The sequence below is a fragment of the Elephas maximus genome, chromosome 12, assembly GCF_024166365.1.
Source record: "Elephas maximus indicus isolate mEleMax1 chromosome 12, mEleMax1 primary haplotype, whole genome shotgun sequence".
Classification (NCBI taxonomy): domain Eukaryota; kingdom Metazoa; phylum Chordata; class Mammalia; order Proboscidea; family Elephantidae; genus Elephas; species Elephas maximus.
In genome coordinates, this window is record NC_064830.1 from 64,339,243 (window position 1) to 64,627,600 (window position 288,358).

Consider the following 288,358-nt stretch of genomic DNA (forward strand, 5'->3'; position numbering starts at 1 on the left):
TCTCAGGGAGCTTATAGTCTACCCACGGAAACAGATGCTAGAGAAATACTTGTGTGAACAATTTATTACGATTGTGATAGATGCTGTGGAGGAAAAGCGTTACTTGCTATGGTTGTTGTTGTTGTGTGCCGTCAAGTCCGCTCCAATTTTTAGCTATCCTATAAAAAAAAAAAAAAAAAAATTTTCTTTTTTTTTTTTTTTTAATATGACAGAGTAGAACTATCCCAGAGGGTTCCTAAATCAGGGGGACCTGAGAGGGTGTCAGTAAAAGCTTCATGCATATACATAGATGTTAGCAGTCAAAAGGCAAGGGTTGGGCTACTGAGACTGAGCTTTATCTTAGAAGCAGGAGAAACAAAATTCCCTTATATATCAATAAGCATTATATCCCCATGTTGGCACACAAATTGACACAAATAATATCTGAAGATATATTCACAGTACCCACTGACAGTGGTAGAAACCGTCATCGTTGACCTAGTCTATCAGGGATCGCTTGGCCCATTTCTCCAAACAGCGATTGTTTGTTGAAAGAAAGAGTGATTGTTGAATTAATCAGCACTGCTTAGTTTCTCAGTGACCTCCAGCAGCTCATTTCCTTGTGTGAAGCACATAGGAGGTTGATAGGCAAGTTTGCATCTCAGCCCAGCCCACACCTGAATGCAAGAGAGCAGAAGAACATGCCTCCTGCTTGTACATTTCTAAAGAGCAGAATGGGGATAACCCAGCCCATTCATCCTGTCTCATCAATTTTAGCTATCCTATGAGTAGGAATCGACTGGATGGCAATGGATAAAGGAGCCCTGGTGGTGTAATAGTTAAACATTTAGCTAACAACTGAAAGGTTGGCAGTTCGAACCTACCCAACGACTTAACTGAAGAAAGACCTGGTGATCTGCTCCAGTAAAGATTACAGCCTGTGGGGAAGTTCTACTCTGTCAAATTGGGTCGCTGAGTCAAAAATTGACTTGATGGCCCCTAACAACAGTGATGACAAGTTTGCAGCCAATTGTCGACAAGTCAATTCCAACTCATGGCAACCCCATGTGTATCAGAGTATAACTTTGCTCGATAGGGGCAGTGGTGGTTCAGTGGTAGGATTCTTGCCTTCTGTGAAGGAGACCGGAAACCCTGGTGGCGTAGTGGTTAAGTGCTACAGCTGCTAACTAAAGGGTCGGCAGTTTGAATCTGCCAGGCACTCCTTGGAAACTCTCTGGGGCAGTTCTGTTCTGTCCTATAGGGTTGCTATGAGTCAGAATCGACTCAACAGCACTGGTTTTTTTTTTTTTTTTTTTTCTGGAGGAGACCTGGGTTCGATTCCTAGCCATTGCGTCTCATGTGCAGCCACCACCCATCTGTCAGTGGAGGCTTGTGTGTTGCTATGATGCTGAACAGGTTCAGCGAAGACTAAGACAGACTAGGAAGAAAGGCACAGCAATCTATTTCTGAAAATCAGCCAGTGAAAGCCCTATGGATCACAACAGTCCAACTCCCAACTGATGATAGGTTAGCCCAGGACTGTGCAGTGTTTTGTTGTATTGTGCACGGGGTCATTATGAGTTGGAGGGTCAGCTCGAAAGTAACTAACAGCAACAAGACGTTAGGGGCCATACAGGAGGGAGGAGCTGGAAGTGCTCTGTGGGAGGTTGTATCTTAAAGAGTTGTTCTGTGTGGTTTGAGATCTTTACTCTTCACTCTGAGCACTGCTGGAGGGGAAATGGCCTTGAGATGAAATGTGGGGTCAGACTATCTAGGTTCAAATACTTGATAGTTTAGGAGATTTGTAAACTCGGCCAAGTTATTTAACTCCTTCTTGCCCTACTGGCCCTTTTGTAAATGATATCAGCAATAACACACAGCTGTTGAAAGACTGAATGGGATTTGTCTGTGCGAAACACTTAGTACAGTGCCTAGAGTAAGTATATGGCAGGTCTTGTCCTCATGTCAGGAGTCCCTGGATGGTGCCAATGGTTAACAAATTGGCTGCTAACTGAGAGGTACCTCAGAAGAAAAGCCTGGAGGTGTAGTTTCAAAAAAAAAAAAAATCTGTTGAAAACCCTATATAGCGCAGTTCTACTGTGACATCCACAGGGTCACCATGAGTTGGGGTCAACTCAGCAGCAGCTGGTTAATATCAAGGGAGACCTCTGCCCTGCTGTAGCCCTGCATATACCCTGTGAGAGAGTAAACAAGGAAGAACTGATTTCAATTGCATGGTACGTTCCTGGATGGAAAGATGGGCAGAGTAAGTTTTCTTATATTTGGAAGTCAAGCACTTGAAAAGGGATGCTTAATCTCGAGATTTGATTTCCTGATTTTATCAGAATTTTTTAGCAGCCTTCTTCATGGAGAAGAATAACAGTTAGCACGGGCAGCTTATATTATGCCATGGGTTGTTGGTGTTTTTCAAATTGATATCTGAAGTAACCCCTGTCTCTCTGAGGCTGAACCAAACACATCCTTATTTTGACTTTAATTTGAGTCAGGTTTGGAGCAGCCAAAATAAAGCACGAAAGTGCCCTTCAGAATGCAAAGCAGGTAAAACCTTTTGTCATGCCTTACCTTGTCAGCGCTCCACTATGGGATACAGTTTGCTGATAAGGATGCTGACATATTTCCTCTTTGAAGGTTTATCAGATAAAAGTCTTACAAAGCCATATTTGCCATTCATGCTGTGTTTCGAACTGTGGGACATGGGGAAAAAAAAAAAACTTATAGATATGAAAATTGTGATGAAATCATATTCTTTGGAACCTTTTAATGAGTGTAAACTATGATATTGGTAAAACCAATTAAAATTGATGAGGATGTATTAAAGGCTCAAACTGTTCAAAATGCCTTAAAAGAACTACTTAGGGAAAAGCTTACTTTTTGGCTTATGTCATTAATGGACAGTGAACTACTATGTGTAGTTTACAAGGCTAATGCTGGTGTTCCTAGTACTCTAACTCCAGGTTGCCGAAGGTACTGATATAGTCCTACTGAGAACGCAGCTTCATCTCTAAAGAGCAAACCTGGTGTTAACAATGAGAACTAAGCAGAAAATCGTGGCATTTCCTATGAGAATAAGTGTGATGTAAGTTCTGGGCTACTTGTCAAGTGTAGTCTTGGGTATCTCCACAATTTCTACTCTTTGTTTTCCAATGCTTCATAAAATAAAACGAATAATAGAATTTCCAACTCAAAGAATTCAGAGGTCCATAGAGATAAGACAGGAAGGAAACAATATTTCCTCACCTAGAGGTCCTGTTGGCTGCAAGAGATGGCTTTGAGGGGGCAATGGTGGATTTGAACTAAACTGCTTGAGATTTCCCATGGTGAGTTCGTGAGTTCTCCTCATTAACCAAAAGATGAGAAAAGACTGACTTCACCGTTAATTACATTGGGCTGCTCACATATCCTTTTCAAAGTCCTTAAATTCCTGAAACATAATCCAGGATGTCCTAAATTTGTGAAAAGAACCATGCAATTGATTTTGAAATACGTTTATTTGTGGTATGTGGACAAACCGAATTGTAGAATTCATATAAAACATACTGTAATCTAGAATATAATCCACAACTTCTCCATAAATACTTATTCTGATTTAATCATCTCACAGAATGTTCGTTTAACTAATGCCATACTTGTATTTCAAATATGATATCTATATATTAGTAAGTGTCTCTACCTATCTGAAGAAGAATTTAGCATCAGGACTGGAGGAAGACTCAATAACAACCTGCATTACACACAAGACAGCCTTGCTTGCTGAAAGTGAAGATGACTTGAGGCATTTACTGATGAAAGTCAAAGACTACAGTCTTCAATATGAATTACACCTGAACATAAAGAAAATGAAAATCCTTACAACTGGACCAATAAACAACATTATGATAAATGGTGAAGAAATTGAAGTTATCAGAGATAATCAATGCCTATGGAAGTAGCAGGCAAGAAATCAGATGACATACTGCACTGGGAAAATCTGTTGCAAGAAACCTTTTTTTAAGTGTTAAAAAGCAAAGATGTCACTTTGAGGACTAAGGTGCACCTGACTCAAGCCATGGTCTTTTCAGTTGCCTCATATGCATGTAAAAGCTGGACAATGAAAAAGGAAGAGGAAAGAAAATTGACACATTTGAATTGTGATATTGGCAAAGATTATTTAATAAAGGAACAAATCCATCTTGGAGGAAGTACAGTAAGAATATTCCTTAGAAGCCAGGATGGCAAGACTTCATCTTGCTTACTTTGAACATGTCATCAGGAAAGATCAATTGCTAGAAAAGGACATCATGTTTGGTAAAGTAGAGGGTTAGCGAAAAGGAGGGAAACCCTCAAGGAAATGGATTGACACAGTGGCTGCAACAGTGGGCTCAAACATAGGAATGATTATGAGGATGCCCCAGGACTGGGCAGTGTTTCATTCTGTTGTACAGTGGGTCTTTTAAAACCCCTTCTTTATTGATAATCACTACCGTATTGGGCACCATGAAAAGCATTTTCTGCATATGGCTAAAGTGCTCAGCTGCTAACCAAAAGGTTGGCAGTTCGAACCCACCAGATGCTCCATGGGAGAAAGATGTGGCAGTCTGCTTCCATAAAGATTACAGCCTTGGGAACTTTATGGAGCAGTTCTACTCTGTTCTATAGGATCGCTATGACCTGGAATCTGCTTGTTGGCTGTGGGTTTTTTTTTGTTTGTTTGTTTGGTTGGTTTAACAACCCTATGAGTCTTGCCATGATGCTGAACAGGTCTCAGTGCAGCTTCCAGACTAAGACAGGTGAGGAAGAAAGGCCTGATCTATTTCTGAAAACCTATGGATCACGATGGTTCAATTCCCAACCAGTCTTGGGGAAGGCACATGACTGGTTCAGTTTCATTCAGTTGTGCTAGGGGTTGCCATGAGTCAGGGGCCAGCTCCGTGGCAGATAAAAAGCAATGACAACAGCCCTAGGAGGTAATTAGTATTAATTTTATTTTATCATGAGTTCAACCAAAGTGCTAGGAAATAGAAGCATGGGGACTTGAACCAGGGCGTGGAGGATGTTGAAGCTATGATTTTTATCAATGTTGGTTGGTTGGTATCTGATCTGTTATGGGTTGAATTTTGACCCCCAAAAATGTGTGTCAACTTGTGTAGGCCATGATTCCTTGTATTGTGTGGTCGTCCACCATTTTGTGATCGATGTGATAATTCTATGTGTTATAAATTCTAACCTCTATCTCGGAAACCCTGGTGGTGTAGTGGTTAAGAGCCACAGTTGCTAACCAAAAAGGTTGGCAGTTCAAATCTACCAGGCACTCCCTGGAAACTGTATGAGGCAGTTCTGCTCTGTCCTATAGGGTTGCTATGAGTTGGAATTGACTCAAGGGCAATGGATTTGGTTTTTAGAAACCTAGTGGCAGAGTGGTTCAGAGCTATGGCTATTAACCAAAAGATCAGCAATTTAAATCCACCAGACATTCCTTGGAAACTCTATGGGACAGTCCTACTCTGTCCTATACGGTCCCTATGAGTCGGAGTTAAGATGTTAATAAGGCAGGATTATAGAGGCTCTTGTGTTAACGAGGCAGGACTCAGTCTACAGGATTAGCTTGTATCATGAGTCAATCTCTTTTGAGATATAAAAGAGAGAATCAAGTGGAGAAGAGTGGGATCTCATGCCCCCAAGAATGAAGAACCAGAAGGGGATCACTTCCTTTGGACCCAAGGTCCCTGCACTGAGAAACTTCTAGACCAGGGAAGATTGATGACAAGGACCTTCCCCTAGAGCCAAGAGAGAAATAAATATTTCCCCTGGACCTGCCACCCTGAATTCAGACTTCTAGCCTTCTAGATTGTGAGAGAATAAATTTCTGTTTGTTAATGCCATCTACTTGTGGTATTTCTGTTATAGCAGTACTAGATGACTAAGACATGGTCCTTATAAGGAAATGTATGAAATGAAGTATACGTTTTGGTGGGCATTTGGCTGGCATGTAGCAACCAGAGCCAACTTGTGATACGTCTTCTTATCCTTCCCCCTTTTCCTGTTGCCTTTCAACAGAAACTTTTTCAGTGTGATTTTTATGACATATAAAAGAAAGGTGGAACAGAGTCACCATCTGCTGTCCGGGGAGGCAGAGTTAGCTTATATGAAAATACAAGCAATCTCTACAATATAATATTTTCCGTGTGCACATATACTAAATATATAACCATTTCAACATATGTATCCATACACATACATTTAAATTGTATTATTTTATATGAGTGCTGTTGAGTTCAGAAATGAGAGGAATGAGAAGGATGTTAGAATTTCTTGTAGCCAAAAAAATGTTGGGTGCTTTATACCCATGACCTCATTTTATTTCACGATATAGACCTGTGAGATAGGTATCATTTTTTTGATTGCACAGTGACACACTGACATACACGGTGTCACCATGAGTCAGCATTGACATGATGGCAACTTTTTTTTTTTTAATTGTTGTTTAATGACCAATTTGTTCATTAAAATGGAACTTTAGTTTGAAAGTTTTGAAAAGACCCCCTCCACACACCCGGTATGAGGGAACAAACAAAAAAAAACCAAACCTGTTGCTGTTGAGTCAATTCCAACGCATAGCAACCCTATAGGACAGAGTAGAACTGCCCCGTAGAGTTTCCAAGCAGTGCCCGGTGGATTCGAACTGCCAACCTTTTGGCTACCAGTCACAGCATTTAACCACTATGCCATGAAGGTTTCCAATGAGAGAACTAGGAGAAGCTTTTATTATTAAGTGGAGAGAGTAAAAATAATAATAACCCATTTATCATCTCCTTGCTTTGGGTCACCATGCCATTTGTTGATTTTAGAAATGATTCCTACACTGTTAAAAAAGAACATACTATGTGTTTAGTGGGGCATTCATCATATTGAAACAGCTCAAACTTTTCAATCCCATCTGTTACCTCAGGAAGCTGCTCGTTGGTGCAACGCTGCCTTGCCTGCCTATCTAGTATTTGCAGACAATATCGGTACGGTACAAAGTAATTTGTTTTTATATAATTTCCTTCATGCTTGCGAACACAACATACATCACAGGGAGAGTCGGTCACGTGCTAAAGAGAAAAAGGGATGATGTAACTCAGGAAAGTGGTTCATTTGCTTTGGGGTATGGGAAACAATTATTTCAGTAGGCCAGGATTTCTGCAGGAAATGGGGTGAGTGGGGTCGCTAGTGCTGGCAGGCTGCCTTCTCGGGGCCCTGTTTTGCCTAAGTAACTTTTTCTTTCTAAAGGATTTCTTACTGAGCCGTAAGCTAGATTTGCCTCCTATAAACCTGGGAGCGATATTTCCATTTCAGCCCACTTCCCTGAAAGATCATCCGTGCTAGCATTGAACAACAATGGGAAATATTGCTGCTTTTATCACAGGCTCTTAAAAAAATTTTTTTTTTCTTCATGTGAAATGCACTCTGAATTTCAGCCAAGTTTGAAAACCTCATCTTCAAACAAACACTTTCTTAGCTCTATGAAAGTTTTTCTTTATTTGTTCATTTGTTTGCTTATTAGAGGGGGTTAGCTCCCCCCAAGCCTCGGCACAGTCCCAAACCATGTGTCTCTATAAGCTGGTGGTACATCTTCAGTGTTTAGAAAACGCCTGGCACCTAGAAGGCACACATTAATGAATGATGGAAGAACGACAGTAAGAGTTTTGGAGGTTGCCAGTACTTTGGAGGCCAAAGTGCTCTTCAAGATTCATGCCCCCAACACCATGAGGTGTTCATGGGTTAGTGTACACTCAGGTGTTCCCTTGCCCTGTCAACTGAGAGGGTCTAGAAACAATGACACCCCAGCAACAAGCACACGTAGTGCCCGGAACGTGATTTCTCATACCATTGTCCAATAGCTCCTTGGAGAAATGGCAGATTCTAGAACTGGGGCAGGAAATATACTGTATGAGCCTGGAGCATCTTGTATATCTTGTAGTGCCAGAAAGTAAAGAAGTATTCAAAATAAAACAAAAACAAACAAGCAAAAACAATGTGGGTATGCCAAAAGGACGCAGAAGCCAATGGAAAAATAAATAAAATATTATTGGATTATAACACAGAGTATAAAATAAATATCCCTGAGCCTGTAGTGATATACATAATTGAATAAATGGATGGATGGGTGGGTGAGTGGGTGGATGGGTGGATGGATGGATGAGTACGAGAGAAGAGACAAATCCTCTGAGCAGAATTTCAAATAATCTATGTAGATGCTCTGCTCTCAAGTGGGTGGAGCATAAGTCCCCACTCCTTAAGTGTGGGCTACACATAGTAACTTCCTTCCAGAGAATACAGTATGGAAAGGAAGGGGAGTGACTTTACAGTGGAGAAAAGTGACAAACACAACCTCAGCCAGGAGATCAAGGTCAAAGTCAACAGTGATAACTCACATAGACAACTTGTACCTTGATGTTTCACCTCTGTGGTCTTCCTTTCCAAAACACCTACCCCCAGTCTAATCATGAGAAAAACATCTGACAATCCCAATAATGGGGCATCCAACAAAATACCTGCCCAGTACGTCATCGAAAACAAGGGAAATCTGTGAAACTGTAACAGCCAAGAGGAGCCCAAGAAGACGTGATGACTAAATATAATGTGGTCTCCTGGATAAGATCCTGGGTCAGAAAAAGGATATTTGGGAAAATCTAGTAGAATCATTCCAAGGGTAGGCTTCAGTTAATAATGATGTATCAGCATTGGCTCATTAATTATGGCAAAGGTCCCATCCTAGTGTAAGCTGTTCATAATAGGAGAAATTGAATGCCGGGTATATGGGAACTCTCTGTATTATCATCTCAATTTTTCTGTAAATCTAAAAACTTAAAAAAAAAAAAGTCTATTAAAAGAAAATGAAAGCCACAGGCCATCACTCTGCCTGCAGCTCAGAGATGGAGTTTTCCTTCCTGGTGCCCTGAGCCAAGACTAAAACTGTGACTCTGCCTTTCTGCACCTGGGGACCTTGACCTGGAGTGGTGTTCAGAGACCAGCAGAGGTGTCCGCTCCCTCCCCAGTCCCTCTCCTTCAGCCCTGCTTGTGGATTTTATTTTAGTTTGCTTCAAACAGGACTCAGCTGCTGCCACAGGCAGATATCTGGCTGTCCGACATGCTATTGTTCAACACACCGGGGAAAAAATGAGCCTTCTTGCCGGAGTCTGGGTCCTTGAGCAAATAAACAGAGAAGAAAAATGGTGCATGTGGGGATGGGGGCTGAGGGAGAGACTGGGGAGCCCGCTGGCTGTAGAAATCTGTGGTTAGCTCAGAAACCCCAGTCATCTCTGCTCTCAGTTTAGCACTCTCCCCGGCTCCTCTGAGCCTCTCTCTAATCCGTAGGATAAGGAGAGCCCTGGTTGACCCTGGGCTTTTCCATTTCCAGGGTTTAGGAATCGGAAAGAGCTGTTTGTTATTGTTGTTAGCTGTCATTTGAGTCAGCCCTGACTCGTGGTGACCCCATGCACAATGGAATGAAAAGCTGCCTGGTTCTGTATCATCCCTGTGATTGGTTGTGGTTCAGACCTTTGTAATCCACAGGGTTTTCCTTGGCTGAATTTTGGAAGTAGATTAGGCCTTTCTTCCTAGTCTGTCTTAGCCTGTTCAGCATCCTAGCGCTACGCAAGCCTTCACTGACTGGCGGCTGCGTACGAGGTGCGTTTGCCAGGTAGGGCCTAGCTTTTACACCGGTATTAGTTGGCCTGTGCAGTCTCTCTCTCGCTTCCTGCTCTCTGAGTTCCATACTAGGCACTGTGAACACACGTGAACTGAAATTGATGCAGAAGTCCTAAATCCCTTGGAAATCCCAATGCGGATTTGCTAGCAATCTGAGGTTTCATCTTCAGAAACATCTCAGGTCCATTGCGTACGGAGGTGAAGAGCGGGGCTCTGCAGCTGCCTGGGCACACACTCCGTAACTTCGGGTGAGTCGTTCAGCCGCTATGAGCCTTAGCTTACTGATCTTCTGAACGGGGACCAACTGGGACCTGCTTCATTAGGCTGTGTGAAGGTTAAATTCATCAACACATGAAAAGTTCTTTTAACAGTGGCTGGTGTCTAGTAAGGAGCCCTGGCAGCACAGTGGTTAAATGCTCAGCTGCTAACTGAAAAGTCAGTAGCTGGAGCCCACCAGCCACTCCACGGGAGAAAGATGTGGCATTCAGCTTCCATAAAGATGAACAAACTCTATTGCCATCGAGTAGACTCTAACTCATAGTGCCCTGGTGGTGAAGTAGTTAAGAGCTTGGCTGCTAACCAAAAAGTCTACAGTGTGAACCCACCAGCCACTCCTAGGAAACCCTGTGGGGCAGTTCTACTCTGTCCTATAGTGTGCTGTGAATAGGAATTCATAAAGATTACAACCTTGGAAACCCTATGGGGCAGTTCTACACTGTCCTGTAGGGTCACTCCGAGTTGGAATTGACTCGATAGCAGAGGGTTTGGGTTTTTAAGAGCTCAGCTGCAGCTAAAACGTCAGCAGTTTGAATCCACCAGCTGCTCCTTGGGAACCCTATGGGGCAGTTCTATTCTGTCCTATAGGGTTGCTGTGAGTTGGAATTGACTCAACAGCAATAGTTTTTCTCTTTTTTTTGAGTCAGAATCGACTTGAGGACACCTAATAAGAGCAACAAATTTTGTTTGAATTAATAGTTCAGTCAGAAATCCCACAGGTAAAGATCAAGTTGAGAAACCTCAATGTTTTCAATTATTAATAATTTGAAGAGATTCCATTTATTGAGCAATTAATATGTGCTCCACTCAGTGCTAAGTGCCTATGTGCGTTTGTATAATCCCCCAACAGTAGGAGGTAGATACTATTATTCTTTTCACTAAGCCTAACAACGGGGAGGTTAAGTGACATTCCAAGCTTGCAAGAAGTAAAAAGCGAAGTAAGTTCAGGGCTTACAGACACCAGAGCTATTCTCTTGGTTTTTATGCTCTAGTGCATCTCCTTGCTCACTAACCAAGACAAGGGTAGTGAAAAGTATCTCTTTATCTTTTTGTTTTTATGGGGAAAAGGGAAGGAGGGAGAAAGCACTGTTTGTACCTGTAGGAAAAAGATTCAATGCCACAGGAGCATACGGAGTTTGAAATGTACTCGGCTATCAAGGTGGAGGAGTCCCTGGGTGGTGCAAATAGTTTAAAAAACAAACAAACAAATGAAAAACTTGGCTTCTAACCCAAAGTTTGGAGGTTCAAGTCCACCCAGAGATGCTTCAGAAGAAAGGCCTAGTGATCTACTTCCCAAAAATCGACCATTGAAGATGCTTCGGATCACAGGTCTACTCTGACACACATGGAGTCATCCACCATGAGCCGGGATCGACCTGATGGCAGCTGGTACTGGTAACAGTACTGAAGTCCTGAAGTCTGTTTTCCTCCTTGTCTGTCCCTCATCTTTGCCAGTTTCCATGGAAGACGAGTGGTTTGGTTTGAGTCTTCTCCCAGCCTGCGTCCTAAAGAATCTGCCATGAAAGGTAGATGTTCAACTTGTGGCTAAGAAGCATCTTCTGCCCGCTCATGGCTTGATTGGACAATGAAGATGAATATTTTCATCCACTTGATAGGAGGGTTTCCAGCGACTTGTTTTATGTATTTTTAGAATTAGAGTATACTGTCAGAATCAAAGAAGGCATATGATTTTTAAAATCTCTCATCATCCACATGCTCTCATTAACTATTGCTTTGCCACTGGCGTATGGATGAAATGAAAATTACTTTGACAGGAATGGATGATTTTATCACATCGTTGTTGCCTTTATATTCCTTTTTTCTTTATTGCGCTTTAGGTGAAAGTTTGCAGCTGAAGTTAATTTCTCATTTAAAAATTTATATACATATTGTCTTGTGATATTAGTTGTAATCCCTACAATGTGACAGCACACTCTCCCTTTCCACCCTGGTTCCCTGTGTCCATTCGACCAGCTCCTGTCCCTTCCTACCTTCTCATCTTGCTTTTGAACAGGAGCTGCCCATTTGGTCTCGTATATGTAAGCTTTTTATTCCTTTTGATGGCTGCTTCTGCAATTGTTGTCATTGTTGGGTGCCTTTGATTTGATGCTGACTCACAGTGACCACATGTGACAGAGTAGAAGTGCCCCATAAGGTTTTCTAAGCTGTAATTTTTACTGGAGCAGACTGCCAGGTCTTTGTCCCACAGAGCCACTGAATGGGTTTGAACCACCAACCTTTTGGTTAGCAGCTGAGCCCTTAACTGTTGTGCCACCAGGTCTGCTTGCCTCTGCGATTAAGCCAGTCTATAAATGCTTCAGTCTCCTGCTCTCCTCCAGCCCAAATGGACCAAGGAAATGGACATAACAAGTCTTTTGGATTTTGACAACCTACTACGTGTGCCACATGGCATCAAGTCAAGCGAACAAAAGGTTCGTGGATGTTTACAAAATGAGCTGGAAACCATTTAACAGTATTCATGTAAATTACAAAGTTTCTTCCAGTGCTTAAAATTAACGTTGGGATATTAGATCATTAAATTAATAGAATGTGATCCGTGTCCTCCAAGATTTCAAAACCACCATTCTTTTAATTGTTAATTAGAGAATGTGGTGATTACAGGACACGAGGAACACTGTTCCTTATTTTCAGCATGCTCTATGTGATTATGTGAATTAACTCTGAGCCACATTCAGTGTAGTTTATTTCTGTGACTTTGTGAACTATTTCCAGTCTTCATTTGTTTCTTGTTTTTAATTAAAAAATACAACATATAGTTTTCAGCCTGTACTGTGTAATGAAAATAAGAGGGGGGCGGACTTTCTTATGCTTTTACATCATTGTGTAATATTTTTTATATAATTTCTTCCACTATGTACCTGCCTTAAAGACTTGCCAACAGGAGGTCATGATGTGCTAAAATTTTATTGACCATATATTTACACCTGCACTACTGGGGGCAAAAGTTCTCATCAAGTTTATCGAGATTATTCGAACATTCCGAAACAGATTATCCACATTTTATTTGAAAGAGGGGGAAAAAAAAAAGACAATCCCAACTGAAAGTTGGGAAGTTGGGTGCATTTTCAGCTTACATCCTGTTTTTTCTTTCTTTTTTTTTAATAGTTGGAATTCAGCAATTTTGAAACTCTTATTCTTCTGCTTTATAGAAATGTCAATGTTACTCAGTTTTATCCACTATTGATATGAGGTTGTAACATCCCTGTGAAGGGTGGATCACCTACTACTTGACAAAGCCTTTGTAATATAGATTACACAGTTTCAGGAGTACTTGAAATAATACTCCTGGGCAGAGATGCGTTTGCCCATCACGTTGTCAGTTGCCAAAATGTATAGACTGAGGAGAAGACTTTGAGGGTGCTGAAAAAAGATGCTGCAAGTCGTTCTTAAAATCTGGCTCATGGCAAATACCTGGAGATTTTATAGAAATGCCAATTCATGGACCCCCACGCCAGACCACTTGAATCAGAATCTCTAGAGATGGGACACGGGTATCATTATATTTTTAAAATTCCCCTGGTATTTCTTGCGCACCATAAGAATTGAGAACCGTAAGAATTGGGTTAGAGGAGCCCTAACAAAGGAAAAGAAATAAAAGGGTTAAGAGACTCATTTCTTTCTTTCTTTCATACATACATACATCTCTCCATCTACCTCTCCATCTATCCAGTCATCCACCTATCCATCCATCCATTGAACTATCCATCCACTCATCCACCCACCCACCCACCCACCCACCCACCCACCCATCCATCCATCCATCCATCCATCCATCCATCCATCCATCCATCCATCCATCCATCCATCCATCCATCCATCCATCCATCCATCCATCCATCCATCCATCCATCCATCCACCCACCCATCCACTTAACAAATGCTTATTAAGAACTTTCTATGTGCCTATCCCCAAGAAAGGTGATCCAAGAGAATGTGGAAATTATCAAACAATATCATTAATATCACGCACAAGTAAAATTTTGCTGAAGATCATTCAAAAGTGGCTGCAGCAGTATTTCAACAGGGAACTGCCAGAAATTCAGGGCAGATTCAAAAGAGGATGTGGACCCAGGAATATCATTGCTAGTGTCAGATGGATCCAGGCTGAAAGCAGAGAATACCAGAAAGATGTTTTCCTGTGTATTATTGACTGTGCAAAGGCATTCAACTGTGTGGATCATAACAAATTATGGATAACACTGCGAAGAATGGGAATTCCAGAACACTTAATTGTGCTCATGAGGAACCTGTACATAGATCAAGAGGCAGTTTTTTGGACAGAACAAGGAGATTTTAAGGAGATACCACGTGGTTTAAAGTCAGGAAAGGTGTGCATCAAGGTTGTATCCTTTCACCATACCTATTTAATCTGTATGCTGGGAAGCCTGAGAAGCTGGACTTTATGAAGAAGAACAGGTCATCAGGATTGGAGGAAGATTCATTAATAACCTGCATTATGCAGATGACACAACCTTGCTTGATGAAAGTGAGGAAGACTTGAAGTACTTACTGATGAAGATCAAAGACCACAGCCTTCAGTATGGATTGCACCTCAACATAAAGAAAACAGAAATCCTCACAACTGGACCAATAAGCAACATCATGATTAACAGGGAAAATATTGAGGTTATCGAGGATTTCATTTTACTTGAATCCACAATCAGCACCCATGGAGGTAGCGGTCAAGAAATGAAAAGATGCATTGCACTGGGCAAATCTGCTGCAAAGCACCTCTTTAAAGTGTTGAAAAGCAAAGATGTCACCTTGAGGACTAAGGTGTGCCTAACCGAAGCCACGGTGTTTTCAATCACATCATATGCATGCGAGAGCTGGACAATGAATAAAGAAGACTGAAGAATTGACAGTTTGAACTGTGGTGTTGGCAAAGAATATTGAATATACCATGGACTGCCAAAAGGAAAAACAAATCTGTCCTGGAAGAAGTACAACAGAATACTCCTTAGAAACAAGGATGGTGAGACTGCATCTTACATACTTTGGACATGTAGTCAGGAAGCATCAGTCCCTGGAGAAGGACATCATGCTTGGTAAAGTAGAGGGTCAGCGAAAAAGAGGAAGACCCTCAATGAGATGGATTGACGCAGTGGCTGCAACAATGGGCTCGAGCATAACAATGACCGTGAGCATGGCGCAGGGCTGGTCAGTATTTTGTTCTATGGTACATAGGGTCGCTATGGGTTGGAACTGACTCAATGGAACCTAACAACAAAAACAACTTGTGCCAGACACTGTTTTCTGCATTAGGATACAGCCAAGGATAAAACAGGCATAGCCCTACCCTCAAGGAGCTTACATTCAGGCAGGCTGAATCAAACCCTACTTGACTGGTTAGAAATCAAGTCATGAGTAGTCAGTACAAAACCCACTACCTTTCACCACAAATACACACACACAAAAAACATTTTCATGGTGCTAGTATCCTGGACCACAAAAAGAAAACTCTGATAAAAACAATTATATAAAAAAAAAATACATAATACATTCATAACACTTCTGCTTGAAATTCTCCTATTCCTAAGGTCCCCTTTCTTTTACCTAATTTGTCAAGATGAAACTTGGAACAAAAGGAAGACTCTAAGAGATGCCATGTTTAACTCTGCCTCACAAATGCTTCAGGAATTTCCGTAGAACTGAATGTACATAAAGAATACATAATTAGGGGTTCCTAGAGTTAGGCAAGGTGCTAAATTTGTCCAGTACGAGGCCACCTGCTCATATGTTATCCGTTGGCACCAGCCCATGCATTTGTGTGCCACGACATATGAAATTAAATTTACCTGATGCTCTCTGACAGCAGCTTACTGTTACAACGTGCAAATTAGATTAGGTTAAAGTAAAGGGCAGAGTAAATGGATGGCTTCATGGATTGATACTAGAATACTGATGGCTTTAACCAGAAGGTGACTGGTTCTGGTCCAGCCTGGGTCATTGGTAATCACAAGTCCCTATTATTAATGTCTGTGCAGTGGCCTGCGGGGAAATGCATGGTCTATTTTTTATTGGATTTTTACCTTGCAACCAAACATCACATCGGTGGACTTCATTGACCTTTACTCGGGATCCTGAGGAAGGAAGGTCAAGGTGTACATAGGTGATGGAGATGAAATAAGCGAGTTGTTCCTTCACTGATGTTTGGTTCCCATTCTGAATTGTGATGTGTGAATAAGAGGACAAGGTTATGCCCCTTCCCATTCGGAACAGCCTCCCTTGGGCTAAGGGTGACACAATCATTTGTATTTCTCAAGGCATGCACACACAGTTATTTTCCCAATATTAGACAACCTAACAGATACTTCAAAATCTACCAAAGCGATCATTGTAACTTAAAGGAATCTAAAAATGGCCTCTGCCTTGTTAAATAGCTCAATTGACTTCAAAAGCATTTTGTTTTTCTTCTATTGAAGGTATGGACATTCACAACCTCATCCTATTTTTGAAGTTTTTTTTTTCCATAATGTGATACTCAGCTGGATAATATACTTTAATGGAGTATCTATAGTACGACTCAATGACCTCTTATCCCAAGCTAGGTTTTAATGACAAACAAAATGTCAAGGGGAAAATAAATCCACATGTTTAAACATAATAGGCTCAAGAGCCTAAATCTTTCACTGGAAAATCGGCCAATGACGTATAGAATGAAACAGAAATAACTATCCAAGGGATTGAAGAGTGGTCTAGAGATTTTCCAGAATGGAATCAATGGGTTTATGTATTTGTTTAAATAATCTTGTCCTTTTGGAATTGCCTGAGTTTTACATTACTGCTATTTTAAATAGAGGTGAGGTTGATTCTGGCAAGAATTAGTGTTACATTTTCAAAGGAGAGAGAGAGAAAAAAAAAAGTTCAGAGACTAAATACTATTTTTAAAGTCTCTGAAGATTAAATAGAAAAACATTTTGGGGCTTAGCTAAAAGGCTAAAAGGAGAAAAAAAAATCACGTAAAAAATCAATTGCTCTGTTCACTGGCATGCAGTGACAGAAATAATAATTATGTCCATGTAAAATCAGACCCCTTTGTTACTTTTTAATGAAGTCTGTCTGATTCTGTGATATTTTTGGCCTAGGAAATGAAAGAGATGTTTTATTAAATGAAACTAGGTCTACACAGGTAAAGTGTCTGAATTTAAGTGTGACTATCTTATATCATACAATAAAAAGCTCATATGAAACATAAGAAGAAATAAGAACATAGCTCAAATAAACTTATTTCTCCAAGAGGCCCTGTCTGTGCTGTCAATGGGGTAGCCTCCCTTATTTTGCATTTGAGCAATGGCAGGAAGCCATTGGAAAAGAAAGAAAGGTTTTGCCTACCCCTTCTTGGATCCTTATGCCACAGCGTCTGTTCCCTGCCGTAGTGAGAAGTCCAACCGTCCTCTGTAAGCCAAGAAAAATAGGGCCTTTTTCAAATTATGCGCTGCTGAGATGCTGGCAGAATTCAAAAGTGTTTTGCCCAAACTTAAACAGTATAAAGCCCTTTACCTGTTTAAAGCTGGTTATTTGACTTGCTGAGGTGAAAAGTTTTCTTATATTCTTTTTGGCTTTCCTTTTTCCCTCCCACCAAATCTTCCTTCCCTCCCTCTTTTTCTGCTTTGTTCCCTCCCTTCCTCCCTGAATTCTACTCTCCCTCTTCCTTCTTTTCAAAATTAAGACACTTGGTGAAACCTCAGCACTGCTATTTATAACACCCAAATTCCAAGAGGGGTATAATTCCAAGGAAGCTTCTTTTTTTAAGCAGACCTCATCTGGTCCCTGGGTATATCATGTTTTTCCCCTAGTGCATATGTGTGCAAGTATATATGGGCAAGTGTGCACACACCCTCTTATATGGTCACATGGAGGCTGTGGTTCAGTGGTAGAGTTCTCACCTTCCATGAGGAAGACCCAAGTTCAATTCTCAGCCAGGGCACCTCATGTGCAGCCACCACTCACCTGTCAGTGGAGGCTCGTGTGTTGCTAAGATGCTGAACAGGTTTCAGCAGAGCTTCCAGACTAAGATGGGCCAGGAAGAAAGGCCTGGCCATCTACTTCTGAAAATCAGGCAGTGAAAATTCTGTGGATCACAACAGTCTAATCTACAATAGATCATGGGGATGGCATAGGACCAGGCAGCATTTTGTTATATTGTGTATGGGGCCACCATAAGTCAGGTGCTGACTCCGTGACAGAAGCTAACAATGACAATAATGGTAAAAAAAAAAAAAAAAGCGTCCTGTTATTTAGTTTAAACAGATGACATGAAATGCCCAATTTCCATTGTGATGTGTTTGGTTTAACAATTGTTAGGGGTACATTCTCAGGTGTAGTTCTTCACCCTGAATTCACTCAACCCCACGGATATCAAAGGAGATCTGAGAAATTCACTGTGGGCTGAAAAGGTAGACCTTTTGTTTCTCTCTGCCTTGTGCATTGACTTAGGGAGAGAGCAGGTACAACGGGAATGGCTGAGTGTAGGAATCCTTGTGTTGGCTGGTGTAGAGCGCAGTGCAGTCCCTCTATAGATATCACTCAGTTCAGAGTTGCCCCCCTCCTGTCCACAACTGTGACAAGAAATACAAATATGGTGTGTTACCTTGTGAGTGAGGAAGGATTTCTCCCTAGATTGTAGTGACTCTCAGGGAGAAATCTTGGCAAAGGCACGATCATCAAAATTGATGAACCTAAAATGGGATTCACCTTTCTCAAAAAAAAAAAAAAAAAAGAGCTCTCTTCTTAACAGTCTGGGAGTAATATCAGAATAGGAGCTATAAGTCTGTCTGGTTTTAGGACCCTCTGTTCTTAAAATAGACAGATAAATGGATAGATAGAATGGATGGATGGATGGACGGATGATGGATGGGTGGGTGGGTGGGTACCCATATGCACACACATTTACATTTCTTAAGTGGGTACATCGTATGCTCTTCAGATGTCTTTCTGTGGGAAGCGGGGCATGGGGATGGTGGCATGTGCTATATTCTCTTGTAATAAGGTCAGAGAATGATACTAACTCATGACCAAATCCTTCCAGGCTTATTTTGAGACAGCATTGTGCAGTGGAAAGAGCACAGGTTTTTGATTCACCCAAAGCAGGTTTAAATTCTGTAACCACCTTTTTTTTTTTCAGCTTGACTGACCTTGGGGAAGATAGGTAATCTCAGTTTCTATATCTATAAAATGGAAGACTACTTTGTAACTGGCTAGATTGTTGAGGAAATTAAAACCCACGTACATAAAAACACCTAGAATGTAAAATGTATAAAGCCTGGAATGTAGTAGACACGTTGATAAAGAGGACTGGAGATACTAATTCCATTGCTACTAATTGCCTTCCTTGTTCTCACTCTCTTCTGTAGGTCATGGTTGTGGTGGTAATGATGATCTTCTTCACTTTCTTCTTCTTCTTATCACTGTGACTATTATTATTATTTTCCAGAATACTTAAAAAAAAAAATGGGAATCACATCCTAACTCCATTGGCTCCTTACCCAACTATCTTCCAGTTTCTGGCTGCCAGTGGTGGCCATTCTATGTGTTTGTGTGTGTGTGTGTGTATCTTCCAGAATTCTTCTTGCCTTCTCTCCCCATTTTGACTGATGTTCTAAACTCATCATTGGTTTTGGGCATTAAACTCTAAAGGGATTTTATTGTATATACTCTACATTGTATTTTGATGACTTATAATTATGAATGGTTTAATAAAAATTCCACGACATTGCGCAAATAATACAAATGTTACGTTACGCATCCTTTCCCCATGATGAGATATGAGACAAATCTGAGCAACCCCACGTTTAGTTGGAACTTAAAGATGCAATGATGGACTTCTTATCTAGGATACAATGCCAAGTAACCTGTATCTTCTCTGTATTACCCTTCAGGAAGGTGGGTATGGCAAAGACCATCAATGCTTATGGTGGAGCTCTAGTAATAAAAGCTTACCATGTGCCGGATTCTGCTTAAGCAGAGAGTGCCATTTAATCTTCACAGCATACAAAAGGAATAGGTGGTACTTGTATCCTCACTTTGCAGATGAGACAGCTGAGTCACAGGAACTTGAAATGACTTCTCCAAGGTTGCAGAACTATCATGAAGTAGAGACAATATTGGAGATGGGTTTCTTTTGACCCCACAGTCCATGCTCAGGCACTATTCTGTCCCACAGGGATATAGAGTGGCCTTTGCATCTCATCAGTGCATGCCACTTAGCACCTTCCTTACTGTGTGAACACCGTCAACAGTAGTCGCCCTGTACAGGCCTTCCACAAAAATATACATGAGGATAGATGTAGCGCTTTGTGAAGCAGCTCTCGTCTTTTGCATGCTGCCCATCAGTGCTTCACTGTCGTCTTCTACATTCTACATTGGCAGCTGGTGGCTCCTGGCTGAGCTTTGGCAGTGGAAGCTGAAGTTATCTCAATCCAGGTGATAAACCCAGGGAAGAATGAATGAAGTGTGGACCCTGATGTTGGCAGCTGGAACCCAGACTTGTGTTGTGTTGAATTATCAGCAGGTCCTTATGTCACTGTTGGTTTAGCTATTCTTGGATTTTCGTATGCATTTGAAATTAAGTAGTAACAAGGGTAAGAGAGAGGGACCTAGGGTGTTTTGCTCTCATATGATGGAAACCAGTGTTTGTGTGCTATCTGTTCTACCTTTTGAACAGGTAGGATGATTGCAGTAATAAAAAAAAAAGGATATGATGCCAAGAACAGAAAGCAAAGGCATTTTAAGAGTCAGACTGTATTGCAACCACAAAACCATATTTATCTTCCCCTTGCTACTTTTTTGTTGTTATTGTTATTTGCCCTCCAGTCGGTTCCAACTCATGGTGACCCCACGTGCACAGAGTAGAACTGATCTATAGGGTTTTTAAGGCTGTGACCTTTCAGAAGCAGATTGTCAGGCCCGTCTCCTCAGGTGCCTCTGGGTAGGTTAGAACTGCCAAGCTTATAGTTAACAATTGAGCGCCTGTTTGCGTTACTCAGCGACTCCCCTAGCTACTGTTGTTGTGTGCGGTCCAGTTGATTACAACTCATAGTGACCCTACAGCGACCCTGTAGAACAGAGTAGAACTTCACCATAGGGTTTCCAAAGCTGTAATCTTTACTGAAGCATACTGCCACATCTCTCTCCCACAGGGCCGGTGGGTTCGAACCAGTGACCTTTCTGTTGGCAGCCTAGCACTTCAACGCCTGCTTTGAAGCATAAGCCCTATTGCTCCAACTTAACTTTTTACCTGCGGAATGGCATAGGAAAATCCAGGGTCATTGTGGCAGGCAAAAATAGCACAGAGTCAGACTTATTTTGTGCTATTCTTTTTTTGAGACATAACTGGCATCTCTCCTTCACTTGTCCTGGCCCTCTCTACCTCATGCAGCTGTTTTGGGGTCATTTCCATTCATTTTGTACCCTTTCTCTTTTTCTCCTAGTAAACTTAACATTCACATGCATTCCTTGGCTCCAAGGTTTAATCTTCAAGGTGATTACACTTCCTAGGCTTGTGTTGTATATCCAGAATGATAAATATTGAAAAAGCCGCATGCTGACTGGATCTGCTGAATGAATGGATCAGAATGGTGCTGGAGCCACCGTTGGGTGCCCAGCCTGTGAGAAGCCAGGTGGATCTGCATGTTGTACAGGCAAAATCAGAGACCAGAGGTTCTATCCCGGCATATTCAATCACTGCCACATACCCCAAAATGCTGCAGCATAGATTGGGCTATTCTGTCCTGTGATTACTTTTAAGAAGCTAATTCTTCATTTGTGCCTTCTCAGCTGTCTGGATATATATTTCTGTGTCTACATCTCCTTTAGATTCATTGTACCTTCTTTTTTAGAAAAAATAATTTATTTAATTTTTTGGTGTTTGAGAATATGCACAGCAAAACATATACCAATTTAACAATTTCTACATGTATAATTCCGTGACACTAATTACATTCTTCAGATTGTGCCACCATTCCTACCCTCGTTTTCCAAACTGTTCCTCCAGCATTAACATGAACTCAGCGCTCCCTAAGTTTCTTCTCTAACTTTTTGAGTTGCTGTTGCCAATTTGATCCTGTACACATAGTTCTTTAAAAGAGTACAATGCTCAAGGCAGACATTCTTTACTAATTAAGCTAAAGTAATAGCCTCCAGGAAAAACTGCCTCCTTTGCCAGGATACCAGAATAATTGGAACGTACCTGGCTACTATTACTGAACATGTTGATCAAAGGGTCTACAGAAGAATCCTGATCAAAAGGGGGAAATGTGGAACAGAATTTCAGATTCTTATGGAATCCAGAATTTCTGGAGCCGTAGAGTCTGGATGTACCCCAAAACTATTGCCCTGAGGTAATATTTAAACCTTAAGCCAAAAATATCCGCTGAAGTCTTCATTGTACTTTCTTTATCTCTTCCACCCTAATATTTTCTCACCTAAGTTTCCATTCATGTCTCTATTCTTTAGCTTTTAAATTCCTGGAAAAGAACATGTTTATCTGTTTTACCATTTTGGGGTTGTTGTATGCAATAGGTTAATTCATTATTTATTCAACAACTATAAATTTATTAGTTAGTCATATGTGCCAGACCAAGGTTATTAATAAAAACTACATCAATGGATAAGACAGGAAAAGCCCTTGTCCTCCTTTGTAATATTTTTAGTAACATGGTTTGTTTTTTAAAAAAAAAATTATAAACCTAAACTGTCAGCAAAATAAGAAGATAAAAATAACCTGTGGTAAAGTCATATTCAGGTGGAATACTATACAGCAGTGAAAAACGAAGTAGAAAATGACTCAAATTTTTAATGTTGAAAAACCAACAAGTGGCAAAAGAGCATGTTACCACTGATTGAAAATTAAAAACATGTAAAATAATGCAGAATATATTTCTTAAAGGCTATCTATACATCTCTGCCTCTTTATTGCTATCTTATATCTGCATATCTTGTTGTAGGGTATGAGATAGATATAACTGAAAAGAGTACTCTGAGTTTTCTGTTGGGCCTGTACTCTATTGTTTAGATTTTTTTTTATGAAACTAGGTGGTGGGAAAATCCTTTTGTGTTCACGGGTACCTCTAACGACCAAGTACTTTTTCTGCCTCTGAAGGTTTATTAACAGGTGTTAAACCACTTTAGTACACTCTGGCGTTGGGGCAGAGACTTGCGTATTTGATGGATGGAAATGGGGAACCCAAGGTCAAGAAGGGGGGAGTGTTGACACATCGAGGGGTTGACAACCAGTGTCATGAAACAATTTATGTATTAATTGTTTCATGAGAAACTAATTTGCTTTGTAAACTTTCACCTAAAGTACACACATACACACAAAGACAAGGAAGTTGGTCGACGCATTTGAGTGTTGAGACTCTATAGAAGTGAGCAGATGCATCCTGGAGGAATGCTTTTGTGAAGCTTTCATGTCTTTGGCTTCTGTACAGCAAGATATTTACTATTTCCTTTGTGTTATTGGGAAGGTGTGGTTACTGGCATTTGGAAATATTCAAGTAAATGAGTTATTTTCATAGTCAAAACATTGTAAGCCTGTGTTCGTGATATACTTCCAGTTCAATGATGCCAATAAGTGCCATTTGCATTTTTCACGGCCTTTTGACCTTCCAATCAGCAGAATAAGGCTGAAAGTGTATTTCCTATTTCATGTGTGTTGTTGGGAAGGTGAGGTTTCTGGGTTTCATTGATATTCAAGTGAGTAAAATATTTTATGGCTCAAAGCAGTGTAAGTGTGAGTTCATGATGCACTTCCTGCTCTGTGGTGCCAATAGATGCTGGAAAGTGAAGGAGATTCTGAGAAGGAGTCCACTGGGACACATGTGGTCCTACATAATATTTTTTTAAAATCCATCATACATAACAAAAAGTTACGAATTCTCAATGATTCAGCATGCATTCCATTAATGGAAAAAAACATGACATCACCAAAAAATTGCAAACATAAAATAGCTGGGTAACAAAAGGGTTATATCTTATTAAACCAGGTGGTAAGAAACAGGTGTTCTATTATACTTTGTACAGCTTATATGTCTTAAATATTTCCTGTTAATTTTTTTTATTGTACTTTAGATGAAGGTTTACAGAACAAACTAGTTTCTTATTCCTATTAATTTTTTACAAATAAAAATTGATAAACTCACTCCAAAATTGACTCAATTTTAAGGAATTCATCAGTTATTTCTCAAGTTTACTCTATGGAACTTGTTGGATAAAATGCTGGAAAGGATGAAAGGATTATTTGAAAAAAGTGAAAAGGGCTCTGGAAAAAAAAGGAAGGGTCATTCTGAGAACCTTAGCCTCAGGCACTTCATCTCTACTCAACAGACCCAAAACCAAACCCACTTATCCTGACTCGTAGTGACCCAATAGGGCTTCTAAGGCTGTTAATCTCCACAGAAGCAGACTGCCACATCTTTCTCCTGCAGAACTGCTGGTGGTTTTGAACCACTGACCTTTTGGTAGCAGTCAATCGCTTTAGCCACTGCACCACGAGGACCCCTACTAATCAAGAGTAGCTATTAATTAACTCTGTGCGTTTGGGGAAGAATAGTTAACTCATGCACAAGTTCTATTTCACATGAGTTACTCTCTTGAGTCCTAAAGATGTTGGCAAAGAATGAATCCTTTGATAACTTTGAGGGCTTGTAGGAAAACTCTGTGTCTTCTTACTACCATGTTCCTTCTTCTCTCTTCCTTTCATCTGGAACAGCCACACCATCTTGTTTTGTCTTTTATGAGCTTGACATTGTCTAAGAGTATTTTTCTTTTCTTTTTTGTATTGTACTTTAGATGAAGGTTTACAGGACAAACTAGTTTCTCATTAAACAGTTAGTACACACATTGTTCTATGACATCGGTTAACAACCCCACGACATGTCAACATTCTCCCTTCTCAACTTTGGGTTCCCTACTACCAGCTTTCCTGTCCCCTCCTGCCTTCTCATCCTTGCCCCTGGGATCGTGTCCTGGGCTGGTTTTGTTCTATGGGCCTGTCCAATCTTCGGTTGAAGTGACTTCATTACTGAGCTGAAAGGGTGTCTGGGGGCCATACTTTCAGGGTTTCTCCAGTGTATTTAAGAGTATTATTGTTGCTGGGTCCCATTGAGTCAAGTGGAACTCATAGAGACCCCATGTGACAGAGTAGAACTGCCCTATAGGGTTTTCTTGACTGTAATCTTTCCAGGAACAGACCACGAGGTCTTTCTCCTGCAGAGCCACTTGGTGAGTTCAAACTACCAACCTTTCAGTTAGCAGCGAAACTCTCCAAAAGGACAGTGTGGTCAGATTTAGGCAATATATACACATACGTGTATATGTGTGCACACGTATATACATTTACAGCTATATCTATCTCCTAAAAGCTATGGGTTTGTATGATACTTCAAATTCTACTCTACCACCAAAGGGTTTATTCTGTCCTTTCCCCTTTCCATATTTGCAGCTCCCTTCTCTAACAGTGAGAAACTTGGCTCCCCCTTTCTTTTTTTTTTTTAGCTTATTTGCTCAATACTAGAATAGACAGAAAGTAGTTTCGGAAGTGTTAACCCATTTTGTTTCTTGGGTGTTATTGAGTTGATTCGACTTACAGCAACCCCATGTGACAGAATAGAACTGCCCCATAGAGTTTTCTAGGCTGTAATCTTTTTTATCCTTTCTTTGGGTTCCCCATTACCAGCTTTCCCTTCCACTCCTGCCTCCTAGTCCTTGCCCCTGGGCTGGTGTGTCCATTTAGTCTTGTTTTGTTTTATGGGCCTGTCTAATCTTTGGCTGAAGGGTGAACCTCAGGAGTGACTTCAGTACTGAGTTAAAAGGGTGTCAGGGGGCCATACTCTCAGGGTTTCTCCAGTCTCTGTCAGGCCAGTGAATCTGGTCTTTTTTTGTGAGTTAGAATTTTGTTCTACATTTTTTTCCAGCTCTATCAGGGACCCTCTATTGTGATCCCTGTCAGAGCAGTCAGCGGTGGTAGCTGGGCACCATCTAGTTGTGTTGGACTTAGTCTGGTAGAGCCTGTGGTACTTGTGGTCCATTAGTCCTTTGGACTAAACTTTCCCTTGTGTCTTTGGTTTTCTTCATTCCCCCTTGTTCCAGACAGGATGGGACATATTAGACGGTCACTCACAAGCTTTTAAGACCCCAGACACTACTCACCAAAGTAGGATGTAGAACATTTTCTTTCTGAACTAAGTCATGACGATTGAGCTGGATGTCCCCCAAGACCATGGTCCTCATCCCTCAGCCTGGTAATTCCATCCCTCAGGGAATTTGGATGTATCTATGAAACTTCCATTACTTTGCCTTGGTCAAGTTGTGCTGACTTCCCCAGTATTGTGTAGTGCCTTACCCTTCACCAAAGTTACCACTTATCTATTGTCTAGTTAGTGGTTTTCCCTCCCTACACCTCCCCTTCCTAGTAACCATCAAAGATTGTTTCTTTCCGTGTGGAAACCTTTTCATGAGTTTTTATAATAGTCGTCTCATACAGTATTTGTCCTTTTGTGAATGACGTATTTCACTGAGCATAATGCCCTACAGATTCATCCATGTAGTGAGATATTTTGCAGATTCATCGTTGTTCTTTATTGTTGCATAGTATTCCATTGTGTGTATCTACCAGAAGTAGACTGCCAGTTCTTTCTCCCGTGGAGCCACTGGGTGGGTTCGAACTGCCAGCCTTTCAGTTAGCAGCTGAGTGCTTAACTGTCTCACCATCAGTGCTTCTTATGTATGTTAACCTGTACTCTGTGAAAAATAAAACTACCAACTAAAGTGCGTTGTTTGCTTACAGTTCTTTTATTTTCAGTATGAATGTAGGCAGTCAGTATGTTGTGTTGTGAAATTTTGTGTATTGGTTTTATCTCCTTCAGTGTTGTTCATTTGGGATACAGTTAGGTTCATTTGTTTCTGTTTATCTTCCATTTTAGGGTTTTTTGTCCCCTCCATCTTTGTTATTTTATTTAACTTTGCTTTCTGTATATGCAGCACTGGCGACACAGTGGTTAAGGGCTCAGCTGCTAACCAAAAAGTCGGCAGTTCGAATCCACCAGCTGCTGCTTGGAAACCCTTTGGGGCAGTTCTACCATGACCTGTACAGTCGCTATGAGTTGGAATCGACTCCACGGCAATGGGCTTTTGGTTTGTGTACATGATAAGCATTTATCATTGTTCTAAAAGCCAAAGCTATTCAAAAGGCACATTCACAGAAGTGTCACTCATCTGTCCCCAGTGCTCTGCCACACTCCCACCCACCTACTCTATGCAATGATTTTTTTTTTTTTTTGTATTTTAGATGAAGGTTTACAGAACAAACTAGTTTCTCATCAGCTAGTGCACATTGTTCTGTGACACTGATTAACAACCCCACGACATGTCATCACTCTCCCTTCTCAACCCTGGGTTCCCCGTTACCAGCTTTCCTGTTCCCTCCTGCCTTCCAGTCCCAGCCCCAGGGCTGGTGCGCCCCTTTAGTCTTGTTTTGTTCCATGGGCCTCTTCAATCTTTGGCTAAAGTGTGAACCTCAGGAGTGCCCTCATTACTGAGCTGAAACTGTATCTGGGAGCCATACTCTCAGGGTTTCTCCAGTCTCTGTCAGGTCAGCAAGTTTTTCTTTTTGAGTTAGAATTTTGTTCTACATTTTCTCCAGCTCTGTCCAGGACCCTTTATTGTGATCTCTGTCAGAGCAGCCACTGGTGGGAGCCAGGTACTATCTGGTTTTGCTGGACTCAGTCTGGTGGAGGCTGTGGTACTTGTGGTCCATTAGTCCTTTGAACCAAGCTTTCCCTTGTATCTTTAGTTTTCTTCATTCTTCTTCGCTCCCGAAGGGGTGAGATCAGTGGGGTATCCTAGATGGCCAGTCACATGCTTTTAAGACCCCAGATGCTACTCATTAAAGTAGAATGTAGAACATATTGTTTATAAACTATATGATGCCAATTGAGCTAGATGTTCCCTGAGACCATGGTCCCCACTAGCCCTCAGCCCAACAATTCAGACGCTCAGGGAATTTGGATCTGTCTATGGAGCTTTCATGACCTTGCCTTGTACAGGCTGTGCTGGCTTCCCCAGTGTTGTGTACTGTCTTACCCTTTACCAGAGTTACCACTTATCTATTAACACTTAATAGACAATAGATAAGTGCAGTGATTTTTGTTACTTTCTGGTTTATCCTTCCCACCTTCTTCTTTTTTTTCCTCTAAAATAGTACCTATGCATGTTTTCCTATTTCCATGTCTCTTACACAAATGGTAATATACTGTAAATATTCTTATGTCCTTTTTTTTTTTTTCTTTACTGTGCACGGCAGTGGGTTTGGTTTTTTGGTTTGTGCACATGTAGTAGTGAGCAGGGAGAAAACCACCCACTCAGTTTGTCCTCTTAAGTTTGCAGAGATACTACCAGCACACTGCCCTGAAAGATTCCATCCAAAACCTGCGTGAAAGGCTCACTCAGGGCAGATATGACAGCGTTTCCTTGTAGGACTAAGCATTCCTTTTAGCTGGATCAGAATCAGAGCTCTCCAATGCCTTTTCATTTTTATCATGGAGTTAAATCCTGGAAATTAGTCCATATCAGTTCGTAGAGATTTCCCTCATTCATTTTTACAGCTGCATAATACTCTATTGTTTGAAGAACCATAATTCCTTGAACCAATGTGATAGGGAGGCACATTTAGGTTGCTACCAATACTTTGCAATGAATCACCTTGTGCATTTTTTTTTTTTGCCTCTTGTTGAAGGGGAATCTTAAAATAAATTCCTACAATTGGGATTGCTGGATCAAAAGGTAAATGTGAATATTGTTGCTTTTGCTATTTCCAGGTTCCTTTCTAGAATGACTGAATTCCACCAGCAATATATGAGACCCACCCAACCCATTGCCATCGAGGCAATTCCAACTCATAGCGACCCTATAGGACAGAGTAGAACTGCCCCATAGAGTTTCCAAGGAGCACCTGGTGGATTCGAACTGCTGACCTTTTGGGTAGCAGCCGTAACCTTAACTACACACCACCAGAGTTTCTGTAATATATGAGAGTGCTTCTTTATCCACAACCTCCTAGTGTCTAGGTTATTTATTTATTTAGCCTGTCTGATACCATTTATTATCACTAGGTGTCTTTTATCAGTCTTAAAGCTTTGGTGTCCTTGAGGAGAGAGATTTGTTTGTTTGGTCACTTTTGCATTCCAATTGCTTTGGACAATGCCTGGTCCAGAATAAATGCTCCATAAAATTTGATAGGATGGTTGGATGGAAGGATGGTTATGTAGAAGGATAGCTGGGGGGAAAATGATTGGGTGGAAAGACAATGGTTGTGTGGGAGAAATTTAGGGTGTGAAGGCAGTTGGGTGGGAGGACAGTTGGATGAAAGGGCGGTTGGATGGAAGGGCATATGGGTGGGAGGATTGTTAAGTGTGAGGATGGTTGGGTGAGAGCATGGTTGGATGGAGGGAAGGTTGGATGAAAGGATGGTTGGATGGAACGGTATTTGGGTGGGAGGATGTTTAGGTGGGAACACGATTGGGTGGAAGGATGATTGGCTAGAAGGATGGTTGGTGGAGAGTACTGTTGGGTGGGAGGACTGCTGGGTGGAAGGACTGTTGGATGGGAGAAGTTCTACATATCTTATTTTTAAATATATGTCTTTCTTTTTTCTTCTGTGCTCATAGAGACCAGATACTATTTAAGGCATGACTTTAATTCCCTTTGGTCTTGTAGATAGTGGGTTTCATTTAATATCTGTTTATTGCCTCAGTATGACTCTTAGGGCCCTGACTGACTTATTCACCTTTGAAATCTTCATATCCACCTCATATCCACGACAGTGCTTGGCACGTAGGAACTACTTAATATTCAATTTATTAATTAGTCAGATAATGCCCCCAACTCAAAAAAAGAAAAAACTTCCCTAGTGGTTTTTCAAGAACTGAAGCTGCTTTACCAGTTTTTTCAACACTAAGTATAGGCTTGATTCATTCCACCTGGATAGACATTTGCAGTGAGATAACTTAAGTAGCAATCTACGGTTTATTTGACTAGTCTTTCAAGAATGGATGGGCATTGTTTAGTCTTGTAATTATTCACTGGCTTGTGTACTCAAGCCACGGTGTTTTCAGTTGCCTCGTGTGCATCCAAAAGCTGGACAATGAATAAGGAAGACAGAAGAATTGATGCCTTTGAATTATGGTGTTGGAGAAGAATATTGAATATACCACGGACTGCCAGAAGAACAAACAAATCTGTCTTCGAAGTACAGACAGAATACTCCTTAGAAGCAAGGATGGTAAGACTTTGTCTCACATACTTTGGACATGTTATCAGGAGGGACCAGTCCCTGGAGAAGGACTTGGTAAAGTAGAAGGTCAGAGAAAAAGAAGAAGACCCCCAACCAGATGGATTGACACAGTGGCTGCAGCAGTAGGCTGAAGCATAACAATGATTGTGAGGATGGTGCAGGACCAAGCAGTGTTTCGTCCTGTTGTACATAGGGTTGCTATGGGTCGGAACTGACTCGACAGCATCTAACAACGACGACGACATGTACTCAAGGAGCAAAATGTTGCTTTGGAAACAATGTCTAACGCCATAGGATTTGTGACCATCTCATGATCAGGCAATTGACTTGCCTGAAAGGAATTCTCTTTAAGAATTGACAGAAGCCATGCGTTGCCAGTGGTCAATGCTCTGAAATGCCTGTTTTTTCCATCTCTTTGACTTTTTCACGCTAATGAACTGAGTTGCAAATACTTTTCACTCTCATTTCGGGAAGGGAATGATACTCAGTATTTTAGGACTTATTTATTTTTTTCTTTACTGGAGATACTGTAGTCTCTGATATCTTTAGAGAAATTTTTCAAAATTGAACCTTAGGAGAAAAGACAAGATTCCTTTTAATGTGTATAGTAATATGTATAAGAACAAGTAGAGAAATTGCCCCAACTGAAAAGATATTTTTCCCAGGTAGTTTATATCCTGGCCAGATATTCTTGTGCAAAGCAACCAAGCAACATCTTCCCACTCAGATAGAAGAAACAAATCATTGTTATTGCACATGGGTTAGTATTGAGTAATCGTACATAGGTAGGGTGGGGTGAAGGCAGTCTGAATTATAAAATACCTTCCTTTGAAGTCAAATCAATTTTTATTCTTAATCTGTGAGCATGAGATGGGAACAGATAACCTCTGAGTGAATAAAGATTTCTTAGGCTGTCAAGATTTATCTTATCAGGCTGAAGAGGAGGGATTCCTGTTAGCAACTGGCAGATTTAAAAATCCATTTGCTGGAGGAAGTGTGAAAACAACTTGCAGAACAAAGACTTTGAGCTATTGCTGTATTGGGCTCTCATTTGCTTCTTTTTTACATCCCTACTTGAGAGTTTGCCAGGCCCAACTTTAAAACAGAGGACAGTGGTGGTTCAGTGGTAGAATTTTGGCCTTCCATGTGGGAGACCTAGGTTCAATTCCTGGGCAGTGCACCTCAAGCACAGCCACCACCTGTCTGTGGAGGCTTGTGTGTTGCTGTGATGCCGAACAGGTTTCGGCAGAGCTTCCAGACTAAGACGGACTGGGAAGAAAGGCCAGGTGATTTACTTACAAAAATGAGCCAATGAAAACCCTGCGACCGCAACAGTTTGATCTACGACCGATTGCAGGGATAGTGGAAGACCAAGCAGTATTTCATTCCCTGGTGCCTGGGGTCACCATGAGTTGGGGGCCAATTCGACAGCAGTTACCAACAACAACTTTAACACATTTCCAGGCCAGTGGGTGTGTTAATACATGGAGTATCAGAAATCATTCCTTCAGGAAAGGAGATGTTTTGTAGTGTAACATATTGAGGTTCAGTTGCTAAAACTTCAAAGGAAGTAGGCTATTTTCTATGAACTTCACAGGTGGCCTTCTTGGGACATTGTCCATGTCCATCTCTGAAGTCTTTTACTGGCTTCATTTTACCACTGTGCGAAAATTCACCTTCCCGGTGTCAGTTTCCCCTTTAACAGGTCTGTAAAATAAAGTAATAAACACGCTGAGCTTTGGGTGCACCTTGAGGGTATTTTTTTCCCACAATATAGCCAAAGGAAGAGAATGGATTGTATTTCTCTGACATCTTTGGACAGATTATCTTTTCTAGGCATGGAGAAGATGCCAAAGCCTTTGCAGTTTCTCTTTTGGCTCCTTTGAAAATGCTCTAGGAAAGACCACTTCCTGTTTTCTGCCCAGACTCCTGTGATATGTAGAATCGCACCATTGCTGGACAGCCCCTTGGAAACTGGCCCGCCAGCCTCCTCCTTGTCCAGATGGGAACCCCGAGGCTCAAGTCACAGAGGACCGTTGATTAACCCAAGGTCACTCAGCTCTGGTTTGTGGCAAAGGCAGAACTAATACCCAGAAGTTTCCAGAATCTCAGCACAAAGCATATGCAGAATGAACAGACTTCCTCTACATGTTCTCCTGTCCATTCCCCAAATAAAACACTGAGAACATGACCCCTTACTGGCCAGGGTCCAGTAGGAGATTATCATACAGATACCTTGCTCTGGATTAGGGATTGGAGCCCTGGTGCCATAATGGCTAAGAGCTAAGCTGCTAACCAAAAAGCTGGCAGTTTGAATCCACCAGCCCCTCCTTGCAAACCCTATGGCGCAGTTCTCCTCTGTCCTGTAGGGTCACTATGAGTTGGAATCGACTTGACTACAACAGATTTGTCTTGCTTTGTTTAGTTTTTGTATTAGAGATCAGCTGATGTGGCTGTGCTGAGACCTTTGAGGTTAGATTATTCTTCTTGCTACCCTGCCTCTCTGAACTCTGAACCAACGAACCAACGAACCAACGAACCAACGAACCAACCAACCAACCAACCAACCAACCAACCAACCAACCAACCAACCAACCAACCAACCAACCAACCAACCAACCAACCAACCAACCAACCAACCAACCAACCAACCAACCAACCAACCAACCAACCGTCATTGAGTTGATTCCAACTCATGGTGACCCCATGTGTGCAGAGTAAAACTGTGCTACGTAGGGTTTTCAAGGTTGTGACCTTTCAGAAGCAGATTGCCAGGTCTTTCTTTCGAGGTGCCTCTGGATGTGTTTGAACCACCTGCCTTTCAGTTAGTAGTTGAGCGCTAAACCATTTGTGACATCCAGGGACTCCCACCTCCTCCTTTATTTAATTCGACTTTCTCTTTCTATTTGAGCTCTTCTTCTACTTCTATAGGGATCCGTTTGTCGACTTCTCTGACCAAACAGACCGCTCCCATATAAGTTCTCTTTTCTTCGTGATAGCACTTATCCCAATGGCAATTTTACATTGATTTCTTTGAATTATTTCTCTTGCCTACTAGATTCTAAGCTCCATGAGATTAGAGACCTTGTTGTTTAAGTTTGGAGTCCCTGGTTGGTACAGTTAACATGCTTCGCTGCTAAATGAAAAGTTGGAGGTTCATGTCCACCTAAAGGCACCTCAGAAGAAAGGCCTGGTGATTAGAGTTGATTCGATGGCAACTTAGTGGTTAGACAAATATGTGATGAATGAATGAATGCATGCATGAATGATAGTACGTGGCCTCTGGAAAGTCTTAGCGAAGGAGAATGGGATAGTCACACCTGAGTAAAATCTAGTGCAACACACACTTCCCTGGAGTTTGGGAAGGGTCGAGGCCTGTGTTGACAGAAATCGAAAAATCCTCTTAGAAGTGCTTCACTTCGTCTTCAAAGGCTACTCAAGATTGCTTTGCACTCCTTCTCCCCTCTGCAGAGTGTTTTTAATATGTCTATTTAAATGCAGATTTTGACTTTCTGTCTGTAATCATATAAAATGTTTGGCACTAAAATTTTAATCAGGAATGTAATTTTATATAGGGGCAGTAATGGAGTGTAGGCCCCTTGTAATAGTATGAAGCATCCCAGTGCAGGAAAGCCTCAGGCCCCTGCTTCCAGTTGAGGAGGAAAACCCCTACCTGGCTCGGAGGGGTGCCTTATAGACATCTTTCCCGCTTCCAGGCAGTCCTGTGTATTGCAACCCATCCTGGTGCTCAGCTGTCCTTTGAAAACTGAAGAAGGCAATCAGGTGCTCTTCTCCTGCATCCTCTGGTCTCTCTTTTATCCCTGGTAGACTGTGAGTGTTTAGAGGGAGGGGCTCCACCCTGCCTCCAGCCTAAGAGGATGGCTCATTTATCAAGATCAGGCTGGAGGCTGAGCCACCCGAGCTTCTATTGTTTGGGACGATGGCTGCCAGCAGCAGATGTTTGTCATCCTCTCAGCTCCCTGCAGTCTTTGAGCTCCATCTGCCACAAGCTCAGGCACAGCTGCCAGAACTTCCCCCTCTGCCCTCACCCTTTCACCTCTGGTGGAGGCTGGGGCTCCACGCATCTGGGCCTGTTGAGGAGAGTTCTACCCAGCCCCGGCAACTCTGGTGCAGTGACCTTTCATACAACCCCCTGGGCGTCTTTCTGCATCTGCATGTTAGCATGTTTAAAGTGGCTCCAATCAAGGTTGTTGAGAAAGGTTAGAATTATAGCCCATCACTTTGGCCTTGGTGGCCCAGCTTGTCAGGACAAGGACATTAGACTATACGTAGCTATCTTCCAGTTGGGCCCTCTTCTGGTGTGTGGGTATAACCATATTCTCCTATTGCTAACCAAGCTATTCATTGCCTCAGCGCCTTTGCAATGGCGGTTCCCTAGTCCTGGAATGTTTTTCCCTAAGCTCCTTGGTGGGCTGGCTCCTCATCCTTCAGAGACCAGCATCAGTACTTCCTTCCCAGAGAGGCTATTTTTGCTCTCTGTGTTTAAAGTATATGAGCCCACATCATGATCATGGTCACATGCTAAGCACCCTCTTTATTCCCTTCATTGCAGTTATCCAATCTGTAGTGATCTTATTTATATAATCACTTCAGTCACTCTTTAGGAGGATTGCTCTTCCTAGAGTATGTAAAATGTATTTGCGGGTGGGAAGGGTGGTAGTCAGGAATGGAAGTAAGGGACTGGAATCTGCAGCATTAATTTGTTAAGAGATGATGAGCCCCAGAAAAGGACAGTAGCAATGGAGAGGGAAATAATTAGGTATATCTAAGATCTTGAGGCCCTGTTGGTGCAGTGGTTTAAGAGCTGACTGAAAGGTCTGCAGTTCAAATCCACCAGCCTCTCCTTGGAAACCCTATGGGGCAGTTCTGCTCTGTCCTGTAGGGTCACTAGGAGTAGGAAACGACTTGAGGGCAATAGCTTTTTTTTTTTTTTTTTTTTTAAAGAGCCAAGCCCTGGTGGTGCAGTGGTTAAGAGTTCGGCTGCTGACCAAAAAAGGTCAGCAGTTCAAATCCACCAGCTGGTCTTGGAAGCCCTATGAGGCAGTTCTACTCTGTCCTATAGGGTCACTGTGAGCCAGAATCAACTCAACTGAAATTTTTTTTAAGAGCTTTTAAAAGGAGTCCTGGTGGCACAATGGTTAAGTGCTTAGCCACTAACTGAAAGTTTGTTAGTTCAAAGGTCTAGCCACTCCATGGGAGAAAAGACCTGGCAATCTGCTCCTGTAAAGATTATAGCCTAGAAAACCCTATGAGGCAGTTCTACTCTGTCCTATAGGGTCACGATGAGTCAGAATTGACTTGACAGCTTACAACAACAGGAACTTTTACGGAAATAGCTGGGAAGAACTGGTGATTGTGCATTGGGACTAAGAAAGAGAGAAGATGATTCCCAGGTTTCTAATTTAGTATTTGAGTGGATGGTGGTGACTTTTACTGAGAATAAAGAATAGGTTTGAGAAGAAAGATACTGCATTTGTTTGGAAATGTTGAGCTTTTGGGTCCTGTAGGAAACCCAGCTGAGATTTGGACATAGGACTCTGATTGAGGGTTCATCAGATGGTTGATGGTGCTTGAAACCATGGGAATGGAAGGCACTTTCCTGGAGAATGGCAGAATGAGAAGATAAGGGGACCAAGAATTAGGGTGGCCCTGTATCCCATTGGACTGGAACATTCCTGCCTTATGTCTGTTGTTCTGCATAATTACTGTTAGCACCCCCCCCCTTACTGTGTCTCTGTTTGAACAGTAAATTAAGTGATCATCCTACCCAGGATGGAAGGCTGGGGAAATTCACAGTTTACAGGAGGGCAGAGGAAGAGCCCACTGAAAGACTGGTAGTGGGTGGAGGGCTGGGAGAAAACCAGGAGAGGGTGGTATAGTGGATGCCAAAGAAAGATCATTTCCAGGAAGAGAAGCATCAACCATGCCAAGTGATTAAAGATATGAAGTCACATAAGGACTGGGAAATGCCCTGAAATAAATTCCTTGTGTTGAATTTAACTACCATAAAAGTATTGATGATACTGCAGTGATGAGGGTGGGCAGATTGCAGATGGTGGTAGATTTGAGGAGTTGATGAAAGGTGAGAAGAAAGTAGGCACAGTTTTACTAAGCTTTGTTATGAAAGAGAGGAGTGATTCTAGAAGAGTAAACATGTGGGCATGAGCTCAAGAGAGGGCTTATGGGGTGGGAGATAGCTGAGTATATCTGAATACTGGAAAGGGCCCAGCAGGGTCTATGGTAAGAAGTTCAGGAGAGGCCATTTCTATTTGATGGATCAAGGTTCCCTCAAAAGCTTTGATCTCCTCTGTAATAGAAGGAAAACAAAAGTTTGGGTATAAGTAAGCTCCTAGGTGTTATGGCAGGGATTTGGAGGGAGTTCCTGCCTGTTGGCATTCATTCTGTCTTCTGAAGTAGGAGACAGCTGAGAGGTGGGGGAGGTTGAAGATTTGAGGAAAGTAGACAAGGCTTTAAATAACCATTATGGAATCTGGGAGAAGGAATTGGTTCACTCAGAAAACATATACTGAGTGTCTTCTGTTCTTCAAGTCCTGGGAATCAAGGAGTGAATAAAATAGTCAAATAATTAGTCCATTCTCCTTGGGAAAGGGATGACAAACATGGCGGAAGCTACACTAACCTCAGGGAAGGCTGTAGACCCTTTTGGCTCCTGTTGGAAACTTACATTGATGCTGGTCTGTATAGTATGTGATTTTCTTTATTAGAATTTAGTAGTTTGGGTCTAACCCATTAACCCATTGCAGTCGAGTCACTTCCTACTCATAGTGACCCTATAGGATAGAGTAGGACTGCCCCATAGAGTTTCCAAGGAGTTCCTGGTGGATTCAAACTCTCGATCTTTTCGTTAGCGGCTGTAGCACTTAACCACTACGCCACCAGGGCTTCCAGCTTGGGTCTAGACACAGAGAAATGGACAGCTTGATCCATAGAGATGGAGATACAGAAGGGCAGGTGACTCCATGCACAAGGGAACTAAATGCCAATGATACAGAAGATACAGGTTTGTGGGAATAGTAGTGAGCTCTAGCTCAGCATCTGGGCTCCACCTATTGGATATCGAACACTTGCTTGCATCATGGAGCCTAATTCTTGCCCCAACTGCATAGCACACAACAACAGCAACAATAGCATTCACTGTTGGGATTGCTCGGTTTGCTTTAGCCATTCCCTTGGGGCTATGCAGTCTGTTTGCTTGGTCAAGCAGTGGGCACTGGTATCCTCAGAGCTGCCACATCTGTACTGCTGGGATAGGCCTGCATCATGTTCCTATGATCCCAGCAAGTAGACTCCATCACAACACGAGGCCCAACTTTGGTTAGCTCCTGCTGTGGCTGCTTGCAAGACACAGGTTATTGGCACCCCGCTGCACTGCAAAGTCTACTAGGGAAGAGCCTGTGGCTGCCTTGTCTATTGCTATGTCCTAGAGTGGGGTCTGCAAACTTTCTCTATAAAGGGTCAGATAGTAAATAGTTTAAGCTTTGTGGGCTATATAGCCTCTGTTGCAAATATTCAACTCTGATGTTGTAGCATGAAAACAGCAGTGGATAAGATATAAACAAATGGGTGTGGCTATGTTCCCATAAAGCTTTACTTAGGGACCCTGAAATTTTAATTTCATATCAGTTTCATGTGTCAGAAAATATTCTTTTTTCGGTTTTTATTCCAACCAATTAAAAAATGCAATGATCATTCTTAACTTGTGGGTCATACTAAAACCGACAGTAGACCAGCTAGCTGACTGGGGGCCATAGTTTTCTGACTCTTGTTCTACAGCACAGCACAGCACAGTGTCTGCAACATAGTACACACCTGTTTGATATTGTGGAGGAAAGGGAGTAAGGTGCATAGGTAGCTTTGCAGCTTCTTTCTCCTGCAGAGTGGCAAAGGAGCAGCATCGAGGAATAGTAAAATTAATCAAAGTTTTAGTTTTGGAAAATCTTGGCCCTCCTCCTTATGAATGATGTGACCTTGATCCCATCACTCCAGTGCTATTGGTCTCAACTATCTCAACTGTGTAATGGGCAGAAGTCTAGCTTCGTTAAAGGATGTGAAAACTCCTTCCACTCTTAAACCCACTTATAAGCGTAAGATGTTACCTGAAGCAGGAGAAGGGTCGCAATGAATCTAGAAAGGCCTAACCTCCTCGGAAGATAGAGTTTGAGCAATGGCCAGGTTGGGGCTCAGCTGCAGAGGCAGCAAATTCCCAAGAGTAAACAGGAGGCTTGGACATCTGGTGCCCAAGAAGTATGTTAAGGCTGCCCAGGAACTTGCTGACTCCTGCTGGGCTGGTTTTTATGCTTTCTCCAAAAGAAGCATGCAATATGAGTTTCACTTCCCACAGTTCTGGTTTATATTCCAAGGTCTAGCTTTATTGTTTTTAAAGCAAGGGTTTTATGGTGGCACGGATGAAGTAGACCTGAAACCTTAGTGATGTCACAGCTGTAGTTAAGCCGAAGCCGGATCTCTTAAACTTGGTGTCATTTTCCTTTCCTCTTTGTCAGACTCCCTTTGCCAGTTGCCATGTGGTCTCAGGGACACAGAAACACACCATGTGTCTTTTCTTTCTGTCACAAGGCTGTCTGTGCCATGAGACGGACTTCTTTTCCATCTTGTTTCCTTTATATGGTTAGGACAGGAAGAACTCACTGAAGGTCCCATGTCCTTTCTAGAAAAACTTCATGGCAGGCACAATGGGTTAAGTGGTTACAGCCAAAGGGTTCACACCTGGTGTCAAAGTACAAACAATTACTATGGGGAGGGAAAACCTGGTTTTCTTTTATTTTTTTGTTTAAGCAGAATGGGTCCTCTACTGCGTGGGAGCCTTGAGGGGAAGAACAATTTCTCCTTCTCTGCAGTCCTCTCGCTGCTGCCATCCCTCTCCACCCTGAGATGTGTCTCTGTCACTGCTATTTATTCCTCTTGATTGCTTTTGCTTCTCTTCTTCTAAGATGTTGCTAAATTTGCTTGTAAAGTTTTGTTTATTCATCGGCGCTCAGTTGAAAGGTGCTGGATCATTAATCTAACTATTCAAGGTTAACCATGCTTTATGCTGAAATTGCCTTTTATGGAACAGATTTCAAGGTTTTGCAAGAGTTGAGTGCTACCTCATTTTTGACATTTCAGCAATGAATCCTGTTTGAAATGTGATTTGAATCCAATCATCATCTTATTTGTGGAGGGAGATAAAAATAATATACAAATATTGCAGCAGAATTGCATAGTCCCCAACCCCCCGCCACCTTACGCATTCCAATTCAGCTAGGTTTCACCAGGGTGGCACCGAGCTATGTCATTCCCGCTTGAATTCTGTCTTCCATTTTTCTCTGTGTAGGTATTTCCCTCCCAGAAAGCTAAAACATGTATCCTTTATATCTACCATAAGCTGTACAGGTTTCTCAAGAGAATATGTTGAAGAAACATAGCTTACGCAATTACTTCTGTGCCTTACTGTAGAATCACAGGACACGAAGGATTTAAGAGGTCATCTTATTCATCTAGCTATACAATCACAGAGTTATGTCTTTGAAGGCACAAATGAAGAATCTAATCTTCCAGGACTCTGCATCATAATCTTTGTAAATGTATGAATAAGTTTATAAGCACCTCCATACCGTAGTTCTTGGAGGTGGTGTTTTAATTCAAGGCTACGGCAGCGAGGTTTGATATTTTTCATGAGCTGATGTAGGCTATAGCTCCTACATGTCACCAGGTGGCTCTTGTTCGATCCCAGTCCCAAGATGCTTGCTTTCTAACTGCAGAGCACCCTACCTTCAGAACTAGGCTTGGCACCAGCTTCTGTTAATAAACGCAGACCCTGAGACTGTGCCATTTAGGTATAATTTATGGCCATACCTGAGTTTGTCTCACTGGCTTTGGGCATCATCCCTCCCTGTTTGCCATCTACAGATTCTCTCCCTCTTCCATTATAAACTCCAGTTCTTCCAAAGGGTCTTAAACTCGCTTTCAGTCCAAAGCGTTTAATGGATTGATAATGCTAAGCTTCATCAAGGGTATTACCATGGGAAGGTGCTAATGGCATGGGCTCGGCCAAGGCAGTAAAACTGATTGGGCTTGGTTCTCCAGGTCTACATAATGGAGATTAGAATAGGCGATATTTCGTAGTGGTTGAGAACATGAGTCAACGTGGGCTCAAACTTGCCTCTGCTACTTGACTATGTGTGATCATTACATTATTTAACCTCTTTTTGCCTCAGTTACCCCATCTTTAAATGGGGTTGATAATAATAAACCTACCTCATTACACCATTGTGAAAACTCTGTGAGGTAATGCATGCAAGTACTTTGTACAGGGGCTAGAACATCACAAGTTCTCAACTAGTTATCATCAAGCTAAAGAAATGATACCCTGATTGTAAAATTAATGCTCTAGTGACCAGGTGGCTGAAATATTAATTCTGGGGAGAGAATGTCCATGAGATCTTGTACACGATGGCCTCCCACAAATATCCACGGGAATTCCATCCAGGAACACGTTTCTAAATGTCACTTAGCTGACCTGTTATCATGATTATATAATCATAGGTCAAATGTTGCAGATTAATTTGGACAGAATATTTTGGCTGGGAAAACCAAAAACCATAGAGGTAATTTCTACACTCTTTCTTTAAGCACTGAGATTATTTCTTACTGTCAGGTCTTACCCACTTCTTACTGTATATTGGCATGAGTGAGTTCATGTCTTCCATTCATTCAACTAAAAATCACCGAACATCTACTTAGTGCCAAAGATGAGGACACATCAAACATAATTCCTGTGCTTACAGAGCTTATGCTCTAGGAAGGATAGAAAAGCTAAAGCAATGCATAAGTGGAGATGAAATTAACGCAATCACAAGTTACAAAACGTGTGTGAAGGAAACTAAGGCCTCAGAAAAGGAGAAATAAACTCTTCCACTATCTCTAGTTTCTAAAACTATGTGACACATAACAAAACCAAACAAAACCAAACCTGTTGCTGTTGAATCAGCTTCAACTCATGGCAAAACCCTAAGTTTTGTCAAAAACTTTCCCCTGAGACAGATTAGTCCAAAGGACTAATAGACCACAACTACCACAGCCTCCACCAGACTGAGCCTAATACAACTAGATGATACCCGGCTACCACCACCAACTGCTCTGATAGGGATGACAATAGAGGGTCTCGGACAGAGCTGGAGAAAAATGTAGAACAAAATTCAAACTCACAAGACCAGACTTAACTGGTCTGACAGAAACTGGAGAGACCCCAAGAGTATGGCCCCCAGACACCATTTTAACTCAGTATTGAAGTCACTCCTGAGGTTTACCCTTCAGCCAAAGACTAGACAGGCCCAATAAACAAACATATATGAGAGTAAATGGGCACACCAGCCCAGGGGGAAGGACAAAAAGGCAGGAGGGGACAGGAAATCTGGACAAAGGGAAATGGGGAACCCAAGGTCGAGAAGGAGAGAGTGTTGACATGTTGCGGGGTTGGCAACCAATGTTACAAAGCAATATGTGTATTAATTGTTTAATGAGAAACTAATTTGCTCTGTAAAGCTTCAACTAAAGCATACACATACACACACACAAACTTCCCCCTAAGGTTTTCTTGGCTGTAATCTTTACAGAAGGAAATTGCCATGCCTTTTCTTCCACAGCACTGCTGAATGGGTTTGAAGTGCCAACATTTAGATTAGCAGTCAAGCACAAACCATTTATGCCACTCAGGGACCTTCAGACACATAGTAGGTACTCGCTGAATGCTTGTTGAATAAACACTTGAGGGAAGGGGATAGTTTAGTTAGAGAACCACGTAAAAACTTTTCTGAGGACGTGATATTTGAATGAAGAACTAAAGAGCTATTCATAAGGAGACAGAGGGGCTAGATTGGGGTCAGAGGAAGGCTGATGATGGGGAGAGGACAGAGAACGGGCAAGTTTGTGGCTTATTTGGGGAACTGCAGATTAAAAAATTTGTGTTATTGAAGAGGGGTGTTAGGGTGATAGTAGACTGTCCAAAGATGAGGCTCAAATAGCATACCCAAAACCAAAGCTATTGCTGTCATATAGGGGCCAGGTAATGCAGGACTTAGATTTTTTTTCTTTAATTGTATTTTAGATGAAGGTTTACAGAACAAACTAACTTCTCATTAAACAATTAGTACACATATTGTTTTGTAACATTTGTTACCAACCCCAGGACAAGGACTTAGTTTTGAAGAGGAATTGGCCTTTATTTGAAGTGCAAATGGAAGTGGTTGGAGGCTTGGTAAAGTCCAAGCTCATTGGTGGCCACCCAATGTTTGTGTCTTTTAGGGTCAGTGGTCCTGAAGGATTAGCACTTGGTCTTGACATGAAAGGAGTCTTGTAAGTTCAACCATTGGCCATCAGTTACAGACTTTGTCACATTGTTTACCTCCTGTAATGAACCTTATCTCTGATTTTCAGTGGGGGCAGGAAAGCTAAGATGCACATCTTCCTTGTGCCGTTTTGGAACCCCCTCAGTGCACCATGTGGCCTCTTTTCCTCATTGGGAAATTGCTGTCATTGTGCAACTTGACTTCTGTTTATACACTTTGGATTAGTACATGGAAGTCTTGCTTGCACAGGAGGATCTGTTCTAGATCTAAGGGGTCTTAGTTAGGAATGAATTTTAAAGAGAGAGGTCTAAAAACTAAAGCCAAGATATTTGAGATGATAAATCTGCTTACATGCTCATAAAACAGCCACCAACTCAAGGTTATGTGAAACAAAGAAAATATCAGGCATTGTTCAGCTGTTTAGGCTGCCTGATTATTGCATTTTTTATTTTACTACACTTGGAGTTATGCTGGTTGTTAGGATGTGTCATGAGCAACTATCATTTCCGCAGCCCAGAATCCATCTCCCTTTCTTCCTATAAGAGCAACCAGTTTTCCTCCAGGGATTACTCCCTCCCTAATGTCAGTCTTTGTGAGCTCTGGTAGACCTATGTGTAACTCAGTCTAGAGGGAGGGAACATGTGATTTACAATTGGCCAATCAAAGAAGTGTATACCCCAGCTACAGTGATTGGTTGAAAGTTGAGCATGTCTCCCTATTATAACCAATGACATGAAGTCTGTGGGATATTTTGATATACTTGGACTTGGGAGGATGTAGGTCTAAATCTGCTGGCAGTCATCTTGGCACTATGAGGATCCTAAGAATGAAATCCACATTTATGGAGAGTATATGGAACAGCAGCAGAACTAAGAGACAGAGGAGAATCAGGGTCCCATGACATCTTTAAAAAGTCTCTGATTCCAGCCAGGCCTAAACTTCTCTACTCCTTGAAGTATTCAGCTATCTGAGCCAGTAAGTGTTCTTTTTTTTTTTTTTTTTTGTCCTTTTTAATGAAAATACGCACAGCAAAACATCACCGAATCAAGATTTCTACATGCACAATTCAGTGACATTCAAGTTGTGGCACCTTCCTTGATATCGTTTTCCAAATTATCTCACCAATATTAACATAAATTCAGTGCCCTGTAAGCATCTTCTCTAAACTACTGAGTTGCTGTTGTCAATTTAATCCCAAATAGATAATTCTTTAAAAGATCTCAACACTCAAGGCATGCATTCTTTCCTAATTAAGCTAAACTATTGTTTGGTTTAAAAAACAAACAAACACACACAAAAAAAACTATTGTTTTGGTTTAAAGATGACTCCAGGGGATTCAGTTTAAGGTTTTATGGTTTAAAGATTTCCTCTGGGCAATAGCTTTGGGTAGGGGTCTTCCAGACTTAATGGCTCCAGAGAGTCTGGATTCTATGAGAACTTAAATTCTGTTTAACAACCCCCCTCCCTCCCCCCCCCCGCCTCGATTGGGATTATGCTATAGAATCTTTGATCAAAATGATCAGTACTGGTAGCCAGGCACCATCTAATTCTTCTGGTCTCATGGCAAAGGGGGCAGTTGTTCATGGAGGCAATTAGCCACACATTCCACTTCCTCCTCTGATTCCTGACTCTCCTTCTTCCTCTGTTGCTCCAGGCGGATAATGACCAACTGTTGTACCTTGAATGGCCACTCATAAGCTTTTAAGACCCCAGGCACTACACAACAAACTAGAATCTTTCTTTCTCTTACGCCACCTTGGTTTTGCAACTAAGACAGGGAAAAAGACAGGGAGCAGAGGGCCCCCCAAATCTGCAAACAATGTAACAAGAAATGGGTCAGGGTGCAGAAACAAAGCCATCCCCCAGAACAATGGGGCAGAGTATCAGAAAATAGCCTGCAAACTTCTTTAAAGTTGTCTTTCAGAAGGAGCTGGAGAAAACCAGCCCCAGGGACATGTGCAGAACATCCACCTGTGACTGCTGTATGACCTCCACCAGGGGCAGTGAGGGGCTGCAGCAGCAGCCAGGGAATTGAACCCAGGGAGGGAGAGACTGTGCAGGCGCGACACCCCATAATAAGTCCTGCTACGAATCCCAGAGGCCTCTAGGACAGGAGCCGGTTTAGAAAACTGCTGCTCAGCTCCTTAGTTAACATAACATATCCCTGGCTGTGCCTATGAATAATCATGAATCTTTTCCCACCCAAGAACTTTTAAAATCCCAGGTCTGTCTTTTGTCCTGTGAGAGGAGGGGAAGCGTTGCTCTAGGCCCTCCTCGTCTCTGCTTGCAAGCCCCTTCAATAAAGCTTTGCTCCTGTGGAAAACTACATGCCTTACCTGCTCATTCTTGACCAGCGAGAGGCAAGAATCTTCTTCTGGTAACACAACCAGAAGAAGTTACGGGGTGCTCAGTAACACTTTCAGATTACAGAGGTCGGGGGAGTCTTAGAAAGTGCACACTGTAGTGACTCCAACGGGTGATTGCCTTTCTGTATCCTCAGAGCCTGTTCCTCTGTGTTTCCGTGGGCAGTGGAAGAGGAAAGGGAAAGGGTGAGGGTGGGGAAGAAGGGGACAGGTGCACCCACACCTCTGCAGAGGCTGTACCTGTGTTGTCGTGACAGGGTGCATAGCACTGTATTGTCACCAGATTCCTTTGCTTGTTGTTGAAAAGACTTCTCAATCATTAAACCACATCACAGTTTTTTTCCTTGATAGTGCTCAAGGAAATGGGATCATCAAGTATATCATCATGAAAGCAGGCACCTGGCTTTTGAAATATTAGATTTCTCCACTTCTTTCCCCTCTGTGGCTCGATTCCCATAACTCTAAAATGAAGGCCCACTTAGTCCAATTACTCTTCTAAGAACCTTCAGTGTTTTGATCTTGGATTCCTCTTGTCTAAGCAAGGCTGCGAGGATGGTGTATTAACAAGCACCTGAAACTGAATGACAAACGTAAACATGAGATGAGTTTTTCTCGGCGCTAATGAATGACAGCTGCCCTGCTCAAAAATTCAGCTCAGGTCCGAGCTGCCAGACGTGTGAGCATGGGCCAGAAGGCTCAGGGACTCTAAGACATGAGGCTGCACCCTGGAGAAATCAGGCTGTGGACTAGGAAGGCTTGTGATAAAAATGGATGCTACCTTCCCCAGCTTTGGGATCCTGGGATTGCACCTCTTCAGGCTGCTTACATGTCCTGCCACCTGAGTCACCGTCACATCATCTCTGGCAGGAGTGCAACAGAGCTGGGGAAACTTCTAACAGTGGATGGCTTGTCACCCTTTTGGAAGGCCAGCCAAAGTGTGTTTGGGCTAAATTGCTTTAGGTCGGGAGCTCCATCTTCTTGTGGCCGTGGAATGACAGATGTGTGGGGGAAACCCCAGCTGAGACCACTGTCTACTGTGTGTTCTCTAAGTGGACACTAATCCATTAATTAGAAGGTTTTCCGTAATCGCTGGCACTCTGTGCTTGCATATGTTAGCGTTTCTATTTATGCACATACATTTGATGTATTTACATACCCACAAGCCCGTATCTCTCCCTTTTGCTTTTAGAGAGGCCATTCTAATTGTTTGCTGGCTTAGAGGTAAACGGTCAAAATCTACCCCAAAATCCTGAACTTGAGTGAAATTATGATAATTGTACTGATCTGGGGGACAGCCCAGGTACATAATACGTTATTTTGAACAAATCGTTTATCAATACATCTATTATTATTGTTTTAATGCGTTGAATGACTCAAATATGCCAGGTACCGTGTTAGTTTCTGGGAAGAAACAGAGAACGTTTCTGCACTCAAGACACTTATAATTTAGTGGAGGGACTGAAATGAACAAATAAGCATATAAGAAGCATATCAGATGGTTAGGGCCAAAACCAAACCAAACCCAGTGCCGTCGAGTTGATTCCAACTCATAGCGACCCTATAGGACAGAGTAGAGCTGCCTCATAGCTTCCAAGGAGTGCCTGGTGGATTCGAACTGCCAGCCCTTTGGTTAGCAGCCATAGCTCTTAACCACTATGCCACCAGGATTTCCAGATGGTTAGGAAGTCTATGCAAAAAGTGAAAATCAGTTGATGTGACAATGAAAGGAATGGGTAGGTGGATGTTTAAGTTTGGGGGCGGTAAAAGATGGCTTTTACAAAGTTGCTATTGTTGTTAGCTGCAGTGGACCCTGACTCACGGAAACCCCATGCAGAAGAGAATGAAATGCTGCCCAGTCCTGCACCATCACCATAATCAGTTGCAGGTCAGATTGTTGTGATCCATAGGGTTTTCATTGGTTGATATTCAGAAGTAGATTGGCAGGCCTTTTTTCCTAGTCTATCTTTGTCTGGAAACCCTTAGCATCATAGCAATATGCAAGCCTCCACTGATACATGGGTGGTGACTATGCATGAGGTTCATCGGCCGGGAATCGAACCTGGATCTCTCGAGTGGAAGGCAAGAATCCTACCACTCAATACCACTGCCCCCAAGAAGGAGGGAGCCATATAAATATCAGAGAAAAGCATTCCAAGAAGAAGGAACAGCTAGTGCAAAGCCTCTAAGGTGGGAACAAGGTTGACATGGTACAGGAACCGAGAAATAGCCAGTGTGGTTGGAGTTTATTGGACAAAGGGGCGAGCAGCACGAGATGAAGGTGGAGAGGTGGGTGGGAGACAGATCATGTGTAGGGCCTGGGGTTTTTCCATCTCAGTGCTGTGACATAAGAGGCTGGGCCATTCTCTTTTGTGGTGCTGTCCTTCACATTGTAGGATGTTTAGCAGCATCCCTGGCTTCTACCCATTATATGCCAGTGCACTCCCTCCCCCAGCTGTGACCTCAAAAATGTTTCCAGACATGGCCAAATGCCCCTCCAGACATGGCAAAATCTCCCCTCGTTGAAAACCACCCAAGCTAGACTCATCAGCCTGTAAGAACCTTGGGTTTTATTCAAGGCTCCATTTAAAGCTGCTGGAAGATTTTAGGTCAGCAGTTTGAATCCACCAGGCACTCCTTGGAAACACAGTGGGGCAGTTCTGCTCTGTCCTATAGGGTCGCTATGAGTCAGAATTGATTCAATGGCAGCAGGTTTGGTTTGGTTTGGAAGATTTCAGGAGGGGAATACCATGGTTGGATTTGTATCTTAAAAGGTTGCTCTGTCTGCTGTCTAGGCATGGATTGTAGGAGGGCAAAAGTGGAAGGGAAAAAGAAGAAAAAGGTCAGAGGCTGTTGCATTCTCCCAGAGAGGGGCCTTGTTGTCCTGATGGAGTGTGATAGCTATGGAAGCAAAGTCCGGTGGGCAGGTCCATAAAGTTGGCAGAGAGGCAAGGAGATGATGAAGGTGAATTCTGAGGTTTTTGAATAACAAATAAGACATGGCTCCCGTTCTCGGAGAGCTCCAACTGAAGAGAGGAAAAACAAACATATGTATTGTGCTCATCAGGATGGGTTCTCATAAATGCACACACAAAGAGTTGGGGGCAGCATCAAGGAAAGCACGAATGATTCTTTCAGGAGGAGTCAGGAAGGTTGCTTGGAGGCTGTAAAAGCTTTTGGAGAATAAGTAGGATTTTTCCAAGTGGACAAGGAGCTCTGTTCCTGGTCTGTAAAAAGAGGAAGCTGCCGGAGGTAATCCTTCTTCAATATTTCATACCGTTGTCAAGGAGCATGATGCCCACAGTGACTCTGTCTGTCCTGTGCCCCAGGGTGAGTGGTCAGCTAGGCAAGCATCTTCCAAATTGTTGCCTTGAAAAACACTGTTTTCAAAATTGGGTTGTCCAGAACAGCATTTTACTGGTTAGCCCTGAGTGTTTAAGATGTTTTACAAGTATTTTAACTTAAAAAAGGAGTCTTATTTTGTCTTTACTGAATTTCAAAGAAGCATAGATACACAGTATTTCTAGAAAATTGTTTTTTGGACCATGTTATTTGTTGTGTAGTCAGCTCCAACTCATGGTGACCCCATGTACAACAGAATAAAAGTTGCCCAGTCCTGCACTATCTTCATGATCATTGGTATGCTTGAGCCCATTCTTGTGACCTCTGAGTATTTTGAGTGACTTCCAACGAAGGAACTCATCTCCTAGCACTATATAAAACAGTATTCTGTTGTGACCCATCTGGTCTGCATTGCCTTATTGTCTTCCTTGTCTCTCTTAACCTGAAAGCTTCATTGAAATCTCTCCACCATGAGTGACCCTATTGGTATTTGAAATGCCAGTGGCATAAAGTACTTAAAATACATCAAATCCTATAATTTAATAATAGTGATATGGTTTTACTAATAAACCAAGAAGTAACAAATCCCAGATCATTCCTTTGAACTTCTGGAACAATTACTGCTCCCAATTGTGTGAAGGAAAAAGTATTTAAAGATAAATGCCTCCATATTCCAAGCTCTCTGAAAGGTTAAAATATATGGTCTTGATGGCATATGGTAATATCTCCTTTGCTGCCAGTGCTGTTGAATCTTCCTCCCAGGACTAATAGACCACCCTAATGGAATACAGATGGGGACTCAGAGTAGACTGTGTCCCATAAATACTTGGGAGCACTCTAGGTGGGGACCTTGAGAACTGGGTGGTATGCTAAATTCCCTCCTTCCTCTGCAGGGATTAAAAAGCATCCCTCAAATTGACAAGAAAATTGGATAATAAATTAATCGTTTACAGTTTGGTAAATATATGCACAATTACAGTTACACGTCACAGGTGTATTTAAACCGTTTGAGCAACCCTCTTCTGGTATGGAAGAAGAATGGACTGAAGTCTTTCCTAATTGCCTGTTTGAAGATGCTCACTAAATCAGACGTGCAACTCCTGTCTTTTGACTTTGAAGGGTATCGGGCAACAGACCAGGGACACAACCAAGTAGGGACAGTGGAGTAAATTGAACACCCTGCCTCACCTATACTTTTCTTTCAAATTTCTCTTTGGGAGGTTTTAACTATGGGTTTATTTTGCAGTCAAATGCAGTTTGCTTTTTGACTAGTGGAGTTGGTATGGATTTTATCCTGCCGTATGTAAATACAGAGCCGTTCCTGGGTGGTACAAATGATTAAGCGCTTGACTGCTAGCTGAAAGGTTGACAGTTTGAATTTGCCCAGAGGCACCTTGGAAGAAAGGCCTGGTGACCTGCTTCCAAAAGGTCACAGCCTTGAAAACTCTATGAAGCAACCTCTACTTTGACACACATGGGATCACCAGGAACTGGAATCAAATTGCGGAGAACTAACAACGACAACAGCATATAGACATATGAAATACGGTATCAGCTCATTTTTCTAAATCAAATTTAATAACTCTGATTATGCAGTCATCAGGATTTTGAGAAATGGAAACAAACTATGATTCTGGGAAGAGAGAAGGTATGGACATGTTCACTTTCCCATGTGCCGTGCAGACATTCAGCAGCCGGGCTAATGAAGTCTTGGAATATGGAGAAGGACCTCTAGTCTGGGAAATTGTGGGCATTTCTGGCATGCTCATTATTCATATCTGCCCAGTCCATTTGGAAAAGGTCAGCTTTGCTAATTCTGTGCCATGCCTGGAGCCAGAGTTCTTTGTTAATGCTTGCACCCTCATCTCCATGTGGGCAAACCCTTGAGAAGTGGGTTCTGCTTGCCCCACAAAAGCCGCCAAAATCTCACTCACTTCTCAGTTCCCTTTCAGTCTTGGGGATCTTTTCTTCTCAGAGTTCTCCGCTTCTACTAACACCCCTCCATTCACTTCTTTCCATCTTCTTTATTTTTATCCCGTAAAGTCTCTGCTTGATGAGTTTGGCCACACCATACTGGCTTCTTTCCTTGAGTTTGGGTTTGGCAAAGGCAATGAGCGCGTGGGTATTTTACCTAATTCACCATATTTCACTAGCAATACAGATATTTTATGGGTAAGTTGTTAGATGTTGTTGAGTTGGTACTCAACACCTGGTGGCCCCATGCACAATGCCTGATCCTGTGCCAACCCCATGATTGGTTGTGGATCGGACCGTTGTAATTCATGGGTTTTTTGTTGACTGATTTTCAGAAGTACACCACCAGGCCTTTTCTCCTAGTTCCTCTTAGCCTGGAAGCTCTGCTGAAACCTGTTCTGTATCATGACAACTGCGTATGAAGCAAACTGGCTGGGAATCGGAGCCGGGTCTCCTACACAGAAGGTGAGAGTTCAACCATTGAACCGCTCTTTAATGTATCAGTTTCACAGGAACTCTGTTGAGATTGAAAGGGAGTTCCCTTTAATAACCAAGTGAGGAAGCAAGCATAATGGGAAAACTGTGATCGCCCTGTGTGAAGTAGGAAGAAAAGAAACAGGAGAAGTAGCCTTTTGTATTTCCAGCCAAACCTTGGAAGAATACTAAGTTTTGGAAGTGGTTTACAAGACTGTACTAAATTGCTGCTCCCTATTCCCGGTATGCACAGCATGCTGAGATGTAGACAAGTGTGACTTTGCATCTCAAGTGCTCCCAACCGGCACCCGCCTTCGGAGTCCTGGTGTCCATCCTGGGGCTTGGAAACAAGGGATTCTGAGTTCAAATCAGTTTCTGATGTTGACTCGTTGTTTGACCTTGAGCGATCTGCTTAATTTCATCGTGTTTGTTCGCTGTTCTGAAAACAAAAGGGAGAGTGCTGATCCAGGCATATTGTGGAGATTAATTAGTTTCTGAAGTGCTGAGACCAACAGATGAAAGGCTTTGAGTGAAAATTGTTTTGTTTTTAAAGGAATAATCAATGCGTATGAATACAAGAGAATTTACTGAACTGAATTATGGACGCTTTGGCCGCTGGTGGGAGTGGGGGAAGAAAATATCGCTCCTTGCAAAGAACCCTAAATTCACCCTGAAAATTGCTGTGAGAGAATTGTTTTTTTGTGATTCCGGGTGGATAAGAAATTATGCAATAGAAAAGAGCAAGACTAATTGAACAATATGTGCGTTCTGAGGTAACTTTTCAGATTAACAACTGTCTTAAAAAATACTCTGTCAGTCCGCTGTGATTGGGTCATTAGCCAAATGCCCATAAACCAAATGGCTCAACCAAGATCCCCCAAAGAGGCTTAATGGCCCATATGTCCTGGGTGAAAAGATCAGGTTAGGATGACACACTATCAGTTCAAGAATCTCTGAACTGTTCATCATGGCAAGATAACCAGCACTGAGGAGTGGGTTGCTACTTAAAACCACTTTCTCTCTTGCTACGTTTGGTCTTTGCTCAGATAAATGTCATTATTACCCTTGCTGTACAGAAAGAGAAAATGAGAAACAGGGAAATTAAATGATCAGTCATTGGCCATTTGGTCACTTCAGTGGTACAGACAATATTCCGACCTAGGGGTTCTGACTCAAACACTTTGATCATTCCACTGTCACAGAAACCTGTACTAAGGATGGGGTGATATCCAGGTGACATATGGAAATGGGTTATTTCTGAAGGATTACAGAAGAACTGGAATAAAGACTGGGTATTATTTGTCCAAGAAGTTAAAATTTTCTGACTATTAAACTAATGCAACTTTATTGTAGAAATGGTGAGACATTTTAACAAAGTAGAACTTCAAAATTCACTGCCAGCTTCATAATTCAAAGGAAACCCTATCAAAGTTACGTTATGTCGCTTTATTTTTTTGTTGTTAGTTGCTGCTGAGTCAGCTCCGACGTATGGCAACCCCACGTACTGACAGAGTGTTGCCCAGTCCTGTGCTGTCTTCACAGTCATGGGCGTGTTGGAGTCCATTGTTGGGGCCATTGTGTGGTGCCTTCCAACCTAGGGGGCTCATCTGCCAGCACTATATAGGATAGTTTTCTGCTGTGATCCATAGGGCTTTCATTGGTTAATTTTCAGAAGTAGGTCACCAAGCCTTTCTTCCTAGACTGTCTTAGTTTGGAAGTTCTGCTAAAATCTCTCCACTATGGGTGACCCTACTGGTATTTGAAATACTGGTGGCATAGCTTCCAGCATCATAGCAACACACAAGCCATCCCAGTAGGACAGACAGACAGATGGGTAGTGTAAAATTATGTTGTATTTCTTCTTACTCTTTTATCTGTGCATTCTTATAATGTAGTTATAATCTTATTACCACGTGGCTGCATACCATTACATCTTGTGGTTATTGCATGATTATCTTGGCCTTTTCCCTATTCTTAAGACATGTAGGTTGCTTACAATTTTTCAGTTTTATAAGTAACTCCATAATGAATATATTTGTGCAGAAAACATATACAACTATATACAAGGTTATTACGTGATATGTGGATTCATAGAGGTGGACGATTATGTCAGGGGAAATAAACAGTTTAACACTCCTTATGTATAATACCAAATAATTTTGCAAAAGAGTGCTAACATTTTTGGGGAGTAAAACATACATACAAAATATTAAAACACAAATAGATTGAATCAAAGGAGAGAAACAATGTATATATACCACACACAGCAAGCACAGAAAAGGCCAGAGTGGCTATGTTAATTAAAAAAAAAAAAAATTCTCAAAGGTAAGGAGTATTACCAGAAATAAAGGGGGAATTTCATAACGAAAAATATAAAATCGTCAGAAGGCTATAACAGTCACACATAGGAATGACTAAAAGCAGAACTTCAAATGCAGAAGAAGCAAAACTGGTAGAACTAAAGGGAATAATAGAAAATCTACTCTACCTTTATAATGAAAACACCTCTTTTTTAGAAATTTGTAGAAAACTTAGACAAAACAAAAGTCGGTAAGGATATAGAGGATTTGTTACTTGACCTACTGACATTTCTAGACTACTGTACCCAGTAAGTCAGAAACAAATGTTTCTCAAATGCACATGGGAATATTTCCCCAAGAATGACCATATCTTGTGCATGAAGCAAGATTTAATACATTTCAAATTTTTAAATATTAGAGTATATTCTCTGACTGCAGTGGGATTAAATCAGCAGTCAATTATAGCACTAGCACTACTACTAATCGTAATATTGAAAAGTCCCAAAGTTTTGGGAATTAAATAACACACTTCTAAATAATTCTTGTATGAAAGAAGTTTTCACAGGGAATATTAGAATATTTTCAATTGAATGATAATTAAAGAAAACAAAATTTATGGATGTTGCTAAAGCAGGACTGAAGGGAAATGTATAACTATAAATGTATTGCTTTAAGTGTTAAAACATGATTTAAAATCAATATTCAAAGGTTTTACTTTAAAGAGCTAGAAAAAAATAAGCAAGTTATGCTCAATATAAGCAGAAATAGTAGAAAGCAAAAATGAGTACGACCCAAAGCCAGTCACGTACAGCGCCCTGTGGTGCTCGACGGAAATCTGCAATATCGGGATGAATTTATGGGTGTTAATTAGATGCATAGAAATCCCAGAACACTTAGTTGTGCTCATGCAGAACCTGTATTTAGACCAAGAGGCAGTTGTTTGAACAGAACAAGGGGATACTGCATTGTTTAAAACCAGGAATGGTGTGCGTCAAGGTTGTACCCTTTCACCATATCTATTCTACCTGTATGCTGAGCAAATAATCCAAGAAGCTGGACTACAGAAAGAAGAATGTGGCATCAGGATAGAGGAAGAGTCATTAACAACCTGCTGTATTCAGATGACACAACCTTGCTTGCTGAAAATGAAGAGGACTTGAGGCACTAACTGATGAAGCTCGAAGACCACAGCCTTCGCTATGGATTACACCTCAACATGAGGAAAACAAAAACCTTCACGACTGGGCCAATAAGCAGCATCATGATAAATGGAGAAAAGATTGAAGTTGTCAAGGATTTCATTATACTTGGATTCACAATCAACAGCATGGAAGCAGCAGTCAGGAAAACATTGGGTGAATCTGATGCAAAAGACCTCTTTAAAGTGTTAAACAAGCAAAGATGTCACCTTGGGGACTAAAGAGCACCTGACCCAAGCCGTGGTATTTTCAATTGCCTCATATGCATGTGAAAGCTGGATAATGAATAAGGAAGACCAAAGAAGAATTGATGCCTTTGAATTATGGTGTCGGAGAAGAACATTGAATGTACTGTGGACTGCCAAAAGAACGAACAAATCTGTCTTGGAAAAAGTACAGCCAGAATGCTCCTTAGAAGCAAGGATAGTGAGACTATGTCTCAGATACTTCGGACACGTTATCAGGAGGGGTCAGTCTCTGGAGAAGGACACCATGCTTGGTAAAGTAGAGGGTCAGCGAAAAAAGAGGAAGAACCTCAATGAGATGGATTGACGGTAGCTGCAACAATGGGCTCGAACATACCAAGGATTGTGAGGATAGCACAGGTCTGGACAGTGTTTCATTCTGTTGTTGTATGTAGGATCACTATGAGTTGGAACCAACTCAAGAGCGCCTAACAACAAAAACAACAATTCAGATGAATAGATATATTTATTTATAGGTCCTAGAAGTAACTCCACCCCAAATGCAATGAGGATACCTAGTTACCAGATGTTGGTTTCTAAATATGATTCACCACAAAAAGGAACTAGGCCTCATTGGAAAAGGATTGATTGCAGACTTAGGGTAGGAAAAGTACCAGATGAACCTGGGACATTTTTTCATGTGTATGTATGTGTGTGCCAGAAGATAAGGAAGTGCTCAAAGAATGATTACCGAAACCAAAACCAAACCTGTTGCTATCGAGTTGATTCCGACTCATAGTGACCATATAGGTCAGAGTAGAACTGCCCCCATAGAGTTTCCAAGGAGGACCCGGTGGCTTTGAACCGCCAGCCTTTTGGTTAGCAGCCATAGTTCTTAACCACTACACTACCAGGGTTTCCCAAAGAATGATTAGGACATATTAAAAGGACATAGACACCAGCTACAAGGGCTTCCCAGTGGCCAAATCTGGGACAATCTGAGTTAAAGTAAAAATGAGAACAACAGATTATAACCCGTTCAATAAAATAAGAATTCATGAATCTACATTGATATAAATAAACTAATAAATAAGAGTGAGGAGGAAATTTCTTATAAGCATTATTACTGATTTCTAGTCATAACTAACACCTTCAGAGCTTTGACAGTGCCTTCACTAATATTGGACTATTAACATTTTTAAATCTGTGCTAAATTGAGGGCCATGGGGTGATCTTTTATTTGGATTTATAAGTCTTTTGGTAATTAGTGGAAGGGAACTTCTAACCATATTGGGTACTGATTATCATTCGGCCATTTCGTGGCCTTCATTTTCTTATCATCTATTTCAAATTATTTTAAAAATAGAAATCACTATTGCTGTTTCTGAAGAGTCCTAGTGGCACAGTGGTTAAGCGCTCGGCTGCTAACCAAAAGGCCGACGGTTTGAGCCCACCAGCCGCTGTAAGGGAGAAAGACGTGGCAGCCTGCTTTCGTAAAGACTACATACAGCCTTGGGAACCCTTGGGGGCAGTTCTGCCCTGCCCTATGGGGTTGCTATGAGTCAGAATCAACTCCACGGCAGCTGATGTATGCTGCTGCTTCCAGAGTGGTTTCCTTGTTCTCAGACAGGGAGGGGCAAGGAACTAATGGCATGATTTTTAAATAAATTTCTCTAGGACAGTGGCCTGTTTGAAAATACGTTATCCCAATTTTAAATTCAATGGTTTCTTTTTTAATTTACAGAAATAATTTTGAAATGGAAAACATTAAACAATGTATTTTAGCTTTTTCAAAGAGGAGATGATCATTCTTTCAACACCTGTTAGGCTTATACGATGCATTTTGTATTTATCTGGTGAATTTGTCAGTTCCAACTCATAGTGACCCTATGTACAACAGAACAAAACGCTGCCCTGGCCTGTGCCATCCTCACAATCATTGCTATGTTTGAGCTCCCTGTTGTAGCCACTGTGTCAGTCCATCTCGTTGAGGGTCTTCCTCTTTTTCGATGACCCTACAAAGCATAACGTCCTTCTGTAGGGACTGGTCCCTCTTGATAACATGTCCAAAGTACACGAAACCAAGTCTCACCGTCCTCGCTTTTAAGGAGCGTTCTGGCTGTACTTCCTCCAAGACAGACTTGTTCATTCTTCTGGCAGTCCATGATGTTTTCCTGATGAGAAAGCAAATCCTTATGGCTGGGCTACACCAGCTAACTCTGTAGATGTGTGCTCTAGCTCCAACCTCTAAGTCTCTGCCTAACGGTGGGGCGGGGAGGAAAGAAGGGCAAGACAGCGAGTGAGAAGGCTACAGAAAAAAATATTTGATTCGGAGTCCTCGCCTGGAGGAAGGCTATGCATTCATTTACTCATTCATTCATTCCTTCATTCCACAACTACTTCTTGAGCTCATGCAGTCTGTCAAGAGTTAAACTGGGCATTTAGACAGCATTCTGACACTCATCCCCACCTGCTGGTCACTGGCACAGAACAAAGTTAGGGAGCTTCCCTTACTGAGGGGCCCCAGGCTGAAAACCGAAATAGCATTCTTTGGCTCCATAGAGGTAGAGAAAATGAAATGAACATGGATATGTAGGTTAGTTCTTTTCCAAACAAGGCAGAAACAAACAGATGTGTTCTCTTTTTTCTTTTATTTCATTGTCTTTAATGCACTTCCACTAGGATTCAGCCCATACCTACTGCAGAGTGGTTGAGGCAATAAATACAGCCGTTTTCTCCAAGGGGTACATAAACGAAAGCAAAGTACTGCTGACTTCATAGTTGTTTTGGTTTGCCCTTGACCTTATACATTTACATTGGTTGTTGTCCTCTACCTCCTCCCTGTACCATCTGCATATATACACACAAACACACATACACACACGTTATTATGGGTAGATCCCAGGCATTTAGAATGGGAGAATACATTTTATTAAAAATTATTTACATATGTATACATATTTTTAATATCTAATATTATTGCTCCTTTTTGGGAGCTTCTGTCTCTCTGCTCAGATTGTAACTAGTTCTGCTTACATATCAATTCTAGAACCTATAGGCCTGTAGGCGGAATATAAGTATAACTCAGGTGTAACTGTGACTGAAGCAGTGAGCTGAAATATAAAAAAGGCTAATCGAGGCTTCAGTAGAGATGGGTTTTGTGTATTAGTACATGGCGTTTTAAAATGTTCAGCCCTTGCTTTCTTTATATTGTCTGTTTATTTAGTTATCTATCTGTCTGTCTGCATGTCTGTGTGTTAGAAGCTCAGGTGATCACAGAGACAGGGGCATTAAAAACCTGAGCACTGGGATCATGAAAACGACTGAGAACATAGTTATTTTAATACATTTCCTGGACTAGCAGCACTGGCATCACCTTGGAGAGTGTTAGAAATATTAATATATGATCACAGGTCCCAAGTCAGCCCCACTGCCTCAGAATCTGCATTCTAACAAGGCCCCCAGGTGATTCATAAGCCCAATTACATTTACTAAGAACTGCCTGGGTTTACCCAAAACCGTCAAAACCAAACATCTTGTTCAGATACTAAAGGACCGAAGTGAACTTAGCCACCTTTATTAATAAGGAGTGTGCTGCTTTTGCTAATCTCCCTCCAATTCCAGCAGAGACATTTCTGATGAGCCCAGTGGATTTCTAACTGTTGTAGCCTCCAGTGAACCCAAGAGAATGTTGAAGGAATGGCGATGGGGATGAAGGGATGGATGTATTCAGTTACGAATATTTTCTCCTAAAATAACTTGGCTCCAAAAGAAGGCCTGTGGATGGAGCCTGCAGGTACATTTTCCCTCCGTAACATTTCATGCCAGAGGGGCTGTGAGTCATTGACTTTCTTCCTTACCTTTTCTATGGTGACCAACCATCTCAGTTTGCTTGGGACTGAAAGGTTTTCAGGGACAGTGGGCTTTTGACAACAGAACCGGATTACCAGGCAAACTGGGTTGATTGGTCATCTTATCCTTGTTTAATATTTCTATCCTGAACTAGATTTCCTCTACCCACTAAAAACCTCACATTGCCACAAAGAAGAGCAAATCCCAGCCAAATCTGACAGCAACTTGAAGCATTTGGGGGAGGGTAGCTGTCAGAGCAGAGCTCCTGGAACACCTAGATCCCAGGTGATCCCTACTGTGGAAGGAGGAAGCTTGGCTGTCCTTAAACCAAAACCAAACCCACTGCCGTCGAGTCGATTCCGACTCATAGTGACCCTATAGGACAGGGTAGAACTGCTCCATAGAGTTTCCAAGCAGCACCTGGCGGATTCGAACTGCTGACCTTTTGGTTAGCAGCCGTAGCACTTAACTACTATGCTACCAGGGTTTCCTGGCTATCCTTACAAATGGTTAAAAGGGCCTCCAAGTAAGGCAGTTCCCAGCTTATGAACAAGATCAGTTCCTAACTGTGTCTTTAAATGGAATTTGTAGCTAAGTAGAAAGAGTTGCATATGGTTTTTATTTAGCCTTACTTCAGTGCAAGAGGAAACCCTGGTGGCCTAGTGGTTAAGAGCTACAGCTGCTAACCAAAAGGTTAGCAGTCGGAATCCACCAGGCACTCCTTGGAAACTCTATGGGGCAGTTCTACTCTGCCCTATAGGGTCGCTATGAGTTGGAATCAACTTGACGGCAATGGGTTTGATTTTTTGGGTTTTAGTGCAAGAAGGAGCCCTGGTAGCTGTAGCGTTTAAGGCACTGAACTGCTAACCAAAAGGTAGGCAGTTCAAAACCACCAGCAGCTCTTCAGGAGAAAGATATGGAAGTCTGCTTTCATAGAGATTTATAGTCTTGGAAACTCTATGGGGTTGCTATGAGTCAGAATCAACTTCGTGACAGCGGGTTCGGTTTTTTGGTTTGGTTAGTGCAAGACGGAGCCCTGGTGGCATAGTGGTTAAAGTGCTAGGCTGCTAACTGAAAGGTCAGCAGTTCAAACCCACCAGCAGCTCTGCAGGAGAAAGGTGTAGTAATCCGCTTCTGTGAAGATTTACAGCCTTGGAAACCCTATGGGGCAGCCCTACTCCATTCTGTAGGGCCCTATGAGTCCGAATCAATTGGACAGCAATGGGTTTTATGGGTTTAGTGCAAGAAAAGGCTTGAAGGCTTTTCGGTGATTTAAAAGCTGCACATGCAGCAAGCGAAGGTGATTGGGGTGAAGAATTTGTTGTGAACAGGGGTTGGTTCAATCATTTTGAAGTGGGGGAAATTTAAAGGGTAAGTACAACCTGTCCGTAAGTCGGACGTTCATAACCCGGGGACTCCCTGTAGTCACCTTCTCCATCTCAAGATAATTCTGTAGAAAGAGTCCTAAAGCCAGACATAAATGAGCTGCTAAATATTTATGGCTGCATAACACAGTGATCAAGAGGCTTGCTGCGAGTCTGATATCGTTCATGCTTTATTATAAAACTTGATGCAAATCTTGCAATCTGCTCTGTAACACAGCGATATTTAATCTTTCCTATAAACAATTTTAAGACTCTTCTGATTTGTCTGTTTCCTGCTCATGCAAAAGCATTTGGCTGGGTTTTCACCATACTGAGAGTGGTTTTTTGTTTTTTTGAGGATGGGACATGAATCCTCTGGAGAATTGGCTTTTAAGAGTAAATTAGTCATGATACATTAGGCTATCCTGCAGTAACAAATTGACTCCCAGATCTCAGTAACTTCATGTGACAAAGCTTTTATATGACCAGGGTGGGTTGCCTCTGCTGCAGATAGTCTCTCAGGGATTCAGGCTGTGGAGATTCCACCATCTTGCAGCTGCATCTCTGGATTATAATGGTCACCATGACTAGGGAAGAAATCATGGAGAATCATGAACCAGCTTCTAAATGTCCTGCTTTGTACATGAAACTCATTGGTTTGAACTACTCATATGGCACCACCTCATACAGGGAGGTACGAGTGCAGTGGTGGTTCAGGGGTAGGATTCTCAAATTCCACACAGGAGACCTGGGTTTGATTCCTAACCAATGTACCTCATGCAGAGCCACCACCCGCCTCTCAGTGGAGGCTTGTGTGTTGCTATGATGCTGAACCGGTTTCAGACGAACTTCCAGGCTAAGATGAAGCAGAAAGAAGCCCCTGGTGATCTACTTCAGAAAACCAGCCAATGAAAGCCCTGTGGATCACAATGGTCCAACCTGCAACCGATTAATTGGGATGGCACAGCACTGGGTCACTATGAGTCAGAGGCCAACTTCATGGCAGCTAGCAACGACAAGAATACAACACAGGGGTACTGGAGCTCTTGTCTTCTGCACCAGAAAGGGAAGGAAAAAACCAATATGAGTAAACAGTAATAATAACTAATACTAGGAACCAAGAGATACCAAAAACCAAATCCGTTTCCTATCAAGTCAATTCCAACTTACAGCAACCCTAAACAGGGAGTTACTTATTTAATAATGATTAATAAAACTCATATAAAATATCAGGGATGCCAGGTGCTCTTATTACAAAATGTAGTGGTTCAAACTACTTTGCAGGCTAAAATTGAAAGAGCGCAAGGGTGATGCTCTACCTATGCCCGGGGATACTCATACCTTGGATGCATACACGCTAAGTGTAGGGACGGGAAAACCCAGAGGAACGAGGGATGCAGGACATATCTGTACAAACATGGTCCTCTCATTTATAGCTGATGTCTTCTACCTGGAGTGGTGGGGCAAGCAGGGCTCAGCAGTGCATACATCTCTCAACTTTTTGCAAGATGGCACCACCTTGTAAAATGTAGTGCCATGGAAGGCCATGCATTTTGCAAGATGGCACTGCCCACTCCCATGATTTTTAGTGTATTGAGATGCTCAGTCCTTTCAGGATTTCTCTGAAGTCCGAGGATTCTCTTGACCAAGACAACACCCATTAATTTTAATGCAGCTTCCTGTCACCTGGGGATCCACGGCCTTTCACTGCAGTTGCTCCCAAATACAATCAAAGCCGTAGCATCTTCAACCTCCACAGAAGACTTCAGCCATATCAGAAGCTACGTATGCAGTGCCACACTCTGTTAAAAGGACGTAAAATTTAGACAAGTACAGAGGTCATTAGTGCTGTGGAGTATTTGCTATTAAAAATGGGAGAAAGTCTAATATTTCCCTGCGGGAGGGAAATGCATAATACCCTTAGGGTTATGTGGTCATTTGGGAGGCAGCTCCTTTTCTTTTCTCCATTTGCTGAACTATTTTTGGAAATTGAGTATTTATTTTCTTCTAAGGCACATTATTGATACTTGGCACCTTCGTGGTAATAGAATTTTGAAGAGCTCACACTGTTCTTATTCTGGAGGCTGAGCGAGCTGTGGATGGGTCTGAAAATGATGCTGTGGATTGACGACTCCAGGACGGAAATAATTCTGAGCATACGTTATTGTGAAGCGTGTTTGAGAGGCCAGGTGGAGTCTGCAAGGTCAGGAGGCACTCGGATCAATTGAAGTTAGAAAAAGAGAATAGAACCATGACTTGAAATTAGTAGTCATGTGTTTATATAATGGCTGATCCACATGGGGCAGTGTGACTGAAGGCAGAACAGAACCTCTGCTTCTCGTCTTTGAAATGGCAAGTGTTATGCCTGCTGGCTGGCTCCCCTGGCAGGGTCGCTGAAGTTCAAATGAGGGAAACTCTTTGAGAGAATTGTGGGAAATGACGAGTGTTCCATAAATGTTATGATAAGATATGAGTGACTGGGAATAATTAAGATCAGTGTGTGAGCATAGTGGTCAGGATTCATCCATTTGCTCAGCAGATATCTATACCTATATACCTACATCTCTTTCTGGGTGTCTGTGTCTATATCTCTATCTCCATGTCTATTCTATATATATATATCTTTATCTATGTCTGTACTTCTGTCTATTTCTACGTATATATTTATATTACTATGTCTATATGGTGGCACATTGGTTAAAATGCTCAGCTGCTAACTGAGAGACCAGTGGTCCAAACTCACCAGTGACTCTGGGGGAGAAAAACCTGGCAATCTGCTACCATAAAGATTACAGTCTAGAAAACCCTATATGGGGTGTTCTGCTGTGTCACACAGGGCTACTATGAGTCAGAATCAACCAGACAGCACACAACAACAAATCTTTATCAGTATATCTGTATTTATCTATATTTTTATATCTATACTTTGTCTATGGCTAGATCTATACATCAGTCTATATCTTAATGTCTCTCTGTGTCTTTGTCTATATCTCTATCTCCATGACTCTATCTGTAACTATATATAATATATATTTATCTATATCTATACCTATCTGTCTCTCCATATATGTTGTTGTTGTTAGGTGCTGTTGAGTTGGTTCCAACTCATGGTGACTCTGTGTACAACAGAAGGAAACACTGCCCAGACCTGTGCATTCCTCACAATCATTTCTATGTTTGAGCCCATTGTTGCAGCCGTTGTGTCAATCCATCTCATTGGGGATCTTCCTCTCTTTCACTGACCCTCTACTTTACAAAGCATGATGTCCTTCTCCAGGGACTGGTCCCTCCTGACAACATGTCCAAATTACATGAGACAAAGTCTTGCCATCCTCATCTATTCCTATATCTATGTCCTGTATCTATATTTATATCTTTGCATATCAATATCTTTGTATCTATACCTTTCCCTTCGTCTGTATCTCTATCAATATCTATACATTGGTCTATATTTAAATGTCTATCTCTCTATAACTTTATCATTATACGTATCTATACCTTTGGGAAAAAGATGTGGCAGTCTGCTTCTGTAAAGATTTACAACCTTGGAAACCCTATGGGGCAGTTCTCCTCTGTCCTTGGGGGTCACTACAGGGTCAGAATCCACTCACCAGCAGTGGGTATGTCTATACTTATACCTGCAGAGTCCCTGAATGGTGCAAATAGTTAACACACTTTGCTGCTAACTGAAAGTTTGGCAGTTTCAGTCCACCCAGAGGCATCTCGGAAGAAAGGCCTGGCGATCTACTTTGAAAGAAATCAGTGACTGAAAACCTTAAGGAACAAAGTTCTTACACACATGGGGTCACTGTGAGTTGAAGTCAGTTTGACAGCAACCAGTATACCTACACACACACACACTTTTTTTGAGAGCGCATTACATTCCATCTTATAAAATGGAGACAGAGTTGTAAAGCAGCCATCACAGTTATTGACCTATGGCTCTCAGGAGGGACCTGCCTTCAACAAAAAATATCTTGAATGAATTGCAATTGTGGTAAAGTGCCATGAACAAACAGTGCAGCGTCAAAATAAGAATCTCATCCCAGCAGAGGCCACCAGGGAACACAAAAGAAATAAAACACCAAGTAACTGATCCTCACGCAGTGTCTGTGGCCTGTGTATGTGGACGCCAGCTTTTGTGAAGAGGCTCCTAAAACAAAAGCACTTCATTCTAGAAGGCGCTGTTGCTGGAGTTTGAGGAAAAGTAAGGTGGGGGGGGGTGCTTTTCACAGAGGTCTGTCTTAAGGAATGAGGGGAGCAAGTGCAGCTACCTGTTGGGCTGTATCTAACTGACTATTTTGTTTAATTCCTGGGCCTAATTGTCTGTAGGAGTCCCTGGGTGGTACAAACATTTAAGCGTTTGAAGCAACCCAGGGGTGCCTCAGAAGAAAGCCTTGGTCATCTGCTTCCACAAGGTCACAGCCTGGAAAACCCTATGGAGCAGTCCTACTCCGCACACATGGGGTCGCCGGAAGTCGGAACTGACTTGACAGCAACTGATTTCATTTTTTTGTTGTTTAATTGTTGTTGTTATCAGGTGCCATCAAGTGGATTTAATTGTTAGTATGTTTCAATAGACTGATCCTTTCATGAAGATAAGTTCTGACCCTTTGATCAGAGGTGCTCTGGGCCTGCCTTTTACCTGACCAGGCCCTTTTCCCTCCCATCACGTTATGGGAGGCAGGCATGCCCACTTCTCAGAGCTTTCGTAAGGGAATGGACACAGTTTTAACGAGCTCATGAGAGTCTGACTTGTACAGAGGCAATGTTCCCCATGGCCATGTTCCCCTTCCCCCCAACACACACTTACAAGCACACCTTTTTATTAGGGCTTTAGCAAGTTCTTATGTTACCTAAATGAGCAAAAGGTGGCCTCTGTATTGGCCCTGGGCTATTTACTTCTCCATAGTAAGCTAAGCCCTTTTAGCTTAAGAAAGCCTCTCAGTGCCAAACTCAAATTTGTATATATCCAATTGTCTTAAATAATAGCCCAATAAGCAGAATTTTAGCCACTTAGAGCATTCCTGCTTTACATATCTGCAAAACTCTGCCCAGCATATGCTAGCTCTAAACCAAAAGCCTGTTGCCATTGAGTCGATTCCAACTTATAGTGACCCTACAGGACAGTGTAGAACTGCCCCATAAGGTTTCCATGGCTGTAATCTTTACAGAAAGGGGCCCTGGTGGCACAGTGGCTTAAGTGCTCCACTACTAACCTAAAGATTGGCAGTTTGAACCCACCAGCTGCTCCGTGGGAGAAAGATGTGGCAGGCTGCTTCCATACAGATTGACAGCCTTAGGAACCCTAAGGGGCAGTTCTACTCTGTCCTATAGGGTCGAATCAACTTTTGGGTTTTTTTAGGTGTTCCATTGTATGGATGGACCACATTCTGTTTATCCATTCTTCTGATGATGGACACTTGGGTTGTTTCCCCCTTTTGGCTGTTGGGGAAAGTGCTGCTATGAACATTGGAGCATTTTTCCAGAGGACAGCAGTTTTAGCTTTCCTTTACTTTTCAAAGGGCTCCCTAGTGGCAGCCTCGACTCCAGTCACAAAACTCTCAGTCATGCTTTTCCCTCTCTCTTCCATCTCTATCGCCATCCTGCCTCCTAATAACTCCCAAAGTGTCCACTGCCCCGTCCGTACCTCCCTGCCCAGGTTTAGGCCACCCTTCTTTCTCGCCCTCCTGTTTGTTTCCCCCCTACAGGTGGGTGCGACAGCTTCCTCACGGCATTCCCAGGTTCTCCACCTCTAAGCCGTTTCTCTACCTAGCAGCCAGACTGTAGTTATTGTTGCGTGCCATCGAATCAATTCTGACTCATAGCTGCACCACGTGACAGAGTAGAACTGCCCCATTAAGGTTTCCAAGGCTGTAATCTTTACAGAAAGGAACACTGTTGGTGCAGTGGTTAAGCGCTTGACTGCTAACTGAAAGGTTGGCAATATGAATCCAACAGCTACTCCATGGGAGAAAGCTGTGTCATTTGGCTTCTGTAAAGATTACAGCCTTGGAAACTCTTCGGAGCAGTTCTACTCTGTCCTATAGGGTCACTACAGGGTCGATATGAATTGGGATCAACCTGATGGCTACAGGTTTGTTTTTCTTTGGTTTAATCTTTATGGGATCAGACTGCCACATATTTCTCCCATGAAGTGACTGGTGGGTTAGCAGCTGAGGGCTTGACTACTGCACCCATCAGGGCTCTTTATGCTAGCCCTAAACCTGAAAAACCAAACCCACTGCAGTCTAGTCCATTCTGGCTCAAAACGACTCTGTAGGGCAGAGTAGAAATACCCCATAAGGTTTCTAAGGAGCAGATGGTGGATTTGAACTGCCAGCCTTTTGGTTAGCAGCTGTAGTCCTTAACCAGTGTACTGCCAGGGCTAATATAAAATCCTGTAATCATAAAGACTCTGAGCTACTGCTGCCATTTGGAGTTCTCTGACCCAGAGTCTCCCCAACTTGCTGCAGAAAGTTATCACCTGGACTCACGCATGTCCCCTTCCCTTTTCCTCTTTTCCGCTGGGAGTTTCCATGCCTTCTTCCCTTTCTGGTGGTTCTCTGTGTTGCTTGTCTCTGAAGGGCCCCTCCCTACAGAGGACTGCCCCGTGCATGCTAGCTGTCAATGCATCAGCCCCAATAAATTGCTCATTGTGCAACACTGCTGTCTCATGATCATATCTTTCTCCTTGATTAGCCTTGAACTCACTACGCCATCCAAAAGGGTGTGGTGTTGAGGAGACTGAATTCATAGGTGATGCCAAAAGGCAGGCGAACTCAGGTGAAAAAGACAGAGCTTTGTGCTTGCAATTCCATTTATTCCTCCTACATGCCTCCCCTCCTGCTGCTATTCTGTATAATCCCATTCTTTGTTTCTTTGTAGCTATTGTCACAATTAATCATTATGTGCAGTTCTGTTATTGTTTCCTTTTGGTATCATTTCTCCCACTCTATCTGTAACGTCCCTGAAGGTAAGGACCAGTTCTGTTTTAATCACTAATGCATACTTACCCTTGGCACATATTTGACACTCCATAAATGTTTGTGGTTTGTATAAATGAATACATTCAAAGGCATTTCCTCATGGATTACTTTAAATATTAATGTTTTGTAACAAATATAACCTTAGCAGACACTTTGAAACTGGAAAACATGAAATTGATCACCTGTTTAAAAGTTAAGATGTGTATTAGTGCTAACTACAACTGTGAGTTCAGCTGTTTACTTTTCAGCATATATGTTACACCTCAGTAAAAAGTGTGGTTTTTTAAATTATTAAACTAAGGCACCTAACTTAAAATATCCTGTGAGACTGTAAGAATGGAAAGAATCTGAATGAACAAAATAACACAGTTCCCAGGCAATTGTTTTAGAGAAGGAAGGAAAAGATCTCAGCTAAAATTCATCCAGCTACACACCTCCATCTTACACCAAAAAGAAATTTACATTCTTTGGAAGGCGAGGGAGAAGGAAAACCCACAAGTGGCCCTTCTCTTCCCTTGTCTGTTTTCCTGTGCCTCTCAGTTTCTGGAGATCTCAGATAATCATTTTGTCCTTGAGAGTCCCGTGGCTGTGCTCTTGGAGAGTTTGGGTTTAAAATCTCAGGATTTAATCCTGTTCAGAAAAACAAGGCATGTGCACCTGTGAAGCATCTAAAACCAGCCACAGCCGGAGGCTGCCCGTTTTACCTGCCTTTGCATTCGGATTCATCCTCTGAGATGGGGGCAAGAATACAGGCTCCACTGGTGGGAAAGGCCTCTGTTGTAGGACTGTCCCACCTTGCTAGGATTCGTTTCAGCAGCATGCAGATGACACCTTTCTTTTTTTCTTTTAGCGTGGAGTTTCAGGCATTGCAAGGCTCTGTGTATGTGTGTGTGTGTGTGTGTACCTGTTGGAGCAAACAAATGTGCTTTTTCAGGTACAAGAAAATAAATAACCCAAAGCAAGCCTTCCCCTTGGGATGTCCTGATGAAATTTCCGCCCAAGGTTTTGTCTATTTGAGCCCCTTATGCAAGGACTAGCATTAAGACCAGTACACGTGCAAGCACGCGGATGCTGCTACCTCAGGGGTTGGCAAGTTAGATCATACGCATCTGTTCAAAAGGAACTTGTATTGACTTGTAGTGCATTTTGTTAGGAAGTGCTATGGGAACCTGTGGAAATGACTGTAGGTGGAAGAGACAGGCTGTTGGAGAGGAAGGAGATTCAGCTGGAGTGATCCGCCATATTCTGTATAAGCCACTTGATCTCTGCGAGCTTCAGGCTTATCATCTTGTAATTGGGGATAAAAAGGGCTATTTTACAGGGCATTTATGGGCTGACTCAGGGCTTAACTTGTATTATTTGGTAGCGATAACACACCCACACTACATCCTGGGATTATTGTGGAGCCTTAAAAAGGAAAAAAAAAAAAAAACACCGTTGGCATTGAGTCAGTTTCAACTCATAGCAACCCTGTAGGTCAGAGTAGAATGCCCCACAGAGTTTCCAAGGCTGTAATCTTTACCGAAGCAAGCTGCCACATATTTCTCCCCTGGAGCTGCTAGTAGGTTCCAACGGCCCACCTTTCAGTTAGCAGCTGAGCACTTAACCACTATGCCACCAGAGCTCCTTGTGGGGACAGTAATACCTGCGATAACCCCAGGGTGTAGTGTGGTATGTTATCACCATCATAATTCCCATGGTGACAGCATAGGAGGTGCTTCTGGTGCCCTGCCATATCCCCTTATTCTCACCATTTGTTGTGGAGTTAGTTGTGCCCCCCAAGATATGTTGAGGTCCTAACTCCAGTACCGGTGACTGTGACTTCTTTGGACATACGGTTTTTCTTTGAAGGTGTTATCGGTTAACTCATACCACAGTAATAGTCGTTAGTTATTGCTGTCATACTCCAAATGACAGAGTAGAACTGCCCTGTAGAGTTTTTTTTTTTTAATTTTATTTATTTTGTTGTTGCTGAGAATATACACAGCAAAACATACGCCAATTTTACAATTTCTGCACCTACAATTCAGTGACGTTGATTATATTCTCCGAGTTGTGCAACCATTCTCACCCTCCTTTTCCAAATTGTTCCTCCCCCATTAACATAAACTCATTGCCCCCAAGGTTCATATCAAATATTTTGAGTTACTGTTGTTAATATGATCCCATATGGGCAGATCTTCAAAGAACATAATGCCCCATAGGGTTTTCTAGGCTGTAATCTTTATGAGAACAGATTGCCAGGTCTTTTTCTTGAGGAGCTGCTTGGTGGGTTTGAACTGCCGACCTTTTGGTTAGCATCTGAGTGCTTAACCATTGCACCACCAGGGTTTCTATATTGGAGTAGGGTGGGTCTTCATCCTAGTCCCTTCTGAGTGGTGTTTTATAAAAGGGGCAGGAAACACAAGGAGAGGGTCACAAACATAGGGAAAACACCATAGCCGTCTACAAGCAAAGGAACTCCAAGAATAATCAGTAAAAAGGAAATAATCAGTAGCCACCAGCAATTAGGAGAGAGGCGTGCTGTTCCTTTCTTGAAGCCCTAGGATGGAATCATCTGGCCAGTGCCTTGATTTGGACTCCAGCCACCAGAACTGTGAAACAATAAATTACTGTCCTTTAAAGCCCCCCACTTGTGGTATTTTGTTATGGCAGCCGTAGGAAACTAAGACACCCCTTCATTGCACCCCAACCTGACTTCCACCCGCTGACCTGTGTTTCTTTGTCCAATGGCTTTGTCTCATCAAGGTTGGCTTTGCTACCCATGTAGCCGGCTGGAAGTACCAGGGGATTCACACCTCCTAGAGACATGCATGGAGTCCCTGGGGGGTGCAAACAGTTAATGTACTCAGTTGCTAATCAAAAAGTTGGAGGTTCAAGTCCACCCAGAGGCACCTCAGAAGAAAGGCCTGACTATTTACCTCCGAAAAACCAGCCATCGAAAACCCTATGGAACGCAGTTCTACTCTGACACACATGTTATCGCTTTGAGTCAGAATCCATTTGAGAGCAACAGTTTTTTTGTTTTGTTTTGTTTTACTGGTTTGTTTTGTTTTGCTTTACTGGTTTCATTTTACTGGTTTGCATACTTACAGGAAGGTAAAGCGATTTCACGCCAATAGTAAATGGGGAGGTGAGGATTTAAACAAAGGGAGTCAGAATCCACAACTTCTATCTCAGCCAACTTTCTCTACTGGTGCCTGTGAGTAATACTGCCTGCTCCAGCAACAAATCAGGGATGCTGCTAGGACAAGGTGAGGCAGCAGGTGATGATAGCCCCCGAGCAGTATATGCCAACTTGGTTATGTTTAAAAGCTGTTACGAACAATGGTACCAACTCTGAAGTCCAGGAAAACTATGTTCTTCTTTTAGGCAACAGAACATGTCTGGAGGTGATTCTGAAGAAGTAACCACCTTGCACGAGTGACTTGATCAAAGTGGCGATGTACACGCTGGTTACTCTGGTTTTGTATGTTTCCAGTGAACACACGCCAGTGTTATTACTTATTTATCCATCTTCTAATGTAATTTTAGGTCTGGTGGCAATTTCTGAATTACTCTATTTAGAGAAAACTTTGAACTTCGTACATATTAAAATGTCCTGTTATCTACATGCAGAGTGCTTTTTCTAAGGCCATAGAAATGACGCAGTTATTACCAGAGCCATTAATTAAATTTCTAAACAGAGAAATAATTGATAGGGATGCTATCTCTGAGTACAAAATGAGAGAGTGAAAACGGCCCCCCACTCTGGCACCCTTGTTAAGTCTGCTGTGTGCCCTTTGCTTTTCTGATTGGGAGTTCTTTACATAAAATAAGCGATTGGTTCTAAGAAGTAAGTCTTGAACATTGACCAGTTTTCAGATGGGGTGATTGAAATCTTTTCTTAATAGACAATCAAACAGTAGCCATGTCGCAATGGTCAAATACTGGGGGATTTCCATATCCTATAAAAGTTAGAAACGGCAGTCTTAATGGGGAGAGAGTAAGTCCCCGAGAAAGAACAGGACATGTGTACTGGAAGCAGCATGGAAAGCTTTCGTAAAATTTTTGTGATAAAGAAGTGCGCTCATGGGTTCTCTCTGGTCAACCTCCTAGTCTTTGCATGTTTCCATGTTTGCCTTCTTTAAAAAAAAGAAAAAATTTTTTTCTTGTTGAGAATATACACAGCAGAACATACACCAATTCAACCATTTCTCCATGTACAGTTCAGTGACACTGATTACATTCTCCAAGTTGTGCAGCGTTCTCAGCCTCCTTCCCCCATTAACATACACTCACTGCCCCTAAGTTCTCTACTGGGCTTCCATTGCCGGGTTGATCCCATATAGGTAGTTGTTAAAAGAGCACATTGTTTAAGGCAGGCATTCTTTACCAATTAGGCAAAACTGTAGTTTGGTTTAAAGAAAACTTCAGGGGATAGTTTCGGTTTAAGGTTTCAAGTTTAAAGATTATCTCAGGGCAAGAGTTTCAGAGGTTCATCCAGCCTCAGTGGTTCCAGAAAGTCTGGATTCCATGAGAATTTGAAATTCTTTTGCTCATTTATCTTTTTAATAGATGTTCTCTAGTTCTGCCTGATTGATGGGGAGCCCTGGTAACCAAAAGGTCAGCAGTTCAAATTCACCACTTGCTCCTTGGAAACCCTACGGGGCAATTCTACTCTGTCCTCTAGGGTCACTACGAGTCGGAATCGACTCCACAGCGATGGATTTGGTTTGGTTGGAATGGGTATGAGAAGCAGTGACTTAGATGCCTCTGATCCATCTAGTGATCTTATTCACTGAGACAAACCAAGGCCAGTGTCATAGCACTGACTCTGACTCACAGCAGCCGCTGTGTGTCCCCAGAGAACTGCACTCCATAGGGTTTTCAATGGCTGATTTTTTGCAAGTAGACAGCCAAGCCTTTCTTCCTAGGTGCCTTTGAAAATTCAGTCACTTTGAAGGAAAAATCATCATTGTCTCAGTTACTTCAACCTTAAAATCATCGAGTAAGATTACAGTGAACCATGTTATTACGAATTTGTTGTGACTCAGGAATTGACTTTGGCTTCCCTGTAGGAGGAAAAAATGCTACGTACAGTAGACAGTGGCAAGCAAAAAGAACATGGGACATTCTTGGTCCAGATATTGGTTTAGAAATGCCAATAGGCATATGAAAAATTCTCTTATTAATTACCCATGAAATTTATCTTAAGAAAGAGTGGTTGGGGAAACAGTTTCTCAGTTGGCTATCATTCCAAACGGCTGTTTCCGAATATCAAAGGCCCATTTGTGATAACACCGTGGAAACTGTCCAAAGAGAATAAACAAATGTCAGCCCTTCCCCCAATAAATCAGGAACTGCAGGAATCAGATATGTAAGCATGTTGGGTCTACATCTCCAGCTCCTGAAGTTCCTGAGTGATGTAAATGGTTAGAGCTCAACTGCTAACTGAAAGATTGGAGGCCTGTTGGAGGCTCGAGCCCACCCAGAAGCGCTTCAGAAGAAAAGCTCAGTGGTTTTTTCTGAAGTAGATTGCCAGGCCTTTCTGAAAGCTCTGGGAAGCCTGTTCGACATCGTAGCAACGTGCAAGCCTCCACTGACAAGTGGCTGGTGGCTGTGTGTGAGGTTCTTTGGCCACAAATCAAACCCGGGTCTCCCACGTGGAAGGCGAGAATTCTACCAATGAAACAATGCTACCTCCTGATACTATTCTTGCCCCCATTTTATAAAAGCACAAAAGAAGACCCAGGTGGCTTATGTGCGTTGCTGAGCTCATTCAGGTGTGGTAGAGCCAGGGCCTGAAACCAGAGGGCCCACTTCCAGAGCTGAAACTCTTAAGAATCACAGAGTATTTGTGAGTGACGTGAGTGAAGAAACACGAAAATAACTGTTTGGTAGTTCATATGGGGGCTCCGAAGTCTCTGAGAAATGAGAAACGTTTTTCAAGATGAGTACCAGGTAAGATGGGCTCACGTTGGGGATGGTGGTTTAATCAGGAACTTGGAAATTTGTTGTCTCCTCGTGCTTGTACCAGATCCCATTGTTAACACCTGCCAGCGTTGTCATCCTAAAGTGTCGCTGCTATTTTAGAGATGAGCCCCAACAGGTGCGCTGAATATCGGGCCATTAGCGAGCGGTAGTTCACTGGCATGAATATTTATCATCTCAAAACGAGACAACAAAACCGTGTCTCTTCAGAACAATGTGCAGCCACGTCCTCAGAACCAAATTGTCTGGGTTTCTCACGTATGCAAGGGAACAGCAGCTCTTCTGTTATTTTCCGTCAGGTGGGTGTCTTTCCTCAGCCTTCTCCACAGAGACATACAGCCCTGGCAAGCGTTTGACCTTATTGAGCTGGTTAGATCACCCACCAGTTTCAGAGCTCAAGCTTCTGGCTATCAGAATATCCATCCTTAGACTGGGCTTGAAACCAGTCCCTGCTCCATGGGGAAGTACCCAAGGTGATGGAGAATCGTGCTTTTTTTCTTTTTTCACTCTTAGTTTCTTTCCTACCTTCCTCTTGGTTTATTCCTTCTTTCCTTCCTTTTTTGCTTCTCTCCTTTTTTTTTTTTTTCCTGAAAGTATACTAAAAATGAGGAGAAAAGGAGAAAATTCAGAAATAGATTTTTTTTTTTTAAGTTGCCATCAAGTCGGTTCCAACTCACGGCGACCCCACATGTGTCAGAGTAGAACTGTACTCCACTGGGTTTTTCAGTGACTGATTTTTCAGGAGTTGATTGCCAGGCTCTTCTTCTGAGGCACCTCTGGGTGGACTCGAGCCTCCAAACTTTTGGTTAGCAGCCCAGTGGATTAACCTTTTTTACCAACCGGGGACTCCCAGAAGTAGATGAGATAGGGATTAACAAAGGTTTCTTGTGAGAGAGTTGTCTTGAACTTGATGTAGCAGGTGCTTTTAAAGGCGAAATGAAGAGGGAACCGTGCTCTCTAGACCCCTGAGTTCCCGCTGCCTTTGAAAGCCTCATTGCTCCTCCGTGCCTTGTTGCCATGGCAGCACCTCCTGCCCAATGATATTGTCGTGACGGAATAACCACAGAGCCCACTTACAAAATGAACAGGTAGCAGTGCTGTTAATAACTGATATAAAAACCAAATGAGTTTCCCAACTTGTAGGTATTGCCACAATTAAGGAAATAATGATGGATTTCCGATAAGTGCCTTTGCCATTTGCCACTGGAGAAACAGTTAAGTGCTTGGCTGCTAACTGCAGGTTTGGCGGTTTGAACTCACCCAGTGACTCCAAGGGAGAAAGACCTGGCAATCTGCTTTTGCAAAGATTACAGCCTAGGAAACCCTATGGGGGTAGTTCTGCTGTCACGTGGGATCGCTGTGAGCCAAAATCATTACCTCCTCCTTGTATTTCCGTCCATTACCCATCTGTGCCTCTACATAGGGGCCATTCGGTAAATATTGAAGGGCCGGAGGGACAAGAGAAGAGCTAAGGAAGAAACGAAGGAAAGCAGCAAATGTTAGTTCAGATACATTTCTACCGCATTTCTGGTGCCAGGTTTCTGAGCCAGGGAACCCCAGGAGAACATGAAGCCAGGGTGGGCCCTGTGCCAATTTCATTTCAGAAAACGTTCAGATTGATGCTCCCATGCGTCCTTGGTAGCAGAGAGCACACCTGTACATCTGGGATAGCTACAGGAATCCCATCACTCTCATCCTTCATAGGCGAGATGACACTTCCCAGCTATGTACTTGATTTTGCACACAGCACACACACGCTCAGCGATGTCTGCCTTGTTGAGCCTTGCAAACTCTTCTTACCTCTGATTATGAGGACAAGCCGTGCAGGCTGTGGGCATGATGTCAAACTGAGTTAATTGAAGTGGAGGTCAGTCTAGCTTGCTTGGACCATCAATCTGCAAAAAGTTTGCTTGTTTAATGCGTAGACAGTCAAAGAAAAATGCAGGTCCTCCTTTCCCATTCAGGGCTGTCAGGTATACGTTAGATACCACTGAGCTGTTCAAAATCTTCATGGATCTCACCGAGCTGTTTCAGGTTGTTTGTGACCATCACTTAATTTCCTTGATTTCCAGGTAATGATGATTTTAATCTTCATTTCACTTTAAGCACGGAGACCTTTCTCTGTCCTTTCCACTGACTCGTATGCCAGGTTTAACTCTGCCCTTGATGAAAAGGAGGAGCCTCTCCCCTTCTCTTCAGCAGTCTAACCAAAGTGTATCTTCAACGAAGTACTATAAATACAGTAATCCCGCATATGTGATAAAAACACATAGTAGCCCAGACTGGAAATATACCAAAGTTTGTAATGGCAGTTGCCTCTGGGTGGTTCAATTGCTGTTGTTAGTTGCCGCCAAGTCAATGTGGATTCATGGCTATCCAATGTGTCAGACAAGAACTACTCTACAGGCTTTTCGAGGCTGTGACTTTTAGGAAGCAGACCACCAGGATGTTCTTCTGAAGCCCCTCTGGGTGGGTCTGAAGTGCCAGCCTTTGGGCTAGTAGTCGAACACTTAACCATTTGCACCACCCAGGAACTCTGGTGGTTAGATTACATGGGAATTTTTTCCCCCGTTTCTTGATACTTTTTTACACTTTCAACATTTTCTGTAATGAGCATGTATTATTTTTGCAATAAGAGTAGGTAAATGAAAGAATTAATGTCTCCAAATCAAGGCTGAACAAAGGAAATGCAGTCTTTTGATGAGATGTTAAGCTGGAAAAATTTTCAGCATTAAAGGGGAACAAAAAACACTCAGGATGAAAGAGTGAGATTGGAAAATTAGCTCACAACTTGAAGGATAGTCCTCATTAAAATAATGCCACCAACAGCCTCAGCTCGTCATAGTACTCATTTTTAGTGGATTGGAGTTTGCTTATAGAAAAGTTCCCACCTTGTGCTGCTAATTATTTCCCCACTATTCACTCACACTATTGACTGCCTTTGAACAAATATTAATGCAGAGAAATGATTCTCAGAGAGAGATGATTGAAGAGCCCAGTACTGGGGGAATGAAGAAGACTTATTGGGCACTCTTCAAGTGCTTGATGCTGGAGATGAAGCTGAGATAGTGCAAGGAGTAAATTGTGTTGTCACTTTAAAAGGCAAGACCTACGTTCAAGGGCACTTACTTTGAGCCTGAAAGCTAGAGGACTGAAGGTGTCTTTTTCCAAAGACCCTTTGTTACAATGTGGTTGTCTTCTGCTCTTCCTTAATGGCTAATTGCGAAGAGATAGAAAACATAATTTATGCTCCAATTTCCAAGTCTATCAAGCGAAGGCTGGGTGACAGCAAGCTTTAAGATCACTGAACACTGGGATAAACGTGTGAAGCCCATAGACAGGTCAATCCAATTTTAGGAATCCCAGGCTACTCCGCAGTGTCAGTTCAGATTTAATACCCTTCTTTTGGGAGGGACATAGGGCAGCCCCAATCTCTGTTCTTTGGTCTGGAGAGCCTCTCTTTGGAAAAAAAGGAGCCTCGAGCCCTTTGTGGACTGTTGATTGGAAAAAAGAAAACCTGGCTAATGGTGTTGAATGAGAAAAATGTATTCCATGAATGCAGCCATGTTGACACATCTGAGGACCGTGGGATTTTTTTTCAAGGAAGTTCTACTTTTAAGGAGGTTATGAATTTTGAATCATAGCTTTGTTGTCAGGGGAATGCTTTCTTAGAAGGAAGGAAATGTTCTTTTTAACAAGATTTTCAGCAAACGTTGACACATTCATTATGGCCATGAACATGGAGGTGGCTCAAATATGTTTTGCATAATATGGAAATAATACTGCATTCTATTACCGCCTGCCTCCCCGTGTAACCCTGAATGCCACCGACTCAGAGGAAAACATGAGTGCTTTAGATAATAAAAAATTGATTGGAGTAAACTTATTTGCACACCAGTCCTAACACAACCAAGTTGGACTCCCTGTCTTATATTAACTGACCTCTTCTACCATCACAGAAGTCCCTGGGTGGCGCAAACTGTTAAGTGCTCCACTACTAGCCAAAAGGTTGGCGGTTGAATCTACACGGAGGTGCCTTGGAAGAAAGGCCTGGTGATCTCCTTCTGAAAGGTAACAGCCCTGAAAACCCAATAGAGCAGTTCTACTCTGCACACATGGGGTTGCCATGAGTCGGAGCTGACAAGATGGCAACTAACAATAGCAAGCCCGCCATCACAAATCCCATCCAGTAGACTGATGCCTCACTCCATGTCCCTGCTGTTTAGGACCTGGATTTCTCCCTGCATCTCTGTTTTCCTCTCCCAGGGTGTTGCCACTAACTCTCCCTCTGTCTCCCCACCCCATCCTCCATTTTCTCTGATGATAGCACAAATATTTGCTGTATATATCTGACCAGCATTCTTTCTTCTGAAGGGTACAAGGGAAACTTTCCAGGAGTCTGATAATCCATCTTGCCATTATCACAATAAGAGATGTGCCCTCTGCCACAGGGGAGAAAGTAAAGACCATAGTGAAAAGACAGGGGGTGATATAGGGAGTCAGACTGGAGGGGGCTGGTATGTCCAGGAACCCCTGGGATGGAATGGAAATCAGCTAAGACAGCACTGTGGGTATAGGAAAGCCAAAGGTCCAGAGAGAAATGAGGAAAGAGGGTCAGGAGCCAAGAGAGAGAATCCACATTTATGTTGTTAGTAACATGAGGAGCCACCAATCTGTCAGTCTGTTGTACTGTGGTGGTTTGGGTGTTGCTGTGATGCTGGAAGCTATGCCACCAACATTTCAAATACCAGCAGAGTCACCCAGGGTGGACAGGTTTCAGCAGAGCTTCAAGACTGACAGACTAGAAAGAAAGGCTTGGCAATCTACTTCCTAAAATTAACAAATAAAAACCCTATGGATCACAACAGAATATGATTCAGTATAGTGCTGGGAAATGAGCCTCTAGGTTGGAAGGCACTCAAAAGACACGGGCAACAATGGACTCGAGCATACCAACGATCGTGAAGATGGTGCAGGAGTGGGCAAAGTTTTATTCTGTTGTGCATGGGGTCACCATGAGTCAGAGTCAACTGGGTGGCAGCTAACAACATCTAGTCAACACAAAGAGAGTCTAGAACACAAGCCTTAAAGACTGGAAAACTAGCTTGTATTTGGGGAAGGGGATCTCTCTAAGGGGGGTAGACATCATGGTAAGAGTTAAGATCTCCTTTACAGTGGTAAAGGAGCCCTGGTGGCACACTGGTTAATTGATCAGCTGCTAAACCAAAGGTTGGCAGTTCATAGCCACCCAGTAGCTCTGCAGAAGAAAGGTCCTGGTGATCTGTTCCCGTAAATATTACAGCCTGGGAAACCCTATGGGGCAGTTCTACTCTGTCATGTGGGGTTGCTATGAGTTGGAATTGACTCAACGGCACCTAACAGCAGCAACAACCACAGCACCTGGTAGGAGTACTTTTTTTTTTTTCCTTAGGGAAAAGCAAAAGGTATTGACGGTGTCGTTGGCAATGAGTTGTTTTTTTTTTTTTTTTTTGTACTTGGGGGAGGGAGTGTCTTTGCATAAAAATTTATCTTCAAGGATGTTCATTGCGGCATTGTTTCGGATGACTAAAAAAAAAAAAAAAAAAGCAACCTAAATGTTCAACAATAGGGTGCAGGTAAGACAAATTACAGGACCCTGGTGGTGCGATGGTTAAACACTGGGTTGCCAACTGAAAGGTTGAGGGTTCAAACCCACCAGCACCTCTTCAGGAGAAAGACCCGGTGATCTGCTCCCGTAAAGATTACAGCTTAGGAAACCCTATGGGGTACTTCTATTCCATTATATAGGGTCACTATGAGTCCTAATCGGCTCGAAGGCACACAACAACAAAATAAGAAGACACATTACACTACTCTTCCTAGGATGAAATAACCTTGTAGGAACTATGATAATGCCTTAGGACAATGTTTAATGAGATGGAGGGAAGTTCATGAGATACTATTAAATGGAGGAAAAAAAAAGTTACATGGTACTTTTTACAATATGATCCAATTTTTGTTTTAAGAAGAGTATCTATGTTTATCTGCCTCTAAGTCAATAAACAAAATAGAATACAGAAAAGAAATGCCCTGTTGTATTAAGTCACATTGCTTGGTATTGAGATCATGGATGGCCCCGATGCATTCCCCTTATGTTACTAAATTCTTCTCTACTTCCCACAATGAGTACATGACTTGCATGATGAGAGTGAGATGACATTATTACTAAACAAAATATTACTTTGTAAGACATGAATCTGAAATCTGAGCAGATAACTGTGCCAACAGATTTCTGTTTATGGTCTTTTTTGGGGGGGGGGTGGCAAATTAGATAAAAACGCATTACCAAATGCATAGGGAGCTTTGGGTGGGGTCAGGGAGTTTACCCATTGAAAGGCCTTGAATGGGGTGGCATTCAGCTCTCATTAAGTGTCAGTGGCTAAGCTGGAAGAGGAATCCTCTAGAATCATCATCTTCTCATTTAAATACTGTTGATCAAATTAGCATCCTCTCCTTCATGGTGCAATTACTTGGAGATCTGGCTGGGGTTTTACATGTATGTTCTTTCCAGGGCCCCTCCTGAGTCCAGTCTGGTAGGCCTAGACGGTGTGGGTGTGTCCAAGGGACAGGTGTGTTGGCAGGTGCCTGGAGCTATCAGGAAAACCTTGTTATGCAACTTCACGCCTCTACGGAAGAAGAACGCATTTTATCTACTGCATGGGAATATTTTCTCTTGTTTTGTTAAGAAGGTCCTGTTTGTTTTAACCCAGTTCGATGCATGTTTGTAGCCATTTTTGTTGGATGGGTTTGCTTGGTCTTGTTTAATCTCCCTAGCACCTATAGGTCCAATTCCAATTTGTCTTTAAAGGTACACTTAATGTTGCTGGAAACGCTGGTGGTGTAGTGGTTAAGAGCTATGGCTGCTAACCAAAGGGTCAGCAGTTCGAATCCGCCAGGCGCTCCTTGGAAACTCTATGTGGGCAGTTCTACTCCGTCCTATAGGGTCGCTATGAGTCGGAATCGACTCGACGGCACTGGGTTTGGTTTTGGTTTAACGTTGCTGGATCTTAACAACTTGTTTGCATTTTTAGTTTGTTTTACTCCTAGCTGTGTGTCTTCTCTCTCACTTCCTCTCCCTTTCTTTCTGTGTGTGTGTGTGTTTATGATAAAGACACACTCAGGAAGGCAGACAGACAGACACTCAAAGAGATCAAGGAGTTGGAGAAATGTGAGAGAGAGAGGTGGCTGATGGGCAGGAGGGAAGGAGGAAGGAAAGGAGAAAGGGGAGGATAGAGGAGAAGGGGAGGAAGAGAAGAAGGAAGGTGGGGATGAGAGAAAGGGAGAGAGAAGAAGAAGGAGAAGGACAGGCAGGAGGAAGAAGAAAGAGAGGAGGATGTGGCTAGGAGTCAGAGAAAGCCAGGGTGGTTCAAAGGAGAGAAGCCCACCACCCCAACACACACACACACACACACACACACACACCACTCACACACATACACATACACACACACGCATACACTCACACACATAAACACACCACTCACATACACACACACACACACCACTCACACATCACTCACACACACACACCACTCACATACACGTGCACACTGCTCTCATGCACACACATACACACACCACTCACATACACGCACCACTCCCCCCCTACACACACACCACTCACATACACACACACCACTCCCACACACACACACACACACACACACACACACACCCTTAGAGACAGGCAGAGACAGAGGAACTCACACACCCATTGAGACCAGGAATCAATTTGGAAGAGCTGTGCTAAAATCCCACATGTCTGATCTTCTCGGAGAGGATAAATAAAGAAAAGTGACCAAGCTCTCCGGTCCCTGTCCCTGTGAAGACCCCTGCCGTGCCTCCCCTGGGTCTGCTGATAACAGGCTGTATCAGTGGTTCTCCACTTCCTAAGCCTTTGGGTGCCTCCTTGCGATCATCCGACCATCGCAGTCCTTCTGTTGACACCCTGACACCAGCTCTCCATCATTGTTTTGGCTTTCCCATTTTTTCTCACTTCAAAATTGAGTTTCTATGATTCCAGTGCAGACGGGGTGAACTCCAGATACTCTAGTTATTATAGATTAGCCCTGCTGATATTGCAAGTTCGGGAAGAGTTGATATGATATGCTGTAGAATGACACGGAAACCCGATAACAATAGGGGAAAGAGACTTTTATATAAATCTTTTTAAGTATAGTATTTCCATATTAAATCTTATAAAGCGAATGTCTGACTGCATTGATGGATGCGCTCTCTGCTGATGGAGTGTACTTCAGCGTTCCTGGCCGGCTTCCTGAGGATCCCAGGTGATAAAACCCAACCAGAGTATTTCTTCATTATCATTCTCTTCTTACATTTACATTATTCTCCTTGTCACTGAGAACTCAGGACTCCAGTCTATAGGAAACGTTTCGCACATAGTTGAAATATGTTCAGCCTTGCTGGGGAGTCGTAGCTCTGAACACAGAGCGCGTCCTCATTTGGAATGTTTCACGCCATTAAAGTAGTGGTGGGGATGTTGATGGGCTCACAGTCAGCCCACTGGTGTAGGAAAGAAAGACTCACACAGAGACATGGAGCTCATTTATTTGCATCAAATGGTCTCCAATTCTCCTTAATGCCTTAATGCAACGAATAAAAATGTTTAGAAGCTTGTGGAGCTGCAGAGGAAAGTAAATTATTTTTCCCAACACTTTTCTTACCAGCGTAATGTAATGATTAAAGAGCCCTGGTGGCACGACGGTTAGGAGCTCAGCTGCTAACTGAAGGGTTGGCAGTTTGAGCCCACCCAGCAGCTCTGCAGAAGAAAGACCCGGCAATCTGCTCTTGTAAAGATTGCAGCCAAGAAAACCTTATGGGGCACTTCTTCTGGGTCACACGGGGTCTCTATGAGTCGAAAATCAATTTGACGGCACCTAACAACAACAACAATATAATGATTAAAGGCACAGACTCAGATGGCCTGAGCTCATACCTCTGTGTGGCTTGAGCAAATTACTTATGATCTCTTTGCCTCAGTATTCTGATCTGTAAAATGGGATTGATACTGGTACTTTATAGGGCTGTATGGATTTCAAGAGTTTTACATACATAAATTTTTTAGAAATGTGCTTGACACATAATTAAAAAAAAATAATTAGCATTCAATAAATGTGTTTTTGTTTTTTGTTAGTATTACTAATACTACTACTATTACCTGGATGCTCATATCCAGAAATCTTCAAGAAGAATAATATTTTCCAAGCAACATGAAAAGAATGTGTGTATGCATACACAGATCCCTGATATAATAATTCCTTTTCTGAATACTCTAAAACCAAGTTGTTGTTTAGTCATTTCTGACTCATTAAGACCCCATGTGTCTCAGAGTAGAAATCCACTCCACAGGGTTTTCGAGGGATGATTTTTAGAAGCAGATCACCAGGCCTTTCTTCTTAGGTCCTTCTGGGTGGACTGGAACCTCCAACCTTTCAGTTAGCGGCAGAGCGTTATTAACCATATGCATTATTCAGGGGCTCCTTGTATACTATCAGCATGTTCTATTATTAAGCAAGTTACCTACTCTCTCTGTGCCTCAATTTTCTCATCTGTTGTTATGAAGATTTTAGGAGTTAATACATGCAAAGTGCTCAATACATACTTTAATAAATTTACTATCATCATCATCATCATCATCACTGTTATTATTACCTGGAATCTCATGTCCTGAAATCAACAATGAGAAGTATATTCATCAAGCTTCTTAAATAAAATGTATTCATGTATATATAAACCAAAACCAAACCCATTGCCATCGAGTGGATTCCAACTCACAGCGACCCTATAGGACAGAGTAGAACTGCCCCGTACGGTTTCCAAGGAGCACCTGGTGAATTTGAACTGCTGACTTTTTGGTTACAACTGTAGCTCTTAACCACTATGCGACCAGGATTTCCTTTGTATATATAGCTCCTTGATAAAATAAATTTTATTCTGTATGATACAGGCACGTTCTGTTTTTAAGTCAGAATAGTAATGCAGAGTCTGAATTAATTCAACCCACAAATTGGGCTACAGTTGCTTTTTTTTTTTTTTTAATCATATACTTTATTTTTTGTTGTTGAAAAATATACACAGGAGAACCCCCACCAATTCAACCATTTCTACATGTACAACTTAGTGACATTGATTATATTCTTCAAGTTGTGCAACCGTTCTCACACATCTTTTCTGAATTGTTCCTCCATCATTAAAGTTACTGTCCCCTGTCGTTGTTAGGTGCTGTCAAGTCGAGTTGGTTCCAGGTAGAATTGCCCCATGGAGTTTCCAAGGAGCGGCTGGTGGTTATGAACTGCCAACCTTTTGGTTAGCAGCTGAGCTCTTAACCACTACGCCACCAGGGCTCCCCCTGGTCACTGTCCCCTAGGTTTCCTATTAACCTTTTGAGCTGCTGTTGTCAATTTGATCCCATATACATAGTTCTTTAAAAGAGCACAATGCTCAAGGCAGACATTCTTTACTAGTTAAGCTAAACTATGGTTTGAAGAAGATTTCAGGGGATATTTTTGGTTTAAGGTTTACAGATTATCTCAGGGCAGCAGTTTTGGGGGTTCATCCAGCCTCAATGGCTTGAGAAGCCTGGATTCCATGAAAATTTGAAAAACAACTGCTTATCTTACCACACATTTATTAGCTTTATCAAAACACTGTGGAGGAGGTAGTGAATACTACTATTAAATGACAGCGTATTTGAAAAGTGATTTGGTTTTGGAACGTACTGCATGAAGACTTGTCTGTGGGGTGTACCTGCTCTGACTGGTTCACCCGGGAAGAGAGGAGCAAGTCTTCCCCTAAATGTTTTCACAGGCATGTTTATGTGATGGGATTAAATAGCTTACTCAGTTATGAGTTATGAAATGTTGTAGCTGCCTCTTTTGTGATTTGTACTGGATTTTAATTATCATCAGGCAAGTTCCAAATGTTTCAGATGTGTCCTGGGGAGAGTCTTGGTGGAAGAGAAGGTCAGGAGGGAGCCACAGAACCTTTGGGTCAGCCTTCCACACCACCCAAGAGTCCATGCTCTGTTTCTACTGATGTGGGGCTCCATGGTGGCCACTTGGGGTTAGCCCCTTCCAGTGGGTAGTAATGGTATCTATTGGGTGGCCCATCCTCATATTTATTCAATACCTGCTTCTTTATAAATTCCTTCTAGAGTCCTTGATATTTTCTCAAGAGCAATACAGACTTTTCTTCACACTTTAATTTGCATGCACGTTGCTGTTGCTGGTTGCTGTCGAATCAGCTCCGACTCACAGCGACCTTATGTGTAACAGGATGAAACCTTGCCCAGTCCTGCATCACCCTCGTGATCGTGGGTGCATTTGAGTTCATTGTTGGGGTTATTGTGTCAATTCATCCCAACGAGGTTTTCTTCATTTTCACTGATCTTCTACTTTACCAAACATGATATATTATTTTCGAGTGATTGGTCTTTCCTGGTGTCACGTTCAAAGTAAGTGATCCAAAGTCTTGCCATCCTCGCTTCTATGAAACATTTTGTTTGTATTTCTTCTAAGACCGGTTGCTTGGTTCTTCTGGTAGTCCACATATATTCAATAATCTTAGCCAACACCACAGTTTGAATGCATGAATTTTTCTTCTGTCTTCCTTAATACGTTTACGTATTTTTTCCATTTATTTGTTCAGTAAGCGTTATTTCTATGCCTACTGCATGCTCGTTATTTTCCTCAGCATTGTTCTGGGTACCGGGAAGTACAAGCAAGAGTGAGACTCAGTCTCAACTCTCTGGGAGCTCATATTCTGTTAGGAGAGAGAGAGAGAGATGATTACAACCTGCTATGATGTACAAATGCCAAAAGTCAGAATTCCCACAAAGAGAAGAGAGCTTAATGCTGTCTGAGGATGAGAGCTTGGGGGTGCTTTATGGAAGAGGTGATGCTTGAGAAGAGCTTTGGAGAAAGAAAAGGAAGCTCTCCACGCAAACCCAAGTGGAGTAGCATGTGGAAGAGAGAAGGAGAAAAAAGACAAGGCAGCCAGAGGAAATGGCATGTGCAAAGGAATAGAGGCTGGAAAGGGCATGCCGGGCTTGGGAGCTACACGTTCCAGGGACCAGAGAAGAGTGAGGCAAAGTGTAAGAGGAAACAAGACAGGCAGGTAGAGAGACAATGACAATAACCACACGCTGTGCTGGGAAGTTTGGACTTCACCTGATAAGGGATAAAAAATCATTAAGAGTTTTCAGACATAGTTCAGTTTTTTTTTTTTTTTTTAATTATTTGAATTTTGGTAAGAATATACACAACAGGTCATACACCCATTCATCAATTTCTACATGTACAGTTCAATAACATTATCATTAAAAAACAAAAACAAAATGAAACATTGCCATTGAGTCAATTCCAACTCACAGCAACCCTATAGTACAGAGTAGAACTGCCCCATAGGGTTTCCAAGGAGTGGCTGGTGGATTCGAACTGCCAACATTTTGGTTAGCAGCCCGATGCTTAACGTCGGTTACATTTTTTACGTTGTATCGCCGTTCTCGCTAACTCTACCCATATTGTTTCACCATCATTGACTTAAACTTACTGCCCCCTACACTCATCACCCCTGCTTTAGACTTACTATTAATCTCATATAGATAATTCTTTAAAAGAGTGCATTGCTCATGTACAGCATTCTCTACTAATTTAGCTAAACAGTTGTTAGTTTAAAGATGACTTCAGGAGATAATTTCGGTTCATGGTTTGAAGTTTTTCTCAGAAAGATAGATTCAGGGGTTCCTCCAGTCACAACAGGTCCAGCAAGCCTGGATTCTGTAAAAATTTAAAATTCTGTTCCACATTTTTCTCTTTTTTATCAGGATTCATCTACTGATTCCTTCATGAAAATGTTCAGTGATGGTAGCTGGGCACCATCTAGTTCTTCTGGTCTCATGGCTCAGGAGAGAGTCGTTCACAGAGGCAGTTAGATCTACAGTCCAGTTCCCTCTCCGATTCCTGCGTCTTCTTCTTTGTCCGTTGTTCCAGGTGAATAGATACCAACAAACAAGGTTCAATTTGCATGTTAGAAAGGTCCCTCTGGCTACAATGTGGAAGATACACTGGATAGATGTAAGTTAAATGGCAGGGAAACCAGTTAGGAGGCTATTGCAATAGTCCAGGTGGGAAAATACAGGTGTTTGAACTAAGCTAGCCTTAATGGTTTTGGAGAGAAGCAGATGGATATGAATAAAGTTAGAAGGGAGAATGAATGGTCCTGTTAATATGAATGTAGTGTGAAGAGTCAGGAATAATACCTGGTTCTAGTGTGAGTGAGCCAGGCTGGTGCTGGATTAACTAAGAAAAGAAATACAGAAAGAAATCTAAGCCTGGGAAGAGAAAGGGAGATGAGTATTATGGTGGCATTTAATGACAGGTCAGCATTTATGTCCTAGGGAGCACGATGTGGGAAGTCTCAAGAGCAAACCACATACGTTAATAAGAATCCTGTGAGCAGACAGGTGTCAGAGAAATCTGCAGGCAGGTATCTGGGATGCTGGTATGTTTAGATGTAAGAATTAAAGGGAGGAAAGTAGTCAGCAGTAGTCAGAGTAATGGGGTTGAGGAATGATATGAGACCTCACTGGTCGTTTTAAGGATTTGGGCAATTAATCTGGGCAGAAGTGTGACATCATCTCATCTATGTAACGCAACGCCTCTTGCCTTTGTTTCGAGAATAAAGAGGAGGTCTATATTATTCTTTAATGAGAAGTTGGGAAGCTTTGCTTCTTTTTTGTCTTTAATATTACACTGTGTTAGATGGGCATCTGATTGGTCTTTAAAAAAAAAATCACTATTTTAGTTATTACTTCCAACCCCTATCAAGTCCCCACCCCCAGACACTATTCTTGTGAGAATTAGATGTGGATCCCTGGGTGAGGTAAAAAATTAAGTGTTCGACTACTAACAAAAAGGTTGGTGGTTCAGACCCACCCAGAGGCACCTTGGAAGAAAGGCCTGGCAATTTGTTTCCAAATGGTCATAGCCATGAAAACCCTATGGAACATAGTTCTACTGTGACACACGTGGGGTTGTCATGAGTCAGAACTGACTCCATGGCTATGGTTTTCGTTTGTTTGTTTTGTTTTCGGTCAGGCCGTGGAGCCAGGAGACTAGTCTATGAGTGAAAGAGACCTGGCTGTTCTCAGAAGTTCCCTTCACTCCTGTCTTAGTTTCTTACTACTGCTGTAACAAATTATCACTAACTAGTGGATCAAAAAAGGAGCCCTTGTGGCACAGTGGTCAAAGTGCTTGGCTGCTAACCGAAAGGTTGGTGGTTCAAACCTGCTGCTCTGGAGGAGAAAGATGTGGCAGTCCACTTCTGTAAAGATCACAACCTTAGAAACCCAATGGGGCAATTCTACTCTGTCACGGGGGGTTGCTGTGAGTCAGTGTCAGCTCGGTGGCAATGAGTTTCATTTTGGTTTAGTATATCAAAACAAAATGAATTTATTGTCTTACAGTTTTGGAGGTCAGAATCCAAAATAAGTCTTACAGGGCTAAAAGCAAGTGTTAGCAGGGCTGTGTTCTTTCTGGAGGCTTCAGGGGAGAATCCATTCGCTTCCTTTCCTTTTCCAGCCTCTATTCCTTGGCTTGTAGACCCATCTTCAGAGTGCTTCACTGCAGCCTCTGCTGTTGCCTTTTTCTCTCTCTGACCCACCCCCATAATCCAGAGTAATATCTGCATCTCCAGGAACTTTGATCACATCTGCTAAGCCCCTTTTGCCATGTAAAGTGACAGATTCACAGGTTTTGGGTGAGAATGTGGACATCTCCGGCAGAACCCTTATTCTACCTGTGTTATTCTACAGCAGCCAAGACTTTCTTACTGGTTTGAGTTCTTGTCTACCTCTCTACTTCCTATGCCTGTCAAGGCTCCTTTCTGCAAATAGACCCACCCCAGAATTTTGTTTTAGGTGCGTTACTCTCTCTTAGCCTTCAGCTGAAAGCCCTCCCATGGAAACTTTACCTTAACACATTTAACTTAATCAGCTGATACATGTAATGCATGTTGCATAGTGCCTGGTACATAGGAAGCAACCACAATAATAGATCTCAGCCTATTCTTACAGTCTAGAAGTGTAATTTTGAATCACGATTCTGTGGCTCTGCTTGCAAGCTAACTCTGGGTCTGAGCCATCTGTAAATTTGATAAACGCAATTCTCATGCCTTTCCATTGTTGATAAAGATGTCCAACCAGGCAGAGGCTCTGACTTGGCTCTCTAATAGCCCACTGCCTGTGTAGGAGTGTTTTACACTTTGTACAGAATGTCCACACACATTGTTACAGTTCATTCTTATCTTCCAACAGTTGGTGACTGGTGATTCTCTATTTGCCTTTTTTTTTTGACTATGTACAAGGACCCCCTGGGTGGTAAAAACTGTTAACACATCCGACTGGTAATCCAAAGGTTGGAAGTTGGAGTCCACCTGGAGACACCTCAGAAGAAAGGCCTGGCAATCTACTTCCAACAAACCACCTGTTGAAAACCCTATGGAGCACAGTCCTACTCTGGCACACATGGGGTCACCATGAGTCGGAATCAACTCAATGGCAGTTGGTTTGGATTTTTCGTAGTGTGTACAAGGCAACCTAGGGGAAGAGATGAACTACAAATATAAGTCCTGTGTCCAGGGAGCTTGGGAAACATGTTGGAAGACGTATACATATACACACAGTGACTCCATGTATGAGCATTCTCAGGGCAAATGGATGGGTCAGCTGTGAGTCTAAGTGCACAGCACATAATCCTCATCTGTTTACAGGTGCCCTAACAACACAATAGACTCAGTCTAGAGCACTCCTAAAGAGCCCTGGTGGCGCAAACTGTTAAGTGCTTGGCTGTTGACTGAAAGGTTGATGGTTCAAACCCACCCAGTGGCTCTGCCAGAGAATGGCCTGGTGATCTACTACTGTAAAGATTATAGCCTAGAACACCCTATGGGGCAGTTTTACCCTGTCTTTTATGGCTGTTACGAGTTGGAATCAGCTTGGCAGCACCACCACCAACAACAACATAGCACTTCTCAAGGAGCCCTGGTGGTGCAACAGTTAAGCACTTGTCTGTCAACCAAAAAGTCGGTAATTTAAACCCACCTAGTTTTTTAGAGGCTGTGCAGAAGAAGCTTGGCGATTTGTTCCCGTAAAGATTGCAGCTTAAGAGACCCTATAGGGCAGTTCTACTCTGTCGTGTGGGGTCGATATAAGTCTATGAGTTGAAATCTACTTGATATTACACAACAACAACACAGCAATCCTCACTCTGTCAGTCTAAGACCTTAAAGAAACAGAAGGGAATCACTTTTTCCTAGTGAACCCATGCTGGCTCCTAAGGATCACCTTTTCTCATTCAGAGTGGTTTCAGGCCATCTTCTACTGATCTGTGTAGAACAGACAAGTGACATCATGCTTACTACTTTGTCGCGAGAGGTATCTACCCACTCCCCACTTCATAGATATTGAGACATTTACCAATTTTTAAGTGTTTTGTTCTCTCTTCTATTGCTTGCGATTGCTTTTAAACCACTACATCTCAACCTGCAATCATAATATCTGCAAGATATTATGGTACATGGGACTTGATTGAACTGGGCTTTGATTATTAATTTTAATCTAACTGGGGGCTAATGGCAACTTGTTCTTAGTAATCAAACAGGAGGTACCTAGTTGCTGTCCAGTTGACTGTGACTCATGGCGACCCAGTGTGTGACAGAGTAGAACTGTGCTCTATGGGGTTTTCAGTGTTTGACTTTTCAGAAGTAGATGACCAGGACTCCCTTCTGAGGTGCCTCTGGGTGGGCTCGTACCTCCAACCTTTTGGTTGCCAGCCCAGGATGTTAACCATTTGCACCACCCAGGGACTCCTAACTAGGACATAGACTTATCTTAAATGTGCTACTATTCATCTGACTCCAGCGTTGCCTGAATTTACGATTTGTTTATGACTCAGGGTATGACCTCTCTTCCTACTATATTTCCACCCTGGATTTCATTTTTTTATTTAATGACTGTTGTTCTCCTCTTTGCTGTTTTGAGATCATCTTCTTGAGGGGCAAAGCCGAAAGCAAATTAGAAATTACTGCTTCCTACCTTCTCTCTTTCCTAGTAAACTCCGTTTTCAGTGCATTGGAGGGAAACCTCTTCTGACACAAGGAGGAGAGTGTGAAAATACAGCAGATGCTTTAAAAATGGAATGAGCGTTTTCCTTCTGGTGAGGAAGATAAATGCAGGTCAGTAAAGTTAAGTAAATGTTATACGTGTTTTAAGAATGGTATTAGCATAGGAATGTAAGAGCAACCCTAATTAAATGTGGCTGTTGGAATGGTAATGCATTATCTCAAATCGCTAGTGAAATTAGTTTCCTTTTTTTTTAGCCTTCTCTCTGTTATTTTATTCCACCAATAGCCATAAACACCTAAATACCTATCTACTGCCCTTCACTGGGACCTTTTCTCAGAAAATAGATATTTAATTCTGTTCATACATGATATAGAATTGCAGTTATTCTGTTTTAAACTATTTTGCTGGTTTCTTACTTTTTTTTTTTTTTAACCTTTCTTAGTTCCACGTGGGGACACTGGTAGAATTCAGTGGTAGAATTCTCACCTTCCATGCTGGAGATGTGAGTTCGATTCCCAGCCAATGCACCTTATAGGCAGCCACCCCACCCCCATCCCGTCTGTCAGTGGAAGCTTATGTGTTGCTATAATGCTGAACAGGTTTCAGTAGAGCTTCCAGACTAAGCTAGACTAGGAAGAAAGGAGTGGCAATATATTTCCAAAATCCAGCCAGTGAAAACCCTGTGGATCACAATGGCCCAAACCTCAATCAGTCACAGGGATTGTGCAGGATGGGGCAGTTTGTAGGTTCATTGTGCGTGGGGTCGCCACGAGTTGGGGGCTGACTCAATCACAGCTAATAACAACAACCACAAGTTCCACTTAATATATGGGTTCAAGTCTAAATGTTATTTTTTCTGGGGAAAAAAAAAACTCACCCCTGCGCCCAGTTCCATCTTAGCTCTTACTTTAATTGTAATCAATTAACCGATTGATTATTTTTCTTATTAATACCCATATTAGACTGTAAGGTGCATGCAGGGAAGCTTGATAACTCATATCCCGATGAGCCAAGCACAATACTTGAGACATAGTAGTAGCTCAATGCATATTTGTAGGATGGATGAAAATCGACCCAAAACAGCATAAGCCTATTAAACAGATTTTTAGGGTTATGGGGAGGATCACACTGTGTCAGAAGTTTATAGAGGTAGGGGCATTCAAGCAAACTGACAACTTTGGGGATTTATTATACATTTTCTCTCCAGTCCATGGACATAATCAAACTTCAGTCCTGCAAGCCCAGATCAGAAACGTCTATTTCTGAATTGCTATATATAGAGAGAAGAAACAGTCTCTATGAATGTGGAGTTACACAGTATTTTTGGCTCCTTGGCTATTTTCAAGGTTCTTCATCTGGACTTAAAAACCAAATTAATAGACGATCGTTTCCTCTCATCTTTTGCACAGACTCTATTTTGGGAGGAGATACATCACCCAAGCCCGATCAGTGAAAGACGGACAGGCTGTTTTCAGGCTTCAAACAGGAGCCCTCCACAGCGTCTTTCCTCCCATAAGCCCGCAGTTCCCTACAGACCTGCACTGACTTTATTTAATTTTATTAATTTAAGCTAAGTGAATTTTATTTGTTAAGTGTGTCTGTGCACAAACCAAGTACAGAGAACACATTGCTGTCATGTTTGCAGCCTTGAAGTCCAAGTTGGTCTTTTATTTATTTTTTGTTTGGTCGTGAGTTTTGCTTGGTCAGTGTCCTCCAATTCTAATGTGTGAATTAGAAATATTTCACAACCCATGGATAGTGCTTGAGCCCTGTGCATTGTGTTTGCCAGGAGTAGTCCTTCTCTTGTAGTCAAATGCCAGGCATTTCTGTGGTTGTTCTTAATTTGAGTGAGTCAGCCCCAGTTTATGGCGACCCCATGTGCGATGGAACAAAACGCTGCCCGGGCCTGTGCCATCCCCATAATGGGTTGCAGGTCAAACCATTGTGACCCGAAGGGTTTTCATTGGCTGATTTTTCAGAAGTAGATCACCGGGCCTTTCTTCCTAGTCCATCTTAGTCTGTAAGCTCTGCTGAAACCTGTTCAGCATCATAGCAAAACTCAAGCTGCCACTGACAGATGGGTAGTGGTGCCCATGAAGTGCTTTGGCTGGGACTCGAACCTGGGTCTCCCACGTGGAAGGTGAGAATTCTACCACTGAACATAGATGGCCTATCAGTGGGGCCCTCTGATGAGGGAGGAGCCTGCCAGCCTCTGATCCTGACTCCTGTATCAGGGAATGTTGTTTTAGTCTGATCCCTGTGATATTCACCCCAGCCAACACCTCGACTAAGAGAATTTGTGTTTATATTGATATCTCATCAAAGACCATGGTGTTTGTGAATTGTACATCAATAGCTTTGAAAAACTCAAGTTGGAAAGGAATCAAATAAAACCCCCAATTTAATACTGACTGAATATATAATTGTTGTTTCTGTTGGGTGCCATCGAGTTGATTCTGACTCATGGTGAGCCCATGTGTTACAGAATAGAACTGCCCCATAGGGTTTTCTAGGCTGTAACCTTTGTGGAGAGGCAAATCACTAAGTCTTTCTTCCATGGGGCTGCTGAGTGGATTCGAACCACCAACCCTATGGTTTGCAGCTGAGCCCTTAATGGCTGTACCACTAGGGCTCCTAAATATATAATGTAGTTGTTGTTGTGTGTCATCACGTCAATTTTGACTCATAATGACCCCATGTGACAGAGTAGAACTTCACCACAGGGTTTCCTAGGCTATAACCTTTATGAGGAGCAGATCCCCCGGTCTTTTCTCCCTTGGAACCACTGATATATTCAAACCATCGACCTTTCAGTTAGCAGCCAAGCTCCTAACCATTGCACACAAGGGCTCCCTTTAAGTACATCAGGACATAAACCAAATGTATCAAATGACTCACCATCTTCCCTCTCACTATACCTTCTTTAAATCTTCTGAGTTGAGACTGGCAGATGAGGAAACTGGAATAAAAAACAGATGTTAAGGCATTCAGTAAGGATTTGTTGGTCACCATGTAAGCTTTTAATCTTGGGTGCAAGCAGTGCCGTGGAGACTGTGACCAGGACTATACTGTCAAGGACTCTAGGCCTCATACATATTTCTTTCATGCCCCCACTGCACCTGCAGTTCTTAGCATGGTGCATGGCACTTTGCTGGGTACCCATAAATACCTGCTGAATTTTGGAGCTGATGATGGGGCCCCTGAGTGACTACCGATGAGGGGCATTTTTCTTTTGCATTTTACCTGCTGGTGGCTTCATGTTCGGCACCCTCAGTGCAGCCTGAGTGTCTGTGGCTTTGAGAGGTGTCATGGAAACTGACCGCACGTGAAAATTAATCCAGGCATTTTTATAGGGCAGATCCATTGTAGAAACCCCTGCACTCAAGGGCAGCTTGGTCCCAGTGAGCCCGCCCCTTCCTCCTGGCATCTGAAGGCTGTGTTCTCAGGGAGTTCAGCTGTGCAGTGGCAGCGAGGATGGGGCTACAGGACGGTCAGGGCAGATGGCACACCCTTCAGTTGAGATGCCGCTGTCGGGCCTCTGATGAAAGATGCAAATGGAAACCACCATCATGAAGGGGTAATCAAACACCATCCACCCACGTTAATGCGGATTGTCAGGACAGCCAACCTCTTCTTCCCTGAGAGCCTGAAAGGCATGATTATCATGCTGTGATCCTGGCAGAAATCACTGTGGCTCTTACCTTGGGCTGCACCTCTGCTCTGGCACTGATGAAACTCCTGTACAAGTGACCAGCTTATAGAGTAATGAGACCACCTGCTGCCTCCCTGCTGCCCCGTCCCCCTCTGTGACTTGCCTTTCCTCCCTGTCTGCTCACCTCTCTGAGATTCCTCTTTAGTAGCAAGATCGAAAGACAGATGTTATTGATTGAATCGAGTCTCCCCAAAATCTGTATTGATTCCATGGATGTGACCTTGTTCGGGAATAGCGTTTTCTAGAGTCCTGGGTGGTGCAAGTGGTTAACACGCTTAGATGTGAACTGAAAGTTTGGAGGTTCGAGTCCACCCACAAGCACCTCAAGGAAAGGCCTGGTTATATCCCAATAGGGTGTGTCCTAAACCTAATTAGAAAACCAAACCAAGCCAGTTGCCTTGAGGTGACCCTATGTGCATCAGAATAGGACGGTGATCCATAGGATTTTCGAAGGCTGATTTTGCAGAAGTAGATCACCAGGTCTTCCTTCTGAGGTGTCTCAGGGTGAGTTTGGACTTACAGCCTTTCAGTGAGTAGCCAAGTGCACGGCCATTTTTGCCATCCCGGAACTCCAATCCTGATTACTTCTGAGATAGGAGAAGAACAGAATACACATGCATAGGGTGTATGTAACTCGATGCCACGGAACTCCAGAGAACACCAAGGATCACCAGCAAACACTGGAAACTAGGAGAGAGGCTCAAGGAAGGCATCCGTGATATGGACGTCTACAAAACTGTGGGAAAATAAATTTCTGTACTTTAAGGCCACCCACTTGAGGTATTTCTGTTACGGCTACACTGCAGAACTAAGACAGGGGAGTAAGGAAGAGTTGGATTGAATTAATGAAGTGGTTTTGCCATGCAGTGGATTGAGAGAGGTGCAAGGAAAGGCTATAACTAGCAGTGCGGGGAAAGGGAAGGTGTGGGCCAGAGCTCAAGGCAATATACTCTCCCTGATTCCATTGATTTACCCAAACCACTATTCTCCTGAGTGTGGCTCAAAATGACTTCCAGTTGCTAAGCAACCTACTGGTAGCTCAAGGCCATAACATCTCATAGCTGTGTAGGCATGTTATTTGGGGTACGTTCCCATGCTCCCCCTCTCATTTGTCTCTCTCCCAACCCGATAGCACTTTCCTATAGATTGAAAGCCTCTTTTCAAATTACAATCCCTGACAGTGGCCAAAGACCCAGTAAGCAATTACTAATCTGTAGTGAACAGTTTCACATGGGTTTTACCACATCTTTGATGAGGACATAGTGAAACCCACGTGAAATTGTTCACCACAGATGATCTGGTAAGCACTATGCTAACCTTGCCTATTGGGTAATCCACCCTATGTATGCTCCTAAGTAGTCAGCGCTAATCCACAGAGGGGATAGGAGAACTGAGAAGAGAGGAGTGGAGACAGGAGGCCTGGGGCATGGGGAGAGTAGAGAGAGTGGGCAGCTCGTATCTATTAGATAGTTGAGCTTACACAAGTTTGGGGTTTGTCCAGGAGAATTTGAGACGGGTAAGAGTGGAGTGTATCTGCCAGGGAATGGTTTACCTTCTGGACCGTGACATTTAGTCTGAGTAATTAGGAGATGGAACACTGGTGGTACAGTGGTTAAAGCACTTGGCCGCTAACTGAAAGGTTGGGTTCAAAACCCACCAGCTGCTCACAGGAGAAAGATGTGGCAGTCTTCTTCCGTAAAGATTATACCCTTGGAAACCCTGTGAGGCAGTTCTGCTCTGTCCTACAGGGTTGCTGTGAGTCGCATTTGACTCGATGGCAACGGGTTTAATTCAGAAAGGAGGCTATGAGGCGGGTGGTGAAGGGTCAGTGGACTGGAGCTATCAGTGGGATTGGGCGATTGCCGTGGAGCACAGTGGATGAGCTGGGAGGATAGAAGGTGATGACTGGAGAATGAGATGCTTAAGGTTCAGAGTTGGTGATAAGGTATATGTGGGTCCACGTAGCATGTGGTTGTGGTGGAAGCAATAATCATTGGAACTGACAGTGAGGAAGATGTGGGAGGCCAGGATGTTGGCAATTTCAACAAAGCATGAGACCAGAGTGATGATGGAGAAGGAAGCAGTGAACCAGGTGCTGATGTCATCAACGAGTAAGGAGGGATGAGTGGAGTCTAAGTAGATGATGGTGGTGATTCAGGGGAAGAATTCTCACCTTTCATGCTGAAGACTTGGGTTTACTTCTGGCCAATGAACCTCATGCATAGCCACCACCCATCTGTCAGTGGAGGCTCGTGTGTTGCTATGATGCTGGACAGGTTTCAGCAGAGCTTCCAAACTAAGATGGACTAGGAAGAAAAGCCTGGCAATCTGCTTTTGAACACCAGCCAATGAAAACCCTATGGATCACAACGGTCTGATCTGCAGCCAATCATGGGATTGGTTCAGAACCAAGCAGCGTTTCCTTCTTTGTGCATGAGGTTGCATGTGGAAGCTAACGACTGCAGCTAACAACAACAAGTGAATGGCAGCCACATGGTGGGGTAGGGTTCATAAGATCGAATGCCACTGGTTCTAAGTGGGCTTGGGTTTTGAAGAAGGAAAGGAAAGAAAGAGTTATAAGTGGAGCTGCGTACAAATAGAACTCCAAGTCCTAGGGAACTGTTCATCCCCTGCAGTCCTTTACTGGCCTCTCTCTCAGCAATTATCTGCTTGTCAGCTGCATTTTCCCTTATTTCTGATGAGCTATCTTTATATAATAGGAAAATGTCCCAAGTTTTACATTTCAGAGTTTTAACCCCTGGAACAAGATGGAGTTATCTCTCCCTCCTATCTCAAGTCTAACGTGCCCAGAGCAGGAAGACACTGGCCTAGCTGACTCAGCTGCATACCCATAAACCAATCTACTGTAGTTGAATCATCTATTACCAATAGGGTGACTCCCAAAGGAAGTTGTTGTTGTTGGGTGTCATCAAGGCGATTTCTGACTCATAGTGAGCCCACGTGACAGAGTAGAACTGCCCCATAGGGTTTCCTAGGCTGTAATCTTTACAGGAACAATCTCCAGGTCTTTTCTCCAGTATAGGGGCTGGATGGGTTTGAATTGCCAAGCTTCTGGTTATCAGCCAAGCGCTTAACCATTGCACTACCAGGGCTCCTCCTAAGGAGGGAAAAAAATCATTAAAATCCCATTGCCGTCATGTTGATTGGATTCCAACTCATAGCGACACTATAAAGCAGAATAGAACTGCCATGTGGAGTTTCCAAGGCTGTAATCTTTACAGAAGCAGATTGCCAGGTCTTTTCTCCTGTGGAGTGGCTGGTGGGTTAGCAGCCGAGCACTTAATGCTATGCCACCAGGGCTCCTTCCTAAGGAGGGTAAACTCCTAGAAAGATACTATGGGCAGGCAAGTTTGCGTATCTGCCAGAGTAACTTCTTCAAAACTGCCCAGTAACTCATTTGATGCCAGGCTGAGTTTCCAAGCTTTTTGGGCCCTTAAGTCTCATTCATCAAGTTTCTCTCATAAGCTGCTAAGTGATAGATTTTTTTTTTTTTTAATTTGTGCTTTAGGTGAAAGTTTACAGCTCAAGTTAATATCTCATTCAAAAATTTATACACATATTGTTTTGTGACACTGGCTGCAATCCCCTCAATGTTTGGATGCTGCCCAGCCCCACACCATCTAGTGAGAAGAACTGGGGACGGAACTTGGCTTCGAGGTAGCTCCTCAGAAGAATTCCACTGTGGCCCTTCGGTGCTTGAAGGAGGAAGCGTTCAAATAAACACTCAGCCATCCTTCCTCTTGCAAAACGAAATCTGTAAGTGTATCTTCTCTGCAGAGGCACAGAGGTCACCGAAGGGCTGGGGATATCAGCGTCTTTACTTTTCCTCTTTATAATTCCCAACAATTCAAGCTTCATTTCCATGACGTGCTTTCAAAAACGGCCTCATCTTCATTGGTCCCAGCTAGCTTCATAAAAAAAAAAAATAGGGACCACAAATTCATCTTTTCAGAGTGTTTCTCAGACTTCAGAGTGTGATAACAATGCACATTCCTGAGCTGCCCCCTCCCCCTTCAGAGATTCTGATTTGGAAGTGGGTTCAAGAATTTGTATTTGAAACAAGACCTCGGCAATTCTGCTGCTGATGGTCTGGGGGGCAGACTTTGTAAATAGTGTTTTAAAGCATCATTAGAAAGGGGTATTTTGGCAACCAGTTCCGAAGCGCCAAAGAAGTCTTCTAGTCCCTAGTTATCCCTGAGTAGTTATATCTGATGGTGCAATGGTTAACCATAAGGTCGACAGTTTGAATCCGCTGGTGGCTCTGTGGGAGAAAGACGGTGATCTGGTCCGGGAAAGATTACAGCCTAACACTTGATGGGGCAGTTCTGCTCTGTCACATGGGGTCTTTATGAGTGGGAATCAACTCAATGAAACTTAACAAGTTGTCTCTTGGTCTTTAGTTAGACCTGGGTGAAGCAAAAAATTGCAGCTCTTCTATCCTATCAAGGAAACAGATATTCACTTTATGTCAAAGCCTGGGCAACTTGAAAGTGTGAAGATCTCTTGTTTTCCTTACTCCTCATGTTTTCCCAAGGTAGTGCAAAATATTAAGGGGACTGGCTGCTAACAAAAAGGTAGGGGGTCTGAGTCCCAGAGGCCCCTAGGAAGAAAGGCCTGGTGATCTATTTTTGAAAAATCGGCCATTGAAAACCCTGTGGAGTACAGTTCTGCTCTGACATACATGGGGTCACCATGAATTGTAGTCGACTTGAAGGAAACTTTTTTTTTTCCATCTTCTCCCTCTTTGTCCTACTACCACAATCAAAGCAAAAACAAAATAAAGTGTTCCTTCTTCCCATAAAAACATTTCTTCCTCTGCTGATCTCCCATCACCCACCCCGGGCAAGCACACGTTGTTGAGGAGGTTTTGCATTGTTCTGCTTTTTCCTTGTGAAGCATTTATTCCTGGCAACTCTCTTGTGCACAAGGACCTTTTTGAAAATCTCTCAAGGATGTGAGCAGGAGCCTTAACAATGCTTGAGAAAGCCCACAGGTAAAGGATGTTCTCACAAACTGGTAAACAAGAGCCTAGAAGATGCACTTGTTTCCAAAGACACAATTTTAATCAGTAATTTATAAAACTGAAAAGATAGGGAAAATGTCCCTTCGCTTGCTAATTCTTTTTTAATTTGTTCATCTATCCACTCATCTATTCACCCACCCACCCATCCACTCATCTGTCTGTCCGTCCATCCATCCATCCATCCATTCATCCATTTATTCATTCAATCAACATTGGTTGAGTGCCCGTGTATGTTCCGGGCCGTAATCAAAAGTAGTGATCTAAATGATGTTGGCACTGAGGAGGGTCACAGTGAGGTGATGGGGACATACACGTAAATAGATAACGTGTAATGCAGTGGTCCTAAATATCAGAGAGGGCCACAAAGTATCCTGTGAAATAAGGAAGCCGTTTTTCTCATCAACTGCACCCTTTTAAATTTCTGCTATAATGTGTCGTTGTTGGTTGCTGTAGAATCGACTCTGACTCGTGGTGACATTATGTGCATCAGAACGAAACGTTGCCCAGTCCTGTGCCATCTTCATGATCGTTGGTATCTTGTAGTCCATTGTTATGGCTATTTTGTCACTTAATCTCACGTGTGTGTTTCTTCACTTGGTTTGTCAGTTCCCCCTGGACAAGTTGTAACCCCACAAGGACAAGGATGCTGTCTGTTTTATTCAACATGCTCTCCCTGGTACTCAGCACAGTGCCTGGGACATTACAGGCCTCCAGGCAGAAGGGACAATTAGAGTAAAATATCAAAGAGGCAAGCAGGCAGGGGCAAAGATGCAGAGGAAAGGTAGAGAGAGAGGCAGGGAGAGTAGTATGCAAGGCTGAGCTTCAGAGCAAGCAGAATCTTGGAAATGGGGGTGTTGGGATGGCTTTCCAAAGAGTTTGGGCTTGGCCCGGTGAAAGTACGTGGAGTCACATGAAGTCTTTAAGCAAGGACATGTAATGGCAAGTGTCTTAGTTTGTGTTCTCTAGAGAAGCAAAACCATGAAATGTATATATAAATATAGATTTACTTCAAGGACATGGCTCACACACTAGTAGGGACTGGCCAGTCCCAAATCTGTGGGTCAGGCAGCAGGCTGGAAATCTCTACTCGCTCCCAGGATTGTGGGGGCGGGCAAATCCGAAATCTGCAGGTCAGACAGCAGGCTGGAGACTTCTGCAGGCTTGTGTCCCAAGATCCAGAGGTCAGGTGACAAGAACAGTGCAGGCCACACCCCCAAGGACACTCCTCTTTCAACTCGTGGGCTGATTATATCAGATCACATCATGGAAGGTGATTACTTTACATTACATTACATTATGGAAGAGCACCCAGTCCAGTGTCGGCCAAACCACAGCCTAGCCAAGATGACACCTAAAGTTAGCCATCACAGCCAGATTGTCATTTTCTGTGGGTTCCTCTGGAGGTTGAGTGGAGAATGGCTTTGAGGGAGACTGAAGCTGACAGGGGAGTCGGGAAACTGTTGTAAGTATTCCAGGCAAGAAAGGAAGAGATCCTAATGAATTGGTGGAAACAAGATCAGAGACAAGTGTAGGAGACATTCAGGAAGTCCAGTGGCCGATATTTGCTGACCGAGAGTCTGAGGGAAGAGGGGAGTGATTCAGAATGACTTCAGGATTTCCAGCTTGAGGTGACAGCATAGATGAGGGTGTATCAGTAGAGACAGTGAGGATAAAAGAAAGGAGTAGGCAGAAATGATGAGTTTCATGGGAGAGGCTCTGGGATTTTTTTCGGATGCTTGTGGACTATCACGTGGAAATTCAAAGTCGGCAGTTGAGTTTTTGCATCTGAAGACCAGGGAAAAGCATTCTCTAGGCTGAAGCTGTTCCTGGGTGGTGTGAATTTTTAACACACTCAGCTGCTAACCTAGAGGTTGGAATTCAAGTTCACCCAGGGATTTCTTGGAAGAAAGTCCTGGCGATCTGCTTCTGGCAAACCAGCCCCTGAAAACTCTGTGGAGCAGAGTTTTCCCCTGACACCTGTGGGTTGCCATGAGTTGGAGCTGACTTGAGAGCAACTGGCTAATCTGAAGTTATAGAGTTGAAATCAACAATGTAGGTGTGGTTTAATCTATTATCATAGTACTACCCAGAGAGTGTGTAAAGTGAGGTGAATGAAGGGTTATGGTCAGAGCCTATGTTACTTATATATTTTACCTCCAAGTCGCTGAGATTTATGAAGGCAAGGCTTGGCTTCATTTGATTCAGTGCTCTGGAAACCCAGCATAGTATCTTACACATGTTGTTGCTGGGTGCCATCAATTTGATCGTGACTCATAGTGACCCCATGTAATAGGGTCCAACTGCCCCATAGGATTTTCTAGGCTGTAATCTTTACAGAAGCAGATCACCAGGTCTTGCTCCCATGGAGCTGCTGGTGGGTTAGAACTGCCAACCTTTGGGTTAGCAGCTGAGCACTTCAGTGTTTGTGCCAGCAGGGCCCCTATCTTACACATAGTAGATGCTTTAAAGAATATTTGTGATATCTGGACTAACTGTCAAAAAGTAGAGATTCTCAAATTAGACAATGTGGGTAAAATTGTTACATTGTTTTCAGAAAATAATGGACTTCAAGCTTTTTTTTTTTTAATTCTTATGCAAGAAGCAGTTTAGTGACAAAAGGGACGAAGACTTTGGGACGCTTTATTTATCTTACAAATATGTGTTAACACCTTCCCCGTGTCCAAATTTGGGGAAAGTGGTAGGAATGCCAGCTAGAGGACAGAGCTGGCTTGCAATTCCAGCCAGTTACTTAAGGTTGCTGAGACTCAGTTTCCTTATCTGTAAATGGGAATAAGAACATCTACTCTTAAAAAAAAAATATAAAGACAGAAGGAGCCTTGGTGGTACAAACGGTTAAGTGCTCCGAGGGGGAAAGATCTGGTAATCTGCCCCCATAAAGATTGCAGCCTAGAAAACCCTGTGGGGCAGTTCTCTGTCACATGGGGTCGCTATGAGTCTGAATTGACTTGATGGCACCTAACAACAACAATATAGATAGAAGTAATCATGTTTGTTTAAAGCCTGGAGCATAGTGAGAACCAAAAGAAAATCAAAGGAATAGGCATCAAAATGGCATTACAATTACAGTACCTGCGCTACTTAGTAACATGCCCATACCAACAGGGACTTCAAATGAGGGCTACCAGTGCCCCAGTCCCCCAAACCATTGCCAGACTGGGACGCAAACAGTCCTGCCTAGCGTACTAATAGCAGGGTTTGTTTTCCCTTCTATGGTTTTCTTTTTTGCAGGAGTGAAGAATGTTATTTTCCCTCTTTGTCATTTTAATTAAATCAAGTCTAGGAAGACATAAAACGTGAGTCACATTCCTCTTCAGCAGGAAAACTCTGAAACCACACACCAGATTACAAACTGTTAAAATCCATTCATTAAAAGTTCATGGTCTGCTGGACTTTTTTTCCCTCCAAGTATTGCATTATGTACATTTTCTATCTGTGTTCATGTGACAGATTGTCTAACAGGTGTCTTGTACAGCAGAGTTGTAGAGTCTGCCAGCGAGACCTAGCTTGGAACCTGTGGCTCTAAGAGAAATGGCTTTGGAAATGTCATCTTGCTATCTAGTGGATAATTTGGTAATAATGACCTAAAAGATCCCCCTAGACTAACAATTATATACCTGTTTGAAGTTAATTGGACTACGCAGAAACGGAAGTTATATGAATTATATGTTATAAAAATTCCATAGGCAGTGAATACACTGACAGCCTGTTCTCAAGCCTGGTATTGACTTTGAATCATTTTAATGTGTAGGCTGCAGTTGCCAGGGTCCCTGGCTGAGGTTGCATCTCAGTATAAAGAGCCTGTTTTTAGATCACGTGCTTGTTCTGTGTGTAGATACGTGAATATGTGTGTGCATTGTGTATCTTTACAGGCATAGACAAATCACCTCTTTATTTACACGAAAAGTTTGGCAATACCAAGTATTACAAGACGAGACTTCCTAATCCAGATTTATAATTCATATTTTATGCTGCACCAAATGACTCTTAAGAGTTATGGGAAGGCTTTTATTTTTAGCGCTCAGTAAATTAAACCTTTTATTCATCATTTTGAAAGACGACAGTAAAGAAGAGAGCGTCAGTTCTTTTTTAATTTAAGGAATAGAGGCAGCAGCCATCCAATCACTGAACGAACCCAAGTATTAGGTCTTGTTCAAAAGAATGTCCTTATACATCTTGCCGCCTCCCATCAGTTAACTGGTTATCTATATTACAATAACAAGATATTTCTGGCAAAAGCGAGTGCCCCCTCCCTTCGTGTGTGTGTGTCTCTCTCTCTGGCTGTCCCTCTCCTGTCTCTTTCTCACTCTCTCTCTCATTAATGATGGCTTTAAGCACAGTAGTTGGACGACTGTTCTGTTTGCAAAGATAATTTCCTTATTCAATATATTTTCCCTGAATGATTCATGTTGTTTTACAAGTTCTATCTGCAGGCCAGGATTTCTCAACCTCGGCAATATTGACATTTTGGCCCAGATGATTCTTTGTTGGAGTGGGGAGGTGGGGGGTATTCCCTGTGCATTTGGGGACGTTTAGCAGCCTCCCTGACCTTTACCTCCTAGTAGCATCCTCCCTCCACTTGTGACAACCAAAAAGCATTTCTAGACATTGTTATATGTCACCCGGGAGAGCAATCACCCTGACTGAGAAGTAATGCTGTATATGGATAGGACTTTCATTTAAGTTAACTGGTTGAAAAAAATCTTTAATTCCATGGGCTTACGTTGGATTAATTTTGTGGTATTTTTGTGCCTTCAACTGTCTTATCCTATTAAATGGTACCTAGCCCTGGTGATGCAATGGTTAAGCCCTCAGCTGCGAACTGAAAGGTCATTGGTTCGAACCCACCTAGACGCATCCCAGGAGAAAGACCTAGAGATTTGCGCCTGTAAAGATTACAGCCAAGAAAACCCTATGGGGCAGTTTTACTCTGTCACGTGGGGTTGCCATGAGTTGGAATCGATTTGATGGCATCCAACAACGACAACAACAACAAGTGCAAAGTAGAGTCCCTGGGCAGTACAACAGAGTTAATGTATTTGGCTGGTAACTGAAAGGTTGGAAGTTCGAGTCTACCTAAAGTTGCCTAAGAAGAAAGGCCTGGCAATCTACTTCTGAAAAATCAGCCAGTGAAAACCCTGTGGAGCACAGTTCTATTCTGACACACATGGGGTAGAAGTCAATTTGAAGGCAGCTGCTGACTAAGTGTGAAGTATGCTTGTAGCCTCCATTTTTTGTGTTGGTTCTATGTAACATATTACGTTCTGATTTGAGAGAAAGCAGCCATTTGCAGTCATTTTACATTTGATGAAGATTCAATGAGAAGAGAAGAAAAAGACATATGTTTTCATAAGGTAATTTCAGCAGATGTATGGATGGGTTTATATCACCACCACATTGAAAAAGAAGGTAGGGAACTTGGTTAGGATAGAAAGAGACCAAGTCTTACCTTTCTGTCATCGTAAGTACGCCGCACATAGTCCAGAGCTGGAAACGGAAACATAAAACATCCTTACGACTCTTCACTAGTGTCATAGAAACAAAAACATTCGGAGCAGATAAAGTGCAGCACACACAAGGCAATAACATCACTAGACGGTTCTACATTAAAGTCTCAGAATTAAATCGTCCCTTCATTAATTCATTCAGGAAGAAGTCTTGCTCATTCCTCATGTCTACCCCTGGTGCCTTCTACTGGGCAGTCCAGGCACTCATGGGACTGAAATTTCACAATTATTTTAAAGGAATCACAGTGGTCTGTGTCTTGGTTTTCTAGTGCTGCTGTAACAGAAATACCACAAGTGGATGGCTTTAACAAAGAGAAATTTATTCTCTCACAGTTTAGGAGGCTAGAAGTCCAAATTCAGGGTGCTAGTTCTAGGGGAAATCTTTCTCTCTGTTGTCTCTGGGAGAAGGTCCTTGTCGTCAATCTTCCCCTGATCAAGGAGCTACTCAGCGAAGGGACCCTGGTTCCAAAGGACACACTATTCTTTTAGCTGTTATTTCTTGGTGGTATGAGGTCTCCATGTCTCTCTGCTCACTTCTCTCATATCTCAAAAGAGATTGACTTAAGACACAACCTAATCTTGTAGATTGAGTCCTGCCTCATTAACATAACTGCCATTAATCCCACCTCATTAACATCATAGAGGTAGGATTTACAAGACATAGGAAAATCACATCAGATGACAATATGGTGGACAATCATACAATACTAATAAATCATGGTCTGGCCAAGTTGACACACATTTTGTCGGGGGACACAATTCAATCCATAACGGTCTGGTTTAAGGGTTAAACTTTCTGGGTTGAGGAATTTTTTGGAAGGTGGGCATCTGATTAGGTGCCAGAGACTGCATAAATATTTGTTTTCTGCCGCTGGTGGCTGAGAGCTGAGTGGTTTTATTTTCCTATAAACAGCTGCTGGCTTTCAGTTAGCTGAATCCAAGGCTTTATCCTCCATTTTACTGCACACAGACCGCTATGATGTACACTGCTATGTGGAAAGGCTTGTGTTAAGAGGCAACGTCATTCTGTCTTTTGGTGTCTAGCTTTAACACCAGGTTGAGTTTCTAATGTACGGTTTCAGGGTATTGTTAAGAGCGCTGGGACATTCTTTAAATTCAAGCGTCAAAGAAATACAGGGTATCTGGTGGCCTGTATTTAATTAGCAACATAATCTAGTATCATGTCGGGGTCTTGCTAAGGAAGGTGGCCTGGCCTCACTGGCCCCTGTAGCAGTAAGAAGGTGGGTATGTTTAGGGAAGATTGTGGCAATATTTCAGGAAATATTTGTGAAAAGGAATGTGTTTTCCACCCATTCCTCCAGATACTGTAAAACTTAACACTGGGATATGCCAGACCAGCAGAGAACTGCGTGTGTATTGGATTGCATCCATTTCCTCCCAGAATTGCCTTTAGTAAATTGCATTTTGGGGTAATACAGACAGTCCATTTCCAAGAATTAGGGTAGAAATAAAAATGCCCTTTTCGCCATTGCAGGAATGTGGCCAGGCCATTACATTTGTGGTCCTCGGGCGCAGTGGCTAAATGCAGACTTTTGTGTGGTGTTAGACTTCTGGAGTCCAATCCCAGCTACACTTCTTACCTAAAGCATCCTTCTTAACTTCTGTAAACACTTTTCTCCTCTGTAATAAGGGGGAAAAAATAATAGCTGCATCAAGGAGTTTTGAGGCTCTTGTTGCTGTTGTTGTTGTTGTTAGCTGCTCTTGAGTTGACACCAGACTCATGGCAGCCCCACATGCAACAGAACGAAATGTTGCCCAGACTTGCACCATCCCTATGATCGATTGTAGATTGGACATTTGTGGTCCATAGAGTTTTCATTGGCTGATTTTTGGATATAGATAGCCAGGCCTTTCTTCCTAGTCTGTCTTAGCCTAGAACCTCTGATGAAACCTGTTCAGCATCATAGCAACACACAAGCCTCCACCGATGGATGAGTGGCGGCTGTGCATGAGGCGCATTGGTTGGGAATTAAATCTAGGTCTCCCACATGGAAGGTGAGAATTCTACCACTGAACCAAAAACAAGTATTTAATGTCTGTACACTCTCAGGTGCGGAGTCAGTGCTCAATAATTAGCAGCTGGCACAGTGGTTAAGAGCTTGGCTACTAACCAAAAGGCCAGCGGTTTAAATCCACAGCCATTCCTTGGCAACCCTACGGGGCAGTTCTGCTCTGTCCTATAGGGTCGTTATGAATTGGAAACGACTCAATGGCAATGGGTTTTTTTTTTTTTTTGGTCATGCTTGTTACACAGCACATCTTCCTTTTGCTTCTACCTTGATGAATAATTGTGCTAATTTCGAACCATTGACTTATTTTTGTGACACACACTCAGAATTATATAAATTATAAGATTTCCCTCCATGTTGATTTGTGGGAACACCAGGATAAACATCTCGCCTCCTCACTGCTAACAGAGGGCTTTGTGATTCTTGTGTCATTATTAACTTAGTCCCTGGCGTCAGTGTATTCTCTATGCCCATTTTCATTTCTTCACTTTTATCACCTGTTAACAAGATTAGTAAATCCTGTTTTATATGCTGTAGTGTGTTGGGCAATATAGCCAATTCAGTACTTTCTGGACCAGAGGAGACATGGGAATGAGTAATAAACGGATCTAGAAATAAATACAACCCTGGAAGTATTGATCTTGCCTTATTCTTTATATCACCCAAATGACAAGGGCTGCAGCTCAAATATCCAAGCAGATAGTGTTGTTGAGAGAAATGGGCTCAGTTTATGATGATAGGGACTGGTGGGGACTGTTGTAAAAGGACGGGATGTTTTCCCTTCTCCCACTGCCTCACATGCAGGCAAAAGCTGGGCAACGAAGAAGGAAGGTAGGAGAAGAATCGAGGCATTCAAACTGTGGTGTCTATGAAGAATATTGAGTATACTGCAGACTATCAGAAGAATGAACGAATCAGCATTAGAAGAAATACAACCGGATTGCTCCTTAAAAGTGAGGATGGCGAGACTTCAAAATGCTTGCTTTGGACACATCATCAGGATAGGCCAATCCCTAGGAAAGGACATCATGATTGTAAAATAGAAGGTCAGGGAAAACAAGGGAAATCCTTAATGAGATGGATTGACACCATAACCGCCACAATGGAGTCAAGCATAGCAAAGATCATGAAGATGGCATAGGACTGGGCAATGTTTCATTGTGTTATACATAATGTCACCAGGAGTTATACACCTTCCCACATTTATACCCCATTGACTATCTTGAATACCCCCATTCCCAACCTCACCTTCTTATCTCAAGCTCATCTCTCTGAATTCAACACAGTACTGCTTCCACCAAGGTAGAAGTTTGCACGTTTTACTAAAATTCTACCTATTTTTGTTTTTTTGAAGCAAGCTAGTATGTTCTGAAGTGGCTAAAAAGTGTGTCTCACACAAAGCATCCCATGGGTGAGAAATAATAACAATGAAAAGTAATGGGGATATCAACATTGATGGAAACCCTGGAAGTGTAGTGGTTAAGAGCTACTGCTGCTAACCAAAAGCCTGGCAGTTTGAATCCAACAGGCGCTCCTTGGAAACTCTCTGGAGCAGTTCCACTCTGTGCTATGGGGCCACTATGAGTCGGAATCGACTCAACCGCTGTGGGTATCAACACTGATAATCATGGTAACTAACATTTATGGAGCACTGGCAAGGTTGTGCCTCATTGTGTTGCATGCTTTACATGAATTTTTGACTTTCAACCCCAAGATTTAGGTGCTCATGTTAGCGACAGTTTACCCATGGGAATAAGGAGGAACAGAGACAGAGTAGCTCACCCAAGCCAAAATCCAATCTCTTAACTCTTCTGTCTCTCAGCCTTCTGGGCAGGACCTGACCCCCCGTGGGGCTTCCAGCTCATCTTTCGAGACTCAGCTGTCTGGTATCACCTGCCTTGGAACCCTTCCCTGACCATACCTGGGGTAGGTGTCCCTTGGTGAATTTCTTAGTCTACAGTGCCACAGACAGTATATGTACACTGTGATCATGGCCCTTTGGCATCATGGCAGTTCTTCATGGTTCTCCCCACCATTCTTCATACCTCCATGGCTGTATATTGTAGTTGGCAACTCTTGGAGGCCAGAGAAGGCCCTTTGGGAAGGATCCACCTGGGAACTATAGACTATCAAGTGATGCTCACACAAACCTCAGTCACAACTGGTTAAAGGTTCAGGCTCTGAACTCTCTATATGGGATCAAATTGAGAATAGCAACTCCTAAAGTTAGATAGGAAGCCTGGGGACAGTGAGTTTATATTTGTTGTTGTTGTAGTTGTTAGGTGCCGTTGAGTCAGTTCTGACTCATAGAGACACTATGTGCAACAGAACGAAACACTGTCCAGTCCTGCACCATCTTACATTCATTGTTATATTTGAGCCCATTGTTGCAGCCACTGAGTCAGTCCATCTCATTGAAGGTCTTCCTCTTTTTTGATGACCCTCTACTTTACTAAGTATGATGTCCTTCAGGGACTAGTCCCTCCTGATAACATGTCTGAAGTACATGAAATGAAGTCTGACCATCTTAGCTTCCAAGGAGAATTCAGGCTGTACTTCTTCCAGGACAGATTTGTTCATTCACCTGGCAGTACATAGTATATTCAGTATTCTTCACCAATACCATAATTCTAATGTATCAATTTTTCTTCTGTCTTCTTTATTCATTGTCCAGCTTTTGCATGCATATGAGGCAATTAAAAATACCATGGCTTGGTTCAGGCACAACTTAGTCCTCAAACTGACATCTTTGCTTTTTAACACTTTAAAGAGGTCTTTTGCAGAAGATTTGCCCAATGCAAAATGTTATTTGATTTCTTGACTGCTTCTTCCATGGGCATTGATTGTGGATAAAAATAAAATGAAATTGTTGACAACTTCTACTTTTTCTCTGTTTATCATTACATTGCTTTTTGGTCCAGTTGTGAGAATTTTTCTTTTCTTTACGTTGACGTGTGGTCTATACTAAAGCTGTAGTCTTTGACCTTCATCAGTAAGTGCTTCCAGTTATCTTTGCTTTCAGCAAGCAAGATTGTGTTATCTGCATATCACAAGTTGTTAAGGAGTCTTCCTCCAATCCTGATGCCACATTCTTCTTTATATAGTCCAGCTTCTCAGATTATTGCTCAGCATACAGATTGAATAAGTACGGTGAAAGGATAAAGCCCTGACCCACACCTTTCCTGATTTTAAACCAAGAGATATCCACTTGCTCTGTTCAAATGAATGCCTCTTGGTCTATGTACAGTTTCCTTATGAACACAATTAAGTCTTCTGGCAATCCCGTTATTGACAACATTATCCATAATTTGTTATGATCCACACAGTAGAATACCTTTGCATAGTCAATAAAACACAGGTAAACATCTTTCTGATATTCTGTGCTTTCAGCGAAGATCCATGTGACATGAGCAATGATAGCCCTTATTCCACATCCTGTTCTGAATCCAGCTTGACCTTCTGGCAGTTCCCTGTCAAGGTACTGCTGCAGCTGCTTTTGAATGATCTTTGGCAAAATTTTCCTTGTGATATTAATGATATTGTTCAATAATTTCCATATTTTGTTGGGTCACCTTTCTTTGGAATGGGCAAAAATATGAATCTCTGAATCTCTTCCTGTCAGTTGGTCAGGTAGGTGACCTCCCAATTTCTTGGCACAGACGGGTGAGCATCACCAACACTGCATCCATTTGTTGAAACATCTCAGTTGGTGTTCTGTCAATTCCTGGAGCCTTATTTTTGCAATTCCTTTCAATGCAGCTTGAACTTCTGCCTTCAGTACTGTTGGCTCTTGGTCATATGCTACCTCTTGAGATGGTTGAAAGTCAACCAGTTCTTTTTGGTACAGTAACTCTGTGTATTCCTTCCATCTTCTTTTGATGGTTCCTGGATTGTTCAATATTTTGACTATAAAACCAAACCAAACCTATTGCCATCAAGTTGATTCCGACTCATAGTGGCCCTAAAGGACAGAGTAGAACTGCCCCATAGGGTTTCCAATGAGTGGCTGGTGGATTTGAACTGCTGACCTTTTGGTTGACAGCCTGAGCTCTTAACCACTGGGCCACCAGGGCTCCATTTTGCCCATAGAATCCTTCAATATTGCAACTCGAGGCTTGAATTTTTTCTTCCGTTCATTCAACTTGAGAAATGCCGAGTGTGTTCTTCCCTTTTGATTTTCTAACTCCTGGTCTTTGCACATTTCATTATAATGCATTGTCTTCTTGAGCTGCCCTTTGAAATCTTCCATTCAACTCTTTTACTTTATCATTTCTTCCATTCACTTTAGCTACTCTATGTTCAAGAGCAAGTTGCAGAGTCCCTTCTGACATTCGTTTTCATCTTTTCTATGACCTTTTGCTTTCTTTGGGTATAATGTCCTTCATGTCTTCCCACAACTTGTCTGGTCTTTGATCATTAGTGTTCAATGCCTCAAATCTATTCTTGAAATAGTCTCTAAATTCTTATTGGATATACCCAAGGTCAAAAGGTCAAACTTCGGCTCTCATGGACTTGTTTTAATTTTCTTTAGCTTCAACTTGAACTTGGACATGATCGATGGTCTGTTCTGCAGTCGGCTACTGGTGTACATAATTGGAGCATTGTTCTGACTGATGATATTGAGCTTCTTCTTTGTCTCTTTCCACGGATGTGGTTGATTTGATTCCTGTATATTCCATCCAGCAAGGTCCATGCGTATAGTCACTGCTTATGTTGTTGAAAAAAAAGGTATTTGCTATGAGTGAGTTATTGGTCATGCCAAATTCTCTCATGCAATCTCCAGCACCATGTCTGTCACCAAGGCCATATTTTCCAACTACTGATCCTTCTTTGTTTCAAACTTTCACATTCCAATCACCAGTGATTATCATTGCATATTTGATCAATTTCAAACTTCAGAAGTTGGTAAAAGTCTTCAATTTCTTCATCACTGGCATTAGTGGTTGGTGCATAAACTTGAATAATGTTGTATTAACTGGTTTTCCTTGTAAGCATATGGACATTATCCTATTACTGACTGCGTTGTACTTCAGGATAGATCTTGAAATAGTCTTTTTGACGATGAATGTGACGTCATTCCTCTTCAATTTGTCATTCCTGGCATAGTAGATCATATGACTGTCTAATTCAAAATGGCCAATACCAGTCCATTTCAGCTCACTAATGCCTAGGATATTGATGTTTATGCATTCCATTTCATTTTTGATGACATCCAATTTTCCTAAATTCATACTTTGTACAGTCTGCATTCCTATTGTTAATGGATGTTTGTAGCTGTTTCTTCTCACTTTGAGTTGTGCCGTATCAGCAGATGAAATTCCCGAAACCTGACTCCATTCATATCATTAAGGTCAACTCTACTTTGAGGAGGCATCTCTTCCCCAGTTGTATTTTGAGTGCCTTCCAACCTGAGGGGCTCATCTTCTGGCACTATGTCAGACAATGTTCCACTGCTATCCATAAAGTTTTCACCGGCCAGTCTTTTTAGGAGTAGATTGCCAGGTCTTTCTTCCTTTTTTTTTTTTCTTCCTAGTCTGTCTTAGTCTGGAAGCTCTGCTGAAACCTGCCCATGGGTAACCCTGCCTGTATTTGAAATACTGGTGGCATACCTTCCGGCATAACAGCAACACTGAAGCCACCACAATATGACAAACTGACAGACAAGTGGGGGGAGTTTATGTTAATGGGACAGAAACAATTCAGAAAAGGAGGTGAGAATGATTGCATTACTTGAAGAATGTAATCAATATCACTAAATTGTACATGAATCAATTGTCGAATTGGTGTATATTCCATTGTGTATATTTTCAACACGAACCAAAAAATGTAATAAAATTATTAAGGAAAAGAAATGAATAAAATTTCAAGTTCTACAGTTAGATTGCGTGGATGTGGATCCTGGTGCCCTATCTCACCAACCCTGTAATCTTGGGTGAATGATGACCTTCTCTGTGCCTCAGTTGTCACATCTATCAAATAAGGAAAATAATGATGCTCACCCAACAGGGTTACTAGGTAGGTATGAGATAATGGGTGTAAAACTCTTAGCATAGGGCTTTACACATAGAAGAGGCTCATCAAATGTTAGTTCTTTAACTATCATCCATGATTATTATAGCTTGGGTTGTAATATTTGATATCGCTTTTTTGGGGAAACATCCTAGTCGGTTAGATTGTCTTTCCTTCACTTCTTGTTCCCTTCTCTTCTCCCACAGGTATTTATTATATACACCTACTAGAAGTAGGCTACAGAATGGACAAAGTCTCAGCCTTTCTGGAGCTTATTGTCTCTACCTGTGCGGTCCAATATGGCATCCACAAGCCCCATGTAGCCCTTAAAATTAAATAAAATTAAACATCTAGTTCCTCAGACATTGAACAAAACAGTCGAGAGCACATCATTGCACAAAGTTCTTGTGGACAATGCTGGTCTAGTAGAAAAAGGGATAAAAGATAATTGAACCAGTAAATATCAGTGTTATGTAATAATATCAGTGACGTACTTCTTAAAATCATAATTTTACCTAACTGTCACCTCATTCTGCCTTGGAGACATTAATATTGTGAATTTGGGAAAGCACGTTTGTGTGTGATTCCAACTAGTTGCCCTCTAGTCAGCCCAGACTCATGGAGGCTCCATGTGTGTCAGAGTAGAACTTGGCTCCATAGGGTTTTCGATGGCCGAGTTTTCAGAAGTAGATCGCTAGGTCTTTCTTTTGAGGCACCACTGGGTGGATTTGAACCTCCAACCTTTTGATTAGCAGCTGAGTGCTTTAACCATCTGGAACTCCCTGTGTGGCTCAAGAATGAGTTAAACTTGAACAGAGTGGCATAGACATCTCCTGTCCCCCTCCCTTCTCGCACTCTTCCCTCTTTTCTCCTTCTGTCCCCCAACTTAACCCTTTGTCCCCTTTTCCCACTCTCTCCTCCTCTGTCCCCCTCCCTTTTATACTTGTCCAGACTTTATTTTGGAAACACTATGAGGCAGTTCTACTCTGTCCTATATGGTCATTATGAGTCAGAACTGCAACAAGTTTGGCTTTATTTTAAGGGGCCATGGTGGCATGGTGGTCAAGTGCTTGGCTGCTAACCAAACGTTTGGCCTTTGAACCCACCAGCTGCCCTGAAGGAGAAATACCTCATGATCTACTTCCATAAAGATTACAGCCTTAGAAATCCTATGGGACAGTTCTTTTCTGTCCTTTGGGTTCACTATGAGTTGGAACCAATTCAACAGCAATGACAAATGGGTTTGTCTGTTTGTTTGTTTTAATTTTTAGGCTTTATTTTAGAAGAAGAAGACAAAATCCTTACCCACCAGGAATCCTCCATCTACTGGGCTTCAGACACATAAAAAAAAAAAAAAAATCCAACAGCAATGCTGTGATAGAAGCAGGACAAAATGTAATGGGAACTCATGGGAGGAGGGTGTCATTCCTGCTGGGAGGTGATGGGGAGGGCTACACAGAGAAGATGTCTCCTTTTTGCTCCACTCTGACCTTCAGCAAGTCTCTTCACTCCTGTGAGTGACAGGCCTGAATGTAAACAGGACCCATCTCTTGGAGGGCAGGAGTTCTCTGAATGCAATTATTAATCACTGTGAAGCTATTGTAAACTATTACCATAAACAATGATGTGCTCCTTTCATTCCCCCAGATCAATATTACTGAAAGGCACTCCTGTCCCAGGGCTTATCATATAGACAGGTAACTCATATTGCTATAAATATATGATGACTTTTTAATCAAGTGTTAATGGTCTTCAGTATTTCAGAAAGCACAGACGTGTGTAGGAACCTGAAGCTGGTCAATGGCCACATTTGTTTTAATTTTGTGGTTGCCTTTAATCCTTCTGTAGCCCCCAAAAGGATTTGAGATGGCTTATAATAAAGGCACAGATTCAATAAACCATGAGATTATTAAAACAGAAGAAACTATATAAGCCTAGAAATGAAGGGGTGAAGGGAGTATGACAGGAAAGGAGAGAGTGGAAGGGAAGATAATTCTACCAAAAAATCTTAAGATTTTATCTATTCAAATTTATTAAGAATTATAGGCTAAGGCTTGCCACTGGAATTGAATACAGAGCTTATATCTGAGATTTTTGATAAAATGCAAAAAGAAAGAAGGGAGGAAGGAAGGGTAGGAAAAAAGGAGAAAGAAAGAAAGTGAGCTATATGTCTTGCTATCTTGATATTTTCTTTCAATGATCATTTATTTAGCACCTGCCCAGTGGCTGGGCTTTTGATAGATAGAGGTGTGGGGAGGAAGATATAAAAATGATTAAGACCCTGTCCTCCCAGGTGGTATAGGAAATGGTGCGAGCAAACGTAAAAGGGAACTGTATTTGTAGAACAGAAAGTTGGTCAAAGCGTGTATGCGTGTGTGTGTATGTGTGTGTAGTTGAGTTTATCTATGATGATGGGAAAAAGCCAGTCAATGATCCTGGAGATAAGTAAGGACCAGGTAACTCAGGGCTCTGTTAAGGCACATTAAGGAGTTTAGCTTTTACTTTAAGGACAATTGGGAACCATTGAAGTGGATCAAATTTTCCATTTAGAAAGATAACTCTCCCTGCAGTGTGGAGAATGGATTGGGGTGGAGGGAGGCAGGAGAGGGACATCAGTTAGGAGGCTATTGCAGGTGAGAAATGATGGAGTCTTTGGATGAACCTAATGGCTATGGGAATGAAGAGAACTGAATGGGTCTATGAGATATGAGGTGGGAGAATCAATGAAGCTCGTAGATTGATTGTAAATGAAGGTGTGAGAGGAAGCAACAGGGACTCTCAGGTTTTGTGGTTGAACAACTGGGTGGATGCAGATGCCATTTGATGAGATGGTAGAAATAGGAAGAGGAGCAAATATTGGGTCTAAAGGAGAAGGTGACAAATTAAATTATAGGTATGGTGTTTGAGATGTTTTTAAGACCTTTAGGTGAACGTAGATGCTAAGTAAGCTGTTGAGAGTGTAAAATTGATGCTCAGAATTGAGGTGAAATTGCTGAAATATTTGGCAGCCTTGGAGGATAGATGGTATTTAAACCATGAGAAATGATGACATTATCTAGACAGAGTTTGAAGAGTAAGAAGGAAAGAGGTCCTAAGCCCTCACTGGATCCCAGCATTGATAGGTTTCCCAGAGGAGATAGGTAGGCCCAGTCGGTCGGTCAGTAGGTGGGTAGGTAGGCCAGCAAGATGGCAACAAGGAAAATACCACAGTATGACAAACTGATAGATGGGTGGTTGTCCCAGAGAAAAAGGAACCCATAAAGAAGCCTGAGCACCACTAGCCAGAGGTGTTTAAAAAACAGCAGGAAATTGGGGTGCCATGGGAACAAAGAGAAGACAACCCATCGAGAAGCGTTGGTGCAGCCTGGGTCACAGTATCTCAGGGTGCAATGCTCGTGGAAGCCACACCATTGGATTACCTAAGAGCTCACTACCAGAGAAGACAAGTAAACTTGAACTTATGAAAGTACCCCTGCAATAGCCGTGGTTTGATAAGGAGAGAAACAGGCCTTCAATGACGCACCGACTGTGAGGCTGTGAACTGCAGACAGCTTTTCCAGACGTCGTGACTGTAACTTTAATCATCTGTGCTCCAGCTCCCGACACAGTTCCTGCAGAGCCCCAGGACTCGTTAAATTGCCAGGGGTATTCTAAGGCCTCCCCATTAAGGGCCTGTTTTATGTGCATAGTTGAAATCCTGGAAATGATGGTCTCACTGGAGGCCCAGGAGTAGGCGCTGAGATCTGCTAGCATGAATGATAATGTGGACCCCAGCGATTTGCTGTCCTTCATCGCTTGATCTGCTGCAATGGCCAGAGTGTAATTAGCCAATTGTGTGCACATAGGTGTTACCAATGGAGATGTACATTCAGCCTCAAAAAAAAAAAAAAAAAAAGTGGATATGAGATTCTCCCCTGTAATTCAGTTTATGGGTGCCTCTGGGATAACGTGGGATTAAACCCAAGATGCCCTCTTAGGGGTGAAACGAAACACTTTGCCATGCAGTTGATTCCGACTCATGGCAACGCTATAGGGCTGAGTAGAGCTGCTCCATAGGGTTTCCAAGGCTGTAATCTTTACAGAAACAGACTGCCACATCTTTCTCCCGTGGAGTAGCTGGTGGGTTCAAACCCCTGACGTTTTGTTTCCTGGCTGAGTGCTTTAACCACTGTGCCCTGTGTGCCTCTCTTGGGGTAGAGTGCCTGGGAATAGGTATGTGCATACATATGTGCACACACAATCTTTTGTGTCATACAGATTGAGAAAATCGAAAGCCTCGACAGACATGATTTCTGAGTGGTGTGTTTTTAAATCGAAGTAAAGAAACTGGTGACCTCCACTGTTGGGTTGGAGAAGTTTGAATAACAAAGGAACAAAAAGCTTTGTGCAATGGGATTTGTAGTAGTAACAGTGTACGTGGCCCAACCCTGTACAAGACAGCTCCATATTGTTCTGAGCCATGGGGGTTCATTGATAGCACGCAGTTTTTAACCTGGATGGCATCACTCAGTAATACCAGAAAGAGAATGGATGGAGGTTATGGGCCTGGGAATTGCAGGGCCACCTGTGTTCATAGGTTCACAGCATGGCTCCATTATTCACTGTGGATGTTGTCTTCAGAAAGTTAGGTAATATCTCCAGCCCTCAGTTTCTCCATCTGTGAAATGGGGATGGCAATAGTGCCAGACTCATTGATTTATTAGCAGAATGAAGGGAGAAAATGCATAAAAAGGGATTAACATACATCTTAGCTATTAAGTGTTGCTATAACAGATTTTTTTTTATATATAACAGAAGTACCACACACAAGTGGGTGGCTTTAATGAACAGAAATTTATTTTCTCAAAATTTAGAAGGCTAGAAGTCCCAATTCAGGACAGCGGCTCTAGTGCGAGCCTTTCGCTCTCTGTCGGCTCTGGTGAAGGGTCTTTGTCTCTTTTCAGCCTCTGTTTCTTGATCTGCTGCAATGGCCAGAGTGTTAATTGGAGATCTCATGTGGTAGGGCATCTCTCTTCCCCCAACTGCACTTGCTTGCTTCATCTGCTCTTTTATATCTCAAAAGAGATTGACTTAAAACACACCCTATGTTAATAATGCCTCATTAACATAACAAAGAAAACCCATTCCTAAATGAAATTATAACCACAAGTATAAGGGTTAGGATTTACAACACACATCTTTGGGGGACACAATTCATTCTATAACAACATGATACCAGGGATGTTTTTACCTGTCCTCCAATTGGCTCTGACTCATGATGACCTTAAGTATAACAGAATGAAACTTTGCCCAGTCAGGAGCCATTTTCATGATTGTTGGTACGTTTGAGTCCATTGTGGCTGTTGTGTTAATCTGTCTCCTTAAGGCTTTTCTTCATTTTCATTGACGCTCTACTTTGCCAACCACGATGTCTTTTTCTATCAACTGGTCTTTTCTGATAATGCATTCAACTTAGATGAGCCAAAGTCTTGCCATCCTTGCTTCTAAGAATGTATGAGATGCTAAATATGTCAGTTATTCTCATCTCTTCATCATTGTAAGCACCTCAGGAAATCTAGAATTACGCATTGACCACTGGTATTTCCAAATAAGAAAATAACTGCTGGCCAATATCCTGAGCTTGTCAAGCTGCCCCTGGGCTTGTGGCAAAATGTGCTAAGGCTATTCAAACCACAAGGAAAACTAAGTCCATCTCTTGGTGTACCCTTTGGACCTGGGAGTAAGAAATTAAGTGGTTGTAAACATTATTTCATGTTGAAGCAATCACAGATATGTTATGGAGTTTAATGTAAAATCGGTGTGATTTTCTAGGATAAAACATGTAATGTCAAATGAGTTTTGCCCTTGTGAGACCTGCTTCTGGTTGTGTCCCCCAGAATTCCAGGGGGGGGTGAATGTTAAGTTCAGTCTCCTCAGTTAACTGCAATGATTAGAGGGTTGTCATAGTGCTCATAGTACCCTTCCCTAGAAATGATAAGCACTCCTCCTTAGGCTCTACTAAGACTTTCACTAGAAATTCAGTGCTTTGTGAAATTGGAGGTACAATTTTTCTTCCAAAATCAGCACATTTTCTTTTTCCAGATACTCGTTCAGCTTACAATGTCATCCTTATTTTAAAGAACTTTTAATTGAAGGCCTGCTGAAGTCAACATTCTGATCCTCCCTCCATTCCTAAAATATTAATTCAGGTACATCAAGGATTTTAGCAAGATTCCAAATTACGTAAACCGCAGTAAGTGAAGATACCTAAGGAATAAAAATTACTATGTAACTGACAAACTACTGACCTATAAGTCTTGCCCTATAGATTTTCCTTTACAGTGAATTCTCTTTATCTTGTGTTTCTTATCGCTTTAAAGATTGACAATGCATCCGTATATCTAACCTATTGTCATTGTTCGTTGCTGTGAAGTTGGCTTTTATTCATAGCTACCCCATGAACAACAGAATGAAACGTTACCTTGTCCCGCACCATCTTCATGATGGCTGGTATGCTTAAGTCCATTGTTGTGGCTACTGCATATTTTTAGTCCCTTCCAACCTAGGGAGCTCATCTTTCAGCCTTGTATCAGACAATATTCTGTTGTGATCTATAGTATTTTAATAAGCTGATTTTCAGTAGATAACTGGGCCTTTCTTCCTAGTCTGTCTTAGTCTGGAAGCTCGGCTGAAACCTGTACACCATAGGTGATCCTGCTGGCATTTGAAATATCAATGGCATAGGGTCCAGCATCATAACAACATGCAAGCCACTAACAGACTGGTGGTGAATCTAAACTATATGTTGTGTAGTGCTTTATATTTTGCTCATTCTTGTCAATCGCTGCATAGTATTCTATAATCCAGATGTGCCATAATTTGTTTCACCAAGTTCCCATCAATGATCCTGTAGGCTGCTTCTGTGTGGGGGGTTGGTTATTTATCAACTGACTGATGATTGATTACAAAATGAACAATACTTCAACAGATCATCTACCCATACCCCTATCTTGATGGGTAAACCCGAGACGGTTTATTGCCATGTGGTACCTCGGTTTGTTGTTGTTCAGAGTTATAAATGGCTGTGTCTCTTTTCCCATAGGAATTTAAGAACATGATTCTGTTTTGACAGAGATCTTTAACAGAAGATTATTTTCCCCCCAGTGGCAATCTGCAGATTAACCGGATAATTTTGGATGAACCAAAGAGCTTGGGGGGACTGTTCTGTTTAAGCTCTTTTTGCTTATGTAGCGACAAATAATATCGCCCAATAAGAGGATATATGCAATTAGATCAGCTTTGTGGTAATTATATGGATGTTTTCGTCGCTCGGTGTGTTTAATTATGCTTTGTTAAGCAGCCTATATTAGCTTTCTGTGGGGCCAGCGTCGACTGGATTCATGCCAAAGACTTGTACGTTTAATGTTCCACATGATGCATTTTTCCTAGAGGCAGAGAATGAATGAAAATTGGGCAAAAAGGTCGTAGGGCTGACTACCTTCTGTTTCCATTTTAGAAATACTTTAAATGGAAAGTTCCAGAAACAGTTTTATCCTTTATAAAATCTTTATTTTGGCCATTTGGATTTAAACAGCGATCCATGGCTTTTGGAACCATGAACACAACAGAGAACTATCTAAAATAAAATTAATAATTGCCCACTTCTACTACCCCCTCAGTTCTCCAGTCTCACCGCCACCCCCCCCCCATCTGCCCACTGGCTGTGCATGTCCATTTTCTCTCTTTCACTGGTTTCTAAATGTGGGCTCATACCCTGCATTTATGGGTAACTTGATTTTTTTCACATGGCAGGGTTATTATTCTGCCATGCCAATATTTAAAAATCGACCTTATTCTTTTTTTAAAAAAATGCGTTTATTTATTTTAATTAATTTAATGTACTGGGTTGTAGAGCAGTTTTAGGTCTACAAAAAAATTGAACAGAAAGTACAGAGAGTTGCCATATACCCCTGTCTACACACAGTTTCTCCTGTTACTAGCACTTTGCATTTCTTTGGTGCATTTGTTCCAGTCGGTGAACTACAGATACATTATTGTGAACTGAAGTCCTTAGTTTACATCAGTGTTCCCTTTTTGTGTTGTGCAGTCCTATGTCATATATCCACCATTATAATATCATGTAGAGTGATTTCACTGCCCTTAAAATTCTCTGTGCTACACCTGTTCACCCCTCCCACATCCCTGCCTGATTCTTCTTAACAGCTGCATGGAATTCCATCGTAAGGAGCCCTACGTGGTGCAAATGGATCAGCACTCTGTTGCTACCTGGCTCCACAGGAGAAAGACCTGGGTATCTGCTTTTGTAAGGATCACAGCCAAGAAAACCCTATGAAGCAGTTCTACTCTGTCACATGGAGTTGCTATGAGTCAGAATTGACTCAATGGCAGGCAACAACATTCCGTAATTTGGCCACATTGTAATTCGTTCAACCATTCTGCCATTGATAGCCTTCAGGTTATTTCTATCTTGAATTCATTTGTCTTCTCTTTTGCTAAAATAAGCGTTGTTGCAATAAAGATTTTGCATATACATCTCTCATTCTGGTGTTTTCTCTCTCTGTTGGATGATATTCCCCAAAGTGAAATTATTAGTGAAAATTTTGCAAGTATTTAGTACCAACAAATGTTACCAAATTCTGACCCCAAAACAGTAAAGTGGCTTATAATCCCCCAAACACTGTAAACTATCTGGCCAACAGTGGGTGCTAGCAATCTCTTAAAAATTATCTAGTGTAAATATAGCACATGGTATCTTGTTGCTCTAATTTTCATTTCGCTGGTTACTAGTGATGCATGATTTCTTTTGTATGAATTACTCATGTCTGGTCTTTCTCCATTTTAAATTGGTTACCTTTTTCATATTAATTTGTGGAAATTCTTGTTATGTTAAAAGTGTTCACCTTAGTCAGTTGTATGTATTATAAATACAGGGTATCATTTGTCTTTTGACTATCTACACAATCTTTTGCCATGTCAAAGTTTAATTTTGGGGTGATCACTTTTTTCAGTGACTTAAGAAGCTAACTTTTCCCAGTCCAACATTCATAAAAATAGCCTATGATATTGTCTCATAATGATTTATAGTCTTATGCTTTATCTTTAAATTTTTAAATCCGCATGGAATTTATATTTTTAAAATTAAATAGGAAATCTAAGATGTGTCATACTTCTTAAAAAAGATATTCAGTTGACCCAATACCGTTTGATAAATAAGGAGTCCCTGTTTGGGGAGTCCCTGGGTAGTGCAAATGGTTGGCACACTTAGCTGCTAACCAAAAGGTTGGGGGTTGGGGTCTACCCAGAGGTGCCTCAGAAAAGAGTCTCGGTGATCTGCTTCTAAAAAATCAGCCATTGAAATCCCTGTGGAGTACAGTCCTACTCTGATACTCATGGGATTGGCGGAAGGTTTTTTTTTTTTTTCATCAAAAGAAGGGGACGAATGGCCCCTTGGTAAGCCAAAACTAGAGGTGTTCACTACACGGAACTCATTATGACTCAAATTTCCACATTATTTCTGAAAATTCACTACAGCCTTTAAGTGCATCAGTTGTTACATGCTCTGCCATCTCTGTCACCAGCCTTTGATTAGACCTCATTCATTGTGGTGAAGGGTCGTGAAGGCTACCCCTTAACCAAGTGGGGGCCAACTTTAATTGACACATCTAAATGCTGGTGTCCAGAGAAATGCAATTGAAAATAACTATGAGATACCATTTACACACCTTGGATTGGCCAAGATTAATAAGATTGCTGGTAGCCAGTTTTGTCAAGACCGTGGGGTAACAAAAACCCTCAGGTGCCAGTGTACCAATGGTGGAAGTGTAAAATTGGTATAATCTTCAAAGAGCCATTTGTTGATGTTTATCGAAAAATAAGGAGCCCTGGTGGCTCAGTGGTTAAGTGCTCAGCTGCTTACCATAAGGCTGGTGGTTCAAACCTACCCAGGAGAAAGACCTGGTGAGCCCCTTCTGTAAATATTACAGCACCCCCCCCCCCCCCCCCGCCACCAGAAACCTCTATGGGGCAGTTCTCCTCTGTTACATGGGGTTTCTATGAGTAAAAAATCAGCTGGATGGTACCTATGACAACAACTGTCAAACAATAACAAAAATACGTAGTTTTACCCAGGAATGCCTCTTTTATGAATTAACTCTACATAGCTAGAGCAGCACCAAGGCAACAAGATATGCACGTGAAGAAGTGTGCTGTAGCGTTGTTCATAGCATCAGTCACAGCCCAGTGTAATGTATTTTAGCAGTGGGCTGATCACAGAATTATTGTTCGGCCATGCGTTTGCCTGAGATTTCAAGTAATTAACATCCAATTGCCTTTTTTTTTCCTCTTTTTTCTTGATGCAAAGAAGACAGCTCCTTTATGAAGATTTGACCCTAAAATCACTGCCATGATTGGTGTTTTGCAAAGGGTCACCCTAGAGTGGTCAGGTCACCTCTCTTGTGCTTTGATGACACCTTCCCTATGGATTAGAGATCATATTTAAAACATTTAATGGCTCAGCAAGGGCATTAATCACTTTGCTGAGTGTATTTCACCTTTTCTCCTTCCTGCAGTGTTTATTTAAGCCAAGTTCACTGGAGAGTAGTGCATTAAAAACAGGGAATGGTATACGGCAGAAGGAGAGCTAAGCTTCTAGGAGAAAGACCCTGGGCCAGTTCTCAAGCCATCATTTATTAGCTGTGTCACCCTAGGGCCCACCACCTGTCTGTTAGTTTGTTGTACCGTGGTGGCTTACACTTTGCTGTGATGCTGGAAGCTATGCCACTGGTATTTCAAATACCAGCAGGGTCACCCATGGTGGACAGGTTTCAGTAGAGCTTCCAGACTAAGACAGGCTAGGAAGAAGGACCTGGTGATCTACTTCCAAAAAAAAGAAAAAAAGTCAGTTAAAACCTTATGGGTAGTAGTAGAACCCTATCTGACACAGTGCCAGAAGACGAGCCCCTCAGGTTGGAAGGCACTCAAAATATGCGGAACAGTTGCCTCTCCAAAGTAGAATCAAACTTCCTGACCTGGGTGGAGTGAAGCTTCCAGGACTTTCACATGTTATCAGGAGGGACCAGTCCCTGGAGAAGGATATCATGGTTGGTCAAGTAGCGGACAGTGCAGAAGAGGAAGACCCTGCGCGAGATGGATTGACACAGTGGCTGTAACAATGGGCTCAAACCTAGAAATGACTGTGAGGATGGCACAGGACTGGGCAATGTTTCCTTCTGTTATATGTAAGGTCTCCATGAGTAGGAACCGACTGGACAGAACTGAATAACAACAACCCTAGGGCAAGTCAGTTACCAGCTCTGGGGAGTTGGTGTCTTGTTTAGTAAAATGAACATCATAACAACTGTGTCTGGTATCTGGCCTGACTGTCATGAAGAATAAATACAGAGTGAAGGTGAAATTCTCTGTAAGCCCTAAAGCACTAGACACGTGTCCAAGTATTGCTTTATGGGATTACCTCTGTGACTACCTTTAATCCTCATCCCCGGATCCTCATATCAATAGGTTTTGACCCAGACATAGCGGTTGTCTAAGGTTTTGTGTATTTGCAGAGTGGAGAAGAGTGGGTTATTGAGTGAAGAGAGTGGTGAAATGAACCTTTCTGGTTTGTTTGCTTTGTTTGATAGAGGGACAGAGGGGGCTGTCCTTGTGCCTTCTGCACACAAATGCAATGTTCAGGATTTTGTCACTGTAGATATGGCCCAAGCTCCCAAGAGTCAAGAACATAGGGTGGATTTGATTCCACTCCTTCTAGCTATCTTTCATTTTCATCTCTGTCCCGGTAGAGTTGATAAGTTAGACCCAGCACTTCGGTTGTGAGGACTCAATTTGTAAAACCTACATAGAAAGTAAAATGGCGGTCTGTTCTCCTGCACTTTTAATGCACATTCAGACCAGGACATCCTCACTTACTGAAATCTATATGTCCTTAAATGAAGTGCTATTGACACACCACTACTGCTTCTGTCGCTACTCCTACCACTACCACCAGTTGCCTTCAAGTCCCCGTCAACTCACTGCGACCCCAAGTGTGTCAGAGTAATACTGTCCTCCATAGGATTTTCAGTAACTGATTTTTTGGAAGTAGATCTCCAGACCTGTCTTCTGAGGCACCTCTGGGTGGACTTGAACTTCTAACCTTATGGTTAGCAGTCAGCACATTAACCATTTGCACCACCCAGGAACAGAGCCACGCTCAGTAGTTGCCTTGTTGTCTGTGGGTGCTTTTGTGCTAGAAGTGCAGGGTGGAGTGCTTGTGATGGAGGTCCTATGGCCTAGTCCAAAACACCGACTCCCTGGCCCTTCACAGAAAAAGTTCGTTGACCCCTGATTTAAATTGATGTTTTGTTCGAGTTGTTACAAAGCCAAGGTTTTAACATTGTGTGTGTGTGAGTGTGCCCTTTAATATTTTTTAGATAATCCTGTGCATGACCAAAAAATAATTTTTAAAAATTCTAAGCCATTAGTGATTACAGTCTTCTTGAGTGCATCTTAACATCACTGGTTTATTTTTCCCACATTTTAAAATTCCTACTCTATTTAAGTAACTGTGCTAGGTACTTTAACACGTGTCATTTAAGTTCGTAATCCTCTCAGGAACCATCTGAATTAGTTGGTATTAAACCCACTTTAGAGGTGAGGAAATGGATGTTCAGGAGGATTTAAATAACTTGCCAAACTTCCTGGAACCACCCAGAGCCAGAATTCAGACTTAATGTGTCTAAATTCAAGCCAATGGCTGCCGGGCATAAGCTATGCAGACATATTCGTTCTCTTCTGTCCTTTTGCCAATCCATGAAAAGAACCGTGAGAGGAAGCTCCTGGGGAAGGGAAACCAAGAGATATAGAGCATGAGTTACAGGCCCCCAAGGAGACCCAAGTTCACGTTTCATCCTTTTGATTATCTTTCTAAGATATTTTGAACTTGCTAGGCCCTTGTTCAACATGGACATTGATGCTTAGAATCTACCAATGGGAGTATGAAAGAAGTGCAGAAAAACTGCAATCTCCACAGATTGATTTCTAGGGAGAGAGGCACAGAAACCTGAACAGTCCCTGTTTAGGAATCAGAGTTCCCACTCACATCATATCCTTTGACTTTAACCTAATTAACCGCAGTTTATTTAATCATTCACATTAACTATTTTTATGAATTATGTTTAGTAATGTAATAAACTTTATGCATTTAATTCATATGGGTTAATGAATTAATATGTGTAAAGTGTTGTAGCAATGCCAGGAACGTATCATATATTAATATACTACTTATTTTAGTAGTGTTGTTGTTATTGTTGGAGCCCTGGTGGCACAGTGGTTAAGAGCTACTGTTGCTAACCAAAAGGCTGACAGCTCGAATGTACCAGCTGCTCCTCGGAAACCCTATGAGGCAGTTCTACTCTGTCACTAAGAGTGGGAAACGACTCAACAATGGGTTTCGTGGGTATCTGAAACCTACAACACTATGGTGTGGGGAAGGATAGTTAGGGATGTTGGAGGGCTGTTTGGTCTAAGCCTCTTGCTTATGAAGGACCTACAGTTTTGGTTTTTGACTTTATCACCAAGGGTCTCAGAGTAAGTCACTGAGATACACTGGCAGAATTGCACGATTACCTTCATCCTGCAATTTTAAACTTTTTTTTTTTTTTTTACTGTCACTGGATCACACTGCCTTTTGTGCACAAATTAATAATAGTTTTACAACCCCTGAAACAATCCTGTAAAAAATGCAATTATACTTTAGGAAGTCACCATCTGTGATGAGATGTTTAATGTGGGATTAAGCCTAGAGATCCTGAGCAACGTGTCATTGCCACTCCGAGTATAACTGGTACGGTACCCTAAGTTTACTAAAGCATCTAAAGGGATATTATTCTATAGTAAAAATTCTGACCTTTACCATGCCCTTAAATTGCTTTTTTTTTTGTTTGCAAAGACAAAACTGATCTGTGTGTATTCATATATTAATTCACTTAACACAAATTTAAAATTTTTGTGCTTCTTCCATCTTCTTCTCCTCTCCCGTATGCAAACTGATAGTGGTCTCAGGCATTTTCTTTACCCTTGAGAAGATCCTCCCGACCACGTGAGCAGTGAGTACTACAGAGAGTATAGAAACCTGAATGTGGGTATCAGCTGTGTGAGGGCCAGTGCCAGAGTTTTGCCAAGAGGGTATTGAAGAGATCCTGGTAGCAAAGAAAGTAAAGGGGCAACAAAAGAGAACAGAAAGCGCTGGAGTAAAGCATAGAAGAGTAGAAAGGAAAATAAAGTGAGCCCTTATGGGTTTTATAGCAAGAGCAACAAGTCCTGATAGCTGGAATAAAATTGTTGCTTATCACACGTGGGTGAAATCTGAAGTCATAACCAAGGGGTACAGTCAAATATTCCTATGGAAAACCCCTTAGGAAATTCTTAAATCGAAGCTTGACCCATTATTATGAGCTGTCAGTCCCTGACTCATGGCCACCCTATGTGTTAAAGAGTAGAAGTCCTCCATAGCGTTTTCTTGCTGCAATCTTTACTGAAGCAGTGGACGAAGCCTTTCTTCTGCGGAGCCACTGGGTGGCTTTGGAACGCCAACATTAACAGATGATTGCAAACTGCTTGTGCCACCCGACTCCTGAAACTTGGCATATCATCTCTTTAAAAGACCAACAAAGCTAAGTTTCTCTCCAGCTCAGAAAGAGGTTTCCTTCCTTGGTTTTATACCAGACGGGGTGTCGGTTTGCTTTTTTGGGGGCCATGCTATGCAGAAACTATGTGGCTTTAAAAACCAGAGCAAGGCAGGGTCATGTGAGATGTTCTTGCTCTGAGGGGTAGGTATCTGACCGCTAAGCACCAAGGAGGAAAAAGCGGATTTCTGCCTCCTACTTCAGGCTCACTCATCGGCATATGTGCACGGCCTGGGCTGTCTGCGGAGTCACTGGCAGTGTTCACGTTGCTTTCCCTTCTTCTGTTTCCTTACCTACCCATGTGTCAGCTGAACTCATGTAAGTCCAGTAAGATTCCAATGTCACTCCTCAGCTTTGGAGCTTTGAGCTTCCTGCCAAAAGAAAGTGGCAATCATCCCTTCATCTCAAACGCTGCCTTAACCCGTGTTGTTGTTGTTGTTGTTGCATGCCGTCAAGTCTAGGCTGACTCATAGCGACTCAGGGTGACAGTAGAACTGCCCCCTAGGGCTTTCTAGGCTGTAATCTTTCTGGGAGCAGATCGCCAAGTCTTTTCTCCTGCAGTGTTGCTGGTGGGTTCAAAACGCCAACTGTTGACCTTTCGGTTAGCAACTGAGCTCTTAACCATTGTGCCACTAGGGCTCCTTGCTTTAAGCCATAACCCATTGCTGTCGAGTTAACTCCAACTCATAGTGACCCTATAGAACAGAGCAGAGCTGCCCCATAAGGTTTTCAAGGAGTGGCTGGTGGATTAGAACTGCTGACCCTCTGGTTAGCAGCTGAGCTCTTAACCACTGCAACACCAGGGCTTCTCATTAACCCGGCTCAAAAACACCAGAGTAGAAGTTAGGAGTCCCACAATTCCTACCAAGACCTGTAGGGTAGCAGGTAGGAACCTCACACTCCTATATTGTATCCCATGTGGACTGATCTACTGGCAGGTGAAGGACTGCCATCTCACTGGTGATAAAGGCCTTATAATACCAACTGAGGTATTGGTGACTGAGGGGTAGAATTCTTGCCTCTCATGTGGGAGACCCGGGTTCGATTCCTAGCGAAGGCACCTCATGTGCACCCACCACCAATCTGTCAGTGGAGGCTTGCATGTTGCTATGATGCTGAACAGGTTTCAGTGGAGCGTCCAGACCAAGATACTAGAAAAAAAGGCCTGGTGATCTACTTTCAAAAATCAGCCAGTGAATTGAAAATGTCCGGTCCACAGCCAATCATGGAGATGGCACAGGACTGGGTGTTGTTTTGTTTTGTTGTGCAGCGGGGTCACAATGAGTTGGGGGCTGACTCGATAGCAGCTAACAAAAACAACAATGCCAAAAATTCTAGACAACAAAATGGCCCCAAGAGGGTCTGTGTCCTACTTGAGTTTGGCAGATAGTAAATCTTGTAGTTATCACTTAGTAAGCATTTGTTTTGTGCCTGCAAACAGATGTTTGTTTAAAGAATGTCTTTTTATTCTATCATCATTCATTTAAAATTTCTCTGTATAAAACCTGATTAGGTATTGTCTACAGCTGAAATTCGTGCACCTAGGTAGTGCTGGTTATTCGTTCTAGAGAACAAGCCCTATTATTGTACTCACTGGCTAGGTAGAGGGTGAGTATACTAAAAAGGCAAAGAGTATTCAGGTGGTTACAGTAACAGGTTCTTGCTGCTTGAATTTAACCACCTCCATTCATTTTAGTAGTTGTCAACTAGTCATGAATATTAAATGTTGGCTATGTATCAATATATGAAAGCATAGACCCGACCCCAGTCATGTCTTTGGTACACGTATTTAAATATATTTTAGGACTTTATTAACAACAGTATCCTACTGTTTTGCCCTGGACGTGAATAGCGTCAATTATCAGAATCTATCTACACTTCTAAGATCACCCAGCCTAGGCCTTTAACTTCAGCTCTCCGTGTTCATGAATTCCAGGTTGTTTCCAGCCTCTCACCTGTGTACTGTGCCCATATATAAACCAAAACCAAACTAAACCCACTGCTGTCGAGTCCATTCTGATTCATAGCTACCCTATTGGACAGAGTAGAACTGCCACATAGAGTTTCCAAGGAGCACCTGGTGGATTCAAACTGCCAATCTTTTGGCTAGCAGCTGTAGTTCTTAATCACTATGCCACCAGCTTTTCTCCACCCATATATAAGACCTATATATATATCCAGTTAGAGTCCCTGCTAACGGAAAGATTACAGGTTTGAGTCCAGCAGAGGTGTTCAGAAGAAAGGTCTGGCAATCTACAGAAAATTAGCCATTGAAAACCCTTTGGAGCACAGTTCTACTCTGACACACATGGGGTCACCTTGGAGTCAAAGGCAACTGATTTTATATATATATATCTCCAATTGCCTCTTAGATAGCTCTGTCTGGATGACCCATGTCCATACCCAGCCCAACATGGCCAAAACGAGCCTCTTACCTTTCCCAAATCTTTATGTAATACTGCTAAACTTGATCATTGGTGCCACCATTTGTTCAACAACTATTAGCACAGATACAGGAGTTGTCTTCACTTTTTGGACTCTTTCATCTGTTTTGTTGTTGTTGTTGTTATTGTTGTTAACCATTCCCACCCATATATATCTTGTGGTCATTCAGTAAGTCCTATTAATTTTATTTATAAGATATTTATAAAATATTTATCAAATTCTTCCTTTCTTTTATATACTCACTGCCATGTATTAGTTTATGCAAACCCTCATCATCTTTTGTCCAGAACGATATCAGAAGAGTCTCCTAATGGGTCTCATTCTTTCCAGTGGTCCATTCCCCATTCTCTGACTGGAGTGGCCTTCCTAACACTGATTGTTCCTCTTTCCTTCCAGAGTGCCTTCCTTTGCCCCTTTATTGCCAATATTAATGAAGTTCATACTCCTTATCTTGACAGATGAGGCTTTTTCTGCCTGGTCTTCAGATACCCACCCTGCCAAATAGCTTGACCAGTGACACCTCTGTGCATTTGCACAAGTAGTTTCCTCTGATTAGAATACCTTTCCACCTTGACAATGTTGAGCTAACTCTTGTATATCAGTTCAGACCCACCTCAACATCACCATCTTTGTGAATTCTTTGAAATCTACCTTCTGTCTTTAGGCAGAGCAAGAAGCTGCCTCTCCCTGCCATATACAGGATTTACTCTGCCATAGCACCTACTGTGATAATTATAAAAACTAGTTTGTATTGTAAAACTTGTTTTCTTCTTTAATGATTTATTTTAGTTTCGGTTGTTTTTGAAAATAGACACAGCGGAACATATACCAACTGAACACTACAGGGACAATTCAGTGACGTTGATTACATTCTTCGAGTTGTGCAACCGTTGTCACCCTCCTTCTTTGAATTGTTCCTCCGCCGTTAGTATAAGCCCACTTCCCTATAAGCTCTCCAACCTTTTGAGTTACTGTTGTCGTTTTGATCCCATACAGATAGTTCTTTAAAAGAGCGTAATGCTCAGGACAGATGTTCTTTACTAATTGAGCTAAAATATTGTTTGGTTTAAAGAAGACTTCAGGTTTTGTTTTAAGGTTTCAGGTTTAAAGATTATCTCAGGGCATTACTTGTTAATAGACATATTCAACTTTGTCATCCTGGACCTACCAAGAGTTCTGGAATATAGTGGGCATTCACATAAGTGATGTTAAAAGGATAAATCAATTCATTATGTTTTTAGGGACTTTCTTAGGCAGGAAGACATCCTTATGTTTACAACTGGAAAAACAAAGAAACAAAAAGAAACCATCAGCAATCCTGTAGCCTCAGAGTATTTGGATTCACTGTTTAAGAGGCATTTCTGACAGGGGGCCCACTGGCTACGCTTCCTGAAAGAACATGAGACAAAGGGAAGTGGTTTATTCATCTCAGCATTGAGATACTTTGTTTCTCTGCATAGCCAAGGGATCTGAGGACTTCTTTGCAGGCTAGCCATGTCCTGTTAAATCCCGATTGTATCTAGAGGTTCTAGCAGGGATGGAGATGGTGGTTGAGGCTTCACTGGAAGTCAGTTTGCTTCAGAGGCACCTAGGGGAAAGGAAGAAATAGGGAACTAAGGAGGGCAGATTTCAGTGGCCAAAGCAGCTGCTTTCCCCATCTCGGTCTTTCTTAGGGACCATACAGACTCTTGGTTCTGCCTTTCTCTCTGACTCCCCTCTGGTCTCCTGGTTCTTTCTAGAGGCCAGCTCTCTTAGCTTTTCCATGTAGACTGATGCTCTGGACCAGTCATCAGACTCTACCATGAAATCTACCTGGTCTCCCAAGTTCAACTCTCTCTCTCTTTTTTTTTTTTTTTTTTTTTTGATTGTTGAAAATATACACAGCAAAACATACACCAATTAAACAATTTCTACATATATAACACAGTGACATCGATTACATTCTTTGAATTGTGCTGCCGTTCTCACCGTCCTTTTCTGATTTGTTCCTCCTCCATCAACATAGACTCACTGCCCCCTAAGCATCCTTTCAAGTTGGCTGTTAACAAAAAGAACACAATGCTCATGGCAGACATTCTTTACTAGTTAAGCTAGGCTGTTACTTGGTTTAAAGAAGACTTCGGGGGATGTTTTTGGTTTATGGTTTCAGGATTAAAGATTACCACAGGGAAATAGTTTCTGGGGCTTATACAGCCTCCACAGTTCCAGAAAGTTTGGATTCCATGAGAATTTAAATTCTGTTCTGCATATTTCGCCTTTTTGATCAGGACTCATCTTTGGAATCTTTGATCAAAATGTTCAGTAATGGTAGCCAGGTGCCATCCAGTGCTTCTGGTCTCATGGCCAAGGAGGCAGTTGTTTGTGGAGGCATCAACCACACATTCTTTTTCTTCCTCTTGTTCCTGACTCTTCTTCAGGTCAATAGAGACCAATTGTGCCTTGGATGGCCGCCAAATCCAATACTTGAAGCTGACCCTTCCTTCGACCTGACCAGCTAGGTATGTGTCTGACCCTGGTCCCTGTCCAGTGGACTGTTTGAAGTGGGGCATGAGAGGAGCTGTTTCTCGAAGAAATCCTGCAGGGGTAGGGGGACATGATGGGCATCTCTAGGATAGGCGTGGAGGAGATGCCCCCTCCAGGGATGTGGCAGAGCCCTATTACACGCACCTCCAGCATTAGCACCTTCCCCATCTCCCAAACCCTCCAGCGAAGGATGCCCATAAGCTCTGTGATATTTCTACTCCAGGTCTGTGCTCAGCTCAGACGGAATCAGGATGTTAGAGTTAGCAGTCCTGCTGTTTCCATTGTTCTTTTTGTAGGATAAAGTCATTTGGCTGAAGAGAGATCTTTTTTTTGTTTGTTTGTTTCATTTTTTGTTCTCTGAGTTGTTTGTCCAATTTCCTATTTAGGAGATTTTCAAAAGACAATAGTATGACCTTTTAGGAATTTCTTCAAACAAATCTGTCACATCTTTACAGTATCCGTGCCGGTGGCGCAGCGCTTAAGCTCTGGGACGCTAACCGAATGGTTGGCGATTTGAACCCCCCCAGCAGTTCTGAGGGAGGAAGACCTGCTCCTGTAAAGATTACAGCCAAGAAAACCCTATGGGGTAGTTTTACTCTGTCACATGGGGTCACTATGAGTCAAAAAATTGACTTCACAGCATTTAGCAACAGTAAAATGCTGATGCAATATATAGAAATACCAGTGATAACATAGGTCCCTCTCCCTGTCTCCTTTAGTCTTTTGCCTCTGGGTTCTAGGACGACCTGAAATATCTAGGGGCAAAGTTTCCCTCCTGCCTCCTAGCTCTTACAGCTCGTAACCTAAATCTTACTTCTGGCCCTTCCTGTTTTTATACGCTGTGTTTGGGCTATTAGTAAAAACGCATCATTCACTGAGGCCCTGTGTTGGCAGGCTTTGTGTCTGCCTAATTTTTGTAGCTTAGCAGTGTAAACCAGATGATATGTGCTCAATAAATATTTGAGTGAGCCAGAAGCCGGAAGATGATCCATGTAATAATACAACGGAACAAACCCAGAATATTATCGAAGGTACCCATCCGCTTTCACATTCTCCCTCATCACAAGGTTTATCTCCCACATGTTGTTGTTCCAGTTGCCATTGACTTAGCTCCGACTCATCGCAACCGCATATATCACAGGAGGAAAAGTTGCCTGGTCCTGTGCCATCTTCAAGATTATTAGTACGCTCGCATCCATCGTTGGGGCAACTGTGTATTTTGAGTGCCTTCCAACCTAGGGGGCTTATCTCCAGCACTATATTAGACAATATTCTGCCGTGATCCATAGAATTTTCATTGGCTAATTTGCAGAAGTAGGTTTCCAGGCCTTTCTTTCTAGTCCATATTAGTCTGGAAGCTCGCTGAAACCTGTCCACTATGGGTGACCTTGCTAGTCTTTGAAATAGTGGTGGCATAGCTTCCAGTATCACAGCAACATGCAGGCCACCACAGTGCAATACACTGGCACACAAGAGATGGATATCCCACATAAACAAACCCACATAGCATTAATTAAAATCCGTCGTTAGCTTGTGTGTTGTCTGTTTTCTCCAGGAGAACATGAACTTCATGAGAGACAGGGTTTTGAGTATCTTGTTTACCTAACTTAGTACTGAAAATACATAATTTCTGAAGGAAGGGAAAAGAGGAAGAAAGAAAGGAGGGAGGGAGGGAGGGAGAGAGGGAAAGAGGGAGGGAGGAAGAAAGAAAGAAAAAAATTTGAGGTCATAATAGCCCTATTATCCAATCAGTTTCCATTTTGAACACTTTCACCTTATCAGCATGTCAAGGAGATCTTCCTTCCAGAGCAGACATGGAGACTGTTTTGGGGGAGCATCCACCCATTAGTCAGATCCTATAGTCCAAAGCTAGAGCACAGTGAAGAAGAAAGAGCCTTTTTTCGTGTCAATTGACCAAACCAGAGCCAAAGGCTTTTGGGGAGGCACTTAAAGAATTTTCAGTTTGCAATTGTGCAGAAACTGTTGTTCAGGTAATTTAACATTGATTTTAGTTTAAAAGGCAATTAAGACAAAATGGGCAGCCACTAGCCACTTAGGTTAAATAAGCTTAGATTTAAATTGCTCCCCATTACCACCATTGTTTTCTGTATTTGAGCTTTTCCATGCTAATTTAGGATGAAATGGTGTGGTGGCAGAGTGGAACACGTGGCCTGAGAGGGAACCCCGCCAAGGAGATGGGTACTGAGAGGAAATAGTAGGCCCAAAGCTGTTCACTGGATAAGGGGTTCACTTTAATACAGCTACTGGGAATAGGGTTCAGTACAACATTCCTGAAATCTGGTGCTTGTATCTCAAAACTTAAAAATGATGCCCACTTTTTGACTCTGCAGTTTTACTTCTAGGTATTTTGCCTAAGGGGATTAACAAAGACAAGGTCATGACCTTATGGACAGGATGTTCACTTTGGCGTTATTTAAACATACAATAAAAAGAAATTGTACATCACTTCAGTGAAAAAAAAAAAAAGAAATTTTTTCTTTTTTTTCAGTGGAATACCAAAATTGATGTTCTAATTTTTCTTTTTGTTATGTCAGAAAATGTTCATGATATATCCCCAAGTGCAAGGAGGTGTTGTTTCACTGTTTGCCATGGAGTCAATTATGACTCATTAAAAAAAAAAGCATTGCTGTCGAGTAGATTCCGACTGATAACAACCCTATAGGACAGAGTAGAACTACCCCACAGAGTTCCAAGGAGTGCCCAGTGGATTTGAACTGCCACCGTTTTGGTTAGCAGCTGTAGCTCTTAACCACTACGTCACCAGAGTTTCCTTCCAACTCATAGAGACCCTTTATGACAGAGTAGAACTGCCCCATAGGATTTTCTAGGCTGTAATCTTTGTGTGGAGCCCTGTTGGCACAGTGGTTAAGATTGGCTGCTAACCAAAAGGTTAGCAGTTTGAATCTACCGGCTGCTCCTTGGAAACCCTGTGGGGCAGTAAGTACTCTGTCCTGTAGGGTCACTGTGAGTTGGAATCAACTCTGCCGCAATAGGTTTGGCAAGATTTTTTTAATCTTAATGCTAGCAGATCACCAGACGTTTTCTCCCTCGGAGGCACTGGTGGGCTCAAATCACCAACCTTTTGGTTAGCAGCCAAGTTCTTAACCATTGCTCCACCAGGACTCCTTGCAAAAAGATTGTAAGGCAGTTTGCCTAGTCCAAGTGTCAATTGTGTGCTTATGAAAAATAGCTGAAGTGGAAGACAGATTCACAAAATGTTAAAGGTGGTTATCTTTGAGCAGTAAAATAGTGAATAACTTTTTTCCTGTGCTTTTCCAACTGTTCTAAACTTTGCAAATTAAACGTATATGGGTTTTAGGATTAGAAAATCATAGAAAGCAGTATTATCAGGAAAACACTTCTCTAGATGGTGTGCTTGACCCACATCTTCGCAAAGAACAGGTTAAGTGTGCATGTGAGTTCTGGGCAGGAGAGACTGCAGGTTTAATTGCAATAATTTGTTTTATTTTCTTGAAGAAAGTCAGCCAAGCTTCATCTAGGAAGGCTGTTCACCTGGATCTAGTTACAGGTCGTAAGGTAGTGCACACATCTAACGTATGCCCAGGTGATTCATGCATTTGTCTGTTAGGAAACAAGGTAATTTACCAGCAACCAATGTATAGCTAATGAGATCCATTTAGGAACATAACCGCAAGTTCACCATAAACTGTATGCTTTCCCATCTAAGTACACTTCAGTAAGCTCGCTTTTGTTGATGCTGCCAGATCATGAGATGATAGAATGAAGGAAATCGTTGGGTCCTCCTGTTCTAATCCTGCAGGGCACCAATGTGGGTTGCTATGTAACCTTTTTTTTCCAGATGGAGCCTGATTTGTACTATTCTAAGTGGAAATAGTTTTAAACTGGTAAAGATGCTGTAATACAGTATTGTGAGGCGTATCTCAGTAGGCCATTACCATAGCTTCTAGAAGAAAGGATAATGTGTAGCAAATTTTACTTCAAGGATCAGATTAGTTTTTATAAAAATCTTTAGTGCATTGAGGCTTAGCATTCCTTTTTTTTTTTTTTTTTTTCTATGAAGAAGCAGTTAGATGCTGGAGTTTTCCAGAAATGTTAGGTGCATATAGGCTAAACCTTGATGTGTTTTGACGGTCTTATCAGCCAACATTCAAAAAGAAAAGGCAGTTCCTGGGTCAGAAAAATGATATTGGCACATGAGCCCTCATCACCGTTGACATGCCTGGTGGTGTCGCCATTTCCTTATATTTACATCTGCTTGGAAAATTAAGAAATGCAGGAAATAACAAAGGAGAAAGCAACAGCCCTTCCAGATAATGGAATATTATTCAGCAATAAAAAAGAAATGAGCTATGTAGCCACAAAAAGACCTGGAAGAAACTTGAATGCACACTGCTAAGTGAAAGAGGCCAGTCTGGAAAAGCCAATCTGTAGGATTACAAGTAAAGGACTTTCTGGAAATGGCAACACTGTGGAGGCAGTAAACAGATCAGTGATTGCCAGGGTTCCTGGGGGGAGTGGGAGAGGGAGGGTTAGGTGGAGCACAGGGCGTTTTAGGGCAGTGAAAGCACAGTGCAAGATACTGTGACGGTGGACACATGGCATTAGGCCTTCGTATGTAGCTGTACAACACGGTGAACCCTGATGTGAACTATGGAGTTTAGTTAACAACAATATATAAGTATTGCTTCATCAGTTATAATGTACCACAAGAACAGGAGAAAAAGTGTGTGTGTGGAAGAAGGGATATGTAGGAATTCTGTACTTTCTCCACAATTTTTCTGAAAACCAAAGACTGCTCTTTAAAAATAAAGACTATTAAACAACACTAACCACAGCTGAAAACAGCTACTCATATTTTTACCACCAAGAATTACTCATTTTGGGTGATTTCTTCCAGATTTGTGTGTGTATATGTTTGTATATACATACATATACAAATACCTTTTAATATAATATATATATTATGTACACTTTATACTTAACACAAGTTACATATGTTTTATGTATTTGCACACATGTAAGACAAATTACATATATGCATATGTGTGTATGGCAACCCTGGTGGCGTAGTGGTTAAGTGCCACAGCTGCTAACCAAAAGGTGGGCTCCTATGTATAAATGTATGTAAGTGTATATAAGTATGTATATCTCTCTGTATATTTGCGTACACACTTATGTATCTGTGTATATATGTGTATATGCATACATACATAGAGATGTACATACTTATATATACTTATATATACTTACATATACTTATATATAGGAGCCCTGGTGGCACAATGGTTAAGCACTCAGCTGCTAACCAAAAGGTTGGCAGTTCGAACCTGCCCAGTGGTTCTGTGGGAGAGAAGACCTGATGATCTGCTCCTGTAGAAATTACAGCCTAGGAAACCCTATGGGGCAATTCTGCACTGTCACATGGGGTCACTGAAAGCTTAAATCAACTCGATGGCACCTAACAACACACACACACACACACACACACGTATATGTGTGTGTGTATATATATATATATTTATATATATCACCTTTAAAAAAAAAAGTATAAAACCAATATATACATGTTCTTTAGAAAGGAGAAAAATCGAGCTATTTGTTTCTCCATCATCAGAACCAGCTACTCCTCCTTCCCGTAGAGGTCACCTCTAGATAGATTTGGGGTACATTCTTCTAGACCAGGCAGGGGTCTGCAAACTTTTTCTTTAAGAACCAGAGAGTCAGTATTTGAGGCTTTGGGGGGCATGTGTTGTCTGTCACAGCCCCTAACCTCTGCCGTTGTCATGTAAGTAAATGAATGGGACTGGTCGTGCTCCGGTAAAATTTCACTCATGGACACTGACATTTAAATTTCATATAATATTCACATGTCACAAAATATTATTCCTCTTTAGGGTTTTTTTCAACCATTTAAAAATATAAATGCCATTCTTAGCTAGTGGGCTGTTACGGCTCTAGAGCTATGGTTGACCAGCCCTTGTTTTATACAGTCTTCTATGTATTCACAAAGATTTATATATCTACAGAATATCTATGGTGTTATTTTAGGTGTACACTTTCTTTCATAAATTTTATCCTGGCATATAAATGATTTAAAACTGGCATGTTTATTTCAGCAATTTGTTTTTGCAGAGAAATAAATGTATGTATATTTGCATTTGTACTGTATAAGAAACCCTGGTGGTGCAGCAGTTAAGCACTCAGCCGCTGATGGAAAGTTTGATGTTTTGAGACTACCCAGCAGCTCCGCAGGAGAAAGACCTGATGATCTGCTTCTGTAAAGGTGACAGCCTAGAAAACTCTATGGGGCAGCTGTTCTCTGTCACATGGGACCACCATAAGTCAGAATCAACTCACAGGCACTCAACACCAATGACAACAATGCAGTGTGTATAGATACCCCTATCTCTGTGTATCCGTATCCACATGAAGGTAGCTGTAGATGTAGTCACATATTGCTTTAGTCAATTCCTTTTCAGTGCTATGTAGTATTCCATCATATGATACACTATATGTATTTTTATGTGTTTGCCTTTTTTTCTGTTATAAGCAGTGATGCAATTAACGTCTGAGGACATGTCTTGAGCATATGTTTGTTCAGGCTAGACATTGGAAGTAGAATTACTTGCTTATAGAGAGTGCAGGTTTTCCATTTTAACCGATACTGGCAAATCAGATTCCAAAGAAACCACACCAGTTGACACTCCCTTGGCACTGTGGAGATGCCTCTCTCCTTTCTTGGTTTGTGTGATTTCATCCACTGCTGTTTCCCTAATGGCATGGGAGCAAGTATCAGCCTTATCTCTGTGCCAGCCTCTTTATTGCCCCAGATGCTAGTCAGGACCTTTTTTCCCTTTGGGATGAGTGTAGGCACTGTTTTAACTCTTTGCTCTGTCACTTACACAGGAGAATAGCAATTTATATCAATAACCAGGTTTGGCAACATCTGCCAAGGTTGTCACACTCTGTGATTAAATGGCCATATGTATCAAGAACACGGGGACAATGGGGCTGTAATTAGGGCCCGTTGTCTCTCCACCTCCCACCCCCACCATCCTCAACATCAGATAACCTTGCTTTGGTGAATGGGTGTTTTTGATCAAATTATTCCATTGAGAAAGCCCGTTTTGGCTGTGATAATATAATGCTTCATATATGTGTGGTTATATGAAGCAAAAACTGGTTAAGCAAAAACCTGAAATATCCTATTTTTGTTGGATACCATTAAAAATATATATATATCCAGAGGATAATATTTGCTTAACGTTAAAAGTTAACTTTTAAAGTAACCAGGAAATGTCCATCCCTGTGAAATAGCCCTGGTGGTGCAGTGGTTAAGAGTTTGGCTGCTAACCAAAAGATCTGCAGTTAGAATCCACCAGCGGCTCCTTGAAAACGCTGTGGGGCAGTTCTATTCTGTCCTATAGGGCGACTATGAGTCAGAATCGACTGGACAGCAATGGGTTGTTTTGTTTTGTTTTGTTTTAATGTTGTCTAAGCATCCTTTAAATGCCACCCCTCTCCCCTAAGCATGGGAGACAGAGAAGACACATATAGACTTTTCTCAACTCCACAAGGAGAAAATAAAGCACTATGTTAGTCCCTGAATTACGATGATGAGGCTCTCTTCCAACAACTCCGGTGTAAGTCGGTTCTGAAGTACTGAAGTAAGTCGAATGCCTCTTTTTTCCCCCATTATTATTGCCTTTTATTATCAGTATCTTTATAAATCCGATGTTTGAATATCTGCGAGTGAATATCTAAAAATGACAACATCAGCAAATTACACACTGTAACATTGTATATAGTACATAGTATTAACGATAAGATGTCCAAAAAACCAGGCAGACCGCCATCAGGTGTGCTTCATTGTAACTCACACATGTTGTAAGTCAGGAACTACCCCTGTTAGAGACACACTTGATGCACAAAGCAGGAAGAAAAACTTCCTCATTTTATGGCTGGTATGACAAAGACGGACGATGGTTATATAAGAAGTTGCCATGTTCTAAAAAGCCCTGAATATATTGCCTCGAGATGTGGCGCTGTAATAAATGTGAAAATAAATATCTGAAAGATTTATTAGCATTTTAAAATTTGCTTACCAATATATAAAATCCTAATCAGTTGAGCGCAAGGCCTTTAACTAAAGTACAGTGTCCAGGAAGATGACATAGGAAGCCAATGAATATTTCTCTATTAATCGAAGAGTGGAGGGATAAATGTATACATATATTTGTACATGCATGTTTTTTTTTTCCTTCTCCATTTAAATCCCTCCCTTTCAACAAAGAAGTGCTTGAAGCAGCAAGGCCATCCTAGTGAGTAGTAGTTTGCAGTTCTGAATACGAAGAAAAGAAAGAAAAAAACAAAGTCTTCTTCATCTAAAAAACCTCATTTCGCCAGCTATTCAGTGGTTTGGTGAATCCTGAAAGCAGCGTTTAGCCGGGGAGTGCCTAGGAACTTGTGCAGTTTATTCCTATTAATAAAAATAGATCTATGAGGACATTTTGGGGGGAAAATTGGAATTTTCCTTTGATGCCACTATTATTCAATGGAAATATATTTTAAAAGGCCATCTCTACAGTTCATCTGGACACTCTAGATGTTTTCCTTCTGAAAGCCAGCTCAAACTCCAGGACATTCTCATTTTAGTACATCAAATATAAGAAGATCAAATGCTTTTATTATCAAATAAAGTAAAACTGCTTCTTGGTAGAGACACTGGAGAAAGCTCAGCACCAGTGTTGCTGGGTGGAAAGGTTGGTTTAGTATTTATGTATAAAGTAGCATATTGCAAGTCTTAAATACTGTCCCATGGACATCTTGAATAATGCAGGAGTCGTGTAATTGGAAGCGCTCACTTCCCGTCTTTAGACATTTCATTGCTCCGGAGTTAAAATCGGTTGTCAAGTGTGGGCTCAGAGGACTGTGCAAGGTGCCCTATTCCGTCATTTGGTACATATTTAATGCTTGAAAGAACAAGGGAAGGGACACATGTAGGAGAGGGAGGGAGAGAGGGAGAGACGCTGCCGCCAGCCAGCACCGTGCTTTGCAACTGCTCCCCAGGAAGCGTGGGGGCGGGACCCACGCAGCTTCAGCATCCACCGCCTTCCCCAGGCTGCAAGACTTTGCAAAACATTGGGCATCCAATTTGGCGAGCGTTTTGGCGCGGAGGCCAAGGCGCGCGGGGAAGCTGGGCTGGGCGCTGCAGCGTCCCCTGCCCCTGGGCGGCCTCCTTTTGTGTGCCGCTAGGTGTTGATTGCCTCCTGCGCTCAGGCTGCTCGCTCGCTCCCTCGCTCTGGGCGAGTTCTGCACCTGCTGGCGGTGGTGTCAGGCTGCCAGGCTGAGCGCGCACGACAGATGACTGGAGTCATTTACATTGCTAGCACGTGGGTGCCGTTTGCTGTTTGCTCGGACTTCTCCGGTGCTCTCCCGGTGAGGAAACAGGAGGCCCTTTGCAGCCGACAATGAAATCTTGGCAGCTAATTGCAGTCGTGGGAGATGCCCTTCAGGTAAGGCGAGAGAAGAAGGCTTTAAAACACTGTCAGGGAAGGAGAGACAGAAAGAGGGAGAGAGAGAGAGCAGCCTCTGCAGAGCCTGCCTGAGCCCACTGCCTTCGCGGGAGGGGGGTGAAGAGGGACGGGGACAGGGGGCGGGCGACAGGGGGGAGGAGTGTGCAAATTGACATTTTTGGCTGCCTGTGACAGAGGATCCTCCGCCAGCCGCTGTCCAACGTGAACGCGGAGAGGGCGGCGGCGAGTGCGCCTCCAGGCTGCTGAGTAGAATAGGGACTTGGCGGTGGATGGAATCCGGGAAAACCAAAGCCGCGATGGAAGCACACGGATGCGTTTGCAGCTTGTGAACGGTGCTCGGTATGTAAACTCAGCCCCGGGGCTCTTGCAGGCTGTGCTAGGGGCTCGCCCCGGGCGCTCGGAGGGGCGCTGTGTGCCTGGAGGGGGCGAGAGGCGTTTAGAGGGGTCGGGGTGCCCGGAGACGAATCGGTTTTCTTTACCGACTGGAAGTTAGTGGGGAACTTCAATGCCAATGCTCATTGGCTCCGTTTAACTTTATTCCCAGAGATGAATAAGCGTTTATACGGAGGCATGTAAAAGTCCCAATAGGCTAGAGATGGTTTTGCAAGAAATGTGCAGTTCTTTAAATGAGGGGTTTAGGACGTGACTGGCCAGATGGCACGTGCATGTGGAAAGTTGGCAGGCTCACGTTCCCGTGGCATATGTATCCTAGTATGTGAATATGTATTGTGTGTTGCTGTAAACATATCTCTGAGCTAGTTGTGCGGGTGTACTCCTTCTCTCCTCTGTTTATCCTGGTACCCATGGAAGAGGGATTAAATTGGTAATATTGAATAGATTTTGACTCGTAAAATACCGTCTGTACCGTTTTATTAAATGGAATAAGGATTCAAAGGTCGCCCTTCCTGGGAGATCAAAACAGGGAAATGTGCTTCGCCTTCTAAAGAGATGGGACTCACTGTCAAGCCTTTAAAAAATGTACCAAATATCGAACGCCATAGTTATCAGCCCAGAAGGACCACCTAGGAGATTCAATCTCAGCCTCTCTAGCCATTATTTTCAGGTTGCAATGAAATGGATGGTTTTACTTCATTCTTTTGACAAATGAGCTGTGCTTTCCCGCTTCTCACTTAAGGCTGAAAGGATCTGTGAATCCAAAAGTTTTGTTGTCGTTATCATCTCAGTAAAATTTCTGAGCATCTTCAGATATCTCATAAGTTACGCATTGTGTGGTGGTTTTAATTTTGGTCTCGCAGAAAAGAATGTCGTTTATAATGGAAAAAAAATAATGGAAGCAACCAAAAATTATTGTATAATCAATCCTCTCTTCATCTGAATAGCTGGGTAGTCAATTATTTGGTTTAAAATTATCGTATTTCTCGGCTGTGTTCCCTATTGCTGATCAAAATGTATATTCAGAAATCCAAAGGGCATGAGTGAAAGTATGTTTTTGGAAGGGTGGAACTTACCTTTGTGGTTGGCTAAGATTAAGTTGGAAGAGGGTGGCTTTTCAAGTAAGTAAACTATAGCCATTCACCAACCAAGTTTAATACTTTTGTTCATAGAGAGTAAGGGTAGCATTTAGGACTTTCCTATAAGACGCAGGGTTTTCCAGCTCTCATCTGCCCACATATGCTGATGCCTCGTCTATATTAGGATACTCAAAGATTATGAAGAGAAGATTGCTTCTCTGAAGAATTGGTGGGAGCATTGGGGAAGGGGGATGTTTCTACCACCCCTTTCCCTATCTTTCCTTCTCTCTCCCTTTCCCCCTCTCCCTTTTCTCCCTCTTTCTCTTCTTTTTCCTTCCCTTTCTCCCTTCCACCCTCTTTCTCTTCCTCTGTTATTCTTCTCTCTCTCTTTTTTTTTAATCCATCTGTATTTCTTTCCTCCTGTCCTTTTAAAACTTGGAACACAGAAAGATTTTCAGATATCTTCTGCTACATTTTATTTTAGCAAATGGTTTGCACCCTGAAGGATAATCAGAGCCTGATTTTTTTTTTTTCTATTTTTGGAAGTCTCTGCTCACTAGAAGAATTATGTCGTATCAGGCAATCCCACTGTTCACTAGTCTTAGGAAAAAGTGAATATTCAAACTTTTCATGTCATTTTGTTTTAACCAAACATAGACTCTTGGAAAAAATGCCTTTACTACTGAAAAGAGCTGGATGTTTTCATTACTATAACCAATTGATGGATTTTTACAAAAGTGCTCTTTGCTTTTTATGATTTTATTGAGGTGACATATTTTTACGTTTTTCTGTTGTAACCTTGGTTCTCAAACTTCTATTTTCCCTTTACCTGTCTTAATTTTAGAATGTGGATTTATTTGAATTATGTTTACTTAGACTTAGACTTGGTAGAAGTAACCATCAGAATTGACTTATAGGCTGGCTTGTTAAGTATCACAAAAATAGTTTCTTTTTCTATTTGATTGTATATCTCTTTGCTTTTAAAAACGACTAGCTAATAATTTTCCAATTTTTCCCCCCTCTCCTCAACTGTAACACAGAAGTTGAAATGGATCTCAGGTAAAGGGCTTTTTGTAGTAATTGCCTTCCTCTAAATTATAGTTGTGAGATTTTGAGACAATATTATCATATATTGAGAATACTATGTGGCAGTCAGAGTACATATTCCTTACTGCTTTTGATTTGATTATAGAGGAACTGTGGTTAGAAGGGTTGATATGGAGCTAAATAAACATTACGGTATCCAATGAAGATAATTTTGGTCTTGTTTTATATGTACATTTATAGTTTCTTATATTAGATTTTGAACAAAGTTGCAGTACCCAAGAAGGAGAACATGTAAACTGGTATATTCATTGCCATAAAATAGGAAAGGAATCTATGAAATATTAACAACACTTTATTATTAATAATAAAACTTTTATTTATGATTAAATTTTTAGCTTTATAAAAAAACTTCACACGCATTCGCCTGAAAGTTATCGCAGAGGAGGAGAGAGGAGTATGTTCTTTGAAAGCAATATTAACAGAATTAAGATAAAAGTCCTCTCGGTGAGAGCTTAATCTCCAGCTTCTGTTGCTTTTTAGACAAACGTAAAAATAAACAGGGAGAAAAAGCATGGACTCTAAGAGTTTTCTGCACCTTAGACTTGATTTCGTTAAGATCTGAGAACTGAAGAGTGCCATTTTTCCATGAATTTATGGGTGTACACCTTTGTCCTGCTGCTTTTTCCCCCCTTCATCTTCACTCAGACTTCAGCATTAGAGTGTATTATGAGCAAGAGAAAAGAAGAGCAATAAGGACATGCGTAATTGTGTATTTATGCAATTTAATTTGTTTGAATGAAATCATATGTAACAAGACTACTAGTCCTAAGGATTTAGTATTCCTACCGATCCCCTCCTCCACCGCCTTCCGGAACTGCACAAAAAGAAATAGATACATCTTTAAAAGCCAATGTTTAACACACAGTGCTTGCCTTTGGAAACCATTGTATACTAAATTATTTAATAACTATAATATCCCAAACAGTTTCCAGGGTTTTTTTTTTTTTTAATTAACATAAATAAAGTTTATATGAAACTTGTAGGTTTTTTTGTTGTTGTTGCCCAAAAGGCTGAAATAGCTTATGTCAGCTATAGCAACTCGTTTTTGATCCAGCAAAACTAGGTTATGAATTCAAGCAATTAAAAAGGACAAAAAGCCTCATTTCACTGCCTAGATTAATATGCTTCCAATTTTTCCTGCTCCATAAAAATTTCAAAGTGTTCTTTCTGGTTAGGTGCTTGTATAACCTATATGGTAGGAAAATTCTCCCATTTCACATTTACTTATGATGTCTGAATACTTTGATGTAGCAAATGTAAATAGCATCACTTGGATGTTCTTAATACAATTTTGTATTCATAAGACCTCACAGGTGTATTTCTGCTGGGTTTAAAGGAAAAGGAAGGAGGTCGGTGGGTTAGTTCCCTAAAATCAATCAATCGTGAGTAATCTTTCAGCTAGTTCCAATGTCAGAAAATCTATGGAGGACTTTTCGAGAAATAATATAATTATAGCAGAAATAGTATACCCAGCTTCCAAAAATGAGTGTTTTTCTTTTTTTTTCCCCTTATGCAGTGGTGGTCATATTTATTACTTTTTCTCTACTTGTATAAAAGTGAAGTCTGGAATTGGGGATGGATGTTTATCTAATTAGCCAAAGTGGACTTTCTTCTCAATGGCCCTTTTTACTTACGTAGTAATTAGTGTTGAACACTTGCCCCACCTAAGTTACCTGCAGTTTTTGGTGATTGGTTGAATGGTTTCACCTGCATTGAACATACCTTGATCACACACATACATATACAATCAAGAAGCCTGTCCCTCAGGATCCCTTAGTAGGTCTGCACACTTGGAATCAAACTCAAAAAAAACAACAACCAAGCAAGAAAACGTGCTCCTTATGCCTGATTTTGCTTTGGAAAGAGGACCCCTCAAGGACTGTGTTATTAAGAGATCTTCTGCCAGCTTGTGTTTTCTCTTCGTGATAATTCTGCATCTGCAAAGCTGTCTTCAAGCCATTTTATAATTGGGCTAAGGGATTAGAACCCAGATTTTTCATACAAAGATATCACTGAACTGTACTAATCTGACTTTAGTAAGATACATAGATACTCAGAAGATGCCCTAGGCCATTGAGTTTCAACTGGGGGCTATTTGATACCCCCCACAGGGGACATTTGGCAATATCTGGTGCCATTTTTGGTTGTCACAACCTGGGGGGGCGGTGTTACTGGCATCTAGCTGGTAGAGATCAGTGATGCTACTGAACATCCTACAGTGCTCGGGAACCAATCCCCGTCCCTGGCCCCCACTCAATAAAGAATCATCTGGCCCAAGATACCAATAGTGCCAATATTGAGAAATCTTGCCTAGGTAATATCAGTGATGCTATGACTAATATATACATGTCTGATTTTTTAAGAGAGTGAATTTCTGTCATTAAACTTTTAAAATCTGGATTGGATGCTGTGAATAGGATCATGAAGCAAAATCAGAGGGCCTACATTTTCTCACAATCTGACTTTAAAATTGTTACAGCTGCTTTCTTTGAATGCCTTTCTTTATAAATATGACACAGATCGTTGTGATTTAAGTGCCTATTTGTCCCTGATTTACTCAGTGTTACCTCCGACAAAGTGCTGGGAAATGAAATTTCTTTCTACAGCAGTGACGTCCCTAGAAGAGCAGTGTAACTTCACTCAGAGGATTATGAAACAGCCGTTCAAAGAAGTTTACCAGCTGGCCCTCCTTCCCCCTCAGTACTCAAATGGCTTTATTTTCTCCTTATCTTTAAATTTTTGACACATAGGTTTGTCTGCTTGTTTGTTTAAAATCACGTAGTCTTTTTTTCTTATGTAGCAAACACTATCACAAGTGCTTTAAAACATTAACACATTTAATGCTTGAGACTACCCTAGGAGGGTTTTACAAATGAAAGAACTGAAGTCCAGGGAAGTTAAGTAACTTACCCAAAGTCACACAGCTTCCAAATGGCCAAGCTGGGATTTGAACCCAAGGCATCTGCTTCCATAGCCTGTGCTCCTAACTATTTAGCTATGCTGTTTAACAGTTTGAGTTTGTAAAGTGCCTGAGCTTAATGGTTTGTTCAGTTTTGAGACAAAAGACATTTTCAATTTCATTTTGGTGTGATTGTTTAAGAAAATTAACTTTGCAGTTTTTGAAAGAGCATGAATGATGATGTCCACACATTTATTTCCTACTGTTTAAACACTCTTGGGTATGTACTTTGCCAAGGTCAGAGGACTTGTGAATTTTCCCTGCTACAACCACCTCCAACAGCAAAAGGCACCAGAGGAAGACAACAGGGTTCAGGGCATATTTTACATGATGAGGAATCTCTGTTTCATTCTCTACTTAGTTGTGGGGTTGGAAATACAGAAATTACTCAACTGAATCTGCTAGGGGTTCTTCCAAAAGCTTAACTCTTTAGTTTTCTGTCCTTCCTAAAAATTTCTAGAAGCCCATTATGCTCCACGGCAGGTGAGTTATGGTGGATGAGGATACGTTGATTCTCAACTTGATCTTGCTCGTGCCAACCTATTTATCTTCCTTCATTAAGACATGGTGATGGCTATGCCTATCTCATTCTCTGTTGAGTTTCCAGCATGTATGTGTATAGAAAATGTAATGAAGAGAGAATCCATTTGAGTAGATTTTTAAATAAAAGTGCCAATTGTGACACTTTATTCAGCTTTAGAAGAAAAAAGACCTTGAAAGTGTACAATGAACCGCCTCAACATGGAGTGTTCAGAAGACCAGTGTAGGAATAGGGAAGCTCCATAAGTATCAGTTGAATCAATGAATAAATGAATGGAAGCATTTGTATTTTTTAAAAAAATTCCTCATCAAGGGTATGTATGGGTTTTAACTGTAAAAGGAAACAACTCACATATTGAATACAAAATACTGGAGGAAGAGGAGCTGATGGCAGCGGAAAGCACTGATCGGACTGATATTGGTAGCATAACCGCTGTCTCTGCAGCCTTCCAACGCAAACTTGGGCATTGCTAAGTGTCGCTGCTTACGGTGTCTGCTGACTTATTGATTTCGACTCATAGTAACCCATGTGACAGAGTAGGACTGCCCCATAGGGTTTCCTAGGCTGTGATCTTTATGGAAGCAGATCTCCAGGTCTTTCTCCCATGAGGCCACTGGCTGGTTTGGAAACACCAACCTTTTGGTTAGCAGCCAGCACTTAACCATTGCACCACCAGGGCTCCTTCCCCCCTCCACCACCAAAAATTGAAGATACTTAATCACAACTACAACTAACCACAAGAATGGAATTGCATTTTACCTGGAGCACGACACAAATTTTTTCACCTGAGAAGGCAAGAGCTACCCCTCTTGAGCAGCTTGGGTCTGACCCTTAAGCAATGCCAAAGCAATAAAAAGGGACTCTTGAGCCACCCTCCCCCCCCCCCCCCCCCGGGAGCAGACCAGGAACTGAGCTGGAAGCAGAAACCATTACCATTCTTTCTGCAAATTTCAAGCCCAGTGAATTCACATTGGAGCAAAGAAAGCAAAGAGAGAATCCCATTTCAGAACTGTCAAAAGACTGTGGTTGGGTCCATTATCGTTCAATTTCCCTTTTTAATACAGTTCATTGAATTGGCTTTTGTGGACTACCTTGTCCATCTAAGTGTTGGTTCAGGAAATGGTTTAAAATTCAACCAGAATTTGTTGTTTAGTCGTAAGATAAATGGGAATAAATACACATACATAAGGCTACCCAGTAAGGTCTGTACTCAGTAAAAAAAATATATCTTAACTCACTGAAAAAAAAAAGGGAAATCTGATTTTTGAAAGCCATTTTAATTCCATAGTCGGTGGTTTCTAACATATTTCCACATTAATGGAAATGTTAATCTTAACGTGAATCTGCTTTTAGAAATAAAGACCATCAGTGATAAACGTTGTTGTTAAAAACAATGTATCTAATGAGGAAAAAGGATTTATGCTGAGTCCCTTTTGCAAAATTTGCCATGTTATTAGTAGTTTAGGCTTCAAATTCTATTGCTGATAGAGAAAGAATTCAGGTTTTGTTGCAGTGCACTAGTTAATCACACAGCAAACAAAATTACACCTTATAATCATTATTACTGAGACAGTTTATTGAGTGTTTGCAATGACTCAGCCATTGTACTAACTTCTGGATATACACTATTGAATTGGATACTACCAGCAGCCCAATGAGGCTGGTGCTTTTATTGTTTCCAGAGTGATGAAAAGTATGTGAGTAGAAGGGTTGGCAATCAAATCTGAAATTTTTGACTTCAAAACCTATTTCCTGACTCCCTCATTCTGACTTCAAACCATTGGAGTCATTATTCTCACATTGGCGAATAGAGAAAATTTGATATAGATCAGTAAATTAGTTCAGCCAACAGGCGTCCCCATGGAACTCTTGTTAGGATTAACCTTCTTATAACCTTGGCAGAATATATGTTGGGATGGATGGATAGATGGATGGATGGGTGGATGGGTGGATGGATGGATGGGTGGATGGGTGGATGGGTGGATGGGTGGATGGATGGATGGGTGGATGGATGGATGGGTGGATGGGTGGATGGATGGGTGGACAGGTGGGTGGGTGGATGGGTGGATGGATGGATGGGTGGATGGGTGGATGGATGGGTGGACAGGTGGGTGGGTGGATGGATGGATGGACGGGTGGGTGGGTGGATGGATGGATGGACGGGTGGGTGGGTGGATGGGTGGATGGATGGATGGACGGGTGGGTGGGTGGATGGATGGATGGGTGGATGGATGGATGGGTGGATGGACGGGTGGGTGGGTGGATGGGTGGATGGATGGGTGGATGGGTGGATGGATGGATGGACAGGTGGGTGGGTGGATGGATGGATGGGTGGCTGGGTAGGCGGATGGGTGGCTGGGTGGATGGGTGGCTGGGTGGATGGGTGGCTGGGTGGCTGGGTGGCTGGGTGGGTGGGTGGCTGGGTGGATGAGTGGGTAAATGGATGCATGGATGCTCGGTTGAGCGGATGGACAAACTGACTGTTGACACAGAAGGAAAATTGGCAAAGAGCATGAATATAATTTACACAAAAATAAGTGTAAACAGTCAGCAAGTCTATGAAATATATGTACATATACGTACATACATACATACATCGCTGTCCTTTTGGTCATCATCAAGTCGGCACCTCCTCGTGGTAACCTTACATAAAACAGAGTAAAATGCTGCCCCGTCCTGCATCGTCTTCATGAACATTGGTGTGTTTGAGCCCATCGTTGCAGCTGTTGTATCAGTCCATCTCATTGAGGGTTTCCCTTTGTTTTTGCTGACCCTCTACCGAACATGATGTCCTTTTCTAGAGACTGGTCTTTCTTGATGATTTATCCAAAGTAAGAAAGCCGAAGTCTTGCAGTCCTCGTTTCTAAGGAGCATTCTGGTTGTATTTATTGCATAACTTATTTGTCCATTGATATATATGTATATATATGTACATATTAGATTAAAGTCATCTGTGTATATGAAAGTTTCTTCTATCATGTTGGAAAACATCAATATGTTTGATGAAACAGGCGTCTTATACACTGTCGGAGAGGGTGTGAAATGGTACATCTTTCTCTAGAGGACGATTTGGAAATTAAAAAAAAAAAAAAAGTGTGTGCCCTTCAACCCAACATCTCCAACTCCAGGATTTATGTAATTGGTCAAGTTTGTGAAGATACAAATTGGTTTACTGCAGCATAGTACACAGTAGGAAGAAAAACGGGAGCAAACCGAATGTCTACCGATAAAGGGTCGAGAGCCGGGCAACGTTGGAGGACGAGCCTGCATCAACTTGAAAAAAATGCCTAAGATAAATTGTAAGTAAGCAAGCACCCAGACTTCAGGCAGGTGGGTGGGTGAGTGGATGAATGGATGGACGGACAGATAGCTGCCATTGAGTCAGCTCTGACAACAGGACAAAGCATCGTGTGGCCCTGAGCTATCCTCTCCATTGCTGGCATGTTGGAGTCCACCGTTGTGGCTGTTGTGTCAGTTCCATGTCACTGAGGGTCCCCCTTGCCCTCGCTGGCCCTCTACTTCACCAAACACGATACCCTCTTCCAGCCATTGATCCTTCCTAATGAAGCCGCCAAAGCAAACAAGTCGGACAATGTTCTGCTGTGCTCCACAGGTTTTCATTGGATAATTTTCAGAAGCAGATCTCCAGGTCTTTCTTCCTAGTCTGTCTTAGTCTGGAAGCTCTACTGAAACCTCTTCACCCTGGGTGACCCCGCTGGTATTCGAAATACCAGTGGCATAGCTTCCAGCATCACAGCAATATGCAAACCTTCACCCTGTGACAAAGTGACAGATGGGTGGTGGTATGTTAGGCATACCAAAACCAAAAACCAAACCCAGTGCTGTCAAGTCAATTCCAACTCATAGTGACCCCATAGCATAGGCAACCCAAATTGCTTTTAAAAGATGTGCTTACAAAGACTTAAAAAGAGTAAAAAAAGAAAAATCTAAAAATTGTTCAATGCCAAATTATATTTTGGCTAAGGTTTGGGCCAGTATAGTCCCTGAAATGGGGTAGTTGGATGTTAGCAATTTCCACAGATGGTAAAGCTGCGTGTTAACTGTAATGGTTTGGCCACAGAGAAAAACCAAGTTCCCCCAGTGCTGCCCTCACTTGTCATTCATTGGAAGTACTGCAAAATCGTGATCCTTAGCCTCCCAGCTGTGCGTGTCTGTCAGGGGTGGTGGGCTGCTAAAAGTTGTATACTATTATTTTTTTATTCATCCCTGGGTCATTTCATCTTCCTGTGCAAGCCACATGAATGGTTGTGTATGAAAATTGTATTCTGTGCTGCTTTTCCCACTGTGAAAGAGGTTTACTATATATTTATGAAAACACTGCAATAACAAAACCTTTTATATAGCCTTTCAATTTACCGTAAGGGCAGATAAAATATTTTTATCTCAAACTGAACTTCATACCCTGGGAGGTTCAGCCGGCCCAGCTCAGAATAATAAAACACTTCAAAGAAAGGCAGGCGCCATTCAGTTTGCTCAGGAACCTGTGCTCTCCATCTCAATTCCTTTCAATGTGCCAACAGTGAGAACTCATCAGTATAAGTTATGCATCATTAAATAGAAACACATCGTATTATTATTTATTAGAAAATTTTGTGATGCATCAGCAGCAGATTCAAGGTGAGTCAGGATGTGCAGTGTTTTCTTAATACAGTAAAACCTGCAAAAGCCAGAACCTGTGTAAGGTGGAAACCTGTCAGAGAAGGAAAACACGAATATTTTCCACCAATAGAGAGTGGTAGAAAAGTGGTAAGACTGTACCCTGTCAGAGGTGGAAAACTTAGGACACACAGGAGAACAGTGCAATCCTGTCAAGTTCCAGCTCTCACAGGTTTCACGGTACCAGATAATAATGGGAGGAGGTTGGTTGATATCTACCAAAACATCAAGTGAACCCATTGCCATCAAGTCAGTTTCGATTCATGGTGACCTCATGTGTTACAGAGTAAAACTGTAAGGTTTTCTTGGCTGTAATCTTTACAGAAACAGACCGTCAGGCCTTTTTTCCATGATGCCGCTGGCTAGGTTCGAACTTCCAGCCTTTCAGTTAATTATTGTTGTCAATTGCTATCGAGCTGATTCCAACTCCTGACAAGCCCACGTGTACAGAGTTGAACTGCTCCACAGGGTTTTCAAGGCTGTGACCTTTCGGAAGCAGATCGACAGGCCTTTCCTTTGAGGCATCTCTGGGTGGATTTGAACCGCCAACCTTTCAGCTAGTACTTGAGTACTGAAGCTTCTTTACCACCCAGGAACCTTAGTTAGTATCTACATATACTGAGAACACTCGTTCTCCCCGTTCATTTAGGCTTTGGCTATTTTTTTAATTGAAATTTTTATTGAGATCATCGTAGATTCACATGCAGTTTTAAGAAAAAATATCTTGTATACTTTGCCCAGTGTCCCCTGGTGATAACATTTTGAAAACTATGCACCCATTCCTTGCTTACAGACATGGTTAGTTTCCCATGACCAGGTAGTTAGGTGAAAATCGGTATTATGCAAAATGAAGGATGACTATATCATTACATACTCTGAATTACATCATTACATAACTGCCAAACCACTGAGAATCACGGGCCAGCCAAGTTGACACATAACCTTAACCATCACTCTGGCCTCACACCTCAGCATTTATTATCACCAGAGGTAATGTCGCTAATGCATAAAATGGACGGATAGTAGATTTTTTACTATTGTCATAAATGTGAAATGTCAGATAACGAGATAGTCGATAAGTGAGGGGTAGATGTACTATAGTATCACAGCCAGACTGTGGACATTGATACAATCCACTGATTTTACTCAGATTCCCACAGATTCTCCATCCTTGTTGTTGGGTGCCGTCAAGTTGGTTATGACGCATAGTGGGCCCATGTGACAGAGTAGAACTACCCTATAGGGTTTTCTTGGCTGTAATCTTTACAGAAGCAGATTGCCAGGACTTTCTCTTATGGGGCCGCTCGGTGGGTTCCAATTGCCAACCTTTTGGGTTGCAGCTGCGTGTTTAACCACTGCACTACCAGGGCTCCTTGTAGCCTCATTCCTTATCCCCTGATACCCATTCATTTGTCCTCCATTTCTACAATTTTGTCGTTTCATAACTGTTATATAATTGGAATCAAACATTATTTGGCCTTATGGGATGGCTTATTTTTTTCACTCACTGTAATTCCCTGGAGATTCACCTATACCGTACATACCAATAATATGTTCCTTTATGTTGGCTGAGTAATATTCCTTGGTAGGTACATACCACAATTGTTTCACCATTCACCTGCCGAAGACCATCCAGACTGTTTCCAGTTTTGGGTTCTTACAAATAAAGCTGCCATGAACATTCGTGTATAGGTTTTTGTGTGAGCATACATTTTCATTTCTCTGGGGTAAATGGCCAGGAACGAGCCACGCAATTTTTGGTTCATGTACATTATGGAAAAGATGAATACGTTGCATCTGTTGAAAGGCAGTGTCAGTTGCGCATAAACCAAGAAAAAGATAAAAAAAAAATTGTACCCATACTTTATGTTTATGTCCACGTTTAAAAAAAAAAAGTTGTATTTGAGTTGATTCTGACTCATGGTGACACCATGTGTATCAGAGTAGAGCTGTGTTCTATAGGTTTTCCTTTTATTATTATTTTTATTACGCCTTAGGTGACAGTTTACAGGGCAAATTAGTTTCCCATTTGATGGTTGCACATAGCATTTTGTAACATTGGTTTCATTCCCCACAAAGAGTCAGCACTCTCCACATTTCCGTCCTAGGGTCCCCATTTCCTTGCGTCCTGATTTTCTACCTCTTCCTGCCTTCTAATCTTTACTTTTGGGCAAATGTTGCCCTTTTGATCTGCTATAATTGATTGCTGTAAGGAGCACGTTCCTTTTGGGTGTTTTTGTTTATTTTATGGGCCTGTCTATGGTTTGGCTGAAAGGTGGTCTCCAGGAATGACTTCAATTCCAGTTCAGAAAGGGCCATAGTCTTGGGACTTCCTTCAGCCTCTGTCAGACCAGTAAGTCTGGTCTTTTTTGTGAGTTTGATTTTTTGTTCTACAGTTTTTCTCCCCATCTGCCTGGAAACCTCTGTTGTAATCCCAGTTAGAGCAGTTGGTAGTAGTAGCTGGGCACCATCTAGTTCTTCTGATCTCAGGGTCATATGGTCCATTAGCCTTTCGGACTAATTGCTCCCTGTGTCTTTGGTTTTCTTCACTCTCCTTTGCTCCGGATGGGAAGGGACCAATAGTTGTGCTCCACAGGATTTTAACTGGCTGTGCTATTTTGGAAGTAGACCACCAGGCCTTTCTTCCCTCTGGGTGGATTCGAACTGCTGACCTTTCAGTTAGTAGCTGGGCGCCTAATCGTTTGTACCACCCAGGAATTCATTTCCAAACAAACATAGTACTAAATGTAGAGAAAAGCCAGCATGTACGTAGCATGCACCGTGTTCTGTATTCTAGCCTGTATGTATACAAACAGACTATGTACTCACAGTCCGTGTTCTAATCATGTTGAATGTGCCAACTCATTCTGTTCTCACAGCAGTCCTATGAGGTATGTACTACTATCCCCATTTGTTGTTGTTGTTAAGTGCTGTCAAGCCAATTCTGACTCACAGTGACCTCATGGGACAGAGTAGAAGTGCCCTACGGGGTTTTCTTGGCTATAGTCTATAAAGAAGCAGATCTCCTAGTCTTTTTCCTGTGGAGCCATTGGGTAGGTTCGAACCACCAACCTTTCAGTTAGCAGCCCATGTAAATAATCAGATAGAGGTTAAGTAACCTGTCCAAGATATACAATCACTGGCATTCAGCGGTCAGCAGTCTGGCTGGAGAACTGCTTGCCTTAACCACTATCACAGATCTTTTAGTCATACCGTATGGGTTGGCCGAGGTGGCAACATTCATTAGTTGAATAAATACAATTACCAATGTGTCCCTGAAAAAAATAATTAGTGGAATTGTACATGTAGAACAAAGAGCTAGGTAACCTCACTGTCCCTTATTTCATTGCCCTGTCTTTAAGCTTGCTTTATTTGGCCATCCCAGACAGATGGAGACTTCTTCCAGGTTTTAGATCTCCAAAAAGCAGATCTCACCTCCCTTGATTATACACTGTCATCTTTAACAGCTCTCAACAGCAGAATGTTCTGACTTTCTGCATGGCTTAAATCTACCTATCTTTTTAAAATTAATTTTAAATTTATTTTATTGGTGCAAATACATACAAGAAAACATACACCCATTCAACTTGGGTTACACTCTTCATATTGTGTCACCATTCTCATTATCTCCACCCATATTGTTTCACCACCATTAACTTTTACTCTTTCTGCCCCTTAAAGTTCTCATCTGTGCTTTAGAGTTACTGTTGTTAATTTGATCTCATGTAGATAATTTAAAAGAGTGAAAAGTTCAATGCCAATGTTCTTTATTAATTGAGCTAAACTATTGTTTTGTTTACAAATGACTTCATGGGATAGTTTCAGTTCAAGGATTAAAAATTATTTCAGGACAATAGATTCAGAGGTTCCCCCAGTCTCAATGGATCCAGTCAGTTGGTTTCCACAGGAATTTGATGTTCTGATCCACATTTTACTCCTTTTGATGAGGATCCATCTATTGGGTCCTTGATCAAAATGTTCAGTAATGGTAGCGAGGCACCATCCATTTCTTCTTGTTTCATGGCAAAGGAGATAGTAGTTCATGGAGGCAGTAGGACCTTCAGACCATTTATTTCTCCTATTCCAGGCTGCTCTTCTACTTTTTTGTCTACTGCTCTAGGCAAATAGAGACCAACTATTATATTTTGGGTGGCTGTTTACAAGCTTTTAAGACCCCAGTCACTACTTGCTGAACTGGGAGAAATCTAGCTATCTATGGCAAGCCATACCCCTTACCCTTTGTCCTAGGCTCAGTGAAGATGTGGGATTCATGGTGACCAACTTCTACTCACCAGCTCATCATAAAAGTGCCTCTTTCTAAGGGACCCTTGTGCAGCTGGTTTGCATCAGTTTTTGAGCTCTTCACTCCGCCAAAGGCATTTCATATTTCTACTAGGCTTATAAAGTATTTAATATTTTCATATGCTCCCGTGTAAAGCCATCTGTTGCAGTGACAGGGCAAAATGTTGAAGACAAGAATGAGCGTATGTTTATGGAAAGACTCTATGAAATGTTAACAAGAAAGAGATGTGCCACTCTGGGTTGCCTTGCTGAAAACGGCCAGGGGAATTTGGGAGGCATGGTCTCTAGCCTTGGTATTTATAAATGACACATTTCCTTCTGATTCTGTTCAGTATGTTTGGACTAGATCGTCAGTATAAGTGGAGGCAGAGAAGAGACCTCTTCAAAAGGAAATAGTGGTTTTACTAATATTTGGGACTTTTTAATTCCATCTGTTGTTCCTCATATGCTTACTTTGATTTTTTTTTTTTTTTTGTATTCATTTGAACTAATAGATTGGAAACCTGCTATATGCCAGGCATTTGTGTTGCTGGTGTTGGTAGATTGTGTTTCTACATAGCTAGAACCATTCTCTGTGCCTCTCTTTTGATAGTCATATAGTAGTCTTGTAAAATCCCTGAGAAGTCATAGAAGTAAGCACGAAGCTACTAACTGAAAGGTTGGCGGTTCAAATCCACCAAGAGGCACCTTTCTTCAAAGGTCTGGTGATCTACTTCTAAAAGGTCACAGCCATTGAAAACCCTGTGGAGTGCAGTTCTACTCTGAAACACATGGGATCAACATGAGTCAGAATCAACTCAATGGCTTTTTTTTTTTTTTTTTTTTAGAGTCTTGGTAATAGAGGAAAAGAAACAATTGGGCTGAAATCAATTTGCTGCCCACTTGCACGTATCAGTTTAGGTACACTCATCAGTGGCACAATGGCTAAACGCTCGACTGCTAAATCAAAGTTTGGTGAGTCAAACCTACCCAGCAGCTCCACAGGAGAAAAGTCCTGGCGATCTGCTCTCCTAAAGATTACAGGCTGGGGAACCCTATGGGGCAGTTCTACTCTGTCCTATAGGGTCGCTCTGAGTCGGAATCGACTCCATGACACACAACAGCAACGACAACTGAAACTAGAGCTAAATGATACTGCGACTCCCTGTACTGGGCTCAGAAAATCAAAGCAAGTGCCTCCAAGCTAAGGCACTAATGCTGTTGGGGGAAATCTAACAGTTCAAATGCACTGCGTACAGATGTGAAAGTGCTGTGCAAGGTGCTGTACGTGCGTGGTCTCGTCCACGCCTCACAGCAGCTTTACCTGGCAGGGGCAGTCATTGTCTGCAATTTACAGATGAGGGCGCAGTTCTAGAGAAGGTAAATTCCTTGATCTAGAATCTCACTGCAGACACCGAGTGGACCTACGGTTTGACAACTGGCAGTCTCAACCCACAGCCGGCACTCCTAACCACGTACCTTATACCTGAGCCTGGAAAAAGAAGAGGCGTTGCTTAAATGCCTTTCAGACCCACCCACCAGGTCTTCTCGTGGTGACATTAGCTGGGCCGTGCGTGTCAAAGACAGGCAGATTGTTGAAACAGGGTGTTGAGCTTGGGCTTTTTCCAGAAACTTCTTCTGAATGCTCTTCAATTCACAACTACTTTTTCCCTCTGTAAATAAACAGCGAGTTCTGGGAAGCTTTTAGAAGGAAGTTGGTACGAAGATAGAATAATAGCTCTTTAAAGTGTCACAACTCAACAAGATCTTGTGGGGTTACCCTGAGCCCTCTTTTAGAGCAAATTTTGAACTCTCTGTATTATAGGGTCACTATGAGTTTTTTTTTTGTGTGTGTGAGTTGGAATTGACTTGACAGCAGTGGGTCTGGTTGTATTCTTTTTTATAGTCTACTAGCAATTGTGTAGAAACCCTGGTGGCTACAGCTGCTAACCAGAAGTTCCGCAGTTCGAATCTACCAGGCGCTCCTTGGACGCTCTGTGGGGGGCAGTTCTACTCTGTCCTATATGGTCGCTATGAGTTGGAACTAACTCGACAGCAACAGGTTTTAGCAAGTGAGTTAAAATTCCTAAAATTGGCCATTTATTTTTGTTTTTAATATTTTATCATATTTTTGGTAAAAATATACAAAGCAAGACACACTCCCATTCGGTAATTTCTACACAGAATGTTCACTTACGTTGGTTACATTCTTCACGTTGTGCCAACATTTTCATTATTTCCTTTCTAACTGTCTTAGTCCCATTAACTTAGTCTCACTGCCCCTAAACTTCTAACTGATGCTTTAGAGTAACTGTTGTCCATTTGGTCTCATATAGATCATTTTTAAGCACAGTATTCAAAGGTGACATTCTTTACTTTTGGAGTGAACCTACTCCTTAGTTAAATGGTGACTTCAAGGTTTAAAGAGTATCTCAGGGCGGTTGTCTCGGGGAGTCCTCCAGCCTCAGTGGGGCCAGGAAAGGTCACTTACGTTTAATCCTATTCATAAAAGCATTGACCACATAGGTACAGACCCAAGACTCTACTGGAGTCATGTCAGAAGAGGACAATTCCAGATAGCTATTCTGAGTCAGAGGGCAGTGGTTGATGGTTCAGTGGTCAAATTCTCACCTTCCATGTGGGAGACCTGGGTTCAATTCCTGGCCAACGCATCTTATGCACAACTCCTCTGTCAGTGGAGGCTTCGTGTTGCTATTATGATGAACAGGTTTCAGTGGTGCCTCAGGCCAAGGAAGACAAGGAAAAAAGGCCTGGCAATCTACTTTCGAAAAAAAACCAATGAAAACCTTACGAATTACAACAGTATGATCCACAGTCGATCATGGGAATGGTGCATGACAGAGCAGCATTTTGTTCCATTGTGCGTGGGGTTGCCATGAGTCTGGGACCAATTCGATGACAGCTAACCACAGCAACAAACTCTGAGGCTGATAAAATTAAACAGTAGGATCTGGGGCCAATTTCTAAGTAGAGGTACATATTTGTAAAAAGAGCAAGGCATCACTGGATCAAGTTAAGAGAAGGAAAACAAGCACGGTATCTAAGAGAGAGAAAGACCAGTTATCTTCTAAACATCTGTCATCCGTGTCTTAGGACTCTTCTGAAGGACTTGAGGATTTATTCTGTAATTGGCCCTTTTAGACCCACAGATATTGCCGGCAGCTTAACAGTCTTAACAGTTAAGTTGTGGTGATACACCCTTAACTTCATGAAAACAGAAACCAAAACAAACAAACTAACCCGTTGCCATCAAGTCAATTTCAACTCATGGCGATCCCATGTGTCTCAGAGTAGAATTGCTCCATAGGGTTTTCTTGGTTATAATCTCTAGGGCCACCACTAGTCTGTTGGTTTGTCATTCTGTGGTGGCTTGCATGTTGCTGTGAAGCTATGCAGGTATTTCAAATACCAGCAGGGTCATCCGTGGTGGACAGGTTTCAGTGGAGCTTCCAGACTGAGGCAGAGTAGGAAGAAGCACCTGGTGATCTACTTCTAAGAAAATCAGGCACTGAAAACTTTATGGATAGCAGTGGAACATTGTCTGATATAGTGCTGGGAGATGAGCCTCTCAGGTTGGAAGGCACTCAAATACGACTGGGGAAGAGCTGCCTCCTCAAAGTAGAGTGGACGTGGAATGGAGTCAAGCTTTCGGGACCTTCATTTGCTGATGTGGCACGACTCAAAATGAGAAGAAACAGCTGCAAACATCCATTAATAATCACAATGTGGAATGTATGAGGTATGAATCTAGGAAAAATGAAATGGAACACTTGAAGGTTGATATCCTAGGCATTAGTGAGCTGAAATGAACTGGCATTGGCCATTTTGAATTGGACAATCACATGGTCTACTATTCCAGGAATGAAAATTGAAGATGAATGGTATCACATTCATTGTCGAAAAGAATATTTCAACACCTATTCTGAAGTACAGTGCTGTCAATGATAGGATAAAGCCCATATGCTTACAAGGAAAACCAGTTACTATGACTATTATTCAGGTTTATGTACCAACCATTAATACCAACAATGAAGAAATTGAAGATTTTTACCAAAGTCTGCAGTCTGAAATTGATCAAACACACAATCAAGATACATTGATCATTACTGGTGACCAAAATGCAAAAGTTGGCAACAAAGAAGAAGGATCAGTAGTTGGAAAATATGGCCTTGGTGATAGAAACAATGATGGAAATTGCACGGTAGAATTTTGCAAGACCAACGACCTATTCGTTGGAAAAAGCGTCTTCAACAGCATCAACAGTGACTATGCATGTGGACCTCACCAGATGGAATACACGGGAATCAAATAGACTACATCTGTGGAAAAAGACAATGGAGAAGCTCAGTATCATCAGTCAGAACAACGCCATGGCCAAGCCAACTGCAGAACAGAACATCAATTGCTCATATGCAAGTTCAAGTTGAAACTGAAGAAAATTAAACCAAGCTCACAAGAGCTGAAGTATGACCTTGAGGATATCCCACCTGAACTTAGACACCATCTCAAGAATAGATTTGATGCACTGAACACTAATGACCAAAGACCAGATGGGTTGTGGGATGATACCAAGGAGGCCTGGTAGCATAGTGGTTAAGAGCTATCTATGGCTGCTAACAAAAAGATCGACAGTTCAAATCCACCAGCTCCTCCTTGGAAACCCTACAGGCAGTTCTACTGTGTCCTATACGGTCACTATGAGTCAGAGTCAACTCATCGGCAATGAGTTTTTTGGTTTAATGGACAAAATATTTAATGACACAGCAAGCATCAAAAGGAGATGGAAAGAATACACAGCCATTGTACCAAAAAGAATTTGTCCACATTCAGCCATTTCAGGAGGCTGCATATGATCAAGAACCAGTGGTATTAAAGAAAGAACCCCAAGCTGTACTGAAAGGAATGGCAAAAAGTAAGACTCTGTGAATTGACGGAATAGCAATTGAGATGTTTCAACAAACTGATACAGTGCTGGAGGTGCTCACTTGCCTATGCCAAGAAATTTGGAAGACGGCTACCTGGCCAAATGACAGGAAGAGATCCATATATGTGCCCATTCCAAAAAAAAGATGATCCAACACAATGCAGAAATTATCAAACAATATCGTGAATATCACACACAAGTAAAATTTTGCTGAAGATAATTCAAAAACAGTTGCAGCAGTACCTCAACAGGAAACTGCCAGAAGTCCAAGCCGGATTCAGAAGAGGAAGAGGAATGAGGGATATCATTGCTGATGTCAGATGGATCCTGCCTGAAAGCAGAGAATACCAGAAAGATGTTTACCTGTGTTTTACTGAGTGTACAAAGCATTCGACTGTGTGGATCATAACAAATTATGAATAACATTGCAAAGAATGAGAATTCCAGAACACTTAATTGTGCTCATGAGGAAACTGTACGTAGAACAAGAGGCAGTCATTTGAATAGAACAAGGGAATAATGTGTGGTTTAAAACCAGGAAAGGTGTGTGTCAGGGGTGTATCCTTTCACCATACTTATTCAGTCTGTATGCTGACCAAATAATCTGAGAAGCTAGACTATATGAAGAAGAATGTGGAATCAGGGTTGGAGGAAGACTTATTGACAACCTGCGTTATGCAGATGGCACGACCTTGCTAGCTGAAAGTGAAGAGGACTTGACACACATATTGACGAAGATCAAGGACTACAGCTTCAGTATGGGTTACACCTCAACATAAAGAAAACAAAAATCCGTACAACTGGACCAGTAAGCAACATCATGATAAACAAAGAAAAGATTGAGGTTGTCAAGGATTTCATTTTACTTGGATCCACAATCAACACCCACGGAAGCAGCAGTCAAGAAATCACGTGACATAGTGCATTGGATAAATCTGCTGCAAAAGATCTTTTTAAAGTGTTAAAAAGATGTCGCTTTGAGAGAACTGAAGTTCTGACTCAAGCCATGGTGTTTTCAATCACCTCATATGCATGTGAAAGCTGGACAATGAATAAAGAAGACAGAAGAAGAATTGATGCAATTGAATTATGCTGTTGGAGAAGAATACTGAATATACCATAGACTGCCAAACGAACAAATCTGAACTGGAAGAACAGCCAGAATCCTCCTTAGAAGCAAGTCTGGTGAGATTTCATCTCACATACTTTGGACATGTTATCAGGAGGGACCAGTTCCTGGAGAAGGACATCATGTTTGGGTCAGCAAAAAAGAGGAAGACCCTCAAGGCGATGGATTGGCACAGTGGCTGCAACAATGGGCTCAAGCAAAGCAAAGATTGTAAAGATGGTACAGGACTAGGCAGTGTTTCATTCTGTGGTACATAAGATTGCTATAAGTCTGAATTGACTAGAGGGCACCTGACAACAATATTTTGGGAAGCAGATTGTCAGGCCTTTTTTCTAAGATGCTGCTGAGTGGTTTTGAACCAGCAACCTTTCAGCTAGGAGCCTATTGAAAACCTTTTGTGCCACTTCAGGGACCTCAGAGAACAGGTGATCAATATCTACTAACTTCCTAGGACAATATCTGACCCATTAGGACCTCAATAAGTGTTTTCAAAGAATGTATAATCATATTGGATTGTGCCAGAATATTTATAACGTATTAAATCCGGGCGAATCTAAGTAATAGCTGTATCTACGTTAGTTGCTGTTAAGTCTGCCTGATTTATGGCAGCCCCATGTATAATACAACAAAACATTACAAGGTCCTGTGCCATCTTCATGATCTCTGACATGTTGGAGTCCGTTGTTATAGTCATTGTGTCATTCCATCTCATTGAGGGTTTCCCACGACTTCACTGGCCTTCCACTTAGCCAAAGAAAATGTCCTTCTCCAGTGATCATTCCTTCCTGAGGAGGTGTCCAAAGTAAGCTGGTTGAATTCTTGGACAATATTCTGTGATCCATAGAGTTTTCTTTGCTAGTTTTTAGATGTAGAGTGCCAGGCCTTTCTTCCTCTTCTCTCTTAGTCTGGATGCTCCACTGGAACCTGTTCACCACGGACGACTGTGCTAGTATCTGAAATAGCGGTGACATAACTTCCAGCATCACAGCAACATATAAGCCACCAAAATACAACCAACTGCCAGACGAGTGGTGAAATTGGGTCAGAATTGGGTCATGTTTTTAGAGTTCTTTTGAGGAAAGACAATGTAATTTCTACCTGTGAGTTCTGTCTCTGCTAAAGCCAAAATATGTGAGTAATTTTTTTCCAGATGATGATCAGGGACATGTGCATGGAAATGGCAGTGATACGGATTATACCGTATCCCCCAGTAAGGTACAGACACAGCCCTACGGAGGCTCTGAGGCAGGCAGAGTTTCTGTAGGAACTTCTTCCCATTGGCAAAAAGTGATTTATGGTTAATGCAGGAGCGAAAATAAATTATTACCATTCTCTGATTGTGTGACAGGGTAGTAATTAACTTATGTCACTGGTTGGCCTGCCACGACTGTGCTTATTCAGCTCCCCGGAGCACTTTTCCGAAGGAAAAAAGGAAAGATCAGCTAGGCATTCCTTGCTTACTATGGCTGTTGGGTGCTGTGGAAAGCATCTTTTCCTATTGACTAGGAAGTACTTTGGGTGTTAGGACATGATTTTTCCCATTCTTCAAAATAATATGGTGATACAAGGAACTTGAAAGCTACCCTGGAATTAGAAAAGCATAAAGAAATTGCCCTTTGTTCGCTAATTGAGCTATTGCGCCTGGTTTCTTTGGGGTCCTTTTTCCTATATAGGCACAGCAGAGAGCCTTGTGTAAAAAGGTATGTAAAATTTAATTAAAAGAAAGAAATGTGTGTGTGTGTTTTCCCCGTTGTAGGTTAAGTGCCTATCACACAACCTAGGGACGATGATATTAGATTTGTGATACGTACAAGTAAAGCTTTTCTTTTTGATTGGATTGGGTGTATTTTTCTTCAGCATCTCCCATGTGAGCCATGATTCCAAGACAGAGTCTTGTAATCTTCTGCAGTGGGAATGATTCAGCTTAAAAATCAATAGGGCATGAGGTATTTCACGTTCTCATTATTGTAATGTGTCAACATCACTTTGGTGACCCTGGAGTCCTATGTTGGCTGGTTTTCCCCCTGATTTATTGTGCAATCTCGTAGGGCAAACTATAATTTCACTTGGAATCAGAAAGCCTCCCTTTATGGTTTGTGTCCCAGGCTCCAGTCATTAGGACATTCGCAGGGAATCGATTCCTCTCTTGTTGCTAACAGCTGAATGAAGTTGTCACCTGGTTAGATTAAAACGGAGACAGGCAAAGGGATGCTGTGAGGGGTAAGTACACTGGACGGGCTCTGTTTTGAGGAGGGCTTTCTGGGGCATGCACCTGCTGCTGCTGGGGGAGGTTTCAGTGTTCCTCTGGATGCCCGTTCTAGAAAACCCTCACCACAGAATTAGCATGATGGTTCATTTCGTCTTTTCTGAGCTGTTTGTGGATGGTGTGGTTTCTCTTGTTTTAAAAAAGGTGAGGGAGCTGTTCTTGAAAAGTTTAAGTTCTGCCCTATTTTCTAGAACCTGTTGAGTCATGCCAACTCTTCAGAAATACCTCATCATCATGCAGCAACTGCAAAGACAGGTTCTTCCATCCTTTTACTAATTGGCAAAATGCCCAGGAAGATTGGCATGTGCTTTCAACATACCATCCATCTGTGTATACACATCTTATTCTCCAGCACACAGACATGGACATGTGTGCACATTTGTGCACACACCCATCCACTGGCACACACACCCCTTCCTAGATGGTATTCAATAACATTTATATAATATTGTCAAGTCACCAGTAGAACAATGAGTCCGAATTCCATTTCCAATATCCCAGTACTTTGCCATGGGTGAGAACATCTTCACAATCACACTCATTAGAAACCAGATCAAGTACCTATCATGGATGTTCCGTGTACTCGAGACCACAGTAGCGTTCCTTCCCTCGAGGAGATTGTCACCCAGCTATGAAAAAGAACTGAAGCAAGAGGTAATTCAGGAGCTCTGGTGTCGTAACGGTTAAGTACTTGGCTGCTAACCAAAAGGTTGGTGGTTTGAACCCACCTTGCCACTCCACAGGAGAAAGACCTGGCGATCTGCTCCCACAAAGTTCACAGCCTAGGAAGCCCTATGGGGCTGTTCTACTCTGTCCTGTAGGGTCACTGTAAGTCGGAATTGACTTGATGGCACCAAATAACTAAACAAAAAAACTGAACTTAAATATGTGCCAAGCAGATAAATCACAGTATTTCAAAATTGGCTTCCTCCACTATGATCACTGACTTTTAAATTTCATTGTGTTTTGGGTGAAAAATTATAGTGCAAATTAGTTTCTCATTCAAAAATTTATACACAAATTATTTTATGATGTTGGTTGCAATCCCCGCAATGTGTCAGCACTCTCCCTCATTCCACCTGGGTTCCCCATGTCCATTTGCCCAGTTTCCTGTCTCTTCCTGCCTTCTTATCTTTGCTTTTGGGCAGGTGTTGCCCATTTGGTCTCGAATACTTGATTGAACTAAGAAGCACATTCCTCACGTGTATTATTGTTTGTTTTATAGGCCTGTTTGATCTTTGGCTGAAAGGTGGACCTCGGGAGTGGCTTCAGTTCTGAATTAGCAGGGTGTATGGATTTTCACAATGGGGGCCGTAGTCTCGGGGGTTCTTCAAGATTGTTAACTTTTATCTCATCCTTGGGGGTTTCCTCTATGTTTTGTAGAGGAGTAGAGCTGGGGAAGCAGTTCCAACTACGCCCATGTCTTCTGACAGAAACTCTTTCAGATAGTGCCTCTGCCTCCAGAGCTGCTGTAGCTAGTGGGAAGCAGTTCAGCTCTCAGGACTCCCTTCTAGAAGGGGTGGGTTGTGGCCCTTACTCTCTGACCTTTAGTCTGACCCTAAGCCCTTCTGCTTGACACAGTTTATAGGTCGATCTGATGTGTCTATTTGTCTTGTCAGTTAACAGTTCTTTTAAAAAGTATATCAGAGACATACACGCAACAAAACATACACCATCCTATCAGTTTCTACATGTATGCTTCAGTGACAGTGAGTACATTCTTCGATATCTTTTTCCATGTTATCCCACCACCGTTAACATACATGCAATGAATTCTAAGCAAAAACCTTCATTCCCCACCCCCCACCTGTGATAACCACTAATTACTTGTGGTTTCTCTATATTTGCTTATTTCATATAAGTGACATCATACAGTATTTGTCCTCTTGTGTCTGCCTTATTTCTCTCAGCATAATGTCCGCCAGGTTCACCGATGTTGTGGCATGCAGCAGGACTCCATTCTTATAGATAGGAGTCACTTTTATCAAAGTCTCTTATCTCATTCTAGAACATTCATTTATTTCACAGGCATTTGTTGGATGTCGTACCAGATACTTTTATTTCATATTCTCTCCTAAGCTACGAAAACAGGTGATTCTTTCGTGAGGCTTTTTGGCACTCTGGGAGTAATTTTTGATTTTCAAACCTCCATTAGGACTTATTTTCTGTTCTGGATTCATTCATTCATTAATTCAATAAATATTTAACAGAGAGCCTTGTAGGTGCTGGGGAGATATAGTGAACAAGATAGACAAGATTCTTATTCTCATAAGCTTACATTTCAGCTGAACAAAGGTGGGTCCCTGACTTGGAAGGCTTGCTTGGGGACTCATAAAGGTGGAATCCTGGTTTCCTAGGATCCTGAGACTGTGTATCCCTTCCTCAATGGAATACTACCTAACTGGAGTCCCTAGTTAAGCACTCGGCTACTAACCAAAATGTTGGCAGTTCAAATCACCCTGGGGTACCTCAAAAGAAAGGCCTTGTGATCTACTTCCCAGAGGTCACAGCCATGAAAACCCAATGGATAAACAATTCTACTCAGAAACAATTGGCGTCGCCGTGAGTTGGAATCTATTTCATGACAATTGGTTTATGGTTTTTTTTGAGCTTAAAAACCACCTTAATTTGTTCTTCAGTTATTGTCCTTAGGCAGTGGGAGGATGTAGTAAGATTGTGTGGTGCTTTTAGATTTTTCCAACCCATGTGAAGCTATGCAAATATACAGGGGCCTCATATCAGCTGTAAGTATTGCAACCCCAGAGGAAGTCAACATCAGACTCCCTGTTCCACCTGGCATGTCTCTTTCACAGCCTAAAAGTTCAGCTCTTTGAAATTCCCAAGGGAAAGCCTAAAAAGGGGCTCCCCAAAGCAGCTAGGGGCTCAAGTCCTAACTCTACCACCAAGAGCCTTGGATAAGTCATTTAATCTCTGTAAGTCTCCATTTGCTCATCTGTTAAGTGGGTATGATAATGAAAGCATCTCAATAGACTATGTTATGGCCTACGTGAGACTGTGCAACTAAGAACTTAGCACAGTACCTAACACATTGGAGATGCTTCCTAAACATTAGCTGTTATGAGAGTCCCTGGGTGTTATACACAGTTAGCTAACTTGACTGCTAAGTGAAATGTCAGAGGTTCCAGTCTACCCAGAGACACCTCAGAAGAAAAGCCTGGTGATCGACTTCCTGAAAGCCAGCCATCGAAACCCTATGAAGCACAGTTCTACTCTGACACACATGGAGTTACCGTGAGTTACAATTGACCCAATGGCAACTGGATTTTTATTATGAGAGTGGTTGAGAAGGGGAGATAATGGTGGATGGATAGATTGTCTGGACAAGTCTGCATACACACCCATTTTTAACTCTCTCACCTCTTCTAGTTGTTGCATCCACTCCCTGATCCTGCATACAGTGCGTCTCCTCTGGTGTGACAAATACACCTGTTGGACCACCACTGTTGGAAATGAACCAGGGCCCTTCCTTCGGGTTTTTTATTCAGTCCTTCCTGGTTATGGATTGAATCCAAATACTACCTGGGGTTGTGTCTATTATATAGCAAACCCACGTTACAACTTGTATACAATTATAATAAGAAGCCACTTAAGGCCATTTAGAGGTAGATTAAATGTGATGATACCACAGAAAGGCGATAAATACCAGGTCAGCTTAGATGTGAATGTAGATGTGGCTAGCTACAGATAAGTGTAATGAAAGGAAGGCACAGAGCAGAGTAGAAAGTATGAACGTATTTGTGAATGGAGATTTGTACTTATGGATGCATGGTTATAGTGGAAAGACATGTAAAGAACTGTTAACAGTCATTGTTTGGGGAGAGCTGTTGGGACTTCGGGGTAGGAGGAGACTAACATTTCATAGTATGTTGTTTTGTACACACTAATTTTTAGGAATGCATTACTTTTTCTCATGAAAGTAATATTACAAATTCATAGTCCTCTCTCCTCAGATCTCTGTTGTTGTCTAAAAACAACCAAAAACAACCAGTTGCTGTTGAGTCTACTCCGATTCATGGCAGCCCCACGTGTATCAGAGGAAAATTGTGCTCCACAGGGCTTTCAATGGCTGATTTTTTGGAAATAGATAGCCAGGCCTTTCTTCCCATGTGCCTCTGGGTATTCTCAAATCTCCTATCTTGTGGTTAGCAGTAGAGTGCATTAACCATTTGCACCAGCTGGGGACTCCTATCTACCATCAGTCTTTCTTCATCTCTTCTTTATCTCACTCTACTAAATGTGGTCAAGGGTTGCAGAGGTCCATGGCTTCATAACATGCATGCCTTTGTAATAATTAGCCTTTGCCGTGTAACAAATAATTCCAACATTTAGTGCATTAAAACAAAAATCATTTATTATCTCGCATTTCTTTGGTTCGACACTATGGGCTGGGCTCAGCAAGGAAGTTCTTCTGCTGGTTCCTCTTGGTCTTACTCATACCACTGAAGCTGAATAATGGTCTGGAATTGATTTACTTATATGGCTGATGATTGGTTGGGATGTCTGTTTTCCTCCATGAGGCCTCTTAAACAGGTGATATCAAATTGTTCAACAGGCTAGCTTGGGCCTCAGAGTTCCAAGTGCAGGAAGAGGACAACTCCCGACTCACAAGTGCTTTCTAGTCTCTGCTTGCATCACATTTGCTAATATCTAATTTGGCCAAAATAGGAGCACTGTTGGTATACTGGTTAAGTGATTGGCTGCTAACCAAAGGTCAGCTGTTTGAACCCAACAGCTGCTCCAAGGGAGAAAGATGTGGCAGTCTGCTTCCATAAAGATGAAAGCCTTGGAAACCCTATGGGGCAGTTCTACTCTGTCCTAAAGGGTCGCTGAGTCAGAATCTACTTGACGGCAATGGGAATGTGTTTAATTGGCCAAAGCAGGACCCGTGGCCGATCCAAGAGTGAAGGGTGGAGTGATAGTGATAGGGAAAACAAACGGAAAACTCACCTTGAAAAGATGTATGTATATGAAGATGGGATAAATCTGTGGCCGTTGTTTACAATCCACCCAGCCCCCTTGGAAGCTAATCACACAATTAAGGGACTAATTCCCTATAACTGACTCGATGGCAACGGGTTTGGTTTTTGTTTTGGGTACCCTATGAAGAGGACTTTCCTTAAGTTGGATATTCCTCCTAAAATTATCCTTGAAAGTTGAATCTAAGACTGAAGTCACTCCCTTTTTAAGAGCAGCCTTCTATTTGCTTATATTTAAGTGTCCTCCTTATCTTTCAGTGTTTAAACACTGGTGCCAGTAATTTTGGTTTTTATCTTCCTTCAATGGAAAGGCAGCCCACAGGCCAAGTAGTCAGATGCCCAGTGACACAGAACATCCCCTAATAAGGGCCACCTTTCTCCAGGGAGCTGTGCATGCCTGAGTGATAGAGCCAGCACCAAGGAAGCCCACAAGTATGTCTGCTTCTGCACATACTCACAGCCCTCCTGTTGGGACTCTATTTGCGTTGGATCAAGGGCACTGATGCATCCAGCTTGAACTTCACATTCCCCTGTCCTTAAACCTCAGCCAGTTCATTTCAGAGATCATTTGGGAAACTAATGTGTTTGCTTTTCTGATTCTGCTGGCACTGGTTTATGCTCCTGTCAGTTTCCAGATACACAGATTATAGGGATTGGTGAGAGAGCGAGAAATGCTGTGTGGTACCTTCTAAAACAGAAACCATATGACCCTCAATTAAAAGTGCAGGGCTCACAGTAGCAGCCTAGTAGAACTAAGGTTGAGATATGGCCATCTATGTTTCAAATATGTCGTATTTAACACCTTAGATGGGTAAATAGATGGGTGTCTTAGTTTCCTAGTGCTGGTGTAACAGAAGTATCACAAGTAGGTGGCCAAAGAACAGAAATTTGTTTTTCCACCGTTTAGGAGGCTAGAATTCAGAGTATCGGCAAAATGGGGAGGGTCTCACTCCGTCCTTGTCTAAGTTTCTGTAGCCTCGGCATTATTTTGTGTGTGGGTGACCTTCACACGACAGCTGTCTTCTCCAGTTTGTGCTTGTTTTTTCTCTGGGCCTAATCTGCTGTTTTTAAAATTGTATTTATTTTGTTGTTGTTGTTGAGAATAAACCCAGCAAAACATACACACCAATTCAACAGTTTCTACACGTACAATTCAGTGTCATTGATTACATTCTTCAAGTTGTGCGACCACTCTCACCCTCCTTTTCTGAGTTGTTCCTCCCCCATTGACATAAACTCACTGCCCCTAAATTTCCTGCCTGATCTTTTGAGTTGCTGTTATCAGTTTGATCCCATATCTTTCAAGATAGATCTTGAAAGAGTGTAATGCTCAAGGCAGACATTCTTTACTAGTTCAACTAAACTATTGTTTGGTTTTAAGAAGAATCCAGGGGATATTTTTAGTTTAAGTTTTAAAGATTATCTCAGGGTAATAGTTTCAGGGGTTCATTCAGCCTCCATGGCTCCAGAAAGTCTGGAATCCATGAGAATTTGAAATTCTGTTATGCGTCTTTTTATATCTCAAAAGTGATTAGGCTTAAGACACATCTTGCAATGATATGGCCTTATTAATATAACAAAGAAAACCCTACTCCCAAGTGGGATTACATCCATAGGTACAAAAAAAAAAAAGGGATTGGAATTATAACTCATGTTTTGGGAAGACACAATTCAATCCATAACAGTGGATAACTGTGAGAGGTCACAAGCATGAGCTTTCTGACGGCCATGTTGTTTTCTGAACGCCCCGTGTACTGGCATTTAGTTTTATACTTGCAAGACTTATTCTACAAAAACCAGGATAAAGAGTGTCACAATCTGCACTTCTATTTAAAAAAAAAGGTCCGCTCAAATTGTTTTCCTCTTCACCAGACTTGGGGATTTTGTCCTAGTTATGCAGTTTCTTGCTCAGTGGATGGATTTGAAGTATTCTTTTAAGCCGTTGATTGTCAATCACTTTATATAGTTGTCAACTTCAGTACGTCACAGTCAATAGCAGAAATGTAAAGCTCGTAGACACTCATTCTCACTCTGACATTCGTAACTCAATTGAGCTTTGTTTATAAAAAAGAATCTAAAAATATAAGAATTCATGATTAGTAAAAATGGCTTCTTGGAAGAACCTTTTATTTAACAAATATAAAATAGTATTTGGAAACAGAATATCTTCATGACATCTAGGAATACCGTGAATTTTTAAATCACAGATAAAAATGGGATAGAAAAATATATTAGGTATTCTCTAGTACATTAGAGACAGCACTAGAAACTGCGGTCCATTGGTGTATGTTTGGAAGGAGAAGCAGAAGAAAGAGTGATGATGCAAAATAAAGATGTTGGTGCTGTCCTCAAGGATTCTACCCTTTTAAATGGTCAGATAAAATAGATTTAAGTGAAACACTCAAAGAAAAAAAACTCTGTGGTATGGCCTAGAAATTCAACAGAAGTTTGTTGTTATTGTTGTTGTTGGGTACCATCAAGCTGATTCCAACTCATAGCGACCCCTTGTGACAGAGTAGAACTGCTTCATGGGGTTTCCTTGGCTGCAATCTTTACAGAAGCAGATCACCAGGTCTTTCTCTCAGAGAGTTACTGGGTGAGTTCAAACAGCCAATTTTTTGGTTAGCAGCTGAGCACTTAAATCCTTATACCACCAGAGCTTCTCAACATAGCATCTTTCTTTCCTCAGTATGTGCATGGCACCTCTGTGTTTGTGCTACTCTTTATATAAAGCAGAGCTGATTAGGGGCTGGATTTGCCCTACATTGGTCTGACCTCAACTAACTGATTATATTAGAGCAGATTGCATTGTGCAAGGGGAATACATATCCGTGGATATGGGGTTTTGACTCCAATACATATTTGGGGGGCACACAGTTTAATCCATAACAGTACTATATATGGTCTTTCACTTATTCATTTATTCTAAATATAGTGGGGTCCTACTAAGTGCCTGGCAGTGTGTTACAATGATGTTGTAATACTCTGCAAAAATTAACAGAGTACCTGCTCCACGGGAACTCACAGTTGAGTGAGTTTAGGGGAGGAAGTTAGATTTAAAAAGTCAAATAATAACAGTCCTAAAATCACAATAATAATGCTATAATCCTGCAATCTGAAGTAAGTGCCCTGAAGGATAGGTATGTGCTCTAGAAAAAAAGCATGTAACAAAGAATCCGACTTAAACCTAAAAAGGTCAAGGGCACGCTTTTCTAAGAAAGGGCATTTGAGCTGAGAATAGACAGGATGATACGGTGGTAACTCAGGACAGGGATGGCGTGGGAAGAGTCTCCCCGACCATGAGGACCACACATGCAAATATGCTGAGGTGGGAGAGACCAGATAACTCTCCCGGGACTAGGGAAGGCCATGAGGGGAGGTCAGAGAATGAGGAGCAGGGAGTGGTATTAAACCAGCCAACAGAGGAGGACAGGGGGTGGGAAGGGTCAAACCTAAATGGCTGCACAGAAGGCATCGAAGGGCACAGAAACAGCTTGGGCAAATGTAGCACCAGTATGAACATGGCATGGTTGGAGGAACACAAAGGGAGGGTTCCATTGTCAGAAGTAATGGAAAAGAAGGTGAAGAGAAGAGAGTAGGCCAAGCATGTTAACAAGGATGGGTTAACAAGGATATGTCAGTGCCAAGGGATACTGTTTACAGAGCTTGTGCCATCTGTGGCTCTATAGTCCAGTTAGACTCAGCTCTAATGTTGCATTTGCCAGTCTAGATAATAATAAATGATGATTAGGATTGGCACAGTAATAATATTGGCAGCTAATCTTTACTGATTAGCTGTATGTAGATCAAGAGGCAGTTGTTTGAACAGAACAAGGGGATACTGCGTGGTTTAAGGTCAAGAAAGTTGTGCTTCAGGGTTGTATCTTTTCACCATACTTATTCAATCTGTGTGCGGAGGAAATAATCCGAGAAGCTGAACTATATGAAGAAGAATATGGCATCAGGATTGGAGGAAGACTCATTAACAACCTGTGATATGCCAATGACACAACCTTGCTTGCTGAAAATGAGGAGGACTTAAAGCACTTATTCAATATGGATTACACCTCAACATAAAACAAAAATCCTCTTATGAGACAATAAGCAACATCATGATAAACTGAGAAAAGGTTGAAACTGTTAAGAATTTCTTATTACTTGGATCCACAGTCAACAGCCATGGAAGCAGCAGTCAAGAAATCAAATGACACATTGCATTGGGCAAGTCTGCTGCAAAAGACCTCTTTTAAGTGTTAAAAAGCAAAGATGTCACTTTAAGGACTGAGGTGCGCCTGACCCAAAGCATGGTGTTTTCAATCGCCTCATATGCGTGCAAAAGCTGGGCAATGAATAAAGAAGACTGAAGAAGAATTGACACCTTCGAATTATGATATTGGTGAAGAATATTGAATATACCATGGACTGCCAAAAGAAAGAACAAATCTGTCTTGAAAGAAGTACAGCCAGAATACTCCTTAGAAGTAAGGATGACGAGACTTCATCTCACATATTTTGAACACGCTATCAGGAGGGATCAGTCCCTGGAGGACATCATGCTTGGTAAAGTAGAGGGTCAGCAAAAAAGACCCTCAAAAAGATGAGTTGAAAAGTGGTGCAACAGTGGGCTCAAGCATAGCAATGATCATGAGGTTGATGCAGGACCAGGCAGTGTTCCCCTTCTGTTGTACATAGGATCGCTATGAGTTGGAACCAACTTGATGGCACCTAACAACAACAATCTTTATTGAGGGATTACTTTGTGCTAAGTACTGGGTTCCTTGGTTCATGTTTTACCTTTGAGTGCTTCCTTCCCTTTACCTCACCCCAACCAAACATTAGCATGTCATTCAGGCCATACCTCTGCAAAGTATGCCCTAAGTCTAGTCCTTTCCCAGTGTTTCCGCTGCCACAAACCCAGCCCTAGCCACCATCATTACATACCTCTGCTATTATAGCAGCCTCCCAACTGGACTCCTCAGGATCCACTTTGGCCCCCTCCAATCCATTATCCACATTATAACCCCCCAAAAATCCCACTACCATTGGGTGGATTCTGACTCATAGCGACCCTATAGGACAGAGTAGAACTGCCCCATTGAGTTTCCAAGGAGCGCCTGGTGGGTTCAAACTGCTGACCTCTTGGTTAGCAGCTGTAGCACTTAACCACCACACCACCAGGGTTTCCATCCACGTTATAGTCAATGTTATTTAGAAAATAAATCAATTCAGTTAACTTCACTCTTAAAACTCTCCGATGAGGTCCCATTATGCTTGGGGGGAAAAATGAGCATAGTTTATAAAGTCCTGTAAGATCTAGTCTCTGCCTACCTCGAAGGCCTCATTTCCTATCACTATGTTTCTTTTTCACTTTGCTCTATCTGTTCCCTCTTTCTAGCTTATCATGTTGCAACACGCCAAGCTCGTTGTAGTCCCTTTGTGCCAGTACTCTTCTCCTAGATTCATAGGAATAGTTATTTGCCTTCATTTAGGTTGCAGATTAAATTTGAAGAAGACATTTATGATTTAAGCCCCTACTACTCACACTGCCACTCCTACTATTGCAACTAATATTATTACTACTATAAAGAATGGTTATTATTATTATTATTTTTATTACCAATCCTACTAATTCTGTAGTCCCTGGATGGTACAAATGCTGAAGTGCTCAATTAGTAGCCAAAAGGTTGGTGATTTGAAGCCATTCAGAGGGGCCTCGGAAAAGAGGCTGGGCGGTCTGTTTCTGCATGGTCACAGCCTTGAAAACCCGAGGAAGCAGTTCTGCTCTGCAGACACAGGGTTGCCATGAGTCAGAGTTGACTCAGCAGTGACAACAACCAACCAACCAATTCTATGTGCCTCAGAGCTCAGATCTGGTTTCCAAATACTAAATGAATGTGTTGTTGTGTGCCAGCAGGTGGATTCCAACGTATAGCAACCACGTGTGACAGAGTGGAACTGTTCCATAGGGCTTCCAAGGTTGTCATCCTTATGGGAGCAGATCACCAGGTCTTTTCTCCAGTGGAGCCACTGCTGGGTTTGAACCATCATCCTTTCTGTTAGCAGCCAGGCATGTAACCACTCTGCCACCAAGGCTTCGCAAATTAGTACAGAATTCTATTTTAGAAGATTTTATTTTAGTGACACTCAAGATCACCCTTCAAAATGACACCATCTTTTGGATGAAATTTAAAAACTAACCACCGACCTTGAGAAAGTACTGCTTTTATTTCAAAGAAGTGGTAACAGTTTTGTTCTATTTTGTTTTTGTTTAATTATCCCACAACCTTCTTTCAGATGGGATCTTCTAATGAAATTGTGGGCCCTGGTAAATGCTTTTTTCAGGGCTGGTTAGCAGATTTAAAATTCAGGAGAAGCCAGATTTGAGGAATTGTAAAGTAATTTTAACTTTGATAATGAGGGTGATGTTCCATGAATGATGGAACACTGACCCAAAGGTAGATGTGAAGTTGGCTCACCTCAGACAGCCATGTACAGGGCCATGGCAACCACCCCCCAGTTTGCTTCTATTCTAGCTCTTGGTAACACTGAGTCTCTGACTTGGCTCAGTCCCATTAAGAAACGTGTGTTTTTGGTCACAGAGGGACCAAGTGATGGACAGCATGCACAGATGACAACACGATATTATCATTCATTTGTTCACTAACTCCCTAAGAAATGGATACCCTTGGTGAACGTTTTGATCAAAGATGATATAGAAGAATCTTGATCTAAAGAAGGGAAATGCAGAACAAATTCAAATTCTTATGGAATCCAGACTTTCCAGATCCACTGAGGTTGTATGAACCCCCTGAACTGTTTCCTGGAGATAATCTTTAAACCTTAAACCAAATGTATCTCTTGATGTCTTCTTTAAACCAAACAATAGTTTAGCTTAACTAGTAAAGAATGACTGCCTGGAGCATTATGCTGTTTTAGGAACTATCTATATGGGAATCAAATTGACAACAGCAACTTGAAAGGTTAGATAGGAAGCTTAGGAGGAAATGAGTTTATGTTGACGAGGGAGTTGTAATTCGGAAAAGGAGGGTGAGAAAGGTTGCACACCTTGAAGAATATAATCAATGTCATTGAATTGTACAGGTAGAAATTGTTGAGTTGGTGCATGTTCTGCTGTGGGTATTCTCAACAACAACAAAAAACAAATTTTTAAAAATGTTAGATATCAAACTAGCAAAGAGAAAAGAAAGGAAGAAAGGAGATTCTATTGAAGTCCATGCAGTTGGGAAGTCAGTAGGATCAAAGCTTGCATATTCCTCTGGAGACTCAGTAACAAATGAATTTTGATAGTCTCATCGCCTCCCATAAACACAGTTGGATACTCCACTGGGCAAAAAGTTTAAAAGTTGGAGAAACTCCAAAACTGAGCTCTGAGAAAGATCTACTCAATTGTCCCAGCCTGTTAAAAAAGAAAACCAGTTCATCCCTAGTACCTGGCGGGGCTGCTGAAGGTTTCCATCATTTGTTAAGTAGTGCTGCACCCTTGAGAAGCTTTGTGTATGCAAAAAAAAAAAAAGAGAGAGAGAAGACACCAAGACATAGCCTCTTTAGTTCTCAACAGTGGTTGACTGATTACAGTTTCAGGCATAGAAGTTGGGGAGTGATCTGAGCTATGGCATGTGCTTCTTTCCTCTCCTGCTGTTACATTGAGTGCTGTAACAAGCTGCTTAATGCTGAAGACAGAGGTACGATTTTAAAAGCACTGTTTAGATTAAAGTACCTGGGTCATGTAAACTGTCATCATGCTCAACTGCTAACTAAAGGGTTGGAGGTTCAGGTCCACCCAGAGACACCTCAGAAGAAAGAACTGGACATCTCCTTCCAAAAAAATCAGAAATTTCAAACTCTATGGACCACAATTCTACTCTGACGCACATAGGGGTAGGCATGCCTCAGAATTGACTTAGCGGCAACTGGTTTAAGGGAGTCCCTGCCCCTGTCCCTGGGTGGTTCAAATGATTAATGATCAGCTGCTAACCAAAAGGTTGGAGGTTCAAGCCCACCCAGAGGCACCTTGGAAGGAAGGGCTGCCAATCTACTTCCAAAAAACAGCCATTGAAAACCTTACGGAACACAGTTCTACTGTCACCATGAGTCAAAATCAACCAGATGGTAAGTGGTTTAGATTGAAGGCAACCAGAATTGCCAAGATAGAGTGGATCAGAGTGGCTTTTCCATCAAAGAATGGACCGGAGTTAGGATGGATTGGTGGAAAATGTCATTGGAGATCCATGAAGAGAAGGTTGGAGAGTAGGATAGAACGGTGTGATCTTTGGATTTGTTGATGCCCAGCCGTCAGGGATTTACAGAAAGCAGAGAGGCATGAGCTAGTGTGCCTGGCCCACCTTGGCTTGGCACAGGCAAGTTTCCTAAAGTTTGCCATGCACTTTCTGAGTGTTTATCATGAAGATGAAATATATCCTGCTTGGTAGATGAAGAACATCATATGCAAAATGAAGACCTGAAAAATTTCCTGCTGTCTTCCTAGGTACTGAACTGACATGGGGGAATTTTAAAGCATGCACTCTTGGAATGAAAATTAGTTTTCATGCCTGCAGAGGGAAGGAGCCCATGGAAACTACCAACTGGCCTTGCTAAGAATAATTATTGTCAGATTGAATCCATTGTGAATAGTCCTCATAGATAATTGCCCTGCTTAGAATGGATGCCAAAGAGAGAATTTTAATATTTACTAACTCCCTGGTGAAGAAAGAAACCTTTTGCTTTATTAAAGGCACTAGTGTTAGTAATTTGCAAGAGTAATGCATTAGTGATACAGAACGTAGGACATTGTGGCAGTTACAGATTTTTTGATAAGACATTCTCCAGAGATGATTCAAATTCCACCAGTGACTTTTTCTCTTTATATAAGTGTCTGGACTTGAAGTCAGAGCTTTCTTCTATTGAAAATATCTTGATTCTAGAGGAAGCCAGAGAAGCTTCAGAGCTATTTGTAGAAAAGTCCGCATCATAAAGCCCACGAGGTTAGTTGACTATTTCGTAATGACCGAGTCTTCTCCCAAGACTTTTCCTTATTAGGATAAGAGAATAGGAGTGCTCATCTCTGTATTTCTTCAATGAAAACACTATTGTTGTTGTTAGCTGCCCTAGAGTTGGCCCCCAACTCGTGGTGGGCCTGTGTGCAGCAGAACCAAATGCTGCCTAGACCTGTGCATGCCCATGATTGGTTACCGAACTGACTGTTGTGTTCCATAGGGTTTTCATTGGCTGATTTTCAGACATAGATTGCTATGCATTTCTTTCTCATCTGTCTTAATCTGGAATCTCCAATGAAACTTCTTCAACATCACGGCAGAACACAAACTTCCACTGACAGATAGGTGGTGGCTGCGCATGAAATGCATTGGCCCCCAGGTCTTCCATGTGGGAGGCGAGAATTCAACCACTGAACAACCAATGCCTCAAACAATACATTATCATTAAAAAAAAAAAAAATCACTCATAGATTCTCGAAGTTGAAACCTTGGATAGGGTAGGGAAGGCATTGCATCTAGTCCCTGGGCGTGAGTGGAGAGCTAGCATGGAAAGTACCCAGAATCCAGCCAAGGAAGCCTATTAACGGGAGTCGTTCAGACATAGCCTGGCTGTTGTTGCAGATTAGATGAGTGGTGCAGTTTCAGCACACTGTCCCTGTTGTATGCTCATGACTAATCCTGTGACATGGATGCCACCCCTTTCTAAAGCTCGCCTAAGGAGATGAGTGACATTTGCAAAATCTCCCGTCTCTTTTTGGGTAGCCCAGAACGACGAGGGCCCTCATTGCGTTGGCTGACCTTAGTGTGAGGGACTCTGGCTAGGGATAAGAGAGTAAGGGCGCTCATCTGTGTGTTTCTTCAATGCAAACATTATTGATGCTGTTGTTGCTAGCTGCCGTAGAGTCTGTTATGTGTCTTGTCCATACTTGCATATTTTGCCATTTAGAGTCATCTTCCAGGTGGTTTGGGTATGCAGGAGAGGAGCTGAACGATTACATTATGAGTTCTTCTCCCTTATCCATGTCCCCTTCCCACTCTGAAAATCCACATAGCAATATGGCACAGCAGTAAACATTCTGAGTCAGCCAGCTCCAGCTTGTCTTCAAATTCTACTGTGAAATCTTGGGCACATTACCAACCTCTTTAGACCTCAGTCACCTCATTTGTAAACTAACAAGAGTAATAGAACCTGGCATGTTGGGTTTTAGGTAAGATTAAATGAGTTAGTAAGAGTGGAACACTTAACATGGTGGTTGCCACGTGGCAAATGCTCAGTAAGTCATAGGCTGGGTGGGTGGAAGCGTTCTGATTCTCTCAGATTCAACTCCTTTGACTACTAGCCTTGTGCTCAGATAGCATCCATAGTGGTGTCATAGCTACACATCAGACTTCAGGGGAAGAGAGGTCACATTTGTCCATCACTCTGGATAAAGGTCCAGAGACTGTGGTTCCACCATCTTTGTTTCTGTGGCTACAGAAGAACAAATCATTGAGGGCAAGAGGATGGAATGGTCTCATTGGCTTAGTCTAGTTCACGTGGTCCAACCCTGGCACTTGAAGGGGAGTCAGGATCAAAGGGATCCATGAGTAGAAAACAGAGGCTGCTGGGAAAGGTAGAAATGGGGAACATAGAGGTGGAGGATACTCAATACATATACTCATCGTGCTTTGGAAATTACCTGTGTTCAGCTTGGACAGGTAGCTCTGACTGCAGGGACAGAGAGTTTTCTTCTCATAGGGAACTAACACCCTAAGGCATTGACGTTGTTGATATCTAAGTCCATAGTCACTTCTGATCTTCCAGAATGGGCCTCTGTAATTACCCTGATGAGCCCAGAAATAATCAGCCCTGAGTATCATGTTCCAGCCTGTGCTCTGCCTGATTTTGAGCCATTCACTTCACCAGACCCTCCCCGTCTATGCTTTGGGAATGCTGTTTTCTCAGAAATGTGTTTAAGATGCCATTCATGAAGCTAACACCAGCACCCTTTCTCCACCTCCACTGCCATCTTCATCTGAACTTGACCTCCCGAGAATCTCTGGAGTAGAGTACAGAGTGCAGGTTAAATAGCTTCCCTCTTTCAGAAGGCAGAAGGACAGTCAATCACCTTTTCTTTTACCCTCTAGATTCACCCCACATTCTTCCAAGCAGCAGGTTGGTTCCCCATTTAGATCACATTTACCTCAACTAAATAACTTTCCATTTACAAGTGGCCATCTACTCGGAACCTTTTATTTGTGGCCCAGTGATATTGTAAATGTGCTTTAGCAGCTTAAAGGGTAGACACAGGTGCATTTTCAGTGTTCTTTTCAGTATTCACTCCGATTAGGGAGGGGGGCATCTACTGGGCCTCACCGACTCTGGATCTGGGTCTAATCTGCTTTAATCTGACAGTGAAGACTATCTTTCACTGAGACGTTACTCAAGGCTCACTCCTCTCTAGGCTTGCAATTCTTCATAATAATAGTAGAATAAGAATTACAATAGGAAGAGGAAGAAGAACAACAACAACAAAAACAAGAATAAGAAGAGGAGAAGGTATAGTAAAAATAGTTGTTGTTTAGTAGCAAGTGGAAGATAAGCCTAGCACACACCACCACTACCACCTACTGCCATCGAGTACTGACTCATAGCGACCCTATAAGACAGAGTACAACTGCCTCATAGAGTTTCCAAGGAGTGCCTGGTGGATTTGAACTCCCTACCTTTTGGTTAGCAGCTGTAGGTCTTAACCATTATGCCACCAGGGTTTCCGAGCCTAGCACAGGCTTCGGTAATTTTAGGGAGGAAGGAAAAAGGGGGGGGGGGGAGAGGGAAGGAAAGGAAAGAGAGAGAAAAAGGGAGGAAGGAAGGGAAGGAACATATATTAGTGGTTTATTAGGAGCCCTGGTGGTGCAATGGTTAAGCACTTGGCTGCTAATAGAAAGGTTGGTGGTTCGAACCCATTCAGCAGCTCCATGGAAGAAAGACCTGGTCATCTGCTCTCATAAAGATGACAGCCTAGAAAACCCTATGGGGCAGTTCTACTAGTCATATGGGGTCACTATGAGTTGAAAAACAATTTGACAGTACCTAACAGCAACTGTCAACTGGGCAACAGCAACAACATTGCTAGGCACCATGCCCAAAAATGTATATTCATTATCTCTGTAATCCTCACCAGGATTGTATGAGATTGGTCATTTAATTATCCCCACTGTATAGACAAGGATGCTGAGGCATAGAGGATTTCATTAATGTTACCCTTTCTCCCCTGACCCATCCATCCTTCACTCAGCCTCCAGGTTTACCTTCCTCAGGCACAGCACTGGTGCCACTCTCTTCCTCAAGCAACCTTCTGAAGTTCCCAGTTGAGTACATACAACACCAAAACCAAGCTTATGGGGCTGAGATGTAGACTGCTCCCATTTTGGTCCTGGGCCTTCTTGACTTAGAGTCTAGGACTTAGAATGACAGGTTGTATACCTCCTTCCACTCTTACCCAAATGACCGAGTACATTGCTCCCCAGTGTACTTGAGACCAGCCCTTTGTGAACCTCTGCTAAGAAAGGATATATATTTTTGCCCAATGGAGAAACTGTTCCTCCTGCCTACTGAGCTGATTCTACATTATATCCATTACATGCCTGCTTCTCTAAGTCCATTTCCTAAACTCTTTCCGGTTCCCACTTCAACCTGCTTTCTATGCCTCAACTACACTGAAATAGTTTCATTTATCTGGAATGCCTCCTTCTGTCCACCTGAAGGTCACAATTTCTCCAAATCTCCACCTTAGCAAATATATCCCTATCATTTAATACCTAGCTCAAATATCAGCTTTGCAAAATATTCCTTGATTCATCCTGATAGAACAAATCTATGACATTAGTATTCTTTTCATGTACCTCTACGGAAACACCTAGGTGATGTATTTAGGCTTCGTGGTTTTACATTTTAGCTCCACCTGATAGTAAATGTATGATTTAGATAAGCTACAACAAGACTCAGGTCTAAGCCTCAGTCCTCATCTATGACATAGATGTAAGCTTCTGACCTGTCTTACACAGTTGTGTGGATAATGAAATGGTGATTGTAAAACACTTAGTGTTGAACAAAAGGTGGATGTTGCTGTGCTGTTATTATGATTTTACATTTATATGTTTAAAAGTGTCCTTAGTTTTAGAGTGAGAGCTCCTGCAGTATGAAGATTATTCATTTTTATATCCCTAGCACTTTGCACAGTGGCTAGTTCATAAATAAAACCCAACACTTTAATGGAATTGAAAAGGGCACTTTTTCACTGAAAAAGGCACTGGAGAATAATCTGTTTATTTTAAGAATTTCAATAACTCACCACCAATCATTTGTAGCACCATTTGGGAGTAAAATGAAAAATCTTATTTTCTTCATTCTCTTGAAAGAAAAAAACATTCAAAATCCCCTGTATTTAGATAACTTAGATAAAAGTTCCAAGACTGTGGTTCACCATCTTTGATTCCATGGCTACAACAGAACCAACCATTGAGGGCAAGATGATGGAATGGTCTCACTGACTAAGCCTAGTTCACATGATCCAATCCTGGCACTTGAGGGTGGGCAGACTCAAAGGGATCCCTGAGTAGAAAACAGGGGCTGCTGGGAAGGGTAGAAATGGGGAACATAGAGGCAACGAGGGCCCAATACACATACCCAGTGTGCTTTGGATAGGTGGGTTTGACTTCAGGGCCAGAGAGTTTTCTTTTCATAGGGAATTAACACCCTAAGGTATAGATGTTGTTGATCTCTAAGTCTGTAGTCATCGATCTTCCAGAATGGGCATTGCTGTAATTAGGTGAACCCAGAAATAATCAACCCTGGATGTCATGTTCCAGCCTGTGCTGTGTCTCAGATGCACCAAAAATTCCCCCATTGCTAGTGGAGAACTTTGCAGCAGCAGTAAAACCCTCAGCCATGGAGGATGGGCAAATGTGAATTATTTGGGGGCATGTTATGTTTGGGAAGAATGAATGAATTGGAATAAGAAGCAATACAAACACAGTGGTCCTTAAAAGTGAGGATGGCAAGATTTCATTTTGCTTACCATGACTTACACGTCATCAGGATAGATCAATCGCTAGAAAAGGACATCGTGGTTGGTAAAGTAGAGGGCCAGCGAAAAGGCAGGAAATCCTCTATGAGATGATTTGACACAATAGCACAACAAAGGACTCAAACTTATTAAAGATCATGGAGATGACACAGGACCAGGCAACACTTTGTTCTGGTATATGTAGCGTCAGCGTAAGTCAGAACTGACTCGATTGCAACTGACAACAACAGCGTGTTTGGGAAAGAGCCATAATCTTTATGTAATCTTGATATGCAGAAATATTTCCCCCACAAAACATACTCTGGGCTCAGGAGTAGAGTAGCAGTCTGGATCTGGTTTTTTATTCTTTCATGAGAATAAAGAAAATAAGATTATATATTCATATTTATATATATAGGCATAGTGGTTGAAGAGTTCAACTGTGAACCCAGGGGCTGGCAGTTCGAATCCACCAGGCCTTCCTTGGAAACCCTAGGGGGCAGTTCTACTCTGTTCTATTGGGTTGCTATGAGTTGGAATCGACTCCAGGGCAATGGGTTTCTTTTTTTTTTTTTTTTTGTATGTATACCTAAATTATTAATTTTCCTTTTAGTCTCTTTATCCAAATAGAGAAATGGAAGCATGTGGCAGAGCTGTGTCCAAGTCTGAGGAATACGACAATGGGCTTGTTGTAGACCAGTTGTTACCAAGAAACTTCCCAGCACGCGCTGGTACCTAATTTAAGTCCTTGGCTAGTTTCTGACAGGCTACTCTATGGAAGGGCGTGATGATGTATGGGCTCCTGCAGCTCCAGGGCTGCATTTTGACATCACCCACAATTTTGCATATTCAGTTTGCTCCAATCCAGAAATAACTGTTCTCCCTTCACCTTTAGTAGTCAAGGTTGTGTCCTGATCCCAATACATCTGTGTTTAGGGCATAACTGGTGGGTCATCAATTAATCTTACATGTGACAGTTAATTATTCCCTGAAGCCTCCTTTTCTCCTTCCACAAAGCCAGACAGAGAAATGGAGAGTTCTCGTTTCTGATACTTACATCTCCCATCTCCCCACTGGCTTCTTTTTTGCAGCATTTACTCTGCCACCTACAACACTGAAAAAAAAACAACATTGAAGTAGGAGACAATTTAGGGATTTATATTCAAGAAGAATTTAGAAAAAGCTTTGTGTTCCCAAGTGTGCTTTCCCTGGGCATTTAGTACTCATGACCCTTAAAACCCCAAATACAGGTCTGTCTTGCTAAAAGGGCTACCATCTTGTTCCTCATTCTTGATTACAAAGCCTATCTCAGCTAGCACTGTTCCCATAATGGACTCAACTTTAAAATTCCCCTCTCCCATCTTCACATGCCCTCCCACATGCCTTCACATGAAGGACTTTCGTGTATACCTATATATGTATATATATATAATTCATTTTGGCTTTTTAAAAAAATTATTGTTGTAGAGAATATACGTAGCAGAGCATACATCCATTCAACAATTTCTATAAGTACAGTTCAGTGACATTGATTAAATACTTCAAGTTGTACAACTATCCACACCCTCTCTTTCCATAATGTCCTCCTTTGTTAACATAAACTCGCTGCTCCCTGTCATTGTTTCCTATGTAATCTTTTGAGTTGCTGTTGGCAGTTTGATCCTTACAGATAGTTCTTAAAAGGGCACAATGCTGAAGGCAGACATTCTCTATTAGTCAAGCTAAACTATTGTTTGCTTTTAAGGAGACATCAGGGGATATTTTTGTTTAAGGTTTAAAGATCATCTCAGGGAAATAGTTTTGGGGGTTCAGCCAGTGTCCATAGCTCCAGAACGTCTGGATTCTATGAGAATTTGAATTCTATTCTTGTGTAGGACTTTTTAAAGTAGTAGCATTTTAGTTTTCTTCATTGGTTAATGGTTTATTTTCCAATTCTTAAAAGTACATGACCATGGCTTGTATGGGAAATATATTTCCTATAAGGTCCTAGACCCTAATATTGATAATGATGGTGATGATGACCATTTTGTGTTTAGGGGAAATGATACCCACTCAGATGAAATGTTGTTCTTGATGCCTCACTGACTTTGCTAAGATCTTACTTGTGTTTGATGATCCAAATCAAGTTTTAGGTTTTCTTATAGTCTCTTTTCTCCCCCAAATGTTGCTGTGCCTGCAGTGTAAGGAAATAGGAATTTGTCTGGTAGGAAGTCTAAGTGGATGAGGTTGATAGTCTACAGCGTAGCTGATGCTCGATAAGTGTTGTTGATTAAATTGAAAGTTGTCTGGCCCAAACACCATGCACAGTTAAAGAAGAAAATGGTAGTTAAGTAAGGCCTTAATCTGATTTAAGAAGGAAAAAAAAAAAATCACTGCGGGATTACCTTATTTTACGAAAATAACACACACCTTTTGCATTTGCTTACCAGCTGCACCCTCCCCCATGAGGTATTTTCGTAAGCACGCCATGCTCATTTTTTTTTACAGCAACGTGTAGAAGAGGATTGGGATGGTAATGGGAGGGTGCAGCTGGCTAACAAATGCAAAAGATGTGTGTTATTTGCATAAAAATATGGTATATATTGGGACAAAGGAATGATGACAGATTCCCTTGTTCAAAGTCAAGGCTTACAGTCAACTTGGAGGTCACTGGGAATACAAGAAAGGGAAGGAGAACAAGTAAGGGGCTGGGTGGCTTGCCCCGTGTGTCCATTGTACAGAGGAGAACACTGAGGCTCAGTGATATTATATAACTTTCCAAAGTCCATGTAGACCTGGTCCAAATCCAGAATCATGCCTTGTCTACTATATTGCTCCCTCTCAAATGTGTTAAGACATCCTGGACCATTCATCTGAGAGATGGAATTTAGGAATTTATTTAATCTTACAAATAGTTAATGCCCTCAGCTGCTAACCAAAAGGTTGGAGGTTCGAGTCCACTCAGAGACACTTCGGAAGAAAGTCCTAGAGGTCTATCGTTTGAAAAACCAGCCACTGAAAACAATATGGAGCACAGCTCTACTCTGACACACATGAGGTTGCCATGAGTCAGAGTGAAGTCATAGGACAAAAAGGCATCATTACATACAGCCCTTGGCCCTCCTTGAGGTTGACCTAGAGCTTGCCTTGTGGGTCGCTCATTCGCTGTTCTTCAGATTATACGTATACAGCTTATGAAATATCAAAAGTTATGCACCGTTCTTCCCCAAAGCTAGCAGAAGCAGGAGTTGCATTTGGTAAGAGTTCTTTCAATCACACACACACACATTTTGTCCCACACTTACCACTTAGAGGGGCCAGAAAATGGAGGAAATATTTTCTCGGTGGGATCCCTAGCCCTATGAGAAGATGAATGCTTTAGTGTAATGACTTTTTCCCTTCCCCATGAGAAGCTGCCATGCGCCATATGCAAGTGTAAAGTGGAAGACTTGATTTGCCAAACCATCCAAACATCCCTGCAGGGTTGAGTGAAGATCAAATGACGAAATATGTGGGAACTCTTTTTTTTTCTTTGTGCTCTGGAAAGGGTCAAAGAAGTGTGAACTGGTGGGAGTATTACATTGCGTTGTCATTATAACCACCGCTAACTTTTGGGGCAAGGAAGCTCTGTACGTTGGAGTGTAGCCCAGCTATCCCTACAATGCCCCCTAACCAACCAGTTGCCGTTGAGTCAATTCTGACTCATGACGACCCCACGTGTGTCAGAGCAGGACTCTGCTCCATAGGATTTTCAATGGCTAATATTTCGGAAGTAGTTTGCCAAGACTTTCTTCCAAGACACCCTCTGAGTAGACTTGAACCACCCACCTTTCTGTTAGCAGCCAAGTGTGCTAACAGTTTGTACCACCCAAGTGCAGTGGTCCCTACCCCTTAGAAATTCAGAAAACATTCCCTTCTGATGAAAATTCTACAAAATCTGTGCCTGACTGTATTACCAACTCAGTATACATTTTCTCATTTCTCTACACGCTTTGTTATTGTCATTTAACAAGTGAGAGGATCGAGACTTATAAGATTGCAGAAGTTGCTCCAGGTCAGGCACGTACCGTATGCTACAGCTATGGATTTCAACCTCTGATGTTGGCTAACCTGCCGCAGAGACTGAAAACCTGCCTCTGATTAGTAGGAATGACAGTAAACCTCCAATCTTGCTTCCTTCATGCAAGAGGAACAAAACATCACTGTTGCAAAGCCACCTGGCATTTCTGCTTTTCATTTGTTAAGGTCATCACTCTGTGACTAGAGAACAGCTACATTCAGTGATTTGCTTCCTTTTCAGTGTACTTAAGACCTCTTGGTGGCTATCCTTTGCAGCTTTGGGTATGTAAATAGCCTATCTTCTTTAAATTAAAAACTTGCGGAGTTGGGGTGGGTCCTGCTTCTTAAAGTGAGGATATCTTAAGATTTTAAAGTGTTGTTGGTCCAAGCTGGTTCATATTACTGTTTTGTAGGTTGCTAATTTGTAGACTTGGAGGACATTGGTGGTTCAGTGGTAGAATTCTCATCTTCCATAAAGGAGACTCAGGTTCAAATCCTGGCCAGTCTACCTCAAGCATAGGCACCACTTGTCTGTCAGTGGACGCTTACGTGAGCTAATGCTGAACAGGTTTCAAAGGAGCTTCCACACTAAGATGGACGAGGAAGAAAGGCTTGGTGATCTACTTCCAAAAATCAGCCAACGAAAACACTGTGGGGCACAACAGCCTGATCTGCAACAAATCGTGGGGACGGTGCAGGACAGGGCAGTGTTCCGTTCTGCTGTGCTTGGGGTCGCTGTGAGTTAGAGGCTGACTCGATAACAGCCAACAGCAACAACAAACTGTGAGTGTAGGTAATGAGTAATGTTTTGAACCACCCAGTCCTTGTGAGGTGCCTAAACCTGTCCACATTCCCCAGAGGGTAGTAATGAGATTGTGTGTTAAGAAATGTGTGGTACAGTGTAAAGCTGTAATTTAAAAATCTGGTTGTTTTCGTTATGTCAGGATCTCATTTAACACAGAGTTTAGGTACATTTTGCAAACATTCTAAAAGAAATTATTCAGCCTAACCACTGTAACCGTAGGACTATTTTGGTTATAAGCAAGAGAAACTGGCCCTGGGTTGCTTAAGCAAAAACCATTTGTAAGAAAGATACGTGTGCCCGAATGGATTGAGTGAAAGTGTGGATAACCAGACTTGGAAAAGGCAAGAACCAAGGCAGTTCCAGAAGGTCTCAGAAGCAGGAGCCCTACAGAGTTCTGTCCTAACACCACAAGTGGAATGAATGAACTCCATCAGTTTTCAGCCTTGAGTGGCCGGTCTTGGGTCAAGTGCCTGCCCCTGGTTTTGGAGAGAGCAAGCTACCTGATTAACAATCCCACCAACCTGATTCTAGCAAGTCAGAGGGAGCTAGTATCCCTAAAAGAAGAGTAAAATGCTGTTATTAACAGAAAGGAGGCAGATAATTGCTCAGGGGGGAAAAAAAGCCCAATAAAATTACTGTGGGTATCTAGTGTTAGAGTGTAGGGAAAAGGTGATCCCAAAAGCCAGTGTTGTTGTTGCCTTTTTTTTTTTTTTGAGTCTGCTATGACTCGTGGTGACCCTATGTATGACAGAATGAACCATTGCCTGGTTCTGTGCCATATTCATGATCACTGGTATATTTGAGTACATTGTGAGGCTATTGTGTCAATCCATCTCACAGAGGGTTTTCCGGTAGATGTCCTTTTCTAGCGATTGGTCTTTCCTAATGAAGTGTCCAAAGTAAGCAAGTCGAAGTCTTATCATCCTCGCTTCTAAGGAACATTCTGATTGTGTTTCTTCTAAGATGGATTAGTTTGTTTTTCTGCAGCCCTCAGTATATTCACTATTCATCACCAACACCACAATTAGAATGCATCAACTCTTTTTCTGTCTTCCTTTTCCATTGTGCAGCTTTCACATGCCCATGAGGCAACTGAAAAAACGTTCAGCTTGGGTCAGATGCACCTTAAATATCAAAGTGACATCTTTCCTTTTACTTTGTGATCTGTGAAAACCTTATGGATCCCAAAAGCCACCCGAGACGAGAAAATCGACGTGAATTTTCTAAAGGGTAATTTGTCGATTTTTATCAAAACCTTTTTGTAATGGTCAGACCTTTTGATCCAGGAACTGCTCTTCCAGGGGTACAATTTTAAAGCAAAAATTAATAAGTGGAAAATATAGGTATACTAGATGTTCAGTGGAGCCCTGGTGCTGCAGTAGTTAAGAACTTGACTGCTTACCAAAAGGTCAGACGTTTGAATTTGCCAGCTGCTCCTTGGAAACTCTATGGGGCAGTTCTCCTCTGTCCCATAGGCTCGCCATGAGTCGGAATCAACTCAACAGCAATGAGTGTGTGTGTGTGTGTGTGTGTAGGTGTTCGATATAGTATTTGCTCTCATTGTAAGTTAAAGGGGATGTAAATATGGTTATAAAGGGGTATAATGTGGTATATTGGTTAAATTATAGCCAACAGAAACCATGACAGAGAAGCTTTTAGGGCTGTGTTGTTACTTGTTGGTCAAAGAAAACATTTCTAAAGAATGGGCAGGTCAACTTCTAAAGCCCGAAACTGCCTTTCAGACATTCTGCCATTAATTGCATTTTTCATCCACATCTAATTCTAATGAAACCTCTACTTTTTACTTTTTTTCCAAAACACCAGCTCTCATGATAAGGTCATATTGTGTTTCAAATAGCTTTTGTGGGCTAGCCTGGGAGTTTGTGGCTGATTATTGCCTTGTTTGGCAACAACCACAACAAAAATGCATCTCATTTTCTGGGACTTGAACTCAGGTATTCTACCTACAAAATCCATATTTATCTCCTATAAAATTAATGGTCCTTCGAGATACATACTGATGAATCCTCAGGTTGTCTGAAAATGTCCAGGTGGTGCAATGGTTAAGTGCCCACTGCTAACCGAAAGGTCAGCAATTCGAACCCACTCAGCGGCTCCGTGAAAGACCTGGTGGTCAGCTTCCATGAAGAAGAGGACCTAGGAAATCCTATGGGGCAGTTCTGCTCTGTCATATAGGATCGATCTGAGTCAGAATCGACTCAACAGCACACATGACAACAATAGGGCTAGGATTAAGAATTGAAATCTGTGGCACTGACCCATCGTCGTTCTGTGTTTGGGTCTTGTTGAACTAGAGTTCCTGGGAAGGGGTGTTCCATTTGCAGGGGTCCCGGACTTCTAAACCAGGCGTCAGAAGTCCAGCTCTCACTTTTTGTCCCCAAGGTTATTGAGCAGCTCCTACAGAGCCAAATATTTGTTTTCTAATGAAAGTTTTAGGGGATTTGGCACAGTAGCGATGTCCTTGCATCTAGATGAACTGGCATCTGTTTTCTTTGAATCAATTTCCAAAGATTTTGCAGCACATTTTAATGGTGCTCTGGGGACCTATGATGTGATGTGTGAAAAATGAGGCTGAGTGTTTGTATGTTTCCCAAGCAGATAAAACTCTGCCCTGCCCCCAATGAAGAGATCATAAAACAAAGTGTTATTAATCCAGAAGTGATGGGGGTTGCCATAATTCCAGAGATGATATTTGTTAAAATACTGATGGCTTATCCCCTTCCCGTCTTGGATTAATTTTGATCCAAGTGGGCCATTCATCAAGAGATGCGTAATTCCTTAGTATTTGGAGGAGTTAAAAAGAAAGATATTTATGAAGATGTCAACTTCAGTCAATGAAATAAGACAGTTAAAAGACTTCAAAATATCCCTCAGCTTGGCATAGGGAGAGCCATTCTGGGTGAAGTTGTTTCTATTATCGGAGCTGAAGTGAGATGGTGGGGGTGTCTTATAGAGAAAAATGCTGTCTCTTCAGGAACCATAACTTGGGTTGGGAGTAACTAACAAGGTTGATATTAATAAGCAGGTTAATATTTAACCATGATTGAATAACCAGACTGCCTCTAAAATGCCAAGAAAAGGTGAACCATGAGAAGGACTCTTTTGAAAAGATTAGATTGTGTCTTCCCCTGCTTATCACTTTCCTTTGCCTTCTCTTTGTTCTTAGAATGAAGTCCAAGCTTCTGCCTTGACCCGCAGGCTTTGAAGGATCTAGCCCCTTCTTACTCATCATCTTCCATTCCATCTCTACTTCCACTGGCTTCCTCTCCTTTGAACCCACCAAGCTCCTTTGTGATTCATGGCCTTTGTTTTAGCCTAAAGATTTCCTGGAATGTTACTCTCCTCCCTCCCCAAAGAACCAGCTCCTTCGGGCTTAGAAGAACGTTTCCTTGTTCATCCTAAGAAATGTCTTCGTAGATGTCACTTACCGTTAGAGTTTTTGTTTCCCTTTAAAATGGTACTATTTATTTAATTATTCATTGCCTATTTCTCCCTAATGAAATGTAAGCACCATGAAATGAATGTCCCTGTTTGTGTGTCTCGTCCCTAGACATGAAGAATATCTACCAGTGGTAGGCACTTAGTAAATGCTGATGAATAGATGAAGGAATTAATGAAGGAATGAATGGGGAATATCATTGGCAATAAGTTGATAAAAGTTATTTGGCTAAGAGAAGTCTTTAGATGGTTTGGCATGGGGTTGGAATTCATTAAACCAAAAAAACCAAACCCATTGTCGTTGAGTCAATTCTGACTCACAGCAACCTTATAGGACAGAGTAAAACTGCCCCATAGAGTTTTCAGGGATCTACTGGTGGATTCAAACTGCAGACCCGTTGGTTAGCTGCATCACCAGGGCTTACGTGCATGAGGGATTCTGCAATGTTAATTAATGCAATGTCCACCTGAGACTAAGTTCAGGGAAACAACCACCTCACCGTAACGATTCTTTATTCTTTCGTTGTTATGATTTATTATCATTATTTTGTCTTTTTGTACTTTTTTGCCTCCTTTTAAATCAATTTATTTATTATCACATATGTTAGAAATATTTTTAAAATTAAAAAAGTATGAGTATATAGGGAAAAATAAGTCTCCTTCCTACCTATGATCTCTGGCTGCCACTGGTGTCCTCCCCAGAAACAGCTACTATTTACTAGTTTCTTGTGTTTTTCCAAAGATGTGTGGGTATAGATTAAGACACGCATATGCATATACCCTTTCCTTTTTTTTTTTTTTTTTTTGCCAAAAAGTGATAACCCTACACATGCTTTTGTGTACTTCTTTCCCTAATTAATGTCTTGGTTATATTACATTTCTATACATGGATACATGTTCAAGTTGAATGTGTAACTTGGATGGATTATGGGTTGTCACATTTCTGCCAGTTCTCTACTACTTGAAACACATTTTGTTGTATTATGTAGGACCCGCTAATGTTATAATGATGTACACCTGGAATGAGGTGGAAAGACTCATATCTTGAGAACTGGCCTCGAGGGTGTTTAAATCTATGGAGAATCCTCCTGAATCAGAGTCCCCAGGTGTTAGTACTTAGCCAGGAGTCTTAGTTATCTAGTGCTGCTATAACAGAAATACCACAAGTGGATGGCTTTAACAAACAGAGGAAATTTATTTTCTCACAGTTTAGGAGGCTAAAAGTCTGAATTCAGGGCACTGGCTCTCGGGGAACATTTTCTTTCTCTGTTGGCTCTGGAGGAAAGTCCTTGTCTCTTCTCAGCTTCTGGGTGATGGCTCAATTCCTCAGTGATCTTCATGTGCTGTGGCATCTACTCCCATCTCTACTTCCTCAATTCCCTCCCTAATCTGCCCCTTTTGTATCTCAAAAGAGATTGACTCAAGACACATCCTACTCTAATACTGCCTCCTTAACCTAACAAAGAAAACCCGTTTCCCAATAGGATTATAACCGCAGGTATGGGGTTATTGGGGGACAGAATTCAGCCCATAATACCTGGGGTTCTCTTTCTCAGAGTGGAACCAGGGGAAGCTTCTGGAAGGGGGGTGGATGCGCATTTACATCCATGCGTCCTATGCAGACATTTACAATGCACAAGAGTGTCCATCCCTGTCATTTATGACCTGGCACTTGATCCAGCTTTGTCTCCCTTGGTTACTCCCTTTCTCATTCCATAACTGAGCTGTCATCTCATTTTCATGGTCCATGCTTCACTCATCCTCTGCATTGACCCACACTATTTTCTTTCCTTGAATGTCCTTCCACAAGACCTTAAATCCTTTCACCCTCAAAGATGCGAGTCCTGCCACCTCCAGAAAACCTGTCGTGATTTGCCTGACTGGAATCGAACCTTCCCCTTCTTTTTACCTAGACCCTGATTCACATTACAGTTGTTTAGTGGCCTGTTTTCGCTTCCCTTGTCTCTTCAGCACCTTTATCCCTCCCACTTTGCCCTGGATATAGTAGGTGCTCAATAAATATTTGGTACTTGTATGCCGTTGCGTTGATTCCAACTCATGCGGAACCTATAGGACAGAGTAGAGCTGCCTCATAAGGTTTCCTAAGCTGTAAGCAGAATGCCAGGTCTTCCTCCTGCAGAGCTTAACCACTGCACCCTCAGCGCCTCTTATTTGGTAGTAAAATCTGTGAAAATACCTACAATACCTACAACATGTACTGCACATCCTTCCACCATCAGAGATGACTACACCTTTCTACTTGGGATGCCTCACTCATTAGAAAATTGACCAGCTGCCTAACTGTTTGAACAGTCTCCAACGTATTATAAATGTTTGGATAAAACCACCAGTGGTGCATAGCCCTGGCAGAGCCAATAAAATATGACCTTGTCTTCCTCCTCTTTATTTACCTGCTTCCTACAGTATCATCTCCAAAGCAACAGGAAAAAAAAAAAAAAAAAAAAAAGGTGAACAGCTGAGAATGGGAAGGAGGTGTCCTGGCCCACATATCCCCTGCTTGGAATGGGTAGAAATAGCCAACTCAGTTCTGTGTCAGTTTAACAGGTTAGATATAACTTCAAAATGATGTCTTGCCTTTGAACCCCCACAGGGGAGGAGCTTATTGATCTTGGTTTCACCAGTGCTAGGCATATTGTGGATTCCATGTAATGTGCAAATGGTTAACACACTCAGTTGCTAACTAAAGGTTGGAAGTTCAAGTCCAGGCAGAGGTGTTTTGGAAGAAAGGCCTGGTGATACTACTTCTGAAAAATCAGCCATTGAAAACGCTAGGGCGCACAGTTCTACCTGATATGTATGGGGTCACTGTGAGTCGGAATCAACTTGGTGGTAGATGGTTTTTACCGGAGGCATATTTTAGGGCATAGTGTCTCAACCTTGGCACCATTAGCATTTGGGGCCAGAAAATTCTTTGTGAAGGGGAGCTGTCTTGCCACTGTAAAGTGCTTAGCCCATTAGATGACAGTAGCACACCCTTCTCCTGGATTGTACCAATTCAAAATGTCTCCAGATATTGCCACATGTCTCCTGGGGGAGGGGAAGAATTGCCCCAGCTGAGAACCACTGTTATAAAGATGCAGTGAAGCAACAGGTGAAAATTATCATGTAACATTATCAAGTAGCTTTCTTTTTCTCCACCTGAAGAACAATTAACTCATCTCAGCAGGTGCTCAGAAGAAACATTTTGCTCAATATCTGACTAGTGGGTAAACACTTGCTACACCACCCCTAAATTGTAGCTTCCATCTTTTTATAGAGTCTGAAACATTGTGCAGGTGTGACTCCACGTGGCCACAATCTATATGGCATTTACAGTAAAGATGCCACTAAAGAGTAGCTATTTGCATTGCAACTTATTATCCAAATAAAACACATTCCAAGTAAGCTTTACAACTGCATTAAAAATAATGCATCCTAAATGCAACATTGACTCAACTATTTTCACTTAAGCCTAGCAATTGCATGTAGTGGGATACATGTGTATTAAAACTATAACTGCTGATGAATTATTGCTGAATGACTGCACGGGCCCCACAGCGTGTAGCAAAGTGTATGTTTAACCTTCTGAAAGAACACCCAATTTGTATTAAATCTTTGGAATCTCAATTGCGTGTCTTATTGAGATTTCTTTATTTAACATTTTTATTGAGCTCTGTAACCAGTTTCTTGGAAACCCTGGTGGCATAGTAGTTAAGAGCTACACTGCTAACCAAGAGGTCAGCAGTTCAAATCTGCCAGGCGCTCCTTGGAAACTCTATGGGGCAGTTCTACTCTGTCCTATAGGGTTGCTATGAGTCGGAATCAACTCGACGGCAGTGGGTTTGGTTTTTTTTTGTGTGTGTTAACCAATTTCTTGAGCAGTCTCAGCTCAGTGGAATGGAAACATGAGATGGTTTTATTTTTTCCATTCACTGCCCCTAACTGTGCTGGTTGCATATTTCCCCCCGTCTCTTCAAAAGGTCTTGAGCAGAGTTTGCAACTTTTTGGTCGCTTTTGGTTATTCTAAACCCTTTGCCGTCGAGTCGATCCCAACTCATAGTGACCCTATAGGACAGAGTAGATCTGCCCCATAGGGTTTCCAAGGAGTGCCTGGTGGATTTGAACTGCTGGCCTTTTGGCTAGCAGCTGTGGCACTTAACCACTATGCCACCAGGGTTAGCATAGTTTTAAGCTGGTATTTATGTGTCAGTCATTTTCTTTTTTAAAGCATCTATCTCATAAATCGTTGAAAGTTTCTTCTGTCTCCTTATCAGTCAGACCCGTAGCTCCTGGGCCTGAGCTCTTTTTTGTCATGGAGTGGAGAGGGAGGATGTTATATACTTTTTCAACGTTCATTTTTCCTCCCTGGACTTCTAGCTCTGGGGAGATTTTGGATTAGGAAGGAAGGAGAGGCAAAGAGTCATGGCTCTCAAACCCAGTGGTGCATCTGTAGTTCACTTTCTGGTGATCATTGCTGCTCTTGGTTTCTGTGTGCCAGCTGCCCCAATGCTGACTTTCTCATGATGTGCAAGTATCATAGATCCCTCATGTAGACATGCGGGAACATCCTTACTCCTGTTATTTCATATCAAAAATCCAACCCCAGCTAAGTAAACCCCGGTCAACTCTCTTCCTGGTGTCTGTTCCAACAGTATACCCCATGGGCCGTGATCCCCATACCTAGCAGAAGACCCTCTTGGAATGCACCAGACAGCTGATTCGCACTGAGCTGCTTCTTCTGGAACTATGCGAATGGCAATAACGTCACTCATTTTACCATGCCAAATGATGGGATTAAAGGCTCTCCAACTTTTTCCCCCTCTCCTACCCTGCCGTATTCCCCAGTTCTATTTTGCCCTCGTGCTCAGTTATGTCTCTCAGATATCCATCAAGTTTGCTTCATCAGCAGACATTCAACTGGGGAAATAAATTTCAGCCTCCCTTTCCTGCAGGGACCCCTAGTATTTGTAAGTGATTCTTAGAGCATGGACACATGGCTTCTTGGGTGAGTTCAGGAACAGATACCAGGGTTCTCAGGCTATTATGATTGCTAGATTTTTTCTGAGACCTGTGCTTGTCCTAATTACAGTTACATATGGAATACACTCTTGTGAATACGGGAACAAGATTTTTTTTTTTTTTTTTTTACTTTTTATAGAACACACATTGGTCTTTGGAAAAAATATCTGTATTTACTAATCAAAAAAGTTCTGTAATTTTTCAGTGAAAGTGTACCTAATATCCTATTTCTATGTGTGGTGACTTCTTCTCTGAGTATGCATGGTGTAATAGCCCTTGTCTTGCCTTTCTAGTAGGTAGAAATAGTTTTATGTGGACCCGGACAAGGCTTCCTAATGGGGATTTATAACATCAAAAGAGATTACATGAAAGCAAAGTAATTATTCTTCATGTATGAATATCAACCCAATTTACAAAGGAGTGAAATTAAACATTGTAGTTAATTATAGGGACAAGCTTAACTTTGTGGGCAAATTAGAGCTCTTTGGTTGCAAGCAACAGAAACCAATCCCCCCCATAAGCAAAAATGATATTTATTAACTACTATTTTTTTTTATTTATTATAAACTCTTAGTGATTTATTGACAGTTATTGGGGAGCTTACAGAATTGAAAGGAAGCTAAATAGGAAGAGAAATATTGGCAGCGCAGCAGGCACAAAGCAATTGTGAAGTTTCCTCAGTGGGAACAAATGGACCCCAAGCATATCTTCAGTTTATGGGTCATTCTGCCGCAGCTTCTGATCCCAGGAGAGCATATGCCATTGCACATGCCACCTGGAATCCACCCTACCACAGAGAAGAAGGATCTGGCTGAAGGTGCCTTCAGACAATGCTGCATCTTTGACATGGGAAGGCAAGGTACCCAATCTCTTGCCCCACAAAGATTACACAAAATGAGGGAGTTGTAACTCCCCTAAAAAACCTGCTCTAAGAAATGAGACACAATTTCTGGTCAGTCCAGAAATGATAGTCAACTCCTCTGCATCCGACGGCTGGTCACTATCCTCCTACTTGGTGAGTTTCAGAGTAGTGTCAAAGAGCATTGATTTCTTTCCTTTGCTTGAATGTCTGGAGGACCTACCATTGTCTTCAGCATTAGCCTGGTATTAGCCCCTGTCCCTATTAGGGCTGTGCCCTTCTGTTCACCTCCTAAGCATCCCTCCTCCTTGCCCTTCCACCCTCTTTAACATGATCATCCCTTCAGTGCATTTTGCTCTATTTCCTGGTCAACTCCTCTTTTCTTCTCCAATTTTCCGTCTGTAGTTGCACGTTTTAGACGGCGCATGCTTCTGCCATGGACCCGTCTTCTGGATTGCCCTTACTCCTTTGGGCTCAGTTCCTATTTGTGTGAGCTTAGATTTTCTTTTTTTTCTAGTTCAATTACCCTCCCCTCTTTTTTCTCTTGTGCTGCCTCTCTCTGCTCCTAGGCTGTGCATATTGTCATTACATATTCTTAAAGCAAAGATCTCAGACTGCCCATGTGGAAGAAAGACCCTACTTGGCCTCCTGGCCATGGGTGTCAACAACACCACCTGTCACTTCTTTCTCACTCCCTACCTGGATGAAGAAAAGTCTCTTTTACGTTGCTCAGGAACATTGTGATTATAGAAAATAGACCTTGCTACCTGGGAATATGAGAAATTGGTGGTTCAGTGGTTGAATTCCATCTTCTGTGATGAAGAGCTGGGTTCGATTCCCAGTCAGTGCACCTCGTGTGCAGCTACCGCCCATCTGTCAGTGGAGGTTTGCCTCTTGGTATGATACTGATCAGGTTTCAGAGGAGCTTCCAGATTAAGAAAAACTAGGAAGAAAGGCCTGGTGATCTACTTCTGAAAAACAGCAAATGAAAATCCTGTGGATCACAGTGATTTGATCCCATTGTGCATGGGGTCGTCATAAGTCAGGGACCAACTTGACTGCAACCAACAATGACATATATATATATATATATATATATATATATATATATATATATATATATTATACATACAAATCTTTTGTTACACATATTTGTTACATATATGCTGTGTATTATATACATTTAACAAAAATTTTGTGTATATATTTCTATATATCCTATATACAAGATTTCTATCCAGATTGTATAAAGAGCCCTGATAACTCAATATTAATAAAAAATACAACCCAATTAATAATCACTGAGTGAATGTCCCAGTCAATCAATCAATCAATCAGTTACTTCAAGTCTTCCTTTAAGGACCTGGATCCTGAGGGTATATGCATCACTCCGGCTTCAAGCCACAGCAATTTGTGCTAGGTTCTGAAAGAAGTGTCCTTACAGAGAGATTCTTCTATGTTCCCCTGGTGTTGTGGCAACCAGCATACCTAAAAAAACCTAGTGCCGTCAAGTGAACCAGCATAACATGTATTCGATTACTTACTTCTTGTTCTGTGCATGTGACCCCAGTTCCAATTCTGCCTCTTTCTTCTCTTTTCCCTGGGCGATGGCAATATGGATGCTTCAAATCCATATTTTTTTCTGCTTCTTCCCTTCTCTTGTCACCTTCCTCTAGAGTTGACACCTACCTCAAGCTCTTACCCACTAAGATGCTTTCTTCCATTTCTACTCAGAGACTTCATATCTCTTTACCTCTACACATCCACAAAACCTATCAGTTGTGATTGATGCTTTAATGTTATTGCGATGGTCCTCTAGGAAATAGCAGAGGAGATACAGAGAACTTATGAACCAAATCTGAGTAAACTTAGATACTCAGATGGTTACAAGACCACTACCTACCTGTTGTTTAAGTGCACACACACACACACAAACTAGGATTATAAAAGCCCTTACTTCCTTGGGCTGAAGATAAACCTGTAGTATATTCACGTTTCTTTTCAGTCTTCCACTGTGTCCAGCTAACCTGGTAGAAGGGAAGAAAATAGATATCACTTTGCAGTTTATGCCTGTACCAGTACGCAGTTGAGTACATCCAATTGACTGCAAATGTTTTGCACATTCTAACTTTTGTCCCCTATTGTCTCCCCTGTTGACTTCAAGTTAATGTGTAATGTGGAGGAGGACATCCTTCATAAATTGTATATCATCAGAGTAATGTGGCTTTGATGATGTACTGCATCTTAAATTAGCTCTGTCACGAAAGAACAATGGGGGGGCAGGAGTTTTCTTTTTCCTTCTGTTCTTGACTAGGGATAAAAAAAAAAATACATCTAATTATAGTTAGCAGCAAGTAGCAGTGTGTCTTCAGATAGTATGGCTTGTAAGGTCCCTTGGATCTCTATGATATGTTCAGATTTTTATGGACGGTGCCTTAGGACCAACAAGTTGAGATTACTCCTAAGTGAAAAGAGAGTTCTGAAACATTAAAGGAAAAGTGATAATGCAGGAGATTAGTAATGTTGATCTGCCACTGTCAAGTTTGGTAATGCATCCCTATGGCTTATTTTACTCATGGGATTTAAATAAGAATAGCATTTCCAGAACATCAGAATCATTTGCAGGAGAGGGGACACGGCACATCTAAATCATTTGTAGGGAGTGATTTTTTTGCAGTGGTGGTTCATTGTAGAATTGTCACCCTCCCTGAGGGAGACCCAGGTTTAATTTCCGGCCAATGTACCCAATGTGCAACCACCACCTGTCAGTGGAGGCTGGCATGTTGCTATGATGCTAAAAAGATGTCAAAGGAGCTTCCAGACTAAGACATACTAGAAAGAAAAGCCTGGCTTTTTACTTCCAAAAATCAGCTGATGAAAGCCCTATGGATCATAGAACATGGAGTCGCCATGAGTCAAGGGCCAAATCAGTGACAGCTAACAATAACGACAACAAAATGGAAATTAAGAAGACCGGTTAGTAGGCTACTGTTGTAGGTCAGGGGAGAGATAATGGTAGCTGGGCTTAGATGGTTGTCATAGTGAGGTAGAGACATAGACAGATGCAGGGGATATAGTAGACATAAAAATGAGAACTTGCCTTAAATTTAGCATGAGACACGAGCAAAAGAGACTTGCAAATAAGCTTTGATTTCTCAGCTTGAGTGTCTGAACAGATGAATCAAGAGAGAAGTTTGCACCAATCCCTGCATCTAGCTCTCACATTATTGATTTACCTCTGCTTTTATAATACCCTTGAGAGCTCCTAGCCATAACTGACCAGAGGGCAGACAATTATCTGTTTCTTTCCTCTTTCTAACATAACAGAACACACAGGGCTGTACACACAGAACAGAACACACAGGTATGCTCCAGAGGCTCACCCTGCTGCTTGCTTTCCTCTAAGCCCAGTGACTGCAGAGCTGAACGAAGATGTCTTGTTGGGTATTGGCATTATTAGCTTCCCTGCATGGGACCACAGGCTTAGACACCAGTTTTGCCTTCTTGGGTGCCACTATCTTCCTTTCTCAGCCTGTCTGTGAGCTTCATTAACCTACCATTGACTTTGTCTTGATACATTAATGGAGGCCACACAATGTTGAGTCACAGTTTGAAAGGATGTTTGTCATCACAGTATGACGCCTCTCTGCTCCTTGACACTCTGCCGTTTATCATTTCTCTTCATTTGCACTCCTTTCCTGGGCTTGCCCTGCCTTTGCCAATGATCACATCCAAGCCAATTTTGATCAATAATTGTGTTCATTTAAAATTGAAATGAGCCTAGGGTTTAGTGGTTGATGAGCTTAGCACTCAAAATATGGTATACTTCATCCTTTGGAGTCCTGGTGGTGTAGTGGTTAAGAGCTATGGCTGCTAACCAAAAGGTCGGTAGTTCAAATCCACCAGCTGTTCCTTGGAATCCCTATGGGGCAGTTCTACTCTGTTCCATAGGGTCACTGAGTCGGAATTGAATAGATGGCAGTGGGTTTTTTTGTTTTAAATACTCCATTCCTTAGACTGAGCATGTCAGAATGCTTTACCCATTAACCCATTGCCTTGGAGTCAATTCTGACCCATAGTGACCCTATAGGACTGAGTAGAACTGCCCCATGGCGTTTCCAAGGAGCAGCTGGTAGATTTGAACTGTCAACCCTTTCCCTTAGTTTAGGAGGGGAAGATTCTCTTGACTTAATGTTTAAAATTCTTATGATGTTGTCTCCTCCAAATAGCCAGTAGCTTATGAATGCTTTTTTTTATGAATTAAGAACCCCTGGGCATTCGAACAGCTGTCCATCTTTAAGGTACTTTACTGCCTGTGACTTCAAAAGATGGAAGTTCAGAAACCCCTTGGGCTATATTCACCCTCGTGTGTGGGCATAAGCAAGTTCTGTCTGAAGAAATATTTTTTCTTAACCATGACTTTTTGCTCAGCTTGGGAGCCAGTTTCTTCCTTCTCTGAGACCTTCCCTCCCAACACCTCAGGCTTTATACTTTTTGTACCTCACTGTGCCTCAAAGAAGACCTTTGCTCTCATGTTTCCCCTTGTTTTCCATTTACTTGCCCTTATGCATGGATGTTTTTTGCCTGGTTAGAGGGGGAAGGTACCTTGGGGAAAACCTACAGGATTACATGAAAAACTTTCCTTGAAGTTGACAATTAAGCATCTCATGGAAAGTTAGAAAGAGTCGTTTTCTAAATACTGTAAGACTAATTTGCTGAAGTGGCACAGCAGGATATGCCCTGGAGGAGGAAGAAGAATCAATGAAGGATACCTTGTATGAAAAAATAAAGGCATAGGAAGGACAAGGTATAAAGGTCATCTGGGCATTTGTGGAACAAAAATGCAGGCCGCTTTCTTTTAAAGCCTATAAAGATGTGAAGGGAGAGATCATGAAAAGTATTGTGTCTGTGGTTTCTTACCTTTGCCAGATATAAACACATATATGAGATGTTTCAATGAGCATTCCCATCTTGTGCCATCTTGAACTGTGACCTTATCGAGAGGTGGAAATGTCTTGTTCATCTCTACCCTCAGCACCAGTAAAGTATTTGTCGCATAAGTACCCACTAACACTCAAGGTGTTCATTCAGAGGGCAAAGTCCTATTAAAAATGACATCCATTTTATGAAGCTCGGACTTTCAAAGAAAGGAGGCATTTCTAGGCCACCCCATTTGTGGCAACAAGACATTATCCCAAGAATGCTGAATGGGTTCGAATCAAGAATGTGTAGACAGTAGCAGAAGTGATGCTAAAGGTAGAAAGAAGCTTTTTTCCCACTTCCAATCTGAGAAACACCTGGAAAATATGTGAGTCTAAATTATTTCTCCCTTTTACTGTGACATTTAAGTAACTTGATGTTTGTGAAAGTACTGCAGTTTCCCATTCACAGGGATTTTTATGTGTGGGTTCAATTCAGATCTCGTTATAATAGATTTTTTTTTGAGTAATTTATTTTTGCTGTTATTATTGAGATTATACACAGGATAACATACACCAATTCCACAATTTCTACATGTGCAGTTCAGTGATATTGATTACATTCTTCAAGTTGTGCAACCATTCTCATCGTTTTCTGAGTTGGTCCCCTTCCATCAACATAAACTCACTGCCCCCTAAGCTTCTTCTCCAATCTTTTGAGTTACTGTTGTCAAGTTGATCCCATTAAAAACAAAAACAATGCCATCCAGTCAATTCCAACTCATAGTAACCCTATAAGATAGAATAGAACTGCCCCATAGAGTTTCCAAGGCTGCAATGTTTACAGAAGCAGACTGCCACATCTTTCTCTCACTTGATCCCGTATAGATAGAGCTTAAAAGAGCACAATGCTCACTCAAGGCAGACATTCTTTACTAGTTAAGCTAATCTATTGTTTGGTTTTAAGAAGACTCAGGAGATATTTTTTGTTTAAGCTCTAAAGATTATCTCAGGGAAACAGCTTCAGGGGTTCATTTAGCCTCTAGAAATAGTTTGCTTTTTTTTTTTTCTTACCTTCAAATCTTGTTGATTCAAATGCTTTTAAAATTACCTCTGTGATTCTTCATGGGGCTCTTTCAGGTAGCTGTCTTTCAGTGAGCACTTCCAGCATTGCATCCATTTGTTCAAACATCTCAATTGATACTCCGTCAATTTCTGGAGCCTTGTGTTTTGCCAATACCTTCAGAGCAGCTTGGATGTCTTCCTTTAATACTATCAGTTCTCGATCATATGCAACCTCCTGAAATGGTTGAACATCAACCAATTCTTTTTGGTACAGTGACTCTGTGTATTCCTTTCATCTTCTTTTGATGCTTTCTGTGTCGTCTAATATTTTCCCCCTAGAATCCTTCAGTATTACAGCTCGAGGCTTGAATTTCTTCTTCCTGTCTTTCAGCTTGAGAAATGCCAAGCATGTGCCTCCCTTTCAGTTTTCTAGCCCCAGGTCTTTGAACATTTCATTGTAATACTTTAATTTGCCTTCTCAAACTGTCCTTTGAAATCTTCTGTTCAGCTATTTTACTTCGTTTCTTCCTTTCGCTTTAGCTACTCGATGTTCAAGAGCAAGTTTCAGAGTCTTTTCTGCCATCCATTTTTGTCTTTTCTTTCTTTCTTTTCTTTTTAATGACCTTTTGCTTTCTTCATGTATGATGTCCTTGATGTCATTCCACAACTCATCCAGTCTTTGGTCATTAGTGTTCAATGTCAAATCTATTCTTGAGTTGTCTCTGAATTCAGGTGGGGTATGCTCAAGGTTGTATTTTGGCTCTCGTGGACTTGTTTTAACTTTATTCAGCTTCAACTTGAACTCGCATATGAACAATTGACTGTCTGTTCCACCGTCAGCCTTTGGGCTTGTTCTGACTGACGATGTTGAGTTTTTCCATCATCTCTTTCCACAGATGTAGCCTATTTGAATCCTGTATATTCTATCTGGTGAGGTCCAAGTGTATAGTCACCATCTATGTTGTTGAAAACAGATATTTTCAGTGAATAAGTTGTTGCTCTTGCAAAATACTATTACGCGAGCCCCGGCATCATTCCTAGCAACAAGGCCATATTTACCAACTATGTATCCCTCTTGTTTCCATCTTTGGAAACCCTGGTGGTGTAGTGGTTAAGTGCTATGGCTGCTAACCAAGTGGTCAGCAGTTCAAATCCTCCAGGCGCTCCTTGGAAGCTCTATGGGGCAGTTCTACTCTGTCCAGTAGGGTCGCTATGAGTCGGAATTGACTCGACAGCAGTGGGTTTTTCATTTGGTTTCCATCTTTTACGTTCTAATCACCCATAATTATTAATGTATCTTGATTGCATGTTTGACCAATTTCAGACTAAGGAAATTGTTACAAACCTTCAATTTCTTCATCTTTGACATTAGTGGTTGGTACATGAATTGGAATAATAGTCATATTAACTGGTCTTCCTTATAGGCACGTGGATATTATCCTATCACTGACAGTACTGGAAGAGATCCATATTTGTGCCCATTCCAAAGAAAGGTGATCCAACAGAACAGAATGTAGAAATTATTGAACAATATCATTAATATCACAGCAAATAAAATTTTGCTGAAGATCATTCAAAAGTGGTTTGAGCAGCACATTGACAGGGAACTGCCAGAAGCTCAAGCTGGATCCAGAAGAGGACATGGAATGAGGAATATCATTGATGACATCAGATGGGTCTTGGCTGAAAGCAAAGAATACCAGAAAGATGTTTACATGTGTTTTATTGACTATGCAGAGGCATTCTACTGTGTGGATCATAACAAATTATGGATAACACTGGGAAGAATGGGCATTCCAGAGCGCTTAATTGTTCTTATGTGGAAACTGTATGTAGACCAAGAAGCAGTCGTTTGAACAGAAGAAGGGAATACTGCATGGTTTAAAATCAGGAAAGGCGTGCATCAAAGTTGTGTCCATTCACCATACATATTTAATCTATATGCTGAACAAATAATCCAAGAAACTGGATTATATGAAGAAGAATACGGCATCAGTTTGAAGAAGGACTCATTTACAATCTGCATTATGCAGATGTCACAACCTTCCTTGCTGAAAGTGAAGAGGACTTGAAGCACTTACTGATGTAGATCGAAGACCACAACCTTCAGTATGAATTACACCTCAACATAAAGAAAACAAAAATCCTCGCAACTGGACCAATAAAAATCATCATGATAAATGGAGAAAATGTTGAAGTTGTCAAGGATTTCATTTTACTTGGATCCACAATGAATGCCCATGGAAGCTGCAATCAGAAAATCAAATACCATATTGTACTGGGCACATCTGCTGCACAAGACCTCTTTAAACTGCTAAAAAGCAAAGATGTCACTTTGAGGACTCAGGTGCACCCGACCCAAGCAATGGTATTTTTTAGTCACCTCACATACATGTGAAAGCTGGACAATAAATAAGAAAGACCAAAGAAGAACTGATGCCTTTAAATTATGGTGTTGGTGAAGAATATTGAATATAACATGGACTGCCAAAAGAATGAACAAGTCTGTCTTGGAAGAAGTACAGCCAGAATGCTCCTTAGAAGCGAGGGAAGATGGCAAGACTTCATCTCACATACTTTGGACATGTTATCAGGAGAGTTGTGTCCTTGGAGAAGGACATCATGCTTGGTAAAGTAGGGGGTCAGTGAAAAAGAGGAAGACCCTCCAGGAGGTGGAGTGACATGGTGCTTTCAACAGTGAGCTCAAACAAAGCAATGATTGTGAGGATGGCGCAGGACCAGACAGTGTTTCGTTCCGTTGTACATAAGTTGGCTTTGAATTGCAAGTGACTGGAAGGCACCTAACAATATAACAAGTATGGTTGCCATAACCAATCTCATGTATTTGAGGATCATACTTTTAATTTCACTTTTTGCATATTAACCCCATATAGATTGTTTGCCTTTGGACACATCTCTTCACTTCTCCAAACCTGTAAAATGGAGATGATAATGAATGAGCTGAGGCATATAATGTGTTGAACAATGTTGGGTGCATAGAATTTAGCAGTGAATGGTGCCCAGTATCGATGTTATTATTACTGGGCATGATCTCACTTGGAATCAGTTGCCTTTGCCCCAGTAGTGTTGTTTGCACGTGTCTGCTTTTATGGTTATTAGTTTAAATTTATTATTTTTTTTTAATAAGGGATACAGGGAAGGGTGATTGAGCATAGGTCATTCAGTTTAAACTAATTCACTTTTTTTTTACAGGCTGACCATCTGTCAGGGAAGTGGCAGAAGGCATTCCAATAGGACTGCGTTGAATTAAATTAGAAGATAAAAGTAATAATAATGGCTTTCCTCCAAATGATATCTTAAAAACTGTCCGCTTTTTCCTAGCTCCATCATTGCCACTTTTGTCCAAGCCACCAGCATCTGGACTGCAGCAGTAACCTCCTAACTGGTCTCTGTCTTTCATTGCCCCCTGATTCCAATCTTTATGTAATAGCCAGAGTGATCCTTTTAATATTGAAATTACCACATCCCTTCCACCCTCCTGGCCTTGAATTAAACCCCCACCCACCCAAAATTAAAACGGGTAACTTGGCCTGCAGTCCTGGCATCATCTGGTCGCTCTGGCTTTCTCTGCAAACTTCTCTCTCTCCACTTTCTCCCTTATTCCTCACACTCCAGCCATACCGGCCACTGCACTCTTTCCAGCCTTAGAAGCGTATGTTCGCCCCTTTGCCAGAAGTCCCTTCTTGCTACTGTTACCTGGTGATGTCCATTCTTGTGTCAACTTGTAGCTTAGATGCTTCCAGAGGCATTCTTCAACCGCTCCAATGGCAGATACCCTCAGTGATCTCTTTGCGTTCTCATCTTTGTCTGGATTATACTCATTCTGGTTTAGAATTATTGGAATAGTTACTTGTTAAGTTGTTCACCATTGTATCCCGAGAACCCATCTCAGTGCTTGCGGGATGAAAGGATCCTCCAGACTACAAAGGGCTTTTGATGTGTATTATCCCAGTCGAGGCTCACAGCATCTTTCTAAGGAAAGCCTATGTTGGACTCTCTCAGTTTATAGGTGAGGAGTCTAACGCTCACTGTGGTAAAAGCTTGGCAGTGGAAAAACTAAGTCTGCCACTCAGGTTTCTGATGCCAAGCCTGGGCTCTTTCTGCTAGAGTTCTATGCATTCCAGGCACACACACACTCTCTCTCTCTGATAGTCTACACTCAATAACTGTTGTTTTTCTAGGTACGGTCATCTTTCGTGAATATATGTTTGCAGATTTCTAGAGAATAAGCAAAAGGAAGGGAATAAGAATTCTCATCGAAATCACATCACCGGCCATGTATATCACTATGTACATTCCAAATCCTCTCTTTTTATCTAATCCATGCAAAGGGGGCCACAGACTTCATGACATATTCAAGGTTCCACAGCTTAAAATGTGAAATCCCAAGTCCAAATACAGATCATGATTTGTAAGTCCATGCTCGGTTAATGAACCAAACAGTTTTCAAACCCTTAAATCAAACCTCGATCAGATCAATCCAATGAGCTAAACGTGAGGTGGTTGTTGTTGGCTGCCATTGGTTAGCCCCCAACTCATGGTGACCCCATGTACAGCGGGATCAAACCTTAGTGATCCATAGGGTTTTTATTGGCTGATTTTCAGAAGTAGGTCACCAGGCCTTTCTTCCTAGTCTTAGTCTGAAAGAGCCACTGAAAGTTGTTGGATATCATAGTAACACGTAAGCCTCCACTGACGAACAAGTGGTGACTGGGCTTGAGGTGCGTTGACTGGGACTTGAACACACGTCTCCTACATGGAGGCAAGGTTTTTACCACTGAGCCACCACCGCTCTCTGAAAGTGAGATGGAGGGCTCTTTGTCTCTATGCAAAGTGAGCCTAGCTACCGGGAGCAGAGCTTTCAAATGCCTGAGTGTGCGCTTTCTAGCTAGCTCTGCGTGCAAAAGCAGAACTACGTTCCTCCCCGTGTCTTCCCCGGACACTACTCTACCACATTCAGGATAAAATGTGCGATACTTTTTAAAGGGGAGACAAGCCATTCTTCATTTTTAATTGGTGCGGAAAAGTTCATTATGAAGGGCTCTTCTCTCAGAATAGTTCCCTAAAGTTGGAAATAGTGCCTGCCTTGCCTCCATTCTCCTCTCTTCCCAGGAATCATTACTAGCCCTGGTTGGTGATTTATAATCACATTCCCAACACATTCCACTGTTGTTAATGACTACTTATTTTTCTCTACAAATGGTTTTTGCTCCCCTTCCAGAGGACAATTAACTAAGAAACTGGTCATAAATTACCAATAATGATCAGTTTGTCAGAGACGATTGTTGAACGGTGCCATCTTCTATAGCAATTAGATAAAGTGTATTTAATTGTTGATAACAATAGATAAATAGCGATTGTTTTTCCTTTTTTTATTTTTTGAAATACTCATGAAATCTTCCTGGAAGTCAGGCAGCATAACACATTTTCTTTTTTTTTTTTTTTTTCCCTCCTGGAGGAGGGGGGAGGTGGAGACACATTCATCATTTGCAGGTTTCCAGAAATATAATAAAGGTGACAGCTTCTCCAGGTCTCAAATAAGACGGCTGCTCTTTCTAAAGCAGGGATCAGAGAAAACCTACTCTGGGACGCATTTCTTTTAGGCAGGAAGCAGGGGTCCTTCCCGGTCATGTTTGATATTTTTCCTCAGGATAGCATCTCTCATATTTGCATCTGTACCTTGGCCTTAAATTGTGACTTCTTCGAACTCTGGAAAGGAATGCCATTTAATTCACAGGGTTTCTCACAGTCAGGATGCTGATGAAACCCCAGACTGTTCCCGTAAGCCAGGCGGTGGTACCCCCTTAGCTGGGAAATGGAGAAAGAGCTAGAGCACTACATGTAGATTCCTAGATGTTTTATTGCCGGCCTTATTATCATTATCTTATTGATAAGGCCAATCAGACTACTCATTGGTGTAGAAGCTGCCAGGACCTTGAATTAACATTCTGTAAAGGATATTCCTATTTTACATATTGAAGACTGGCTTAAATTTAATCTAGTTAAATGTGTCACTTTACCGACATGCCTTGAATATTGTTAGTCTCTGGGTATTGGGATACTTTATTTATAAGCCCCTTCAGTGTTGTGACTTTTTTGGGGGGGGGGGCTGTGTTTTGCTGGGTGGCAGCCACCGTCAAACAAGCTATAGTGTCTGAGATTACTTGCATCATCCTGGCAGTGTAGAAAAGAGGTAATGCTTAAAGGGAATGAGATGAGGACTCCAAAGGGGGTCCTATTACCAGACAAATTGGGGGAATAGGTGGTGCCTCTTAAAGCTTGCTGGATTTGTTATGAGAAGGGGAGTTGAAGGCAATGCAGAATTAGAATCATTACATTACAAAGATCCTTAGGTATTGATGGATTGCAACAGGATTCCTTTAGTTCCAAGTGAAAAGGAAAATACAAAATAAACCCAATTCAAATAAGCTTAAGAAAAAAGAAAGATCGGGTCAAGTTACTGGAATTACAAAGGGGATGCTTGAGGAATGGCTGGTCTAAGGGTTTGATGACATCACAGAAAACCAGCTGCTGGCTTGTGACCACTCAATGTGTGTCAGAACTGAACTGTGCTCCCTAGGGATTTCGATGACTGATTTTTCAGAAGTAGATCTCCAGGCCTTTATTCCAAGGTGCCTTTGGGTAGACTCAAATATCCAAGCTTTCATTTAGCAGCAGTATGTGTCAACCATTTACACCATCAAGGGACTCCAGTGATGTCACATGGACCAAAATTCTTTCTTGGATCTGCTTGCCCTCTTGGTATCAGGCTTCAGCAGGCTTCTTTCAGAAGGCCTCTTTTTGTGTTTTCTGAGAAGCTAGCATCCTCTTTGAGCTACCTCAGAAAGTTCCAGAGAAGGCACTGATTGGCCAGTTTGAGTCACGTGCTCACTCCTGAGCAAATTCTGGGGTGTAATGCTGGAGCCTTCTGATTGGCTGATCTTGAGTCTGGCTACCCATGGAGTAAGGTAGCGGGTACAGCAGCTCCACCTAAACAAGATAGATAACTGTAGAGTGGGAAAAGGGTGGTTCGTCAAAGGAAGGTATGTTGAACAAACAATACCTAGCAGTCAGCTGCTAGCAGTTAGCTGAGTTCCAACCAGCGAAATTTGCCCTGCAGGTCAGGTCACAGTCACTGTCCTTGGTTGGCTCTGCTGCTGTCTTAGAGTAGGATTTTCTGATAGTTTCCTGAATCTTTCTAGCCTAATAGAGGCTGAAATTTCCACATCCACCTGTTAAATCTAGCCCATTCCCTACTGGACTTGCTTACTTTGAACACGTCATCAGGAAAGGCCAGTTGCTGGAAAAGGACATCATGTTTGGTAGAGTAGAGGGTCAGGGAAAGGGAAGGAAACCCTCAGTGAGATGGATTGACCCAGTAGCTTTAACAGTGGACTCAAACATACCAAGGATCGTGAAGATGGAGCAGGACCAGGCAATGTTTAGGTTTGTTGTCGATAAGGTCACAATGAGTCAAAGCTGACTGGATTGCAACTAACCACGACAACAATACCCCTGTTCACTGTTGTCTCCAACCTAGGCTCTTTCTGGTCATCTGCCTGGAGTTCCTCTGCCTCCCCCATGCCTTCTCTATCTGTTCTTGGAGGTGTACTTCAAATTGTCTGTTCCTTCATGGACTCTTTTACTCCAGCATGAGCCACAGTTTCCTCTTTCTTTGTGTTCTCATTGAAGTTTCTGTTATTTTTATAATTCTTAAATGTTCAACCTTGAATTTTAGTTTCTCAGAATCCGTGCCTCTCTTTGGGAACAAAGTGCTGTTTTGTGATTCTTTTTTTCATTACATACAGTGCCTGGCACAGAATAGGTATTTAATTCTGGTGAACTATTCCCAGAGAAGAGTGAAGATGGAAGAGTATTTGAGTAACTCATTTATCAATTGGGTCTGGCTTTGTTTACTCATGGGAACGTGAGTATGGGCATTAGGTCATAATTTGGGGGGAGACTGCAGTGAGAAAGTCTACTGACCTGAGAGGAGTAGGGAAAGGTTTTGTTTCTGTTGGAGGCCCAAGTAAATTTGCCTCACCTGGCTTGCTGTGGGCTGGAATCAACCAACTCCACAGCAATGGGTTTGGTTTGGTTTGGTCCAATTTGACATGAAAGTTGCTCTGAGCTCCAGGCTACATGAGGGCAGGTTCACCTCTCTGAGATCAACACAAAACAAGAGTCTTTCTCATGTCAGCAACTTTTCATTCATTCATCAAATATTTATGGAGCATCTACTATGTGCTGGAGCTATGTAATGAGTAAATGCTTGGAGCTCAGCTACCTGATGTCTAGTCTGGGACTGCCTCTTATTTCCTGTGGGATTTCAGTCTAGTCATTTAATAACTGTATGACTCAGTTTTCTTATCTATAAAATGGGGATTAATAGCTACCTCATAGAGCTGTCATGGGTGATCTGCTTCCTAAAGGTCACAGCCATAATTACGCTAGGGAGCGCAGTTCCAATCTGCAACACGTGGGTTTGCCATGAGTCAGAATCTACTTAACATCAACTCCCCCCACCCCCGCCCCGCAGCCTTCATATAGATTAAAGGAGCCCTTGTTGCACAATGGTTAAGTGCTTGGTTACTAACCAAAAGTTTGGCTGTAAAAACGTATCCAGCAGCTCTGCGGGAGAAAGACTTGGTGATCTGCTCCCATAAAGATTACAGCCTAGGAAACCCTGTGGAGCAGTTCTGCTCTGTCACATGAGGTCACTATTAGTCTAAATCAACTCGATGGCACCTAACAACAACATAGAGTTTAAAGGAGTCATTATTTGTATAAAGAGCCCTGGTGGTGCAATGGTTAAGTGTTAGACTGCTAACCAAAAGGCTGGCAGTTCAAACCCACCCAGCAGATCTATAGGAGAAAGACCTGGTGATCTGCTCCAGTAAAGATTGCAGCCTAGGAAACCATATACATATACATATATAATATGATATAATGAACCCTGGTAGTGCAATGGATCAGTGTTCAGCTACTAACTGAAAGGTTGGCAGTTCAAACTCACCCAGTGGCTCTGCAGGAGAATGAACTGGCCATCTGTTTCCCTAAAGATTACAGCCGAGAAACTCCTACGTGGCAATTCTACTGTGTCACATAGGGTCACTATAAGTCAGAATCAATTCAACGGTATCCAACCATACAGAATATACCTAAGAATATCATATATTCTGCATATAGCACAATATTTGATTATCCAACATGTTGGATCACATACATTTCTGGTATTTCTGTTGGACTCTTTCTGCAATTTATAATAAGGAATTATTTGTTTATTTAAAGAAAAAGAAACCATCAGCTAGCTCCTAGTTCTCAAGGGATGGCTTCTATTATTTGTGTTGACAATGCAGTGGCGGCAACTTCTAGTCAAGCCTGAGCCTCCGTGTGTAATCCCGTGGAAATGTCCCCAGGTAGGGAGATGTGCCCACTGGTCATGGAAGTCAGCTCTGTTAAATAGAGATGGTTTTATCTGTCTGAATAAATATTTCTGGGGCTCTTCTTACTCTATGGATTTGAGATGTAAACAGGCAAGAAGGGTCATCGCCATAAATCAATAGTTTCTGTGCGGCCACAGCTTTAGAGCTGACAGCAGCTTTTATAGTTGAAATAAGGATTGTGAAGTGCAGGCCTAGGCAGCAATTGCTGGGAATAATGTGTGGAGATGATAGGACTCTCTTGTGAACATATATCAAATATGGATAGGAAAGAGAATTTTTGATCCCTTTGAGATAAGTTAGCTAATTGAATCAGCAAGAATGGAAAGAGAGATACTTGGTAGAAGTTGATGTCATACACCTCAAACCTGCCATCCAAAATCCAGTGCATCCTTTAAGCCTCAGCTCGAATGCCGGCTCATCCTTCACACGTCTTTCTCATCTGTGTGGTACTCACAAATGATTCTCACTGTCATCATTGGGGCGATAGTTGAAGGGAGGGAGTAGATGATTTTCCCAGGGAAAGAAAAGTAAAAAGGAAGAAAGAGAAATGCATCTTAAGGAAGGCCTACTTTAACGAATGACTGAGAGAAGAGAAAGATAAGGGCACCAAAAAGTGGTTGGAGAGGTGCCAAGTGAACCAGGTGAGGATGCTGTTATGGATTGAATTGTCCCTCAAAAGGTTATGATGAACAAGATACAGCAATTGGTCTCTGTTTGCATAGAACAGCAGAGGAAGAAGGAGACCCAGGAATCAGAGAAGGAAATGGACTGTAGGTTCAGTTGCCTCCGTAGACTACTACCTCCATTACCGTGAGACCAGAAGAAATGGATAATTCCCTGCGTCCATTATCGAACGTTTTGATCAAGGACCCAATTGATGGATCCTGATCAAAAGAAGGAAAAGCATGGAAAAGAACTTCAAACTCACGTGGAAACCAGACTTACCGGATCCATTGAGACTTGAAGAACCCTTGAATCTAATGCCTGGAAATAATCTTTAAACTTTGAACCAAAAGTATCCCACAAGGCCATAATTAAACCACCAAAAGAACCAAACCCGTTGCTGTCGAGTCAATTCTGACTCACAGCGACTCTATAGGACAGAATAGAACTGCCCCATAAGGTTTCCAAGGAGCAGCTGGTGGATTCTAACTGCTGACCTTTTGGGTAGCAGCCAAGCTCTTAACCACAGCGCCACCAGGGCAGTTTAGCCCAACTAATGAATAATATTTGTCTTGAGCATAACGCTCTTATGAAGAATTATTTATATGAATGTAAACTGTCAACAGTTAACCTAAAGCACAAACAAAAACCAAACCAAACCCACTGCCGTTGAGTCAATTCCGACTCATAGTGACCTTGTGGAACAGAGTAGAACTGCCCCGTAGAGTTTCCAAGGAGCAGTTGGTGAATTCAAACTGCTGACTTTTTGGTTAGCAGCCGTAGGTCTTAACCACTATGCCACCAGCGTGTCCCTTTAAAGGGCTGAGAGCCTGAATTAATGGTGATGAAACAATAATGCTAGAGACAGTGAGAATGGTGACACAATGTGAAGTATGTAACCAATGTTATTTAAATGTTCATGTAGAAATTGTGAATGGGTGTATATTTGGTTATGTATTTTGCCACAAAAAGTAAATAAAATATTTTTAAATAAAAGATATGATGAAGTCCTAACCCCTGGTAGCTGTGAGCATGACCTTGTTTGGAAATAGGGTGATGGAAGACGTAAACAGTTCCCGTGAAGCCATACTGGAGTAGGGTGGGTCCTAATCCGTCTGAGTGGTGTCCTTGTTATTAAAGAGGAGAAGAGACACAAAGAGGGTGAAGACTGCTGTGTGACACTGTAGCTGCAAGTCCTGGAAAACTAATACAGATGGCTGCACAAGAGCTAAAGGTAAAGAGGAGTTCACAGATAGAAAATGTGGATGGCGTCAAATTCTGTAGCGGATCTGACGAATCACCAGCATCACTGGATTTACCTGCTAATGAATCTGTTCTATGTATCTTTATACAATTTTGTACCTAAATTGTTCCCAACAATTAAGTGTGAGCTTCCTGAGATCAGGGACCAGGTTTTATTCATGTGAGTATCCTCAGGGTCTGGAAGAATGGACCAACTCCAAATGTCTCTAAACTTCACCACTGCCCTTCTTCTGTGCAAGCCTCTGTTGCAGCAGTAACTGTTCTAAACAACCATCTCTTTGTCCACATGGCTCTTTATAGTTTCCAAGAGTTCACACGGACTTATTGTCTCTTCATGACAGTATCAAGAGAGCGAAGGACACCACGGGGATTTTACCTTCTCAGGATTGTAATTGATTATAATTATTCCAATCATTTCTGTCATAAATACTCTTTTAAAACCTCAAATAGACCAAGGAATATTCTCTTCATTCCTTATCAGCTAAGAGCCAAGTATTGAAAAAGCTGCTCTTAAATTAGTTTCCTTTAACTCAAATATCTCTCTTGAGCAGGATCAATAGTTATGAAACCAATAAACACGACTTGGTGTTAGGGTAATGGCAAAGCTTAATGAAATATGACCTTTGACTAAACTCAACAACAGGCAGAGGTATAGTTCTTTATGTATTAGAGGATGTCACCACACCTCGTGTGTGTCTGTGTGTCTGTGTGTCAGTGTGCCTGTGTCTGTGTGTGTGTCTGTGTGTGTGTGTGTTTGTACTTGCGTAGGCACTTGTGGGCTTGTAGTTCCATGAATAGTTAGCCAGGATCTTCTTCCATTCTGCTAATTTATCAATACAAGTAGCAATTCTGTTTTTTTCTGGAACTATTTTCTGTGAATTCACTGGGTGGCACAAATGGTTAAACACACAGCTACTAACTGAAAGGTTGGCAGTTCGAATCCACCCAGAGGCACTTTGGAAGAAAGGCCTGGTGATCTACTTCTAAAAGGTCATAGCCATTGAAAGTCCTATGGAGCACAGTTCTGCAGTGATACATAAGGATTTGCCATGAGTCAGAGCCAACTCAGTGTCAGCTGTTCTTAGTGCTCTGACTGGTGCTTAGTAGACTCTCATTAAATATTGGAGTCACAGATATTCAGAATGTAGAAGGATCAGCGCTATTAATTTAGGTGTTACTGGGAAGAAAGAGGCTCTTCCTGGAAACTAGCCACTTCTTCTGTCCTGGAAATATTATTCTTATTTTGAGGCACAAGAACATTTTCAGAATAGTGAAACTTCCCATGACCTTGAGAATTATAATTTAAATCTTTTATCCTTCCAGAACTCGGGATATTTAATTTATCATGGTTCATAAAAGACCAGTAATAAACACGGTCTTTATTTAAACAGGGGCGGCATTGAATTCCCTTGCAGGAATGTGACGCCTTTTATTAGAGTGCTGTATCTACTTATCATGGACCCGGCATGTGTACAAAAAGCCACCGTTGTCAGTCAAGGGGAGATTTTATTAACTAAAGGTTCATTTGTTCTTCAAGTGACACTATCTCTTTGGAATTACCAGATGTTGTTCAAACTGTGCTGGCCTGCCTTTTATTCTGATGACGGCCAATGCTGAACGTGATGAATAAATATTGGGCCCTGTCCTTGGTCATCTTAAACAAATGTGATAAAATGAAAACATGTCGCCTCCGAGGTCTCTTTTGTTCCCAGGAAGCCCACAGCATGCTAAGGCCCACGGACAATGAAAGGCAAGCCAGCCATTCACTGGGCATTCCATTATGAGATGTTCTTGTCATTTTCCAGATCCCATTTCCGATTAATATATAGCGAGTGATAAGATGGCCTGTATTTAAACGGTGACATTGTGTCGTTGCTGAATTGTTTTGTTATAATTGCACAATGCCGACAATTAAAATATATTGCCATGGCCTTCCCTGGACATTTGCATTCAAAAGGAAGAGTGGCATACGATAAATTAATGTGAAATTTCTTATGACTTGGATCCAAAGTGGCTTATCTCAGTGCAGGTGTAGTTATTTGATCCTTCTTTTCCACCATGGCAAGACTGTCTTTGGAGGAGGAGTTGGAGAGATTTCGCTCAACTGGCTGATTCCAGAGCTGAGGTTTTGTCATCCATTGTTGAAGCATGTATTAAATATTTATAATATAAAAGAAGTGGGAAAGAGCCATCTATCAAAACAGACATTTTGGAATCACCATGCCCTTTTTTTGTGGGTGATGTGTGACACCCGTGAATTAAGATTAAAAATAGGATATAATAAAGCCGAAGCTTGCTTTCACAGTGGGGGAAAAGCTTATGAATGTGTTGATAATAATTGCTAATAATTATACTCAAATCGTATTATATCAAGAAATAGAGATGGGAACCGGAGTGGGGGCAGTGAGATTTCAAAACAACAGCCGCGATTCCTTTCATTTATTACATTGTCATCAGCCTTGTGATTCAAAATCCTTTCTCCCAGTCTCGGGTAATAGATGGAATTATTAAAAGTTGGTGACTGTTGTTCAGAAACGTTGAAAGAAATGAAGTGTTTCTGTGTTGGGGGGGTGTTGCTGGAGTCCCATTGAAAGTGTGGTGAAGTATTGTTGATTAATTTCCATTCTCTCTCTGATGAAATGAAGAAGGGGCGATTTCTCTTCTGGCAAGTGTCTCACCATCACAAAGTGCAGCCCAGGAGTTGCATAAGCACTTCTTTTACTCGGTACAAATTGATTTGGTTTGAAAAATCCCGGCCGTTTCATTTCAAGGCAATGTTTTATTTGGCAATGCAGGACAAATCTAGAGCTAAGTAGATTTGTAGGCTAATTTATCGGGCATTTTAATATTGTGTATTCTTCACTTTGGTGTTGTAAGTACCGCCTAATGCTCCCTGAGCCGAAGACTGCTCATGGCAGGCCCAACTCATCTTAATTAAATTCCTTCCAGCAACAACCATATTTTTGCTCATGGGATACATGGCTGTCACCAAGAAATGTTTTCTAGGAAAATTGAGATATATATTTTTTATGAATTGAGTCTCTTTTTTTTTAGACTCTATAAATATTAGTCACTTAAATTAATATAAAGTTATTATGTACTCCAAACAAGTGCTTTACAAGTCTTTCAAAAAATATCTTCCACTCCGAGGTCTGGGGTGAGTGCGACAGAGCTAGAGAAGAACGTGCAGGTGTGTTGAGTTAGTGATGGGTGAAATGACTTCCCGCGCTCACCCCCACCTCCCATTGTCAGAACTCAACCACTGAAAGCGTTTTGAAAATGGAGAATAAGAAAGAACTTAGGGAGCCTTAAGTCAGCCGCTGCTGCTGCTGCCGCTGAGGTAATCGCTGTGCCATCTTCTTATTTTGGGAAGAGGAGGAGAGTTTGTCCTGAACTATGTGTGTTTTCTAAGAAAATGTGCATTTTCGGTCCAGGAAATGGGAGGCTCCTGGAATTCTATAGCTTGGTCACCTGCAGTGTAGGAAGGACATTGGAAATCAGCTGCCTCATTTAAAACTGTATCATGACCTTCAAAAGGGTGTCCTATTAATGGACGTGGGCTTTTGTCCTTGGGGCATGGCAGCTCTCATGTCAGTGTCAAGATAAATTGGGCCTTTGAAACCAAAATGGCTAATTACAGAAAATAAACGCCAAAGCAAACAGGGAGAATATATTATTTCTCACTCTCATAGATTAAAAACATGTTTCGATTAAGGAACGTGATTTCCCCCTGTATGCCAAAGCTTCAACCTACTAAAAACCAACTTGCTGTGGAGTAGATGTCAATTCATGGCAACCCTGTGTGTTTCAGAGTAGAACTGGGCTCCGTAGGGTTATCAATGTCTGTGATCTTTTGGAAGTAGATTACCGGGCCTTCCTTCTGAGGCATCTCTGGCTGGATTCAAACCATCAACCCTTTGGTTAGTAGCGGAGCACTTAACCATTTGTACCACCCAGGGACTCAAGCCTACTAGCTTGTGCAGTACAGCCGCACTGACTGTCTTTCATCTCCTCAGTCTCGTCAAGTTCCTCCTGATGGAGGCATTTCCCATGTTCCATTACCTCTCCTTGGAATGCTGTTCCTGCCCCATCACACTCTTTTGCCAAAACCAAAAAAAAAAAAACCCAAATCCGTTGCCTTTGAGTTGATTCCGACTCATAGCAACCCTATAGGACAGAATAGAACTGCCCCGTGGGGTTTCCAAAGAGACACTGGTGAATTTGAACTGCTGGCCTTTTGGTCAGCAGCTGTGCTCTTAACCACTGCACCACCGGGACCTCTTCCTTTGCCAAATTACCTTTTATTTCTTCTTTATATCTTTAGCTCAAAAATGCCACTTGCTCTGGGCAAGTTGTCCCTGAATCCACATCCTCCCTACCTCAACCCTCCAGAATACATGAGAATCTACTATATTTGTCTTCTCATAGCAACTTGTATTTTCCTTCTGTCCTTAATTATAAGAAGAAAAAAAAAAAAAGTCAAGTGCTTACTGTGTGCCAGGCACACTCCATGATTCAAGGGACACATCAGTGAAAAAGTGCTGAAGCCCTCATGGAGCTTGCATTCTAGTGGGAAAGAAAGATCATGGAAAGTGCACATTATAACTAAGAAACCAGGTTAGAGGCTGACCAGTGAGACGGGGGAAAAGTAAGAAGGCGAAGGAGCAGCAGCAGACCAGGTGTGGAAGAGCAGGTTGCCATGTTAAACTGGAGGGCCAGCTGGGCTCACCTATGGTGAAGGTGACATTTCAGCAAAGACTAGGAGAGGAAGGAGAGAGCCATGTGGATATTTGGGGAAAGGACATCCATGCAGAGGAAACAGTCAAAGCAAAAGACCTAAGTCTGGAGTGTATCACTGTGTTCCAGAAAAATCCAGGGGACAGCAGGACTGGAGCAGAAAATAGTAGGGAATGAGCAATGTGTAGAGCAGGACTTGGAGACAGTTGGAGGGACTTTGTCTTTTACTTGAGTAAAACAGATACTCGAACTGTATTTGAAATGGATAGTTCAGGTTTCTGTGTCGAGAGGAGGTTTCGTTGTTAGCTGCCATCGCCTTCTGTTCTCAACTCCTGGCCACCCCATGCACGATGGAATGAAATGCTGCCTGGTCCTGCCCCATCCCCATGGTCCAATGCTGATGGGACTGTTGTAACGCGTAGGGTTTTCACTGGCTGATTTTTTGGAAGTAGACTGGCAGGCCATTCTTCCTGGTCTGTCTTCATCAGGAAGCTCCACTGAAACCTGTTCAGCATCATAGCAACACGCAAGCCTCCACTCACAGACAGGGGGTGGCTGTGCATGAGCTGCACTGGCCAGGAATTGAACCTGGGTCTCCCACGTGGAAGACTAGAATTCTACCATTGAACCACTGTTGCCCCCTAGTAGATTTTTGGGGCACTTAATACGGTGTGTAGTCATACGGTTACATATGTGGTCATTTGATTGATGTCTGTCTCTTCCATACAACTATGGGCTCCAGGAGGGCTGGGGAAGCATCTTGTGTTGCTTTTCACTGAACCCCTAGTGTTGAGCACAGTGCTTGGCACATCATTGTTCAACAAACATTTAATATGAAAACAAATGAACAAAACAATGAATAGAGGACACTGCAACATGATGCTAGTTGGCATTCACCTCTGAGAGGCATGTACTGTAGAGGGCAACATGCAAATTCCAAGCTCAGGCTCTGTGTTATCCATCCATTCAGGGATTAATTCAGCCCCCACTCCAAAGACTTATGTTGAATGACCCACCTAACCGTTGCTGTAGGCAACTGTTCTTCATCAGTCCTTTTTAGTTTGCAACCTATAAAATTTGACATTAAAAAAAATTTTTTTATTGTGCTTTAAGTGAAAGTTTACAAATCAAGTCAGTCACTCATACAAAAACTTTCATATACCTTGCTACATACTCCCAGTTGCTCTCCCCCTAATGGAACAGCCTGCTCCCTGCCTCCACTCTCTGTTTTCGTGTCCATTCCACCAGCTTCTAACCCCCTCTACCCTCTCATCTCCCCTCCAGGGAGGAGATGCCAACATAGTCTCAAGCGTGCACCTGCTCCAAGAAGCTCAATCCTGACCAGCATCCCTCTCCATCCCATTGTCCAGTCCAATCCATGTCTGAAAAGTTGGCTTCGGGAACGGTTCCTGTCCTGGGCCAACAGAAGGTCTGGGGGCCATGACCACCGGGGTCCTTCTAGTCTCAGACCATTAAGTCTGGTCTTTTTATGAGAATTTGAGGTCTGTACCCCACTGCTCTCCTGCTCCCTCAGGGATTCTCTGTTGTGTTCCCTGTCAGAGCAGTCATCGGTTGTAGCTGGGCACCATCTAGCTCCTCTGGTCTCAGGCTGATGTAGTCTCTGGTTTTTGTGGCCCTTTCTGTCTCTTGGGCTCTGAATTACCTTGTGTCCTTGGTGTTCTTCATTCTCCTTTGACCCCAGGTGGGTTGAGACCAATTGATGCATCTTAGATGGCCGCTTGCTAGTGTTTAAGACCCCAGACGCCAGTCTCCAAAGTGGGATGCAGAGTGTTTTCTTAATAGATTTTATTATGCCAATTGACTTAGATATCCCCTGAAACCATGGTCCCCAAACCCCTGCCCCTGCTACGCTCGCCTTCAAAGCGTTCAGTTTATTCAGGAAACTTCTTTGCTTTTGGTTTAGTAAACTTTGACATTTTTGACAAAAAGAAATCAGGTCCTAGTTTGGAAGGCTTTCCTCCTTAAAATGAAGACTTGCCTCCAGGATACCAAGATGACTGGAACGAATGCTGTGGTCCGTCCTCCAGGGTAATGATTTCTGGGATCAGGGGCTGTCCATGGCAGACCAGCATGTTACAATCGGCTGGTTAAATGATCCATGTTTTCAGATTTAGTATGCATGCACTCCAAAATGCACATTTACCTGGTAGTCAGCACCCACCCAGCAAAACAGTTACAGTCTAGTAGGTAAAGAACATGTTTTTCAAAATTAGAATGTGTACCAAGTATGTATTTACCCAATAGGCTGTAACAGTTCCAAAGAAGCCTTCCCGGTCTTCACATCAGGCTGACTTACGGATGTGGTTTTAATGTTGTTTTGAATACAAACATGGTGTAAAAGAAGATGTGCAATTTTTAGAAGGAAGAGAGGTTGTCATGTAGCACAAACCGTTTTTAGAAGGAAAATCTAATCCAGTTTTAGGATCTGTTCCTATTATCCTTCCTTTCCCTGTCTGTTTTTCTCTTCTCTCCCTCGCCTACTCTTTCTCTCTGTCTCTCTGTCTCTTTTTCTCTCTTCCTTTCAGTTGTATGGTCCTAGGAGTTCGAATGCTAATAACTCTGGAATTAATTTTAAAATATCTTAAATCATTGTTAACATGACTCTGTAAGTGATTAGTGTGCAGACTTCCAAACATGGACAAGGACTGGTTTTCCAGTTGCTAAACTCATGGCCTCAGAGGAATCCAGAAGTGAGATTCTGGTGAATAAGTCTGTGACTGGGTTTGTAAAAAAAAAATTTTTAGCACATTGATTAATGTGTATCCACAACTCTCAGCCCACTGCCATCAAGACGATTCTGACTCATAGTGACCCTGTAGGATAGAGCAGAACTGCCACATAGGGTATCCAAGGCTACAAATCTTTATGGAAGCAGACTGCCACATCTTCTCTCACAGAGTGGCTGGTGGGTTCGAACCACCGACCTTTAGGTTTAGCAGCCAAGTGCTCAACCACTGTACCAACTCTAGTCTAGGTTAATCAGGCAAAAGCAACTCTTATGTCCACTGGCCGTGTAGGTATGTTAGACAGGGATGATTTTTTTTTAAATTTTTATTCAAGTTGTGCTGGCTTCCCCAGTATTGTGTGCTGTCTTACCCTTCACCAAAGTTACCACTTCATCTATTGCCTATTTAGTGTTTTTCCATCCCCATCCCTCCCCTCCGTCGTAACCATCAAAGATTGTTTCTTTTTGTGTGTAAACCTTTTCATGAGCTTTTACAGTAGTGGTCTCATACAATATTTCTCCTTTTGTGATTGACTGATTTCACTCAGCATAATGCCCTCCAGATTCATCCATGTTGTGAGATGCTTCACAGATTCATCGCTGTTCTTATTGTTGCATTTTACTCCTTTGTGTGTATGTACCACAATTTGTTTATCCATTCATCTGTTGATGGGCATCTAGGTTGTTTCCATCGATTTGCTATTGTGAACAATGCTGCAGTGAACATGTCTATTCATGTGACGACTCATTTCTCTAGGATATATTCCTAGGAGTGGGATTGCTGGATCATATGGTATTTCTATTTTTAGCTTTCTAAGGAAGCGCTGTATCGTTTTCCAAAATGGTTGTATCACTTTACATTCCCACCAGCAGTTCATAAGAGTTTCCATCTCCCCGCAGCCTTTCCAACGTTTGTTATTTCTTGTTTTTTTGATTCGTGCCAGTAATGCCGGGGTGAGGTGGTATCTCGTCGTGGTTTTGATTTGCATTTCCCTAAGGCGAGTGATTGTGAGTGTTTCCTCCTGTGTCTGTTGGCCGCTTGAATGTCCTCTTTGGTGAAGTAGACAGGGATGATTTTTGTAGAGATGGTTGTGGAGAAAGCATCTCACTTTCTGTGGTTGTTGCTGTGTTGTGAAGTCAATTCCAACTCACAGCAACCCCATGTGACAGAGTAGTACTGCCCCATAGGGTTTTCTTGGCTGTAATATTTTCGGGTGCAGACTGCCAGATCTTTCTCACATGGAGCCACCGGGTAGGCTCAAACCATCAACCTTTCGGTTAGTAGCTGAGCGCTTAACCTTTGCGCCCACAGGGCTTCTTGCAATTTCAGTGGGATATTGATCAATTTCCTTCTTAACTGATATGCAGCCAGCTGTTGGCTGCAGTGTAAAGAACTGGACACATAGTTAAAGGTAGTTAACGGATATGTAACATCGTAATCAAATGCTTGTGGCTCTGGAACCACAGGACCTGGGCATTAGCTCTTTGAACCTGAACTAATGAGTTAACCACTTTTAGACTCAATTACCCTATCTGTAAAATGGGTGTGATGTTAGCACTCATTTCATAAGATTCTTGAGAAGGATACAGTGCCTGTAAATCATTCAGCCCTCCTCTGGGCATATATTGAATATTTAATGAATGTTGTGGGCTATTATCTGTAATAACACAAAGAGTTCAGCTGTGCCTGACCATCTGGGCTACAGCAGGTAGTAGGAGTAGCAAGGTTAATGGAGCCCAGGCCTCTAAGTATTTGGTTTGGAAGTAAATGAAGACACCAAGCGTGTAATTGGATGTTGCATTAATAGATTATAAGTGGCAGTGCAAGTTTCCAAACAGCCTGTATGCTCTAATAAATACCTTCAGTTGACAAGCGTGAATGCAACCACGAGTTTGGGACTCCTTACTTGGGACCATGTGCAACGGCGATTTATGAAATGCCCTTTAGAACTCCTTGGAGGTTCATATTCTGCACAAGTTGCTCTTTTTTCTTCCTAATGGAGAAAGCTGCTGCATGTTGAGTCTGAGTAACCTATTGCAGGACTTGATTCTTTCTCAGCTGTGACAGCGGATTTTGTTGGCGAGCTCCTGTGACCCTCTCTTGGGTATGTTCCTTTGTGATAACACCTTCTGCAAGACTCGCCACAGTTAGCATCACTTGATTAATGTCACTTTCACAATTAGACTAGAGGCTGCAGGAGGACATGGCTGTGGCTACTCATTTAATGGTACTGTGTCCCCCAACACTATGTTGAATTGTGTCCCTCAACACTGTGTGTTGTAAATCCTAACCTCTATGCCTGTGGTGCTAATCTCATTTGCGAATGGGTTGCCTTTGTTATGTTAATAGGGCAGGATTAGTGTAGAACCTATCTTGAATCAATCTCTTTTGGGATATAAATGAGATTAAACAAGCAAACTAGGAAGCAGAGATGGGGGAAGAGAGATACCAAGCCACATGAAGAACACCCAGGAGGAGAAGCTTAGAAGAGACAAGGACCTTCCTCCAGAGTCCACAGAGACAGAAAGCTTTCCCCTAGAGCTGGTACCCTGAATTCAGACTTCTAGCCTCCTAAACTGTGAGGAAATTAATATCTGTTAATACCACCCACTTGTGGTATTTCTGTTACAGCAGCAATAAATAAGACAGGTAGGTACCTAGCACAAAGTTGACACTAAAAGGGTTGTTGTATTCTCTTCAGTGCAGCCTTTTCATGACTGCATCCTGTCCCTCTGAATAAATTATGTACAGTACCTGATGCTATGTGACTTCCCAGAAAGAGTTTTGATATACTATGCCACATGCATGGAATTTAGAAACATATCATGCTAATCCAGCCATTGTCTGTAGACATTATTAATTAAGAATATTTGGTGAGAACTTACTATGTGTCAGGTACCATTCTTTGCACTTTCCATCATTATTTCACGGAGCAGTCATAGCAAACCATGTGTTATAGATTGAATTGTGCCCCCCCCACCAAAAAAATGTGTTGTAAATCCTAACGCCTGTACCTGTGATTTGGAGCACTGACGGTGCAGTGGTTAAGCACTACAGCTGCTAACCAAATGGTTGGCAGTTCGAATCCACCAGGCACTCCTTGGAAACCTTATGGGGCAGCTCTACTCTGTCCTATAGGGTCGCTATGAGTCAGAATCCACATGGCAACTGGTTTTTTAAATACCTGTGGTTAGGATTCCACTGTTATGTTAATAAGGCAGTTTTAGTGTGGAAAACCAAACCCACTACCATCCCGTGGATTCCGACTCATAGGGACCCTACAGGATGTGTCTTCAATCAATCTCTTTTGAGATATACAAGCAGATTAAGCAAACAAGCAGAGATGGAAGAAGACAGATACCATGCACCATGAAGATCACCAAGGAGCCAAGGAACAGAAACAGGAAAGAGACAAAGACCTCCCTCCAGAGCCAACAGAGAAAGAAATCCTTCCCCTAGAGCCAGCGCCCTGAATTCAGACTTCAAGCATCCTAAAATGTGAAAAAATAAATTTGTTTGTCAAAGCCACCCACTTGTGGTATTTCTGTTATAGCAGCACTAGCTGACTAAGACACTCTGTATGTCAACCTTTTTTATTACCCCCGTTTGTCAGATGAGAAAAACTGAGGCTTAAAATAGAGAATTCCCCCTAGGTCAGACAGCTAGTAGGTGATGGAGCTGAGGGTCAAATTAAGTAGTTGACCCTAGAGCCCAGTGTTCCTAGCCTCTATTCTCCCTTGCTTCCCAAGGTAATAAAATAGGGAGATGCCCTCAAACAACAATAAAAGCAGGTAGGAATTAGATACATTTAAGTGTCTTGTGTCTTTCTACAACCAGTCTAACTACTCCACATACTATGTAGAAGTCACATCATTATAGTTTTCAGGGCTAACTTACTTGAAGGGTTAATATCAATCACAATATATGCAAATAACTGTCTTTTGGAAATTAAACACAAAACTAAATGAGGTTAAAGAAATGACATGATCGTATATTTCAACGTGGCTAGATTCCTATACTTATATGAAGAGACTATTTGAATTATTGTTGTTCTTGGGTACCATTGAGTTAATTCCACCTCATAGCGGCCCCATCTGACAGAGTGGAACTGCCCCGTAAGGTTTTCTTGGCTGTAATCTTTATGGAAGTAGGTCTTTCTCTTTCACAGCCCAGCACTTAACCATTGTGCCACTAGGACTGCTGGGGATTGTGAAGTGATGGTGGCAGTGGTGGTTCTGTGGTAGAATTCTCGCCCTTCGTGTGGGTGACCCAGGTTCAATTCTCAGCCAGTGCCCCTCAGGTGCAGCCACCACCCATCTCTCTGTAGAGGCTTGTGTGTTGTTACGATGCTGAACAGATTTCGGCAGAGCTTCCGGACTAAGATGTACTAGGAAGAAAAGCCTGTGGATCTATTGTAAACCAGGCAATGAAAACCCTGTGGATCACAACAGTCCAATCCATAACTGATCATGGGGATGAAGCAGGACTAGGCAGCATTTCATTTCATTACGCATGGAGTCACCTTGAGTTGGGGTCCGACTCAATGTCAGCTAACCACAATATAATACATACAGCTAGAGCAGGCAGAATATCAAATGACTTCCTCTTTAATGCTTGCTGTAAGCTCTACCCTAGAAAAAAATGGGGCTAGGAGGATTAGTAGCTAAATGAAGGTATCGATCAGGATAAGCCAGGTTATGCTGTAGTAACAAACAACTCCCATGCTCTGTGGTTTAAGAGAACGTGTTTGCTTCTCTTGCTTTCTCTGTGTTCATTGTGGGCTGCCTGGAAGCTCTGCTCTATTTGTCCCTCATTCAGGGTCACGGGCTCCACTTCCCTGCTTCTACAATTACCAGGACAGGGAAAAGAACAAAGCCGATTGTACACTGGTTCTTGCAGCTTCTACCCCAAGGTGACAAGCATCACCTCTGTTCACATTTCATTAGCTAAAACATGACATTTGGTCACACCGAAATTGAAGCAGGCCAGGAAGCACAATCTCCCCTTTTACCTTGGAAGAGAAGCAGAAGTTCATGATGAACAGCGGCTAAGGGCTACTGCAATGAGAAAAGGTCCTGGGCCAGGTTCACATAGCGTCATGGAAATGTTGTTAGTTGCCTTTGAGTAAACTCCAACTCATGACAACCTTATGTATAACACAGTGAAATGTTGCCTGGTCCTGTGCCATCTTCATGTTTGGTGTGTTTGAGTCCATTTTTGCAGGTGTTGTATAGTGCCTTCCAATCTAGGGTGCTTATCGTCCAGCACTGTATTGGACGAAATTCTGTTGTAATCCATTCGGGTTTCATTGGCTAATTTTCAAAAGTAGGTTGCCAAGCCTTTCTTCCTAGTCTGTCTTAGCCTGGAAGCTTCACTGAAGCCTGTCTGCTATGCATGACCCTGCTGGTATTTGAAATACCAGCGGTAAAGCCTGCAGCATCAAAATGTAAGCCACCACAGTACGACAAACTGACAGACAGGTGGTAGATCCTAGAAATAGCTATGCCTAAGTACATTTTGATCCAAATATGATTTTACCAGAAGCAATAGTTTCAACACGTGCAGTCATAGTCCTTTCATCCTCATTTGTGTGACTTTTAGTATTTTTGTGGTTGGACATACCTGAATACATCTGATTTTTGTTTTCTTTCTCAATTTACCTTGCCACTTCTTCCTTGATTGAGATGTTGGATCCCTCAAGCAACAACGGGTTTCTCAATTAATGTGCAATGAATTTTCGGTTTCAAATAAATGATGGTCTACTTATTTCTTGAATATTTGTTGAGATACAACCTTGCCAAAATATATATCTTTGTAATTTTGTTTCTTCTTATTGTTTTTAGGAAGTATTGCTGATAAGTAGTCATTTAGACTATTTTCTCACTTCTCCCTGGAGCCACCTTTCCCCTTCATCCAGGGGAAATCAGTATTCCACCCTAGTTGTTATCCTTACTGTTCTCCACACCCTCATCTATATGTGAAACGGGGATCTGTATTTGACAAGCGTGCTTACCCTTTGCTTACTGTTTTAATAAAATTTTCTATCACCGTTTTTATCTACAGAAGCAGTCGAAGCACTATTGATATCGAGATGCTAGATTTCATGGACTTTGAAATATTTTTCCTATATCTTTTTTGGCAAGCCTTTGAACATAGACTACAAAAAATTGACACGTCGGAGATGAATTTGCAGACTCTACATTAAGTAATGACTACCTGTCCCAGTTTAAATTGTGTTCTCGGACTTAAACATTATATTACACAGTCAAATCATTGAAATTAATGGTTGGACTGTTCCATAACTGAGTTAGTTTCCTTTGAGATGGATACTCTATTAAATCAGCATGCTGTCCAAAATTTCTTATCGCCTTTGGTGTGGGGATAATATTGCCCCAGTCTGAGTAGTTTCAAAGGTCATACCAAAAGCAGATATGTGGTTTAAATGAATGGTAACTTTCCAATGTACTAAATTCTTTTATATATAGGATCTTACTCCATTCTCATTATTACCCACCCCCCGTTTGTGAGGCAAATTATTATTGTCTCAAACATACAGATATGGAAACCAAGCCTTGAGTGTTAGGTGCTGTGCCAAAGATTATACAAGTATGGGGTAGCCCAGGCTTGCTTGGTCTTTCTGTCCTCAGATACCTTCTTGGCTGGCCCATTCCATACTTAGGGCTTCTTCTCAAATATTCCCAGCTTGGAGAGCCCTTTCTTGGTCGTTCCACGCAGAGGGGTGTGGTCACCTCTTATCTCCTTGTTCTGTGTTGATTTCACAACACTTACCACTGTTTTGGAGCCCTGGTTGTGCAGTGGTTAAGAGCTCAACCCAAAGGTTGGCAGTTCAAATCCACCAGCCACTCCTTGGAAGCCCTATGGGACAGTTCTACTCTGTCCTATAGGGTTGCTATGAGTCAGAATCGACTCGACGGCAACGGGTTTGGCTTGGTTTTGATCACTGTCTCATCCTTTTTCTTGTCTTGCTCTTTTTTTTTTTCTGTCTCTCTTGTTGTTATTAGTTGCCTTGAAGTTGACTCCGACTCTTGGTGACCACACGTGTGCAGAGTACAACTGTGTTCCATAGAATTTTTAAAACTGTGACCTTTCGAAAGCAATCACCAGGCTTTACTTCCAAGGCACTTCTCAGTAGGGTTGAACTACCAACCTCTTAGTTAGTAGTCAAGCACTTTTAACCGTTTGCACCACAACGTACTGGAATACAAGTTTATGAGGGAGGCAGCCTTCTTTCTTTAATTCAATGCCATATCTAAATACTAGAGCAGTTCCTAGCATCTAGCAGGTGTTCAAAATTATTTGATGAATGAACAGGTATTTATCTGCTTTATTAAAAAAAATTTTTTTTGGTGGCAATATATGCAACCAGTCATTCATCCATTCACAATTTCTACACGTACAATTCAATGACATTGGTTACATGCTTCACATCGTGTCACTATTTCGATCTCTATCCATATTGTTGCCATTCACTTAGACTCTCTACCCCTTAAAGTTCTCATCTGTGATTTAGATGAACTTGTCAATTTGAATTCCTATAGATGCGTTTTTAAAAGAGCACAATGCTCATGGCAAACATTCTTTACTAATTAAGCTAAACTGTAATTTAATTATAGTTTCACGGATTAGTTTTGGTTCAGGATTTAAAGATTGTTTCTGGGCAATGGATTCAGGCATTATCCTAGTCTTAATGGATCCAGGAAGTGTGGTTTGTATGAACTTGAAGTTCTATTCCACTTTTCTCCTCCTTTTAATCAAACCAAATGAGTATTTACATACTGTGATATCTCTCTCTATCAGGAATGGACTTTTGTATCAGGTCATCCTTGACCACTGAGTGGCTGCCATGTATGAAACAATGACTCCAGCATTAAGGTATTTACCAAGAAAATGTTTCTGAAGGTTTAAGGTCTTTGACAGCTCAGCTTTTCTTTCAAACGGTGTCTTGTATTAGTTACCCAATGCTGTGTAACAAATGGCCCCAAAACTGAGCATCCAGAAACTAAAACATTTACTATTGCACACGGGTGCTGAGGGTCAGGGATGGGGGAGTGGCTGAGCTGGGTGGCTCTGTCTCAAGGCTGGACTGCAGTAAAATGACAGCTGGAGGTTCTGCTTCTGAGCTTGTTCATGTGGATGTTGGCAGGCCCCAGTTCCTCTCCACATGGGCCTCTCCACAGGGGTGCCTGAGTGTCCTGGAGACATGGCAGCTGGCTTTTTCCAAAAGGAGTAATCTGAGAGACAGGGAGAAAGACACACGTACAGAGGGAGAGATAGAGAGATTGTGACTGAAGCCACAGCCTTATCTAACCTAACGTTGGAAGTGACATTCCATCACTTATATTGGATTCTTTTGGTCAAACGGACCAACCTTTATGCATTGTGGGAAGAGGCTGCATAAGGGTTTGGATACCAGGAAACGGGATCATTGGGGACCGTCTTGTAGGCTGGTTACCACATATCTTGTTCAGATTCTCAGAAAAAAGCCATGGATTGAACATGTAACTCCAATATAAACCAGTAACCATTTGCCATTGTATCTGTTCCAACTCATGGTGACTCCATGTCTGTCAGAGTAGAACTGTGCTCCTTAGGGTTTTCAGTGGCTGATTTTCCAGAAGTAGATCACGAGGCCTTTCTTTCCAGGGACTCGAACGTCCAGCCTTCAGGTTAGCAGTGGAGCATGTTAACCATCTGCACCAGCTAGACACCCCTAACTCTAGGACACCAGTAGTCATTTCCCAAGTTTTTTTTCATTCCAGGGGCTGATTGGGTGGTAACTTTAATTGCAAGTGTGGATAATATAGTTAATTAATAGCACAAACACTGGTGCCAACAGCCGACTTTGCATATTGTCTCCGCCTCTTGGTATGGATGTGACCTTTGGGATATATTTCTAGCTTCTCTGGCCTCAGTGGTCTCATCTATAAAATGGGGATACTAATAGTATCTGGAGGAGTCCTGGTGGTATAGTGGTTAAGAGCTCAGCTGCTAACCAAAAGGTCAGCAGTTCAAATCCACCAGCCACTCCTAAGAAACCGGATGGGGCAGTTCTACGCTGTCCTATACAGTGGCTATGAGTCAGAACTGACTTGACGGCACTTAACAACAACAGTATCTGGAGCCCCGTTGGTGCAGTGGTTAAGAGCTACAGATGCTGAACAAAAGGTTGGCAGTTTGAATCCACAAGCTGCTCCTTGGAAACTCTATGGGGCAGTTCTGCTCTCCCCTATCGGGTTGCTATGAGTCGGAATTGACTCGATGGCAATGGGTTTAATAGTACCTGCCTCATATAGCTGTTGTGAGAACTCAATCAGTTAGTTTGTGTGAAATACGTGAAAGAGCACTTACCACATAGAAAGCACTCGAGGGGTGCTGTATTTTTTCAAGTGGATTATCCTATAGCTAATCAATGGCAGCCCTGGTGGCACAGTGGGAAAGCCTTTTGCTACTAACCAAAAGGTCCTTAGTTCAAGTCCCCCAGTAACACCTGAGAAACCCTATGGGGCAGTTCTGCTCTGTCCTATAGGGTCACTATGAGTCTGAATCAACCTGACGGCAATGGGTTTGCTGTTGTTGTTGTTGCTGTTTGTCATAGCTTATCAAGGAAGCCTTGATGGTACAACAGTTATGTGCTTGGCTGCTAACCCAGTAGATCCCTAGAAGAAAAGACCTGTAGATTTGTTCCCATAAAGATTACACCCTAGGAAACCCTATGGGGCAGTTCTACTGTGTCACATAGGGTTGGTATGAGTCAGAATTGCCTCAACAGCACCACCACCAACATAGGTAATCAGTACAGAAGTGATTTGAACTTTCTATAGCTATCCTTGGGTGGATAGAAGAGTCCTAGAGAACAAATACTGTATAAGATCTTGAGAAATAGTTTAAACTGAGAAGAACACATTCTTTTGTGGTTACGAGAGGGGGGAGGGAGGAAGAGTGGGAAAGGGTTATATACTGATTAGATAGTAGATAAGAACTACTTTAGGTGAAGGGAAGGACAACACTCAATACAGGGGAGGTCAGCACAACTGGACTGGACCAAAAGCAAAGAAGTTCCCTGAGTAAACTGAATACTTTGAAGATTAGCAGAACAAGGGCGGGGGTTTGGGGACTTATGGCTTCAGGGGACATCTAAGTCAATTGGCAAAATTAATTCTATTAAGAAAACATTCTGCATCCCACTTTGAAGTGTGGCGTCTGGGGTCTTAAACGCTAACAAGCAGCCATCTAAGATGCATCCATTGGTCTCAACCCACCTGGATCAAAGGAGAATGAAGAACACCAAGCTCACAAAGTAATTATGAGCCCAAGAGACAGAAAAGGCCACATGAACTAGAGACTACATCATCCTGAGACCGGAACTAAATGGTGCCCGGCCACAACCAATGACTGCCCTGTCAGGGAGCACAACAGAGAACCCCTGAGGGAGCAGGAGAACAATGGGATGCAGACCCCAAATTCTCATTAAAAGGCCAGACTTAATGGTCTGACTAAGACTAGAAGAATCCCGGTGGTCATGGTCCCCAAACCCTCTTGGCCCAGGACAGGAACCATTTCCGAAGCCAACTCAGCAGACATGAATTGGACTGGACAATGGGTTAGAGAGAGGTGCTGATGAGGAGTGAGGTACTTGCATCAGGTGGACACTTGAGACTATATTGACATCTCCTGTCTAGAGGGGAGATGGGAGGGTAGAGTGGGTTCGAAACCGGCAAAATGGTCATGAAAGGAGAGACTGCAAGGAGGGAGCAGGCTGACTCATTAGGGGGAGAGAAAGTGGGAGTATGTAGTAAGGTATAGATAAGTTTATACGTGAGAGACTGACTTGATTTGTAAACTTTCACTTAAAACACAGTAAAAATTATTAAAAAAAAAAAAAAAAGGAGTCCTAGAGAGACCTCTGAGGTAAAGTTAATTGATACATTTTTTGGTAAATTGCAGTTGGGTCAAATAGTTGCCACATTTTATTGTTTTTGTTGTAGTTTGTTGCTGTCAGTGGAAACACTGGCGGCCTGGTTGTTATGTGCTATGGCTGCTAACCAAAAGGTCGGCAGTTCAAGTCTGCCAGGCACTCCTTGGAAGCTCTGTGGGGCAGTTCTACTCTGACCTAGAGGATCTCTATGAGTCGGACTCAACTCAAGGGCAACGGGTTTGGTTTTTTTTTTGTTTTGGTGTGGTTTCTGTCAAGTCAGTTCAGGCTCTTGGCAACCTTATGTAGAACAGAGTGAGACATTGTCTGGTCCTGTGCCATCTTCTTATTTGTTGGTATGCTTGAGTCCATTGTTTGGCTATGGTGTCAATACATCTCATTGAGGTTTCCCTCTTTTTTTTTTTTTTTTTAACCTTACCAAGCATGATGGCCTTTTTCAGCCACGTAAAGAAATCTAATTTCTGTCGGTTTCGTGGACTCTGCCAAGTACCCTGTCCATGATATGTGTTTCCTATGGGCGCACGTCCTATAGCTACAGCACCACCATACAGTGACATCTTGACCGTCACTAGAATCTAAGGATTCTCACTTCACTCTCTAGAGAAAACCTGAGGAAACCTCCCAAAAATGGCTGGCCAGTAGCTGAATCCCAGAGCCATTTTGATGAGTTCACTTTGAGTAGATTTCTCCTGTCTTCCCTATTTATATCTTTTCAAATCCAGTCTCCTTCAATCAACTCTAATCCTCTAATGTGTTTGCCATAAGTACTGTACAATTCACTTGTCTTCAATGATAAAATTCATTCTGGTTCAGCCTGCCAGTAATTTGTTTGAGAAGAAGTCATTAGGAACCCCTCACGTCCTCTTCTGATTTAAAGGACGACCTTCAGTATCGATAGCATTTTGTTGTCATGCGCTTGAAATACTCTGTCATGACTCACAGTGTTGCTTGAATAATGGGTGGAGGAGCAATGGGCCCCAATGAAATCTGACTGCACTAATTCCGTTATATATTAACAAGCTCCAAGTGTTCGACAAGGACACGTTTTCATTGACCATGGCTTTCTTTTTTTTTTTTTTTCAGTTTGTATAAATTATTCCCACCGCATATTACACTCCCTCACTATAAAATAGATTTTCTTTCCAAAATTGAGTGTTTTGATTGCTTTCAGTGTACCCTGCATAAGTAAAGGACTGTACTCCAGGTTTCTCCCAGAACACATCAAAACAAATAAAATGGAGTATTTTCTATACAAAAGATAGAAACATATAGTGTTATTGACTCAGTTTGCACTCTAAAGAGGTTCAAAAGATATAAAGAGTTCACTATTGAATATATATGTTCAAACCAAAACCCAACCCCTTGCCATAGAATTAATTGTGACTCATAACAACCCTGTAGGACAGAGTAGAACTGCCCCACCGGGTTTCCAAGGCTGTAATCTTTATAAAAGCTTACTGCCACACCTTTCCCCCTTGGAGCAGCTAGTGGGTTCAAACTGAGTGCTTAACCACTGTACCACCAGGACTCCATATACATACATACATATATACATAAAAAGCACACACACACACACACACATCCACCACCCTTCTATTGATTTGTCATACTGTTGTGATGGCTTGTGTGTTGCTATGATACTGGAAGCCATGCAACTGGTATTTCTAATACCAGCAGGGTCACCCGTGGTGGACAGGTGTCAGTGGAGCTTATAGACTGCGACAGACTAGGAAGAAAGGCTTCACAATCTATTTCTAAAAATCAGCCAATGAAAACCGTATTGATCACAGGATGTATCTGAGACTTCGGCTTGCTTACTTTGGATGTGTCATCAGGAGGAGGGACCAATCACTGGAGAAGGACATCATGTTTGGTGAAGTGGAGAGCTAGTGAGGGCAAGGGAAACTCTGAATGAGATGGATTGACAGAACTGTCACGGCAATGGACCCAGGCATACCAGTGATCATGAATTTGGTGCAGGACCAGGCAATGTTTTATTTTGTTACACATAAGGTCACCACCAGCCTGACACAGTTCCACAACAACTAACAACGACACAACACACACACACACCTTATATAATTTATATATGTATGTTTAATAAGCACCGAGGGCATGTTTTATTGTTTATCTTATACCACTAGCTTTTAAAGTACCACATGAAGACAAAGCACCTTTTTATTTAGACTTGGCTAAAAATTACCAGTCATATGTAGATGGTTATGCAATATCTGCCAACTTCCTACTCAGGAAAAGTTATAGCAGATGGCAAAATTGATGTGCCATGTGGCATTTAAGTGTAGCAATAGCTAATACTTTTTCCCTCAGTTATTATAGCTATTTTACTTTTGAAGACTCAATTAACTTTGAAATACCGTCCTTGATAGTGGTCTTGGTTAAGAATGGGGTGGGGAGACAGGAGAGAGGTTTGGAAGAACTATATGCCAAGCCTCCGGGGCATTTTCCTTGATTGAATGGCTGTTGTAGCTCATTAACTAGGGGCACTGAGCACCCCGTTTTCAAAATAGCATTATTGTATTCTAAATATATACTCCTCCTGGAATCTTTAAGGAGCAGGGCTATTCAGATCATTGTGCACATTTGACTGGCCTTTATACTCTGAAAGACTGAATTTTGAATTTGCAAGTCTGTGGCTCCTCTGGGAGGACATCTTGGAGTCAACATCATCTCAGGGATGTAACGCGTAATTTGTTTTGATAACTACAAACAAAAGGGGTCTATTCCCGCAAGGCCTCTTTGGAAATTGTCAGAGCCTCTTCCTGGTAATAATATGAGCTGCTGCTTGCTGGACCAGAGAAGCAAGGTGCGACTGGAGATCCAGGCAGAGAGGAAGGAACCACTGCCACGTTCCTGGGAGAATACAGCCTTCTACCCCCAGGAGTCCATTCCTATTGGGAATCAATATTAGAGGACTGTCATCTATGGCTGTCCCATTGCTCCCAGTGACTGTTTGATCGCCTGTGTTTCAAAGGCATTTTCTTTCTTGACTTGAGTCTTTCTACTTTGATGAAATAAGAGGCAAAAAGGTCTGTGTATTGGGCTGGTGGGCGAGGGAGAACGGATTTTTTAAAAAATGTATTTTATTTATTTTTATTGTTGAAAATACGCACAGAAGAACATACACCCATTCAATGATTTCTCCATGTACGACTCAATGACCTCGATTCCCTTCTTCAAGCTGTGCAACCATTCTCACCCTCCTTATCTGAATTGTTCCTCCCCCATTAACATGAACTCACTGCCCCCTAAGCTTCCTATCTAACCTTTCTAGTTACTGTTGTCAATTTGATTGAGAAGAAAGATTTAGACAGAGAAAATTGGGGACCTATCGCTTGCCAGTTCTCTCAAAATCCTCACCGGTAATCCACTTATTGTGGCTTATCTTGGGGTTCTCCTGAGCCCCCTAGAGGTATGCTCATGAAATAGATTGGGAAGGGTAAAGGGATCTGTTCAGGAAATATTTATTATGCAGATGAAAGAGAAATGCACCTTTAGAGTGCCAGGCTCATTACAGACATTCAGTAATAGTCCTCGAATGAACTCCTAAGACAGGAGACGGAAAAAACATGAGTCATTATCGTGGGTGGGCTGATTGAGGATGGTTTCCTCTTCTGTTTTCATAACTCTTATAATGTTTGATTAAACACTTTTATTTTGATTGTTATTAGTGTTGTTGTTAATATTCTGTATACTAATAATCGTGATCCCTTGCCCTTTTAACAATCTGTTGGTGCTCTTCCACATTTTATATAGCTATTCATTGTATGTAAAAGTATACAGGTTTGAATAATACAAATGAACTAACACTAAGTATATTCTTCAGCAAATACACACTTAGCAATGTGTCCTGACCTTGTTCTTTGTCATTATATGAAGGTCTACCTCATTCTGTAAAGAAGTCCTGGTGACACATGGTTAAGTGCTTGGCTGCTAACCAAAAGGTCTGCATTCCGAACCCACCCAGCCGCTCCTAGGAAAAAAGACCTGGCTATCTGCTTCCTTAAAGATTAACCTAGGAAACCCTCTGGGACAGTTCTACTGTGTCACACATGGGGTCCGTATGAGTCAAAAATCACTCTCTGGCATCTAATCTGACAAGGGAATGTAACATTATTTATGTAACCAGTTTGTGGCTATATTTGATTCCGTAATGTGTGTTTGTAAGGGATTAATCTGTGCCAGGCTCTTGAAGGGATACAGAATAAGCCCACGACACCCCCAAGTTGTCTATGATCTAAATATGAATGTTGCACATTTTCTATAGTGAGTATGTGCTACTTGAAAAATGTTAAAGGGTAAAAATTTAAAAATCTACTTACAGGATCAAAACCGTACACATGAAAATAACAAGAATGGCTGACTTGTATCGGGCTCTTAGCCTTCCAGAGGATCCCTGGGTGGCACAGTTAAGCCTTGAATACTAGCCTAAAGGTTGGTGGTGTGAACCCGCCCAAGGGCATTGGGGAAGAAAGTCCTGGGGATCTGCATCTAAAGGTCACAGCCTTGAAAACCCTATGGAGCAGTTCTACTCTGCGCACACATGGGGTTGTCACGAGTTGGAATCAATTCGATGGCAACTGACAACAGCAATCTTCCTGACACTGACCTATGGCCATTGTCTGTGTGTGTGTGTGTGTGTGTGTGTGTGTGTCTTTTAACACATTTAATCCATTACAACATTATTTAGCATCAACCATAGCCAGGCAAGATTGCTGGCCCTTTCTCAGATAGGTGGCTGCATTTTCACAACTTCCTCCTTTTGAGTCCATAAATGGTCATTCAGTAAACATTTATTAAGTGCCTACTGTGTTCCCAGCAGTGTTTTGTGAGTTGGAAGTTCAGCAGTGAACACAATAAATACCTTCTCCGGGGATCTTCTACTCCAGTCTAGTTGTGATCGCTCTGTTAAGAGCACAGATCAACACTCAGCCTTTCTGCAGAAACAGATAGTAACCAAAAAAAGAAAAACAAACTGGTTGCCATCAAGTCATTGCTGGCTTGTGGTGACCCCGTGTGTATCAGAGGAAAACTGTGCTCCACAGAGTTTTCAATGGCTGATTTTTTGGAAGCAGATCACCAGGCCTTTCTTCCAAGACACCTCTGGGTAAGTTTGAACCATTAACCTTTCAGTTAGTAGGGAAAAAGACCTGGCTATCTGCTTTCTTAAAGATTATAGCCTAGAAATTCCTCTGGGACAGTTCTAGTCTGTCACACATGGGGTCCATATGGGGTCCACTTTATGGTTTGCACCACCCAGGGACTCCTGAACAGATAGCACTGTGTTCCACTTTACCCTGACTCCCCCCAAGGCTCTGACACTGGAGAGAAAGACCCATTATCTTAGACTTTATAGTCACTGGCGCATGGGTGGAGACAGTGCCGTTTGAATGGAGACTGTCACACACATCCCTCTCTGAGCGCTACTGGGAGATGCCAGAACAGCTCCTTGGAAACTAGGTGATAGGGGCAGGTTCTCTGCTGCTCCAGGCTGTGTTTCACTGCACTCTTAGGAGTTTCTTTAAAGATTGCGCTTTGCTTCTGTTGGTCTCTTAAGTAACAGAGCCGAGGGAAATCACTGGGCCAGGCTACCCACTCAGCTTGTTCTCAGGGAGCATACCGGGCTTTTGAGAGACTTCACAATTCAGCTGGTTAAATATGAATCCAGATCTTGGGTATTCCTGCACTTTCCAGCCCATCTTATTTTGATGATATGTGTAGTGCAACCTCCAAACTGAAACAGCGTTTTAGGGAGAGGTAGAGAAACCCCAGATAAGATTATTCATGCTGCAAGCCAATGGCCTGCTCTGTGGCAGGTGCATGGGTGACACGCCCCCCAGAAAGGAACACTCAGTGGAGAAGACACTGGACACAGAGCTGGCTGTGGCGTGACCTGGGAGTGCAGCCTGTCACAGGCTGCTGTGTGCTGCCGGCTCCCTCTGAGCACCGTGGGGATGCAGTGACACCCACTGGTGTCAAAGAGACAGTCCTGCAGCCCTTTTTTTCTACAGCATGGACACAGTAGGTGCATCCCTGGGGACAGTCTGGTAAATACACACAAGGCACATTTCTTCCACCTCCAGTATGTGCTCTCACTTGTTCAGGTGAGCTTGTCTGGGGACTCAGATTACTTCTATAAGGTACATTCTGCTGGTGTCAAGATGGCCATATTATCTGTCAACCAGCCAAGCCCTGTCTCATGTCTAAGGATCTCCTTTCCTTCTCGAGGATCTCAACTCTTCAGCAGGCAGATTGAAGCTTGAGAAGGCTAATGGCTGGCCTATGTACTCAGAAAGGCTTGAGTTTAGATTTTGACCCTGCCACTACATATCCGTGGGGTTGTGGACAAGTTACTCAACTTCTCTAAGCCTCAGTTTCCTCAGCTGTAAAATGAGGTTGTCATAAACATCTCTAATATAAGGCTGAAGTGAAGGCTAACTGAAATAATGTGCATTGCTCACTTCTGCTGCCCATTCCTTTGACACTAACTCAGCCCAGGTGTGCCCAGGTTAATATGGCAGGCACCTTCTGCTTTTTTTAACATCTTCTCACCAGTAACAGCGTCACTGCTGAGAGTCTCAGACACGAAGAGTGAATGCTGTGGTGTGTGATGAAGGCATCCTTCTGCAGAAAGGAGGGGACCTGGGATTGGCAAGGTTTTCTGCCTTGAGCATTGTCCTTTTTTAAAGAACTGTCTGTATGGGATCAAATTGACAACTGCAACCTGAAAGATCAGATAGAAAGCTTAGGGGCCAGTGAGTTCATGTTAATGGGGGAGGAACAGTTTGGAAAAGGAGGGTGAGTATGGTTGCACCACTTGAAGAATGTAATCAATGTCACTGAATTGTACATGAAGAAATTGTTGAACTGCTGTATGTTTTGCTGGGTATACTTGCAACAGCAATAAAAATTAAAATTAAATAAAAAGAACAGCAGCCAGGTTGAGCATCGTGCTCTTTTAAAGAATTACCTATATGGGATCAAACTGAAAACAGGGACTCCAAAGGTCAGGTCAGTGGTTACTTTGAGACATGCATTGGGGTCCATGTCTTCCTGTGAGGTGGTCAAATTGGGTTTTGACACATTCTTTAAAGTCTGCCTTTAGAAAGACACAGCCTAATTTTATGTCTGTGAGTCATTTTTTTTTTTTTTTGATGTCATATCGTAACTGTGATAAAGATAATTACCTCCTAGTGTCTGAAAGCAATTATCTGCTTGGTTAAGCATATACATGTTACTTGGTTCTTGTGTATTTATGTTTTCTTCAAATTTCAGGGCACTCTTGACTGTACGTTCTCATAAAGGTTTTAAGAAACTGAGGACACTGAAATGACCTAGTTCTCTCTCTAGTTTTGATACCTACGTAGGTCTCTACAGGAACACGCAGAGAAACTTTACTTACCCTTCTGAACCTTGTTAGAGCTGAACCTGGGAGGAAGTAACAGCTAACAGGGGTGTTGTTCCTGGTTTTGTTGATGGGGTAAGAGAGGTGCTTACTGAGCTCAACCTCTGTGGAAGGATATTGTCTCTACTAAAGGAAAAAGGCAATACATTTTTACTGCAACTTTGGGGATTCCTGCTAGAGAAAAGGAAGTTCCCACAATGTGTGCAGAGAAGTGTTAAACAGCAACCAAAATTTCCTACTGAGAAGTTCTTTTCTGAAAATATTAAACAAGAGTGTGACAACTCGTCTGTCTATCCCTGAGCCAGCTCCTCTTGAGTTGATGCCGACTCGTGGCGACCCCATGTGTGTCAGAGCAGAACTGTGCTCCATAGGGTTTTCAGTGGCTGGTTTTTTGGGGTCGCCATGAATTGGAGTTTGTTCAGAGGTAAATGGTTTAATGTTAAAAAAAAAAAAAAAAGATTAGTAAAACAATGCAATCATTCTGTCATGATATAAAGGGCCTTTGAAAATCACTTGTTGTTAGTTGCAGTTGAGTCGACAACTCATGGCAACCCCGTGTGTGCAGAGTAGAACTGCTCCATAGGGTTTTCAAGGCTGTGACCTTTCAAGAGGAGATTACCAAGCCTTTTTTCCAAGGTGCCTCTCGGTGGGTTCAAACCTCCAACCTTTCAGTTAGCACTCGAGCACTTAACAATCTGCTCTACCCAGGGACAAGACAACTTCTCTCAGGGATACAAAAACCCTGGCTCGAAATGGACCATCAAAACCCCCAAATCCATTACTGTAGAGTCAGTTCCGACTAATAGTGACCCTATGGCACAGGGTAGAACTGCCCCACAGGGTTTCCAAGGCTGTAAAAACTGTAATCTTTATGGAAGCAGACTGCCACATCTTTCTTTCATGGAGTGGCTGCTGGGTTCGAACCGTCGATGTTTTGGTTAGCAGCCAAACTCTTAACCACTGAGCCACCAGGGGTCTTTGAAATGGATTATACATAGTGTAAAAAGCTGAGTGAGGAAATACCAAATTAATGTCCTTGGAATCCCTAGGTAGGAAGGGAAGGAATATTTCTTGGTTCATTGCCTTATGGGTGGTAAGTGTTCTCTCTGTCCTTGGCTGGGTAGCTGATGGAACATGGACCTGCTTCTAAGAGTATTTAGGAGAAATAAATAAAAATCCACAGTAAAGTGAAGCCATGTTTGGCATTTTATTCAACATTTCTGTTCTTTCCTGAACATCACAAAATGTGGTGGATGGGTTTGGAAGATGGAGAGAGAGAGGAGAATTTTTCATGTGTTTCAGGTCATCTCTCTCAGCTTTTAATAAGATCAGAATAGACAATGTCGTTGTGACTTGCTGTTCAATCTATTCCAACTCATGGCGACCCCGTGTGTGCAGAGTAGAAATGTGCTCTACAGGGTTTTCAAAGCCGAGACCTTTCAGAAGCAGGTCATTATGGCTGTCTTCCAAGATCCCTCTGGGGGGGTTCAAATTGCCATCCTTTCTGTTAGTAGTCTAGCACTTAATCATTTGCACCACCCAGGGACCCTTCAAGATAAAAAGACAGTACAAATATATTTATTCCATTTAAATCTTTTAAATGTATTTTTAATTTAATTTTTAAATGTATGTTGGCTGAAACAACCTTTGCTCAAAAAAAAGAGGCTATAGAAACTGTGTTGCTGTTTCTTCCACTGTGGCTTTGCTTGTATGTGTTAATGCTTCAGTCCCAACTCTGTCCCTTAGTCCCTTTGGAGCTCATAGTCCACAAAGAGCGTGACGGACATGTCTACCTGGCAAAAAATTAGGTTGCTTGACTTTTTCTATCACATATTGGATTTGCCTCAGTTTGTTGGTACCTGTTCCTGGGCAGTGTGAGTCATAATACAGACCTGATAATGATCTAGAGAGAAATGCTTCTCTTTACGTGACCAGTGCATAGTTGATCATTAAGCCACGCTGATATGCAAGTCCCCAATAATGGATAGCACTCGAGACTTAAAGCTCCCTAAGACAAAATCCCTTTCGGTCCTGCTCATAAACATACAAATAAGGACAAAAATAAACCAATAAATGGTTTGCTTAATACTACAAAGCAAGAAATGTGAATAATAATAAACATTTCTGAGAATCCACCCTTTGTTAGGCACATTTATGGGCTATATAAAGCAATCCCCAACACACATCTGCAGGAGGGTGTTAGTACTCGTCCCCATTTTAGAGATAAGAACAAGTGAGGCTTAGAGAGAGTAAGTTTCTCAGACTCACACAGCTGATCAAGCTCTGAGCTGAGATTCAAACCCACATTTTACGTTCCCCTGAACCCATGCCCTTCAAAGCATGCTAAATCTGAACTGATACCTGAATGGAATTGAATTTGTACAAAAGGAATTTACAAACAGTGAGGATAGCCACAGCCCCCCGGGCATCTCATTTGGGCCTTTTGCTTTCCCCTCTCAAAAGTAATCATGTGTAAGACAAGCCTCTGAAGTTTCAAAAAGAATATAATATTTTGCTTTTCATGACAGATGTCAAAGGTAACCTGATTTTAGAAGGATGCCCCAAATGCTTCTCCAACTTCATTTTCTTTTTGCCCTCCTCCCTCCCCTGCCTTCCGAGGTATGCCTGTTGACTCCTCCCCGCCCAGTGCAACAGCAAGGCAGGTTTACCTGATCAGTCAGAGCCTAATGCATTGCCTGTGTGCCATGTCAGTGCCTAATAAGGGCTTCTTGGTTGGGGGTTTCCAGAACCAGGGAAGCTGCCCCTTAGATTGGCTGCAAAGTCCAGTTGTGCTTTTGGGTGTACCTCCTCCCCAGAGTGATAGCTATCTCTTTTTTTTCCTTGTCACCACCGTTAAGTGCAAACCCAACGCCCTTGCCTTGGTCTTCCATAGAGCTGTTGCCACTGAGTCCCCCTTGGCCACCGTCTATATAAAGAGAAGGAAACATTGCTTGGTCCTGCACCATCTTCATGATCCTTGGTATATTCGGGTCCGTTGTTGTGGTAGAGAAGGTGGTCAGGTATTAGGGTCTAACTGGGCTGTTTTTCGTGGTGCTTTTGCTCAGAGATCCTTCCCTCAGTCATGTCGATGGTCTTTCTGGGGAAGAAGCCTTGCCCTTTCTCCTCAGAGCTCGGCTCTGAGCCCTGATGATTCAGCTGAGGGGAAACAAACAACAACCAAATACTTGCTAGGGATAGGCCGCTTCCCTCACAAAAGGCAGACATTGATCTCTCCACTTTGGTCATGCTGCTTCTCCATGAAAATGCTATGTGGCCTCCATGGAAAGAGTTGACCTATTGATTCCGCAGCTGCTGGTGGGCCCCCTCTTCTGTCCTGCGTGTCTCATTAATGGGGGACTCTCAGCTGTGTTTTTGGAGGTCGCCTGGAGCCAAAGGTTAGTTTTATTAGAGACTCTCAAACTTTGTGAAAGTTGAATATGTGTCCTAGATTCTTAGCTTTGGTGTTACGTCCCTCCAGGGAGAAATTGACGATTATATGTTGAACACAATCAGAGACGTTTTAAGGTTTTCTTTTGCCCCAAGCATTCATATAAGCCCGTGTTTTTTTTTTTTTTTTTCTCAACCAAGGCAATTGTGTCCTGCAGGGGACGTGTGGCAATGTCTGGAAACATTTTTGGTTGTCACAGCTGAGTGGTTGTTATTCGCATCTAGTAGGTATAGGCCAGGAATGTTGCTCAACATCCTACAATGCACAGGACAGCCTCCCACACAAAACAATTCCCCTTTGCCGTTGAGTTGATTCCAACTCATAGCGACTTTATAGGACAGGGTAGAGCTGCCCCATAGGATTTCCAAGGCTGCAATCTTTACTGGAGCAGACTGCTACACACCTGTCTCCTGCGGAGTGGCTGGTGGGTTTGAACCATTGACCTTGGGGTTAGTAGCCCAGCACTTAACCACTGCATCGCCAGGGCTCCTTGACAAAGAGTTAATGGACCCAAAATATCAACAGTGCTGAATTTGAGAAAACCTGATATAAGGTACGTTAAAAGGCACCCAAACTTAATAAAAGCACAGTTTTATTGCTGTAAAAGTTTGTAAGAGTTTTTATAACCTCGCTGTCGAAGTGAATTAACCCTGAACAACTCATTTAATTAATGATTGGCTGGGATTTCTCGGCAATGATTGCATAAACTTGGAAATTCTTGTTAAAGAGAAAAATAATGTACTGTTTGTCTTCCAATGTAATGGAACATTTATGAATACTAAATTTAACAATGATGCTGACATAATGTTACATTTTGGAGAAATATAATTAAGCAGTTATTAATTTTCATTTTGCTGTTTGAAATAGTTAGAGCCAGTATATTTTTCCCCCAATGTTTAAATATTTCTGGAGGCTCTGGAACCCAAAGACCTGCCACTATCTATATAGTCGGGTGGGTAAAGCATCTTTGATTTGTTTATTGCTTCTGGACCCCCCATCCCCAATTAGGAATCATAAAATCTCTTTTAATGATTAAAGAATGATATGTTTAGCCCCATTTGCCTAATCGTCAGAAATAATCATCCCTCCAGACACCTCTAGTTTTCAGGATGTCCCTAAAGAGGCAGCACACACACAGGGACCCACAAATCAGTCTGTCAACTACCATCACCAATGAAAGTTTCTCTTTTGATAGTATGCGATCATTTCTGGGGTCCCTAGGTGGCCAACAGTTAACCTGTTCAGCTGCTGCTGAACATGTTGGAAGTTTCAAGTCCACCCAGAGGCTTCTTGGAAGAAAGTCCTAGAGATCTACTTCTGAAAAAATCAGCCATTGAAAGTCCCGTGGGTCACAGTTCTGCTCTGACACACTTGGGGTCACTATGATTCGGAATCGACTTGACAGCAACTGGTTACCGGTGACCATTTCTACTGTCCCCTCATTGCACTTGGAATATGGCCAAGTCTGCTTTCCTCCAAGGCCCTGTAGGATCTGGCTGCTGTTCTCCAACCTGGTCTCACGTCAATCCACTCCTTGTCACTCTGTGCTAACTAGACGATCTTCTGATTTTCCCAAACACATCAAGTTAGGGCACTTCGTCTCTGTCCTTCTGCCTAGGACACTTTTCTGTCCTGCTGCCCAATCACCTCCCCCATACAAATGTCTGGCCATGTCTCATTCTTTAAAATCCTACATAAATGTCGCCTCTTCTGAGAGGCCTTCTCAGACTCACCCGATCCCATGCTACATGAGATATCCTGTCAAATGTGCCTACAGAGCACCTGTAATTATATATTTATGCATGTGATGATTTTATTAATAGTTAGTTCTGCCTCTACCATGGATTGCCCAAAGAATGAACAAATCTGTCTTGGAAGTAGTACAGTTAGCATGCTACTTAGAAATGAGGATAACAAGGCTTCATCTTGCTTACTTTGGACACGTTATCAGGAGGGACCAATCCCTGGAGAAGGACATCATGCTTGGCAAAGTAGAGGGTCAGTGAAAAAGAGGAAGACCCTCAATGAGAAGGATTAATACAGTGGCTGCAACAATGGGTTCAAACATACCTATTGTTGTGAGGATGATGTCAGACTGGGCAATGTTTCATTCTGTTGTACCTAAGGTCACCATGAGTTGGAGCCAACTCGACTGCATCTAACAAGAACAACAGTTCTGCCAGCCATCTGTAAGCTTCATATCATTACAGAACATGTGTCTGTTGCTTTCTACTATATCTTCTGTGCATAGCTAAAGGCTTGGTATGCACTGAAGAAATTAAATATATCGAATGCATGAATGAATGGACAAGTGCATAAATGAATGAAGGTGACTTGAGTGTTCTTAAGTAGGGTCTCTGGTGAAGGAAGCTTGAGGAATATTCATCCACTAATACAAAAATGGCCTGGGACAGTGGTTCTAAATCTAGCTCACCCTTGGAATCATGGAGAAAATATTTGTAAAAATATTGTGCTACCCTAGTCCTACCCTAGACATAGGCAATGAGAATATGCATTATTAAAAGTTTCCCAGGTTTATCCGAACCTCAGCCAGGGTTAGAAATCCTAGGTGTGGATTACAGACTGTGATTTTGGGAGTTGTGTGTGTCATCTTCAAATCTCTAAGCCCACAGCTACCACAGAGTCAGCCACATAGTTGGCACGCTCTAGTTGCTGGTAGAATGAGGGCATGGAGGAAACCTTTCCTGGTACAATTTTATGTTGAGTTTGCCAACTTTGTTTTCATGGTTGTGATTCACCCTTTCTTTTGCACTTTTAAAATGGTTGCTGTTGCTTTTCCTTATTCTTATAGAATCGCTCCAAACCCTAAAAGCAAATGAAATTTTAAGGGTTTGGGGCTATTCTATCTCTTTTTAAAATATTCCTACTTAGATCCATTCTGGGTTGATTTTTAAACTGAAGACAGACAGCATATTCATTGGCTTGCTTTTCGTTGCAATGACACAAAACATCACAAACTTACTAAGCTAATAAGTGGATTGATTTTGTGTGGAAATTCTAAACGTAGAGCTAGGTCCAGGGGTTCAAATAATGGCATCAGGATTTAGTCTTTCTTTCTGTCTCCTCTCTCTTCTCTCTTTGTTTCATTTTCATTTTTTCCTCTTCCATTTGCTTTTCCTTTTCCTCAAGTTCTCCTCTCCGCTCCCCTTTTTATTCCTCATCTTCTCCTTTCCTCTTCCTCATCCCCTTCTCTCTCTTTCTGTTTTCTCTTTCACTATTCCCGCCTGCTGATCCCTTTGGGATTAACTCCATTCCCAGGCAGGTTCTCTCCACAAGATGGCAGATGTCTACCTTTAGCACCAGGCATTCTCCACTCAAAAAACCAGGGACTGTGGAAATCTTCTCTCCTGGTCATTCTAGCCAAAGTCACAGGAGTAGCTCTGGTTGGTCCTGGGATGAATCAATTACTATGACCAGGGGAATGCTGTGCTCCAGTGGGCCAACCTGAAACAGTCCTCCAACCTCAGATGATGGAGTGGCCTTCATCTGAACCATGCTCTTGGTTTGAGACTGGGACAAGGGTGGATGCAGCAAAGAAACTGACTAAGCATATGGAATACCAGTGTAGAAAGCAAACCTCTGCTCCTTAAACCTTATTGCCATGTTTTGGGGGAGCCTCTCATATTAGCCCCCATGTATGGACACATTGATCCAATGGAGGAAATAACTAGAGCTTTGTTAGCTTCCATTTTACATTTTATCACTTTCCTCCAAGTAATTGTGGTTAGAGAGAGCATCTTGTTACCTGTCTCCTATCTAATTGGATTCTCTCCATTATCTGTAACTCTTAGTTCTTTTCTCTCTGGGTGATTTTGTCAAGGTAAATAGGCATTTTAAATCACAGTGTAATTTCTCCTAGCTCAGAAAACTGAACCAAAGTAGTAACTTTTAATAGGTCAATTACATTATTTTTCAGCAGCCTTGCTGCAGCCTAATGAAACTGCAGTTTAATTAGGTTGGTGTGATGCCAAAATAAATGTTTCATTCCCAGCTTGTTTTATTTACTCATTGAAAAGTAGTGGGATCTACAAATAATAGGATTGGAAAATGTTAGAGGCTAATCAGTTTGGCTGCACTTGTTTGCAAAGAAAGGCAGTCGTATCATTGAGGGCCTTGTTTGGTAGATGAGAAAGCTGGAAAATATAAGTAAAAAATTAATAATAATACTGTTTTAAAGCCTTGGCACTCCTGAGCCTAAGATGCTTCTAAATGAATACATAAACAAGTCATAAACCCTGCAAGACCATTCCGAAGGAAACATAACTAATGGCAGAGTCCCCGTATAGACTTTGTGTTCCTACTGGGTGGCAGGCATGCTGCCCAGCCTAATCACATCGATTTTCTCAGTAAACCATGACAATCGTCTTGCAAAAGAGAGTTTTAGGGCCCAGAAAAGGTGGCATTCTGAGTGTGATGATAGCACGCATTCATTACTTTAAACTCAGTGAGGTAGGGAGGCAAGAACACCAGGCAGGCTGCTTATGTTGTTTTATTTTGTTTTTCCTTTTAAAATGCACCACCACCAAACATCTGTCAATCACTGTCAGTCTTTGCATCCTTGGCTGAAGGTGGGGATCGTCACCCCCCAACACTGAGGCCGGCCTGGCACACATCACTGAGAGACTAGATGAAGCCAGAATGGTTTTGCCTGCAACCTGCAGCTGATTCCCCAGACTGGGCTGTAGTTTTATCAAAAGATGAGGATATTTGATCACTTTCTTCCTTCTTGAGGCAGAGATTTTGGATCTGTGTTGAAAACCAACAATCACTTCCCTTTGTCTTTGCTGTTGTTGTTAGCTTATGCCCAGTCATCCCTTGACTCATGGTGATGCCATGTACGAAGGAATGAAACACCATCTGCATGATGGGTTGACGATCAAACTGTCATTCTCCATAGACTTTTCACTGGCTGATTTTTGGAAGTAGGACACCAGCACTTTTCTCCTAGGTCTTCTTAGTCTGGAAAGTCGCTGAAAGCTGTTTAGCAGCACAGTCTTCACTGACAGACGAGTGGTAGCTGTGCATGGCTATACATGGGATTCACTGACCAGAAAGTCAAGCTGAATCTCCTGCATGGAAGGTGAGAATTCTACCACCGAACCACTAATGGGCCATCCTTTTGTCTTTCTGAAGATTAAGGCAATCAAGTACTGAACCTCAACCAAAAGACCAAGTGACTAGGATCCCCAAGCAGAGAGAAACAGGATGAGGGCTTGATAGGTGTCACTTCTTCTCACAGACATTGAGGGACTCAGGCCTCTTGTATGCCTTGATTGCACACAATAGTCAGAATCTTCATCTCATCCATTATCTTGAGAAGGGAAAATTATTTGATGGCAATAACAGGAATCCTATTGTCCTCTGTTTTTTTTTTCCCAAAGCACCTCTCAGTAGATAGTTACTATCTGCCCCGTCTTAGAGATGAGGACATTTTTATCCCTATGTGTGTGCGTGAAATAAGAAGTATCTCTGTAGTGGTGTTGTTAGGCATTTTAATTATTGTAACTCTTGTTAGGTGCCGTTGAGTCAATTTCTACTTATGGCGACCCCATGTGACAGAGTAGAACGGCTCCATAAGGTTTTCTAGGCTGTAATCTTTTTTTTAAATTGTGTTTTTGATGAAAGTTTACACAAGAAATTAGAATGTCATTTAACAATTTCTATATATGTTGTTCAGTGATGTTGGTTACATTCTTCACAATGTATCAGCATTCTTGTTATTTCCATTTTGGTTGTTCTGTTTCCATCAATCTTAGCTTCCCTATCCCCCCTAGCCTTCTAATCTTTGGTCTAGGGTAGATGTTAACCATTTGGCTTCACCTAGATGATTGTTTTGAGAAGCACAGTACTCATGGTTGTTATTATTTATTTTGGGGGCCTATCTGTCATTTGGCTGAAAGGTGACTTCTAGGAGTAGTTTCAGTTCCAAGTTTAGAGAGTATCTCAGGGCAGTAGTCTCAGGGATTCATCTAGTCTCTACCAGTCCAGTAAGTCTGGCTTTTTTTTTTTTTTTTTTTAAGGAGTTTTAGTTTTGTTTTACATTTTTCTCCTATTCTATCTGGGACTGTCTATTGAGTCCCTGGTCTGAACAGTTGGTAGCCAGGCACCATCTAGTTCTTCTGGTCTCAAGGTAGGTGATGTTGTTTGCATAGACTATTGATTCTGTAGACTAGTTTCTTCTTTGAGCCTTTGGTTTTCTTCTTTCTCTTTAACTCTGGATGAGACCAATAGTTGTATCTTAGATGGCTGCTCACAAGCTTTTAAGACCCCACATGCTACATACCAAACTAGGATGTAGAACACTGTCTTTATGGACTATAGTATGCAGTTGACTGAGTTGCCCCACAAGACTATGGTCCTAAGTCCTCAAACCCAGTAGACCAACCCCATGAGGTGGTTGACTGTGTCTAGGAAGTATCCATAAATGTGCCCTCTATGTGCTTTATTTCATACTTGAAAATATATGCAGCACGCATAAACATCTATATGCACATTTAGGCTGTAATCTTTATGGAAGTAGGCAGCCAGGTCTTTCTCCTGAGGACCTACTGGGTGGGTTCAAACCACTGAATTTTTGGTTAGCAGCTGAGAACTTAATCTTTGCACCACCAGGGCTCCTTAGGCATTTTAATTATACATGTCTAATGTGTGAGGAGCTACCTTCACACACTTGAAAATGTTGGCACCCTCTCTTCCTTGCTTGGCATTGATGTTGACTTCCTTTCCATTTTAATTCGAAGGTTGACTTGTATTCCCTGCCTCTTTTGAATAGAACCATGGATCCCCCACCTAACACTCAAAAGAAATGCTGCTAGTCCCATTTTTCATCTTGACATGTTTGGAAGGCTCTTGCCTCCATGACTTTGAGATCTCTTTAATTCCCTGTGATGGTCTGTTTGGGGCTCTTCTACTTCTTTGATGATGCTGTGCTTGAGAGAGAGTTAGATCAAAGACACGAACAAACCTTTTCTGTTGGAGAATAATGCAGTAAGCAATGGTAGATGCTCAGAATGAGAAATATTTACCCCTATGATCATGTGTCTGTTTGGTGCAGTTCAAAGGGAGCAAAAGTGGAAACAGCCTCTGTGGCCTCATTACAAAACTAATTTAGGGGTGTGTGTGTGTGTGTCTGTGTGTGTGTGTGTGTGTCTGTGTGTGTGTGTGTGTCTGTGTGTGTGTCTGTGTCTGTGTTTTAATTCCCTGATGCTTGGACAATTTGGGTCAAAGGCTGTGCAGGAAAATTGGGTATTTTAGGGAAATTCTATAAAACAGCTATTTGTAAGTATTACAAGCAGATCATGTAGTGGAAATTGTGTGCAATTCTTTCTCTCCCAGTTAATGTATCTATTGAGAGCTTTAAGAGAGCCTTAGTGGTGCAATGGTTAAGCACTCAGCTGCTAACTAAAAGATTGTCGGTTCGAGCCTAACCAGCAGCTTAGTGGAAGAAATGGCCCGGCTAAATTTCCGCTAAATTTACAGCCAAGAAAACCCCAGGGGGCAGTTCTACTATGTCCTATAGGTCCTGTAGGGTCACTCTGAGTAGGAATTGACTCGGCAAGCAACAACAACAGAGAGAGCATTAAGCAACAGGTTTTCACTATTAAAACAGTGGAATTCTTTTTTCTTAACAAATGAACTTTTGTACTGCAGTACGTAAAGCAAGTGTTAGGTGCACTTAGTAGTACCTATTTATGTTTCCCTTGAAATTTGTAAAATTTGCTTATAAATCCATTGTCAAGAAGAATGGGTTTCTTGTTAATTCAGACTTTTTAATCAGAGCGTATGGGTGGCAGCTGTAAGCAGCCATATGTGTGTTCAACATACACAGTATCAGGAAAATCCCAATTTGCTCAGAGAAGTAAATGCAAGAGCCAACGATTTCCTTTAATGGATCCCCTTGCAATCTCAGGGTTCTTACTATGCAGAGATGAAGGAAGAAGTGTTAATTCCTGAAATAACCACAAAATGATTTCAGCTAGCAACACAAGTTAACCCAGTAGTAATCTCCAATGTGTCACAAATTTTGTGTATCACACAAATTTTGACTTTCTTTTATTCTTTCTATTAATCAGAGCTCTTTAGGTTGACAAGTAATAGACACCCAACAAGAACTGGCTTAAGAAAAAAGAAGTATTGGCTTGTGTGATTGAGATGTTCGTATGTATAGCTGGCTTGGGGCAAAGCTTAATCAAGATGCTCAAATATTGTTGCCAGGAATATGCCCTCCCACAATTACACATTTCTCTGTGCCCTTGGTATTCTTGGGCTGTTCCCTAGAATTAGTAACAGAGCTGCTGGGATGGGCAAGCCTTACCTCCTGTCTTCTCAGGAGTCTGGTAGCAAATCTCTTTGCTTATTTCCAGTGGCTCAAGATGTATCCTGGCCAGACCTGAGTCACTCACCATCCCAAGAATCAGGGTTTTGGATGAGCCCCACCAAAACCATAAGAACTCACTGTGGGAGAAAGGAAGGGAAGAGGGCTTTCTCGAGGAGTCTTAATCATGGAAGAAGGAGCCCTGCGGCATAATGGTTAAGTGGTCAGCTGCTAATGGAAAGGTCGACAGTTTGAACTTACCCAACAGCTCTACAGGAAAAAAGACCTGGTGATCTGCTCCTGTAAAGATTACAGCCAAGAAAACTCTATGGGGCTCTTCTAATCTGTCCTATAAAGTCACTATGAGCCATAAAGAGACCCTATGAGGCTTCCGGCCTGACCCATGGACTTGGGACTTTCCAACCTCTACAACCGCGTGGGCCATTTCCTTCATGTAAATCTCTCCTTACTCCCCCTCTCATCTGTCAGTTTGTTGTACTGTGTTGGCTTGCGTGTTGCTGTGATGCTGGAAGCTATGCCACCGGTATTCAAATACGAGCAGGGTCACCTCTGGCGGGCAGGTTTCAGCTGAGCTTCTAGGCTAAGACATACCAGGAAGAAGGACCCGGCAGTCTACTTCTGAAAAGAGCTAGCCGCTGAAAACCTTATGAATAGCAGGGGAACGTTGTCTGATACAGTGGTGGAAGATGAGCCCCTCAGGTTGGAAGACACTTCAAATATGACTGGGGAAGAGCTGCCTCCTCAAAGTGGAGTCAGGCTTAATGATGTGGATGTAGTCAAGCTTTCGGGTCCTTTATTTGCTGATGTGGCACAACTCAAAATAAGATGAAACAGCTGCAAACGTCCATTAATAATTGGAATCTGGAATGTACGAAGTATGAATCTAGGATAATTAGAAATCATCAAAGATTAAATGGAACACATAAAGATGGATATCCTAGGCATTAGTGAGCTGAAATGGACTGGTGTTTTGATTTGAACAGTCACATGGTCTACTCTGCCAAGAATGACAACTTGAAGAGGAATGGCATTGCATTCATCGTGAAAAAGAACATTTCAAGATCTATCCTGTCAGTGATAGGATAATATCCATATGCCTACAAGGAAGACCAGTTAATACGACTATTATTCAAATTTAAACACCAATCGCAAAGCCAAAGATGAAGAGATTGAAGATCTTCACCAACTTTAGCAGTCTGAAATGATTGAACATGCAGTCAGGATGCATTGATAATTACTGATGATTGGAATGTGAAAGTTGGAAAGAAGAAGGATCAGTAGTTGGAAAATATGGCCTTGGTGACAGAAACCACGCTGGACATCACATGCTTGAATTTTGCAAGAACAATGACTTCTTCATTGCAAATACCTTTTTCACCAACATAAACAGCAACTATACACATGGACCTCTCCAGATAGGATACACAGGAATCAGATCAACCACATCTGTGGAAAGGGGTGATGGAAAAGCTCAGTGTCATCAGTTAGAACAAGACCAGGGGCTGACTGTGGATCAGACCATCAATTATTTATATGCAAGTTCAAGTTGAAAATGAAGAAAATTATAACAAGGCCATCAGAGGCAAAGTACAACCTTGAGTATATCCTACCTGAATTTAGAGACCAACACAAGAATAGATTTGATGCCTTGAATAGTAATGACCAAAGACCAGACAAGTTGTGGAATGACATCAAGGACATCATACATGAAGAAAGCAAGAGGACATTAAAAAGACAGGAGAGAAAGAAAATACCTAAATGGATGTCAGAAGAGACTGTGAAACTTGCTTTTGCACGTTGAATAGCTAAAGCAAAAGGAAAAAATGATGAAGTAAAAGAGCTGAACAGAAGATTTCAAAGGGCAGCTCAAGAAGACAAAGTAAAGTATTATGATGACATGTGCAAAGACCTGGAGATAGAAAACCAAAAGGGAAGAACATGCTCAGCATTTCTCAAGCTGAAAGAAGTGAAGAAAAAAATTCAAGCCTCAAGCTGCAATACTGAAGGATTCTACAGGAAAAATACTAAGCGATGCAGGAAGCATCAAAAGAAGATGGAAGAATCACATAGTCTTTATACCAAAAAGGACTGGTCAACATTTAACCATTTCAGCACATAACATGATCAGGAACCGATGGTACTGAAGGAGGAAGTCCAACTGCACTGCAGACATTGGTGAAAAACGAGGCTCAGGAATTGACAGAATACTAATTGAGATGTTTCAACAAACAGATGCAGCACCGGAAGTGCTCACTCGTCTATACCAAGACATTTGGAAGACAGCTACCTGGCCAACCGACTGGAAGAGATCCCTGTTTATGCTGATTCCCCAGACAGGTGATTCAACCAAATGTGCAAATTATTGAATAACATCGTTAATATCACAAGCAAGCAAATTCTGCTGGAGATCCGTCTAAAGCAGCAGCAGCAGTATGTTGACAGGGACCTGCCAGAAATTCAGGCCAGATTCGGAAGAGGACGTGGAACCAGGGATATCAGTGCTGATGTCAGATGGATCCTGGCTGAAAGCAGAGAATACCAGAAAGATGTTCGCCTGTGTTGTCTATGCTGAGGCATTCGACTGTGCGGATTATAACAAATTATGAATAACATTGCGGAGAATGGGAATTCCAGAACACTTAATTGTGCTCATGAGAATCTACACGGATCAAGAGGCAGTTGTTGAAACACAACGAGGGGATACTGTGCGATTTAAAGTCAGGAAAGTTGTGCATCAGGGTTGTATTCTTTCACCGTACCTATTCAATCTGTATGCTGAACAAATAATCTGAGGAGCTGGGCTATATGAAGAAGAACGGGGCATCAGGATTGGAGGAAGACTCATTAACAACTTGCGTTATGCAGATGACACGACCTTGCTTGCTGAAAGTGAAGAGGACTTGAAGCACTTACTGAGGAAAATCAAAGACCACAGCCTTCAGTATGGATTACACCTCAATATAAAGAAAACAAAAATCCTCACAACTGGACCAATAAGCCACATCATGATAAATGGAGAAAAGATTGAAGTAGTCAAAGATTTCGTTTTACTTGGATCCATAATCAACACCCATGGAAGCAGCAGTCAAGAAATCCAAAGATTCATTGCACTGGGCAAATCTGCTGCGAAAGACCTATTTAAATCAAAGATGTCACCTTGAGGACTAAGGTGCACCTGGCCGGCCAAAAGAAGGAACAAATCTCTCTTGGAAGAAGTACAACCGGAATGCTCCTTAGAAACAAGGATGGTGAGACTATGTCTCAGAGAATTTGGACATGTTATCGGGAGGGGTCCCTCCCTGTAGAAGGACATCATGCTTGGTAAAGCAGAGCATCAATGAAAGAGAGGAAGACTTTCAACGAGATGGATTGATACAGTATCTTGCCTCCATGCGTCTGTCAGTTTGTGGTAGTGTGGGGGCTTGCGTGTTGCTGCGATGCTGGAAGGTATGCCACCGGTATTCAGATACCAGCAGGTCACCCATGGAGCACAGGTTTCAGCTGAGCTTCCAGACTAACACAGACCCAGCAGTCTACTTCTGAAAAACATTAGCCAGTGAAAACCTTATGAATAGCACCAGAACATTTTCTGATATACTGCTGGAAGATGAGCCTTCCAGGTTGGGAGACACTCAAAAGATGACTGGGGAAGAGCTGCCTCCTCAAAGTAGAGTCGATTTTAATGACGTGGATGGAGTAAAGCTTTCGGGACCTTCATCTGCTGATGTGGCATGACTCAAAATGAGAAGAAACAGCTGCAAACATCCATTAATAATAGGAACCTGGAATGTACGAAGTATGAATCTAGAAAAATTAGAAATTGTAAAAAATGAAATGGAATGCATAAGCATCGATATCCTAGGCATTAGTGAGCTCATTCGTCTATGCCAAGAAATATGGAAGACAGCTTCCTGGCCAACTGACTGGAAGAGATCCATATTTATGCGTATTCCCAAGAAAGGTGATCCAACCGAATGTGGAAATTATAGAACAATATCATTCATATCACACACAAGCAAAATTTTGCTAAAGATCATTCAAAAATGGCTGCAGCAGTATATCGACAGGAAACTGCCAGAAATTCAGGCCGGTTTCAGAAGAGGCTGTGGAACCAGGGATATCATTGCTGATGTCATATGGATCCTGGCTGAAATCAGAGAATACTAGAAGGATGTTTACCTGTGTTTTATTGACTATGCAAAGGCATTTGACTGTGTGGATCATAACAAATTATGGATAACATTGCGAAGAATGGGAATTCCAAAACACTTAATTGTGCTCCTGAGGAATCTTTACATAGATCAAGAGGCAGTTTTGGGGACAGAACAAGGGGATACTGATTGGTTTAAAGTCAGGAAAGGTGTGCGTCAGGGTTGTATTCTTTCACCATACCTATTCAATCTGTATACTGAGCAAATAATACAAGAAGCTGGACTATATGAAGAAGAACAGGGCATCAGGTTTGGAGGAAGACTCATTAACAACTTGCATTATGCAGATGACACAACCTTGCTTGCTGAAAGTGAAGAGGACTTGAAGCACTTACTGAGGAAGATCAATGACCACAGCCTTCAGTATGGATTGCACCTCAACATAAAGAAAACAAAAATCCTCACAACTGGACCAATGAGCAACATCATGATAAATGGAGACAAGACTGAAGTTGTCAAGGATTTCATTTTACTTGGATCCACAATCAACAGCCATGGAAGCAGCAGTCAAGAAATCAAAAGATGCATTGCATTAGGTAAATCTGCTGCAAAGAACCTCTTCAAAGTGTTGGAGAGCAATGATGTCACCTTGAAGACTAAGGTGCGCCTGACCCAACCCATGGTATTTTCAATCACATCATATGCATGTGAAAGCTGGATAATGAATAAGGAGGGCCGAAGAAGAATTGACGCCTTTGAATTGTGGTGTTGGTGAAGGATATGGAATATACCATGGACTGCCAAAAGAATGAACAAATCTGTCTTGGAAGAAGTGCAGCCAGAATGGTCCTTAGAAGCAAGGATGGCGAGACTGCGTCTTACATACTTTGGACATTTTGTCAGGAGGGATTAGCCCTTGGAGAAGGACATCATGTTTGACAGAGTATAGGGTCGGCGGAAAAGAGTAAGACCCTCAAGCCTCACGCAATGGCTGCGACAGTGAGCTCAAGCATAACAACGATTGTAAGGATGGCTCAGGACTGGGCAGTGTTTTGTTCTGTTGTGCATAGGGTTGCTATGAGTCGGAACTGACTCAATGGCACCTAACAACAACAACAATATCAGGAGGGGTCAGTCCCTGGACAAGGACATCATGCTTGGTAAAGTAGAGCATCAATGAAAGAGAGGAAGACCTTCAATGAGATGGACTGATACAGTTGTTGCAACAATGGGCTCAAGCATGGCAACGATTGTGAGAATGGCGCAGGACTGGGCAGTGTTTCTTTCCATTGTGCATGGCGTTGCTGCTATGAGTCGAAACCGACTCAATGGCACCTAACGACAACAACAACATGAGTCATAATAGACTCGACAGCATACAACAACAATACTAGAAGAAGCTGGCAGGCATGATGAACAAAGATAAACAATAGAAGGTTTTTTAAAGTAAAAAATATATAAGAATGATTTTAGAGGAAATAACAAGTCTTTCCAAGCTTCTTTTTTTAATGCACGCCTATAGAAAAATTGAAAGAAAAGTTCAAGAGGACTCATACCTTTCACCTAGATTGTCCAATTGTTAAGATTTTGTTATATTTATGCTTTCTTTCAACTCCCCCTCTCTCCTAGGTATATTTCACTGTTTGAAATTTGCAGGCACCCGAAATGCCTCAGCCGCTAAAGACTTTGGCGTGCATCTCGTAAAAGCAAGTGTATTCTCCTACATAATGACAATGTAATTATTGTTATTTTAACCCAGGATACAGTGTCAAGAGCGTGCATTGCATTTGGTTGTCATATTTCTTATGTCACCTTTGATCTAGAAAAGCCCTCACCCTTGATTGCTTTTGTAAAATCTTTTATATTTTTGTAGAAAGTTTCAAAATCAGGATTTATTAAATTCTCTTTCCATTAGTAGATTCAGCTTCATCATTTGGCAAGAGTGCTACTCAAGTGATATTGACTATGCCCCATTGGATCTTACTGGAGGCAAACCATGCCAGTTCGTTCTGTTATTGGTATACTGAAGGGGATTACTTCGTTAAGGTGGTGACTGACAGATTTTCCCAGTATAAACTAATCTTGTAATTAGCTTCCAGACACGTGAGAAAGTAAACTTCTGTTCTTTAAACCATTCACTTGAGGTATTTGTGTTATGGCAGCACCAGGTATCTGAGACACATAGTATATAACCCCTGATGTATCTGTCTTGTTATTGGGTGCCATTGTGTTGATTTTGACTCACAGCAACCCCACGTGACAGGGTAGAACTGCTCCATAGGGTTTTCTTGGCTGTAATCTTTATGGAAACAGAACACCAGGTCTTTCTCTTGCTGAGTCGCTGGGTGGGATCAAACTGCCAACCTTTCATTTAGCAGCTGAGTGCTTAAACATTTGAACCACCAGGGCTCCTTTGATGGACCGGTAAAAACCGGTAGTTGATGAAAATTATACCTCTGTTATTCTAAGATACTGACCCGGGGGTGGGTTATTACTGGAGCATATTCTAGTCTATCCTGTCTGGCACAAAATTATAATCATCTGCATCTTGTTGTTGTTGGGTGCCATCAATTTGATTCCAACTCATAGTGACCCTATGCACAACAGAACAAAACACTGCCTGGTCCTGTGCCATCCTCATAATCGTTGCTATGTTTGAGTCCATTGTTGCAGCCACTGTGTCAATCCATCTCATCGAGGGTCTTTCTCTTTTTCACTTACCCTCTACTTAACCATCTTAAAAAACCCATTGCTGTCGAGTTGATTTCTACTCATAGTGAACCTATAGGACAGAGTAGAACTGCCCCATAGAGTTTCCAAGGAGTGCCTGGTGGATTCAAACTGCTGACCTTTTGGTTAGCAGCTGTAACTCTTAACCACTATGCCATCAGGGTTTTCCAACTATTATAATTAAGTTCAGAGAGGTTGTGTAAATTCCAGGGCGAAGAAATCTATTAAACAGTGGAGCCAGAATTTGCAGTCCTGTCGCCTGACTCCTGAGTCTGTAATCTTAACCACCACACTAACCTAAATATACCGTGCATGTTCTGCTGGGCCACTGGCCATTTTCAGGAGTTGTGAGATTTTTGCCATATTAAATGCACCCACCAATATGGCGTGCTTGCTCCTGCATTAGGAAACAAAAAGTTCTCAATAATGCTAATGCAGCCATCCCAGTACCCTTTGGGAATAGGTATGAGAAAGTTGAGGGAACCTATACCTGCAGACACCCCCCCTCTCCATTTTCTAGAAGGATCCTGACCTGCATGCAAATATCCTCCGAATTCAGAGATGAAGAGGCCTCCAGCCAGGCACAATAAAGCCAATTTAGCTTCTTAAGCTGGGAACTGTTTTGTGAAATAATCCTGTAGAACTCTCCACTGAATGAGTTGCAAACTAATCGCATGGGGCTTTCATTGAATTTACTCGGAAACGATAAAGGACAATTGTCTCTGAACCAGGTACATCAAATGCAGGCCTGCTACTGTGTAAAAAGCACGGCATTCTACACCACCTACACACAAAGAAAATTAGCTTTGATTGAAAGGAAGCACTACTGAAAAACTCCGGGGGGCAAGAAGAAACAACAAAAATGAATGACACCCACAGGCAAATCCAATGGCTGAAGCCATTTTGGCTAAATACTTTCTTAGTCTGAAAGGGGAAGAAAAGTACAATTTCTGAGCATCGTGAAAGATAATCGAACCAAATCAAAGGAAAAGTAGTAGCTCTTGAAATTCTAAACAAGGAGAACTTAAATATGCCACGTGAACATAAAAGTTTTCCATGCTTCTTTGAGTATTGAATGATGAAAGAAATGATAACTTGCATTCAATGCTTTCATTCTCCTCTCGGTGGTTATTATTTCAGTTGTCCCTCTTCTTTTTCTTTTTTTAAGATCCTCAACCAAGACAGAACTACTTCCTTACTTTTTAAGCACTGTTAGAAGAAGAATGAGTTGTAACCGTGGTTCATTATTGGTGTATTTCATCCGGGCACATGGCATAGAGTCAGGTAGAGTTCTGTCGTTTTTACCATCAAAATGCGTTTCTTTTGTGGTCATGATTTTCTATCTGGGTGCCATGGTTCTATTGGAGGGATACAGCCAATATCCGGCTCTTTTTTTTTTTTTTTTAAACGTAAATTTAACAATAGAATTAGAAAAACACCTTTTCAGTGTTTTTACTGTCACTGTTGCTAGGTTGTTTTAGCAATTGTTGGGTCGATTTTAACTCATAGCGACTACATGTGACAGAATGGAACAGCCCCGTAGGATTTTCTAGGCCGCAATCCTTTTTATTTTTTATTGTACTTTAGATGAAAGTTTACAGAGTAAATTAGTTTCTCTTTAAACAATTAATACGTATATTCTCTTGTGACATTGGTTGCCACACCCATGACATGTCAACACCCTCCCCTTCCTGACCTTGGGTTGCTCATTACCAGCTTTCCTGTCCCCTCCTGCCTTCTCGTCCTTGCCCCTGGGCTGGTGTGCCCATTTAGTGTCAGTTTGTTTTATGGGCCTGTCTAATTTTTGGCTGAAAGGTGAATCTCAGGAGTGCCTTCAGTTCTGAGTTAAAAGGGCGGGGGCCATATTCTTGGCGTTTCTCCAGTCCCTGTTAGACCAGTAGTCTGTTTTTTTGTGTGTGTGTATGAGTTAGAATTTTGTTCTATGTTTTTTTCCAGCTCTGTCTGGGACCCTCTATTTTGATCTCTCTCAGGGTATAAATTTCCCTTTATATATATTTATATGTGTTAGAGAACCCAGCCTAAAACACAGCTCTAGGGGAAGGCTTCTTTTTCTCTCTCACTCTGGAAGAAGGTCCTTGTTTCTTCAGCTTCTGTTTTCTGGTTCCTTGGAAATCTCCCTGTGGCCTGGCATCTATCTTACCCCATCTCTGCTTCTCTCACTTGCTTGTTTAATCTCTTATATCTCTAGAGAGATTTGACTTAAGACACACTCTATATTAACCCTGCCTCATTTACATAACAAAGACAAGCCATTCACAAATGAGATTATAACCCCAGGCATAAAGGTTGGGATTTACAACACATATTATGGGGGGTGGTCATAATTCAATCCATAACACACACTGAAAACTGTACATCCTAATTATATATACTGCTAAAAAGAAATGAAAATTTGTAATTTTAATGTATCTACTTGGAGAAAGCCTCCTCACTGAACTTGCTTCACATGAGGCATCAGAGCTTCTTAAAATTTTTTCAACATGAAAAAATTCAAACGTATAGCAAGATTGAATTTTTTTTTTTTTTTCAGGGCAGTCAGTGGTGGTAGCCTGGCACCATTTAGTTGTGCTGGACTCAGTCTGGTGGAGGCTGTGATAGTTGTGGTCCATTAGTCCTTTGGACCAGTCTTTCTCTTGTGTCTTTGGTTTTCTTCATTCTCCCTTGCTCCAGACAGAGTAAGACCAGTGGAGTACCTTAGATGGCCGCTCACAAGCTTTTAAGACCCCAGACACTACTCACCAAGTAGGACATAGAACATTTCCTTTATAAACTATGTTATGCCAACTGAGGTAGATGTTCCCTGAGATCATGGTCCCTACAGCCCTCAGCCCAGTAATTCTGTCCCTCGGAATTTGGATGTGTCTATGGAACTTCCACGATCTTACCTTATACAAGTTGTGCTGGCTTCCCCATTATTGTGTACTGTCTTACCAGTCACCAAAGTTGCCACTTATCTATTGTCTAGTTAGTGTTTTTCCATTCCTATCCCTCCCCTTCCTCGTAACCATCAAAGATTGTTTCTTTCTGTGTATAAACATTTTCATGAGTTTTTATAATAGCGGCCTCATACAATATTTCTGATCTGTGGGCCTGTGTTGGAAATATGGTTGTATTCATTTGCTTTTGTTATCATAGAAGGTTAATACAAATTTAGTAGCTTAAAATAATACGTATTTATTATTCATAGTTCTGTAGGTGAGAAGTTCTGTGTCGGTATCAGCTGGCCTAGAATATTCCCTGGAGGCCCTGGGGGAGAATTCTCTTCTAGACTCATTCAGGTTGTTGGCAAAATCCAATAGCATGTGGTTGTAGAACTGAGATCCCTGCTTTCTTGCTGGCTATTGGCTAGGGGTCATTCCGAGCATCTAGAGAGGACCTGCATCCCTGGCTCCTGTTCTCCTTCACCTTCCAAGCCAGTATGGCAGGTCGATTTTTCCTCATATTTTGAATCTCTCTTACTTCCCCCTTTTTCCTCTTCTCTCCTGCCTACAGCCAGAGAAAATTCTCTGCTTTTAAGGTTTCATGGAATTAGTTCACACATAAAACCAAAGCCCAAACCCATTGCCATTGCTTTGATTCCGATTCGTCGCGACCCTACAGGACAGAGTAGAACCACTCAGTAGGGTTTCCAGGGAGGAGCTGGTGGATTCCAACTGCCCACCTTTTGGTTAGCAGCCATAGCTTGCCATAGCTCTTAACTGCTGTGCCACAGGACTCTAGTTTAGATACAGTACAATTATAATCTCCCTGATTTAGAGTCCATCACCTTTATTACATCTGCACAGGCCCTTTTGCCATGTAACATAATGTTCACAGGTGCCATGGATTCGGGGACCTTTCTGTCTACCACCACAGGTGAGGTATGGTACTGAGAGGTTGTCCTTGGCCACCAGTACAGGGAGCAATGCACATTTCAACATCTCATTGACCTTTACAAGTGTAGGTGTGTAACAAGCATAGATACAGGCACCATCGTTGCTGTCGTTAGTTGCTTTTGAGTCCCCTCTGAGTCATGACGACCCACTGTATAATAGTACAAAATGTTACCCAGTCTTGTGTCACCTTCACAGTCATTGGTATGCTCAAGTCCATTGTTGAGGCCTCTGTGTATTTTGAGTGCCTTACCATCTAGAGGGGCTCATCTTCTAGCACTATATCAGACAATATTCTATTGTCATCCAAAGGGCTTTCATTGGTTAATTTTAGGAAGTAGGTCACTAGGCCTTTCTTCCTAATCTATCTTAGTCTGGAAGCACCACTGTAACCTCTCCACCATGGGTGACCCTGCTGGTATTTGAAATACCAGATGCATAGCTTCCAGCATCACAGCAACACAAAAGCCAGGACAGTACAACAAATGACAGATGAGTGGTTGATGGCCAACATTGGATCCTACATGTGTCTTTGGATGAAAATGAATGTGAAATAGTGTCCTGATTATACTGTAATTTCTTTCTCTAGGACTAGGTCCTCCATTACACCATAAATACCTTAATAGTTGAAGGAACTAGGTTTTTAATACATTATATAGTTGTTGTTGGGTGCCATTGAGTCAGTTCCAACTCATAGAAACCCCATGTGACAGTGTAGAACTACCCTGTAGGGTTTTCTACACTGTAATCTTTATGGGCAAACCCTGGCGGTATAGTGGTTAATTGCTACGGCTACTAACCAAAGGGTCGGCAGTTTGAATCCACCAGGCGCTCCTTGGAAGCTCTGTGGGGCAGTTCTATTCTGTCCTGTAGGGTTACTGTGAGTCAGAATTGACTCAACTGAAAAGCGATTATTTTAATCTTTATGGAAGAAGATCACCAGGTCTTTCTTCTGCGGAGCTGCTGGGTGGGCTCAAATTGCCAACTTTTTGGTTAGCAGCTAAGTGCTTAACCGTTGTACCACTGGGGCCCCTCATACTACGCAGAGCCCCTTCTATAAAGAGAGCAGGAATAGTCCGAGCCTCAGTTCCTGGTGTTGGGACAGGGAAGGCAGTCCGTACATGCTGTGGGTTGGGCTCAGTTGCTTTTTTCAGATGATGGAAGCATCACTGTATCTCCTTCAGTTTTAGCTGCTGGGGCAGAAGGCACTCAAGTCTTTATCTACCGGTCTTTGGTAACATCTACTCATTCTGCTGCTTAGCTTCTATCTTTAATTTATGCTATTTTATTTAATTTGAAATTGCCCAGGAGGCAGGGTTTTCGATTCTACATAAAGAAGGAGATGCCTTTTAAATGCACTGACCGAGCTCACTATTTCCAGTGAGATTAGCAGACCTTGCACACCTAGAAATCCTTTTGAAGGGATTTGGAAAATTAGATCAGAAAAATGCATTTGCTATGTGAAACTGGCTTTTTACATTTGTAACTTGTTCAGCAGTAAATAGAGAATTAGCCAACATGCTGGGCCCCTACTATGTGCTCAGTAACTTCATAAATATCCTAGCGTTTAATCTTGGCAGGGGTGGGGTAAGAGTGTGTTATATACTGCTTCATGTACAAGATATTGATGATTCAGACTTTAGCCACCTGTCTAAGATCCCACAATAGGAAGATTTAGGAAGTCTACATTTTTCATAATGAGCCCTGGTGGTACAACTGTTAAGCGCTCAGCTGCTAACCGGTTGGTGGTTCAAACCCACTTAGCAGCTCTGTAGAAGAAAGACCTGGCGATCTGCTCCTATAAAGATTACAGCCTACATGTTTCTCATGCATTTTTCCCACTTCCTTTCTTTCCATTCCTTTTTTAACTTCTCTTTGCAATGTGCCAATATACCAAAAACCCATTGCTGCTGAGTTGATTCTGACTCACAGTAACTCTATAGGACAGAGTAGAATTGCCCCGTAGGGCTTCCAAGGAATGCCTGGTGGATTTGAACTGCTGACCTTTTGTTAGCAGCTATAGTTCTTAACCACTACACCACCAGAGTTTCCTATGTCAATATAGGAATATTGAAAGAATAATAGCTCCTAGTTCATTGGTTCCTCCTAGGACAATTAGCTAGCCAGATGTTGCATCCATATTAATTATAACTGTGCAGTCATCCTCTCTGGCAAGAATTATTATTCCCATTTTACACATGAGGAAACTGAGGCTCAGTCACTAAGTGATGGAATCCACATTAAGCCCATGTCTGTCTGTCTATGAAGTTCGTAGTCCCCTGTGCAAGGCTTTGTGTGTGTGTTCACATTCACACCCACTCAGAACTCCACAGCTGGATGTGTTTAGTTTGTGGCCTTATTATCTAGCCAGCAAATTTACCCTGGAAGTTAGTGTTGTGAACCCAATTTTCCTCCTCACCCAGTAGTTGCTGACTAGCTGTACTCCTCACAGGTTTCATGAGTGTGGGGTTGTGGATGGAAAATACAGGTTATCTTCTCCCATGTGCACTTCCTCCTGCTTCACCAGATCCTCGTGTGCTCCCTAAAATATGGTGCTCAGCACGAGCCGTGCGTTCACCACGGGCTGTGAGAAGAGTTTAGGTGCTAAAAGGAAGGATCAAAATAGCTTGGCATCTGCACAATACTCTCATGCTGAACACATGGCGTTATGCATTTGTCAAAACCTGTAAAGATATACAACACAAAGTGAGCCCTAATGTCCAGTATCACTGGAGCCTCTGTTAACCCAAGACTGGAACCATTCCTGAAGCCAACTCTTCAGACAGGGATTGGACTGGTCTGTAAAGCAGAAAATGATACCGGTGAGGAGTGAGCTTCTTGGCTCAAGTAGACACATGAGACTATGTGGGCAGCCCCTGTCCGGAGGGGAGATGAGAAGGGAGAGGGGGACAGGAGCTGGTTGGATGGACACAGGGAATACAGGGTGGAGAGGAGGAGTGTGCTGTCCCATTAGGGAGAGAGCAGCTAGGAGTACACAGCAAGGTGTTGGTAAGTTTTTGTGTGAGAGACTGCTTGATTTGTAAACTTTCACTTAAAGCACAATAAAGTAAAAAAAAAAGATAAGGTATCGCTATTGGTATTTGTATTACAATTCATTCATCAATTGTAACAAATGTGAAACATGAATGCAAGATGTTGATAAGAGGGAAATCGTTGAGGAAGGGAGGGAGTTCACTGTACTGTCTGCAGACTTTTTCTATAAGGCTAAAAAAAAGGCTAAAGCTGTCCTAAAAAATAAAGCATATTAATAAAATCACAAAGTCTAAGAAATAACATGGAATCACACAGCAAGGGTATTATCGGCCTTTGATTTTTGTTAAAAGCCTTCTGATTACCTTAAGATAACATGTTCAGTTTGGGTAAGTTTGGACTCAATCTCACCACTCAGGCTGGCAATCGGATCTAGCTAGAATTGGCTAACACTGTTTTGTTTGGGTTGTATTTATTTTTATAGTTACCATCTCTTTATGATAGCACTCTTGGTTTTCAGTTTATGATATTCAAGATCACATCTGTTGTTGCCAGGTGCCGTGGAGTCGGTTCCTACCCATAGCCACGCCATGTGACAGAGTAGAACTGCCCATAGGGTTTTCATGGTTGTAATCTTTACAGAACCAGAATGTGAGGCCTTTCTCCCAAGGAGCTGTTCCATGAGTCTGAACCACCAACCTTTTGGATGGTAGCTGAATGTTTAACTGTTATTCTACTGGGGCTCCTGGTATATGTATATGTATATGCATATGCATATGTATATGTATATTATATATGTTTATGCATAAGGTCACTATGAATTAGAACCAACTGGACAGCACCTAGTAACATACATATATGTATACACACACGTATCTATATTGTTGTAGTTGTTATTTTCCTCTGAGTCATTTTTGACTCATGGTGACCCCATGTGTACAGAGTAGAACTGCTCCACAGGGTTTTCAAGGCTGTGACCTTTTGGAAGCAGATCACCAGGACTGTCTTCCAAGGTGCCTCTGGGTGGGTTTGAACCTCCAACCTTTCAGCTAGTGGTTAAGTGCCTAACTGCCACCCAGGGACTCCCATGCATCTGTATGTATACATTATAATATATATTATATATGGATAAATACTCAATTGTTCTAGACAATTAGTGAATATGAGTTTCTTATTGTTTTTTTATTTGAATAAAAACATGAATTGTTTGAAAAAAGGAAGATTTTTTTTTTTATTTTACCGTGGTCATGGCATTTGATAACAATGGAATATGTAAATAAGAGTAATTGAATAGCAAATAAAAGGGTAGGGGTAAGAGCAGATGTCAGGTCTTAAATGAGGACCACAGATACAGCAATATTGGGAAGGCAGTCCAGGGATGACAGGAATTCTGCAAAAAAGTTTAAGCGTTTGCCTGTGGAAAGCAAGATAGTTCATGGGATTGCAGCCTCCACCCACCTCACTCCTTTGTTTTTAATTTGGCCTTTGGAACCACTCCTACTCATCATAAGACTTCCTCCTTCCTCCACATCGTGCAGCTCGGAGTGAATATTTATTAACTACCACGGGAACATAAGACTCTTTGAGGACACTTGAGTTGATCTGTATCCTCGGAATGTGTCCTCATCATATTGAAGTGGAGAAGCAATTCATAAGCAATGACGACCTTATCAAGAACAGATAGAGGCAAATCTTTAGTGAGAGGATAAAGTACTTGGGAGAGGAGCATTTAGCAAATAAACAGATTTCAGTGCCTGGAAAATGAAGAACCAACACAGTTATATGATGTGACCCTGGGTAACAGACTAGATAAAATCATTTACTTATCCATCAGTGGCAGACAACTTTTAGTTTTAGGGTAGGAGAGACGAAAGGGAGTAGTGGGGTTTATGGTTAATTGGATGAGGCAAGCTGCAGCTGAAGAGGCTACTCAGTTCTTGCTTCTAAGGAATGAACAAATAAGTCTTAGAAGTCCAACCAGAATGTTCCAGCTTCCAGTAGTTGCCACCAATTCTTGGCATTCCTGGGCTTGTAGGAATCTGTCTCCTTCCTCTATCTTCTTCTTCCACCCTCCTGGGTGTCTCTGTGTGTATTTTGGTCTGTTTGTAATTCAGAAGTGATTAGGTTTTGGATCCACCTTATACTGGTATGACCTCATTAACATAACAGAAACAAAAAACTGCTATTTCCAAACAAGATTGCATCCACAGATACAGGGATTAGGATTTCAACCCATATTGTTGGGGACAACTCCATCCATAATATTCAGTGTCAATCAATAACACTGGATAAGCTAATGCAATCAACACGTAGTCCCTGGCACGCAGGAAGTGTATGTTGAATGTTATTATCTCATTGTCTTCCACAGAGAAATGTGAGTGTTATGGCTGGGGCATAACTGGAACAAGTCAGGGAAGGAGAATGGGAACCATTCATGGGGTCTCCAGCCTTATTTTCCTTATGTCCCTTTTAGGACATATCACCCAAGTTGATGGGGACACAGACTCAGAATACTTTGTTGTTGTTGTTGTTCTCTCTAAGGTAAAAAAAAAAAAAAAAAAAGGTAAAGCTTCCCTAAAATAAATGGTGCTAATGAACACGGTATCCACCAGAGAGAATTTGGGAGGCTTTGTTTTCCTTCCATCCCTACCTGGCCCTCTGTCCTCCATCACCTCCTTTCCCCTCTCATCTTGCTCCAGCTGAGTCTGTCAGGAGGCTGTCCCACTAAAGCAGCCTGTCACGTGTTCTGTGACAATCACAGTTTATTATAGCTTTCAAAAGCTGACCTCTCATTCCACACACTCGTGTTTATAGAGAACTTGTGGCATTCCGAAAGGAAGCAGATAGCAGAGGCTCCAAACCCTTTATTTGCTTCAGCTGATAACTGCTGTGGCCAGCAATGAGCAGCGTGATGATTACAAGGTGTAATTTACTACAAAAGACAGTTAATATTACTTACAAACCCGTCGTCATCGGTTCTGGGGAAATCAGAGCCGAAACAGCTAATGGGATAAATCTGAATCCACCTAAATAGCTCCGTCCGATAGAATTACAAGTTTATAGATTTACCATTTAGGAAACAACTCCGTTATGAAACATTCCTCCTCACAGACAGACAATATAAGTAACAAGCAAGATTATACCCTTTTATATGGATCAAGGACACAGGCAACATCAGAAAGAAAGAAGGGGGGAAAAAATCCCTTAAGAGGAATTCAAACGCTGCCCTTGTGAATTATACCTGGGGATATTAACTGGGGAATTATAGCTTTGAAAAAGCCTCTACTAGGACTAAACAAAGTCCCTCAAGTAATGCTCTGAATTAGAAAAATGTGAGAAAATATAGCCTCTTAAATGTGATTATAGATGGAGCTACAGTTGCTGCCGGAGAAAGGGCATTGAAGGTAGAGCAATGAAAGGAAAAAAAAAAAAAGTTTCAAAACTTTTGTGTCAGACCAGAAATTACGGAGTAGCAAGAGCTTAGGGATTTAAATAACCTCTTTAGTCCAATTCTGAAGCCTTTCTGCTTTAAATTGAAGAAAAGAAAGGTATTAAATATCTAATTTAGGACTTTTTTTTTAAGATCATGAAGTGGAAGAGTCTTTTTTGCTCAGTGACTAAGTGAACTGGTGTATGATTCCAACTTTGAGTTACAATTGGAAAGAAATAGCTCTAGGATTTAAGTTTCTTATGGGCTACCCTCTCTTATGGGCTTTCGATAGAGTTTCTTGCTCAGTTGGTTATTATTCAATTGAGATTAGGGTGAGGATACAAAACCCATCTGTCAATTTGTCATACTCTGTTGCCTTGTGAGTTGCTGTGAGACTGAAAACTATGCCACCATGTGCGGGTGTTGTAAATACCACCCATAGCGGACAGGTTTCAGTGGAGCTTCCAGCCTAAGACAGACTAGTATAGAAGGCCTGACAATCTACTTCTGAAAATTAGTCACTGAACACCTTATGGATCACAACAGAACATTGTCTGAGCTGCTTGCTCTGGGCGCACCAGCAGGAGGGATCAATCACTGGAGGATGACATGATGTTTGTGAAGCAGAGGGCCAGAGAGGGCGAGGGATGCCCTCGGTGAGATGACTTGGTACAATAACCACAAGGATGGATTCCAACCTGCTGGTGATTGTGAGAACGATGCAGGACTTGACAACATTTTGTTCTGTTGTGCTTAAGGTCACCGTGAGTCAGAGTTGACTCAACAGCAGACAGCTATCTAGCTAGCTACCTGTCTACCTCTGTCTATCTGTCTATGGATGGTGAAGGTTTGGGCATTTTCATTGCTGTCACAGCCAAGGCCCTAGAAAGTGGGGAACTATTTTTTTGTTGTTGTTATTTGCCCCTCATCCTGTAGAGATCCTAAGGGAATTATATACACAAGGAGCAATACCGGGGTAGGAATATTAGAAACACTTTATTAGTAGCTTTGCAAGAACCCCATACCTGAATGCTGCTTGGTCAAAGGCCATAAGGGACTCTTTTTGTTTTTTATTCCCATCCCCAAACTGATCCTTGGGGCCAGGTACATGTAGGTGTAGATACAGAGGAGGAAGAGAGCTGGCCAGATCTACAGAATAGGATCCATCCTAACTTCTCCTCCAAGGTGTATATGCTGAGGAAAAGAAAGAAGACACAGCATTGAGTTTGTTTTTGTCCATGGTAAATTAGTTAATGGATATTGGTGATGGTTGCACAACATGATTAAAGTAATGGACCTAACTAAATTGTGGGTGTGAAAAATGTTACACTGGCAAATGTTGTATTATATATGCTTTTACAATAATTAAAAAAAAAAAAAAAGACATGATTTGACCCAAGCAAATAGATCCTTACTCAGCCCACAGATTCTGTACCACAGAATTGAAGAGGGTATTAAAGAGAAGGGGTGGAGCCCAGGCTGGTGCCTTTTTAATTTTTGTTGAAAATATACACAACAACACATACACCTGTTCAACAGTTTTACAAGGGGGGTTCAATGACAAAGGTTACACACTTCACATTGTGTCACCATCATCACTATTTCTCACTACTCTCTTTGACCACTGTTAACTTAGACTCTCTGCTTCTTAAAGTTCTTACCTATGCATTTGGGTTGGTTTGATCTCATATAGATAATTCCTTAAAAGAGTACAGTTCTTTATTAACCGAGCTACACTGTTGTGTAGTTTAAAAATGACTTCATGGGATAGTTTCAGTTCAAGGTTTAAAACATTGTTTCTAGGCAATAGATTCAGGGATTCACCTGGTCTCAACTGTACCAGTAAGTCTGGTTTCCATGAGCATTTGAAGTTCTGTTCCACATTCTCTCTCCTTTTGGTCAGAATTCATCTACTGGGTCCTTGATCAAAACATTCAGTAATGGTAAAGCCTTGTTACTGTTGTGGTGTGTCTCCAAGTTGATTCTGACTCACAGTGACCCTATAGGACAGAGCAGAACTGCCTGTCAGGTTTCCAAGGCTTTAATCTTTATGAGAGAAGATGGCCGAGTCTTTTCTCCCATGAAGCGGCTGGTGGGTTCAAACCACCGATCTTTTGGTTGGCAGCCAAGCATGTAATCATTGAACCATGAGGGCTCCTTTAATGAATGGTAAAGGTGAGTGCCTTTTAAGCAACAGTGAGCTTTCCTGCTTACAATTGGGATCCAGTCATTAGCTCAGACCATTCAGATAAACAACTCTTCTCCCTTGGGACAAGGGGTCCAGGACTGAAGCGGATAGAAACAGGGCAGACACAAGGAGAGGAATGGAACTGCTCCTTTCTCTCCACAACTTAGTCCCTAAGAAGCTTCTAAGGACAAGAGCAAAGTGTCTACTTGCCTGAGTGTGGGATGCTCTCTCCAGAACAAGAAAAGAAGGCAGCCACATCTCATGATTGGTGGGGTAGTCCTCCAGCTAGAAGGGGAAGCAGATTGGGGTGTGCTGAAACTGAAACAACTGCTGACCCCCAAGATGCTGCGATGGTGTTGCAAAAAGGGCACCCGCAGGTTGGGACTGGCATGATGTTGGGGGCCAGGCGGGGACTCCTGGGAAAGCCTCCTCTCGTTCCAGTTCCATCTGGCTGGTCTCCAAGGCAGGCAGGTACTCACTGATGCGTGCCTAGCTCATATGTTCACCCGTGATCCACATCCGGACTCAAGATGAGCTGGAAATGCCGTTCTCCTGTTCCACTCACTGCTTCCTCCCTTCTGGGTTTCCAGAGCTATCATTTAGCACTTAGGAAATTGTAGATTTTCAGAGCACAAGAGACAACTGAAGTCCACCCCCATAACACGCAAATAAAATCACCAAAGCTTAGCGTGGTTGAGAGTCCTGCCCAGATTCCTATAACTAACGAGCAATAAAACCAGAACGCGATACTAGAAATCCCTGACTTGGTCCAAAGCTCTTCTTACTCCTTTCTCTCATCGGTGCACACACAAAAAAGAGCCTCACGTTTCTAATAATTCCACTAAGTGTTTACTGGGCATGATCATGTCTCTATCCTAGTAGCAAAAAAATAAAAAATAGAGTTGCAAAAGGAAAACCATCAGCATCATGTTGGTCTCAGCTGAATTATTATTCTGATGTCAGATGATACAAAAAGCAATCATGGAAAGGGCTGGATTGCAGCATTCCTTAGGGACAAGAATGACAGTCTCCAAAATTCCAGGGCCAAGGTGGTGGCAGAAAGTGATGGTTTAAAGAGAAGAGAGGGATCTTTTGGGAAAGCAGCTCCAAACTGCCATAGCTTCAGATTTTTCAAGGGAACCCAGGAATTGGGGTCTTGTATGAAACATCTCAATTTTTAATGAATCCATTAAAAAAAAAAAACCTCAGTATGAGGGCTACAACCAGCTTTGCAAACTAGAGTCTATCTGTGCCATGAATGTGGACTATTAATAGAATGTTCTTGATTTTTCAGTTAGTCTAGTGTTTCCTCCATTCATACATACTGGAATCATCTGGAGGGCTTTTTAAAAATGCCAGTGTTTCAGCCCAGCTGCAGATGAAGCTGGTCAGCATCTCTCTGGCTAAGCTCCCAGGTGATGCTAACCTGCAGTCCAGGATAACAATCAGTGGGCTCAATCGTAGTGCTGATGACAGCTAAGTCCCTAATCTACCCCCTCTTTCCCATCCGTAAGGACATCTGGGCTGTGATTGCTGGATATCAAGATGGCCCTAATTTTAGGGTTCACATCCGGAAAATTGGCTGCATTTCTGGTTTCTTGTCCTGCTGTTTGGACATTTCATAGCCACAAGACAGATGTTCCTTTAACGCGTCCCTTCCATAAAGTTTTGCTCCCAAACTTTGTGATCTATCGCATTTCCGGAACGTGTTCAGTGAAGTTTGTTTGTAGCTTCTCAGCTTTGATCTCCTTCTCATCTCCCAGCCTTTGGGTCTCTCCAACAAGACTTGGTGCTTTGACCTGCTGCCTTTGGTCATCTTGTGAATTTTGCAGGTTTGTCCTTGAAACACCGGTCTCTGTTGGAACCTGTGAGCCCTGTTAGGCTTCTGTTCCGGCCCTCATCTGCTCTTCCTCCTCTCCCTGCTGTTTGCACCCTTCCATCGCCTTCGCGTGCCAGGATTGTGGAGTCAACGTGGTAACACCAGGAGGCCCTATGGAAAAAAAAATTAATAACCATACAGACAGGAAGCCACTGTGGAAAGGCCAGAGACGATCTCTCTAAAACGGCTTTTGTTTCTAAAGACCCCATGAGTCTTATTTAGAATTTTATCACTGGATGATTACATAAGCAATTAAGCATCATTTTCGGTGGCACAGACTGATTATATGCAGATGATATGATAGGAAGTCTAGAGTTGCTTAAAACACTTTAGCAAATAAATAAGTAAATGGCAAGTGAAAAATAAATGCTGCAAAAGTTCGATTACTGTTGAGCATGAGCAATGGCTATATAGGGGCATTTGTTGTTCTAATTTTGTGTACGTTTAAACATTTTATCACACACACGTATACACACATACAGTGCAACCTGTGAGAGCTGAAGCTTGATGGGACTGCCTTGTTTTTCCAGGTCTCGAGAGTTTTCCGCCTTTGACAGGGTGCAGTCTTACCACTCTTCTGTTGCTCATTTTAGTGGAAAATATTTGAGTTTTTCTTCTGCCTGACACAGGTTCTGGTTTTTGTGGTATTTACTACATCAGATTTTTTTTGTAGTTAGGTGCCATCCAGTGGATTCTAACTCATAGAGACTCCATGTGACAGAGCAGAACTGCCCCATTGGGTTTTCTAGGCTCTAATGGAAACCCTGGTGGCATAGTGGTTGGTTAAGTGCTATGGCTGCTAACCAAAAGGTCGGCGGTTCAAATCCTCCAGGCGCTCCTTGGAAACTCTATGGGGCAGTTCTACTCTGTCCTATAGGGTCGCTACGAGTCAGAATCGACTCGACGACACTGGGTTTGTTTTTGTTTTTTTTTTAATCTTTACAGGAGCAGATTGCCTAGTCTCTCTCCCAAGGAGCCAATGGGTGGTTTGAACCTCCAATGTTTTGGTTAGTAGCTGAGTGCTTAACTTTTGTACCACCACGTTCATATTATATATAATTCTAAGGTTCTGTAATTATTTCTTATCTACTAACCTGTGCTTATGGAAACCCTGGTGGCATACTGGTTAAGTGCTACAGCTGCTAACGAAGAGGTCAGCAGTTCAAATCCTCCAGGCCCTCCTTAGAAACTCTATGGGGCAGTTCTACTCTGTCCTATAGGGTGGCTATGAGTCGGAATTGACTCGACAGCAGTGGGTTTGGTTTTGGTTTTTAACCTGTGCTTAAGATTGGTTTAACTGTGAAAGTAATGAGGGAATGACTTTTAAAAAATATATAAGTATTTATAATAAAATCGATATATGTACAATTAGGAAAAAAGGTAGAGAAAATACCATCCACAGTTTCACCTTACAAACATAACTAATGTTAGTCTTCATAGTTGGCCTTCTGGAATTTTTTTTGTTGCTGTAGATAGCGTTTGTATTTCTGCTTTATTTATTTAAGATATTATCAAACACAGATGGTGGCCGGGTCTTATGCTGAGGTACTATAACAATCTCTCTCTTTTTGTGGGGGCTGTGTCTGCCTATGTGTATATGTGTGTTTACAAATAAGGCAGAAATAGTCATTTCAACATATTGGGGTTTCCCCATGCAGTATAAAGAAAACAAACCCCTCGCCATCTAGTTGCTTCCAACTCATAGCGACCCTATAGGACAGGGTAAAACTGCCCCATAGGGTTTCCAAGGAGCAGGTGGTGAATTTGAACAGGCGACCTTTTGGTTATCAGCTAAGCTCTTAACCACTGCACCGCCAGGGTTCCATGCAGTATAGTAAAGGCACAAAACAGTAATATTGCATGTGTTTTTAATGAACCATCATGGAAGAGAAAGAACACACGTAAGATGTCCTGCATTCTCATTTAGCCTTTTAGTCTGTCTCCATGCACAAAGGCTCTTGCTCCTGGAGCTGGCTGCATGTTGAAATAGAACGGAAGCATGCTTGCATAATAGAGCGGTAAGTTTGACCGCGGACCTTTGCTCTGCCTTTACTGTGAGAGCTTTAGCAAGTGGCTTGTTCCCTCTAAGGCTCATCATCTTCTATTCAGTCACAAAGTGATCTACACTACGAAGGGTTTTGAGAGAATTTGATGAGATAATGTATAGAAAGGGCCCAATACAATAAGTATTCAAGGAATAGTAATTCGTACATTACTTCTCATTTTCTTAGATCTTAAGCCTTATTGGTTTTAATAAGAGTTTACTTTTTGTTTTAAATAACTTTTTTTCAAATTCTTTTGAGGACAACATTGATTTGTACTAGAACCAATAATAGTAATCATCATCATCATATATATGTGTGTGTATATATGTACGTACATACATACGTACACAGATAGAAAGAGAGAGCGGGCCTAGTGGCACAATGATTAAGTGCTTGGCTGCTAGCTGAAAGGTTGGTAGTTCCAACCCACCCAGCAATTCCATGGGAGAAAGACCTGGCAAGCTGCTCTCGTAAAGATCACAGCCAGGAAGACCCTATGGGGCAGTTCTAATCTGTCAAATGTGATTGCTATAAGTCAGAATCGACTCGATGGCCCCAACCGACAATTTAATTACATATATACATATTTATATAAATTAAAATAGATATTTTAAAGCAAAACAGTGTCCTGGGACAAAAAGGAAGAAAGCCTAACCTGTGGACTAGAAAGCTTGGTTTAAACCCCGGTTTTCTTGCTCATTGCTTTGTGGTTTTGTGCACATTGGTTTTCTTATCTGCAAAATGAAGATAACAATCCCTGCTTGTGTTTGCTTCCTACTGCTGTGATAATGAATGACTACAAACATTGTGGCTTAAAACAACACAGATTTATTGTCTGGAGTTCAAAGCCTACAACACATCCCAATGGGATACAATCAAGGTGTTGGCAGGGCTGCGTTCCGTATAGAGGCTCTTAGGGGAGACTGCATTTTTCTTGCCTTTTCCAGCTCCTGTGGCAGCCAGCATTCCAGGGCTCCTGGCTCCTTCCACCATCTTCAAAGCCAGTGGTGGCTGACTGGATCTTTCTCACTGTGACCTTTCTCTGGTCCTGGCCTTTCTGTCTCCCTTTTCCCCATTTAAGGGTTATTGTGATTACATTGGGTCCACCCTGATAATCCAAGATAATTTCCCTATTTTAAAGCGATCTGATTATAATCCAAAACCAGTTGCCATTGAGTTGATTCCAACTCACAGCAACCCTATAAAATCCCAAACCAATCACCATTGAGTTGATTCCAACTCATAGCGACCCTATAGGACAGAGAATAACTGCACCACAGGGTTTCAAAGGATCTAATCTTTATGGAAGCAGACTGCCACATCTTCCTCCCCACGGAGTAGCTGGTGGACTCAAACCACTGACCTTTCGGTTTAGCAGCCCAGCCCTGACTGTAACCACTTAGCCACCAATGCTCCTCGTCAGCTGATGAGCTACTGTAATTCTTTCTACAACCTTAGCACCCTTGTCATGGAATACAACATAGTCACAGAGACCAAGATTAGGATGAGGACATCTTGGGGCGGGGGGGCGGGGGGTGGTGGTTATTTTGCCTACCACACTACCTCATAGAGTGGCTATTGGGTTTAATGAGAAGATACAGGTAAAGTTCTCAGCACAGCGGCTGGTACATAGTGTAGCAGGTTCTGCAGATAGAGATGCTGATGTTGAAGATGATTTTAAAATAAAGACATTTCCTTTTTCAGCCGACATTGGTTATGACTTCAGTTGGAGTGATTATTCAGGCAGCCAACAGGTAATTTACCCACCTAAAGATTCACCAAGTAGGGTGGAATGCCCCTTCTACCAGAGGCAATCTTTTCTTCTCCTTTTTTGTGAAAATATACACAGTAAAACATACACCACTTAAACAGTTTCTACATGTACAACTCAGTGACAGTGGTTACATTCAAGTTGTGCCTCTTTTCTGGATGACCTTTTCCAAACGACTTTACCCCCATTAACACAAATTCACTGCCCCCCTAAGCTTCTCCTCTATTCTTTTGAGTTGCTGTTGTCAATTTCTTTAAAGGAGTATAATGCTAATGTAGACATTCTTTCCTAATTAGGCTAAATTATTATTTGGTTCAAAGTTGACTTCAGGGATAGTTTTAGTTCAAGGCTTAAAGATTTCCTCAGGGTAATAATTTCAGAGGGTCGGTCATACGGCCTCAATGGCTCCAGAAAGTCTGGATTCCTTGAGAATCTGAAATTCTGTTCAGCTTTTTCCCCCTTTGGATCGGGATTCTTCTATATAATTAATCGTTTCTCTAAATGTTCAGAAATGGTAGCCAGGCATCATCTAGTTCTTTGGGTCTCATGGCAAAGGGTGAAATGCTGCCCGGTCCTGCGCCATCCTCACAATGGTTGCTATGTTTGGGGCCATTGTTGCAGCCACGGTATCATTCCATCTCATTGAGGGTCTTCCTCTTTTTCCTCTGACCCTCTACCAAGCATGATGTCCTTCTCCACAGACTGGTCCCTCCTGACAACATGTCCAAAGTACATGAGACGAAATGTCATCATCCTCTCTTCCAAGTAGCATTCTGGCTGTACTTCTCCCAAGGCAGATTTGTTCAGTCTTCTGGCAACACCATAATTCAGATGTGTCAGTTCTTCTTGAGTCTTTGTTATTCAAGTTCAGCTTTCCCATGCATATTTAGCGGTTGAAAATACCATGGCTTGGGTCAGGCACACCTTAGCCCTCAAAGTGACATCTGAGAAATAATTTAACCTAAAAATATATTTTAAGCAGTTAGTTCTTAAGTGTATGACACAAAAGTACCTAATAATGAATAAATTAAGGCACTATTGTTTTGGATGAATTACGGAAGAAATGCATCCAGAACACTAAAAAAAAATCACATTATATTATTGTTAGGTGCTGTCAAGTCAGTTTTGACGGATAGCAACCCTATATGATTGAGTAGAACTGTCCCATAGGGTTTTGTAGGCTGCAACCTGAGCAGATTGTCAGGTCTTCCTCCCACGGAGCACCAGGGCTCCTACGTTATAATATTTTTAAAATTATTTTTGATGAATTTCATGTATGTAAGAAACACTAATAAATCAAATTTCCAAGTAGTCATATCACTCAGCATCTTCCCCAAGAAAAAAGATAATAATAACACCAGAAACAAATGGTTTTTAGGACATCAACTTTGAGGAATAGGAAAAAACAATATATACATATATATATTGTATACATACTGCATGCATACATGTATACTGCATTTATTGCCAAAATGTTCTTTTAAAACTAAGTTATGATATACACCTGTTCCATTCATCATACCATTTTAAATTTGCACAAGAGATACATTCTCCTTAGCCGGAGCACAGATATGCTTAATACCAAATTTATAACAAAGGAGCCCTGGTGGCACAATGGTTACATGCTGGGCTGCTGGTTGGAAGATTAGCTATTTGAAACCACCCAGAGGCTTCAAGGGAGAAAGACCTGGTGATCTGCGCCCATAAAGATTATAGCTAAGAAAACCATATGGGGTAGTTCTACTCTGTCACATGGAGTAGCTGTGAGTCAAAAACTGACTCCAACAACATATGTTGTTTAGAAAAAAGATTTTGGTGTGAAGACCTCAGAGCCCAACGAAGGGGGGGAGGGGTTTTTAGTCTCATCTATCCAAATGCGATGCCCACCTTTCATCTCTTAGAGGCCTGTGTTGAAGCTCTTTGCCCACGCTTAATTCCAGCACTCATACATTTTAACATTTCTTTGAATGAAGCTAGCTGCTACAAGGAGCATGGTTTTTCGCAACCACATTCCACTGTTTCAGGTAAATCCCAGAGTGTCTTAAACCCTCCTCCTTCCCCCTGCTCTGCTTTCTGTCTCAGAGGACCATGCTTCTTGGGACTCTTGGGCTGCCTTGCTTATGGCTTCTGGGTGTGTTCAACCAATGGGAGGCACTAATGGGACGCTGGAGAGTGAGGAAGCCAGGGCATATATTTTTCCTCTTTTGGCTTCCTGAGGCACTCCAGATTCTTTTGCAGAACGCTCCTCTGAGGTCTGTCCCCCTGGGCAGTGTCTACCATCAGCTAAGCCCCTGGCATTTGCCTTGCTTTCTAAGCTCTGAACATACCATCTATTCCCATTGCCCTCCAGTTTTCTAAAGGAATGGCATGTCAGGTAGTGGTCTGTTTTTTCATTCTCTTGGCCATCCCCTCTGGCTTCTCAGCTCTTCCCAGTTCCTTGTTGTTACATTCCTTTTTGTTTAAAAGACGTCGAATAGTTTCTGCTTCTTATATTTCCCTGATATACCTACTTCTGAGAAACACTCCTCTCTTATATATGATAGGTTATAGATCTAAGTATTATAACTGATGAGAATAGGCTCTTTGTTTTTTATTTTGGAATAATTTTAGAATTTAGATTATGTATTCATAGGGAGAATATCACAGCAGCCTGGGTTCGATTCCCGGCCAATGCACTTCATGCTCAGCCACCGCCCATCTTTCAGTGCGGCTTATGTGTTCCTCTGATGCTGAGCACGTTTCAGCAGAGCTTCCAGACTGAGAAAGGCTAGGAAGAAAGGCCTGGCAATCTACTCGGAAAACCAGCCACTGAAAATTCCATGGATCACAATGGTCCGATCTGTCCAATCACAGAGATGGCACAGGAGTGGGCATTGTTTCATTCCAGTGTGCATGGGGCTAGCCATGAGTCCAGGACCACCGTGACAGCAGCTAACAACAACCAGGCAACGAATTACCTGGACATTTGAAAATATTTGTTTGTGCCAGAAGACCGTTACCTTAAAACTGGTCTTCGAGATTACCGAAGTCAATTTGACAAAGAAAGCCCCCTTGCAGTTCAGCACCGACGTGCGAGGAGGCAGGTGCCGATCTCAGCATCTGTGTGTGCTTTGGAATTCACATGATAAGTACCGCGGTACAGGAACTGTCAGGCCTGATTAATACTTTACCCTCGCGGTGCATGTGCCTTGATCTCTAGGCATTATGCTTGCTGCGTGGGTCCCCCACAAGGCAACCATCAGCATCAGATTCCAAGCAGCTCCCCCACCGAGTGCTTCTCCTCAGTGTCATATGCTCAGCTGTCATCTTTGCTAAAGGATTTTCAGTTTGGAAAGTAATTTGCAACAAGGAGCAGCTTGCTGAAGGATGGGGAGCAATTGCGTTTGAGTGCCTAGAGTGGGATCTGGTTCGTAATGCACATAAAGCTCATTTAAAAATGCATGGAGCAAGTGAGGTGAAAATTACCTCTATGCAGCAGAGTGTTTGTTAGGTTAAACGGTGGGCTTCCCCACCATCTTCCACCCCGCAAAACATAAGCAATTGAAGGTAATACCATTTCTATGTAACAACAATGGATTTGTATGCATTGCCCGCTATTTAAAGCAATTGTAGTAGCCGCTAGATAAAATAAGCCACATGTACGCAGTACTAGGGAATATCGGGTGGTGTAAATGTTTTACTTGCTTGGCTGCTAACTAAAAGGCTGGAAGTTTGAGTCTACCCAGAAGCCTTGGAATAAAGGCCTGGACACTTCCAAAACATCGGTCATTGGAATTCTGTGGAGCACAGTTCTACCCTGACACACATGGGGTCTCCGTGAGTCGGCATTGACTCAACATCAACTGGCTGGTTTTATGAAATATTAAATGATCATTAAAGAGCCCTGGTGGCACAATGTCTAATTTGATGCTCGGCTGCTAGCCAAGAGGTCAGTGGTTCAAACCCACAGCAGCAAACTGGGAGAAAAGGCCTGGCGACCTGCTCCTGTAAAGATTACAGTCTAAGAAAGCCTGTTGAGCATTTCTGCCTTATCCTCTAGGGTCTCTACAAGTTGGAATCAAGTCGATGCACACACAACAGATGATAATTAAAAATAATGAAATAGAAATCTATATTCCAGCCGGTGAAGAGGTCCATATTTTATTAAGTGGAATGAGCCAGTTATAGAATAGTATGTGTAGCATGTAGGAAGAGAAGCAGACACAGACATACCAAAAATATAGAAGAATGTGTACAAAACACTAAGCAGAGATTTTCTTTGGGAAATGGAGTTAGAGTAATTTTCATTCTTGCATCATAAAATTCTTTCTTGTTTGAGGCTTTTATAATAAGCATGTGATATTTTCGATGTCCATCAAAAATATTTGAATGTCCCATGTAATATGATGTTTTCTATAGGCAGTATCATTCAGATAAGATATAATGAAATAATTCTCATATCTGATACATTTCGATTACCTGCTTCTAAGTGTTACATTGGATACAACTCCTGCCTTCCAACTATCTTTACATATCATGCTGAGTGTCAAGAATTTAATGTCATTAAAATTTTTCCATGAAAAAAGTGGCCATCTAACTAGGAAGTAGATCATTATTATTAAAACTAAAAGTAGGCCTGGTGTCCCAGTTCTGGTTGGTCTTAACCAGATCTGATAAACCAAGTACTTGTGGGACACTTTGTGCTTGGCGCTAACGGAAAGCTTAGTATAGTCCACCCAGAGGCACCTCAGAAGAAAGGCCTGGTGACCTAATTCTGAAAAGGTAGCCGTAGAAAACCTTGTGGAGCACAGCTTTACTCTGACACACCTGGGTTGCCATGAGTTATAACTGACTCAGCAGCAAGTGGTTTTGTGGGACACTTTAAAAATGTAGGTGCCTGGATTCCAGCTGGTCAATCTAATTATTTTGGGGTAATGCTGAGACATGGATCTTAAAACAAAGGACCATTGTGATGTACAACAAGCTCTGTGACCCTTTCTGCAGACAAGATTCACGTGGAGAGTGTCCCAAAGACAGCTGTCTCTTGGCTTAATGCAAGCTCATCATCTGAAATACGGTTTACAAAACAGATATTTTGTCAGTGCCTTTTTTTTCCCCTCCACAGACGGCTTTTTCTTTTCTATAAAGGAAAACAACTTCTTTATCCAGAAAGCTCCCTACTGAACTTAAACTAGAATTCCATTCACCAAGGCCAGGGTTTCAGAAACACACCCGTATTTGAGGTCCATCTTCCCAGTAAGCATGACCACAGGCAAAGTCATCATTTCCTCCAAATAACAAACTGGTTTCATATAAAATGTTCCTATACTGTCTGCCGACCTTCCCCATCCAGGAGAGTATCAATGCAAATGCCTGTATTTCCCCTCCTTAAAGAGACTCTATTTCTAGCATTTCATCTGCTGGCTCACATGTGAGAAATCAGCAACTGCCTTTAACAGCAGATGGATGGAGGCTCAGCCACGTTTCCCTTCTCACAAGCCCTGTCTGCCTGGCTAGCAGATCGCATTTCCTCTCTCTCTAGTCTCCTTGCGATGAGTGGCTGGCTCCACTCCCATAACCTCTCTTAGTTGCAGGAACTATTTGTGAGCAAATGGTACTAACCCTTTGCCTCTGTAGGTTGACCTGCTGAGCCTTGATTTCGAATTCATAGGTAGAGACAAGGAGCCTGCCCAGTTTCACTTTTAGGAAAGTCAAGCTGTCATGCTTGTGGATTACAGAGCTCCATTCTCAAACTAGAAAGTCTGTCCTGGGAACTGTCAGAGTTTTCCTTTTTTTTTTAAAGAAACATTTTTATCATTTTATGTGTACTTTTTCTACTCTTTCAACACCTGCCAGCAATAAAAGCATGTCTGAGTTAACCTGGTTGACAGCCAGCAATAAAAGCATGTCTGAGTTTACCTTCTACTTTCCTTTAAAAAATTCACTTTAATTTATTAGTTAAATAGATAGAGAGGTAGATTAGTTAGAGAGTGAGAGAGAGAGATGACAGATACATAGAGAAATAGAGAGATTGCTATCTTCGAGCCCCACCGACACATGCCAACCTTATGTACAACAGAAAGAAATGCCAGGTGCTGTGTCATCCTCATGATTGCTGGGAAGTTCAAGTCCACTGTTGTGACTGTTGTGCCAGTTCCTCTCACCCTTACCCTCACTGGCCCTCTACTTCACCAAACATGATGTCCACCTCCAGAGATTGATCCCTGTTGATGATGTGTCTAAAGCCACGTGAGTCAGACAACGTTCTGTTGTGATCCATAAGGTTTTCATTGACTAATTTTTGGAAGTAGGTCACCAGGCCCTTCCTCCTAGCTGTCTTAGTCTAGAAGCTCCACTGAAACCTTTCCTCCATGACTGACTCTGCTGGTATTTGAAATACTGGTGGCATAGCTTTCAGCATCACAATAGCACACAAGCCACCAGAGAACAACACACTGACAGACAGGTGGTTCAATTTGTTAGGTAACTATATGCTATAACCTTTACGCCCTCTCCCTAAAAATGGCGATGACTGAAGTGCAATAGAATTTTTTTTTCAGTCATCTAATAGTCTAAGTTGAACATTCTTGATCAGAATGTGACTCTTCTCCCCACAGGGATTCAGGGACCCAGGCTGTACCCATCTTGTGGCTCCATCTTTCCTTAGGATCTTATCATTGTCATCATTCCCATCATTCCCATCTGCATCCAACAGAAATAAAGAAAAACAAACACACTGCCATCGAGCTAATTCCAATTCCTGGCAACCCAATGTGTTAGAGTGGAACTGAGCTCCATAAGGTTTTCTTGGTTGTAAACTTTATGGAAGCAGATTGCCAGGCCTTTCTTCTGTGGTGCCCCTGGGTTGGTTCGAACCATCAACCTTTTGGTTAGTTGCCAGTCTAAAACTGTTTGTGCCACCCAGGGACCTGATCCAGCAGAAGGGAATTTAAAAAGCACAGAGAACTCATCTGCTAGTTAAAAACCTCGGCTTGAAGTCAACATACACTTTTCCTCTCACTTTCATTGTGAAGAGCGAGTCACATGGACAAACTTCTCTGCAAGGGATGCTTGGAAATGTAGCCAGCTGCGGAAAGGTTTAATAACACAAGTCTGGTGCATGGTGGAGTTGGGACTCAGATTCTTGTGCACTTGGTTCTTGGATCCATGCCCTTCACACCCGCACTTTAATGTGGTATGTCAGCATCAGAAAGGAGAAACGCCCTCCCAGCGTATAATAAAGCTGCCTGCTCAAGGTAAACGCTCAGCTTTATCTACAAACACCGTGTCCTTTCAGTCCTTTTGTGTGCTGGGCACTGCCACACCACACTCCTCTTGGTGAAGCACCCCTGCCTGGATCACTGTGTTTACTCCTGTCGTTATCCTCCCATTAGATGAGGTATGAGCACAGCCAACCACAAAAGCAGAGTCACAGGGCAAGAACACACAACCTGGAGAATGCAGGAGGGTTATTTATAGTACAGAGTCCCTAGCTGAAAAGACAGGCTTAATCATCAACCGGAGAATCAGGGAGGCCAGTGGCAATAAAGAGCCTCCAAAGAGTCAGGGCTGCATTCCAATTAAAATGACTTCCAGACACTTAACACACATGGCCCTTAGCTAGAGACCAATTGCATGTTCTGGCCAGAAAGGAACAAACAGCTTCTGATGCCTCCCACCTCTGCTGCCTTAAGCAGTGAGGCAGCTTGGCGAGCGCTGTTGTTGCAAACACAACTCTGATAATTTCAGGTTCCATGATAATGAGTCGGGAGCCTCATTGCCCTGGGTGGTGTATCTTGATGCAAGGGAAAGCGCTGGGCCCGGTTTGACTCTTTCAGTAGCTGCCTACGCCAAGCATCGCATCAAAGAGGGGGGAGGGCTTGCTGATGGACCCTCTTGTTGCATCAATTGCGGTTCTTCCAATGTCTTGCTTTCTCATTAAACATACTCCTTTCTGCTTAGATACGACTCTTTGGGTTGCAACTGAAAGAACTATAACTATACTGAGTTTAAGCAGAAACAAGGGAAAAACTAGGGATTTATTGATGCTCATGAACCCAATAATCTAAGGGGAGGGCTGGAGTGGGCTCAAACAGCAAAGACCATGAACATTGCTCAGGACCAAACAACAATTTGTTCTGCTATACGTAAGGTCGCTATGAGTCGGCTCTGACTCCGTGTCACCTAACAGTAGCAACAACGAAAACCTTGGGTGCTATTACTGAACTCCGTTTCTCCATTTCTCACAAACACCTTCATATTTGTTGGTTTTATTCTCAAGGAGAAACTCCAGAGTTAAACTCCACCAAACAAATCAACACCATTATAAAACCAAACCAAACCCTTTGGTGTTGAGCGAATTCCAACTCATAAGGACCCTATCTGACAGAGTAGAACTGCCCCATAGGGTTTCCAAGGAGTGGATGATGGACTTGAACTGCCAACCTTTTGGTTAGCAGCCAAATGCCTAACCACCGTGCCACAAGGGCCCCGACCCCATTATATGGAGAGTATATTTGTCAAGGTTCTCCAGAGATACAGAACCAATACGACTCTTCTATCTCCATCTCTATCTCTGTCTGTCTCTGTTTCTGTCTTTATCTATACATGGAGAGAGATTGGTTTGTTTTCTTTTAAGGACTTGGACCGTGTGATTGTGGGTGCTGACAGGTCTGAAATCTGTAGGGCAGATTGCTAATTGAAGAAGGAATAGATGTTGTAGTTTTGAGTCTGAAAGTTGCAGGGCAGGCTGGCTTGCAGGAAACTCAGACAAAAGTTGATGCTGCAGTCTTGAGGCAGAATTTCTTCTCCAAGACAGCTCTTTTCCCTCTCAAGGCCTTCAACGATGGGATGAGGCCCACCTACATTATGGAGAGTAATTCCTTTATTTAAATAAGTACTTACTGGTTGGAGATGTTAATCACATCTATAAAATACCTTCACAGCAACACCTAGATTTGTGTACTTACTATAGCCTAGCCAGGGAGTCCCGGTGGTACAGTGCTTAAGGTGCTTGGCTGCTAATCAAAAGGCCAGTGGTTTGAAACCACCAATCACTGTGCAGGAGCAAGATGTGGCAGTCTGCTTCCGTAAAGATTACAGCCATGACAACCCTTTGGGGCGATTCTGCTGTGTCCTATAGGGTTGCTATGAGTCAAATTGACTCGACAGCAGTGCGTTTTATAGTCTAGCCACGCTGGCACATAAGACTAATCATTACAGAGAGCACACCTCAAAAGTCCTGGTCTGATGTTTACTCTTCTGAATGACTGGCCTCAAGTAATAGATCTACCTCTGTGCCAATCACTGTGGCCAGCTAGAAAGATTCAGTACTCATATTTGCCAGTCCTACAGAATGTTGGTGGTGGGTGCTATTGAGCTGATTCCAACTCATACAACTGCCCGGTAGGGTTTTCTAGGCTGTAATCTTTCTTGAAGCAGATTGCCAGGTCTCTCTCACATGGAACTGCTGGGCGGGTGTTGAACCGCCAGCCTTTCCATTAGTAGCCAAGCACTTAACCTTTGTACCACCATGGCTCCTTCCTAGGACGTGGGCCTACTCCAAATAAAGACCATACCAGTTTGAAGAGCATGCAGGTCAAACAAAGCATCTGGGGGAGCACTCAACGAAGAAGGCACACTCTGATTTAATGTGTCAAGTGAATTCATTGATTTTGAAAAAATAATTGAGAAGCTGAGAGAAAGTCAACTTGGAAGAAGTCTCCATGTAAAGGTGCCACTGCATAGTTGTTGCAAGGCTCATGTTGGCAAAGGCGCACAGACCGCTCTCTGGCCATGAAAAGATGGAGTGGTTTTTTGGTTTGAGTGGGTGTCTGTGTGGAGTGGGAATGACTATGGAATGTTAGAATCTTTTATTGAATTCTCGGCACATTGCAGGTATCCCGTAAGTAGTTTATTGAAAGAAGGCATGAGCAAACAAATATATGAATATAAAGTAACAAACATGAGTGAATGAAAGAGCTTTCATCCCACTCCCTCTCCCTAGCATTTCCTGTTTTCAGAATTGTGACTGGATTTTTGTGTTTTCATTAAAATGAGGACAGTTGATTGCAGAGATGCTCTTAAAGCTTGTAGCACGGTTGACGGAACACAGCAAAAGCGGAATTGGTTCTTTGATGCTTTTGTCCACACTGTTACTCTGTCAAGCTGGGCAGCACAGTGCACCCCCAGAAGATCCTGGTTAGCACACTGAATTCCCTTCTGGCCCCTTTTTTTAAGACTCTTTTATATTCTTAAACAATGTAAGAACCAGCCATTTAACTGAACATGCCACA